The 243,793-nt window shown below is 37.1% G+C and overlaps 14 protein-coding genes and 4 long non-coding RNA genes across 28 annotated transcripts in view; 6 read left to right on the top strand and 12 right to left on the bottom strand.

The window, feature by feature from the left end:
- Positions 1-1,764: 1,764 nt before the first annotated feature.
- ctdspl3 (CTD (carboxy-terminal domain, RNA polymerase II, polypeptide A) small phosphatase like 3) lies at positions 1,765-6,528 on the bottom strand. The gene is made up of 11 exons (XM_065242138.1): positions 6,253-6,528; positions 5,445-5,556; positions 5,249-5,362; positions 5,063-5,171; positions 4,866-4,983; positions 4,323-4,409; positions 3,138-3,200; positions 2,828-2,907; positions 2,581-2,707; positions 2,360-2,455; positions 1,765-2,269 (listed from the first exon to the last, which is right to left on the bottom strand). The coding sequence occupies exons 1-11, from the start codon at positions 6,361-6,363 to the stop codon at positions 2,204-2,206; spliced, it is 1,083 nt and encodes a 360-aa protein (XP_065098210.1). The 5' UTR covers positions 6,364-6,528; the 3' UTR covers positions 1,765-2,203.
- Positions 6,529-8,340: 1,812 nt separating this feature from the next.
- Positions 8,341-52,838, bottom strand: arid3a (AT-rich interactive domain 3A). Of its 2 annotated transcripts, none has more exons than XM_065241793.2 (9): positions 52,557-52,838; positions 38,451-38,932; positions 37,871-38,153; positions 16,681-16,753; positions 16,123-16,306; positions 15,748-15,995; positions 15,403-15,666; positions 11,926-12,015; positions 8,341-11,839 (listed from the first exon to the last, which is right to left on the bottom strand). In XM_065241793.2, exons 2-9 carry the CDS (start codon positions 38,753-38,755, stop codon positions 11,709-11,711), a joined length of 1,578 nt encoding a protein of 525 aa, XP_065097865.1. In that variant the 5' UTR covers positions 38,756-38,932; positions 52,557-52,838; the 3' UTR covers positions 8,341-11,708. The 2 variants fall into 2 exon arrangements, with proteins under 2 accessions (XP_065097865.1, XP_065097864.1); XM_065241792.2 differs by having other exon boundaries at positions 52,566-52,838.
- A 4,115-nt stretch (positions 52,839-56,953) lies between these two features.
- On the bottom strand, positions 56,954-65,292 carry r3hdm4 (R3H domain containing 4). Of its 2 annotated transcripts, none has more exons than XM_065241791.2 (8): positions 65,099-65,292; positions 61,661-61,815; positions 61,293-61,411; positions 61,103-61,214; positions 60,431-60,519; positions 60,263-60,348; positions 60,071-60,126; positions 56,954-58,096 (listed from the first exon to the last, which is right to left on the bottom strand). In XM_065241791.2, the coding sequence occupies exons 1-8, from the start codon at positions 65,140-65,142 to the stop codon at positions 57,993-57,995; spliced, it is 765 nt and encodes a 254-aa protein (XP_065097863.1). In that variant the 5' UTR covers positions 65,143-65,292; the 3' UTR covers positions 56,954-57,992. The 2 variants fall into 2 exon arrangements, with proteins under 2 accessions (XP_065097863.1, XP_065097862.1); XM_065241790.2 differs by having other exon boundaries at positions 60,431-60,516; positions 65,099-65,291.
- A 343-nt stretch (positions 65,293-65,635) lies between these two features.
- Positions 65,636-99,193, bottom strand: abca7 (ATP-binding cassette, sub-family A (ABC1), member 7). Of its 2 annotated transcripts, XM_065241788.1 has the most exons (49): positions 99,072-99,193; positions 98,367-98,479; positions 98,182-98,275; positions 97,709-97,850; positions 97,491-97,618; positions 94,619-94,740; positions 93,940-94,134; positions 93,753-93,845; positions 93,427-93,667; positions 93,208-93,347; positions 92,813-93,127; positions 91,766-91,971; positions 91,504-91,680; positions 91,166-91,388; positions 90,779-91,000; positions 86,540-86,744; positions 86,328-86,441; positions 86,059-86,230; positions 85,844-85,975; positions 85,320-85,459; positions 84,122-84,259; positions 83,812-84,032; positions 83,060-83,117; positions 82,230-82,432; positions 81,906-82,008; positions 81,585-81,608; positions 81,330-81,478; positions 80,917-81,041; positions 80,740-80,832; positions 80,451-80,643; positions 79,204-79,298; positions 77,267-77,299; positions 77,067-77,172; positions 76,581-76,655; positions 76,326-76,495; positions 76,055-76,232; positions 75,854-75,969; positions 75,553-75,697; positions 75,272-75,395; positions 75,066-75,195; positions 74,870-74,993; positions 74,725-74,787; positions 74,500-74,606; positions 71,999-72,140; positions 71,766-71,900; positions 71,547-71,650; positions 70,807-70,899; positions 67,452-67,695; positions 65,636-67,177 (listed from the first exon to the last, which is right to left on the bottom strand). In XM_065241788.1, the coding sequence occupies exons 2-49, from the start codon at positions 98,430-98,432 to the stop codon at positions 66,782-66,784; spliced, it is 7,014 nt and encodes a 2,337-aa protein (XP_065097860.1). In that variant the 5' UTR covers positions 98,433-98,479; positions 99,072-99,193; the 3' UTR covers positions 65,636-66,781. The 2 variants fall into 2 exon arrangements, with proteins under 2 accessions (XP_065097860.1, XP_065097861.1); XM_065241789.1 differs by lacking the exon at positions 81,585-81,608.
- A 641-nt stretch (positions 99,194-99,834) lies between these two features.
- On the bottom strand, positions 99,835-105,557 carry LOC135719195 (amyloid-beta A4 precursor protein-binding family A member 3). Its single transcript, XM_065241784.1, has 11 exons — positions 105,367-105,557; positions 102,686-103,822; positions 102,564-102,597; positions 102,332-102,477; positions 102,152-102,238; positions 101,891-102,067; positions 101,484-101,663; positions 100,925-101,137; positions 100,723-100,842; positions 100,508-100,648; positions 99,835-100,389 (listed from the first exon to the last, which is right to left on the bottom strand). Exons 2-11 carry the CDS (start codon positions 103,724-103,726, stop codon positions 100,318-100,320), a joined length of 2,211 nt encoding a protein of 736 aa, XP_065097856.1. The 5' UTR covers positions 103,727-103,822; positions 105,367-105,557; the 3' UTR covers positions 99,835-100,317.
- A 131-nt stretch (positions 105,558-105,688) lies between these two features.
- On the bottom strand, positions 105,689-112,546 carry pex11g (peroxisomal biogenesis factor 11 gamma). 2 transcript variants are annotated; one of them, XM_065241787.1, is made up of 5 exons: positions 112,484-112,546; positions 106,757-106,942; positions 106,494-106,672; positions 106,338-106,409; positions 105,689-106,248 (listed from the first exon to the last, which is right to left on the bottom strand). In XM_065241787.1, exons 1-5 carry the CDS (start codon positions 112,544-112,546, stop codon positions 106,020-106,022), a joined length of 729 nt encoding a protein of 242 aa, XP_065097859.1. In that variant the 3' UTR covers positions 105,689-106,019. The 2 variants fall into 2 exon arrangements, with proteins under 2 accessions (XP_065097859.1, XP_065097858.1); XM_065241786.2 differs by lacking the exon at positions 112,484-112,546 and adding an exon at positions 107,095-107,343.
- On the top strand, positions 108,683-110,983 carry LOC135719346 (uncharacterized). The gene is made up of 10 exons (XM_065242036.1): positions 108,683-108,760; positions 108,998-109,115; positions 109,305-109,366; positions 109,609-109,711; positions 109,806-109,867; positions 110,133-110,235; positions 110,335-110,399; positions 110,495-110,597; positions 110,689-110,777; positions 110,906-110,983. Exons 1-10 carry the CDS (start codon positions 108,722-108,724, stop codon positions 110,981-110,983), a joined length of 822 nt encoding a protein of 273 aa, XP_065098108.1. The 5' UTR covers positions 108,683-108,721.
- A 1,085-nt stretch (positions 112,547-113,631) lies between the features above and the next one.
- LOC135719365 (uncharacterized) lies at positions 113,632-116,125 on the top strand. Its single transcript, XM_065242055.1, has 10 exons — positions 113,632-113,725; positions 113,805-113,863; positions 114,097-114,214; positions 114,404-114,465; positions 115,053-115,155; positions 115,250-115,311; positions 115,577-115,679; positions 115,773-115,837; positions 115,949-116,051; positions 116,112-116,125. Exons 1-10 carry the CDS (start codon positions 113,632-113,634, stop codon positions 116,123-116,125), a joined length of 783 nt encoding a protein of 260 aa, XP_065098127.1.
- Positions 116,126-119,164: 3,039 nt separating this feature from the next.
- On the top strand, positions 119,165-121,673 carry LOC135719364 (uncharacterized). The gene is made up of 12 exons (XM_065242054.1): positions 119,165-119,258; positions 119,338-119,396; positions 119,641-119,758; positions 119,948-120,009; positions 120,099-120,113; positions 120,253-120,355; positions 120,450-120,511; positions 120,784-120,886; positions 120,986-121,050; positions 121,161-121,263; positions 121,355-121,443; positions 121,596-121,673. The coding sequence occupies exons 1-12, from the start codon at positions 119,165-119,167 to the stop codon at positions 121,671-121,673; spliced, it is 951 nt and encodes a 316-aa protein (XP_065098126.1).
- A 20,763-nt stretch (positions 121,674-142,436) lies between these two features.
- Positions 142,437-144,985, top strand: LOC135719363 (uncharacterized). Its single transcript, XM_065242053.1, has 9 exons — positions 142,437-142,530; positions 142,610-142,668; positions 142,917-143,034; positions 143,221-143,282; positions 143,453-143,555; positions 143,650-143,711; positions 143,984-144,086; positions 144,556-144,644; positions 144,805-144,985. Exons 1-9 carry the CDS (start codon positions 142,437-142,439, stop codon positions 144,880-144,882), a joined length of 768 nt encoding a protein of 255 aa, XP_065098125.1. The 3' UTR covers positions 144,883-144,985.
- Positions 144,986-146,188: 1,203 nt separating this feature from the next.
- On the bottom strand, positions 146,189-162,831 carry LOC135719194 (FYN-binding protein 1). Of its 2 annotated transcripts, none has more exons than XM_065241782.1 (16): positions 162,726-162,831; positions 157,946-158,510; positions 157,174-157,231; positions 156,669-156,718; positions 153,137-153,174; positions 152,986-153,020; positions 152,423-152,555; positions 152,179-152,338; positions 150,594-150,732; positions 150,488-150,504; positions 150,354-150,405; positions 149,691-149,754; positions 149,445-149,607; positions 146,751-146,784; positions 146,619-146,656; positions 146,189-146,513 (listed from the first exon to the last, which is right to left on the bottom strand). In XM_065241782.1, the coding sequence occupies exons 1-16, from the start codon at positions 162,726-162,728 to the stop codon at positions 146,488-146,490; spliced, it is 1,575 nt and encodes a 524-aa protein (XP_065097854.1). In that variant the 5' UTR covers positions 162,729-162,831; the 3' UTR covers positions 146,189-146,487. The 2 variants fall into 2 exon arrangements, with proteins under 2 accessions (XP_065097854.1, XP_065097855.1); XM_065241783.1 differs by having other exon boundaries at positions 150,488-150,501.
- Positions 162,832-164,575: 1,744 nt separating this feature from the next.
- Positions 164,576-173,344, bottom strand: slc35e1 (solute carrier family 35 member E1). Its single transcript, XM_065241781.2, has 6 exons — positions 172,977-173,344; positions 170,533-170,603; positions 170,236-170,373; positions 169,683-169,808; positions 167,139-167,384; positions 164,576-166,821 (listed from the first exon to the last, which is right to left on the bottom strand). Exons 1-6 carry the CDS (start codon positions 173,305-173,307, stop codon positions 166,606-166,608), a joined length of 1,128 nt encoding a protein of 375 aa, XP_065097853.1. The 5' UTR covers positions 173,308-173,344; the 3' UTR covers positions 164,576-166,605.
- A 1,723-nt stretch (positions 173,345-175,067) lies between these two features.
- Positions 175,068-177,138, top strand: LOC135719191 (uncharacterized). The gene is made up of 2 exons (XR_010521037.2): positions 175,068-176,595; positions 176,697-177,138. It is a non-coding gene; the product is annotated as an uncharacterized lncRNA (long non-coding RNA).
- Positions 177,139-179,344: 2,206 nt separating this feature from the next.
- Positions 179,345-183,071, bottom strand: LOC135719460 (mediator of RNA polymerase II transcription subunit 26-like). Its single transcript, XM_065242137.1, has 3 exons — positions 182,947-183,071; positions 181,902-181,976; positions 179,345-180,586 (listed from the first exon to the last, which is right to left on the bottom strand). The coding sequence occupies exons 1-3, from the start codon at positions 183,022-183,024 to the stop codon at positions 179,435-179,437; spliced, it is 1,305 nt and encodes a 434-aa protein (XP_065098209.1). The 5' UTR covers positions 183,025-183,071; the 3' UTR covers positions 179,345-179,434.
- Positions 183,072-192,921: 9,850 nt separating this feature from the next.
- LOC135719190 (polymeric immunoglobulin receptor-like) lies at positions 192,922-228,190 on the bottom strand. The gene is made up of 4 exons (XM_065241780.2): positions 228,151-228,190; positions 194,429-194,481; positions 193,843-194,145; positions 192,922-193,737 (listed from the first exon to the last, which is right to left on the bottom strand). Exons 2-4 carry the CDS (start codon positions 194,472-194,474, stop codon positions 193,220-193,222), a joined length of 867 nt encoding a protein of 288 aa, XP_065097852.1. The 5' UTR covers positions 194,475-194,481; positions 228,151-228,190; the 3' UTR covers positions 192,922-193,219.
- Positions 228,191-232,190: 4,000 nt separating this feature from the next.
- On the bottom strand, positions 232,191-233,584 carry LOC141280715 (uncharacterized). Its single transcript, XR_012335006.1, has 3 exons — positions 233,443-233,584; positions 232,978-233,020; positions 232,191-232,360 (listed from the first exon to the last, which is right to left on the bottom strand). It is a non-coding gene; the product is annotated as an uncharacterized lncRNA (long non-coding RNA).
- A 2,615-nt stretch (positions 233,585-236,199) lies between these two features.
- On the bottom strand, positions 236,200-242,642 carry LOC135719459 (uncharacterized). The gene is made up of 5 exons (XR_010521105.2): positions 241,755-242,642; positions 240,816-240,857; positions 240,695-240,738; positions 240,548-240,599; positions 236,200-236,545 (listed from the first exon to the last, which is right to left on the bottom strand). It is a non-coding gene; the product is annotated as an uncharacterized lncRNA (long non-coding RNA).
- Positions 242,643-243,127: 485 nt separating this feature from the next.
- LOC135719189 (uncharacterized) overlaps positions 243,128-243,793 on the top strand; it is a 9,680-nt gene continuing 9,014 nt past the window's right edge. For 2 of the 6 annotated variants that reach the window (XR_012334984.1, XR_010521031.2), the window contains exons 1-2: positions 243,129-243,243; positions 243,778-243,793. The exon at positions 243,778-243,793 is cut by the window's right edge and continues 44 nt beyond it. This is a non-coding gene — a long non-coding RNA (uncharacterized lncRNA). The other 4 variants (XR_012334986.1, XR_012334983.1, XR_012334987.1 and 1 more) reach the window with 4 other exon arrangements.

The following is a 243,793-nucleotide window of genomic DNA, read 5'->3' as shown; positions in this document are numbered from 1 at the left end:
TAAATGACGCAGGTCGAAGCGTCTCATGTTTCACTCATGCGCATTACAGGAAAATAAAAGCATTGAGTGTGGGTGACCAACTTTTAGAAGACGCTTTGTGTGGACTAGGAGCGTTTTGAAACGAAAACACTGTTTTAAATGTATCTGGATTAGTGTACACGTGCATAGAATAAAGAAAGAGCAGCCAGCAGATGGCACTGTTGGACAGGTTTTGCGCACTAGTAAGGCTATACAGCCTGGGCAAAATCTCGCGAGATGTTAGGTTTAGGGGTAGGATAAGGATGAAAACAGCGCTCATTCGGCGAGATTTCACGCGATTTTGGCCGTGGCTGTATTCCTTCTGCTTCTGAAAATGAACATTCTAGGACCTGTTTTGCAATTTCACCACAAACAGTTTTTGAGCACCATCGACTTCCATAGTATTTATCTTTCCTACTATGAAACCTAATGGTGCTCCTGTTTCCTGCTTGATTAAATGTCTTTCTTTGTCTTCAGCAAAACAAATAAATTATAGGTTTTTAACATCTTGAGGGTGAACCATACATTTAATGCATTAGCTAATATAAATTAACATTAAAAAATAGTTCTACAGCATTTATTAATGCATTTGTAAAATTTAAAGTTGTAACTGTTAACATAACTAACACAAACAACTATATTGGGATTAACTAACATTAACAGAGATTAATAAATACTATTGCTCATTGTAAGTTCATGGTAGTGAATGCATTTACTAATGTTAACAAATACAACCGTATTGTAAAGTGTTACTTTTTTAAACTTAAAATATACATTGATGTAAAAAAAAAGTGTTGACCCCTTCATGGTTTTTTACTTTTTTGCACGCTTGTCACTTTAATGTTTCAGATCACCAAAGAAATTGACATATTAAAGATTACACAAGTAAACACAACATGCATTTTTTTATTAAGGTTTTTGAAGGCAAATGTATTTAAATTAAGGTATTATGAAGGGAAAACAAAATACAAACACACTTAATGATCTGCAAGATTTTGGGGAAAATACTCTGTTGACTGATGAGACAAAAGTTTAACTTTTTGGAAGGGGTGTGTACCATTACGTCTGGCGTAAAAGTAACAGCATTTTAGAAAAAGAACATCATACCAACAGTACATGTATAATAGTGTGATGGTATGGGTTTGATTGGTTATTAAACCTTTCTGAATGCATATTTCACAAACAAATACTTGTGTACGCATACTTAGTGATCTGTTTGGACCTCAAGCTTAAACGAACTTGGGTTCTGCAGCAGGAAAATGATTCAAAACACACCAGCAAGTCCACCTCTGAATGGCTGAAGATAAACAAAATGAAGACTTTGGAGTGGTTTAGTCAAAGTCCTGACCTCAATTCTATTGAAATGCTGTGGCATGACTTTAAAAATGCGTTTCATGCTCAAAAACCCTTCAATGTGCCTGAATTACAACAATTCTGCAAAGATGAGTCAGCCAAAATTCCTCCACAGCGCTGTAACAGACTCATTGCAAACGCCTGATTGCAGTTGTTGCCGTTAAGGGAGGCCCAACCAGTTGTTAGGTTTAGGGCACAAGCCAAGTACTTAGATTATGTTTCCCCTTCATAATAAAGACCTTCCTGTTGTGTTTACTTGTGATATCTTTGACTAATGTTTACATTTGTTTGATGATCTGAAACATCAAATTGTGACAAACATGCAAAAAAATCAGGAAGGGGCCAAACCGTAAGTATGGCTTCAATAAGAAATAACACTTATCTCCCAAGCTGCACAATTTGAAGTTTTATTCTTGTTCATAGCACAAACAATATTAAATACACCGAGTGATTTGCAAAAAAAGACATACTTTTCTTTAAGAAAAAATGAGTGTTTTTCTTACTTTATTGGTTATTTAAAATCAGCCCTCAAAAATAGCCGTTGGCATACAACACAAACACATCAACACTGTTTACAGTGTGTAAAGCAAAAACAAATCTTTTTCAAAAGCCACAAATCTGTACAAATTTCTCAAGTTTTAACAATAAATTAAAGTTTCAAGCCCTAATCTTTACAGCGAGTCAGAACGCCAGCTGATCCTGCTGACTAAAAGTAAAATGTTAATATAATTCGCTATCAAATAAACACTTTGCATCTGGCATATAGGCCTATTAAGTTGCAAAAATCAAAACTTAATAGCTTTATGTGCGCTTATATTCAATTATTTGGGATTCAGTCTTCAGTAAGCAGCCTGTGAAAGTGGTCGGTTCTCTTTTTCAGAACATTTCTGAAGTCATCCTGCGAACAGTACGATCATCATCATTACATTAGTTAACATGTTAACTACCGTGTAGAATACTACTGACTCATATTTCATAAATCACTCACCGCCTGCACTAGTTTCTCCATGTACGGGATGAGTTTTTGCAATTCGCGGTCCTCTCTGTCTCCATTCCAGCTCTTTATAGGAATCATGTTCATCAGCTATTAAACACCAACACAGATCAAATTAAAAATCTTGTCACAATGACATGAAATAAATCAACAGATCAACTCAGATCTCAAAATCCTTTTGCATATTACAGATGCCTGCAAAATCACAAACATACGTGGTAGGGAAAGGTGTGAGGGGCGTTGTCCAGGATGACAGTCTTTGACAGGTCTCTCTCTAGTGCATTCAAGTCTTTAATATAGTGTCCAAGTACACAAGCACAGTCGTCCTGATACAAACGATGTCTGGAAATAAATCACATCAGTTGATAGAGAGGAAATTTGCTTTAAATCTACAATCTGTATCTTTCCCAATCCCAATTTAAAAGATTAAGATCTGTTTTTAAAACATGTAACATCCCTCACCTAAAGAGCTTTTTGTTAGGGTCCAATATGTCTACAATCTTTTCTGCATATTCCTTCTTGGCAGAGGTATAAACAATCATCTGTAACAGAAAACAAACAAAAGAGATATTTATTCATGCAAGCGTTTGACAACAAAGCCTGACAAACAAGAATATGACAGATCTTTATTGGCATTATTTCAAAAACAACAAAAGACTGTTTAGCAGCTCTCAGGTATTGACAGTGGAAATATACATACATGTAAAAGGCAGACATAATACAAATAATTAAAAATCATAATTTTTAATTTTAAAAAGTCAGTCTGTTTTACCTCAAAATGTTTGGTCATGGCTTGCAGAAACTCTTTCACGTATGGTCTGAGGATCAGGTAGACCTATGACAACACAAGCTTATGAATAATATATAAAGGCCAGAGTATATACGCCTTATTCAGTCTGCCGCCATGTTGACTCCAAACCGAGGCTGTGAGTGATGGACGCCAGAGCGGGCGATTTAAAGGGATAGTTCACTTTAAAATGAAAATTCTGTCATCATTTACTCAACCTCATGTTGATCTAAACCTGAATGAATGTCTTTTTTCTGATGAACACGAAAGAAGATATTTTGAGATATGATGGTAAACACACAACAGAAAGTGCCCATTGACTTCCACACTGCACGTGGACCCTCGCATTAAAGGGATAGTTCGGCCAAAAATGATATTAAACTCATGATTTACTCACCCTCAAGCTGTCCGAGTTGCATATGTCCATCGTTTTTCATACAAACCGATTTTCGGATATTTTAGATCTTTCAGTTGATTAAATGTAATGTTACGGGGTCCATGACCTTCAAGTTCAAAAAAAGTGCGTCCATCCTTCACAAATTAAATCCAAATGGCTCCAGGATGATAAACAAAGGTCTTCTGAGGGTAATCCGTGCGGTGTTGTTGTAGAAATATCCATATTTAAAACTTTATTAACGTAAATAAATACCTTCCGGTAGTGCCGCCATCTTAGACTCCTCTGTATTCAGGAGAGAGTATTAGCGTAGTGTACGCACTTTTCTTAGTGACGTATGACAAATTCGGAGGCGTAAGGCGTAAGCTCTCATTCTGAATGCGGACGCGACTAAGATGGCGGCACTACCGGAAGGTATTTATTTACGTTAATAAAGTTTTAAATATGGATATTTCTACAACAACACCGCACGGATTACCCTCAGAAGACCTTTGTTTATCATCCTGGAGCCGTTTGGATTTAATTTGTGAAGGATGGATGCACTTTTTTGGACTGGAAGGTCTTGGACCCCGTAACATTACATTTAATCAACTGAAAGATCTAAAACATTTTCTAAAATATCCGAAAATGTGTTTGTCTGAAAAACGATGGACATATGCAACTCGGACAGCTTGGGGGTGAGTAAATCATGGGTTTAATATCATTTTTGGCGAACTATCCCTTTAAGAGCTTATTCATTTTAATCAACACTTCAGTGTTCAAACAACCTTACCAACCTTGTATTTATGATCTTGAAAGGGAGTATTAAATGTGTATTCGGCATCCTGAATCACACTTAGGGAACTGAACACGAGGGTTTCGTCCTATAAATACAAAAAAAATATGATTACACAATCGGCCACTTCAAAAAAAAAAAAAAAAAAACTAAAACAATGCAGCTAGTGTCCTCAGTCAAATCTTAGCTTTAAAATTTAAGCCTCATTCAGCCTTTTTTTTTTTAATCAAACTTGTGTGTGGCATTGGCTCTATATCAAGTCACATTAATTACATCATGGTGATTCTGTATCTAAGCTTTTGTTCAACAAAATAAGAAGTTGTGTGGAAAACAGTGTTTGTTACTCAATGTAAATGTTTTTTACACTAAAGCAAGGCCACGTTTTAACAAATAAATTGTCTGTAAACACAGAGCATGGGATGGTGCATAACACGTTACAACCAATCAGAAGTCACAGCTAGAATGGCACACCTGAGACACCTCACTGTGCTTGTAACGCACCCCTGGTAGTGTTAATAGTTTAATAAAAGCCAAGTAACCTCACCAAATCGAGCACGAGGGTAGCAGCAGGTGTGCTCCTTGTCTTTGGTGGAATGTCCCGAGTTGCTGAAATTGGTCTGGACTGTTGCGAACGGTTTGGTATGTTCTTAATAAACGTGAAACTGAAATAAAGTAAGACCAACATTTTATTAAACAGTCTGAAAAGCAACACAAATCAAATCCTTTATGTAAGAGACTTACGGGCTAAAGACTTCCTCGTTCTCTTCATCCTCTGAGAGAGGGCTCATGGCACTGTAGCCAAACACACGCTGTTCAGGACTGAAAAGCGCACCAGAGTTTGGCTGTTCATCTGTAAACAAAAATATAACTAAAGGTAAATAAATATCAAAGGTATCTGTGTTTTCCTCTATTGTGTTACCGACTCACTGTCTTTTGGGGGCGTGAGGAAATGCACCGCTGGAGAATAAAGGCTTCGCGCAGCAGGATTCAGTGAGGACTGTCTTTCCCGCAGATGACGAACTGGTGTCTTAAAATCAGACTCTGAAAATCGTATTGAAAAAACTCATGCTTTCTATTACATCATCAAGCAAAAAACAATACACGTCAAGTGAAATAAACTTACCTCTACAGTCATCAGTTGATAAAGCTTTTCTCAATCCACGTTTCAGGCGTGGACGTTTAGCTGCTGTTGGGACACTATCAGGGTCTAGAAGGACCTCTACATCATTCTCATCCTATAAGAATAGAGTCAGTCAGACAGACAGTTAAGATAATACGGCATTGCTCATAAACTGCTTCAGATTAACAATTCAATTGAAAAGTCATGGCTTTACATATATGAATCATTTCGTGTCAAATGATTTTAATGATTATTTTTTTCTAGAGATAAAAAAATGATATTAAATATTAAATGTCATGGATGAATATTTATAAGGTAATACACTTTTTTGTAAAAATGAAATTTCACCTAAAATTTGGAGTCAAATTACAGTAGAATTAATTCGTGCAAAATAAGTTAAAGAGAAAAAACTACAATACACGTGCTTCTTCCTGAATAATACACAGAGATGTCGATTGGACGAGGCACAACTACCCTGAAACCCTATTGGCTAAGAGGAAAGCATCATCCCGCCTATCACCACATCCATATTATACTTCCAGCTAACGTTAGCACTCATTTAAATCGTACTAATTCACACAACCTGCCATTTTAATGTATTTAGCGTCTATAATTATGTTATTTTAACATAACATAAACCTTGAATCCACTTTGAATCTCAAATATTTCGCTTGTTTAGATCCGTTAGCATACTGCTAACCAGGCCCGTTCCGGCCAGTTTAAATGAAAAAACATAACGTTATACGTAACAAAACTAAACACGCAAAGACATTTTGTATTCTGTTTATATTGTAATGAAACCACGACTGACCTGTGTCTGGATGCACGGAGTCTGTGGTCCTGGTAGGTCTGGAGTGGCCCGACGGCGGCGGGACGGTGTCGTTGGGTTTTCATTCAAAATATTTCTTGAGCGAAGTCTCATTTTCTTGATTTAAATTACGTCTTAAACGGGCATACGAACTATAAACGTTCAAGAATAACAGAGTAGGCCGCGAGTTGAATTAATCTCCATGAATTTTATCCATGGCCTTCGTGAAGTCTCGTTGTGTTTCCGGAGTGATCCAGACTCGCTCAGTTTAAAAATCGTGTAAAGCGTTCGAGCTGCAGCCAATCAGAGCGCCCGATCTATGATGTGGGCGGGGCTACTGAGAACAACAGTAGTTTACACTAGTAAGCACTAAAACCCATAGAAAGAGCATTGATTTCACCTTCAATAAAAGTTAACGCACGAGTGCACAAAGGTACAAACGCGCATTATTGCTTTTATTAATGTAAACGAAAGGCATGTGGAGAGTTTTATGGACGGTCTTGAATCGGGTGTAACAACGAGGCTGAACAGAACTGAGATAACCAGAACCTGTTTTTCAGTTTTTATCAGGCTCCCACGACTATCACCTTAATAGGCAAATATATTCAACTAATAAGTCATTTCACAAACAAAAAAAACCCACATCACTATCAATATTTAAAGAATACATCCTAAAATCTTAAAAAATGCATAGTTCCGGATATAAACAATATGGTGCAATCAAATTTTGATCTTTTGGATATTATATACATATACTACCAGACACTGGTAATCACTTAAATTTTGTATTTCCTCTTTTTGCGAATTTTTGTTTATGCATGCTTGTATTCATGCAAATGCAAAACTTTAAACATTTATAGGCAAATAAATATTCAACATATTTATAAGTTTGAACATCAATAACCAAATAAGTATTTAACTCCTTTAACAGATCTTGACAATTTTATTTCTTACTTTCTGCACTTGCAACTACCAAAATTTATTTTAAATATAATTTGACATCACTTTTACATTGGTAGCATCTTTCTTTCAAAGTAATTTTCATGAAGAGGCATTTTGCAGTAATATAATTTTTTTATAATAGGGAGATATCATTAAAATCTGACTTTTTCCATGTTTAAGTGCTATCATTGGGTCCCCAGTGCTTCTATCAACCTAGAAAATATGAAAAATATCAACCCAGTAACTTAGTTTTGATAAACCATTCCCTGCAAGCATGTGAAAAAATAGGTAATTGAAATCTGGCTCCCCTTGTGATGTCAGAAGGGGATAATGCCGCCCCTTAATCTGCACTATCCAAACACGGCACTGCCATTTATTGCAGAGATCAGCTCATTTGCATTTTAAAGGACACACCCAAAAACAGCACATTTTTGCACACACCTACAAAGTGGCAATTTTAACATGTTATGATAAATTATCTATATGGTACTTTAAGCTAGAACTTCACATATTTACTCTAGGGACACCAAAGATTTGGCCCATTTTTATGATGGCCCAAAAATATTCCCAAGCTGTCACTGGGGCACTACCCCTTAAAAAGGACCTAATACCATTTAGATACAGATATGTAGTTGTGGACAAAAATATTGGCACCTTTGGTAAATATGAGCAAAAAAGCTGTGAAAATATATCTACACTGTAAAAATACTTTGCTGCCTTAAAATTTTTTGTTGAATCAACTCAGATTTACAAGTCTTGTCAACAAAGATGAGTTGTCACAACTTATAAAATATAGTTGAGAAAAGTCAACTTAATTTTTTAAGTTATAACAACTCACCTGTAGTTATAACAACTCATCTCTAGTCAAGATAAATTATTAGTAAGTGAAAATGACTTGTAAATCTGAGTTGATTCAACAAAAATTTTTAAGGCAGCAAAGTATTTTTTTACAGTGTACGTTTCTCGTTTTAATAAAACAAAAATACAATGTATCATTGAAGTAAAACTATTGAAATGATTAAATAAATGTTTTTCTCTAATACACACTGGACAAAATGATTGACAAACCTAAAAATAAAATATCTCTAATGTATAATACAAGTGTCTAATGAATGAAAATGAATTAAGAACCACACAAATAACATCAGAATTAGATTTTATTGAATTTCAATGTCTTTGTTTACAAGTGAAGTTCTCAAATTTGGAAAATCAAACATTGAAAAATCTGATGCTTGACAATTATAAAATGTAAACTTCAAGAGACAACAAAACTCAACATGAACTTTTTTTAAACAGAGCATAATGTTTAAAACAACAGAAAACAGACACACCCAAACTGAAGCTCCGGAATTACCATAACATTACAACATATACAAGTTAAAGAATTAGTCAAAAGACCTTTGTTTAAAAAAGAAATAGTCAGTATCAACTGCTAACTACATTTGTTGTGTTATAACAGGTAATTCAAATCGGGAGGTACAGTTCTTGTGTGATCATCTAAAATCTAAAGAGTCAATCCATGATATTCAGGCCATAACAGCACTTACGTGGACATTCTTTGGACACCCCTCCCCCCAATTATATCTTGATATATTTCTTTTCAAAATAAAGTTAATTATTCACACAAACAGAGATTAGGTTAAATAGGTTCGGATTGTCTTCGTCCCTCAACCCTAAGAGATGCGATCAAGAGGCCGACACTACGCAATTTAAAGTTCAGAAAAACGGCACAAGTGAAAATGCACGCGACGGCGCATCGGTGGGGTTCTTGTGCTAGAAGCAATTTTCTATTTGGTTTCAAACTAAGCAAGCAAAAACTCAACAGCACTCACATGAAGGGAGTATTCAGATTTAAAAAAAAAGAAGAAATAAAAAATATAACATACTAAAACAAAATAACAAACTTGTGTGCCGAGAAACTTTTCTCGTATAACTATTATAAAAAGGTAGAACAAATGTTACATGCACTGTGACCACAGCACTACGATGAACATATCTGTTTAACTAGAGGTAGAAGTGTATTTCCTGAGAAGACGACAAATGCCTTGTTTAAAATAAAACCTACGTTTCGTTGCTGTCAATGTATTGGATAAATGGTTTACTTAACTTTTAGTGTGACGTTAAGTTCAACAAAGAGAAAAGTGTGTTAGCAAGCATATGCTATACAATAAAAGCCGAACGTGTTTGCGTGTTTTATCGTACAGCGACTTTGGTTGACCTTGCAATAAACCTGATTACATTGGCATGCTATAATGATTATTATTTCGTAAAAATTGCATACATTAAGGCATACATCGGAGTAAAAACCAATCTTTACAGAACCCTCCTATAGATACCAACTGTCTGGTGCGGTAACGGTTTTGTTTCTTTAAAAATAACAAATAAACTGGCAACGCACTGCTTAAAGGCCATCAAAACGTAAAGTTATCGCTATCTTGCGAAACATCGGTCACTGTAAAGTCGAGTCGAGTTTAAAGGCAAGCTGTCAGTCAGATAAAACAGGATGATGTGCATTAAAGTCCTTGTGAACCGGAAGTCGATCGACTTTACTTCGGGGGCGTGGCTTGTGTTTTTCACTATGCTTTAATTGGATATAAAAATTAGCCATTTTATTCAGAAATAAAACTGGCAGAAGACTGACAGATGGAGGGGGCGGAGATAACGGATTTTATGAGGGCACATGAATGAAAAAAAAATGACTTGCACAAATTGTTTATAATAAACACTGCAGTATTACATTAAAAATAAAAATTGTCCGTTTTGATTTTATTGCGACTTTAAGGCCTTTTGTACAAGCATGAATAGATCAATCGTGGCTAATACATGGAGGAGATAAAATTCACAATTCAAGTGTTGCTTAAGGAAGCTCCAGCTCCGTAGATTTGATTCACATAAACATGACAAGCTGGGTTTGTTAATGGTTTTTAGCTGATAAATATGTCTGAGGTAGAGAGATTCTGGCTGTTGCTTTGAGACGTGTTATTGTGAGGTGTGGTGATATATAAAACTGTAGTAAAATGCAATACAGAACACAAAAGAGGGCTGGTGATGCGGGATTGATCCTGAATAAAGGATAAAGGCATTTAACACTAAAACTAAAAGCCGTTTTAGATCAAAATAAGGGCCTTATTGACCTAAAGGACACCCGGTTTATCTTCCTCTGGTTATGACTAACTTATTTAAAATCCCAGAATTATTCACCTTCATATCAACAGTCGCCAGTCCCTGTTTCTAAACGTTTAACCCCTACCCAACCCACATCATTTTGACCTTGCATACAGTGTAATGCTAGAAGAGCTTGACACATCAATTACAGCTACATGTTGACAGGAACATTAAATCAAAAACAACCCTGCAGGATGTGATGTAATATCACCGAAAACAAGAAACCACTTCCTTTCAATCTCTTTATCTTCAAGGAGAGAAGATTTGGAGGCGTGAGACGATTATTCTGAAATCGTTTTTTTGGGGTGTTAAAAATACAAATATATTATCAACAACTGTCCTGGCGTTTTAAAATAAAGCACAGGCGGCGTTATTGGACCCCTCAGCGACACTCGGGACTGTTCAATTCGAAGCTTAAAGTGAACCTATGTGATTATTGACCGAGCCACAAAAACCTACATCAATACACGTAAAAACAACCTGATATCTTTTTACGGTTCTGCGCTAGACCAACTATGGGTGAAAAGCGCGCAGGCCGCGGCAGTCCCAGATAACATCGATGTCCTGCAGACGGAGAACATGACCACCACAGTTTGCCAGTAGTTGACACGTGAATAGCTAAACAATAAAACGTGAAAAACAGGTTACAAACGGAAGCATACACATCTACAAACGCAAGCAGGACTCTGAGGGTTTTTTCTCTCTCCTTTACCCTGATTGTTCACAATTACTGATATTAAGATCGTCGACGCCATCACAGAAGATCCAAAAAGTTGAATACTCTTAATTAAAGTAAAAAAAAAATTACTTCAGATCAAACTATCTGTCAACAACAGCACGTCCAAACCGCGCTGGAGAAAAACCTTCACAAGGCACTGCAGATACATAAAGAAGAAAAAATAACAACAACAGATACAATAATATATTATAAGTTCAGACCCTTAAGCAGTTTGCATCACATGTTATAACAATAATACTATTGTTATGGTTTTTCCTGAAGATGAAAAGCTTTCGTCAGTCGGAGACTATAAAACCCTATAAAGCAGAATCCAACTGCCTTTTCGTTTATGCCAGACAGTGTGCTCGCAGAAGGAGAAATAAATTATTTCACAGGTTTTGCATATACATTATATTTATATATATATATCATCATCTTTATAATAAACTCTTGCTTTTTTACGATTTTGGCTCCTGAACAAAGGAGAGTGTAAATAAAACACCTGAGCTAGTGTACTTCAAGTTGAGAACCTTTGACTTATTCCTGCATTCTTGCTATGTATTTTTGGCATATCTTCTGTAGTAACTGAGGTTTTTTGGCTTTGGTTTTGCCCTGAGAGGGAGAGTCTGAGGTTTTAAGGCGATTGGTTGTTTGAGGATGATGAGGTAGGCGTGTGGAGAACCGACTGAGGTCCGCTATTGCCCGTGGAGGATTTGCTAGTTGCCCCTGATGAGGCCTGCGCTGCCGCCTGGGCGAACAAGACGCCTGCAATGAGAAAACACAGAAAGCGATTGGTCACAAAGCTCAAAACAGCCTGAATAGAAACTGTTGCGTGATGATTGGCTTCTCACCGGTGTAGACGACTCCATTAAGCTCCACTGACATACTGATGCTGTTCAAACCATTGGTGGTCAGGTTGAGGGCGGAGTCTGGCTTGCTCTCTAAAAGATGACAACACAAACATTTAAGCTTTATGTTTAAGAATATAAACGTAAAAATGTACACACCTGTCACACTTATAATCAATGATTTCATAAGTTTATAAATAGTGGTGGGCAAAGATTATCGCATACAAAATAAAAGTGAGTTTTTGCATAATATGTGCATGTGTGTAATTATTATGTATATTTAACCCCCCCCCCACACACACATATACATTTTAGAATATTTTTTTAATAAATCAATTTAATATAAATCATATAATATATAAAATAAATATCAATTATAAATCAATTTAAAATAAATCATATATAATATAAATTATATATATCATATTATTTATAAATTATATTATACATTTATAATACCTTTACTTTACATATTATATATGATTTATTTGTAAATTATATAATATTATGCATTTATAATACATTTATTTTCTATATTATATATGATTTATTTATAATTGATTTATAATCAATATTTATTTTATATATTATACATTATTTATTTATAATTGATTTATAATCAATATTTATTTTATATATTATATATGATTTATTTTAAATTGATTTATAATCAATATTTATTTTATATATTATATAGACAGTTTCAGCAGTAACAACATAAACAAGCGGCTGTCGTGGTCCGCACGTAACTTCCGGTAAACTCGCTAAGATTAATAACAAAAAAGTTCTTTAAACGTAGTTTATTTATATAACAAGCAAAAAAACAACACATAGATTACCTAGGAAACCAAAACATTTGTTATTTTCGACGAGGCATTTGTTCAAGAGATCAGTTTAGCAACTAGTCAGACCATTAAAAAAAACGAAACCGGAAGTAAAGTTCGATGAAACCGTCTATATGATTTATTTTAAATATTTATAAAAAATATATACAAATAATATTAACACACACACACGTATACATTTTAGAATATTTTTATTTATAAATCAATTAAAAATAAATCATATATAATTAAATATTATATTATACATTTATAATACATTTATTGTATATATTATATATGATTTATTTATAATTAATTTTTATTAATTTTTATTTTATATATTATATATGATTTATTTTAAATAAATAAAAAAAATTTTTTAAAATATATAAAAATAATATTAATAAACACACACACACACACACACACACACACACACACACACACACACACACACACACACACACACACACACACACACACACACACACACACATATGTAAATGTTTCTTAAACACACATGAATGAATGTGTGTGTATTTATATATACATAATAATTACACAAAGCACACACTCATATATAATGTTAAAACTGTGTTTTTTTTCACGATTAATCTTTGCCCACCACTATTTATCATGAAACTGTATCATTTAAAAACATTAAACATTTTGTTAGCCATGCAAAAGGTTGTAGTTTGATCATAGAAAACACGTATACAAACAATTTATAAATGTATGAACAAAACAAAATTTTCTCTGAACATAAACCAGCTTACACCAGGGGGCGCTGCCTACCGGCCATTTCTCAGTGAACCCGGGCGTGAGTTCAAAAACAGCATACAAAAAAATTCAACGTGCGATGGCATGGGAAATTTGCTCAGCCTTTCGTTCAGTCTTCCGATAAAATATGCCTGGCAAAACACCTCTGATCGAGAAAAGGAAGTCACGCTGCGTTCACGCAGGGATTCCCCACCACACATTATAGCAGCTTTACGTGCCTCATCTCTTGCGGTTTGAAGTGGGTCAACGCCTCCAGTTCACAAATGACGAATCTTTCACCCCAATGGATTCACAAATGCAACTTCAACAATTGTCACTCTGATAAGATCCAATCACTGCACAATGCTAACCAGTCTTCCTCTTTCACATGAGCAGCGTTGAGTAAAAACAGCTCTAATACTACTGTTGTGGGAAAGCGAGAGCTATGATGACTCAGTCTCTGTCAATGTGACTGCTGGCGTATTACCTGAGAACCAGTGATATGTAAGTGCACACATAGTAATACGGTTCACCTGTGGTCACATTGTCACAGTTTTTCCTACCAACTGCTGGTACCAGTGAATGATAATGATGTAAGACGGGGTGAGCCGCACTGCGCTACAACACACAGCGGGTTCATTTCATGACCTCGGGAAGTTTAAAGCTGGATATTCCAGAGGCACGTTTCCCTGAAACATCAAAGATGATATAACAGGTGGTTTCATCAGGTCGGCGTTTATGTGAAAAGGACTAAACTGCAGAAATAGTGTAAATCACAAGGAGAGAATTTTGCCACTTTGCCAGTAATCGACGATTGTTGTTTAAAGTACAAATATTGTTTCGTTTGCAAAAGTTTAAACACCTTGTCAACAAAAAGGATCTTAAAGTTAAAAACAATAAAAAGAAAATTGTACATTTAGTAAAGAAATAATGAAAACATTTACTAAGCTTGACAGATACAAGTTCCTGGAATGCGTCACATTTTTCCAACTCTTCCTTGAATCCACCTATCAGCTTATTTGTGGAGACGCAAACATGAAATAATAGGGGTCAGATGTGGGAGAGATAATATTAATAATAATAATAATATTTCACATAATATTAAACATCGGCTGATATATTTGACCCTGGAGCAGTCATAAGAGTCAACTTTGTTAAATTGTATAACATTATTAAGCTTTCCAAGATATCCAACTATTTTAACATCTGAAATTGTTTATCAAAATAAACAATTTAGAAAATCGCCTTTAAAGTTGTCCAAATGAAGTCCTTAGCAACACAAATTACTAATGATAAATACATTTTTTATATATTTATGGTAGGAAATGTATAAAATATCTTTAAGTAACACGATTTTTACTTAAAGGCGGGGTGCATGATCTCTGAAAACCAATGTTGATATTTGAATCACCTAAACAAACACGCCCCTACCCCAATACAGGGACTTTTCAAGGAGTTTCCAGGTTCAATTCCCTCAAATTTGAGGACTAAATATGGGGACACATTTCAAGGGAGAGCAAGGTTACATTATGTTGCCTTTAAAGATACATTGTTATGGTTCCTTTTTGAGGGAACTCGCGCTGCGTCACTGCGGTGACACTTTGGGGACGCCTCCAGGGGTAAGTGCGTCTGAATGTGTATATCAAATTCAACCAATGGTGAGGCTTAACATCTAAGACAGGGTGTCGCTTCTTTTGATAGACCCAGCCCACACATATGCAACCCAGGCAATGATGTTGATTAGTAGACACGCCCCTTACTGCTGATTGGCTACAAGTGTGTTTTGGTACTCAGCACGACCACCCATACGTATTCCTACAAATATACCCGTGCCACTTATGACCAGATTTGTGGTGCATAGGTATATATATAGTGTCCTGTCATGAAGCATCCATACCTTGATTGTTGATGCGTATATTCATGGGTATCTGTGCAGTCATGGCGAGCAGGTTGTGCTGCAGGGCTCTCTGCAAAAGTCGCTGGTGTTCCTCCAGCGGCAGCGCCATCTTCTTTTCCGGGGGCTCGCCTGACTCCAGCTTGTCCCGCAGATGCTCGAGCGCCGCCACCTGGGCGAGGGTGGCCTGCGCGGCCGCTGCCTGGGCCGCAGCTACAGAGTGAGAAGCCAGAGAGACGGGTATACGCGGCTGGATCCCATCGTCATCTACAACAGACATAAAACACATTTTAGATATAAGCAGACCAACTTTAAAGATGCGTAAGTAAGTGTGTGAGCGCGTCTCACCCTTTTTAATTTTGTGTAAGGACGAGAGCGAAGCACCGTTGCTGGGCAGGGTGATGCCCATGTGTTGCATGGAGAGTTTGGGTGAGGAGAGCATGGTGGGCGTCCCGTTGGGCGAGTAGGTGAAGAGCGAGCCGCCGAAGCCTTGCCTGCGTCCTTCGCGCCGGTTGCTGTCGATGGCCGCCTGCAACTCATTTGGATTGCTGAGACTCCTCTTGTCACATTCATAAGGGTACAGATACTTCATGTATCTGCACAGATGGGGTAACAAAAGTACAAATTAGTTCCTGTAGATTTTACCCCCCCTCACATCAATCTAATTTAAATGAACGGCAGGCTTTTAGTTCTGCACATGTGCGCAGGTGTTTGCAGACGTACTGTGTTCTGAGTGTGAAGGCCGCGCTGGTGATGGAGGTGGGCAGACTCAGACCCTTCGTGATCTCCCTCCACAGCTTCTTATTTATGACCTCAACCAGGCCCCCCTTTTCCGTCACCAACTGGTACAACATGTAAAGGTCCAACACCTGCTTGGCCATAATGGGAATCCGGTTCACCGGCGTCCCTGCAGAAAAAAGCAGCTGGGTTAGGCTGACATATAAAGCTGTGATTATAAGCAAGTTCAATAATTGATTAAACATGGGATGGTTTAACAGATGTCAGACAGCATGTTAGTTGAATTTGGGGTGACACAGCTCCAAGGCCGAATCACGATGACATATGTTCACACTCCCACGTTTAACACACGTGTGCATGCATGAGTCAGATCGGTGCTTTACCATGACACATAGATATATGGAAAAATTAACCCTATTGTTGTTTATATAAATACACAAATCGCTGTGGTGACGTAAAAGATGAGTTGATGTTAGTGTGAGAGTCTGGCTCTTCTTCATGATATCATTGAAAAATATTTTCCAGCAGAAAAAGTATGTATACCTCTTTTTTGCATAAAGCTAAACAGATCATCCAAGAACTCCTTCCTCTTTGGGTCGCTGTCCAGTTCATAGAGCTGCAAGTGAAAAAAAAAACAGAAAATATGTTAATGTGATGTTTTCACGTACTCAGGGCGTGGAGGGCAAGAGAGCGTTATCTGCCGTTAACTGCAGATTAAGAAGCGAGGGATTTCTTTTGTTTAGGATGAATACTGAAAAGTTGCTGTGCAATGGAATGCACTAACTGACGAGAAGACAAGCGTGGGCTCTACAGAAGAAGAAAATCCAGAAGAGAAATTTGTGCCATAATTTGATGTGTCTTAAATATTAACATTACGATTATCCTGGCGACCAGGGAAGGCAAGGAATTTTTCACCAAATAGCAGGAATCTGACTCGATTCAATGACTATAAAATACCGAATCGGGTGCGATGTATAGATAGCAAGTGCACAAAACTATCTAAAAAGTGTAGTTTATGTTCATATCTTAATTTGGTTACACTTTATAATAAGGGTCCATGAATCATAATGATGAACTGAGACATAAATGTAATTTTACTTAACCTCCTAAGACTTGGATGTCCAAATTTTTTTATGTTTGCACCTTAATACTTAATTCTGTGTAACTGTAACCTGTTGTACACAAACATGGACAAATACACTGCTTAATGTTCTTAGAAAACAATTTGGTTATTATATTTATTGGTTCTTCCTAACCCCAAAATAGCTGGTAGAAATCTGAAAAGGAGACAAACCAAAACCCGGGTCTTAGGAAGTTAAACATAAACTAATAGTAAGCATTTACTAATTATAAATGAATGAAGAGTCATCAAGTCAAACATGACACGTTTTTCAGTATTAGTTAATGTGTTCATTCATGTGTTGAGTCATGAGTCATGTTGTAGTTAATGATAACTCACTTCTCAAACTCGTCTGCCGCCATCTTGAGTACCTGATTCGGCAAGATCGATACGTCAGTCTGTGGGTTTCTGTACTTTGTTTTACATCAAATATTCAATCATGAATCATAAACTTTGTATTATTTGAAATCTAAAACACTCAAGATTCATGTTCTGAGCTTGTTTTGCCATCAATACACTGAAGTGTAAAGGGTTAAATGAAATGCAGACAGACCGCTTATTAATATAAATGTCGGTAGTCACATTTCTTGCCATAGGGTTCTGATCATTTCTAGTGCTGGGTATCGATTCAGATGTTCAAGATCAATTCGATTTTGGTTCACAAGCTATCAAATCGATTCGATTCTCGGTTCAATTTTCAATTCCGGTTCTCAGGTTGGTTTTTATACTTGATTCTCAATTCAACTCAATGAATATAGATTTAATACAAATACTCTATTAATAGAAAAGAACAGTGAACAGCAGTTTAGAAATGGGTAAATAATAAAAAGAAATTAAAGCCAGAACACTATCATCGTCGTCTTGCTCGCGAAATCTAAAATGCTTCCATACTTCTGACTTTTTATGTGAAGGTGGCATCAACGTCGATGAAGCACCTGAAACCGCCATTTTAAGCACTGAATGAATGAATGTAATTAGATTAACTTTAATCTTACATTCAATGTTTGCGGAACTAAATACGAAAGAAAAAAATTGATTCTGCTCTTTGAGAATCGATTTTGAATAGACCATGTAAAAAAACGATTAATTGAAAAAACCAGCCCTAATCATTTCAGAAATATGCAAAAAACTTCAGCGTACATTGCAACGTAAGGGTCCACTCTTCAAAATGCATCCCACATTTTAATCCAAATCAACGAAAATAGGGGAAAATCCTGCTAGACCCTCCTTTGTTTACATGCGCGCTTACGATCAAGTTTCACAATCAATTAAAATGTATCTCTTTCTGCTTCGTTAGACTGTTCTGATAAATATTCCGCATTATTTTTCTGTTTTGTCCAATCAGATAAGGTTTGATAACTTAAAATGTCCTGGAAGCGCACATTGGGTAAGCAAGGTGTCATTTTGCGCACCTACGCTTTTGATTCAATGAAGCCTAAATAAAGCCTTTCCAGCAAAGTTTTGATTGATGGGGTAGTAACCAATCACGAAACGATTACAAGGATTTAACTTGCGTCAGTAAAATGTCGCAAATCTGTTTTGTTTTGGTAGCATAGCGAGCCGGCTAGCCTCTCACAGAGCCGCTGAGAAACCTCTCCAGAGGTTAGATATAATCTCCATTGTGGATCGTCGCCACTTTTTTTGCGTTGAGAGTGTTTTGGAAAAGGTGATAAGGAGCATGATCGAGGTGCAAAAATACCACACTGTATATAAATGAAATCGCGGACTGTGGAGCTGCGCTCGAATAAAGTAAGTTTGTATTGTTATGTTAATCATATATTTACAGTTTTTTCATGTTAGCTGTTTTTGATTATAAAATAACAGTGGAGATAACTAAGACACGAGACACATGGGCTCATTTTTCTATGACATGGCATGTAAATGCATCATATTTATGGCTATATGAATCTAATGCATAGAATATACAAACTAAAAACAAGAAAATAAGATACGTGGTGGAAAATATGCTGTAAATCATAGCAAGCTAGCTATAGACAGTACTCGGTAGGTACTCAAGATGGCGGCCAGCAACTGGAATGACGTATAAGGTCACATGACTGATAATCATGTATACAGTAAATTTTCTTTTGTTAAAGGTGATTTAAATATTTGTAGCTGGTTTGCGCTGCCTCTCATGTAATGTAAACTTCCTCTTTTTTTGCCCTCCAACCCCCCCCCCCCCCAGTAGATTACGTGGCAATATGAAACTATGAAACTGTTCAGATACTACAGTAAGACTGGAACTCAAAACACGAAGGAAGATATCTTGAGGAATGTTTGGAACCAAACTGATCATGAGACTCATTCACTTCCATAGTAGGAAAAAATAATACTATGCAAGTGAATGGGGCTCATGAATGGTTTGGCTACAAACATTCCTCAAAATATCTTCCTTCGTGTTCATCAAAACAAAGACATTTATACAGGTGTGTAACAACAATGCTACCCTGTCTGTGAAAACACAACTAAAGTCATTTTGTTGTGTGATTTACTGTTATCAACATAAAACCATACTACATAATGTAAAGCACGGTCTGTGTAAATATAACCATGATATATTTAAATACTGACTGACTAAGGTCATGTCAAAATATGTCAAAACTCAAGGACTGAAATAAAACTTTGTAGCTTATAATCTCATAATGTGATTGAGACTTTAACCTGGATTTCATAGAAAGGCTGTACCTAAATGGTCCATAATAGGACCTATTCAAGGGGTACTATCCAGCGAACATCTATTGTACCTTTTTCTATGAGTATACTTATGAAAGAATGAAGGTTTTGAATGCATCTGTCAAATGCATAAATGTGAATTATTTAATGAAACCGGTTCTGAATAAAAAACTGTTTTGTAGCGACACAAAGCCTGTTTTATGAAGAAATGTTTCACTTTAAGGTATAAACTCTAGACAGGAAGATAAAGAGGAACCAGCCTCTTAAAAGCCTAAATCTCAAGGGACCCTGCTCTCAGCAATGGACAACTGTAGATCCTTATCGCATGTAACAACATGAGAGTGAGTAAATGATGACCGAATTTTCATTTTTGGGTGAACTATCCCTTTAATGCATAACAAGTATGCATTGCTCCTGTATAGCTCAGTGGTAAAGCATTGCGTTAGCAGCGCAAAAGGTCATGGGACAACACATACTGATAAAAAAAGTAAACTTTATAAGTCGCTTTGGATGAAAGCATCTGTTAAATGCATAAAAATGTAAATATTGATAATAAATCCCACAATGCAATGTGCTTGACATTTCCTATTTCTGGGACGAATAAACCATAAGCAATTAGTTTATATTTTGGGCTCTCCTAGAAAATCGCAACTTTAAATTTTCCGTGGGTCTTAGTAAACGATGTAACTACAGAAGAGTCAAGTTTTAAATAGGAAAAATAAACAACAAACGTAAGAATACCTGAGGATGACAACAGGTGCCACTTTACGTAATAGAAAGGTCAAGCTATTAAATCAAACGTAACCGGAAACAACAGGTAGCTAAGCAACCGGGAGTGATAAACTCCTCATCTCGTTCTCACTTTCCTCCCTTGTTGCTGAGCTTTCATTAGCAGCACACACACGAGAGAGAGAGAGAGAGAGAGAGAGAGAGAGAGAGAGAGAGAGAGAGAGAGAGAGAGAGAGAGAGAGAGAGAGAGAGAGAGAGCGAGGAAGAGATGTCTTGAAGGGGGAGGTTTTCATAGGAGAGGAGTGGTAGCGCTGGAGGCCAACAGAGGGTTAATTACAGGATGTATGCGTTTTTGAGGCCTGCCAAGCTATAAATCTCTTAAATGACTTCCTCGTACTCCATCAGGGCCTCCTTGTTTCTGTTTTTACCCACAATTCCACTGTGCACGTCCTTTTAGTGTTTCAAACCACCCATTGATTATAAACACTGGATAACTTTTTATTTTTACAGATCTCAAATGTAATGATGGTTTAGAATCAGATGAACGTTTCTTCTGGTACTTTAAAGAAAACTCAACAGACAGACACGTTGTCAATTCATTGTCATGTTATTTTGCGGCGACTAGTCCTATGTTACAGCTTTCAATTAAATTATCGCAAGCTCACAATTTGGTCAACTACTTCTTTTGCCGTGGTGCTACAGATTCATAAGACAGCCACGTGAAGATTCAATTCAGTTTTTCATGTCGTCAGACTTGAGTGTCATTTAGCTGTAAAAAAAAAAAACGTTGGCATCCTTTTCAATTTCATAATTACAGGTCTCATAATGACTATAATTTCGACACGCCGGTCGGGTATTGTTTAGTTACATTAGCGGAAACACAGTTACAGATTTAACAAGTAACAGATCCTGTGTTATAAAAATAAGTTGCTAGACCATTGTGTTAGCAGCATAAAACATCATTAGTTCCCTTCCAGCGAACACGCATACTAGCAATGCAGGTCGTCTCATAACCCGCGGTTCGGGTTGGGTAAAGAAATTGTCACTTTTGGGTCATTAAAGGAATAGTCTACTCATTTTCAATATTAAAATATGTTTTTACCTTAACTAAGAAGAGTTGATACATCCCTCTATCATCTTAGTGCGTGCACGTAAGCGCTGGGGCGCGCTGCTACACTTCGATAGCATTTAGCTTAGCCCCATTCATTCAATGGTATCAAACAAAATGAAACGGTGCTACAAAATAAAACGTAGTGCTTTTCTAAGCGGATTTAAAAGAGGAACTATATTGTATGGCGGAACAGCACTTTTGGGAGTACTTCAACTTGCCTGAAAAATCCACTCCCCTTCTCCCTCTCATAATGGGAGAGGGAGAGTGTTACTGCGCCGAGTCGAAGTACTCCCAAAAGTGCTATTACGCCATACAATATAGTTCCTCTTTTAAATCCGCTTAGAAAAGCGCAAATATTAAATATTTGGGAATATACAGTACTGTGCAAAAGTCTTATGGTGCGTTTACACCAACTGCGTTTCAGGCGTCAAAATCGTGTCTTCCGCGCCTAGTTTGCAGCTTGAACAGTTTGAACGCATGTAGCGTGGAGTAGATGCGCAGAAAAAGCAAGCATTTGACGCACATCAGAGGCAAAATCCGCTTCTTGTGGGAGGGGCAAGTGCTATGCGGTTGTCTGTTTGCAAGATGACTGATGTTGATTGTGCAATACCGGTTTGTATTTGGTAACCTTACTATGGGGGAAAATAAACGGCGTGGGTCGATAAACGTCACGTGACTCAAAAGTGAAATGTGTATTACAACTTAGCAGGTTGCCCAATGTCCTCACTGACACTCTTCCAAGCGAGGTCCTTTTTATTCCTGTCTCTATAGAAATAAGAACTTGTGTCGTATGGCTCCGGGTGACTGCTTACGGACAATATCAAGCGTTGGTTGAATGAGTGACTCCGGGCGGGGCTGCCACCACAGCAGGTGGTTAATTTGGTTAACGCGGTGCGAAATTCTGCCAAAGTTCAAATTTTTCAACTCGGGCGTCAGCCGGCAATTCGCGTTAAACACAAAAAGCACCATTCGAATGCGGCGGAAACGCGTCTTCACATTGACTTAACATTGAAATCACTTGTGCTTCACGCCTCTACCGCGGTTGGTGTAAACACAGCATTAGGCCGCCACCACCAGACTTCTTGTTTTAATGTCCATCCATGCTTTGTAAATGTTTATCCAATCTTGTTATTAATATGACCATGCTGGTTACTATGGTTCATAAGAGTATATTGTTGCCAGTTTACATGGATGCAATCTAATAGCTGTTTCCAAGCAGTTTTATGCTGAAATAAAGCCTGTTTTACAATTCCTAGTATGTCTTTTTAATGGTTTTAAATGGCTTTTTACAGTGGTGCGGGGCACATCAAATAATTTCATAAAAGCAGGACCCACATCACTTAAAGCCATACACTCAAAAATTAAGTCACGAAAGCTACACTGTAAAAAAATTCAGTAGAAATTGCAGCTGGGTTGCCGGTAATTTACCGTAGATTTAAATTTGTGTTTACTGGCAACATTTTGTTCAAAGTTAAATGAAAATTAAACATTTACAAGTCTTTGTCTTTACAGAGTAAACTAAAAAACAGCATCAAGCAAAACATTCTGGAAAACAAAATCTGAAGCAAAAAACGGTTGATGATGATTTCTGGTTCCCAGAATGCTTTGCATGAGGCTGTTATTGTATAGTTTTATTCTGTAACGATAAAGACTTGTTAATATTTAAAATTTATTTAACTTTGAACAAACTCTTGCCAGTAAATAACATAAATGTAAATCTACGGTAAATTACCGGCAACCCAGCTGCAATAACACTGTAATTTCTACTGATTTTTTTTACAGTGTAGCACTGGGGCAATACATTATTTAAAAAGTTGTTATCTACATAAAACCATCCTATATAATGTAAAGCACATTCTGTGAAAATATAACCATGATATATTTAATACCGACTGAGTAAGTTCATGTCAAAAACCAATGACTAAAATCAAACTTTGATGCTCCTAATCTCATAATTTGATTGAGACTTTAACCTGGATTTTACAGAAAGGCTTATGTAAATGGTACATAATAAGACCTATTCAAAGGGTACTATCCCATTGAACATCTATTGTACCTTTATCAAGGAGTATACTCCTTATAAAAGAAGGAATTCCTTGAATGCCCTGTAAATTGCTTTGGATTAAGCATCTGTCAAATGCATGATTGTGATTATTTTAATGAAACCGGGTCTAAATAAAAACCAGTTTTGTAACGACACAAAGCCTGTTTTATGAAGAAACGTCTTAATTGTTTGGATTAAGCATCTGTCAAATGCATAAATGTGATTTTATTTAATTAAACCGGTTCTGAATAAAAACCAGTGTTGTAGCGACACAAAGCCTGTTTGATAAAGAAACCTAAATTGCTTTGGATTAAGCATCTGTCAAAGGCATAAATGTGATTTTTTTTATGAAACCGGTTCTGAATAAAAACCTGTTTTGCGACACAAAGCCTGTTTAATGAAGAAATTTTTCACTTTAAGGTATAAACTCTAGACAGGAAGATAAAGAGGAACCAGCCTCTTAAAAGCCTGAATCTCAGGGGCCCCTGCTCTCAGCAATGGACAGCTGTAGATCCTTTTCGCCCCAAATTCTGTTAAAACGCCCTGAGCCCCCTCCCTTACTACCAAGAAAACACATCTGTTTATCTGTTTGAAGCGGGTGGAGGGAGAACCATCTGATTTTAAACTTCAAATGCTGGGTGGAGAAAAGTATCACTCACCACAGACAAACTCTTGAGTCGGTTAGATGTTTAACTTTTAACTAATTTTTAACTTTGTCTTGATGGAAATTCGGTGGTGCGTTTAGAGAGTAATTTGGACCAGCGCTAAAGTAGACCTATCCGCCGATATATCCGTCTATTTTCTCTGTCTCAGCTTGGTAGCAACTTCAAACAGGTTTCGTCAACATGTCAAGAAACTATTTAATGGCTTTATGCAAATAATCCTGCACACTGCAAGAAAGGGATTCATAAATAATTACAGTCACGAAACCTGTTACATAACAGACGTGACGCAAGTAACCAAGTTAAATGTAACAAAATAAATGTGTGAAATGCTTTTGTGGGTCAGCTATACATCTCTTCAAGGGTCTTCAGGAATGAGGGAATAAATAAAAGCTACATTGGATACCATACAGACATCGAGACGCTCTGACATTGTGTTTCGATGACACGTGAGCTATAGGTCTCCAAACGACACACCGGCCCATCACACCTGCCAATCACCTCGAGAGGCAGACAGAATGACAATAGGGTGAAGGGACCGGAAATAAAAATGCAGTAACCACGAAAAAAACACATTACAACAATCTCTTATTAAGACGCCTGTTGAATGTTACTCATTTGAATGGTTTGCATTGAGAGGGACTTTGCTATCTGTAATACTGAGAGAAGCTCGGGGGACGACGGGGGTGTGGGGGGGGGGGCTCACCCCCTCCCTAACCAAACCACACCCTCTGAGAAACACCTGCAGGGAATGAAGAATGGATTTTAGAAACCCAAACTCTGAAGTCGAAACTCTTGTGCACTAACTTGATCATTCAAATAGTTGTGTAAACTCCATAACCACAGAAGTTTTTTTAATACAAATGTTTCTCTCATCCCACATCATTTGGGCAAATAAACAGTTTGGAGTGGACAGCACACAACAGCAATAAAATGGATGAAATAAATCCTTACAATGAACATATCTACAGATCAGAATATCCAGAAAATGGGCTGTGCAAGACTTTAGCGCCCAGACTTTAGCGATCGCCCACAAAACCCCATCATCATCATCATCACAATGAAAGTTTTTGTTCAGAAAATGTTTATTAGACAGAACAGTGTCTATATGGAAGTCAGGACAGGACAGGGTTAAAGAGTGGAACGACTAGTAAAGGACCTTGAGAGGGGAATCAAACTCGGCCTGTTTTGGCTATATGTCCAACAAAAATTGTTTAATCAAATGCTTAATTTACATAAAAACACTACAGCATGTAATGCAGGTCAGGCGGTTCAATGCCAACGATTATCAACCAATCCCATTCTTGGCCATTTGCCTAACTTTTGACTACTCATTTAGAAATAAAATTATTCATTTGTTTACACCACAGTGAAACGAGCACAAGATGAGACTCATGCAGGCCCAGATTATCCATATGGCGCTTTTTCATTGCATAGTACCTCACGGGTCAGGACGTATCAGCTCACCTCATTTTGGCTTGGTTAGCTTTTACATTGAGTTTAGTAGCACTTCAGAGTGGGAGGGATTATAGGCGTGGCTTTATATTTGTGCTGCCTACTGCTGTGACATCATACAAAAAATGGAAGCGAGCATCATTGAAGTGCAGCGTTTCCCATACATTTAATACATTTCTTTGTCAGTCCGGCACAAAATCAAAATTGACCACCACAAATAGATGTTTGCACATCGTGTTTATCACTAGCACTTCGCTAAGTTGTGAAAATGCTGTGCATACATGCTAAATTGCGTGTGGCGGATGTGCCACCACAAACTGCACGGAAAACATTGGTATGGTGTTCCTGATTCTCAACCTGTGGATGTTTTTTACCGCTAAAACGGAGTTTGGGAATTTACAACAACGCACATATGACAATAGGTTTGCTTGAGAAAGCGCACGCACGAAGGTAAAGCTAATCTTGAGGTTAGCATAAAGACAGAGCGCAGCGTGTCATAACCTGAAAACCACGCCCACCGGGGGGGAAACAATCCAACCGTCTCCATTGACTTAGTATTGCGAGAGGCTGCCTCCTTGTCATTTCTGGATTATAACAAAAAAACAGAATAATGCCTAAAAGCTGCTGTGTGACAATATGTACAGCTAACAAGCCAAAGAACCCAGAAATACATTTTTATAAGCTGTCGAGCCGTAAAACCCAGCTTTTAAGGAGAAAAAAAGTGGATCGCCGACTACGTTTCCCCCTAGTGGACGCAGTTCTACTAATATGAGTACTAGTTGCCTGTTTCCACTTTTGTGTCTTTAAACGCTCATTTTTGGGGTCGACAGCTTATAAAAATGTATTTACAGATTAAACTTAAAAACAGAATAATACTTAAAAGCTGCTGTGTGACAAGGTGTACAGCTAACAAGCCAAAAAACCTAGAAAAAGTTTTTATAAGCTGTCGACCGCAAAAACGAGCGTTTAAAGACACAAAAGTGGAAACGGGCAACTTTTCATAGAACTGCACCCACTAGGGGGAAACGTAGTCGGCGATCCACTTTTTTCTCCTTAAAAGCTGGGTTTTACGGCTCGACAGCTTATAAAAACTTATTTCTGTGTTTTTTGGCTTGTTAGCTGTACATATTGTCACACAGCAACTTTTAGGCATTATTCAATTTTTTGTTATAAGCCAGAAATGACAAGGAGGCGGCCTCTCGCAATACAAAGTCAATGGAGACGGTTGGATTGTTGTCCCCCCGGTGGGCGTGGTTTTCAAATTTGCATAACTGCGCGCTGTCTCTATTGCGCTCGCCACGATTCTCTCAGACCAATCAGTGATCTACAGTGTTTTCACCTCACGTTTTAGTGTCAGCTCAGCTCACTTGGAAACCCAACCGAGGTGGTAGTAAAAAAAGTATCAAGTACTACGTACTGTACCCACTGGAAAAGGCCCCAAAAGTAAGCTGACCCGACCCAACCCCTGGGGTACTATGCAATGGAAAAGTGCCAATAGATAATGCAAGTGCCCTGGGTCATTTCCAAATTTTTATTTCTTCTAGTTGCATTACATGTTAAAAGACAAGTAGATCGCGATCACACAAGTGTGCAGTGGTGGATGGAGTTAAGCATGGGCGAAATGGGCAGATGCCAAGGACGGCATTTTGGAGGGGGAGTCTATTTATTATCAAAGTAGTAGTAAATGTGAATAATTGCATTGCAGGCTGATGTAAGGTGTGCCCCTAAAATTTCTGCTTGGGCTGCTAACATTTTCAGTGAGGGGATACAGTCATCCTAGTACAAAAAGTAAGTCTGGAGCCCTGCTTGAATGACTAGACCTTTAAAATATGGGTGGGGGACTTCAAATGTTGTCATCATCCTAGGGCACTACATTGTGTTAATCCGGACCTGGACCTAACTTTTTCAAATCTAACGCAAACATCTGTCCAGACAATGAGCTATACAGGTGACACAATTGACTTTACATTTGAGAGAGGCACATGGACAGAAACAGAGAGGAGCTTAAGGGAGGTACCATCTCCTATGTATCATGTTACGTGTGGTATTGTAAAACATCCAGTCATTTACTGCACCCTGATCCATTCCAGCTTCCTGTCTCCAATCCCGTCCACGTCCATCATTAGAACGTGGACAAACACACGACCTTCAACCCTTGATCTTCCCACAACCCTCCCTCTTGTGTCACAATGAAGGTGTGTCCGAACACGAGTGCCTGTTTTTACAAGCAACGTAAAGCATTAACAACCGAGTGAGGACGAGAGTGTGCTTTCATACGATGTGGGCTAGGCTAAGTTTTTCGTCCATCTTTGTTTACATTCTTGTGCGTTTAAGGATGCCTGGCTTGGTTTCTACAACGTTCTGGCTGACATTCGCAATGTCTGGATGGCATCCAGCTACGACAGGAATATCTAAAGCAGGCTAGTTTTCCTGTTCGGACATGAGCGAGTCATCTGTGCAATTCCAGCTGTTTGAATGGCAGTGTGCCTATGGGGGATGTCTGTCGGATTCGAAATACTGACACATGATGTCACGTCTACATAAAGAAGACAAATCGCAGTGTCTCAGTCAATTTAATGACACTGCGTTCGTGTCCCAAGACTGAAGTAAATTAAACAGATGAATGATAATAGGTCATAGAGAAAACAAATCTGTAAATTAAGCAAATGAGGCACTGATATGCTTTCCATCTCAAGGTCAGGACACTTTGTTTAAACACAAAGTCCAACCTGGAGACACAAACAACAGCTTGTGCTATAACAACAAAAGCCACGGTGCATGGCGAATTTAACAAATTAATTCAACATTTGTTTACGATGTTTTCAAAGCAAAGCAGTGATAGTTTGGGAGCGGTTCAAACAACTATAATTAACCTCCTCAGACCTGGATGTCCACTTCATGTTCAAAGAAAAATATTTGATTATTATATTTATAATATATATATAACCCCAAAACAGCTGGAAGAAATAAAAAAGACCAAAAGCTCTGGTCTTAGGAGGTTAATGAGATCGTACAGCGAATTGACAACTACCATTTTAGATTTATGAAGTTAAAACAAAGGTTTTATTAAACGTATTAGACTTCTTGATCTCGTCTCTGAGCAGATATCTTGATAAAATCCTTTAGCACCTGCCAGCCCTGCAAGGGAGATTTGCATACAGACAAAAATCTCTAGGCTTTTAGCATCAGGCTTCTCAAAATCCAGCATTTGACTACATCTCATTTGCAAAAGGATGCATTAGATCTTACAAAACGGAAAAATAAAGCCAAATCAAGGTCAGTGAAGTAAAACCACAGACTTGGCCTGCAACAGACGGCAAATCCCTTCTTTGTGCAAACGATTAAAACATGTCACTTTTCATACCAATAGCCATGTTTCAATCACCATGATTTTAAGCACATTTCGAAGTATCGCAACAGAAACGAGTGATGGAAAGTCAAATTTCGAATAAAAAGACCTTAGTTTGTCAAAAACGTTTTATGCTCGCTTGAGGTGGTTTTTGACTTATGCAAATAATGTGAGATGGAAACTCATTTGCAAAATTAATTTTCGCCTTAGCGAACATTAAACCCACGTGAGTGATCGTCTATCATTTTCCACAGTCATTGTCTTTACCATATATGGGGATCGACGTCATCGCAATGCCCTTGCTGCTAGTGCCTGCATCAAAAATGCTGCATTCCTTCTTCTGTACACAGCATTATTTTGGAAATTAAAAGCTGCACTGCTAGTAAATGTATAATTTCCGCATCATGCCTACATGCATTTTTGCCAAATTGAAAAGATTCGCTTCACGTTTGGATTGAAATCCTGCAAATTAAACATTTTAAAATGCCTTAATACATGATTAATACCTACATCCAAGAAGGCCTGTCACAATAATTATTTTATCGACTTATCGCACCATTAATGAACATGACCTCAGAAAAAGCCATAGTGTTTACGTGTGCACTGAAAAAAATATGCAATTTAATCAATTTTTTAAGGTAAGTGGTTGCAATCAATTTATTTAAGCTACATGTAAACAAAAAAGATTAGTAAAGTAAAATAAAAAACTTTTGTTTAAATGTAGCTTAAATAAATTGATTGCAACCACTTATCTTAAAAAATTGAGTAAATTGAATAAATCATTTATTTCAGTAGCATTTTAGCCATTAGCATCATAGTAAAGCCATGTTTTAACAAAGCTATTTTAAAAATGACTGTGTGCAATGTTGCATGGTGCTGGGATTTGCACTGAACAATGACTATTTGTGGTTTAAAATTGAAATGCAGCTTAACCAATGACTGGTACTATACCTTTTATGTTATGTATGTTTTATATTATTTTCTTGCATTCCAATTTTAATGTCTTAATATTCTTAAAAATTTAAAGTTGGAAAGAATGTACTTGCATTATGATGCTATTTTATTGTCATTATATAATCAGTCTTAAAAAGACAATTATATTGATTATCTCCATTATTTCTGGGGCAATTAACCGACTTATGAAAACTAGCTATCGTGACAAGCCTACATCCAAATTAAACCGAGAAACAAATAATCTACATTTTATTTTAGTAGCCAGTTTCAGAAGAAAGGCCAGATGTCTCTTTGATGTGTTTTGTAATGACATGGGTCGGTACACTTGCAAATTCATCAAATCCTTTCATGACTTAATTTCAGGAGTGAATAAAACATCCGACTGATAACATGTCATAGTGAAAACAAATCTATGAGTAAGGCAAATAAGACACTAATGTGTTGTGCATCATGGGTTCGGAAAATGTTATTTGTTTAAACAAAGAGAGACGCAAAAAACTTCATCTGCAACTACGAACGTAATTCACAAAAATTGAAAATCTGCAAAAAGGTACAATATAACTGAACGTCATAGATGACAACGATTAAATTTTTTTTACATGTAGGCCTATGTAGTTTGTTTTTTTGTATTGTACAGTGCCTCAGAAACCGATAGCGGGAATTCATGTTGCGAAAACAAACCACCTACTAATATATGTATGAAAAGGTAAATTTGTGGCCAAGCATCACTCCAACACTGTGCCTTTAATGGTCACCCCCACCGTCTTTGCTGTGTGCAAATCAATGTTTAATGTTAAAACCACTAAATGGCAACTGACTGTAGAGGGTGTGATGAATTTTTAAAGAGCTCTTTTCTTTACTGTCCATCTGGGCTCCATTTGCCCTCCTGCTCCCGTTTACAGCCGAGACATCAAAGGACACTTCTGCTTCCCTTTACTTCAGGAAGTTTGCATCGAAGGAACGAACATGTAACATTTTACAGAGATGCAAAAGCAGAAATACCCCCCCTTATATATGATCCTTATCGTGACACGATTTCATAATGTATGATAGATGTGCGCCGGGCAAGTTCTATGAATACATGAAGTGAAAGTAAACCCTCAAACCCAAATACCATTGGAGATGTGCGAAAAGGTTGGAGGTTCCCTTAAACCACGAGCAATAAAGTTACCTCAAAGCGCTAATATTATAAAATACATTCGGAGGCATGCAAGCATGAGCATTTATGGACAAATGTAAAGGAACGCCTAATCATCCAACAAAGAAGAAAAAATAGTCATCTGAAATTGGGTGTATATGCATATTTTCAGTATGCCTGATCAGCACGCAGTGACACAGATTAGTTCCCTTTAATCCAGACGCTTAACTAACATAACAGAGAATTGCACACAAAACATTGCATCTGCGGTTAGATCGCAATTCAAGTATATGTGAAAGAAACGGCGTTACTGACGGTTGATAAAGCACAAAAACGCTGTACACGTGACATGTTGAGTAATAAAGTCATGAAACCAGATACCCTCCCTTTAAAATCCAGTCATGAGTGAAAACAGCATTCGAGACACATACTAATATTAGGTGTAAACAGGGCCCAACTGTAGTCTGTTAACAGTTGCAAGGCAAGCAGACTGGCAGGTTTTTTCTTTTCGTTGCCAAGTTTCTATGGCTATGTTCATGCCAAGAGTCGGGTTTAATTACAAAGAATTAAACTCAAGTTGATACAGATAAATCGGCAGGTTTGTATACAGATCGAAATTTACAAAATCTGCATTTTCCAATTAATTAAAATTTAATTCTGGGTGTTAATGTGTTTACATTTTTAGCAATGATCTCTACGTGCTAAAATCACAAAAAGGCAAAAAACGCCAACCGTAATCATTATTACTCCATAATTAAATGTGTAATTACGCTGTAACAGTGACATAAAAAAATCAAGTGTAAACCAAAACTATTTCCAATACTAAGTGGTGGGCACTATGTCGGTTAACATGAAGAGGAAGTTACGGCAAACCACTAAAACAGGGGAAACATAAACACACATATATACGTGGACCTATATAGGGATGTGTGCAATACTAGTATTTCTGTACAAAAACAATGCTGAAAAAACAAGTAATTATACTGAATACTAAATAAACTGACTGACGCCTGACAGCAATTTTCTTTTATTTTAAGTATTAGTGTCAAACCATGCCAGCAAAACAGTTCAAATGTATTTTATCGAACTACGCAGTGAACACATTATCATTTTGTATTTAAAGGAATATTCAATTTCTTAAAAGAAAAATCCAGATAATTTACTCACCACCATGTCATCCAAAATGTTGATGTCTTTCTTTGTTCAGTCGAGAAGAAATTATGTTTTTTGAGGAAAACATTGCAGGATTTTTCTCATTTTAATGGACTTTAATAGAGCCCAACATTTAATACTTAACTCAACACTTAACAGTTTTTTTCAACGGAGTTTCAAAGGACTCTAAACGATCCCAAACGAGGCATAAGGGTCTTATCTAGCAAAACGATTGTCATTTTTGACAATAAAAATAACAAATATATACTTTTAAAGCACAACTTCTCGTCCAGATCAGGTCGTGATGCGCCAGCGTGACCCCACGCAATACGTCAAGAGGTCACAGAGGACGAATGCGAAACTCCGCCCCTGTGTTTACAAGTGTGTTGAAAGAGGACCGTTTCTACGTTGTTGTATGTCAACTGATACTAATTAATGTCTTTGTGTCAGTTTATTGTTTACAATGGTCCGCAAATGTGCGTTTTATATATGTAACACGTGACCTCCCTACGTCACTACGCATTTACGTTAGGTCGCGCTGGACCGGACCTACACGAAAAGTTGTGGTTTAAAAGAGCATATTTGTTATTTTTATTGTCAAAAATGACAATCGTTTCGCTAGATGAGACCCTTATGCCTTGTTTGGGATCGTTTATAGTCCTTTGAAACTCCGTTGAAAAAAAATGTTACGTGTTGAGTTAAGTGTTAATTGTTGATGTCTATTAAAGTCCATTAAAAAAAGAAAAATCCTGCAATGTTTTCCTCAAAAAACATAATTTCTTCTCGACTGAACAAAGAAAGACATCAACATTTTGGATGACATGGTGGTGAGTAAATTATCTGGATTTTTCTTTTAAGAAAATGGAATATTCCTTTAACTTTGTATTTTTTGTTTCAATTAAATGTTTACCTGTATATTCGATGCTGTTGTTAGATACGTTAAAATCTTCAAGCACTGTTTGCTACATTTGTATCTCTTGGATCGTTGACCTTTATTTTAAATACTGACTGTTTATTTGCCCTGAATAAATACCTGGTATAGACTACAAAATGCTGGTCACCTAGCAAACTGAAACTAAAAACATTTATACCTAATTTAGTTATAGAAGGGCGGATGACCGGGTGAAAGAAAAGATATTTGCATTGCCCCAAAAAAACAGGCATATTTAGTCTCTTTTAAGATTGATTTGACTAATCTCATTTACAAAAGGATGCATTCAAGAAAAGAAAAGGCAAATCAAATCGAGCCGTATGAATAAAACCCGAAAACTTGGCAGGAAACGGACAACGGAAATAATCCCCTTCCTCATTGTGCGAATGATTAGAGCGTGTCGCTTTTGATACCAGTATATAAATCTGTTTCTTTATTCTATTCAACTTTATGGCAGGCACAGATAGCAGTTTGGCAGCGCGCCTTAATACACGATTAATTAATATCTGCATCAAACAATCGCATAAACAGACCCTGCGTTTATTTCACCTCTATTTATAGTCGTTTAGGAGGGACGGCTGGTCGGCAGAGCCCTTAAAAAGTTTTAATCCTTAAATTTAAAAAGTTCCAAGTTTAAGTTTAAATGTGAATTTTCACTTGAGAAATTTATTTAATTCGTAAAAAAAACTGGGCAGACTTTGGAACTGCTCCAGCTATGATGATCTATAGACTTTTCTGCCAGGGTCCAGATTATCACTTTCCCTCAGGCACATTCCACACTGCCCCCACCCACCTGCCCAAAAATAAACCAGCGGGCCTTAACCCCTTCCACAGTAGTGTTCACTTGATCTAAAACACCACGGTTACTGAACAAACAAATGTGATGTGTCAACAATTAAACTTGAACCAATAGTATGCAGCATAAAAACATTAGTATGTTGTCAAAACTGGGTGTATCCTTCAGTTTTGATGTTTGTATTGTCAGGGGTGGGGGGTAAAGTATACATTATACAACCATTCAAGTGCCTCTTTATGATTGCATAATATCATCTAAACACACATAGGGTGCTGCACGTCTTGATTATGTAACTGCTCACACTTTCTGGCGACGACTTGATATAAAGATAGAGCTTCAAACTGAACACTCGAGCCCCTATAACATTTCTGTGAACTAACAGTCGCAAACACCTGCAAACGCCTCACACGCTCGACATAGACCAATCACATGATTGTGTTCTCATGATTTAACCCTGATCCTTGTTTTTGGGTACAAATTGTCCAGATCAAACATGATTAAAAAATAAAACAGCACATATAAAGCAAAAATTTGGTTTGAGTTACCTTAAGGGAACACTTAAGCTTTAATGAAATGTCTGGTGTAATGTAAAGACCCTTATGCTGTTCAAAACCCATATAAAAATAGAGATATATAAACGACTACTCAAATCTTTTCTGAGCAGCTGCAACAAAAAATTTGCTCGACTGGAAGACTTTAAGAAATATATATGACCAACACTATCTTATGGCAATTCGTACGCATTTTACAAGGTGGCTTATTCGTATTAAAAGGTCACGTTCTTCATGATCCCATTTTTTAAACCCTAGTTAGTGTGTAATGTTGATGTTTGAGCATAAATAATACCTGTAAAATGATAAAGCTCAAAGTTAATTGTTAGGCGATATATTTTCTTTAACAGAATTCGCCTTTCAAAGCCTACAGTGAACGGCAGGTTTGGACTACAGTCCTCTACTTCCTGCTTTAATGACGTCAGTAGAACAGTTTTTTGACTAAACTCCGCCCACAGGAATACGTCAGTTGCCAGCTAAGCTAACGGCAAGCTAAGCTGCGGTCGTATCAAAACACACTAAACAAGCTAAACAATCAGGCCTCGTTACATATTTCTGAAGGAGGGACTTCATAGGACAAGAAAAACATCAGCCTGTTTTTAGGACAGTGAAAAACAGCGGTATACAGAAAGGGTAAACTGTGTGAAAAATACAGCGTTTTTATACGTAAAACATGAACACTTGTTATATTGCGCACTACATGGGACCTTTAATTCATAAGACCACATTTTAACATTTGCCTTGACCCCTGTGACATTGGGAATAGGGGTGGAGGTTTCGTAATTTTTTTTCTTATGATAATCGTACGTTTTTGCACTATTAAAGGATTAGTCAATTTTCTTTAAAAAAAAAATCCAGATCATTTTCTCACCACCATGTCATCCAAAATGTTGATGTCTTTTTTTCAGTCGAAAAGAAATTATGTTTTTTGAGGAAAGTATTCCAGGATTTTTCTCATTTTAATGGACTTTAATGGAACCAAACACATAACACTTAACTCAACACTTAACAGTTTTTTTCAACAGAGTTTCAAAGGACTCTAAATGATCCCAAACGAGGCATAAGGGTCTTATCTAGCAAACCGATTGTCATTTTTGATAAGAAAAATAAAAATATGAGTTAAGTTGAGTTAAGTGTTGGGGCCCATTAAAGTCCATTAAAATGAGATGACATTTTGGATGACATGGTGGTGAGTAAATTATCTGGATTTTTTTAAGGAAATGGACTAATCCTTTAACTTCATACGAATTTATCCGAAAAAATTCTCAGAAAATATGTATATAAATAAATATTCATTTCTGAATTATGTTTATTTGAGCAATTATTATTAAATGCGGGGTGCATGATTTTTGCGAAAAAGGGAGTCAGTCCCACTACCAAAACACACTTGTAGCCAATCAGCAGTAAGGGACGTGTCTACTAACCAACAACGTTGCTTGGGTTGCGTATGTGTGGGGCAGGTCTATCAAAAGAAGGTCCAGATTCTATTGGGGTAGGGGCGTGTTTGTTTGGGTGATTTCAAATGTCAACATTGGTTTTCAAAGATCATGCAACCCACCTTTAAAGGGATCATAGTGTAAAAATCTGTCTTTTTCCATGTTTAAGTGCCAAAAATGGGTCCCCAGTGCTTCTATCAAAATAGAAAATGTAAAAAAGATCAAACCCACTAACTTAGTTTTGGTAAGCCTACTTTGCAAGCCATGTGAAAAATTAGGTTGTTCAGATTTCGCCTGTTTTGTGACATAAGTAGCAAGGCCAATTACAATAATATTGCCCTTAATCACTGCCATTTAGTCCAGAGAAAAAAATATTGACAGCACAGTTGTGTTTCAATTTCAACAAACCACCATCATTGCGATCAGTGTTTGCTTTTCATCAGCTCATTTGCATTTTAAAGGACACACCCAAAAACGGCACATTTTTGCTTAAATATTTTGTGTCTCTTCTGACTGGGTGGGCCAGCCGTCAATGCCACCCTGGCCCATATGTAGCCTCGCCACTGCAGCTGACTGACAGACGACATTATGATAGCAGCAGACCGAAGCTACCAGCTGTCTCATTTTGCGAGGAACAAAAACTTAACTGAAGGACACATCGACTAAAGTAACAGTTCTTCTTCATTGTTCAAATGTGACAAAAAACTAAATATGCTGCATGTGATTTTTCCTCTTTTTTTTGCGTTTGCCTTTGGCACTATTTAGAAACAGCTAGTATTTAAGCCCTGAACCCATTTCATTTCAAGTTACGAGCATGTAACATCACAACAAGCTGCAGCCTGCGCATACGAGTGGCTAAACCACAGCTTATCCGTCACATAGCTATAGATTATGTATGTTTGGAATGCAACTATGCAATATATGGTGCAGGCTTAGCAAATAGCAAGAGCAATGCCTACAGTCTTACTGACTGGCTTGAGATCAGCACTAAATGTAGAAAATGTACATTCCAAAAAACTAAATTTTGTCTTTATCTTTCTATGCAAATTGTGTCACTTGCACAACTTACCAGTCACAAAAAAAGACTCAGATTATTAAAATAACCTAAAAACAACAGTACAGCAACTTGACGACCTCCAGCTATTAAAGAGCCGTCAACAATGTACTTTAATATAAATGAGATGTGTCCTTGTTGCTTGACACTTCATCGTGTTGCACCTGTTAAGAACATGACGTTCCAGAGAGGTGGGCTGTAGCTAAGAGACATAAGAGTCTCGGGTTGTATATCAATTACTTCTGGGGTTCTGCTTTCATAACCTTTCTTCCAAGTCCCATTTGGTCTAGGTTCCTCACATTGCTGTTTTCAAATCCATGTTCATGTAGCTTACTTGGTAGAGCATTGCGTTAGCTGTGCAAAAGTCAAGAATTTGATGATTCGGAACCTCGGAGTATAGTCTGTTTTTAAATGTACTGCCTTGAAAGTATACCATAGTTTATTTGACCCATATGTGTACACAGACAAGTATGACATCACAATTTGTGTTCCATAGGAGGGATGATATTTTGCACTCCTAACCCAATGCTCTATCATCTGAGTTACAGTAATATTGTAAAATCACCCACAGTGCCTACCTGTCTGAACTGCTCCTCATAGGTCCAATCTGCGTGATCCTGCCCATGAGGCGGCCCGTGGGACGAATGAGCGGAGTGCACCAGCGCACGTGGTTCGGTTTCAGAGCCGGCTCTGGCTTTCAGCAGCTGAGACGATGGGTGCATTTGGCGGTGGGGTAAGAGAAGAATACCTCTGCCGGGGGTGAGGGCATCACGACCCGACGGTAACCCTTCGTCGCCCAGATCGTCGTCGTAGTCCTCCTCCATCTCGCCCTCGAAATCATCTTCATCCCATTTCTGCTTTCTGCACATTGACATGAGATAGAGATGATTGTTATTGAAGTGCTTGACTAAACAAAGCTAATTGCTATGAAAAACATGTGGTTTATGTGGCATTTAGAGTGTTGCTATGTGGTTCCTCTCACATTCAGCCAGACATTACAGTGGTTGTTATGATATTTTGGGCCTTTCCTATGGTCTTATTGTTTTCTTAACATGAGTCAAATACTTTGTAAAATCATTACAAACGGTCATGACTTTTGTGTTGTGTCATTCAAGTTAAGTGTGTGTTTAACTCATGTGCATGCGATGGCCCACTCACATTTGCTCTTCCTCCTCAGACCCCATCATATGATTGTATTGCTCGTCTTCATCATCATCATCTTCCTCATCATCCTCTCCTCCACTGCTGCGATCAGACATGGGGCTGTCGGCCCTTTGAAGTCCAGCGGCTACCGCGCGCATTGCAGCCAGTGCTGCCATTTGAGCTTGCTCCGCATCGGAAGTGGAGTTCAGTTTTAGCTCCTCCCCCGAAGGGGCGGGGCCGTTTGACTGCCCCGCTTGCTCCATCAGCAGTTTGGCTCTCTGCTGTCTGTGCAGGTTCTCCATCACCGCCTGCAGCTTCATTGCCTGAGAAACAGGACGCGCTAGGATTCTGCCCCCTTCACTTCCCCCCACTGCGGAAGACAGGCTGGACCACTTTCTGTAGACTTGATCCAGAGGGGCGGGGCTTTTATAACAAGCCGGAATGGTTGGTCTTCTACTTTACTTTAAGTGGGAGGACGACCCCCACACAGGGCCTACCTGTGAACAAGAGAAATGATGTGTGAGAAAGAGCCAGAGGAAATGTGTGAGTGAGTGTGTGTAAGTGTAAGTGAGTAGAGTGAAGTGAGTGAGTGTGAGCGAGCGTGTGTTGGTGAGCGAGAGTGATTGAGTGAGAAAGAGAGGGAGGGTGAGTAAGAGAGAGCGAGTGAGTGAGTGAGTGAAAAAGTGTGAGTGAGTGAGCGAGAGTGTTTGAGTGAGCGAGAGAGAGTGAGTGAAAAAGAGAGGGAGAGTGAGTAAGAGAGACCGAGTGTGTGAGTGAGTGAAACAAAAGTCTGAGTGAGTGAGAGTGAGTGAGTGAGCGAGCGAGTGTTTGAGTGAGCGAGAGAGAGTGAGTGAAAAAGAGAGGAAGAGTGAGTAAGAAAGACCGAGTTTGTGAGTGAGTGAAACAAAAGTCTGAGTGAGTGAGAGTGAGTGAGCGAGCGAGCGAGTGTTTGAGTGAGCGAGAGACAGTGAGTGAAAAAGAAAGAGAAAGAGAAAGTGTGATTAGCGCGAGAGAGAGAGTGAGCGCGGGCGCGAGAGAGAGAGTGAGCGCGGGTGCGAGATAGAGAGTGATCGCGGGCGCGAGATAGAGAGTGAGCGCGGGCGCGAGAGCGCGGGCGCAAGAGAGAGAGTGAGCGCGGGCGCGAGAGAGAGAGTGAGAGTGGGCGAGAGTGTTTGAGTGAACGAGAGAGACAGAGTGAGTGAGATAGAAACAGAGAGTGAGTAAAAGAGAGAGAGCGTGGGCGCGAGAGAGAGAGAGTGAGCGTGGGCGCGAGAGAGAGAGTGAGCGTGGGCGCGAGAGAGAGTGAGCGTGGGCGCGAGAGAGAGAGTGAGTGTGGGCGTGAGAGAGAGAGTGAGAGTGTGCGAGAGTGTTTGAGTGAACGAGAGAGACAGAGTGAGTGAGAAAGAAACAGAGAGTGAGTAAAAGAGAGTGAGTGTGGGAGTGAGTGAAAGAAAGTGTGTGAGCGAGCAAGAGTGAGCAGGAAAGTGTTTGAGTTAGCTAGAGAGAGTTAGTGAGTGAAAGTGTGTGTGTGAGTGAGTGAGTGAGTGAGTGAGTGAGTGAGTGAGTGAGTGAAAGTGTGTGAGTGTATGTGAAAGTGTGTGTGAGTGAGTGAGTCAAAGTGTGTGTGAGTAAGGGAGTGAGTAAGTGAGAAAGAGTGTGTGCGAGAGAGAGAGAGAGAGAGAGAGAGAGAGAGAGAGAGAGAGAGAGAGAGAGAGAGAGAGAGAGAGAGTAACAGAGAGTGAGTGAGTGAGTGAGTGAGTGAAAGAAAGTGTGAGTGAGTGAGTGAGTGAGTGAGTGAGAAAGAGTGAGTGGGCGAGAGAGTATTTGAGTGAGCGAGAGTGAGAAAGAGAGTGAGCGAGAGTGAGAAAGAGAGTGAGTAAGAATGAGTGAGTGAGAGAGTGAGTGAGTGAGGGAGTGAGAAAGAGTGTGTAAGTGAGTGGGTGAGTGAGTGTGAGAGACAGGGTAAATGTGTAAGTGTGTGTGAGTGTGTGAGAAAGCGAGAGAGAAAGGGTCAGAGTGAGTAAGCGAGCGTTTGTGAGTGAGCGAGTGAGTGAGTGAACGCACTGTGAGCAACACAGATCAGGACTCAACAACAGGGAATTCAAGGAAATCTGTCAACAATGAATATTCAACTGCCACTATTGAAGTATCAGAGAGTCACTTAAACAACTGACCATACATGCTTTCATACACTCTAATGCTGCTAGATAAGAAAGAAATGCAAAATGTATCTAATAAAGCACTAACCAAATCTCAGCTACCAATCTGCTGTTCCACATATAGCAAAATTTTACATTAAATGTCATTTAATGGACTTATTTTGTTTAGAAAACATAGCATTACAGAATGACTTCATAGGTCACTCAGTTCAATAAACGAAACTCTTAAATGTGGTTGTAAGCAAATAATAATGATATATAGACAAATAAAATGTTTTTAGGTCAAGATGAACATATCAAATGATCTATTTGGTTAACATTACCATTGTAGCCTGAAACATCCGCATCTTGTGCAAACATCTTTGTGCGAAATCTAGGTGTCCTAGACATGTGTTTTCCTAGAAATCTGAATGTTTAGTAAAACTACTTTGCTATCAAGACCATCTAAAGTATTCTGCAGAACAAAAACATAAAAACTTCAGAGCCAGTCAGAATGTTGGCAGTGAGATATGAAGTACTTGCCCAACCGGAGTAGCAAAAAAAACCCTTATTGTTGAACCGATATAAAAGATGAACCAGATGAACTATGATAGAATAAAAACATTGCTAAAAAAATAACAGCAGTAATCCCATTTAATGAAAACCCATCATTCATAAAGTGACACATGCACAGCACGTCCTTCATTACCTGACTTATTATAAAGGAGACAGCGTTGTCTTTTAGTATGTGGAAATGATCTCTTACAAACATTTGCATATACCATCAACATATGCTATCTACCATCCATCATGACCCACCTTATTCTGTTCACTGCACCTGTAAACACAGGCATCATGACATGAGTCTACACTGGAAGAGACGCTTCATTAATTATAATAATCAGATCATCTCTTCAGGAGTGTACAACTACAACAAAGACTTGATCATCATTTTATTTTTTTTCAGATGGCGTTTAAAACACAGGCACATCTCACGGACTGCATAACTTTACATGTTCACTAAGCACTGTGCCTGCTGCTTTTTGGGGGCTTTATTTGTTGTGATAAAAGTATATATAACTATATATAAGCATTGCTTTTGCCCTCACTCACCCCTCTCTCTAGCCTATTAACATCATGTCCTAAAACCCCTACCATTCGACTGCTATTATATCACATCCCATCTATTTCGTTCACAATGTGCATTTCATGCCTGTGGCTGTAAAGCAGGTTATAAAACATTTCATCGCTCAGCACGATGAGGGCATACAATGAAACTGCAGGGGGTTTATGGGTTAACCCGCAGAAATGGAGGGATTGTGAAGTCTGAGCAAACACAGAGGAGATAAAGGGAACGCTAAGGGTCTAATTCCACACTGATAATGAGACTCACGCTGGCCGACATACAGATTCCCTATAGGTGTCCGAAAAACGCACACATTCAATCAAATGAGCCTAAACTGGTTCAGAATATCTATTATTTAATCACGACCTGCTGGAACACGATACATCACAATGAAGGCGTAATAGAGAAACGAACAAATAGGGATTTCTTTTGAAATGTGACCCTGAGGAAAAAATCCTATTGCATGTGACTTCATAGATTTACTCAGACTTTATCCTGATCTAAACATACATTTAACATGGCATCTGATTTACTGAAACTTAGGTATTCTGGTCTGGTGACATTTTTCATGCCACTTTTGAGATGTCAAGGTGAGTTATTAAAATATCAAATGTGTGGCCTTACATTTCTGATTTGATATATAGAAACCAACACCTTGTTTGGGAAGTTACAATTTAGAGTATGCAGTGTACCACATGAGTAAAGACTCGCTGACATCTATTAATAACACAAATCAAACTGGTTACAAGAGATCAGCTGTCACTTATAAATGATGTTACCAAGAAGTCTTTGTGTTATTTTAGCTATTGCTGAATGTGGCATCTCGGGTAAGTTCAGAGTTTTAATCTCTGATGTGTACTAGTTAAATAAACCGTTTCCAAGGCAACAAGCTCGATATTCAAGTACATAGGGGACAGACCCTGGATCAGCATTATTACAAAACAGCTACATGACTATTAAAAGGAATACTCAATTATTATAAAAAATCCAGAAAATGTATTTACCCCCAGGTCATCCAAGATGTTTGTCTTACTTACTTTAGTCGAGAAGAAATTAAGCTTTTTTTAGGGAACATTCCAGGATTTTTCTCCATATAAATTGAGTTTAGTGGATCTCAACAGTTTCCAGTTTCAATGCAGCTTCAACGGCCACTAAACGATCCGAACCGAGGCATAAGGGTCTTATCTTACGAAAAGATCGTCATTTTTTTATAAATTATAAAAATAAGTACTTCTCGTCTTGCACTAGTAGTGTGACGTGCCCACGCGACCTTACACAATCACGTCAAAAGGTCATGTGTGAAACCTAGGAACAATTTTAAACAATAAACTGACGCAAAGACGTTACAGGGCTCAAAATTACGACCATTTTGGTCGGATAGGCTTCTGAAATGTAATTGGCGCGACCTCAAAGTTTATTTGGGAGAATTTGTGCGAGTGCAAATGATTGTTGTGGTGCAACCCGTTTTAATTTCTTTATATAATGTTCGCATACTGTAGAATAATTAGCAAACGTCTCCTGGAGACCAATGAAATATTATACGGAGGACTCAGTGCTGTTTTTAGTTATTATTCGGTATGGCCAGTGCTATCCTCTCACTATATGTTCAGAGCTGCTATAAAAGAAATTGAGAAATGTGATGGTCAAACCCATCAAAATAAAAGTCTGTTAAACGTAATGAAGTTGACAGAAATATATTACCATTTTGAAGTAAAATCTAGTTTTAAAATAATAAAAATTATGCTTTTAAATTATTTTTATTAAGTGACAAAATCATACTCAAAAGATTTGTACTTTTATTTTTACTTTAAACAAAGTTCTGTTTTGCAGCACTTTGAAAAAAAATAAAAAATAAATTCATTTTTTATTAAAATAAATTTGTTTTGTTTTTATTTGATAAAACACTTCCCTGCCAAAGACAAGTTTTTATAAATAAATTATTTAAAATAACATCAAATGTTTTTTATATGGCCCCATAAATCTACACGTTTTAAGCATAAGAGTTTGTTTAAAAATTGGCCAAGCACAAGTCAAGTGTGGCAAATAATATAAGATGAAGTTCGATTGTTCAAGCTTTTAATCTTCAGGATGATGAAGTTTTGGTGCTCCTATAATTTACAATGGATGCTCCTAAATTTTTGCTGGTGCTCCTAACTTTTAAATTGGGAGCACCAGTGCTACCTAATAAAAAAAGTTCATTTTGAGCCCTGCATTAATTAATATCATTCCTCATACAACAATGTCTGAATGATCATCTTTCTCCATACTTGTGAACACTGGAGCGGTAGTTTTGAATGAGTCTTGCGTGACCTCTAGTTTCGACATAAGGTCACACTGGCGCATCACACGACACGACTAGTGCAAGACGAGAAGTTGTGGTTTAAAAGTACATTTTTTGCGAAATGACAATTGTTTCGTTAGATAAGACCCTTATACATCGGTTGGGCTCGCTTAGAGCCTTGTTAAAGCTGCACCGAAACTGTAAACCATTGAGCTGTGTCTTTCTTTGTTCAGTTGAAAAGAAATTAACATCTTGGATGATATTCCACTTTTTATGAAAGTAATCTAATCATTTTGCCCTGATAACCAAACATTCAACCAAGTATAGATCATTTTAGACCATTAGCACAGCTTTCTGCACTAATAGTCGGTAAAAAAAACATTAAGACAATGCTACAACAATATTGTTAATTTTTTTATGTTCCAAGTCCGGCTTCCCATGTGGTTCACTTTCTAATGATACCATTTTAAAAGGTGATGATAGATCATTTTAAATATGACAAGATGATGCTTGGAAGAGAAAATATTATAGCAGGGATTCAAGCCCTGAATCTCAAGCTGTGCTCAGATGCCTCTTGAAACCACGTTTCAAGGAATTCAAGCAAAGGTGAGCCAATTGCGTGACCTCGCTAACCATATTTTCATAGGTTTCTATGACAATAGCGTGCGCCTTCACATACATGATGCTTCCTTCCTCACGTCAGCGAGACAAAAGCAGCAGGCGCACTTTTAAATGCAAATGGTCCTTTTTCTTTTTTTGGGGGGGGGGGGGGCATTGACACAATGATGATCAACACACACAGTAATGAGAGATGAGACTGTTTACTTAACACAAGGTTAAGTTTATTCCTAAAATAAGTTGACTTTAAATATTGACATTCCTTCTAACACTTAATCTGATAAAAGTTGACACGAGTTTAACTGAAGGGAACCATGCATACGACCCAAAAACAAAGTCTTTACACCTTCATCTTAACTCTAAGAACAGGATGTGATGTCACAAGCCCTTACCTCAAAATTATAGCTTCAAAGGCTGGGAAAGGATGCGAGCAAACCGCTTTGTCTATTTCACACTGTAGTAAAGACAATGCAGAAAATATTCAACAACACAAGGGACGGAAGTCTTAAAGACGTGCCGCAGACGCTCATTCATTCTGCTGGTGTGGGGTCCGTGGGTGTTTTAGGCATTTCTGCGAACAACACTACAGCTATTGAACCCATGAACAGAGTTTCTTTATGAAGGGATGAAGCGTGATTGAACGGCCTGATTCAGCTTTTCTGAATGTGATTTACACAATTCTGAATAATTAAATGTTTTCTACATACTTCATTCAGAGAGTTTCTGTCAGTACCTCATCTCACCTATAGGGGGCATTTATGATATAATGCGCTACAATGCGCATGACTTGTGCGTTGCATATGCTGCATAATAAATTAAAATTTTAAATATCAGGAGATGCACCGCACAATACTGCATGATAAATGTTTCAAACCGTAATATGCTGCACCGCTGACACATCATCTTTACATTTCATGTTTAATTTAAGTGCTCTACAGTTAACCTCAGCAATAAATATGGCTGCTTTGCATTATTAATCCCAATCTGTGAATTTCAAATCATACAGAGTAAAAAAACATCAATGCCATACTACATGTGTCACATAGTCTTGCTGAAAAACGGAGGGTTACATTGAATCACACTGGCAACGTAACGCATTACACTGTCGGACACAGTACATAGTCATATAATATATACTTCTGTAAATGGCATGGTTATTCCAAAGCGCTAGAAATTTACACAATATGGTACACATCTTCTGAGGCCACTATTAAAGAGGGAAAATAGTGTGAAATACCAGAAACGCTTTCTGTCTACATCTGCATTTTCAAAATAACTTCTATAGGCGTTGTTCAGCTCACTAGGGGTGTAATGCTGCGTTCAGACCAGCCGCGGTAGAGGCTTCAAGTGCGAGTGATTTCAGTGTTAAGTCAATGTGAAGACGCGTTGACGCGCATCTGGAGGTCTCGCGACATTGACTTGTCTAGTTTGCGCGAAAGCTGCGAATTGAGCGTTGCCACAGGAAACGCGCATGTTGGAAAATTTGAACTTTGGCGGAACAACGCGCCATGTTAAACAATCAGGAGAATGCTCTAGTAGTGACGTTATTACAGAAAGTGAGCAGAGTCGCAGAAGTGGTTCCCATGACATGAATTTCCGCGTGAATGTCTCGATGACTAGAATTTCACACGTGGCTTTAACGCGCGAGTAAACGCAAAATGTTCAAGCGGCAAACTAGACGCGTTAGACGTGGCTGCTTGCTGTGCTTCTCAATGAATTATGGTGACATGCTGCTACATCCAAAACCAGAGGGCGCTCTTGTGCAAAAACGCAATATGTGCCGCAGAAAAAGAAACATTTAGGGGGTGTGCACACCAAAGCTTTTATACGTGACTGAAAATGCCTGAAGGACGCCAAATACCAGCTGTTTCTTCAGTTTCTTTTGTTTATTAGTCGTGGTACGACGTGCCAGTTGGTTGTTGTAATATTTTTCCCGGCAGTCCTCCACTGCAATTGGATGGCCGTGTGCTAACTGACAATAGTCCCTTTCACACATACAGTCTTTACAAGTAATTTACAGGTAAATTGCAGGTAACAGGTCATGTGTGAACAGAACCTTTCCGGTAAATCAGTGCTGCCAATTTACCAGAAAGAGAGGTTGTAAGATTACCAGTAATTTATGATGTCAGGCTGCGCTGATAGCTTCGGGCCAATCATAACATTTTAATACAGATGACACGTTTACCCCCGCACTGTTTACGGACCTTTCAACACACGCGCTGCTTGAAAGTCGAGCACACCTGAAGTTTACGTCCACATTTATTCAACAAAGTTGTTTAAAACAGCTTATCATCTACTTGCCGAATTGCCGGCCCCCCGTGAAGCTACTGCAAACAGTACTGTTGTTTAAGGCGCATTTTCGGTTTGACGTCGCCTCATGCAATGTTGTTTGGTCCAGAGCAACTTCGCAACCATCAGCGTTTACCAAAGACGTGAAAACAACAAAATACGGACCGTGGATATGAACAACGTGGATTGTTTACAAATACAACACTGAGCTCGCCGCGCGCCACAGGTAACTTCCGCTTTCTCAACGGATTTGCCGGTATTTTGATACTGATGTGTGAATGATGTCTTACTGGTAAAAAGACGGAATGTCACTGCGTGTGTGAACAGCACATTTTTGTATTTACTGGTAAATTCATGGTAATTTACCAGAATTACTGTGTGAAAGAGGCTATTGACAAGCTGGGCTTTTCACCCAAAGTTGAATATTTGTAAAAAACACAGAGCTTCCATTGGAAACAATTGAAAACATACACCGGTCGCGGGCATAGAAGCTTTGGTGTGCCGCCCCCCTAAACACGCAGCTCCAGGAAATGCCTAGAAGCATATTTATATCGCTGTTCTTTATACTTTTTAGGTTTTCATGATTATAGAGAATATAACTTATTTATAACCATGTTTCACAAGTGTTGCTTTTTCAAATGCATGTTATAAATGATTCAAACTCACATTGATTTTAGATTGAAAGAGACTTCCTACTGATCAAAAAGCCATAGTACATGAAAAAGCTGTGCATAATATTGGAAAAAAATGCCTTTGGACACTAATTGTACCTGCTGTGTTTATTGTATCTTGAAAGGTTTACATCATTCGAATCACAAGAATCTCGGCTTTCCAAAAATGTGTGACATGTTTAGTTATTTGCTTTTGAGTTGTTGTATGACAAGAAGTTTTCTGTCAAAAAATTCCTCCCAAGGTAAATTGGAACTTTAAGGGGTTCATGATTTTATGATTTAAGATTATGGGCAAAATCATAATCATGATTATTTTGGTAAAAATCATAAACACGGTTATTTAACACGATTACTTCATGCATTTATTTAACATTTTTAAAGTAAGTGTTGCAATAGACTACATGTGGCAAAGCAGTGGTGCCTTCGAAGTGCCTTACAAACACATTGGTCCACCAGCATGCAATTTATATTTTAATTGCAACATTTGAAAATTGGATCAGAGATAAGCTCAATGTGTTTGAAGGAGTTTTTAAATACATAACTGAACTGAACAATTAAAAGGACATAAAAAATATTACAGTACGTTCCCATAATTCACTCTCAGAAATAAAGGTACAAAACTGTACATTTTCTGTCACTGGGGCTGTACCCTTTATTAGTACCTTAAAAATACATATTAGTATCTCAAAGGTACATATTGGTACTAAATGTTTACATATCTGTACCTAATGGTCCATACAATTACCTTTTTAAAGGGTGCTGCCCCAATGACTTTTTTCTAACAATGTAGGTCCTAAAGGTACGGTAATCTACCCAAAATTGTATTCTGTTTTTTTATTCATGTAAAGGTACCAATCGGAAACTTAGGGTAGAGCCCCAGTGACAGAAAAGGTACAGTTTTGTACCTTTATTTCTGACAGTGTATTACATATCTGCTTTTTTGGCAATCCCTCATATTTCTTTTTCTTACTATTTTGAAATCCTTTTTTACCCCCATCTCTTTTCAAATTTGTTTAACTTTTACTTTTGGTTACAACATGCGTCATCATAAAAGTTTAGACATCCATCATTATAATCCCATTATTATTCTGCCAGTAAAGACTATGAAATGTCAACGCTCCAGTCTGCATTTAGTTTTATTGTCGTCAGTGTTCCAGAATCTTCATGTGAATAGTGTTATTGTTCTTTTATGACCTCCGTTCACAATGGCACCCGCAGGGTAAAAAAAACAGTGCGGACAAATTGCAGCATTTTCTACCAAACATCAAGCAGTTTTCGCGTTAAATTTACTTTTAACAAAACCATTTATTTTGTTCCTTTTAATAATAATAAAAAAATTGTTCCTTTTGTAAAACTGATGTTAAAGGTTCCTTATGGAAGCATAAAGCCAAAAATGTTTAATTTATGACATCATAGCACCTATATTTTTAAGAATGATATTGGTCAACTTGATATCCCACCAGTATTAAAGTGACACTGTCATTGGCTGAAAAAAAAACTGGCTGAACGAGTTAGTTGATAGTTTCTTGTAGGACATGAAAGTGGTGAGTGAGTGGTGGGTATGCTGCACCTTTGTGTTACAACCTTTGAAGAATCCAGTCTTTGCAGCTCTGACAGTCGTCCCACAAAAGATTGCAGATGACTGATATTGTAATTCAGCAATCAGGTTTGCTTATTTTGTTCGCTCGTAGCTATGAGGGCAAACTGCCAAACTATATTATGGCTTGGGTAACAGCAGAAATCTTTGTTAACCAAATTACACAATCGCCTACCATGGAACCGTGGCTCCAGGCCACAGCTTCCTCGCCCAAGACGGAATTCCCGAGAAAAAGGCAAGACTTCCACGGGGAAACAAGACTGAACGTCAGCTGGTTGGGATTCCCACATGGCACGCTCCCAAACAGTGAAATCATCGCTTTTTTGGCAGGTGCTCGAGGTGAACGGCAGTCTGCCACAGAAACGCTTTAATATGTGGCTTTTGGCAAAGGCGCAGTTGAATATAAGCCAAGCCACTCAACCGAGTCCACACAACCTCCTCCCAACCCCAAGCGTGCTATTCTGTCAGCAATGAACTCTGGCTTTTTATAGACACATCAAATGCATTGACATGCATCGATGAAAGTTGCATTGGTTTTAATTAAGCCAATTGTTTGTTTCTAGCGCTGGCATGCAAAATATGTTTACTTATAAAAAACTTGTTTTATTTCCTTATGGATGCCTTGCATTTTCTTGTAATGGCGGTTTCGTTGACGTACAGCGTTGCCCACAGCCCTATTGAGATATGCGCGTATACATTCATCTAAAAACAGTTCCCAGTGCAAATGTGACGATAGATATCTGATCCCACTCTACATTAACTGGTAACAAGCTAAGCCGAAACCTGTTTGACCAGCTCAGGGTCTGTCAACCTGAAAACTTGCAGATATGAAGATGGTTGATATGGCCGCTTCAGTCTGATCACAACAGGTGTGACAGGATACAGTGCCTCATTCCTTCATGTACCTCGGCTTATCAGTTTAGACCCCAAGTGCCGTTTTATTTCACCCTGGGACGTGCCAAAGTCACCTATTCAAGTTACGGTTCATGCATCAACGTTTTTTTTTCTCAAGTAAAGCGATTTATGTGCCGCTGGTGTAATGTAAACTCCAAAATGACAGTTTCCATACAGGTTTCTCAAATTCTCCCCCGACCTGTCATTGGTCAAACAAAATGATAGCTCTGGCCCCCAGGCAAACGACTGGTTCGTGTTGGTGTATAGGGTTGGTCTGTACGTTCAAACGGTCGTTACATTCGTGTTTTTTGAGGGGGGGATCAACATATATCTCACCCATGTAAAATAAACCAGCATAGGTTAATTTTCCAGAAAAATTGCACGCTCCACATTTAACTGGATCTAAGCAGATGACCTGGTTTTCAGTGGGCGAAACTGATACCATTAACTAGAGAAACGAGGTGTGGCTGAAGGCTCACTTAATACAGATACACACACAATTGTGCAATAATAATCAATGCTGTTAACTGACCTAGCAATAAATACACAGAAGCAATGCTTCTGTTAATCGTTTTAAGAAGATCATTTTAAAAAAATACAAGATTATATATAAAAAGTGTGTTCTGGTTTCGTGTTATTTTAACCACTCATCCAAAACTCACATTGCAATTATTGGAGTTCCTCTTTCGCTATAGCCCCTGGTTTTTTTTGTGGCTTCATTGAATCTATCCATATACACGGCATGCAAATCTTCTTGCAGACAGGTTCGTTGCGATCACAGCTGTAGCCACAGTTAGAGTTGGTTACATTTGCTAATGGAGCATAACGCCGTCTGGCTAAGCGAAAACTGAAGCATATGATTAGAAATGCAAGCATGCCATCCGACTCCATCATTTTCTGAATGCAACAGCATGGCATGAACTCTCGCTTATATCGGCTTGGTTTGGTACTTATTGTTTAGGCATCATAATAAATATCTGTACTCTATCATTGAACACGTTTCTCTCTCTCTCGCTGGGCAAAGTGCATTTTAACATAAGGCCTCATAAACCAACACAAGATATATAATTGTGCCAAAATGCACGACGTCAGACAAACAAGCCACATTATTTGTTATTCAACACAATACAAACCGGAGCATAATTGACTGTTTGAGGCATGCACATGGTTCATTAACGCTGGATAACTTAACCTTTTAAAGTCCATCCCTAAAAACAATAGAAGCAGACAGAACACAAACAACTGTAATCTGCACTTTCTCTTCTGTTTTTTTACTCTTTATGCACCCAAATAATGGCAAAGATCAAACAAGTCTTTTTTTCCCCTTTTCCTAACTCAAATGTTGTGGATTAGTAACCGATCATGTGCGTATATAGGCACATAATGACTACTCTAAGCATATAGAGTTGTATATGCAAATAGAAATGCAAACCTTGCATTGTAAAGATTCGTTCCTACACGTTGGTTTGTGGGAAAAAATTCCACACAAGATTAGTGGGAGCGAGCGGTTACTGTATCAAATACATTTCCCAGCTGTTGCTGCACATATATAAGCCAAAAACAACTGTTCTCAAGTCAGCGGTATGTTTCAACATAAAGCCACGTGTAGTTCATGCACGCACAGTTACGACAAATCTGCTTTCCTGTTTATGTGAAACAGATATCTTATTAGAGACTGAAGAAGTCTAGTCTGTATTTCTTTAAAGAGCGTCTTAAAGACGAAGAGAATAAAATCTAATCAGTCTTCTTAACCCACATACATTTTAAACAGGGCTCTTTAAAGAGGTTTCCTTAACCCCAGGGAATTCAAAATCTATAGGGATCTAAAGCTTTCAGAGGTGGCCGTGACATAAAGCACATTGAAAGCTATATATGTAACTTACATATATGTAAACTCACATACAGAAGTATTTTCTAATCCATATATCCTATATTATAAAATGTATTTAAAACAGACTTATATTTTTGACAAAGGTCAACACATACATACATACATACAGATATAACTATACACATACATACACACACATACATATATAGGTTATCACCTGTATGACCAATCAAAGAATATGTATTTAGCTTTTTTATATCAGCGCAAAATCTTAAATCGAAAAACAACTTTCACACATAAATATCACAGATAACAGACCTGGTTAATAATTAAATAATAAATAAAACCCGTCAACAAATAGCTTACCTATCGAAACCACATCCAGAAGAACTGAGTGGGGGTTTTAAGGGACTAACTTAATTTGCATATATAAATCGTCTGCCTGGCGATAGTTTGTTCAGTACAGTATGTTCAGTGCGATGTTTATTCTACTGGCAGTTAGATACAATATAACCATCACTAACCAAACTAACTACAACCACAAACACACATTACTACATGACCACGACTATATTAAATCAAACTTGACAGAGTAAATAAACTCATTATGCCTCCTAAAGCGAGAGCATATCCCACAATGCGTTTTTCCTCATCTAGATAACACATTTCAACTCACTTCACTCACCAGTTCAACTTCCGTTGAGTTTTTTCTCGGGAAGCGGAAGGAACATTCCCGATTTCCCCGTTAAAACGACGCGCTCGCGGCGCTCTTTCAAGTCAGTATTTGATAAAGTCACGAATACATAAAGGTGTACATTAACTCAACAACCCGTGTCTTCTGTGCAGCACCTCTCTCTTCCTCATTAGATTTGGATATAGAGGTTAAATTGGCTGTAACATCATATGCGCGTCTGATCTGAGGCGGTGCCCGCGGTCGCTGTGTTAAGCCATTGGTTGACAAATAGCAATCAGATGCAAATTCCAAAGCTCTGAATCAATGGCTGCCTTCCCCCACTCTATAGGAAACATCCACAAATGACTCAACGGTAATGATGGCAGAAAGGTCCTTGAGTTTAACAAACTACGATGACCTTTACACCAAAAACCCGCGTTTGGGCCCTAAACTTGTGTTGTGTTCGTTTCGCTCGGTAAAATCTGTTCACTAAAGCACACAGAGTCTCTAGACCACCCGTCGGACGTGAGTTATACGTATGTACGCTATATGGTGCGATGTATACATTGGGCGACGTTCCCTGCCACAAGCTCTTCCCTTCTGTGTTGTTGCTGCTGGTGTTCTCGTGCAAACATATACACAGACCTATGTATCAATGCTAATCAGTGATAAAACAACGAGCAGTGTTGCCAATAATTGAAGATTATTAACGGATTCCGATTATGTTAAAGTAAAAAATCTGATAATCTAGTTTAGTTAATAGGGAAATTTAAAAGATGAAAGTGAAAAGCGTAAACATGTTTATAAACACCCAATAACTAGCTTATAAGTATGGGTGTATCGTGTGTAATAAGCAAACCTTACATGTACAAAAGATAGAAGATGAAACAAACACCACTTTAGATGCACTTTGTGTATTTTTATTAGGTTGATTATACTTATATATACATTGAATTATAACGCATGCTTTATAAATGTCATATGTCACAAGTGTAGGCCATTTCTAGGAACTGACATGTGTGGTTCTGTGTAAAGTACACAAAGTACTCCGAACAGCATTGGGTTTCCATCTACTGGACTGACAAAGTATTACATTCACTGTATACATATTTGGACAAAGCCACACCTAAAATGTATACATGGCCATACGATACAAAGCGTCCCACCAAGCTTATGTTACATTTTATAATACCTTTTTTTACCCAGGAAGAAATTTCACAGAAGTAGGCTTGTAAAGTTTTCAAATATAAACCAATGGATGTAGCCTACAGTAGGCTACAGTAGCCACTGTTAATAAAAAAAAGTGAAATGGTCTCTAGCTGTCACTGGGACAGTACCCTTTAACAAGTACTCATATCTACATAAAAGACTGTAACCTTGAATAGAATAGACTTTTTTTTGTTCATTTGTTCTGAAACAATAAAATACTGTATATAACAGCAGACATAAGACATAAAATGTAATGCAAAATAGACCATTTGGATAGACAATATATTGTTCATATGAATATGAACAATATATACACTAAAACAAAACATAGTCAAGGAATGTAAACATAGTAAAGTAGTGAAAAAATTAGTAGTAATGTAGTAGGATATTATTGTTGCACCTGTCCTGTGGGGTGTAGGAGAGTTATGTATTTAAACATTTAGCTGCCTGGGGGAAGAAACTGTTTTTCAGTCTGTTGGTTTTAGAGATTATGTCTGTATCATAGTAAATATAAATATACACATTGGTGCCACCAAATGTATACATAGTAAATATAAGGACCTTATTAAAGGGTACTGACAGCTAAGGATCATTTTTTGTCTGACAGTATATGGCTCAAGTATGCAGATTATTTTTTAGGGTCACCGGACTCATCATTTACAAAAAATTAAAGTAGCCTAATTAATCGTGATTAATCGCATACAAAATAAAAGTGATTTTTGGCATAATATATGAGTGTGTGTTGTGTGTAATTATTATTTGTAAATAAATACACACACATTCATGTATGTATTTAAGAAACATTTACATGTGTATATATATATTTATTTATATTTTATATATTCTATATATATATATATATATATATATATATATATATATATATATATATATATACAACCCCAAAACAGAAAAAGTTGGGACACTGTAGAAATTGTGAGTAAAAAAGGAATGGAATAATTTACAAATCTCTTAAACTTATATTTTATTCACAGTAGAATATAGATAACGTATCAAATGTTGAAAGTGAGATATTTTGAAATGTCATGCCAAATATTGGCTCATTTTGGATTTCATGAGAGCTACACATTCCAAAAAAAGTTGGGACAGGTAGCAATAAGAGGCCAGAAAATTTAAATGTACAAATAAGGAACAGTTGAAAGACCAATTTGCAACTTATTAGGTCAATTGGCAACATGATTGGGTATAAAAAAGCCTCTCAGATTGGCAGTGTCTCTCAGAGGTCAAGATGGGCAGAGAATCACCAATTCTCCCAATGCTGCGGCGAAAAATAGTTTTCTGAGTTTCTCAGAGAAAAATTGCAATGAGATTGAAGTTATCATCATCTACGGTGCAAAATATCATCCAAAGATTCAGAGAATCTGGAACAATCTCTGTGCGTAAGGGTCAAGACCGGAAAACCATACCGGATGCCTGTGATCTTCGACTCTTAGATGGCACTGCATCACATACAGGAATGCTACTGTAATGGAAATCATAACATGGGCTCAGGAATACTTCCAGAAAACATTGTCAGTGAACACAATCCACCGTGTCATTCGCTGTTGCCAGCTAAAACTCTGTAGGTCAAAAAAGAAGCCATATCTAAACATGATCCAGAAGCACAGGCGTTTTCCCTGGGCAAGGCTCATTTAAAATGGACTTTGGCAAAGTGGAAAACTGTTCTGTGGTCCAACGAATCAAATTTGAAGTTCTTTTTGAAAAACTGGGATGCCATTTCATCCGACTAAAGAGGACAATGACAACCCAAGTTGTTATTAGCGCTCATTTTAGAAACGTGCATCTCTGATGGTTTGGGGTTGCATGAGTGCGTGTGGCATGGGCAGCTTATACATCTGGAAAGGCACCATCAATGCTGAAAGGTTTATCCAAGTTCTAGATACATATGATCCCATTCAGATGTCGTCTCTTTCAGGGAAGACCTTGCATTTTCCAACATGACAATGCCAGACCACATAGTGCATCAATTACAACATCAAGACTGCATAGAAGAAGGATCTGAGTACTGAAATGGCCAGCCTGCAGTCCAGATCTTTCACCCAAAGAAAACATTTGGTGCATCATAAAGCGAAAGATGCGACAAAGAAGACCTAAGACAGTTGAGCAACTAGAAGCCTGTATTAGACAAGAATAGGACAACATTCCCATTCCTAAACATTGGTCCTCCTCCAGCTGTTCCTTTATATGCACATTTAACTTTTCTGGCCTCTTATTGCTACCTGTCCCAACTTTTTTTGGAATGTGTAGCTCTCATGAAATCCAAAATGAGCCAATATTTGGCATGACATTTCAAAATATCTTACTTTCAACATTTGATATGTTATCTATATTCTACTGTGAATAAAATATAAGTTTATGAGATTTGTAAATTATTCCATTCCTTTTTTACTCACAATTTCTACAGTGTCCCAACTTTTTCTGTTTTGGGGTTGTATATATATATATTCTGAAATGAATATATGTATGTGTGTATGGTTAAATACACATAATAATTACACACAGTACACACACATATATTATGTAAAAAAATCACTTTTATTTTGTATGCGATTAATCGTGATTAATCTTTGTCCAGCTCTATTAAATATACATACTAATTAGACACAGTACACGCACAAATATTATGCAAAAAAATCACTTTTACTTTGTATGCGATCAATCGTGATTAATCTTTGCCTAGCACTAATTCATTTCATAATTATAAAGGAAATAATTATAAAAGTAATCGTTTAAAAGTTATATTTCAAATTGTTTTATGCATTACAGATTAAAAAGTGCTCCACTAAAAATTTACTTTCACCTTTATTACATATTATCAACATGTCACTGATGTACCAATTACCACGGTATTACAATAAGATAATTAGTTCGGTATTACCATCTGATAGCATCATGTTTATGAGAGGGCGTTACCACTCAAATGGTCATTAAAGTAACAGCTAATTATACATACTGTATTATCACACATCAATGCATTGTTACGACTCAAATCATCTTCATTCCATTAATAGGACATCAATTCCACGTAAGTGCACAATAGTATATAAGTGAAAGTCCACACCCAACCATTGACAGCTACTGTACGGCTATAAAAATCGTACACCATAGAATATTAATACAGTTATTAGTGTAATGTCTTCTGACACCAGTAAAAAAACAGTCAAGCCATATCAAGCATGAAGATATTTATTTTCACATGTCCTTTCCATCTCTACAGTAACCACACAATTACTATGATCTTTATTCAAAGCATATCACATTAATTGTATTTGTCTCACAATGAAGCATTTTATGGTGTGTATATTCATGTTCTGAATTTGCCACCGCAGTATAATTATCATTAAACTCAATTACTGGCACACAGACATTTATAAAACCCATGCACCTACATAGAAAAATGTAACACTCACTACTATGACAAAAAAGATCCATAATTAATGTAATTGTCCACATTCATGAAGGCTAATGCCTGAGAATAAGCATTCAACACGTACGTTTTAGTTATAAACACCAATCCAAGAGATGCTCAAGTGTTTTAGGACTACTGATGGTATAAAACATTCTTCCTACACACTACGTAAACCATAATAGTCTTGATGTAAAACTTTAATATATTAAATACAAAAACCCAAATACAACATGTGCATATAAGGCATAATTGTAAGTGCATGTTGGTAGGTGCCTGACGCCAAAGAGTGGCAAAGCACAAGTACTGTTTTGCTAAAATTCAAGTTCAGTTCAACTGCATAACGTTTATGAGCGTTGTGATGTGTGTGTGTGTGTGCATATTTATATGATGCACCATTTGAATTGTAAATTTATGAAAATGACCAAATATGGCAAAAGTTGGTTTTCACAATGACATCCTACATAACTAAAGAATTCATATTTTGTCTATTAATCAGTTATATACAAAGACTCCACTGATAGTAAATGTAAAAATCGAAAACATAAGAAAGAATCAGATCATTTATAAATAGAGGCATAGCAACAACAACTACTAATAGGTGCTCAAAAAGATCAGAAAAAGTAAATGAAAGAGACCACAAGACTGAGTACATAACTCTAGCGAGTCTCTTCTAAAGAATCTGGCCAGCTCCTATGACTTTGATGTTGCTTCAAAGTTCACGCTGGTCAGGTGATGGGCAGTGGTGCTGCTAGATAAAGTGAACAGCACTGGTACTAACACTGGCCAGGATTCAAGGTTGTTCAGTTCAGCTGCTCCAGGTAGGCAGACAGCAATGGTTCAGGAGGGAGAAATGCTTCCTGCTTGTTGACCACCTCCGTTTGCCGAGCACCATTACAGTCAGAGCCTGTGGAAAAACAAATGTTTATGCACATGCTTTCTCAGGCAATTAGAAACAATGCATGTCAATCATGTTTGCTGAGAGCTTAAGGGGGGGGGGGGGGTCTTAAGCTATTTCATGCATTCTGACTTATTAACACAGTTTAATCATAAGCAAAGTGTCAAAAAAGCAGTTGGACATGTGACAGAGTATTCCTGTGCTGAAAAGTTTTTTTTAACATGAAAGATAGGTAACAATCTTGTTTAATTTCTTTTATGGGCAATTTCAGTGAAGGAAATACAGTGGAAGTAGCCTGGCTCCGCCCTCCTACGTGCTTCCGCTTAATTTTCATTTCGCTTCAGCAGTACGTCTGGGATTTCTCTATAGAGTTTCGTTTTCTCCTGGAAAAATCTGCAGGACCAATCAGCGAACAGATGGGGGTGGCTAAGAACAATGACGTTTAGGTCGTGCGTCAGTTTGAGTTGTAGTTCAGTAATGGCAGCGGAGAAAGACGTGAGAAAAGCTATTCGGTCCGTTGTTGCAAAACTGCCGAATATACAGAAGTTAAAGCCGGAGCAAGAACCAGGTTTGCAAAGTTTTGTTTGTCTGATTAATCTGACTTGTTGTTTCCGGACGGTTTCGGTGCATGATATACGTCACGACCACACGTTAGCGATTGGCTTTGGCAGATCCAGAGTGACTCTGGGCAGATCCAATAGTTTTAAACTTCAACAATGGACCCTTCTTAACGGAAGTAACGCTTTGCAATGGAGCGTGGCCAGACTCTCTGTACAAATGAAATGAATGTACGAGAGTCTGGTTGGACCAGGCTACAGTGGAAGTCCTTATATGGGCACTTTAACCGGAAAAGCACACGAACACACCAACCAAGAGCTGACACAAAATCAACGTCACCAAACAAGTTTGTTGTTGTTCAGCTTCCCAATGAACCCATCATTATGGAATCAATGGATATAGTTTGTTTATCTGGGTTTGTGCTTGTGTGTTTGTTTAACGCTGGATTTTGTTTAAATGGGGCGGTCCCAACCAGGTCATGAGTCGCAGGCGGTAAGTAAAACTGCATCAAATGTCAGTGTTTTGTTTGCAATCTGTGCGTGATTGCATATAATGGAAACAACACAAAACATGGTCAATCGAGTTATCCAAAAAATAGTGGGATAATGTTTTGTGTGTCTCACTTTGTTTGTGACTCGCTCCACCCGTGGTGCACAGCGAGGGGGTCGGGTTTATTAAAAAATGATTGGTACAGCTGATCTGTCTTTTATTATAAATCTTATTTATTATAAATCTTTGACACCATTGACCATGGTATTTTAATATCTAAGCTACATGCACATGGAATTAGGGGTATTGTATTAGAATGGTTGGCTAGTTATTTAGAAAACAGGGAATAGTATATTTTATTGTGCAGGACATGTATCAAAACTTGAAAAAATTATATGTGGAGTCCCACAAGGTTCTGTATTAGGGCCAAGACTTTTTATTTTATACATCAATGATCTTTGTGAAGTGTCAAAAATATTGCGTGTTGTTCTTTTTGCAGATGACACAAATTTTTATAGTTCTGGAAAAAATATAACAATACTACTTACTAAAATTTTAAGTGAAATGGTATTACTTCAGAAATGGTTCAAGAATAATAAACGTTCATTAAATTTAAGTTAAACAAAGTTTATGCTGTTTACAAATAGAAATTGTTCTGAAAAAATCAATTTGTGTTTAAACAGAACAAATAGTGAAAGAGTTTATGAATTTAGGTTTTTGGGGGTTCTCATAGATGAGAAATTAAAATGGAAACCACATATCTCTTATGTAAAAAAGAAAGTTTGTAAAGTCCTTTTTAGTTTGAGTAAAATTAAGTGTATGTTAAACTACGCTGCAATGCAAACTTTGTATTGTTTACCATATTTTATGTACTGTTTGGAAGTGTGGGGCATATGACACAAATTTAATGCCTTTAATTACTTTACAAAAACTCACTGGCAGAGGTCAGATCCATATATTGGCAGACGGCATGAAGCAGCAGTCGCTCATAACTGTACAAACACAAATAAAAAACAGGAATTGCTTTTGATTACACCAGCAACATCCTGAACAAGCATGTTTAGTAGGTAAGGGTGAAATAGGTCTGTGATGGTAAGGAGATGTATTGTATGCTGTAGGTTTGTGCACCTGCTGCCGAGTTTGGTAATGTAAATCGACTGCGGACGTGCCATGAAGAATACCAGTAGATTAGACTCCAGACCCTCCAACACTCCCTTAAACAGAGCAGATGGATACTAGAATTATAGCAAAGGAAATAAAGGGGGTAATACAAGTAAAAAGCAAAAAAATAATCACGATAGGAATGTGTTTGCGTTTCAGTGTCGCACGTAATCTTCGATCGATCCTTTGAAAACATTCCTGAGCGCTGAAAGCGGGATTAACTGCTTAGAGGACAAAAAATGAGCATCAATTATACTGTCAAGACTATACACTTTTCTTCAATATCACTGAACTATTAATAGTGAAGAAGCATTCACACTATGAACGATAACAACAGGCGGTTTAAAAAAAATGTCCTGAATTTAAGAGAATAACCGAGTTCAAACCTCACAACTAAAGATATAAGGAATGTAATCACGTTAGAAATAAGTTTCATAGTGATGAGCAAAAAAAACCTACTGCCAAATATAACACTGTTATTGCCCATTTGTGTGGTATATAGGTGTATATAGTTATCGCCACAGTGTGAACGCTTCTTAATTTTTCAGTGTTCACCTTCTGGTTCAACCAATGTTGTGAGTTTTGGTTGGGCTACTCAGCTGTCATGTCAAATACTTCACCTTGACAGCAGGTGAAAGTAGGCAGCTATAGTTATTAAATAAAACTACACAAGTAAAGATCCCTTTTTAAAAATGTTAGGAACCAATCAAAATTTTCCTATTTTGATTGGTCACTTATTGATGCAGTAATTGTATTGTTGAGTGACTTAAAGTGAATGTTGGATTGGATGATTATATAATGTCAGACCCTCTCTTTGGTCTTGGCTCTTGGTGGAGTGTGTCCTCTGGGCCTCTTCTTCGAGCAGAGCCAACAGTCGCTCTTGCTCTTCCCCAGAACGATTCATAAAATCACTCCAGTACTGAGAGACATGAGAGATGGAGATTTGAAAATGTCAAAATCCGTTTAAACTGACGGCACTTAAAGGGACCTGCTTTACCTCCACATAGTTTCCATTGGTGCAGGCTTCAGTGAAGATGGTGGGTGAGGCTGTTTCTTGCCCTTCCCCATCCTCTTTGGGGCAATCGTCTCGTTCCAAAAGATTGTCCAGAAAACGGGCTATACGCAGAAATGTCATACGCATACGGGCTATAACGTCATAGTTTACATTACAATACATGTTTTACATACATAATTGCATTCATCTATGTAATAAACACTGCTCACTTATGAATAAAATGTATTTAGAGGTTGACTTTAAGAGGAATATGATCATAAGGGTACTACAAATTCTACAAACATTCATATTTATATATAAAAAAAATTTGAATAATTAATTGATACTTTCACATATTTGAAAGCACTCACTGTTTTCCTGACGTCTCAGACTCTTCCTGCCCTTTGCTCTCGGGGTCAGATCAGAATTACGGATGGCCTGGTTTATAAAGAACTGCTTCTTTTTGGCTGGAGAAACACGTTTTGCAGGTGAATTGGGTAGAGATGAGCAGCGTGGCTCAATCAGGCTGAAAATGAAACGGTTTTCACATTTAATAAACTGCTGTTTCAAAATACAAATGGGTTAATGACAAAACAAGCATCTAAAAACATTTTTAAAATAATACATATTTTTAAGTCATGAATTATGTGTTTTAAAAAGTTGTATTAATTACACAACAGTTCAATGCAGTTTTTCACAATATTTTTGATTGCCAGACCCAAAAAAAACAATCACTGACTATTTGCCAAATAAGTTTCAATGCACTCTTTGTGCTAATTGTTTGTTTACCTGATAGTGGCATTTAAAAATGAAAGAGTAAAACAACTTTACCATAAAACTAACATTTGAGAACTATACATTATAGAACAATAATGAAAAAAAATGCATGATAACAATAATATATAATGTTAGTTTAAAACTAAAATTATTAGCTAATTAAAATTATTTATCCTAATGATTTTTATTTCATACACTGAAAAAATAAGTTGTTGGACTTAAATTTAAATTAATTTGAAAATACAATTAATTTCAACTTTCTTGACTAGTGAGGAGTTATAAATTACAAATAAAGTTTAAATAATTTATAGTAACTCCTAATCAATAAAGTTTAAATTAATTGTAAATTAAAGTTGATTAAACTAAAAAATTGAAGTGCATCAAGGAATTTTTTACAGTGTAGAGACATTCATTCCCGTTTCACTTCCTGGTTGCTCCACCTGACTTTTGCAACTAATTTACACTGAACAGGCTACTGCTTAAATAACGATATCAAATTTTGCCTCTGATGCTAAGTTCATAAATATTATATTTAATTACAATAATTTTTTTTTTGATTAAATAGCATTTCCCTAGTTTTACACTGGTTGTACCACCTGACACATTGGTAAACTGGTCTACCCATTACATTTAAGTAGCTATTTCTCAGTATTTCAGATACATTTTAAATCTTTTCATTCAGCAATAAGAATCACTTGGGGTTCACTGGAGGATGTGATATTATGTTTACTGTTGTAAGCGTCTTAATAAAAGGCCCATGACTGTGTTTGTACCACCCTGACATTTGAAAACATCCAAATTGTTGGACAGTCACCTCACCTAACATTTTACAAGTTTGACGTACCAAAACATAAATTCATATTTATTAATAAAAATACTGAAAATGTATTTCAACTAGCTATGCTAAACAATTAATCGCGATTAATCGTTAGCAGAATAAAAGTTTTTGTTTACATCATATATGTGTGTGAACTGTGTATAATAAATTTGTATAAATAAATGTACACACATGCATGTATATGTTTTAGAAATGTTTACATGTGTATATACATTTATATAATTATGTATAATTTATATTATATATAAATATAAATACTTATTATTATCTTAGTATTTTTCCTTAAAATTATACATGAATGTGTTCATATATATATATATATATATATATATATATATATATATATATATATATATATATATATATATATATATATATATATATATACATATTTATTATACACAGTTTACACACATATGTGATGTAAACAAAAACTTTTATTCTGCTAACGATTAATCGTGATTAATTGTTTAGCATCCCTAATTTCAACTATATAGGTTTAATAGAATAAAGTTATAATTTAAGTAGCTATTTCTCAGTATTTCAGATACATTTTAAATCTTTTCATTCAGCAATAAAGATCACTTGGGGTTCACTGGATGATGTGATATTATGTTTACTGTTGTAAGCGTCTTAATAAAAGGCCATTTGAATCGTGATTAATTGTTTAGCATCCCTAATTTCAACTATATAGGTTTAATAGAATAAAGTTATAATTTAAGTAGGCATCTCTTAAATGTATCAAGTCATTTTTAAAGTAAATATGGCACAAAAATATCCATGTCTTGTAGGGATGCTTAACAATTAATTGCGATTAATCTATAGTAGAATAAAAGTTTTTGTTTACATCATTTATGTGTGTGAACTGTGTATAATAACTTTGTATAAATAAATGCACACGCATTCATGTATATATTTAAGAAATGTTTACATGTGTATATACATTTGTATATTTATGTATAGTTTATATTATATATAAATATAAATACTTAATATATAATATTTTTTCTTAAAATGATACATGCATGTGTGCATATTTATATATATACACATATTTGTTATACACAGTTTACATGATGTAAACAAAAACTTTTATTCTGCTATAGATTAATCACGATTAATCGTTAAGCATCCTTGTCATTGACCCAAATACAGATCTGAATATAGGTTACATCAGCCTAATATAAAACAGGTCACATATAGTTTAGGTCCATACTTGTGCCACACACTTAGAAGAGTGGTTCCCAACATTGGGTCAACACAGGATCCAAGGTCAAATAAAGATGCATTAAATGTTACACTAATAATAAATATTACAAGCTTACTATGCCAATGTTGTCGAAATTATCTATTTCTATAATATATCTATAAGCTCCCCAACCCTCAGATATATACAGCATATACACATATGTTTGTGGGGCTCAGACTGAGGGAGTGGGCGGAGCTTGAGACACACCCTACGCCCGTGAATGACAACCACTCCAGCCATTTGGCAACTTACAAACATTTACCATAACAAATACCGTATAATACTGTAATCATTATGAGTATCACACAACATCAACAACATTAATTCTGTGCTACTACAGTAAAATGTCATTTTTAAACATGGTATGGTGTGTCGTTCGTTATTGTCCATTACTGTAGTAAAACTACACAACTATGAATCTGCTCTCAACTGACACCCACTTTTCGATATTTATTTATAGTTCTGGCCTCAGGGTGGATGGATACTTTACCCTGAAAATAGGCCGTACCTTTACTCTGCTACAACAATATCGCTAGTATTGCTTATCGTTAGCAGGTGTATTCTATTCACATACAGTAAACACTGATTAAAAAAAATACACGAAATTACCTACATATATTCTAAAGCAAAATATGATTTGTTATACTAATAAGATGTTTATTGTTTATCTGTTCAATTATTGATCACTGCAGTTCAGCTTAAACCACTAACGTTAAACGCTATATTAACATGGCATTAACAATATTACTACTATTGAGGTCACATAGCATTAAACTAATACATCACTATCATTAGTTTGTTTATGTAAAACAGTCACGGCATTACAGATATTAAAAGGCAAATTATTCGGCAAATGGGCTTTAACCAGTTAACAAAAACAACTGACGTGTATGCGTTGACAAATCAGATCATTAGCAACCGGCTACAAGCTACAAATACACTTACATTACATCCTGCTCGTCAGCGTTATCACTATTTAACACAACCATCTCACAGTCTTCACACACAGACCCACGACAGATATACAAACAAAACAGATTTAGAAAAAAAACAAAGGTCCACAAAAGCCGGTGATAGCCGCTACAGCTAATAGCTGGAGCTAAAAAACAGTAGGCGGAGCCTGAGAGACACCCAACTCCCGTGACTGACAACCACTCCAGCCAATCACAACGTACTAACGTTTATAAAGACATATCGCATTATACTGTATGTTATGTTATGCTATAATGTTTTACGAGGTTTATTGTATATTATATTTTTATTAATACAAATTTTAACTTAATGCTACACAACCCAATGTCACATAAAATGTATGTTCAGCTGCCAGAGTGACTTGACCTGCTGTCAAATTAATTTAATAACATGATGTGCACACAAAAGTCCTCCACAGTGTATTTATTATTGCATATATATATATATATATGCATTTGTATTGTATATACATTCCCAGCATATTAACGTACAGCCATGCACACAAGGAAGTCTGCAAACTTCACTTTACTCATTTCATCCATAATGCTAAATTTAAAGTAGGCTTTGTATGAAGTATTGTAACAATCACTGAAGTACAATGAGATACAGTACAATGATAAGACTGGCTAAAACATTGCTAAAGTGCAACAAAAAGACTACTGCTATGTTCCAAACAACTCGGATTTAGGATGATTCCCACCTCAACCCGGAAATGTCTGTAAAAAAGGCGCTCTCTTTAGATGTTAATAAACAGTTTAAATGTTTTGATGTTACAAAATCAGTTGTAACATAAATGTGTTAATGTTATTAAATACTAAATGTTGTATTTATTAAGACGCTATTTACGGTTTTGAGGTAAATATGCTAAATCCGAGTTGTCTGAAACGCAGCATAATGCCTTTGAAACAGTACAAAAGATATTAATATTGAACACATAAAGGCAGTTTTTGAGTTTGATTCCAAGAAAGAAGAGAAATAAATAGTTCCTACATTGTGTAACATCTTCCTCAAAAACAATGTTCAAATAGTTTGCACAAATCAAAAACTAAAATAAGTGCAATACACAAAGACAATGTATAACTTATGAGGTCTGAGAAATTATCCGCCACTAGTTCAGCCTTACTTCAAGTATCAGAAATAAACCAAACAATTAATGAAAAAATGCAGAATAAAATGCCAGATTGACGTGATACCGATATATCGGCTAATATTTGGCCATTTTGAAATGACTATACCAGTATAATATACCAGTATAATACTTACATTATGTCCACTTCATAAATTATCTCAAGTGTTGCTTACCTCTTTTAATCATTTTATACATTTCTGTTATCAAAATTTATTTGCGATTCTTAAATCAAAAAATTTTTTTTATATTCTGTTGAATTGACTTTAACTAAATGTCTACAGCTCTTTTGCAAACATTGTATTATGCCATGATCACTTTTTTTAGGCATTTGCCACAGTGCTTCTTACTTTGCGTATTGGCCATTGGACGGTGAACATCTGACTGACAGATTGTTTGAATGATTGCATTAAGGCTAACTACATTTGGTTCAAATAACTAATAGAGATAAAGGCACCAAACATGGAAGACCCACAATGCACCTCAGATCATCACTGGTGTGCCACATCAACTCCAATGTCTTTGTCGTTTCACATTTTGCTGTCCTGTGTTTTGCTTCTAACAATAAACAGCGTAGATGGGTCTTTGCTCCGAGACGTCTGTTGTCCAGCACGGTTTGATCCGTTAGCGGCCTCGCCAACAGTTTCCATTGGGATGTGCTGCTTCTGCTGTCTGCAGATTGATGGACTGTTTGATCCGCCCTTTTTTTTAGTTTTCGAGCCAGACGGCCGATCTGGGCTTTGTCTCGAGTGGGCAGCTTGACCTGTGGAGGAAGATGAAGGTGTGAGCGGTCTGTTGGGGTTCTCTATTTTGAGATGAGTGGGTCGCTTAGGCCTGCTGGTTTGAGCTGGTACAGATCCACCATTCACAGTGACATCCCTGAGTTGATCGTCATCCGTCTGCTCTTTAGCGAAGTTAACAAACACCTGAAGGGAAGAAATATCACATTTAATTTAATTGGAAAATCTGGAATTAACAATTAATTAATTTTATTTTTTATGGGAAAATATGGCACACTTTGTGATTGACAAGATATGACATATGGGAGAACATATATAGACAATGTTTTAATAAAACATATGCATGTAATAAAGCATAAAGTTCTTGCAAAGTTGTATGAGGATGAAGATCCACTAAAATAGATTCTGGATCCAGATCTATCTTCTCCCCACACACATTAAGCTCTGATAATACCCTTACCTGATCCAGTGTTGTCTGTGACACAGAGTAGTCAGCTATTCCCAACTCCTTATAGTTATTTGACAGAACCTCAAAGACACGAGACAGTGAACAGGCTTGCGATGGCAGCTGGTAATGGAGGACGTTCTGATGGCTCTCCTTCAGCTGAATTCCCGGGAAGGAGTTCCTGATGTAGCTGTCCACCGGGCACGGCTCTTTAGACGGAGCGGACAAGCGAAGGATTATAGTGTAACCGTCTCCAAACCTGACCGGAAATACAGAAACATTTTACTGACACTGAAGGAGCTGACGATGGGCGTGTTTGAATGGCACACTGCAAAAATGACTTTCTTACTTAGTATTTTTGTCTTGCTTTCAGTACAAATATCTTAAAATTCTCAAATTAAGATGCTTTTCCTTAGCAAAATGACCTAAGAAAATAAGTACAATTTAAAAAAAATATACAATTTAAGTGAATTTATGCTTAAAACAAGAAAAAAATCTGCCAATGGGGTGAGAAAAAAAATCTAAAAATAAGTTTTGTTTTTTCTTAAACACTTAATTTAAGCCAAAATTTCTCACCCCATTGGTAGATAATTTTGCTTGTTTTAAGCACAAATTCACTTAAATTATATAGTTTTGGTTTAAAAACCAGACTTATTTTCTTAGGTCAATTTATTCATAAAGAAAATACATCTTGATTTAAGATTTTTTTGATATTTCTACTGAAAACAAGACAAAAATACTAAGTAAGAAAGTCATTTTTGCAGTGCATACTTTTATACACTGCAAAAAAAATGATTTTCAAGAAAAAATTCTTAGTATTTTTGTCTTGTTTTCAGTAAAAATATCTGAAAAATCTTAAACTAAGATGCTTTTTCTTGATGAGCAAAACAACCCAAGAAAATAAAGCCCTTTTCACACAGACATTCCGTAAAATACACGGGAAAGGCATCCTGGAATTTTCCGTGACCATTTGATTTTTTGTTCATTCACACTGACATGTTTACTCGGCATCTGATGGTCCCGGGAAGACGCGTGACCTGTTGAAAGTCCCGCCCTCTCTTCTACGCAGCGTCTGAAGTTTGCAAATTATATATTATTTCTCTCTCCAGAAACCACTCGCGTGCATTTTTGTTTATGATAAGACTATGAAGGAGCGCGTGACGCGCCGTTCTAATGCTGGTGAATGATCTCAGCTTCTGAGTGGACATTTTGCTTTAATGCAGTTTTCAGACATTTCTCATAGTGATTGTTTATATGCATTTAAAACCCGCAATTTGAGAGGCTGAACGATATATCTCGTTGGGATGACGCGCGGGTATTTTCGATTATAATAGCTCAAACAGTAAGTAACGAGCTATTAACTTACCTGATATCTGCTTCAGTCCAGTTTGCTGACATTTCTCGTCGTGAATGTTGTAAATCCCTCATTTTAAAGAGTTGAACCAACTTCATGTTGCCATGTCAAGCGCGTCCTCACTACGGCACGTGCGTCATTGTTTATGCGTCTCATTTATCATTTCCTGATAACTGCTTCAATCTAGTTTGCAACATTTCTCGTGGTGAATGTTTATATGCATGTTATCTCTCGTTTTAAGGAGCTGAACCGTAACTTTTGTTGTGATGACGCGTACGTCCTCACTACGACACGCCCATTACGGCATTCTTTCGGCTTCTTGTTCACACAGAGGGTTTTCCGTATATCTGACTAGGTCCTCTTTCCGGCAACGATCCCAGAAGATTAATGGGACAAGTTTGTGTTCACACAGACGCTTGTCTGGCAATTTTATGGGTATTTTCTGGGACCAAAAGTCTGTGTGAATGGGGTTCAAGTCTCATTTTTAGACATATTAAATTTAAGTGATTTTGTGCATAAAACAAGCCAAAAAAATCTGAAAATGGGGTAAGCTTATTTTCTTGAATCGTTCTTAAATTTAGCATTAAAAAAAATGTTCAAGATTTTTTATTTACACCATTGGCAGATATTTTTTGTTTGTTTTAAGCACAAATTCACTTCAATTGTATTGTTTTTGTTTAAAAAACAGACTTATTTTCTTAGGTCATTTTGTTATAAAGAAAATTAAATACATCTTGATTTAAGATTTTTTTTTAATATTTCTACTGAAAACAAGACCAAAATACTAGGTAAGAAAGTCATTTTTTGCAGTGCATACTTTTGTGCATAAAACAAGCAAAAAAATCTGAAAATGGGGTACGCTTTAAATTTAGTGTTTAAAAACATTTTCAAGAGTTTTTGCTTACCCCATTGGCTGATTTTTTTTGCTTGTTTATGCACAAAATCACTTAAATTTGATATTTTTGGTTTAAAAACTAGACTAATTTTCTTGGGTCGTTTTGCTCATCAAGAAAAAGCATCTTAATTTAAGAATTTGTAGATATTTTTACTGAAAACAAGACAAAAATACAAAGAATTTTTTTCTTGAAAATCATTTTTTGCAGTGTAATTGTGCTACGTCTGCAGTATACAGTATTTAATATGTATATTTTCTAATCATTTTTACACGAAACTCGGTTAAAAATGCAAATTTACTGCACTTCTAAGACAATACAAGCTCATGTGGCAAGTCGATGACCTCGTACACACTGCAAACTTTTGGGAGTGACAACTGCGTTAAATGCGGGAGGGAATTCCCTAAACTGTGATGATTGACACAAAGATAACCATCGCAACGTTCTGCCGTCTCGCTTGCTTATCATTCACACCTTTGACCAAGATAAAATTACAGCGTTATGTTTTGCACTAAACCTATGTCTTGGCATTGTGTGTTGTATGCATTTGTGAGTGTCTTGCAGTGTTGCCAGGTCCTTGTCTTTTTTGTACTTACATACCATTGTGTCACTGACCCGTTAATGGCTTTTGGCTTACAGAGCGATCAAGTTTTGGGTGTGATTAAGATGCCGGTCCCAATATTTAAAGAATATGGATTTATTTTCAGTTTATTATGAATTTTTTTGCTGTTTTTTGTGCAAGATCTGGCAACACTAGTAGGCAAACGCTCGTGCCTCTGCATGCGCATACAGAAGACTTTTCCCCTTCTAGGCTTTTATTTTTTTAGAAGAGAGACCTGTCAAGTCCATGATGCACGTTAAAAAACTTTATCAACAACTAGTTGTTTAGTTTGGTTATGTACACACCATGCAGAGTTTCTGGTAATGCGGTTGCCACTACCTGCATTTTGCATTAGAGTTCATTTGGTTGTAGAATGTGATTGTCAGTCCTGTAAATTACTAAACTGTGTGTGTACAGAACAGGATTAAGCATAAAAAGGTGAAATTACAACCGAATTTATATGCAGTGTGTACGAGGCCACTAAGCATTATGCTAGTGTTTCGTTATGATCATATCTGTTACCTGTTCTTCAGGTGTTGAACTGAGCCCAGACACTGAAATCTGCCATTTACCATAATGGCCATTCGGGTACACAGAGCTTCACATTCTTCCATACTGTACAGAAATAAAAAAAATGAATCATTTAAGAGATTTTAACAGATGTGGCTACACCTGAATGTCTATAAACTGAGCCTTATGCAAGGTGAACAAAACATCTATTCATTAAAATGGAATTCTGACCCATATTTTTTTTTTAAAGAACTCACAGGGATTGTTTGTTTCCAGGTTCACCAGAAACAGTTTTCCATTTATTAAAGTTACTAGGAAGGACTATTCCTGTTGAAATATTACTGTTGCATAACTGGCAGTGCAAAGGTCATGGGTTCAAATCCCATGCAACACACACACTGATAACAAATGTATTTCTTGAATACACTGTAAGCCACTTTGGATTGGCCAAATGCATAAATGTAGACTTTATGCTTATGGTCACAAGTCTAGCTACAGCAGTGGTTCCCAAGCTCTGGGGGAGGGGTGGTGGTCCCCCTTGGGGGGCGCAAAATGGTGCCATTTTATAAAATACATTACTTTATCATAAATTCTGTGTAATCAAACCTCAAAATTACCAACTACCAACCAACAGCACTATATTCTGTATCATTAAATCCTAATTTTAAGTTTTCTTTGGGTGTGTGTGCAAAGGGATGCACCCTATACAATGCTACAGTAAGGCTGTCTGCTGCTATAATAGTGACCCCTACCTGTGAGAGGTGAGAACAACAGATCGCCCCTCTTTAATCACACTAAGGATACAGTTCCAGAGGAAGCGTTTGGCTTTCGGGTCCATACCAGTTGTGGGTTCATCCTAAGAATCACATAGAGATAAAAAAAGATTAATATCAGCAGTATGTCAAAAAACTAAAAGTTGTCTGCAAAACAATTAATTAGTTTAGTCTCGCTGATGTGTTACACAGTCGTACCAGGAAGATGACAGGTGCAGCTCCGATGAGTGAAATGGCGGTGGACAGTTTGCGTTTATTTCCTCCGCTGTAGCTGCCAGCCACTCGCTCAGCATACTGACTCAAACCGAGTTTTTGTACGCCCCACTGCGCCACCTACAGGACAGAAACATAATTACTGTTCGTATCAATGTCACCTTTAATTTAATTCGGTGAAATTATATTTTAATAATCAAAAATGTGGAGGTATATACCTTTGTAACATGAGCTTCTGGCACTCCTCTGAGGCGAGCGTAAAACTCCAGGTGCTCTCGACCTGTTAGCAGGTCGCTGATGGCGTCAAACTGAGGGCAGTAGCCCATTAGCTGGTGAACCTTTTCCATTTCTGTAAGAACACTGAATAAAAACAAGAAAAGTGCAGACATCATTATTGAAAGATTTTGCAACAACGTGCAATTATAATTGTTAGCAACAAGTATAATATTAAACAGAGAACAACTTAGATGTTACATTTGAGTTTAACAGCTGTGATTTCAACATAGACACCTGCAACCAAATGTGATATCACACGCAAAAGTGTTCACACATCATTAATGTTGTATTCCAGAAAAACTCGGATTTTGGGTTATAATTGTTGTTAAAGGAATAGTCTACTCATTTTCAATATTAAAATATGTTATTACCTTAACTAAGAAGAGTTGATACAACTGTCTATCATCTGTGTGCGTGCACGTAAGCGCTGGAGTGCGCTGCTACACTTCGATAGCATTTAGCTTAGCCCCATTCATTCAATGGTATCAAACAGAGATAAAGTTAGAAGTGACCAAACACATCAACGTTTTTCCTATTTAAGACGAGTAGTTATTCGACCAAGTTTGGTGGTACAAAATAAAACGTAGCGCTTTTCTAAGCGGATTTAATAGAGGAACTATATTGTATGGCGGAACAGCACTTTTGGGAGTACTTTGACTCGGCGCAGTAACACTCTCCCTCTCCCATTATGAGAGGGAGAAGGGGAGCGGATTTTTCAGGCGAGTTGAAGTACTCCCAAAAGTGCTGTTCCGCCATACAATATAGTTCCTCTATTAAATCCGCTTAGAAAAGCGCTACGTTTTATTTTGTACCACCAAACTTGCTCGTATAACTACTCGTCTTAAGTAGGAAAAACGTTGATGTGTTTGGTCACTTCTAACTTTATATCTGAGTGGTACCATTAAATGGGGCTAAGCTAAATGCTATCGAAGTGTCGCAGCGCGCTCCAGCGCTTACGTGCATGCACACAGATGATAGACAGTTGTATCAACTCTTCTTAGTTAAGGTAATAACATATTTTAATATTGAAAATGAGTAGACTATTCCTTTAAATATCCTACCTCCAACCACAATGCGTTCCAGTCAATCACGCGCCACATCGCATGTTTACCACATGACTTCACTATGGCAACATCGCGTCTACCGCGCCTAGTTTGCCGCTTGAACAATTTGAGTTTACTTGCTTCATTAGCGTGAAAGCCACATGTGAAATTCTAGAGACATACACACGGAAATTCGCGTCATGGGAGGGGCTTCTGCCACTCGCTAGCTTTCTGTAATCACGTCACTACTAGAGCAAGCTCCTGATTGGTTAACGCAGCGTGTTTTTCCACCAAAATTCAAATTTTTCAACTCACGCGTATGCCGCGGCAATGTTCAATTCGCGCCGTTCGCGTGAACTAGAATGAGGCGGAATCGCGTCTACTGCGCCGCACTAAACGCCTCATTCGCGCCGCGAGACCTCCAGACGCGCGGCGACGCTTCTTCACATTGACTTAACATTGAAATCACTCGCGCTTGACGCCTCTACCGCGGCTGGTGTGAACGCAGCATTAGACCCTGAGAGAAGTTTGTGCTCTTGTGCCAATTATGGCAGAAACAAGTTGCTGGATGTCCGCAACTTATGCAACCCAGAAGTAACGCCTCACGTGAAAGTCTGTGTATGTTTTAAGGCTCGCTGAATGGGATATCTATTAAAAGTCCATCACAAAAATGGAATTATCTCAGCTTTATGTTCAAAATTGTGTGTTTTTCAAAAAACCTACCCATATTTTTATATACAAGAGAACTAATTAAGGTAGGATGAAACGTTTTTGGTTTGTTTGAACGCCAAGGGTCTGTTCTTTTATTTGATATATTGTATGTTTATATATTTAAAGAAGAACATTTTCTAGAAGGCATTAAACTGGCAACCTTTTAAAAAAACGATGGCGGGAAAAGAGTTAACATTCATGTTACATGCTGTAACAGTTTGTTTGCGGTTCACGTAACGCTGTGGAGGGCTAGCCGCCATCTTGTCCGTGATGTCAAAAAAACGTGTCTCGCTGAGGTCGGGGTTGATCAATCTGAGTTGATAGGTTGGATACCTGCCGTTACAGACGTTTACTTCTGGGTTTGAGGTCGATAATACCCAACATCCGAAACGTAGCATTACACATCAGATGCAAATTACGTTGCTTTTGTTATTACTTGTACAAAACAAGATTGTGAGATGCTACCAACCGAAAAGGTTACGATGTGACGTTTCAATCATCTATTGGTCACACGTTTTAACATGATGTGAATTCGAAGGTCAGAGTTTGTGATACATGAACTGTGGATTCTGGAATGCGCTGCAAATCGAAATCTTTTGCATTTCCGGTCTGCCACATTTGCATGGGTATGAATGAAAGTCAATGGCAGAGAAAGTCTAGTGTGAGCATGACAATATCAATGATCTAACCTGTGGTTGCTAAGAAACGCTTCTCCATATGTGATGCTCGTGTCTCCAGTCAGCATACGAAACGTTGAGGTTTTTCCAGCTCCGTTAACACCCAGAAGTCCAAAACACTGCCATGTGAGAGAAAAACCTGTTTCACATCCAGGAATCTAAACTACAGCTTGAGGGCATGCAGGGAAAACGATGCTCGGATGTGTTCAGAAATCTAGATATTTGAACTCCACTCACCTCTCCTCGAGGAATTCCCAAGCAAAGCCGATTCACTGCTGGCTTCCTGCCCGCTTTATACACCTACAGAGCCACATATTTTAACATTTCAAGATTGCTTGCACACATTTTTTTTGTGCAACAGTGTTTCTGTGTGGTACCTTACTTTACTAAGGTCTGTAAGGGTGAGAATGTCTCCCTGAGCTTGACCATTCTTCACACGTTCTCTTTCTCTGGCAACATCTTCATCCTCCTCGCCAAGAGGGGGCAGCACAAAGCCAGACCACCGGCTGGGGGGATACCACTTATCAAGAGCAAGTTTTTAATCGATTCAGTACTCACAACTAGGACATATAACGTACCTCAAATTAACGAAGAATTTATATTGCAGTAGTAGAGTGAAAATGAAAAACACAATCCCTTCAATCGCCATGGCAAACAAATTCTTCCCAACGAAATCCCAGGATAAAGGCTCCAGATTCTGTTTGGTTCCTGGTGACAACAAAAATGATGAATATGTGACGACTCTCACACTCGTATGATCGTGTCTGCTGTGGGGAAATATTACCCAGTCGCTGAAATGCATCTGCCATGGCCTGGTTTTTGGCCATGTCAATGAGACCTCGACCCAGACAGAAGTGAGGGAAGATCAGGAAAACTTTCTTCAAGATTCTGTTGACCTCGTTCAGATGCTGAAGATGTACAGCAGAAAAGATGATTCATAACATACAGATGGCTCAATCCGCATACCACTACAATATGATCGGTTGATATAATTGACCAATATGGATGTTCACCCAGAAACATGTTGAGTTGATGTTAACACATCTATGTGATTTATCTCTTTACCTCATCAATAAACAGCTCCAGGACGAAGGTGGCGACGCTGCCATTGATGCCGATGAAGAGGTTGATGCAGGTGAGCACGACGTAAGCAGTGCTAGGGACGGAGAAGATGAAGGATGCCGGATACATAAGTGGAGTGATGGACCAGCTGCAGAAGACATGAACAACATACTGTCAATGTTTCAAATAGCCCAGTTTAATTCAGCAATCATGTGATATTGAAGTTTTGCTGGTTCAGATGGTTAGGTTGGTTGCCCATCCGAACCAGCAGATGTGCATCTCCGGTCATCTAATAAGATCTCACCCATAAAATAGAAGTAGGAGCACCAACGCAGGCAGATTCTTCTCAGATACGTACGATTCCTGCTGGAAACTGATGAAGATCAGGACAACCATGATGGCAGGAACTGTGTAGTTCAACTGAAACACATCAGAAACACCAATGTTAAATCTTAACACCTCAACCGAGCTACAACAAACAGGTCTGGAGCTGTACATAACTTACCATGTCCCATATATAGTTGGTGGTCCAATACAGTATAGGCTTCACTCCACTGACAAACTGCAGGTGTTTGGATTTACTGACACGTTCCTCAATAAGGAACAGCACGAAACTGGCAGGAACGAATGACATGGCGAAGATAACACATATGGAGACAAGTACGTCTACTGAGGTGGTCATCCTGCAGACATAGAGAAGAAGATACAGAAAATAAAAATCCAAAACTATTCACTAACAATACAGCTTAACCAGATGCTACACATCGGTTACATACAGGGCCATCTCTGACAGCTGCTCTTTTGTGAGGTTGAGCGGGTGATTGTAGGCTGTTATGCCATATTTGCGTCTTTCCTGGTCGGGCGGCAGGTTTGCACGTAGCAGACCGTTGTTCATGATGTTCACGAACGATGCCATGGCGTGCCATCCTTTATTATTAAACCAGACCTGGGAGAGCACAAGTCACAGTTGAATAAGGAGGTGAGGAGAACGTTGAGACTGAAGAGAGAAGTTTCACAGATATCTAACTTACCTTCACATTGTTTTGGCTGGTGAGGCCTTTGAGGACATCTGGTAGTCTGTAAAGAAGCTGATCTAAAGAGCTATTCTGCAAACAAACAAATAGAAATGCAGTTAAAGTCTCAATATCAACTTAGTTTCGGTAAACCATTCTCAACAGGCTAAAAAAATAGGTCACTGAAATTTGGCTCCCCTTGTGATGTCAGAAGGGGAACATACCACCCCTTAATCAGCACTATCCAACCACAGCACTGCCTTTTATTGCAGAGATAAGCTCGTTTGCATTTTAAAGGACACATCCAAAAATGGCACATTGACACAAAGTGGCAATATTTACATGTTGTAATAAATGATCTATATGATATTTTTAGCTAGAACCTCACATATGTACTCTGGGGACACCAAAGATTTATCTGACATCTTATAAAAGTCTTGTAAAATGTCTCCTTTAATGGTGCTTTACTTAATTCTAAAAAAAAAAAAAACGTATATCACACACCTCTGCAATGCTATAGCGTCTTCTTATGGCCAACACAGACTCTTCCAGATAAAGTGGATCATCCACAGCCTGAGAGCTTTTAGCCCCCAGAGAAAAACCTCCATATCTGGAAAAATGAGAGATAGACATCAGATCAAGCAAACAAATTAAAAAATGCATGTTGTATGTTTGGATCTGTGACTGCATGAAGACCAACTCACCTAAATTCATTCACCCATTTCTTTGTATTCAAGCTAGTTTGACATAATAGAGAGAGGCATTACTCACCTGCGCTACAAAAAATAGCTGGATTATTCATATTTGTGACCCTGGACCACAAAACCAGTCATAAGTCGCATAGGTATGTTTGTGCAAATAGCCAACAATACATTTTATGGGTCAAAATTAACAATTTTTCGTTTATGCCAAAAAACATTAGCACACAAAAGGAATTTTCCAATTGTTTTATTAACTCACTCCCATGTCATCCAAGATGTTTATGTCTTTATTTGTTCAGTCGAGAAGAAATTGAGTTTCTTGAGGAAAACACAGTTTTAGTTTCAACGCAGCTTCAAAGGGCTCTAAACGATCCCAACCAATGCACAAGGGTCTGATCTAGCAAAACGATAGCCATTTTTGGCAAAAATAAAATAAAGAAGTTGTTTCTAACCACATATGTACCGCATTATCTTTCGACGTGAATACATAATACGTAAGGTCGGGCTGGCGGATCACACGGCTAGTGCAAGACAAGAAGTTGTGATTTAAAAGTACAGATATTTTTATTTTATTTTTGGGTGAAAATAACACAAGATTTCACCAGTTAAGACCTTTATGCCTCAGTTGGGATCGTTTAGAGCCCTTTGAAGCTGCATTGAAACTGCAAACTTGTAAACTGTATAAAGTGTTGAGGTCCACTATATGGAGAAAAATCCTGTAATGTTTTCCTCAAAATACTTAAAGGACAAGTTCAGTATTTTACACTTAAAGCCCTGTTTTCAGATTGTTTATGATGAAATAGAACGGTTTTGACTGAAATTTGGACATATGATGCTGGCCTGAGAATTTTCGGGTGTTTCTTGTATCACCTCCCACTTCTACAATGGGTTTATAGGTGCACAGGAACAATCCTTCCTAAAATGCATTAAACTTTCGTTTATAAAGACGTGAAACTCACCGAGTGGTCAGGGGTGTTACCTGATATGCTCACACAAAAATTGCTGCAAAAGATGCTTTCCAACAGGTGTTTTACCATTCGTTTTAAACTTGTGGACCTATTTTTCCAAACGCCTCACACTCGTACATTCTTCCGCTGAGAGCTTGAATAATAGACACTCCAGCCCAGTTGGTGGCAATAATCCGCCTTTGCCAATTGCAAGAATTCAAACAAAGTTCCCGGCGCGGAGTAATACCGCACATCACAGGACATCTAATACAAGTCAATGGAGTTGGACAAAAACTATGATAAAACCTGTTGAAATGCATCTTTTGCAGCAATTTTTGTGTGAGCATACCAGTGAACACCTCCGACCACTCGGTGAGTTTCACGTTTTTGTAAACGAAAGTTTAATGCATTTTAGGAAGGATTGTTCCAGTGCACCTAAACAACCATTGTAGAGGTGGGAGGTGATACAAGAAACACCCGAAAATTCTCGGGCCAGCATCATATGTCCAAATTTCAGTAAAAACCGTTCTATTTCATCATAAACAATCTGAAAACAGGGCTTTAAGTGTAAAATACCAAACTTGTCCTTTAATTTCTTTTCAACTGAATAAAGAAAGACATAAACATCTTGACATGACATGGGGGTGAGTAAATTATCTGGATTCTTTTAGTAAAAAGTGGAGTAATCATTTAATTAAAGATATTTTGTAAATTTTCTACCATAAATAAATGTATTTATCTGTAATATGTGTTGCTAAGGACTTCATTTGGATGACTTTTTTGGCAATTTTCTCAATAATTTGATATTTTTTGCATCCTCAGATTCCAGATTTTCAAAAAGTTTCATAAATATTATTCTATCCTAACAAAACACACATTAACAAAAAGCCTATTAATTCTTTTAAATGATATATACATAAAAAAATTCTTCCTTATGACTGGTTTGGTGGTCAATGATCACATGTTATTGAACAAGTAGTAGAAATATGTAACCTTTTCTTCAGAATTTGTGGATATGTTTTGATGAGGTAGTCAGAAATGTTGCGCCCGGTCAAATTCTGCAAGAAATCACCTGTCAATCGTTTCATCTGCAGAGACAAAAGACAGTGTTTCTCTATAAAAACAACATTCCTAAAAGTGTGTTAAATCGACCAAAATCATGTCAGATTAAAATGGAAAAAAGAAATGACCAAAAAAAAAAACAACAACTAAGAAACTCTTCTGACCTATGTTAACATGCAGTACTTTGGTCACCATTAGATTTGTTGTTTTTGCAATGGTATAGTGACCGTATATAATTAATTATCAGTCTTTTTATTGGAATACAAGCAGAACATACCGAAAATTGGTGTGCAGTGTTGAATTTTTTTTTATTATAACTCAAGTGTGTAACTGTTATCTCCTCTTTTGCAAGAGCAATTGCAGGAACCTGCACGCTTCAATAAACCTAAATAAAATTAAATCCTAATTTCTAATTCTAATCTAATGACTTTAGGACTTATGTCTCCTCAAAAGAGTTCAAGATGTGTTTAGTGTCAACAGACATCACCAAACCTGTCAACACTGGGATATAAAAATAGGGGGAAATTTCCCGAACCTTAACACAGCGTGCACATCGAAATGTGCAAGTTTTTGTACACGGGGAATGGGTGGACGTGGCGGTTGTAGTTTTGTGCGCGACTCGTTATTCTCCACCCTCCCTCGGGAAGCTTCTTCTTCCTGTTTTATTGGCGGATGTCGTTTGAGTGATATGTTACAGATATACTGTCGTCTGCTTTTCCAGAGGTGAATGTAGCAAACATCCAATACGGCCACAGTGGTATTTTTTATAGAAAGATTAAAAATACAGGAGAAATATGGGAAATTATTTAAATGGGATGGTGGTGGGATAGAATGATAAAATATGGCAGAATCCCAGGAAAAACGGGAGGGTTGACAGGTATGCTGACATACTGACAGAAGACATTTTGTTCAAATTGTGGGGATTTTGTGTACATACTTCCTTTATTTTATGTTTGTCTCTTAATAAAGAGAGCACAAAATAAATAAGAATGATGAATTAAACTTTGCTAAAACAACAAAGCTGGTTGTGGCCTAAGACTTTTGCACAATATTGTATATCTGTTTTAACAGTCTTCTAAAAACATGTTATAGTAACACAATGTTTTAAGTATTAATGCATTAATGCATCTTAAGATATAATTGAGATCTATTTATGAATACACAAATGAGAAAAGAACCTGTGGAGGTGGGAGACCTCCTGCTCCTTCTGGGCAGTCGGGAAGCATCCTGCGGATATTCTCAGTACTGCATTCACATTCAGGAGACGGGTGACCCGTGCTCCAGTTTCCTTTATTAAAAAGCTGCCATGTGCTGTATGGAAGCTGGGGCCGGAGAAACGTTGCACTGGCGTCCTCTAAACACTCCTGGTCGCTGAAAGCCCACAGTAACATCACAACATGTCACACTGACTACAACATACAGTACCAAAAGAGCCGTGAGGTTGTATTTTAAAGACAGAGGTCATACCTGCTTGAGTTCATACATTTGGTCCCAAACCCAGGTGGATCAAGCAAAGCGTCCAGAAGTTTCTGTATGTCCGGGTCTTGTGGGGCATCGTTGCTTTATGGGGAAGAGACAACAGATGAATAGATATCAGCAAAATACCACAGATGTTATTTAGTTCGCTTCTTAAAGAGTTTATACCTAAAGAATGTGAACTGTTCTCCATACATCCACGGCTGGAGCTCCAGAGGTGGATATTTACCAAACGGTGGGACGATGAGACTGAATAGTAAAGCGATGAGAACAAAAACTGCAGGCAGAACAATCTGGAAAACATGATGTCATTGAAAGAGGTCTGATTATATCATTCTTTACATTTATACAGGCAGACAGTTTTATCTACTTTTAAGTGACTTGTAGTCCTTTCAAGCTAAATCTTTTGAGAATGTATGTTGTGAAATACCTCAAAAGCAAAAGGAGTCAAAGAAAAACACGAACATTATGTCACATTGGCTGAAACATTTACATTTACTATAGAGGAACTATCATTTTTGTTAAGGTTTTTGGACGGTTAATCGATTAAGATGATTTATTAATCTATGATTTTCGCGTACCTGTGCAAAAATGCCTCTGCGACTGCGAAGCGCGTACTTCAGCCTCTTGGTGAAAAGCGCTCGAAGCTGCTGCCACGTGAGGAACCAGCCTGTGAGAGGAGCCCCGCCCCCCTGACCCATCCCACTCAGCGGTTCCGTCTCCTGGGCTTCTGTGTGCCAAAAACATCTTCTGGTTAAACACCCGTCCTTAAACATATTTCCACCTGATGTGTTGTTGTCAACACTAAGTACAGTTTGCACTTTTGCATTTTGTACCTTTCCTGATTGGCTGTTTCCATCCTGCCAGTGAAGCAGAGAGAGGGGCACAACAAAAACATCTTTAAAATACCTGACGTAGATCAATTAAAGGTCTTACACTTTCTGGAAAGCTTTTTATTGGTAGTCCATTCATGATGTCATGATGCCATTCAATGGCATCCCAGGTTTGCAAAGGATCATATTTCATCCGCAAATTGGTTCGCCATGGTCCATGTACAGTGCACGTGACATAATTTTTATCATCAGAAAAGTGATATTTATATTGGGATGCCTTGGTTTCCCTTAATATCTCAGATGTTGTAAAATAGATTCATTTACCTATATCTTTAGTCTCAGATGGCGCCCCCTGGTGGCCTGGAGAGGCAACAGGGACCTCAGGGTCTGCATCCACACCGGTCTCCTCTGCTACCCGCAAAAAGATCTAAAAATATTCACAGCTAAATATTACAGCCTAGAACGTGGAACTGTTCCAGATTTTTAGCTAAAGTCACCACCCACACACAGATTTTCCAAAATAGGATAATGATGCGTTATTGAAAGACACACACATATGTCCAAGTGTTGACCTTCAGACAGCGGTGAATTCTCTTTGCAGACACAAAAAGAAAAGTTTCAGGAGAGTCATCATCTGCACCATCTCACCTCTTCTAACGTGGTGTCGGACAGCCCGTAACTGACCACCCCAAACTCGCTCTGCCGTTTGTCCAGCTCGTGTAGGAAGAGGGCGAGACTCCCGTCCTCAGAGGCAGCGTGAGGCAGATTGATCACCGCCTCTCTGCCGATGTCCTCCACCAGCTGAGCATCAGGGATGTACTGCTGCGCGAGGGCCACCAGGCCAGACACATCTAAGACATTAAAGCTTCTGGATCAGTCTTGAATTCAAACTAGACTTGACTAAACCCTATACATACACACTCAACCTTTGATTAAAATAAGCATAGACAAAATCTTAACTCTTTCCCCGCCATTGACGAGATATCTCGTCAATTAAGAGAAAACGCTTCCCCGCCAATGACGAGATTTTCAGTTTTTCCGCAATTCCGCAACTTTTTAAAACCGGAAGTATTGCCCTATGGCAAGCTGCTGCATGTCCGTGTCTGTTTTAAAGATCGCTCTGAATGGGATCTCTATGAAAAGTCCGTCACAAAAATGGAATTATCTCTGCTTTTTGCTCAAAATATGGTGTTTTTGCAAAAACCTACCCATATTCAAAAGCTGATTGCAAAAGAACCACTGAAGGTAGGATGAAACGTTTTTTTTTGTTTGAAAGCAGAGGGTCTGTTCTTTCATTTGGTATATTGTATGTATGTTTATATATTTAAAGAAGAACATTTTCTGGAAGGCATTAAACTTTGGTGAAAATCATGAAAAACGCTGGCGCTGGCTGGCAACTTTTTTTTTAAACGCTGGCGGTGAAAGAGTTAAGTATATATATATACATTGATCTTAAATATCAAAAAACAAATACCCACCGAATCCATTATCCTCGCTGCCCAATCCTGTGTCATCACTTAAAGAGGAAACACTGTCCTGAAACAATGAATTATGTGATTTTTAAGGCAAGTACTACTTTTTTTCATTGTTAAACTAATTTATTTATCCCAGTTATATGCAAAGAAGGCTAGCTTGATAATTAGCCAACTAGACTGACTAAATAAGTCTAGGTTGATGTCCTTTAAAATGGTAACCCTATGTGGCCCTATCATAAAACATTGCTCTGTCCGTTTGTTTCCATTTTGGGTGCAAAGTCCCTAAAACTAAACTTTAAGAAAACAATAATTAGCCACCTGATGTTGAATGAATAAAAAAACTCGGCAACTTAATGTCAAAAGGTTCACACCGTTCACTACAGTCCTATGTTTTACAATCTGGATCATTTTATGCCATCTCTCACTATTTACTTACTTAAAGTTTAATGTTTAATGCTCACAAAACATAAAAATAATGTGACCCTTTGCAGCTTTGAATGTGACTTCATGATAAATGTAAGAGCTGTCCAAACTGAAAACAACTTGCACTTACATATCTTAAAATACGGTAGATCAGTGCCCTTTGTTTTGCCTCAAAATGCACACAAGTAATGTTTTTAGTAAGGCATGATTTTTAAAACTAGTTATATTTCCTAATTAAACGAAGGCCTAGTCATGGTTTAAGCTATCCCTGTCCGGGAAACCACCCCATAAAGTTATATAATCTGCTTCAAAGTCATTTGGCATTATCTCACCTTGTTCACTATGGTTGAGGGCGGTTTGCCTGTGCTGGTTGTGCTGGGTGTCCCGTGCATCTCTCTCTTTACCAGTGTAAGGTAATACCCCGTCCCGAGGCGCGCCTTTAGAAAAAGAGGTGTGCCGCAACAGCAAAGCTTTCCCTGAGAAATGATGGCGATGCGGTCGCCGAGCAGATCGGCCTCATCCATGTAATGTGTAGACAGAATGATAGTGCGGCCTAAACATAAAATAAAGGGTTTATTCGGGCATTTGACAAAGCAATACATTGCAATTAGTGGAGGCAATGTACAGTATGTCAAAAGTGACCTTCACGATATTTGAGCAGAAGGTCCCAAATCCCACGGCGTGAGTAGGGGTCCACTCCGGCTGTGGGCTCATCCAAGACCACAACCTTTGACCCTCCTATGAATGCAATGGCTACGGATAGTTTCCTTTGCATACCGCCTGCAGAGAAAGACAAAACACAGGAATAACTTTACAGTTTGATCACGGCCATTTAAATGAATCGTTTACAGAATTTTTTTAAATTTGATCCTACTAATGCTCACAAAATCATAAAGACATTGCTACATCACGTAACGGCATCAACAACAATGGCGGGCTACAAGCTTGTGTTCATGCTGCAGAAGGTAGTGAGCCTATTAGCTACACTAAAGAAAATCTTCAGCTTCTTCGGACAACAAGGTTTTACACACGCACAAGTCGTCTTATCCGTTCTTTGTGCATGTCTCTGGTAGAATTCCAACGCCACATACTGGTCTGGCATGTATACTACATCGATTTGAGTCGGTCTCAGAGGTTTTCCAATAATTTACTCACCATCATTGGTTCCCACGTCTCATGATTAATCATATGTGTGACGACAAGAAAGAAACCCAGGGATTGACAGAGCCAATATGCTGCCATTTTTTATTTAGATGGTGTTCAAAAAATTGGGTACAATGCCATTGCAAAGCTAGAAAGATCCAGGAAATCTAACTGTGTTCGGTTGAAAGGAAAGTCATATATACCTAGGATGGCATTAAGGTGAGTAAATTATGGGTTAATTTTATTTTTTCTGTTAATTATTCCTTGATTTTATCTACTGGACCTTAAAAGTGAGCGGTGCATAAAATGTGTGATTTCTGTAAGATGGATAAATTGAAGGGGGTAAAAGTTAAAAGGCGTATTACACGGCTTGTTGGAATGCTTGATTTTGATTGGCCAGTCAAGACATTTGCAGGTTTGTTATTCCCAGATAACATCCGCCCAAAACTAATAACACACATGGTAACCTGGATGTTGCTAATTATTTTGACAGGAACAGTTAAATATTACACAAAAATTAAATATAAATATCTTTTAATAACAGATATGACGTTATATTAAAACGTCTTGTCTTATCTTTAAACCGAAAGTAAACGGGTTTTCCTCGCATTAAAAATGAGCAAATCAAATATTTCTAGAACACTACAATCGACTGCACACTCAAATGGTTTAGAAATGAATATATTAGTTAACCTACCTGAAAGATTTTTGGTTTGCTCGTGGCGCTTGTGTTGTAAGCCCACATCCTCCAGAAGTGTGTTTATCTCTGCATTCACTTGCTCTGTGTTCATACCCTTCATCCGACCGTAGAACCAAACGTGTTCCTCCACCGTCAAACTTCAAAAAAACAAAAGAAAACTCAAAACACAATTAACAACTATTCTAATGTTAGTCTTTATCTTAAAAAGTAGACAATTTCGGACGCAAGCGCGTGTTAATTTACCGAAGTAAATTTATGGGTCTGGCTTGTGGCTAAAGTGACTTCTGGAACAAAGCCGTTTTATTTATGTTGTTGCCGCTGAAACCATCTATATCTATCTAACTAGTTTTTTCATTTATTTTGTTATCTATATTTTTAAAATTATTTCATTTGCCAGACACTTTTATCCAAAACACCTTACGATGCCTTCAAGCTACACAATTGTTATCTATAAGTGTGATCCCTGGGGATCGAATTATGCATGACCTTTGCACTGCTAATACAGAGCCACAGGAACCTACATGTCAAAGAGAACATTGTGTTGGGGACAAACTCCCAAAGCCTTGCGGATGATATCCATATCCGCGCGGATGTCCATTCCCTTCACATAGATCGTACCAGCAGTGGGAGGGAACAGGCCAGTTAGTATTGACCTATGAGATAACAAAAAGCATTACGAAGTCTTGAATGATTCCAGTAATGATCTAATAAATTAGTTATTAGATAAAAATCTTACATGGTGGTTGTCTTGCCAGCACCATTATGACCCAGAAAGGAAGTTATTTGGCCTTCGTAGAACTTCATGTTAAGATGATTGACAGCAAGCTTGGCCCCTTTTTTATAAATCTTTACCAAGTTCCTTATGGCAACTCCCAGAATGAGGTTGGTTGGGTCGGCTTCAATCCGATCTATAAAAAAAACAGCAGAATTAAGAAACGAGTTGATCATTAATAGCAACCACTATTCATACCAAATACAACATCACTCCCAGTTTAAAGTTCTTACTATCTAGTTGCTCCCCGGGTGCTGGAGGAACAGGTAAGCCCACCTCTAGAGGAACTCCTCCCCAATAATTCAGCTGGAAGATAAAATACCACGGTCTGGGAATCCCATACTGCCCTATAAAAACACATCATGTTGTTATATTTTTACTATGAGAACATTACCAGTGTAAAAATCAACATATTATTTATAAACCCATCATGACTGTCTTATACCTGGAAAGACAGCTTCTATGTACCAGGTGGCCAATGCATAGATGACAGCGTCTACATAGAGCATAATAATGGAGGTGGTAAAGTTGTAACTGTCTCCCTCCACAGGACTTGATCTCAAGTTAAACCACTGGATCCCGACACCCTGTTCCTCATACTGAGAGAAATACTCACAGCCAAAGCCAAAGGCTACAGGAGACAAGAAGCTCTACAAAAAATAAAATAAAAGTTTGAATTCAATTTCAGCCTGGCCCTAACTAACCCTTTACAGTCATTATTTGCTGATAATTTCTCTTCTCGTTTATTCATTCATTCTTCATTAACACTTTATTGATTCATTGACACTAGATAAATTGATTCCTTCATTTGCTCATTGACACTTAATTCAATCATTCATTGGCACATTGTTTGTTTGTTTATTCATTCATTCAATTGTGGCACTTCATTTATTCATTTACAAAAAAAATTTCTCATTTGTTCGCTCATTCATTCATTTGTTCGTTCATTCATTCATTTGTTAGTTCATTCATTAAATCACTGACTCCTCATCTTTTGTTCATTTACTGACAGCTCATTTTCCCCTTAATTCATTCTTTCATTTGTTGACATTTAATTAAATCATTCACTGGCACATACAGCTGGGAAAATAAGTATTTGACACATAAGCATTTTTATCAGTAAGAGGATTTCTAAGTGGGCTATTGACACAAAATTTCCACCAGATGTAGCCATCAAGTCAAATATTGAATTCATACAAAGAAATCAGAACATTTAAGTATACAAGTTGAGTCATAATAACTAAAGTGAAATGACACAGGGAATAAGTATTGAACACACTTTATTTAATACTTTGTAGAAAAGTCATTGTTGGTGATTACAGCTTCTAGACGCAACTTGTATGGAGAGACCAGTCGTCTGCATTGCTCAGAAGTGATTCTGGCCCATTCTTCCACACAAATGGGCTATAAAATCTTGAAGGTTCCTTGGGCCTCTTTAATAAACTTTGATATTCAGTTCTCTCACTGGGCCATTCATTGATTTTCTTTCTTTGTAACCACTTCATTGTTTCCTTGGCCTTGTGTTTGAGATCATTGTCTTGCTGAAATGTCCACCCTTTTTTCATTTTCAACTTTCTGGTAGATGGCAGCAGATTTTTATCCAGAATGTCCCGGTACATTTCTTCATTCATCCTGCCTTCAATAATATAAAGTCTGCCAGTACCCCTTGCTGAAAAGCAGCTCAAACAATGATGCTTCTACCCCCGACCTTAACCGTTGGTATGGTGTTCTTGGGGTATTGGGCAGTGCCATTTCTTCTCAAACATGGTGTGTAGAATGACTGCCAAAAAGTTTAATTTTGCTTTCAGCTGACCATAGTATAGTCTCCCAATAATCCACAGGCTTCTCCAAATGTTCTTTTGCAAACTTTAACCAAGCCTCAACATGCTTTTTGTTCAGCAATGGAGTCATGCGTGGTGAGCGTGCATGGATGCCATGGCGGTTCAGTGCATTGCTTATAGCTTTCTTTGAAACAACAGTTGATGCAAGGTCTTCCTGAAGTTCTGCCCGAGTGGTTCTTGGCTCTCCTGATTATTCTTTGGACTCCTCGGACACGGATCTTACGTGGAGCACCTGATCTGGCTGGTTTATGGTGAAGTGATGCTCTTGTCTTTTCCAGATAATGGCCCCCACAGGACTCACAGGAACATTCAGCATTCTGGAAATGAGCCTATAACCATTCCCATCAAAATGCTTTACAATGATAAGATTACGAAGATCTTTAGAGAGTTCTTTGCTTTTATCCATCATGAAGTCTTTCCTGTGTGCCTCCTGGGTAATGAGAAGCCTTTATAGGCCATCAATTAGGACTAAAGCAACTGATATCAATTAGTACTGATAGGGGGCAGGGTTTCTCTCTCAATACTGACAGATTTCAAGTGATCTCCTGGCTATCTATGACATTTTGCAAATTGTTCTCTTTATGTGTTCAATATTTATTCCCTGTGTCATTTCACTTTAGTTATTATGACTCAACTTGTATACTTAAATGTTCTGGGGCCGTATTCACAAAGCATTTTATCTTACCACTAAGAGTACTCCTAAATTGCACTAAAAGATTTTAGCTAGGAGTTTTCTCTTAAAAGTTATTCACAACGCCTTTCAGACCTACTTTTAGTAAGGAAAAATGATAACTCCTAAACTAAGAGTGAGTCTTCGTTGCTACGGATGACGTCAATTCTCATGCACGAGCTGCCTCGCAATGACCACGGTGATTGGCTGTTAGATGACAGGGCTGTCATGCGGAACATAACACAGACGCACCAAATCATGGAATTACAATATCGAAATATGTCTGTGTCCTATACCAAATAATAATAATAGTAATCCCATCGAAATGCATATATAAAAGAAAAGTCGTGAATTAAATTAAATTAAATCAAGCCTAATACAAATGAAAACCGCCAATTGCCTAATAATAAAACGACATTGCATTAACACTTGCTTGATTAATGTACATCCTATAAGCCTAAATAGACTACTTAAAGCAAGGAAATGTTGCCCATATTGAAGAATCCTAATGTAATAAATAAATGACGGTGGATTATGAACTCGCCAAAACGGAAAAGAAAGCCCAACTGGATGCAGGATCAGTTACTGCTGCTGTTCCAGTTGGTGCTGGAAAAAAGAAACGTAATAAAAGGGAAATTCGGCACTGATATATCAAGCAAAACTAAGCGTGAGACATGCGAGAAAGTGATGCGCGGGTCAATGTACAAAACAACTGGCACCCGACCAACGTTTTCAACTAACCCGCCCGCAAGTCGGACCGCAAAAAATCCGCGGGTGACCTCAGGCATCCGCTCATTTCGGATCAACCCGCGCGCGCATTACTGGGAGAGGATTTGTTGCAGATCAATGCAGCATTCCCGCTTGTGTCGCGGACCCCGGACGACTGCGAGAGGCGGTGGTATATGCATTACAATTGCAGTAGAGGGTTGAGATTGCAGCCTTTAAACAGACTAGCATGGCAACAGGTATGCCTATAATATTAAATATTTAATTTCATTATTGTTTCATGTAATTTTAAAAAACTTCCTGCTTGCCATGAATGTAATGAATTATGAAACAAATGTTATAAACAATATGCTTACATTAAAGCGTGCTTTTCAGTATGTGCAATGCTTTTGAGTTGGTGAAACTGTCTATGTTAAGGAGGATCTGCACCTAAGACATTTTAAGATCCTTTGTGAATAGGTCTTAGTGAGTTAGGAGTCCTCTCGACTTCTTTTAAGCTGTCCCAGACTTAGGTGCTACTTTTAGGGCTAAAATACTTTGTGAATTACTCTTAGTGAAAAAAATTAGGAGTCCTAAATTTAGGAGTGACACGCCCAGTATTTTTAGGAGTTGCTCCTAAATTCGCCAGTTAGGAGCTACTTTTAGCCTTAAAATTCTTTGTGAATACGGCCCCAGATTTGTTTGTATGAATTCAATATTTGGCTTGATGGCTACATCTGGTGGAAATTTTGTGTCAATAGCGCACTTAGAAATCACCTTACTGATAAAAATGCTGATGTGTCAAATACTCAAATACTTAATTAATTAACACCCCATATTTTCATTTGTTTATTCATTCAATCATTGACTCTTTTTTTCTTTCGTTCATTCACTTGCACCTCATTTTCACTTCATTAATTCAACTGTTGACAATTCATTCATTCATTTTCACATTGTTCGTTCATTCATTCAATTAAACACTGACTCTTCATTCTTTCAATCTTTTGTTCATTCACTGACACCTCATTTTTCTATTCATTCACTCATTCATTTACACTTCAGTTTTTCATTTACATTAGCTTGTATTCAAATATGCTATGTATATTCAAAGACGTGTTGCGATGATTTCACATGAATAAAGCCAAATGCTATTGGTTTTAACATATTTGCACTGATCATAAAGTAGCAAACTTGAATGTAGAAGTATTTATGTTCACAAATATCAGAGAGTAAGATTATCTATGAATAAAGACTTCATTCCCGAATATTATATGGCTTCTACAGGTATGTTATGGCTTCTTCTTAAGACTTGAAATGAAGCGCAGGAGCCATATGAAACATTTAACAATGCTTTTATGGTCTATTTTGTTTTTGTCCTGGTGAAGAATAGGAGAAGACTTCTCTTTGAGTTACGGAAATCTGTAATGTGATCTGTTTTTCACAAAGATAAGTAGATAAAAGCTCTTACTGCTAAGATCCTGTGTGTGCTGGTCAGATATTCTCTCCAGGCCAGGCACAGCACATACGGCAGATACAGGGCGAAGTAAACAAGTCCTCCGCACGCTGCTGCCAGGTTTGCACGTGAGAAGAACGTGCTGATGAGAAAGCAAAGCATGATGGTGGCCGTAGCAAATGCAGTCAGAAAGAAGAAAACGACGGCTGGGTCGCTGTAGGGTAAAATATCTCCAACCTGCCGGAGAGAGCAGAAATAAATCAAATACAACACAGTCGTTCATATACGTACTATGAGGACACCAAAGATTTATTTCACATCTTAAAAAAGTCTTGTGAAATGTCCCCTTTAATTCTAATGGTTTTAGTGCACTAGCTTTGTTTCTACACTACCGACATTCACCTTAAGGGCGGCGATAAGGAGTCCAGCGCTGAAGAGGAAGGGCAGGAAACTGCTGATGAACCAGCTGAGCCACAGCATTCCAGAGCTTAGTCCCATGATACGCATGGTCTCTTTCAGACGAGCCTCTTTCTCATACACCACACCCTTTATTATCATCGCCACCGAATAGATCCACGCGAGTGTCATGAACAAAGGCAAAGAACGATTCAAGACACGTATGAACCTGTGCGAAACAGGAAAAATAAAACATGGCGGTCTCAATTATATGAAAAACTTTAAGGTATTGTCATAGAAAAGTGATTTACAATGATTAACAAATTAAAAAAACAAAATCTTACACATCATCCACGAAGCAGGGGTAAGGCATCTGCTGCACATATATGCCCATATTTGGCTCTTTATCGGTGTGTAAGCGGGTCACGGCTCTCTCTACTAAATCCTGGACATAAATAAAACCTCCCCGAATGTAGCGTAGGTCACTGAAGGGCTCAGCAGCCGGGCCTGGATCCCAAAATCTGCCACATGACAACACATCAGTTTCATTAGAAAACTGACCATGGAAACCCTACACAGTTAACCAAACAGAGGAAGTGTAAGTACTTGTCTTTGATCTTGTTCGTGCGGGTTACGTCATCGATGTCCATACGGATCTTGTACTTGACGTGAGGAGGCAGTGAGGATGATGAAGGGTCTGGGAGAAGAAAGACGATTCCAGCCCAAAACTGACGACCTTCGAGCAGCTCCAGGGCTCGTTCAACCAGCTCACCTTCTGTGGCCAAACCCTCCAGTTTATTTAAAGAAAAGCACTAGACCAACAGATAATACACATCAGATGGTGATCTTTAACCGATACAGTTCAAAATAGGATTGTGCCGATAGACCATAGTATCGTATATCGACGATCGTCAGAAAATTTCAGAGCGCCTGTGCTTTAATGATGCGTTCGGATTAATGGCATCAGTTTTAAGAAGATTGCGATCATGACAGTGTTGCCCTTATGTTGCGTTCACACCAGCCGCGGTAGAGGCGTCAAGCGCGAGTGATTTCAATGTTAAGTCAATGTAAAGACGTTGACGCACGTCTGGAGGTCTCGCGGTGCATATAAGGCGTTTAGCACGGCGCAATAGATGCAATTCCACCTCATTCGCGTGTCTTGTTTGCGCGAATGCCGCGAATTGAGCATTGCCGCGGGATTTTTCGCGAGTTAAAAAATCTAAACGTTGGCGGCAAAACGTGCCACGTTAACCAATCAGGAGCTTGCTCTAGTAGTGAAGTAATTACAAGCAAAGTCGCAGAAGCCTCTCCCATGACGCAAATTTCCCCGTAAATGTTTCAATGACTAGAATTTTACACGCAAATGAGGCAAGTACACGCAAAATGTTCAAGCGTCCAACTACGCGCGGTAGACACGAATTTGACGCCTCAAATGTGTCTGGTGTGGACCCACAGTTAGAGTAAATTATTTTTTGTCCACCAATCAAGGCAAAACTTTACAAATAAATAAATGATTATACTATTGCCCCACCCCCGATCTCACAGGCTAACTATAGGACGATCTCAAAATTGGGCATGTCACCCAACACTAGTTCAAAATGCATATATTGATCATATAGTAGACCTATCAGGACCACGACCCAACCTTAGTACCTTAGTGAACTCTGACAGAGTGCTAATGGTGTTGTCTACATCTTGGTAGATATCCACCCACGTGGGTGGAGCTCCATCCTTAGGGGGCGTGTCCGGGTCAGGTGCGGAGAGGAACTGTGCGATCCGAGATGCCGTCCAGGAGGTGCCCACCAAGCGTAGATTCACAACTAGTGCCACCTCAGGCCTCCTCAGAAGATCCCGCAAGAGGCGAATTTCCACGCTGCTCTCCATGAAGGTTCTGATTCTGGGACGCACTTCCTGCCACGCCTCCATCACCTCATTCAGAATCTGGAAGTCCTGAAACGTCTTGTTTACCTAGAGGAAGATTTCAGTACGGTTAGACAGAAAGATAATAAAGATGTGCACAGGAGGTGAGGCGGGGCCGGGTACCGTACCTCTGCCATGACTGCACGGGTGACCGGGGTGTCAGGTGTGTATAGGAGCTTCCCAATAAACAGTGGCTTGATGCCACGCCACACAATCCGTGAGAGAGGGTTTGACTCGAGGCTTCGAATCAAGTTTTCACAAAATGGAGCTAAAAAAGATCAGTGCATCAGTGTATTTATGAAAGTTCAAAATATAGAGTAAACATCTGAAAACATGAACACACTTACTGGTGTTGTTTTCATCATTTCCCAGCTTTGTTTCTTCTGATCCGTTTCTCCCCAGGAAAGATTTGATGTCTTGGTCCTCATACCAGTTGAATGATGGGATTCTTTCCCCGCCGGCCTCCGGGTGGCCGCACACGATCCTGGAAAAGGCACGAAAACTCTCACGCGGCAGCGCAGATCGGTTTGAAGGTGTTAAAAGTCTGAGCTCTCTGTTAAGCTGTGTGAAACTGGAGAGAGAGGAGATCTAAAAGAGAAAAAAGGTTCAGTGCTGTGATGTGCAAAAAGACTTTAATGAAACCTTGACATGAAAAGATCCCAAAGCCACATACTTCATCCATAACCGACGCCAGTTCCCGAGACACCGAAGAAACCGATCTGCTTATGAGGCGCAGATCCCCCACGTTTGCTCTCAGTCTTTCTCTCTAAAAAAAAAAAATAATCAACAATAACGTAAGAATTCAGACGGAAGTGAAAACCACAAAGTATTTCCTTTATCAGTAATACACATCAACTGACCGTGAGGATCTTACTGAAGTCAAGCTGGGAGAGAAAGATCTGCTCGGCTTTCTGCATGATATCTGAGGGCACCGCACACAGCGCCTCCTGTAGGTCAGGGTAAGAATCTTCTTCTCTAACAGTGAGGTAACGACTTAAGAGAGACACGTTACAGATGATGTCAGACAGACGCATCCCACCTCCTGCTAAGGTCGTCTTGAAGAGAACAAAGATATGACGAGACCTTTATGAAACAACAGTAAATGCACCATGACAATTCTTTTGACAAACTTATTAATCATTTAGTTGTTGGGCTAACTGATGCAACTGTCAGCGGCATTGTGGGTATAAAACCTAGCTGCAAGCAAAAGACATATTTGATCTTCTCCGGGGTCAGTTCACTCAGTGGCCATCTGTTGTCCAACTATCCTCTGGTCATAATATTGTCAGTGGCCACATGTGGAGCTTTGTTTTTGTGATGTCACATTAACAAGAGAATCAAAACAGAATGTCTAATAAGACTGCTTTGGTTTAATGGGGGATTAAAAGAAAGTAAAAGGTGGATTTTTTATTGTAGGGTTGTTTGCCAATACACATTTTGTCCAGACACCTTTTAAAAGTGGATTTTGCATCATGCGTTCCCTTTAAACTATAAGGCTTAACGTAGGTTTCCAGACGATGATTATAAACTTTTTCTTACCACTTGGAGGTTCAGTCGTGCCCTCAGTAACTGATCAACATACTCTGAAGGAATGCTGGTGTTTGACCTCAGGAAGGACGAGAAGCTTTCATTGGCTTTCAGATATTCTCCGACTGGAAGATCTTTGGATGCATGACAAACACAGAAAATGTTAAAGAGTATCCTTTTTATTATGCCCATTTTTACAAGATGTATGAGTGGGACCAAAAAAATCTACCGGGAAATTTCGTATACCACCGGCCCTCCGTGGTAAAAAAAAAAGGTTTCGTATTTGTAGTAAAAGTAGGGTAATACAAATCGTAATCAATCTGCCAAAAAATTTTTTTTAATAATAATTATAATAATAAAATATAATTTTCCTAAATGAGTAACTATACAAAATGATACCTGTTTGAAAGACGGATCTGCACACCTGTCAATCAGCTATTACATAACAGAGCGAGGCCAGAGATGAACGTCCTCAGAAATAGGAGTAATATGAAATAATGTTTACATCTTTGAATAACTGTAAGAATATTTCCTTTAAATATAATTTTTGTCATATAAAGTTTTGAGAGATAATGTTTTTTTCCGCTGTTATTGCTTATTTATTTTAGCGTGTTTGGCGCATTTACCTCAGAGTTTATTTCAGTAATATTGCTGTTTTTCTGGTAATAATAATACAATTTACATGCCAATCCTGCTTCCTTGTCTTTTTATTCATTTCATTATGCTGTTATGTTAAGTTAAATGTGGATATTTATTGCCATATGAGACGTTCATTGCCGTTATATAGCTACTCTCGTCTAATATTCAAACAAATGCGGAATAATGTGTGCATCTTTGAATAACTGTAAGAATACAGTTCCTTTGAAAATATTTTTTGTCAAAGTTTTGAGAAATAATAATGTTGTGAGTAGGGGTGGGCCGATGCGATATTTGGTATCGATATTAGTCCGGTATTTGCGAAAATGGCCGGATCGAATATCGAAGAGGGCGGGGAGTACAATCCGATCCAATACCAACACAAACCTTGTCATGGCAACTTGGGGTAAAGCGCGACTTGCTGAGCAACATGAATTTGCACAAAGTTGCACTTTAAATTGTCCAAAGTTACACCTTAACATTTTGAATTGTTTTGCTGACTAACTAAAAATGTTGCCTTTAGTCTGTTTGAAACATTTAAATAAAAATGAAGCAGCAGTATTGCACAATATTTCATTGAGTCTTGAATTAATTTGTTGCACAGTAAAATGTTTGAGTTTTGTAGCACTGTTCAAGCTTTTTGTACGGCTAACAAATGTGTTATTTGCTTAATTGATTAAAATGGCGATAGAGATGGTATTGGATCGGTATCGGTATCGACAGATACTCAAAGTTGTGGTATCGAGATCGGTATCAGACATGAAAAAGTGGTATCGGCCCAGCCCTAGTTGTGAGGATATTTATTGCCATATTGCAGTTCAATACTCTCATCTATAATATGGAAATCACATAGTAGGAAATATATAATGTGATACTGCAAAGTTACCTTTCTAATTTTTATTTATGATATAGCCATATGGAGATAAACCTTTGCAAATGTGCTGATTTGATCCATTCATGTCCTGACCACCAGGCTAGAGATTTTAAACATCCTTAATCCACAATTACTATCAAATAGTCTATCCGCTTGATGGCTCAATCCTACCGCATATGTCCTGCCCTAAACAGGCATTCGGCGGCGCGGCTTTTTACATCAAAGGCCGTCAGGCTATGCCATCTGGGGAGGAGCCGTTCAATGATCCCCCTATATTTTTTAAAATCCTAAACATGGTTGGACCTGCCAAACAGGTTGAGCACTTTCATATAGCCTATACTGTGTTGAACAAAGAGATAGCATACAACTCGCTGAGGGTGGAAACTATGGTAATACAGGACTGTCAGTCAGTGGATAAGGGCGGGGCTTTATCAGTGTAATATCACATTCACAAGAGAATCAAAATGGCATGTCTAATGAGACTGGTTTGGTTTAACTCTTTCCCCGCCATTGACGAGATATCTCGTCAATTAAGAGAAAACGCTTCCCCGCCAATGACGAGATTTTCCGTCTTTCCGCAATACCGCTATTATCCACCAGGTGGCGCCCTTCCGCAACTTTTTAAACCCGGAAGTATTGCCCTATGGCAAGCTGCTGCATGTCCGTGTCTGTTTTAAAGATCGCTCTGAATGGGATCTCTATGAAAAGTCCGTCACAAAAATGGAATTATCTCAAAATATGGTGTTTTTGCAAAAACCTACCCATATTCAAAAGCTGATTGCAAAAGAACCACTAAAGGTAGGATGAAACTTTTTTTTTTGTTTGAAAGCAGAGAGTCAGTTCTTTCATTTGGTATATGTTTATATATTTAAAGAAATATATAAAACGCTTGCGGTGAAAGAGTTAATAGGGATTAAAAACAGAAGTGGGTAGATTTGTTCATTGTAGGGCTGTTGTGCCAACATACATTTATGTCCAATCACCTTGTAAACGTGGATTTTGCATATTAGGTGCCCTTTAATTAAAAAGTAATGTATGGCACGCACTTTGTTCTTTATTTGTATGGCATGTGCAAGGCACTGACTGCGCTCTTCGTGTGCCCATTCAAAAAAGTTTCAAGAAAATCTCTGACTTTCATATCAGACTTTTGGTATTTTTGAAAACATTGTTGAGCCTTAGTCTGAATCCTGACAGGGTTCAGGAGAGCAATCTGCAAAGCTCAAAGCCACCAAAAGTATTTGAAAGAAAAAAATATATAATTTGATATTTCTGTCTTAGAGAAACAATTAAGATTTGATGATTCATATATCATATTTGATTTACTCTATGAGTTTTAACAGCACAAAAAAAATCTTCTTCATTAATACGGCATACTTGGCCAAGCATCTGGTCTTTCCCCGAGTCTCTGCACTGCCAGTGACAAGTCCTGTAGGCCAAAGAGAGCCGTCCGGTTTCCACTGACCCCAAGGACGGTGCTGATATCCACTAAAAGCCGTGAGAGTCTATAAACAAAAGAATAAATCTTCATCAAGCACTAAAACCAAACAGATAAATTGTGATACACTCTCTGAGCTTATTCTGGGACGTCTTACGTGGAGTTGTCGAAGTTGCTGACTCGCCCGGGTGTCTCTCCAGGCGTTGGGTCATGAAAGCAGGGGTTGTTGATATTGCAGACGATGCCCTGAAGCCAAGAAAGCGTGCCAGCGGATGGAAGAGCCTTGTTGGGAAAATGACCTGAAATGAGAAAAAGATACAATGACTACAATTGTGCATATTTTCGTTGGGATAAGATGAAATGTAAAAAATTACATAACAATAACTAAAGCTTAAAAGTGCAGAGCACCCCACGAAACAGAACAGTTTACTACTTATATAACATTAGTTGGTCACCTCATGTGATTGTGATTAAAATAGCTTCAAGTGAGCCGTCTAAAAGGTCACGATTTAGTAAAAACAATGTCATGAAGGCTCAATAACGTCCTGTTTTTCGCAGCAGCTAATCAGCTTTACTGGCCTGCCACCTGGCAAGGAAAAACACAAGTGCTCACAGGAATTCACTACTTACATTGACTCTGTTTATATGGCGGATGGTATTGACGAACAGCGATGAGGATGAGAAAGAGGAAGAGCGGCCATAGGAGTTCAATGACCAGTTGGACCTGTAAAGAAACATGGCGGCAGTGTTTTAACACATTTCACACTACAGACAAGAGTATACAGCGAGTGTACGAGGATTTAGTGATGTGACACCTTGTTTCTTCTGCGGTACGTGAAGTTTTTCCACAGCAGCAGGTATAGCTGTGTTACAATGGTCATGATGGGAGACAGACACAGATCTATGCTGCCATGGTAACACAGACAATCTAGAAGAAAATAAAGTCAATGACAACCAACTTATCAAAAAGAGGAAAAGGAAGCAAATGAATGGATGAAGTTAAACAGCGTGATCTCTTTAGCATTTACCGTCACTTCACCTGATCATGAAATCCTCATTATTCTAATAGGCTTACATTAAAAACAGCACAATGTCTAGTGTTTGTCAGTTTGTTTGTTTGTTTGTGTAGACAGAAACGTTTTTCTAATAAATTAAATTATTATGGACTGCTACTGACATTAAGCTCACATAATATCATAATAGTTTATCATTGCTAATATATAAATCACCACAAATTGCCAGATTTACCTTAACAATCTAAAGAAACGTAAATAATACATGCTGCGTATGTTATCTAAACAATAACACGTTTTTTGTATAGTGTTACAATAAAAATTTACTACTTATGCTGACGATTATTGTGCTGTTATTGGTAACGTTAATAATAAACGTATAATGTTATATATAACCAATAATAATACAGGATATAATAATAATTGACATTAATATGTAATGAACCATTCATTACTGCATCAGTCCGATGTTAAACATTTCCTACTTTCAGCGATCGATCTATATACCTTAATCACAGGTCGACTGTCGTTACCTTTCGTTGAACCCAAATCTTGCTCTTTTTCATTTATTTAAAGCGCGTACATTGCTGTTGTCCACGCGCGCTACCGGTGTTACAAGATCACTTTCCTGAGGAAGCATAAATGTGGGCGGAGTTTCACTCATAACACCGAAACCACGTTGAGCTCTGAGCCAATCGTAATCCTCACGCTCTGGTTATTTAGCCAATGACGTGGTTTGTGTTCGCATAAATCCCGCCCATTTAGGTTTTACAACAAGCGAAACAATTTCCGGTAGATGAGTTGTTACGTAAAAAAAAAAAAAAAAAGTTGTTACGTATTGACGTTTCGATGTCTAGAGGCTTTGAAGTGTCACACTAAATAAATAAAATTAGATAAAAAAAAACTAAATATAGACGAATCTCAAGAACAGTGTGCAAGGGTCATCTAAAAAAGTCTATTCATAACAATAAGGCATAGTTGCATTATTCATCTCATTACTGTAGTGTAAACAAATCCCAAAAATGATTTTATTTTATAATTTTTTTATTTTAAAGTGAGACTTTTAACAGTAATGCAAAATCCTTTCTAATATATTTTCCATTTCAGTCAAAACTAAAATATGTTAACTTTATTTCTGATTCGGTATAGAAGGAATGTAAAGTTCATACAATGTATATTCAAAATAAATGTAGTTTTAAAAACTACAAGTAAAGGCTTTAGGCTCCGGAAAAATCGGAAGTACCCTAAATAATCAAGCATGAGACAAAAATGTTTTTGTGTCTTTAATAAACATCAAATACAGCAGTTAATAAAATATACTTCTCTATATAACTAAAAAAACAAACCCCGCATTAAACAAGGTCTATTTTTACAGGCACTAAATCTTAAGCTCTGTAAAGAGCATGTAAACGCTTTAAAAACACTGAACATGGAGTCACTCACTGCTGCTGTATTGCGCAGGCAGTTTAATTTGCATGTCTGATGTTCAGTATAGGTGTGGACTCTAATGCATAGTCATTCAAACACAAGGCTTATCTTCAGGCACCTTGATCTGGCAGCATTGACAAAGACAAATGTTACAAACCAGCAGTTAAATCATAATTTCAGTCTCTGAACAGCTTTAAAATGGAGGTCCATAATCTGTATATTATTCACACCGTCCAGATCCATTTCCTTTTTTTAAATATTGAAATATATATTTTATTAAAAGTTGCATGTGGTGCTGAGAACGTGAAAGGAGCAGCCTCTTAATTTAAAGGAACACGGGCTGATCCAGTCCAGTCAGGAGACGGTATGTTGATGTTGGCATAGTCTTCAGATGAATCTGTTAGAAAGACAAAACGCTTATTATTGCATTAATTTATATTGTGCTCATGTATTTAGCTTTTTTCAAATTTGCTGTGTGAAATCATATGCGTGTGAACAGGGTGTAAAGTTTGTACCTCTCCTACGGCACTGGACAGTATGTGGATGATTTTCTCATGAGGTGTGGCTACGACACTCTGTCCGTTGATCTCAATAATGCGATGACCAACTCGAATGCCCCCCCGCTCGGCGATTCCTCCGCGCATTAAACTGCAAATCTAAATACACAGAATGTTTTACACTTTATATGATTTCAACATCCAACTAATAATGTTTGTAAACAGTCGCTTACAATCCCATCCTCCACACTGAAGCCCAGCTGATACTTGGGGTCTGGACGCTTGATGATCGCCATGGTTACAGGTGGACAGTGGACAATGCTGAGCTTTACGATCGCCAAATTCTTCAGCTCCTAGAGAGAAAACATCCCAGTCTTGAGATGCAAAGCGAGTCAGGAATTGTTACTGCTTTTAAAATGCTTTTGTTCATCTTACTCGTATGATATTTTGGCAGGTAGCGATGGGGAGTCCCACCAGACTGGTGCCGTTCACCGACATTATGCGATCCCCGATGCTCAGCTCGCCGGAGCGTTCAGCGGGGCCGCCGTGAAGCAGGTTGGCAACCACAACTGTAGGCAAGATGGATCCCCAGCCAGACTCCACGATAGCAACACCTAATATCTCACCTGGCTTCTTTGATATGCACACCTGAAAATAATAGTAAGAAATAAGAAGAGAAATTACTGTAAGCTAGCTAAAATAGCTGGTATAGCATTTAACCCTTTACCGTTGCAGGCCCACAGGTGGGCCCAAATTGTTTACATAACTATTAAACGGTTAATAGCCTATTCCAAAACTAAAATAATCTTGACAAACTATAAATATCTCATTGGAAAGCTCTAAGTTTTCATATTTCTTCACCATTTTACAAAAAGAAAAATGTAGTGAAATGTCATGGGCCCAAAAAAATCATTAAAAAAATCAAGTCATTTGCTTTGCAATTTAGTTGTCTTAAACTGTAATGCACATCTATAGTGTTTCTTTAAAGTCATACCTCTCGGATGTTTTCAGAGCGAGAGAAATGAACCAGGTCTCCGTTATAGAGCTCCTGAGTGCCCAGGTAATCGCTGTACTCGCCCGGACGCAAGTCACTGGATTTAATACCATTGGTATACAGAAACTGCTGATATGCAACACCAAATGCCTGACCAATAGCCTGGGCGATTATATGAGCCTGACACAAATAAGGATAAAATACAGTAGCATCATTAAAATATTATTTGGTAAAAATATAGACCCAAAATTAGACCAAATAATAAACGTTTGTCTCATATTATTCTTAAAGCAATAACACAAACATCTGCATTGATAGGACTTACACATTTCAAATCAATGTGTGTATGTAAAAAATAATGTAAATACGAAATGTCAGCAATACGAAAGAGGAAACGATTCACTTACATCATCAGAAGAAAACACGTGACAGATCATCCAGCACTTTTTCGGCGGTGCGTTGGATCCCTCTGTTGAATCCGCTGTTTTGCGACCGGCCGGCTTCCTGCGTGCCATCAAAACCACAATGTTCCCGATGTCCGCAATGTATGAAATCATCTGCAGAGCATGGTCCATCATAGCCTCCTAAAAACATGAGGAAAAACTGAAGAAATTAGTCAAACATTAAAAAAGAGAAAGCATCCAGTGTGTGGTGCAATTGTACCAGACCTGTGTGTCTGCGCTCAGTACTTTGATTCTCTGTGTGGAGATAAAGAGATCGACCTCAGTCATAGGCTGTGACTCCCCCTCAGGTGCCTGAATATTTAAAAAAAAAAGGTGTGAACACCAAACAAAAATATTCGGATCAGCTTATTATGTAATGCTGTCTGTTAAAATGAAGGGTTCAACCTTGATGCAATCCACGGCCTCCTGTGCTTGGGTCATACGAGCATTGGTGGATGGATTCTTCTCTGACTGCAGCTGCGTAGAGCCGAGATATTTAGCTGTAAAGATCACTCCGTCCAGAAGATCTTCAGGGTCACATGGGCCAGGCACTTGAAGCAAAGTATAGATTTATTAATCATCTGCTTCACAAGATCTACAAAATAAAAACTTTACAATTCAGCACTGAGCTCCATACCATTCTTATAAGCAGACTGTGGATCATCTTCTGGCTAAAAACAAACAGATAACAACCTCAGTGACATCGCAAACGCCTGATGATTCTAACACAAACATAAAAAAGTACCAACAGACTGTTACCAGATCACTGTTCTCCCCTACAGACTGATCTGGAGTCAGACGTTCAGATGCTGCCCACCGATCCTCCTCTGTGATTCCTGAGAGCAACAGCTCATCCTGCAGATGTCTGTGCCAGATGTCCTCACTGTGAGATATGGAGATCATCTCATCTGCATCACTGCTCTGCCGTCTGAGTACCGGCTGAGGTTCTGCGCTGGGGGTCAGTAGGGGCGTGTGAACTAACTGAAGAATGGTTCTTGGTTCCTCAGGTTCTGGTTCGTCCAACAGCTGCAGAAGATCTCTCTGGTACTCCCGTGAAAAGAGCAGGGCTGAAGGGACGCTTGAGTCTGGATCTGTAGTTGCCGATTGGGCGTGACAGGAGGGGGCGGCGGCTTCCGGTGGAGTGTGATGCGGAGGGTCGTGATTGGCTGAATTGTCAGGAGCGCAGTGGGCGGGACTACTTATTGGCGTCGATGGATGAAAAAGATGGAGTTGATTCAGCAGACTTTGAATGTGGGTGTGGTCAAGATCGCTTTTGATAGTTTTATCTTTCTCGGTTTCTTTATTCATCACTTCTTTTTCTTCCTCCTGCTTTCTCTTATGCGCCTCTTCCTGTTTTTGAAAATCCCTAATTTCAGGCACTGCTTTTTGAGCTGAAAGCTCTTCTGTTTTGCTGAAGGTTTCTGTGGAGGTTTGAGCAACAGCAGAGATTGTGTCCGTGTTGAGAGATCCAGGCACCTCAAACTCTCCCACCGAACAGCTTTCAAGTTCTCCGACTGAACCGGCATCGCTGGAAGAGTCGGACCTCCAGTCCAGGGGTGGAGGCTCGATCAGATTATAGGAATCCAGATCCTCCAACTCGGGACTCTGTAGATGTTCACAAGGTAAGGTTGTGGATTCAGGAGGGTTAGTGGAGAAATCCGGAGAAGAGCGTGAAATAACCGAGCATTCAGGAGCCTGTGCTTCAGATTGAGAGTTTGAGGGATCATGAGGAGCAGGCGGAGAACTTTGTTCAAACCCCAAACCTCCACCAGAAGGAACATCCTGCTCCGCCATTTGCATCGATATGATTGAAGTAAGCCGTGTCGAAGAACTTTTAGACTTCCTCAAGTAAGAGCATTAGAATCTTTAATCATCCATCCTTTCCAAAAAATCTTGCTAAAAGTAGAACAACAAAAAACAGATTATGAATATCAATTAAACATTGAATGACTATAAAACTATTTAAAACATACACTCTTAAAATAAAAGTTCACATAGAAGAATCATTTTTGGGACCATTCAGTCAAAGTTTTCCTCAATAACTTTTTATAGTTTAGATCCTTTTTTTTCCACTACAAAATTATTTTTGAATGTTATAGGTTCTTTGTGGAACCATTCAACCAAAAAAATTTATTCTATGGTATCATGAAGCATCTTTATTAGTGTTTGGATACTGTACACCTGCAGTCATATGTTTTGACATAGCTATTGGAATCTATAAAGTGTTATAAGTGTTATATATACAAATTATAACCACACACAGACACAGAGAAACACACAAACAGACAGACAGACACACACATACACAGAGACTTGCACAGACACAGAGACATAAACACACAGAGAACACATACAGAAATTGAGAGAGAGACACAGAGATACAGAGAAAAAAACACACAGACAGCACAGAGACACACACACACGCACGAACGCAGAGACACACACACACACACAGACTTGCACAGACAAAGACACATAAACACACATAGACAAACACAGAAATTGAGAGAGACACAAACACACAGACTGCACAGAGACACACATGCACAGACAGACACAGACACACACACAGAGTAACTGAACAATGCACACACAGAGAAACACACACACACACACACACACACACACACACACACACACACATACACACAGAAATTGTGAGAGACACAAACACACAGACAACACAAAGACACACAAACAAACACAAACACACTGAGAGAGAGAGAGACAAACAAACAAACACACACACACACACACACACACACACACACAGGCACACACACACAAACACACAGACACAAAAACACACACGCGCACACACACACATACAGACTTGCACAGACACAGAGACACACACACAGAAATTGTGAGAGACACAAACACACAGACAACACAAAGACACACAGACAAACACAAACACACTGAGAGAGAGAGAGACAGACAGAGAGACATAGACAGAGAGAGAAACAAACAAACAAACAAACAAACAAACTATAGGAGCTGGCAAATACACAATTTTTTATGATATTTAAAAAAACGAATAATATTAAATATGTACCTACCATACAAAAACGTACGCAGACATGCTGGCATTGTAATTTAAAAGCCAGGCATGATTTGACTCACTTTTAAGACTTTTAAATGGAAAAAAACCTTTTCAAATCTCCTCACAAGTCAATTTTTTACATGTTTCACTATCTATGTCGAACAATTTCAGATATATGGCACGCACAAGTATAAAAAAAACAGTACACACACATTATCATCTGGGGATGCTTTGAAGTGCACGTCAGTGTTAACTCAAGTATGCAAATTACGAGCGAGTGAAAAGCAAAACTCAGATTTTGCAAAGTGAAAAAAAGTTTTATAAATACACACATGTCCAAAAGTACTATGACAGACAGCTAAAGTTTAATGTGAATGTCATTATTGCTGCTTACCGTCACCCTTCGATAGTCAATCATTTGTCAACATCTCACAAATCCTGTCAGCTTTTTTAAATGACTGGATGTCAAAAAGTCGTCGTGTTTCAACAAGAAACGTCTGCTAACTTAAGTAATTCATTTTGCTGAGAGCAGAAAACTTCACCCTGTTGTCACTGTTATTATGCCGCACAGAGGAACTTCGTCGTACTTCGGAACATCCACACTGCGCATGCGCAACCAAGACATTATTAATCGATCGCATCTTGATTCACATTGTTGTGCTTGCTCAATAAGTGTGTAGTGCATCAAATGTTAATATTGGCAAAATCCAGAACAATTGTGTAAAAATAATTTATTTTGAAATTAAATGTAAAATCATATTTACATATTGGCATCTGCATTATTTATACATTTATTAAACTATATACAATTACATATAATATTTTACTCTGTTATGTGTCATATGTTTACAATTTAATAATAGTAATTTTAAAATAATACAGCGTTGTCAGTAATTCTATACTATTTGCACATATATTAAACAACTACTATTATTCTTTATATCCCAGGTGGCGTTCATTCACCGCAGCAAGCAGCAGTCAGTCATTTAAAGACAAGTTATTTATCTTATACAATGATTTATATGTGTAAAACCATCCCACAATTCATCAGTCAGAAACATGCTCTTGCTCACTAGAGCTCATCTGCAGAAGACCGATCAGAGAGGAGGCTGTACCCATCAGTCCCACCATCCATGGAGGAAAGCGACCAGCCCATAGAAATCCAGGGGGCATCCAGTGAATGGCATTACTCAGGTCTGCCAGGCTGCTCAGGATACCGAACACTTCCCCTCTGATCTGCTGCCGGAATTTAGCTTTATGGGCAAACACCTCCTCCCTGTCATTCAGGCAAGATCAATATCAATTAGCATTTGCACAACATGCACCATTCAGACCTGAACTCCACATGCTTAAAAAGAGACGCACCTGCTGTCAGCTGAGCCTGACCTTTGGCACTTCTGCGCTTTCCTCTTTATAATCAATATGAGTCTAATGGATCTATAAACAACCAAGAGAAAACATATAATCAACATTGGGGGGGCAAGATTGTATATGGTAAAATTCAATCCAGTGCAACTTTACCTGAGGATGTTCAGGAGCAGGGACGACCCCCATAGGACTGTGCTCAGCACCCACCACTTGTCAGATTGGGTTTTGATGAGCTCTGCATCTGCTGCCCAGGCTACATGCTCACAAGGGTAATACAGCTGATCGGCTACATTAGTCAATACACTTATCCACCGAACCAAAGAGTCCTCCTCCTGAGAAACAGACATTTATGACCATACACAAGACTCTCTCTCAAAATTACAACATTACATTTAGCAGGTGTTTGGTGACCTCACCGGGGCTCCGAACCCATAGCTTGTGGAGTATGCCAGCATGGACAGATCATCAAAGAGTCTCAGTGTGGTTCTGCATTGACTCAACTGAGCAGAGAACAGCAAGAGACTTTTGCCCAATGAAGACTGAGTGTTCTTGCTCGCTAGAACTCCACCAACTAGTTGAGATCCATAGCAGAGAGTCCTGATCTAAATACAGCAGAAATACAAGATAATCAAGTCACTGTAAGGCCTTATTTATAACAACAAAACCTTTATATGCACTTCCAAGTGTATGGACATAGGGAAGATCTCAGTTTTCTCAGATTTATATGCATAAGTAGTTTAAATAAAACTCTCACCACTTTATCTCTCCCCCTGTAGGACTCCAGCATATTTACGAGACACTCGACTGAGTTCTGCATGACTTTGTTTTTATTAGCTTTAGCATTAGCTAGTCCATTAGTAGGTTTGCTTAATCTAAAAATATGCAGAGCATATATAACCCGTTTGCGTTTTTAAAACTAGTTAAAATGCACTCTTTACACAGTTGACTCGTAGTAATGGACAGGACTTCGAACAGGAAGTGGTTAATGATTACGTCAGACCAAAGCAGTCGAGCCGAGTTGATTACTTCCGTCAAAGAATGACGTCACGTGACATTCGTTCAACTTCATGCGGCCCTGCGAGAACCGACAGCCAGATGACGTCGAAGTACCGCGAGAGCGATTCGAAATTAGACTTCTACGTGTGATTTCGACTCGCTCTCGCGGTACGTTGACGTCATCCGCCTGTCGGTTCTCGCAGCGCCGCATGAAGTCGAACAAGTCTATTGACATTGGGTTTCCTCTGACTGCCGCTCCTGGCTTTAAAAAGTCTCATGATTGTAAAAAGTTTACTGACCTACATACATACAAACAAACAAACGAGTGTGTCACACACATATAAACGAAATACAGTTTTGATTAAGTTTTTTTTTTAAATAAATAATAATTTGACTCCCAGTGGAATAGTACGACTAAATTATTTCAATTTGTTTCAATTTGCGATGCTATATTTAACTAAATCTTTACATGTTAAAGTGACTTTCTTCTCTGGCTAAGTTAACGGAGCAGCGCCCCCTATTGACCACTGGTGAAATTCAATGTGCAACAGAAAAAATAAGTTCTGTATATCAGAAAACTTAGTATATACGCAATATGTATATATGCATACATATTTTTTCTTTTAAGTTTTAGAACTTCCTTAAAGTGATCCAGACATCCCAGCTTTATGTAAAACATGATTTATATTTGCTATATGTGTTCACCCATTCTTGTTGGTGTCAAATTTAATTGCTTTTTACGGTCCATTGTCAAAAAGATGTAATCTTCTCCACCTTTGTGTTATAAAGGCTTGACCAATTCACTTTAAAGTAGATGATCTGACAATAAGATAAAGAATGATCGGAAATTACCATTACAATCAAATTATCAGAAATACTTTTTGAGCCTCTTTAGAATTTTTTTAATTAATTAAATGAATAACTATTATTTATTTTATTGAATATGTTTACTTTTAATAATAATACTTATTATAATATTACATATTTTAAATTATTTATTCAGGTTAATATTTTTAATGTTTATTTGAGAAAAAAATAAAGCAGCTGTAACCATGGTTACGGCATTTGTTAGAAATTAGCATCATTAACTAATTGCATCATTCAAACTTATCAGCACAGTTTCACGACTCGCGAGTAGTTTGTGGTTTTGATTGGTAATTTCTGACTTTTTTGGCTAATTTTTGGCTCAAAAATGAATTACTTTCGGAGGTCTGCTAGACCATTTTCGGATGGTCCGCCGCTCATTTGTCAGGGGGTGAGGATTTTCCCCATTCTCAGACAACCAGGTAAAGAGTTTATTAATTTTGTCTGTGCATGAGTTGCTTTAATCAAACATTGATTTAATATTGACTTTTTGTGTTTTAGCTGAGAAAGATGGCAAACTGATGGATCCTCCTGTCCCAAATGGGAATCCCGACCAAAAGGTAGGTGTGAGTATTTTAATTTGACTAATAGGATCTGCTTCTCTTTGAGTTAATTAATGTAGTTTAATTTAAATATGGATGTTTTGGTAGCCTATTCACAGTGACTGTAAAAGTTGTTTAATTATGGTTTAAAACTTTTAAAAAGTAAAGTTAAGAATTAAAGACATTTGCACACTCTACTGTGAAATTAGGAAGTTGATGTTGTTCATAAAATGTAAAATCGTTGTGTTTTTGCAGTTGCCATCTCTTCCGACGACCAACAGAGGTCGCAGTGTCCCAAAGGCTCAATTTGACCGTAAGCGCATGCGTGCGCCCCCTACCGGGCCTTCAGTAACCGGTCTGGATGCCTCCGAGGGTGAGTGAGCTCCTCATACGAGACATAACAGTATTTCATCCCTTACATCTCTTAGCTGTAGCCACACTTTGTTAGGTATCATAGTAACTCAATGCATCTTGTAAGTTTTCATGGCCTCTTTAGATTTTAGTGTATGTGCTGCTAATGCACACAATTCAATACATTGTTTTAAATCTGTTTGGTTTCCAGAGTCTCTTCCACTCTTGGATTGCATCCCACCGTCCAACAATATAAAAAAGCCTGAGCAAAAGGTATAAAAGGTTTTTTTAAAGTTATTCAACTTTCTGTCTGATTCAATCTATTGAATTGTGCATGTGGATCAATCTTTGTGTTTTATAGGATTTCACAGGCACTGTAAAAGTTAATTAAATAAAATTATTTTTCTTCTGCCACTGTGAAATTAAGAAATGTACCTAGCTGATTTGTGTTCATTTTAACCAACATTACTTTGCAGCTTTAAGGGAAATTGTAAACAGCTTTTGTGTTTTTGCAGTTGATATCACACACGAGGGTCATCAAAGGGGAAAAGATTCAATATGAATCATTTCTTTCCCATGTGCCCCCTGCTGGATCTTCACTTACAGGTGCTTCTGAAGGTGAGTTTTATAAACTTCAATTTGTTAGATATCACGTTACCTGCATTATGTGGAAGTTTCATGTCCTTATGTCTTGAATCTGATTGGTTTCCAGTGTCTCTTCCACTCTTGGATTGCTTTCCACCGTCCAACAATATAAGAAAGCCTGAGCAGAAGGTATAAAGTTTTTTATTAATGTTATTCAACTTTCTGTCTGATTCAATCCATTGAGTTGTGCATGTGGATCAATCTTTGTATGTTTTACAGGCATTGTTAAAGTTGATTAAGTCAATTAATTTTTCTTCTTCCACTGTGAAATTAAGAAATTGATCTAGTTATTTAAATGGTCCTTTACAGTCTGATTTTTGTTCATTTTCTAACCAACATAGTTACTTTGCAGCTTTAAGGGAATTTGTAAACCGTAACTTTTATGTTTTTGCAGTTGACATCACACACAAAGGTCAACAGAGGTGAAAAGATTCAACATGAACCTTTTCTTACCCGTGTGCCCCCTGCTGGATCTTCACTTATAGGTGCCTCTAAAAGTGAGTTTTATAAACTTCAATTTGTTAAATATCATATAACCTCAATGCATTGTTTGTAAGTTTTCATGTCCTTATGTCTTGAATCTGATTGGTTTGCAGTGTCTCTTCCACGCTTGAGTTGCTTCCCACCATCCAACAATATAAGAAGAAAGCAAGAGCCAATGGTATAAAGGGTTTTATTAATGTTATATTTTCCAACCAAGATTACTTTGCAGCTTTAATGGAAAGTGTTAACTTGTTAACTTTTATGTTTGTGCAGTTGACATCACATAGGATGGTAACCAAAGGGGAAAAGATTCAATTTGAACCTTTTCTTACCCGTGTGCCCCCTGCTGGATCTTCACTTATAGGTGCCTCTAAAAGTGAGTTTTATAAACTTCAATTTGTTAAATATCATATAACCTCAATGCATTGTGTGCAAGTTTTTATGTCTTGAATCTGATTGGTTTGCAGTGTCTCTACCACTTCTGGGAAGGTTCACGCCCTCCAGACCTTTGCAACCTCGTCCACCCATGTCAATGAAGAGGACTTTCAGTACTGAAGTATGTACCTCTAGTTATTAAAACACTTTTAAGTTTGTCATGAAAGTTTCAGATGTAAATATGATGGTGATTTAACTCTTCACTGGTATGACAGTAGCAGTAACAGTCTTTAATGTTTTTTTTTACAGCATTCAGGCAAACACCTCGATCTCCTGGTAAAGAACAGCACTGGACTCCCCAGACTGAACCCAAAATGGAGGATCTGAATTTACATTTAAAATGACTTTAGAAGTAATATTGTTAGGTTCAAAAGAAAACTGTATTTTGTAAATAGTTCTTTTTGTGTGTAATAAATAGTGTTAAGATCAATAGATTAGTACTGTATTTCTTTTCACAAATGCCTTCTTACAACACAATCTTTTGTAAACATAAGAGAAGCACCACTCGGCTTCTGCTGTGGTCATGATGGTGATGAGCATCTTTTAGAAAGTGTCTCAGAAAAGATTTCTTCAGTATTGTTCCCCATAAACAGCTGAAGAAGATGAGACTGAGCTCTGTCTTCAGCTTACTAACATTACATAACATTTAAAATGACAGTTTTAAGCTATAGAGGGAGACTAGTTTCAGTCTTTAAAAAGATTTAGCAAATACATGAAATAAAACTGCACTAAATATGTGCTAATAGCATAAAGACACTGAGCAAATTTTAGTCATTTACCAAATCTTTTATTTTAAGATTGACATTCACAGTTATAGCATCAATATCATAAAATATACATAAAAGAAAATGAGAAAAGTCACTTTTGCTCTTCACATGACCTTCACATGGACTGCAATAAAAACTCACCTCTGCTGCAATCCGTTCAGAGACCTCTGGACTAAACAACCACCACCTCTTGGGTTGAGAACAACCTTCACTGCTTTGCTCAGAAAATATCTGCAAAAGAGTAAGAAAATGTTTGAGTAATAATAATAATAATAGCAAATACAAAAGGAGAAATACAGCTGCTACCTAAATCTTCTGGATGTTCTGCTGGATGCTCCCATTAATGTGAACTCAATCTACTTTTTCTCCTTCTGGTAGTCTATGGGCAAGTGCTTTATTAAGAACATCAGTGCGCTTGGGTGCCTGAACCTGAGTCCCCTGAGCTTTCCTTAACGGCCAAAACATCCAAAGCTCGGTCCCTTGAGCTTCCTGTCTCAACCAAAATGTCTGAATCTGAGTCCCCTGAGTTACGTGTCACAGCCAAGATGGTCGTTCCTAAGTTCCCTGTGTTTCTAAGGTCAGAAAAAGTGTTTGCCCCAGAGCTCAATAGACCCATTACACTGGCCACGAAGCTGCCATGGCCGAAATGGTCAGCCCTGAACTCCCAAGACCCTCTGCCCAGGCCACGATGGACGTTACCGAGCTTTCTAGGCTGCGTCCACTTTGTCAGTTTTAGACACACTGGTGAACTGCCCTAAGCACTTCCCCGCTGCCATGTTGAAATGTGTTTCACTTCATGAAGTCTACAAGGGAAGTTTATATGGAGCAGAGAAAAGCTGGAGACTTCACTGTTCCACAGGAAACTCCAACAACTAGTTGAGATCCATAGCAGAGAGTCCTGATCTAAATCCAGAAGAAATAAAAGATAATCAAGTCACTGTAAGGCCTTATTTATAATAACAAAACCTTTACAGTATATGCACTTCCAAGTGTATGGACATAGGGAAGATCTCAGTTTTCTCAGATTTCTATGCATAAGTAGTTTAAATAAAACTCTCACCACTTTATCTCTCCCCCTGTAGGACTCCAAAATATTTACAACAGACTCGGCGGAGTTCTGCATGACTTTGTTTTTATTAGCTTTAGCGAGCTAGTCCATTAGTAGGTTTGCTGAATCAAAAAAAAAAATGTAGAGCTGCGAGAACCGACAGCCGTTTGACGTCGAAGTACCGCGAGAACGATTCAAAATTAGGCTTCTACGTGTGATTACTGAGTCGCTCCCGCGATATGTTGACGTCATCCGCCTGTCGGTTCTCGCAGCGCCGCATGAAGTCGAACAAGCCTATTGCCATTGGGTTTCCTCTGACTGCTGCTGCTGGCTTTTAAAAAGTTGCATGATTTTAAAAAGTTTACTGACCTACATACATACAAACAAACAAACAAACAAACAAACGAGTGTGTCACACACATATGAACGAAATACATATTTAGTTTTTTTTTTAAATAAATAATAATATGAGTTCCAGTGGAATAGTACGACTGAATTATTTTTTTTTTGTATCAATTTGCGCTATATATTTAACTTAATATTAACATGTTAAAGTGTCTTTCTTCTCTGGATAACTTTAGGGGGCAGCGTCCCCTATTGACCACTGGTGAAATTTGATCCAGACATTACAGCTCTTTGGAAAACATGCTTGAATAGCCTACATGCTTTATATTTTTTATATTTTCACCTATTTCTGAAGGTGTAACATTTAATTGCTATTTGCGGTCCGTTGTCAAAAAGATGTAATCGTCGCCACCTTTTGTTTTACAAGCTTGACCAATTTACTTTAAAGTAGATGAAAGAATGACCGGAAATTACCATTAAAATTAAATTATCAGAACTACTTTTTTAGCTTCTTTAGGTTTCTTTATTTTTATTAATTACATTAATAACTATTTATTTTCTTGAATATGTTTACTTTTAATAATAATACTTATTATAATATTACTTATTTTTAATTATTTATTCAGGTTAATATTTTTAATGTTTATTTGAGAAAAAAATAAAGCAGCTGTAACCATGGTTACGGCATTTGTTAGAAATTAGCATCATTAACTAATTGCATCATTCAAACTTATCAGCACAGTTTCACGACTCGCGAGTAGTTTGTGGTTTTGATTGGTAATTTCTGACTTTTTTGGCTAATTTTTGCCTCAAAAATGAATTACTTTCGGAGGTCTGCTAGATCATTTTCGGATGGTCCGCCGCTCATTTGTCAGGGGGTGAGGATTTTCCCCATTCTCAGACAACCAGGTAAAGAGTTTATTAATTTTGTCTGTGAATGAGTTGCTTTAATCAAACATTGATTTAATATTGACTTTTTGTGTTTTAGCTGAGAAAGATGGCAAACTGATGGATCCTCCTGTCCCAAATGGGAAGCCCGACCAAAAGGTAGGTGTGAGTATTTAAATTTGACTAATAGGATCTGCTTCTCTTTGAGTTAATTAATGTAGTTTAATTTAAATATGGATGTTTAGGTAGCCTACAGTGACTGTAAAAGTTGTTTAAATATGGTTTAAAACTTTTAAAAAGTAAAGTTAAGAATTAAAGACATTTGCACACTCTACTGTGAAATTAGGAAGTTGATGTTGTTAATAAAATGTGAAATCGTTGTGTTTTTGCAGTTGCCATCTGTTTCGACCACCAACAGAGGGCGCAGTGTCCCAAAGGCTCAATTTCACGGTAAGCGCATGCGTGCGCCCCCTACCGGGCCTTCAGTAACCGGTCTGGATGCCTCCGAGGGTGAGTGAGCTCCTCATACGAGACATAACAGTATTTCATCTCTTACATCTCTTAGCTGTAGCCACACTTTGTTAGATATCATAGTAACTCAATGCATCTTGTAAGTTTTCATGGCCTCTTTAGATTTTAGTGTATCTGCTGCCAATGCACACAATTCAATACATTGTTTTAAATCTGATTGGTTTCCAGAGTCTCTTCCACTCTTGGATTGCATCCCACCGTCCAACAATATAAAAAAGCCTGAGCAAAAGGTAAAAAAGGTTTTATAAAAGTTATTCAACTTTCTGTCTGATTCAATCCATTGAATTGTGCATGTTGATCAATCAAAGAAATGTACCTACACTGTAAAAAAAATCCGTAGAAATTTCAATGTTATTGCAGCTGGGTTGCCGGTAATTTACCGTAGATTTACATTTATGTTATTTACTGGCAAGAGTTTGTTCAAAGTTAAATAAATTTCAAATATTAACAAGTCTTTATCTTTACAGAATAAAACTATACAATAACAGCCTCATGCAAAGCATTCTGGGAACCAGAAATCATCATCAACCTTTTTCTGTTTTTTGGTCCAGATTTTGTTTCCCAGAATGTTTTGCTTGATGCTGTTTGTTTAGTTTTACTCTGTAAAGATAAAGACTTGTAAATGTTTAATTTTCATTTAACTTTGAACAAAATGTTGCCAGTAAAAAACATAAATGTAAATCTACGGTAAATTACCGGCAACCCAGCTGCAATTTCTACGGAATTTTTTTACAGTGTAGCTGATTTGTGTTCATTTTTAACCAACATTACTTTGCAGCTTTAAGGGAAATTGTAAACAGCTTTTGTGTTTTTGCAGTTGATATCACACACGAGGGTCATCAAAGGGGAAAAGATTCAATATGAATCATTTCTTTCCCATGTGCCCCCTGCTGGATCTTCACTTACAGGTGCTTCTGAAGGTGAGTTTTATAAACTTCAGTTTGTTAGATATCACATTACCTGCATTATGTGGAAGTTTCATGTCCTTATGTCTTGAATCTGTTTGGTTTCCAGTGTCTCTTCCACTCTTGGATTGCTTTCCACCGTCCAACAATATAAGAAAGCCTGAGCAGAAGGTATAAAGTTTTTTATTAATGTTATTCAACTTTCTGTCTGATTCAATCCATTGAGTTGTGCATGTGGATCAATCTTTGTATTTTTCACAGGCACTGTTAAAGTTAATTAAGTCAATTAATTTTTCTTCTTCCACTGTGAAATTAAGAAATTGGTCTAGTTATTTAAATGGTCCTTTACAGTCTGATTTTTGTTCATTTTCTAACCAACATAGTTACTTTGCAGCTTTAAGGGAATTTGTAAACCATAACTTTTATGTTTTTGCAGTTGACATCACACACAAAGGTCAACAGAGGTGAAAAGATTCAACATGAACCTTTTCTTACCCGTGTGCCCCCTGCTGGATCTTCACTTATAGGTGCCTCTAAAAGTGAGTTTTATAAACTTTAATTTGTTAGATTTCAGATTACCTCAATGCATTGTGTGAAAGTTTTCTTATGTCTTGAATCTGATTGGTTTGCAGTGTCTCTTCCACGCTTGAGTTGCTTCCCACCATCCAACAATATAAGAAGAAAGCCAGAGCCAAAGGTATAAAGGGTTTTAATTATTGTTTTTATTTATTAATGTTATATTTTCCAACCAAGATTACTTTGCAGCTTTAAGGAAAGTGTTAACTTGTTAACTTTTATGTTTTTGCAGTTGACATCACATAGGATGGTAACCAAAGAGGAAAAGATTCAATATGAACCTTTTCTTACCCGTGTGCCCCCTGCTGGATCTTCACCTATAGGTGCCTCTAAAAGTGAGTTTTATAAACTTCAATTTGTTAAATATCATATAACCTCAGTGCATTGTGTGCAAGTTTTTATGTCTTGAATCTGATTGGTTTGCAGTGTCTCTTCCACTTCTGGGAAAGTTCACGCCCTCCAGACCTTTGCAACCTCGTCCACCCATGTCAATGAAGAGGACTTTCAGTACTGAAGTATGTACCTCTAGTTATTAAAACACTTGCACATCTCACTATCAACATTATATTTAAGTTTGTCATGAAAGTTTCAGATGTAAATATGATGGTGATTTAACTCTTCACTGGTATGACAGTAGCAGTAACAGTCTTTAATGATTTTTTTACAGCATTCAGGCAAACACCTCGATCTCCTGGTAAAGAACAGCACTGGACTCCCCAGACTGAACCCAAAATGGAGGATCTGAATTTACATTTAAAATGACTTTAGAAGTAATATTGTTAGGTTCAAAAGAAAACTGTATTTTGTAAATAGTTCTTTTTGTGTGTAATAAATAGTGTTAAGATCAATAGATTAGTACTGTATTTCTTTTCACAAATGCCTTCTTGCAACACAATCTTTTGTAAACATAAGAGAAGCACCACTCATCTTCTGCTGTGGTCATGATGGTGATGAGCATCTTTAGGAAAGTGACAGTCTCAGAAAAGATTTCTTCAGGATTGTTCCCCATAAACAGCTGAAGAAGATGAGACTGAGCTCTGTCTTCAGCTAACTAACATTACATAACATTTAAAATGATAGTTTTAAGCTATAGAGGGAGACTAGTTTCAGTCTTTAAAAAGATTTAGTGCAAATAAAACTGCACTAAATATGTGCTAATAGCATAAAGACACTGAGCAAATTTTAGTGATTTACCAAATCTTTTATTTTAAGATTGACATTCACAGTCATAGCATCAATATCATAAAATATACAGAAAAGAAAATGAGAAAAGTCACTTTTGATCTTCACATGACCTTCACATGGACTGCAATAAAAACTCACCTCTGCTGCAATCCGTTCAGAGACCTCTGGACTAAACAACCACCACCTCTTGGGTTGAGAACAACCTTCACTGCTTTGATCAGAAAATATCTGCAAAAGAGTAAGAAAATGTTTGAGTAATAATAATAATAATAGCAAATACAAAAGGAGGAATACAGCTGCTACCTAAATCTTCAGGATGTCCTGCTGGATGCTCCCATTAATGTGAACTCAATCTACTTTTTCTCCTTCTGGTAGTCTATGGGCAAGTGCTTTATTAAGAACATCAGTGCGCTTGGGTGCCTGAACCTGAGTCCCCTGAGCTTTCCTTAACGGCCAAAACATCCAAAGCTCGGTCCCTTGAGCTTCCTGTCTCAACCAAAATGTCTGAACCTGAGTGTCCTGAGCTTTCTGTCTTGACCAGGATGGCTGAATCTGAGTCCCCTGAGTTACGTGTCACAGCCAAGATGGTCGTTCCTAAGTTCCCTGTGTTTCTAAGGTCAGAAAAAGTGTTTGCCCCAGAGCTCAATAGACCCATTACACTGGCCACGAAGCTGCCATGGCCGAAATGGTCAGCCCTGAACTCCCAAGACCCTCTGCCCAGGCCACGATGGACGTTACCGAGGTTTCTAGGCTGCGTCCACTTTGTCAATTTTAGACACACTGGCGAACTGCCCTAAGCACTTCCCCGCTGCCATGTTGAAATGTGTTTCACTTCATGAAGTCTACAAGGGAAGTTTATATGGAGTACAGCAGGAGACTTTCACTGTTCCACAAGAAACTCCAACAACTAGTTGAGATCCATAGCAGAGAGTCCTGATCTAAATCCAGAAGAAATAAAAGATAATCAAATCACTATAAGGCCTTATTTATAATAACAAAACTTTTACAGTATATGCACTTCCAAGTGTATGGACATAGGGAAGATCTCAGTTTTCTCAGATTTATATGCATAAGTAGTTTAAATAAAACTCTCACCACTTTATCTCTCCCCCTGTATGACTCCAAAATATTTACGACAGACTCGGCGGAGTTCTGCATGACTTTGTTTTTATTAGCTTTAGCGAGCTAGACTAGCTCAGCTAGTCCATTAGTAGGTTTGCTGAATCAAAAAAAAAAATGTAGAGCTGCGAGAACCGACAGCCGTTTGACGTCGAAGTACCGCGAGAACGATTCAAAATTAGGCTTCTACGTGTAATTACTGAGTCGCTCCCGCGATATGTTGACGTCATCCGCCTGTCGGTTCTGGCAGCACCGCATGAAGTCGAACAAGCCTATTGCCATTGGGTTTCCTCTGACTGCGGCTGCTTGCTTTTAAAAAGTTGCATGATTTTAAAAAGTTTACTGACCTACATACATACAAACAAACAAACAAACAAACAAACAAACGAGTGTGTCACACACATATGAACGAAATACATATAAAAAATTTTTTAAATAAAAAATAATATGACTTCCAGTGGAATAGTACGACTAAATTATTATTATTTTTTTGTATCAATTTGCGCTATATATTTAACTTAATATTAACATGTTAAAGTGGCTTTCTTCTCTGGATAACTTTAGGGGGCAGCGTCCCCTATTGACCACTGGTGAAATTTGATCCAGACATTCCAGCTCTTTGGAAAACATGCTTGAATAGCCTACATGCTTTATATTGCTATATTTTCACCTATTTCTAAAGGTGTAACATTTAGTTGCTATTTGCGGTCCGTTGTCAAAAAAATTTAATCTTCGCCACCTTTTGTTTTACAAAGGCTTGAACAATTTACTTTAAAGTAGATGAAAGAATGATCGGAAATTACCATTAAAATTAAATTATCAGAAATACTTTTTTAGCTTCTTTAGATTTCTTTATTTTTATTAATTACATTAATAACTTTTTATTTTCTTGAATATGTTTACTTTAAATAATAATACTTATTATAATATTACTTATTTTTAATAATTTATCCAGGTTAATATTTTTAATGTGTATTTGATAAACAATTAGGGCAGCTGTAACCATGGTTACGGCATTTGTTAGAAATTAGCATCATTAACTAATTGCATCATTCAAACTTATCAGCACAGTTTCACGACTCGCGAGTAGTTTGTGGTTTTGATTGGTAATTTCTGACTTTTTTGGCCAATTTTTGCCTCAAAAATGAATTACTTTCGGAGGTCTGCTAGATCATTTTCGGATGGTCCGCCGCTCATTTGTCAGGGGGTGAGGATTTTCCCCATTCCCAGACAACCAGGTAAAGAGTTTATTAATTTTGTCTGTGCATGAGTTGCTTTAATCAAACATTGATTTAATATTGACTTTTTGTGTTTTAGCTGAGAAAGATGGCAAACTGATGGATCCTCCTGTCCCAAATGGAAAGCCCGACCAAAAGGTAGGTGTGAGTATTTTAATTTGACTAATAGGATCTGCTTCTCTTTGAGTTAATTAATGAAGTTTAATTTAAATATGGATGTTTAGGAAAGCCTATTCACAGTGACTGTAAAAGTTGTTTAAATATGGTTTAAAACTTTTAAAAAGTAAAGTTAAGAATTAAAGACATTCGCACACTCTACTGTGAAATTAGGAAGTTGATGTTGTTAATAAAATTTTTAAGTGAAATCGTTGTGTTTTTGCAGTTGCCATCTCTTCCGACGACCAACAGAGGTCGCAGTGTCCCAAAGGCTCAATTTGACCGTAAGCGCATGCGTGCGCCCCCTACCGGGCCTTCAGTAACCGGTCTGGATGACTCCGAGGGTGAGTGAGCTCCTCATACGAGACATAACAGTATTTCATCCCTTACATCTCTTAGCTGTAGCCAAACTTTGTTAGATATCATAGTAACTCAATGCATCTTGTAAGTTTTCATGGCCTCTTTAGATTTTAGTGTATCTGCTGCTAATGCACACAATTCAATACATTGTTTTAAATCTGTTTGGTTTGCAGAGTCTCTTCCACTCTTGGATTGCATCCCACCGTCCAACAATATAAAAAAGCCTGAGCAAAAGGTATAAAAGGTTTTTTTTAAAGTTATTCAACTTTCTGTCTCATTCAATCTATTGAATTGTGCATGTGGATCAATCTTTGTGTTTTATAGGATTTCACAGGCACTGTAAAAGTTAATTAAATAAATTTATTTTTCTTCTGCCACTGTGAAATTAAGAAATGTACCTAGCTGATTTGTGTTCATTTTAACCAACATTACTTTGCAGCTTTAAGGGAAATTGTAAACAGCTTTTGTGTTTTTGCAGTTGATATCACACACGAGGGTCATCAAAGGGGAAAAGATTCAATATGAATCATTTCTTTCCCATGTGCCCCCTGCTGGATTTTCACTTACAGGTGCTTCTGAAGGTGAGTTTTATAAACTTCAGTTTGTTAGATATCACATTACCTGCATTATGTGGAAGTTTCATGTCCTTATGTCTTGAATCTGTTTGGTTTCCAGTGTCTCTTCCACTCTTGGATTGCTTTCCACCGTCCAACAATATAAGAAAGCCTGAGCAGAAGGTATAAAAGGTTTTATTAATGTTATTCAACTTTCTGTCTGATTCAATCCATTGAGTTGTGCATGTGGATCAATCTTTGTATGTTTTATACGATTTCACAGGCATTGTTAAAGTTAATTAAGTCAATTAATTTTTCTTCTTCCACTGTGAAATTAAGAAATTGACCTAGTTATTTAAATGGTCCTTTACAGTCAGATTTTTGTTCATTTTCTAACCAACATTACTTTGTAGCTTTAAGTGAATTTGTAAACAGTAACTTTTATGTTTTTGCAGTTGATATCACACACAAAGGTCAACAGAGGTGAAAAGATTCAACATGAACCTTTTCTTACCCGTGTGCCCCCTGCTGGATCTTCACCTATAGGTGCCTCTAAAAGTGAGTTTTATAAACTTCAATTTGTTAAATATCAGATTACCTCAATGCATTGTGTGGAAGTTTTTATGTCCTTATGTCTTGAATCTGATTGGTTTGCAGTGTCTCTTCCACGCTTGAGTTGCTTCCCACCATCCAACAATATAAGAAGAAAGCCAGAGCAAAATGTATAAAGGGTTTTATTAATGTTATTATTTATTAATGTTATATTTTCCAACCAAGATTAATTTGCAGCTTCAAGGAAAGTGTTAACTTGTTAACTTTTATGTTTTTGCAGTTGACATCACATAGGATGGTAACCAAAGGGGAAAAGATTCAACATGAACCTTTTCTTACCCGTGTGCCCCCTGCTGGATCTTCACTTATAGGTGCCTCTAAAAGTGAGTTTTATAAACTTCAATTTGTTAGATATCCAATTACCTCAATGCATTGTGTGCAAGTTTTTATGTCTTGAATCTGATTGGTTTGCAGTGTCTCTTCCACTTCTGGGAAAGTTCACGCCCTCCAGACCTTTGCAACCTCGTCCACCCATGTCAATGAAGAGGACTTTCAGTACTGAAGTATGTACCTCTAGTTATTAAAACACTTGCACATCTCACTATCAACATTATATTTAAGTTTGTCATGAAAGTTTCAGATGTAAATATGATGGTGATTTAACTCTTCACTGGTATGACAGTAGCAGTAACAGTCTTTAATGTTTTTTTTACAGCATTCAGGCAAACACCTCGATCTCCTGGTAAAGAACAGCACTGGACTCCCCAGACTGAACCCAAAATGGAGGATCTGAATTTACATTTAAAATGACTTTAGAAGTAATATTGTTAGGTTCAAAAGAAAACTGTATTTTGTAAATAGTTCTTTTTGTGTGTAATAAATAGTGTTAAGATCAATAGATTAGTACTGTATTTCTTTACACAAATGCCTTCTTGCAACACAATCTTTTGTAAACATAAGAGAAGCACCACTCGTCTTCTGCTGTGGTCATGATGGTGATGAGCATCTTTAGGAAAGTGACAGTCTCAGAAAAGATTTCTTCAGGATTGTTCCCCATAAACAGCTGAAGAAGATGAGACTGAGCTCTGTCTTCAGCTAACTAACATTACATAACATTTAAAATGACAGTTTTAAGCTATAGAGGGAGACTAGTTTCAGTCTTTAAAAAGATTTAGCAAATACATGAAATAAAACTGCACTAAATATGTGCTAATAGCATAAAGACACTGAGCAAATTTTAGTGATTTACCAAATCTTTTATTTTAAGATTGACATTCACAGTCATAGCATCAATATCATAAAATATACAGAAAAGAAAATGAGAAAAGTCACTTTTGCTCTTCACATGACCTTCACATGGACTGCAATAAAAACTCACCTCTGCTGCAATCCGTTCAGAGACCTCTGGACTAAACAACCACCACCTCTTGGGTTGAGAACAACCTTCACTGCTTTGATCAGAAAATATCTGCAAAAGAGTAAGAAAATGTCTGAGTAATAATAATAATAATAATAATAATGATAGCAAATAGAAAAGGAGGAATACAGCTGCTATCTGATCTTCTGTATGTCTTGCTGGATGCTCCCATTAATGTGAACTCAATCTACTTTTTCTCCTTCTGGTAGTCAGAGATGGGCATAAATACATGGAAATTTAAATACAAATACAAAATACTGTGTCGAAAAATGTATTTAAATACAAATACAAAATACTGTGTCGAAAAATGTATTTAAATACAAATACAAAATACTGTGTCGAAAAATGTATTTAAATACAAATACAAAATACTGTGTCGAAAAATGTATTTAAATACAAATAGAAAATACTGTGTCGAAAAATGTATTTAAATACAAATACAAAATACTGTGTCGAAAAATGTATTTAAATACAAATACAAAATACTGTGAAGAAAAATGTATTTAAATACAAATAGAAAATACTGTGTCGAAAAATCTATTTAAATACAAATACAAAATACTGTGTCGAAAAATGTATTTAAATACAAATACAAAATACTGTGAAGAAAAATGTATTTAAATACAAATACAAAATACTGTGTCGAAAAATCTATTTAAATACAAATACAAAATACTGTGAAGAAAAATGTATTTAAATACAAATACAAAATACTGTGTCGAAAAATGTATTTAAATACAAATACAAAATACTGTGTCGAAAAATCTATTTAAATACAAATACAAAATACTGTGTCGAAAAATGTATTTAAATACAAATACAAAATACTGTGTCGAAAAATGTATTTAAATACAAATACAAAATACTGTGTCGAAAAATGTATTTAAATACAAATACAAAATACTGTGTCGAAAAATGTATTTAAATACAAATACAAAATACTGTGTCGAAAAATGTATTTAAATACAAATACAAAATACTGTGAAGAAAAATGTATTTAAATACAAATACAAAATACTGTGAAGAAAAATGTATTTAAATACAAATACAAAATACTGTGTCGAAAAATCTATTTAAATACAAATACAAAATACTGTGAAGAAAAATGTATTTAAATACAAATACAAAATACTGTGTCGAAAAATTTATTTAAATACAAATACAAAATACTGTGAAGAAAAATGTATTTAAATACAAATACAAAATACTGTGAAGAAAAATGTATTTAAATACAAATACAAAATACTGTGAAGAAAAATGTATTTAAATACAAATACAAAATACTGTGAAGAAAAATGTATTTAAATACAAATACAAAATACTGTGAAGAAAAATGTATTTAAATACAAATACAAAATACTGTGTCGAAAAATCTATTTAAATACAAATACAAAATACTGTGAAGAAAAATGTATTTAAATACAAATACAAAATACTGTGTCGAAAAATGTATTTAAATACAAATACAAAATACTGTGTCGAAAAATCTATTTAAATACAAATACAAAATACTGTGAAGAAAAATGTATTTAAATACAAATACAAAATACTGTGTCGAAAAATGTATTTAAATACAAATACAAAATACTGTGAAGAAAAATGTATTTAAATACAAATACAAAATACTGTGAAGAAAAATGTATTTAAATACAAATACAAAATACTGTGTCGAAAAATGTATTTAAATACAAATACAAAATACTGTGTCGAAAAATGTATTTAAATACAAATACAAAATACTGTGTCGAAAAATGTATTTAAATACAAATACAAAATACTGTGTCGAAAAATGTATTTAAATACAAATACAAAATACTGTGTCGAAAAATGTATTTAAATACAAATACAAAATACTGTGTCGAAAAATGTATTTAAATACAAATACAAAATACTGTGTCGAAAAATGTATTTAAATACAAATACAAAATACTGTGAAGAAAAATGTATTTAAATACAAATACAAAATACTGTGTCGAAAAATGTATTTAAATACAAATACAAAATACTGTGTCGAAAAATGTATTTAAATACAAATACAAAATACTGTGTCGAAAAATGTATTTAAATACAAATACAAAATACTGTGTCGAAAAATGTATTTAAATACAAATACAAAATACTGTGAAGAAAAATGTATTTAAATACAAATACAAAATACTGTGAAGAAAAATGTATTTAAATACAAATACAAAATACTGTGAAGAAAAATGTATTTAAATACAAATACAAAATACTGTGAAGAAAAATGTATTTAAATACAAATACAAAATACTGTGAAGAAAAATGTATTTAAATACAAATACAAAATACTGTGTCGAAAAATGTATTTAAATACAAATACAAAATACTGTGTCGAAAAATCTATTTAAATACAAATACAAAATACTGTGAAGAAAAATGTATTTAAATACAAATACAAAATACTGTGTCGAAAAATGTATTTAAATACAAATACAAAATACTGTGTCGAAAAATCTATTTAAATACAAATACAAAATACTGTGAAGAAAAATGTATTTAAATACAAATACAAAATACTGTGTCGAAAAATTTATTTAAATACAAATACAAAATACTGTGAAGAAAAATGTATTTAAATACAAATACAAAATACTGTGTCGAAAAATGTATTTAAATACAAATACAAAATACTGTGTCGAAAAATGTATTTAAATACAAATACAAAATACTGTGTCGAAAAATCTATTTAAATACAAATACAAAATACTGTGAAGAAAAATGTATTTAAATACAAATACAAAATACTGTGTCGAAAAATTTATTTAAATACAAATACAAAATACTGTGAAGAAAAATGTATTTAAATACAAATACAAAATACTGTGAAGAAAAATGTATTTAAATACAAATACAAAATACTGTGTCGAAAAATGTATTTAAATACAAATACAAAATACTGTGTCGAAAAATGTATTTAAATACAAATACAAAATACTGTGTCGAAAAATGTATTTAAATACAAATACAAAATACTGTGTCGAAAAATGTATTTAAATACAAATACAAAATACTGTGAAGAAAAATGTATTTAAATACAAATACAAAATACTGTGTCAAAAAATGTATTTAAATACAAATACAAAATACTGTGTCGAAAAATGTATTTAAATACAAATACAAAATACTGTGTCGAAAAATGTATTTAAATACAAATACAAAATACTGTGTCGAAAAATGTATTTAAATACAAATACAAAATACTGTGTCGAAAAATCTATTTAAATACAAATACAAAATACTGTGTCGAAAAATCTATTTAAATACAAATACAAAATACTGTGAAGAAAAATGTATTTAAATACAAATACAAAATACTGTGAAGAAAAATGTATTTAAATACAAATACAAAATACTGTGAAGAAAAATGTATTTAAATACAAATACAAAATACTGTGAAGAAAAATGTATTTAAATACAAATACAAAATACTGTGAAGAAAAATGTATTTAAATACAAATACAAAATACTGTGTCGAAAAATGTATTTAAATACAAATACAAAATACTGTGTCGAAAAATGTATTTAAATACAAATACAAAATACTGTGTCGAAAAATGTATTTAAATACAAATACAAAATACTGTGTCGAAAAATGTATTTAAATACAAATACAAAATACTGTGAAGAAAAATGTATTTAAATACAAATACAAAATACTGTGTCAAAAAATCTATTTAAATACAAATACAAAATACTGTGAAGAAAAATGTATTTAAATACAAATACAAAATACTGTGAAGAAAAATGTATTTAAATACAAATACAAAATACTGTGAAGAAAAATGTATTTAAATACAAATACAAAATACTGTGAAGAAAAATGTATTTAAATACAAATACAAAATACTGTGAAGAAAAATGTATTTAAATACAAATACAAAATACTGTGTCGAAAAATGTATTTAAATACAAATACAAAATACTGTGTCGAAAAATCTATTTAAATACAAATACAAAATACTGTGAAGAAAAATGTATTTAAATACAAATACAAAATACTGTGTCGAAAAATGTATTTAAATACAAATACAAAATACTGTGTCGAAAAATCTATTTAAATACAAATACAAAATACTGTGAAGAAAAATGTATTTAAATACAAATACAAAATACTGTGTCGAAAAATTTATTTAAATACAAATACAAAATACTGTGAAGAAAAATGTATTTAAATACAAATACAAAATACTGTGAAGAAAAATGTATTTAAATACAAATACAAAATACTGTGTCGAAAAATGTATTTAAATACAAATACAAAATACTGTGTCGAAAAATGTATTTAAATACAAATACAAAATACTGTGTCGAAAAATGTATTTAAATACAAATACAAAATACTGTGTCGAAAAATCTATTTAAATACAAATACAAAATACTGTGTCGAAAAATGTATTTAAATACAAATACAAAATACTGTGTCGAAAAATCTATTTAAATACAAATACAAAATACTGTGAAGAAAAATGTATTTAAATACAAATACAAAATACTGTGTCGAAAAATGTATTTAAATACAAATACAAAATACTGTGAAGAAAAATGTATCTAAATACAAATACAAAATACTGTGAAGAAAAATGTATTTAAATACAAATACAAAATACTGTGTCGAAAAATCTATTTAAATACAAATACAAAATACTGTGAAGAAAAATGTATTTAAATACAAATACAAAATACTGTGTCGAAAAATGTATTTAAATACAAATACAAAATACTGTGTCGAAAAATCTATTTAAATACAAATACAAAATACTGTGAAGAAAAATGTATTTAAATACAAATACAAAATACTGTGAAGAAAAATGTATTTAAATACAAATACAAAATACTGTGAAGAAAAATGTATTTAAATACAAATACAAAATACTGTGTCGAAAAATGTATCTAAATACAAATACAAAATACTGTGAAGAAAAATGTATTTAAATACAAATACAAAATACTGTGAAGAAAAATGTATTTAAATACAAATACAAAATACTGTGAAGAAAAATGTATTTAAATACAAATACAAAATACTGTGAAGAAAAATGTATTTAAATACAAATACAAAATACTGTGTCGAAAAATCTATTTAAATACAAATACAAAATACTGTGAAGAAAAATGTATTTAAATTCAAATACAAAATACTGTGTCGAAAAATGTATTTAAATACAAATACAAAATACTGTGAAGAAAAATGTATTTAAATACAAATACAAAATACTGTGTCGAAAAATGTATTTAAATACAAATACAAAATACTGTGAAGAAAAATGTATTTAAATACAAATACAAAATACTGTGTCGAAAAATCTATTTAAATACAAATACAAAATACTGTGAAGAAAAATGTATTTAAATACAAATACAAAATACTGTGTCGAAAAATGTATTTAAATACAAATACAAAATACTGTGAAGAAAAATGTATCTAAATTCAAATACAAAATACTGTGAAGAAAAATGTATTTAAATACAAATACAAAATACTGTGTCGAAAAATCTATTTAAATACAAATACAAAATACTGTGAAGAAAAATGTATTTAAATACAAATACAAAATACTGTGTCGAAAAATCTATTTAAATACAAATACAAAATACTGTGAAGAAAAATGTATCTAAATACAAATACAAAATACTGTGAAGAAAAATGTATTTAAATACAAATACAAAATACTGTGAAGAAAAATGTATCTAAATACAAATACAAAATACTGTGAAGAAAAATGTATTTAAATACAAATACAAAATACTGTGAAGAAAAATGTATTTAAATACAAATACAAAATACTGTGAAGAAAAATGTATTTAAATACAAATACAGTATTTTGTATTTTGAAAATACAGAAAATACAACATGTGAAATTGGTGATTCAGTGCAATTATCCCTATTAGGCTGAAATCTATCTGGGTCTATTTCTGAACGCCAAAAAAGCATTTAGATGTGTGCAACTGCTTAGAAACTTTCATTTTATTTTACATACCTCTTGCCTTCTCCTGCCCTGTAGGAAATAAAAACTACAAAAAACCTTGGTAACACTTTACTTGAAGGGGTGTTCATAAGACTGACATGACACCTTCATAATCATAACATGACATGTGTCATGAACATGAAGAAGATTTTATGTACATTTATGACAACTGCCATTAAGTGTCATTTACTCAATTATGTAATTTTTAATGCAAAGATGACATTGTTTGAGATATCTTTGTTATGACAACTTGACACATAAACCAATACAACACAACTTGTTATAAATCATAAACAATAATTATCAAACTTAAGAAACTACCTAGCTTTGTGGGTTAACATTACATTAAACTGTGATTTTAATGTCATTTAGTGTTAATACTATGTCAAATATAATACTCGGTCAAATAAACATTATGAACTGAAGAATATTCATGATGCTCTTATAAAACTATTTAACAGAGTATTAACACTTAATGACATTTTAATGACAAATTCAATTTGTATCACTGGTAAAAATTGGTCAGTTATGTTGTCTTGGTTAATGTCAAGTTGTCATGACAAGTTATGATGTATGGGTGTTAATGTCAAGTTGTCATAACAAAGACATCTCAAGCAATGTCATCTTTGCAATAAAAATGACATAATTGAACAAATGACACTTAATGACAGTTGTCATAAACGTCCATAAAATCTCCTTCATATTCATGACACGTGTCATGTCATGATTATGAATGTGTCATGTCAGCCTTATGAACACCCCTTCAAGTAAAGTGATGTTTTATAAAAACATCATAAAATCTTTTTGATGTGTCGTCAACCCACAACCTAAACGGTATGTAAAGAAATCCACGTATTTACTTCTCACGAGACAAGTGTTTGACAAATTATTCTGCAAACTTTCTCTCATCGTTGCTTTTTGATGGTTTTGAGAAAAATTACTCACGAGTCCGTCATTTACAGAATTATACAACGGAGAACACATCAAGCATAAAAGTCTTGTAGGTTTACTGAGGAGCCTGCAGGTTCAGCAGGTTCACACTGTAGAGTAGAGCCATGCGAATTGCAAAAGTGTAAACAATGTTTTTACTGCACAAAGCTAAAAAGAAATCAACAACTGTGTGCTGATTCCACCACTTGCCGCGTCACGTGTGAAAAGGAAAGGAAAACACCACAGTTTTTCAATATTTTACTATGTTCTTACCTCAACTTAGATGAATGAATACATGCCTATCTTTTTTCAATATGTGCACTTCATCTTTGCACAGCGTGTCATGAATGTGTTAGCATTTAGCCTAGTCCCATTTATTCCTTAGGATCCAAACAGGGAAGAATTTATAAGCCACCAAACACTTCCATGTTTACCCCATTCAAAGACTGTTACATGAGTAGTTACATGAGTAAGTATGGTGGCACAAAATAAAAAGTGATTTTTAAGTGAATAAAAATGAGAAATGGTAGCTTTAGCGTAGCGTAGCGTAAGTTCTACCAGGAAACTCGAATGTTACGTCATTCATGTCACAAGGCGCAATCAATCACCCCTGATACTGAGAGTATATAAGCCTCGTACTCACCTGTCTTTGCGTTCGCAGATACTGATGCCAGCATTAACAAGCTCGATGTTCAGTGCATATGTACACGAAAGTGTTAGTTACCTGTTGTAACACGCCGATTCAACTGTTGAGTGATTTTATCGTGCATTCGAACTGTTTTCCTGGGATTTCTCATCTCGTTTCGTTTCACCTGCACCATCGCGAGGAGCTCTCAAAGAAGGTTAAAGACTTAAAAAGGAAGTCTGCAAGCTTCCTTAAAAGTGTGTAACCCTGCAGTACACAGGGAAGGATACCACAGGCCGTTTCCTTTTTATGAACAGTGCAAGAACATTTGGATGATCTGTAAAGTGTATCCATAATATTGACTGCCGCACACTCTGAACGCCCGCAGCAGATGTCACTAATCATCATTGATTGGCGAAGCGCTGCACCCGCACGGGTTTGGAAGAATGCCGAAGATTGATATCTTCCTCATCACAGGATCTTTGTCTCTCATACACAATACCAAATGCTCCGCTTATTATTGGTTTTAAACCGTACGCGAATGTTTTGTGAAGCAAAGACATGAAATCGACTTGGATTAGTGATAGGTCGTTCGCGAACGCCGGCTCTAAGAGCCGATTCTTTGTAGCGAACGAGCAGAGCCGAATCTTCAGACGCATGCAGGGGAGCCGGCTCCTCTACGGGAGCCGAGCCAGAAGAACCGAATCTATGAAAAGAGCCGGACTGCCATCACTAAAATGTAGAGCCGGAGCTTGAGCCGAAAGAGCCGAATCAATGGAAAGAGCCGGTCTGCCCATCACTAATTTGGATGAACGGCTATTGCTCGCGGAAATTTCGCACATTAAATACGGCGTGTATGCAATGCATGACATTCTGCAAACAGGCGAATGACGCGGTCTAATGTTTGCGTGTTTAATTGGAATAAGGAGTGCGCAAAGTATACGAGCTTCATCTGAACTGTCCCTTTCAGTGTTTCCCATAAACATCAATAATATAAGGTACCATTTATTCATGTAACAGGTTCTTGCAACGTCCTATACCTGCTACGGTACTACAACGCAAGTTGCTTAATGCCTGACAGTTATTCATGCAAACTGTTCATATCAAATGCAAATATTTACGTTAGATCTTCACTCACCTGACCCTAATTACAGACTTTAAGGATACGGGGATACGCTATTTTACGAACTTTAAATCTCATGGTAGGACACACCATTAATATATCATTGGAGAATAAATCCTGGTCATACAGCGTAAAGTTTTCAAGCACACATTTTGTTGCTGAGCAAATCGTAAGTGTGTGTGGTCGAATGGCAACAGTAATGCATAGTGTCAATTTTATTGAGCACGGGGTTCAGCATAAATGTTTCCATCTAAAGCTTTGTGCTTTAAGATCTTCAGTTAGTTATGCACATGTAGGCTATAAAGTACGAATGCATCAACTTTTAATTGTACTTTTCAAATGAGACTTTATTCCAGATCTCAGTCAACTTCTTATCCGAGCTCGGTCGCATTGAACATCTCATCTATTTATCTGGATTATTTTCTCCTAAGGTAAGCTCTCTTATTCATTATACTGGATTGGCTGACAGTGCATATTACATGCTTTTACAACCGAAAGATGGCAATGACCACGTCTTACAGCGCAACATGGAGACGGAGCTGGGGTTGTGTGGTGTATTTAATACAATTAAAACGTGTTATTTCTGAGGGCTTGCCGTTGTTTTGGTCGGTGTGCATTCTGCGGATGTCTCAACAAAAGTTGAGCCTGTTAACCCTCATGTTGAGTTTGTTTGTTATGCAGTAGACCTCACTTAAAGTTGAAAAACGTGCGCCTTGCCTCTTCAAGAATACAACAGGTTGCATCAGTTTAAGCCATTAAGCGCATCGTGCTTTGTTTGTGACGCAGGCACACAGAATATGCGCATGTGTAGGCTACAGCGGCCTGGATACTGGTTTGAAGATGTAATGTGACTGCTAGCTTTAAATCACAGCACGTAATTCCTATTTAAAGTGCTGTTGAACGTAGGCAACGTATGTTTCTCCCGAAATGGTGGTGCCACCAGCTATTCAGAATACAAACACAATTCCTTCTCATTTTAACATGGATCCCAATGGAAATTATGTCTAAATATTTATTTGAGTGGTGTTATGTTCAAATATGGTGTTCGATTATCTTATGTGTTTCAACTATTTAATTCTAATCGTCATATGCTGTTTTAATGAATTCCAACATGACTGGAGAATTGGAATGCATTTGAAATAACTTGTTTCTAATTTAATTCAATGTTTCTTTTAAAATCTGACATATACCACAGGATTTTTGCACTCTGACAAGATTGTAGCAGCAAACGCATTGTGCGGTGATCATGCTGAATTTCTGACACTGTCAGAAAACTATTGTAGGCTATCTCGGACGCAAGACCAGGAAAACGTCCGTCTTTGAACTTCTCCCACCATACGACACTGTACCACCGACGAAGAGCCACGATCATAGAAATCGTGATGATTGTTTTACGATGGAAATCTTTCTTCTGGGAAAGCCAAAAATTATGCAGTTATAATTCTAAATGATAACTTTACAAGGAACTTTGTCTGGAATTAGAAGCGTACAATCTTCTTACTCTGCATCCTCAAGAAAATAGCGAAACCTGCATCAACTTTACATACAACCACATTACACCGGCTGCTAGGATTTAGAACATCATAACAGCGCGGCTGCTTACATGAAGCAAGCTATTTTTAAACTATATGGGCCATTCTACCGAATTCGTGCAAATTGCTGTCCCGGAACCAAAAAACTAATTTAAAAAGCATTAACGTAGGAAAATTTTTGATAATAAAAAAATATAAGCAAATAGCAATCAAAACCCAAAGTAATATTTGAGGTAGCTGCAGGCTTTATATATAAAATATCATCATTTATATAGTGGTTTCAATTGAGAGGTGGTTGTCCCAAACCCCAAGGTCTGAATTTCACCATAGAAAAAAAAATATGAAATATTTTTTTTATAATTTTTTATAATTTTTTAAAGAAGTATCATTTTGAATACTTTTGTTAATTAAAACCAAAAATATATTTATTGGATATTTTCAGTAAAAATCATGAATAATCATGTAAAAAAACACTGTCCCGCATTTTCACGTCACTACCGAAACATTGCATAGTTCGGTCAATAATATAATACTGCTTTAAGCCACTCCCCTCAATTTTGAACCAGAAACTTTGTCTGTGCCTCACTCCCTCGTGGTGGCATGGTGATTAGATCAGTCCCATGGTTTTGAAGTAAATGTGATCAAAAGTTTGGAAATCAGTGTGTGACATTTATCAATGTCACTACCGATCACACATTTTTAATGATTAATAAATTTTTTTAAATTTTTTCTACTGGTCATTTAGGTTTTACTCATGTTTCAATGTCGAGAACTGTGCTGGCTAACTACGTACTAATTAGCTTCTTAGCAGTAGGATCAAAGTTAGCTTAAATTGTCACTACCGAAACAGTCACAACCGAAACATTTGTTGACTTTTCGGTTGTGACGTGATTGTTTCGGTAGTGACAAAATGACACTTGTTTCTTTATTTTAATAAATAAATAGAAACTTTCAAGTGCACATATATTCTTTTTTAGTACAAATAATTTGTCAGTCATATTTCTGTAATGTTGTATGTGATTTGACTAGGACTACAAACTAGGCCAGATTAATTTAATTAATTCATAGTAGCTTGACTTATTATTGAGATAAATGAAGGCTATATGATTCTACCTCTGGTCTCATGGAAAACTTTCTGCGCTAATTTAGCAGGACTTTGACTGATTGCTTCATATAATTTATATAACAGATAGCACATGGTATCATAGTAAATTGACATGTCATTGTTAAGTGTAGACAGGGCAGGCTCACACTAATAATGTAAATGTAAATATCTTTGGTTAATTTGTAGAGATAGCTACAGAGAGAGAGGAATTGCCAATATGCATAGACGGAAAGATGAAAGTAGAGTGGACAGACTGAGAAAATACAGACAAAGATCGAGGGAGGACCCAGAAAGGTACCAACAGGGCTCCAGACTGCCACCAATTGGTGGTATTTTGCCACCAAAATTTGAGAGTGTGCCACTGAATTTTACATTTATTCGTACATGTGCGACTAGTAAATTTGACTTTTTTTCTGATGTGACAGTGAATTTGAAACAGCACATTGTACTTTCTGCATCTATCATCAAAGTATGTATTAGTAATACAGTGGAATTTTGTAGAAATGTGATTATTTGGTTAGCATGTTGATTTACGGTGTGTGCCCCAAATTTTTTTGGTTGCGCCCCTAAAATTTTCAGTTGGGGGCCACTTTGCTCCTAGTAAAAAAAGTTAGTCTGGAGCCCTGACCAAGAATACTTAAAAAAGCAAAGAGAACGAAATCAAAAACGCAGGGAAGAAGGGATGCTGAAAAGTATCAAAGAATTATCTGACAGGGAGCAAAGAAATGTCAGAAAAGAATGGAGGAAAAGACAGGACAAACACAGGAAGATGGTTAAAAGACAGTTCTGTGTGTATAGTTCTTTTTAGAGATTGACCCATATGGATTTTTTTGTGCCAATGCCGATACCGATTTTTGTTTCATTAGCCTTAGCTGAGACAGGCTACCTATTTTCTTGAGCCGATACTTGGAGCCGATACTGCTTTTGCTCACTCAGTTTACATTATAAATGTCTCAATTTAAAAAAGTAACATTTATTGAACTTAAAAAAAAACTATATTTAACAAATAGTAAAAAAAGGTGATGGTTCTATGGAACCATGAACTGCACTCTCCACAATGATGAGGAACTATCAGCAAAGGATATTGATTTCTAGCACTTTATTACTACAAATATATATAAATAAAAAAATTATATATAAATAAAAACCCGCTTTGTCCAGTTATGATCAGCTGTTAGGCCGAGCTTTCAATGTTGTCACGGAAAGGTTGTTTGTTTTTAGTCACATGACCTGCAATCGCTTGTGGCTTCCAGCACTCTGTCTGTAAATAATGCCAGTGATAATGTCGGTGAACACAGCAGCCACATATTGGCCAATATACAAATAAACACATAAAATATACACGATACACATAAAACTCGCAAAAATCGGCTATCTTGCATCCCTTTAAGGTCTGAACTATCCGTCATCAGCGTAATGTCAGTGCAAAGTGCTTTTATGTGGTGTTGCTTTAGATATTTTTTGTGCTGTATGTTTTGACTGCATAATGCCAATCATTTTTGACTAACTAATTACTTTTTTTTAAACAAAATATGGACAATCCAATATGGATGTCACTACCGAAACATTACTGTCACGACCGAAACAAATAATGTTCTAGAAAAATAAAATAGGTTTTGTTATCAGAAAAGATGATATAATTTTATTTAGTTAGATAAAAATTTTAACTAATGAATCCTTGAATTTCAAATCTGTATCAGTGCATGTATGGCAATTACAGAGAAATAATGCTTTCAAAATGCATTTCATTTGATAAACCACTCTTATAGTTTTGTTAAAATTATATTTCTAATCGATATAACAATGAAACTGTCTTTAAAAAAATGTAAAAAATATATTTAGAAGGTTAATGTAAAGAAAATCAGAATAGGCTATTAAAAACCTAATTTTTATATCAAATGTTGTTGTGTTTCGGTAGTGACACATTTTGGGAGAGAGAAAACATTTCGAAACTGTATAAAAACACGCTAGGAAACTAAAGTGTCCAATCAGTAGATTAGTGTTCCTTAGATGTTCTACTATGTTTATGACTACAAAGCTTGCAGGAAAAAACACACTTTTTTCAAGAAGTTTTGAAGTGTCAATTTGCACCAATTCGGTAGAATGGCCCATATACATGTTTTTACACAGACTATGGATATGCAGTTCTATAAGTGCTTTATTTCAGTGCCTGCATTACCATCAGGGCTCTTTATCGACTTCCAGGAACTCTAATCGCATACGGCTGCAAGGATTTGAACATGCATAATTGCTACATGTACAAGAATTGGCTTTCGTTAGCACTGGGCCGTGCACACTTGCCGCGTGCACGCAGGTCGTCACGTTTCACGTCCGCAGTCGTGTATGGTGCGGTCTTCGATCGTTTCTGGATTGCCAGCGTGGCGTAGGATCTTCATTAAACAAATAATTCAGAACTTCTTAAGTGCATATCATGTAAGACTGTTAGCACAAAACTGTCACGTTTAATCATGCTATTATGGTTAGTCAAAGTTTAAGCTGTAAACTTTCATCTAGATGGCTATTACTTTCGGAGCACGTCCATCTATCAACTGCACAAACCTACTGATACCGCTCCTCAGTTTTTGGGGGTTCTTAATTTATATCGTAAACGGAGAATTTTATATAATCATCTGTGTGTCATGGCGAAGCAAGCAAGACAAGGCAACGGATCCAAATGCAATGGTTTATTTCTTAAAAACCCAAAAGTCCACAAAGCAGAACCAGAATGACGACCAGAATACAGGACCAAAAGTGATGACAGCAAACTATACTCAAGAAAGGACAACTGAAACACAAGGACTGTATTCATGTGGGTAAACAAGATATCAAGACACACCTGGGAAACAATCTAGAACAAGGACCAACGAACTACAGACATGGATGACATTAAAGAACTTCAAATAAAGAGTACAAGACAGGGGAAACGCAAGACACAACAGTGACACCGTGCAATCTTTAGCATCAGTCAGATCGTTTGTAACCTCTAATCTTCTCCCTACTTTTATAATGACAATATAAAAGCATGCATACATAAATTGTCTCTCTTCATCAGGAGCCGCGCTCCTAATTTCACCGTATGCAGGAAAACACTATGACATTCAATTCAATAATGGCAAGCAATAATCAAGGTATGTTTAAGCAAACTACTGGTGGTGGTGGTGTATTTAACCATGCTAAATCATGGCCCTTGCCATTTATATCATTCCTCACTCTGGCATAACGTTGCTTTCTGTGGCCTTCGCGGCCTCTCTGCTATCAAGCCTAACGTGGCATCCTTCTACGGATATCCTCTACTGCTGATATTATGATTGACATTTACGGACACGTTAATGGTATGTACCTTTTGTCAATACTGGTGGTGGTGAATCTTATTGCAAGCTAACCTGTTGGCTTTTCCTACTGGGCATATCGTTGCCTTCCACGGCCTATGCGGCCTATCTAACCCTGGCATATCTTTGCCCTTCATGGCCTACACAGCCTCTCTCAACACGGCATATCGTTGCCTTCTATGGCCATGCGGCCTTTCTCACTCGGCATATCGTTGCCTTCTATGGCCTACGCGGCCTATCTCTATCTGGCATATCGTTGCCTTCTATGGCCTACGCGGCCTATTTCTCTGGCATATCGTTGCCTTCCAAAGGCCTACGTGGCCTTTTCTCACTAGGCATATCGTTGCTTTCTATGGCCTACGCGGCCTATCTCTGTCTGGCATATCGTTGCCTTCTAAAGCCTACGCGGCATTTTCCCATTAGGCATATCGTTGCCTTCTGTGGCCTACGCGGCCTATCTCTGTCTGGCATATCGTTGCCTTCTAAAGCCTACGCGGCATTTTCCCATTAGGCATATCGTTGCCTTCTGTGGCCTGTGCGGCCTATCTCTGTCTGGCATATCGTTGCCTTCTAAAGCCTATGTGGCTTTTTCCCACTAGGCATATCGTTGCCTTCTACGGCCCATGCGGCCTATCTCTCCAGCCTATCTCTCTGGGGCATATCGCTGCCTTCTATGGCCTAAGCGGTAATCCCATGGCCTCTTATGGCATCCTTCAATGTCAGTAGATAACAATTTCTCTTATCTGTTTCAGGAACCTCAAAGAAACACTGGTGGGTACCGATCATTGCGATCAATTTTTGGGGATTAGATTCTGGCCCGTCTTCATCTTCAGACAGGAACCGCAAGAATCCGTGACCCCCGGATTTGAACTATGGTCGGGGCCTACGCCAAAGAACTATACTGTGTTACATTCTAACCTTGGTTGCTAACTACTGTTAAATAAACTCATATGTCAAGTCTTAACCTATCTTCGAGTCTTTCTGGTAGAACTATATTGTATGGCGGAAGAGCACGGAGTCTGGCGCAGTAACATCATCACTCCTGTGAAGATGTTACTGCGCGCTGAGGTCGAAATGCTGCAAACTAAGTACTCTTCCTCCATGCATTGAAAATAGATAGTTATTGTGAGGGTTTGGAGGACAAATGAACCCAAGAGCAGACGGTGTCGGGGAAAAAACAGAAAATACTTTTATTTTTACAAAAACAAAACCCACGAGGGGGTACACAACATGAAGACGTAAAACTGACAGATAACTCAACAACTTGACTGGGTAACTAGACTCTGAAAGACGTGGAACACGACACAACACAATGATCCTGCACAGAACTAAAGATACACTGACATTAAATAGAATGAACCAAACAAGATAACGAGCGGGGAACAGGTGATGGGAGAAAACCAATGATTACTAATAAGCAGTAGAACGAGGGGGCGGGGTCACAGGACAAGACACCGGAGGCACATGCCAAACACAAAAACAAGGCATGAACCTCCACACAAGGCCAGGGACTGCCAGAACTCTGCCACCATGACAAAATACAAATATAACAAGACTTCAAGGCAGAGTCCTGACAGTAGCCCTCCCTCAAAGGACGCCACCTGGCGTCCAAAAAGGGAACACACAAGACAAGAAAACATGACAGATAATACACATGACAAGACTATGAACACATGAGACTATAAAATAACAAAAGGTGCAAAACAAAACTTATCAAACACACATAAGTCCACAAGATACTAAGACAGGACAGTCCACGGGGGTTTGGGGCGAGGACGCAGCTGGTACTGCGCGGGCTGAATCGATCGCGCGGGATGCGCGGGACGGGTCGGCGGCACGGGCTCTGCCAGTGGCTGCGCGAACTGCGCGGGCTCCGGATCTGGCTGCGCAGACTGCGCGGGCTCCGGCTCTGGCTGCGTGGACTCCGGCCTGGCGATGGCTCTCCAAAGCGCACTGAGGAGTGCTGCGCGTTCGCCCTCCGTCAACCAGCAAGAAGCTGGACGAACTGCAGTGGGCTGCAGGACCTTGACTGGAGGCGACGTGACAGACCCCGACACCGTCGCTGGGTTCAGTGTTGGCAGGATCATCTGTGAGGGTTTGGAGGACAAATGAACCCAAGAGCAGACGGTGTCGGGGAAAAAAACAGAAAACACTTTTATTTTTACAAAAACAAAACCCACGAGGGGGTACACAACATGAAGACGTAAAACTGACAGATAACTCAACAACTTGACTGGGTAACTAGACTCTGAAAGACGTGGAACACGACACAACACAATGATCCTGCACAGAACTAAAAATACACTGACATTAAATAGAATGAACCAAACAAGATAACGAGCGGGGAACAGGTGATGGGAGAAAACCAATGATTACTAATAAGCAGGAGAACAAGGGGGCGGGGTCACAGGACAAGACACCGGAGGCACATGCCAAACACAAAAACAAGCATGAACCTCCACACAAGGCCAGGGACTGCCAGAACTCTGCCACCATGACAAAATACAAATATAACAAGACTTCAAGGCAGAGTCCTGACAGTTATGTATTAATTTGTCTAAGTTGAGGTAAGAACATAGTAAAATATTAAAAAATTGTGGTTTTCCTTTAAGTCAAATGTGTAGGCCTATTTGTCAGCGTTCCACACTCTGTCTCAGGCATGCATTAAACTGCCTGCCAATGTGCAACTGTGAATTAGAATTTCCTTTTGCGACAGTTATAATAACACAAATCACATCACACCCAATAACTCAATCGCTCTTGCTTTTTTCCCACTCCAACATTTAAATTATTGCCCAATAAAAGCTGCACAGATATATTTGCTTACCTGAACTCTGGTGTCTGGTCTAAACTAGATGCATGAAAACAGCACCCTTACTGGTTGACTCGCTCAAAGTATTTTGAGTATTTTAAAAATACAAAAATACTCATATTAAATGTATTTAAATACAAATTACATTTCATTTTTTTCAAAGGGTTTAAAATACAAAATACTATTTTGTATTTCAAATACGTATTTTAAATACATGTATTTGAAATACTGCCCATCCCTGCTGGTAGTCTATGGGCAAGTGCTTTATTAAGAACATCAGTGTGCTTGGGTGATCTCGAAAAAATACTAGCAATCCTCCAAGGTCAGAAAACAAATCTCACTTTTGTTATGTGAGAAGTGGCCTGCTGCATTAATAGATTGAGTTGATGTGCATAGCAGTGGATTTAATGGGCATTTGGGTAAACATCTTGAATCTTTCTTTAAACACCTGCAGTAGTAGCACCCCTCATCACGCTAGCTCCATCATACGCTTGAGAGATGAGTTTACACTTCTGATCCTCTGGAAGGATGACAGCAAGAAGCTCTTTTAGTGTTGTGGTGATGAAATCAGCTGTAAATGCAGAAAAATATCTTCTGTAGTTTCTTAATGTAGCGCAGTACAGGCGTAAGTTGCAACTGTGTGGCAATATTGGTGGTCTCGTCGGCCTAGATTGAGAGAAAAGTCCTGCTCTTGCAGTCTCGTCCTTCACGGTTTTTCTAAGTTTCCTTAAACACAGTGGCATTCTAGCTGTGCTCTTTTAAAACTCCATCAAGGGAAGCAACAAAATCGGGATTATCTGAGCTCTCGCTCTTATCATGTCCATGTAAAGCCAACTCAAATGCACCACAAAATTTCACGCTGTGTTCACAATGTGCCAATTTTATGTGACCTCTAAGGTGCCTGAACCTGAGTCCCCTGAGCTTCCCATAATGGCCAAAACATCCAAAGCTCGGTCCCTTGAGCTTCCTGTCTCAACCAAAATGTCTGAACTGAGTTTCCTAAGCTTTCTGTCTTGACCAGGATGTCCCCTGAGTTATGTGTCACAGCCAAGATGGTCGTTCCTAAGTTCCCTGTGTTTCTTAGGTCAGATAAAGTGTTTGCCCCAGAGCTCAATAGACCCATTACACTGGCCACGAAGCTGCCATGGCCGAAATGGTCAGCCCTGAACTCCCAAGACCCTCTGCCCAGGCCACGATGGACGTTACCGAGGCTGCGTCCACTTTGTCAGTTTTAGACACACTGGCGAACTGCCCTAAGCACTTCCCCGCTGCCATGTTGAAATGTGTTTCACTTCATGAAGTCTACAAGGGAAGTTTATATGGAGCAGAGAAAAGCAGGAGACTTCACTTTTCCACAGGAAACTCCACCAACTAGTTGAGATCCATAGCAGAGAGTCCTAATCTAAATCCAGAAGAAATAAAAGATAATCAAGTCAATGTAAAGCCTTATTTATAATAACAAAACTTTTACAGTATATGCACTTCCAAGTGTATGGACATAGGGAAGATCTCAGTTTTCTCAGATTTACATGCATAAGTAGTTTAAATAAAACTCTCACCACTTTATCTCTCCCCCTGTAGGACTCCAAAATATTTACGACAGACTCGGCGGAGTTCTGCATGACTTTGTTTTTATTAGCTTTAGCGAGCTAGTCCATTAGTAGGTTTGCTGAATCAAAAAAAAAACTGTAGAGCTGCGAGAACCGACAGCCGTTTGACGTCGAAGTACCGCGAGAACGATTCAAAATTAGGTTTCTACGTGTGATTACAGAGTCGCTCCCGCGATATGTTGACGTCATCCGCCTGTCGGTTCTCGCAGCGCCGCATGAAGTCGAACAAGCCTATTGCCATTGGGTTTCCTCTGACTGCCGCTGCTGGCTTTTAAAAAGTTGCATGATTTTAAAAAGTTTACTGACCTACATACATACAAACAAACAAACAAACAAACAAACGAGTGTGTAACACACATATTAACGAAATACATATTTATTTTTATTTTTTTATAAGTAATAATATGACTTCCAGTGGAATTGTACGACTGAATTATTATTCTTTTTTTGTATCAATTTGCGCTATATATTTAACTTAATATTAACATGTTAAAGTGGCTTTCTTCTCTGGATAACTTTAGGGGGCAGCGCTGGTGAAATTTGATCCAGACATTCCAGCTCTTTGGAAAACATGCTTGAATAGCCTACATGCTTTATATTTTTTATATTTTCACCTATTTCTGAAGGTGTAACATTTAATTGCTATTTGCGGTCCGTTGTCAAAAAGATGTAATCTTCGCCACCTTTTGTTTTACAAGCTTGACCAATTTACTTTAAAGTAGATAAAAGAATGATCGGAAATTACAATTAAAATTAAATTATCAGAAATACTTTTTTAGCTTCTTTAGATTTCTTTATTTTTATTAATTACATTAATAACTATTTATTTTCTTGAATATGTTTACTTTTAATAATAATACTTATTATAATATTACTTATTTTTAATTATTTATTCAGGTTAATATTTTTAATGTGTATTTGATAAAAAATGAGGGCAGCTGTAACCATGGTTACGGCATTTGTTAGAAATTAGCATCATTAACTAATTGCATCATTCAAACTTATCAGCACAGTTTCACGACTCGCGAGTAGTTTGTGGTTTTGATTGGTAATTTCTGACTTTTTTGGCTAATTTTTGGCTCAAAAATGAATTACTTTCGGAGGTCTGCTAGATCATTTTCGGATGGTCCGCCGCTCATTTGTCAGGGGGTGAGGATTTTCCCCATTCCCAGACAACCAGGTAAAGAGTTTATTAATTTTGTGTGTGCATGAGTTGCTTTAATCAAACATTGATTTAATATTGACTTTTTGTGTTTTAGCTGAGAAAGATGGCAAACTGATGGATCCTCCTGTCCCAATTGGGAATCCCGACCAAAAGGTAGGTGTGAGTATTTTAATTTGACTAATAGGATCTGCTTCTCTTTGAGTTAATTAATGTAGTTTAATTTAAATATGGATGTTTTGGTAGCCTATTCACAGTGACTGTAAAAGTTGTTTAAATATGGTTTAAAACTTTTAAAAAGTAAAGTTAAGAATTAAAGACATTCGCACACTATACTGTGAAATTAGGAAGTTGACATTGTTAATAAAATGTTTTTTTAAAGTGAAATCGTTGTGTTTTTGCAGTTGTCATCGCTTTCGACGGTCAACAGAGGTCGCAGTGTCCCAAAGGCTCAATTTGACCGTAAGCGCATGCGTGCGCCCCCTACCGGGCCTTCAGTAACCGGTCTGGATGCCTCGAAGGGTGAGTGAGCTCCTCATACGAGACATAACAGTATTTCATCTCTTACATCTCTTAGCTGTAGCCACACTTTGTTAGATATCATAACTCAATGCATCTTGTAAGTTTTGTTTTCATGGCATCTTTAGATTTTAGTGTATGTGCTAATGCACAATTGATTACATTGTTTTAAATCTGTTTGGTTTCCAGAGTCTCTTCCACTCTTGGATTGCATCCCACCGTCCAAAAATATAAAAAAGCCTGAGCAAAAGGTAAAAAAGGTTTTATAAAAGTTATTCAACTTTCTGTCTGATTCAATCCATTGAATTGTGCATGTGGATCAATCAAAGAAATGTACCTAGCTGATTTTTGTTCATTTTTAACCAACATTAATTTGCAGCTTTAAGGGAAATTGTAAATAATAACTATTGTGTTTTTGCAGTTGATATCACACACGAGGGTCATCAAAGGGGAAAAGATTCAATATGAATCATTTCTTTCCCATGTGTCCCCTGCTGGATCTTCACTTACAGGTGCTTCTGAAGGTGAGTTTTATAAACTTCAGTTTGTTAGATATCACATTACCTGCATTATGTGGAAGTTTCATGTCCTTATGTCTTGAATCTGTTTGGTTTCCAGTGTCTCTTCCACTCTTGGATTGCTTCCCACCGTCCAACAATATAAGAAAGCCTGAGCAGAAGGTATAAAAGGTTTTATTAATGTTATTCAACTTTCTGTCTGATTCAGTCCATTGAGTTGTGCATGTGGATCAATCTTTGTATGTTTTATACGATTTCACAGGCATTGTTAAAGTTTATTAAGTACATTTAGTTTTTCTTCTTCCAATGTGAAATTAAGAAATTGATCTAATATGTAAATAGCCCTTTACAGTCTGATTTTTGTTTATTTTCTAACCAACATTACTTTGTAGCTTTAAGGGAATTTGTAAACAGTAACTTTTATGTTTTTGCAGTTGCTATCACACACAAAGGTCAACAGAGGTGAAAAGATTCAACATGAACCTTTTCTTACCCGTGTGCCCCCTGCTGGATCTTCACTTATAGGTGCCCCTAAAAGTGAGTTTTATAAAATTCAATTTATTAGATATCATATAACCTCAATGCATTGTGTGGAAGTTTTCATGTCCTTATGTCTTGAATCTGATTGGTTTGCAGTGTCTCTTCCACGCTTGAGTTGCTTCCCACCATCCAACAATATAAGAAGAAAGCCAGAGCCAATGGTATCAAGGGTTTTATTAATGTTATTATTTATTAATGTTATATTTTCCAACCAAGATTACTTTGCAGCTTTAATGGAAAGTGTTAACTTCTTAACTTTTATGTTTTTGCAGTTGACATCACATAGGATGGTAACCAAAGGGGAAAAGATTCAACATGAACCTTTTCTTACCCGTGTGCCCCCTGCTGGATCTTCACCTATAGGTGCCTCTAAAAGTGAGTTTTATAAACTTCAATTTGTTAAATATCAGATTACCTCAATGCATTGTGTGCAAGTTTTTATGTCTTGAATCTGATTGGTTTGCAGTGTCTCTTCCACTTCTGGGAAAGTTCACGCCCTTCAGACCTTTGCAACCTCGTCCACCCATGTCAATGAAGAGGACTTTCAGTACTGAAGTATGTACCTCTAGTTATTAAAACACTTGCACATCTCACTATCAACATTATATTTAGGTTTGTCATGAAAGTTTCAGATGTAAATATGATGGTGATTTAACTCTTCACTGGTATAACAGTAGTGTAGCAGTAACAGTGTTTAATGTTTTTTTTTTTACAGCATTCAGGCAAACACCTCGATCTCCTGGTAAAGAACAGCACTGGACTCCCCAGACTGAACCCAAAATGGAGGATCTGAATTTACATTTAAAATGACTTTAGAAGTAATATTGTTAGGTTCAAAAGAAAACTGTATTTTGTAAATAGTTCTTTTTGTGTGTAATAAATAGTGTTAAGATCAATAGATTAGTACTGTATTTCTTTTCACAAATGCCTTCTTGCAACACAATCTTTTGTAAACATAAGAGAAGCACCACTCATCTTCTGCTGTGGTCATGATGGTGATGAGCATCTTTAGGAAAGTGACAGTCTCAGAAAAGATTTCTTCAGGATTGTTCCCCATAAACAGCTGAAGAAGATGAGACTGAGCTCTGTCTTCAGCTTACTAACATTACATAACATTTAAAATGATAGTTTTAAGCTATAGAGGGAGACTAGTTTCAGTCTTTAAAAAGATTTAGCAAATACATGAAATAAAACTGCACTAAATATGTGCTAATAGCATAAAGACACTGAGCAAATTTTAGTGATTTACCAATTCTTTTATTTTAAGATTGACATTCACAGTCATAGCATCAATATCATAAAATATACAGAAAAGAAAATGAGAAAAGTCACTTTTGCTCTTCACATGACCTTCAGAAGATCCAGATGATGTCACTTCCTCTTGAAAATGTGAAAGGGTAGGGCTCTGAGCTCGGAATTTTAGCACAAACCCGGAGTACTCCCCCCTCTTTAACTGGGATAGATGTATTAGCTGAGAGGGAGGTGATGGGGTGGAGGAGGGATGCTGCAAAAAATGGGTCAAAGTGGAGGGACGGCTATTTATAGGCACCTCTTCGCACTGATTGGTTAGATCACATGACCATGCTCCTCCCGAACTTAGTTAAATACATTTCATATGTCACCATTTCAGTGAAATGGCCTAACTAATATTTATCTATTTGAATGTATTACATAATACGTCTAATGAGACATTTAAAGACTACACCAGTGGTTCTTAATGTAATGTTATTCCTGGAGGTCCACTGCTCTGCACATTTTGTAAGTCTCTCTTGTTGTTGAGAAGCCCTGATCTACAGAAGTTTGGCTACATTGTGCTTGGACATTTATTATTGCCACTTATATATTAAATATATTTATATTTTTATTGCTTATATCTATGAATTACAGTGCAACTAGAATAATACAAATAATTTTCTGGACAAAGAAAGCGATTAAAATGACAAATATTTGCAACAAATTAATACGCATTGTTTAGTTTACCTTCAATGGGTAATTGTACATTTTAGATTTTGTAGATTTTGCGCTGCATTTAGATCCTGCCTCTACTCTTAAGTAGACTAGTTGCGATGTAAGTACATTTCAAAATGAATAATAAGAAACAACAAATATAGTCATTTATTGATTTTCAATTAAACAATGCTGGGTTGCCATATATTACAAAAAGATTAAAAAAAAATACAGTACAGTACTACTAATATAAAAACATTCTTATAAAATTACAGCATGTCAAATACAAAATGATTCTTTATTTCAGTTTAATTCTACAATATACAAAGCTTTGAGACATATTTTCCTTCAAACCATGTGATTCATTCATTTGGTGTTGCCAAATGGTCAGTCTCTATTTTCTCAGGTGAAAATGCATCTTAACTGATGATAACCATCATCTCCAGACAGGTCAGCTGTCATCATTGTCATATATTTCTGCAAATAAGCAAACAATAAACAAAATCAATCATGCTCACAATGAATGCACCTTTTTATACTCTAATTGATAGCATGTCACGAATGTAAGAAAAAGCAACGTACCTGTTGCATTGTCAATATCATCATAAACTTCACCCTCCCTGAAATTGGAAACAGAATAATTTGGCATTCAATATGATAATATTAAACAAAAAAAAGTAGAACTGTATTCAAATAAACTTTTACAATACGTACATATACAGAAGATAATTCAAAGGCACGTATCCGACTGTACAAACAGAGAGAAATATCAGTTAAACATTATGTATTTCAAATGTAAAAACATATGGGCCACTCCACCGCCATTTCTGTCCCCAGGACATTATGTTTTAAAATGCAAGAAAACTAACTACATTTTATTATTAAGGAAAGTGTCATGTTAATTTAACACAAAATGTAAACTTAAAAATGTAAACATTAATAAAAACTACACAGAACACTAAAAAACTGAATTTTTTTAATCCGTCCCTGCTCTCTATATACTTTACACTGCAAAAAATACTTTCTTACGTAGTATATTTTTGTCTTGTTTTCAGTCCAAATACCTAAAAATTCTTAAACTAAGATGTATTTTCTTGATGAGCAAAATTACCTAAGAAATAAAATATAGTTTTTAGACCAAAAAAATATCACTACACAAAATATTATTAATACAACTTAAGTTAATTTGCTCTTAGAACAAGCAAAAATATCCGCCAATGGGGTTAGAAAAAAAATCATGAAATAAGTTTACATTTTCTTAAACACTTATTTTTACAATTTTCTCACCCCATTGGCAGATTTTTTTTTGCTTGTTTTAATCTCAAAATCACAAAAATTTTATATTTTGTATTATAAAATGCATCTTAATTGAAGAATTTTTTTAATCTTTTTTACTGAAAACAAGACAAAAATACTAATTAAGAAAGTCATTTTTTTTGCAGTGTACCTTTAAATATGAACCATAAACATTTGTTTTGCATTTTTGTATGTGTCCACATCCCAATCTTTGCTTTAAATTTTTTTTTTACTATTGGAAAAGTCATAATATTTTAGATAAAATGCACGTCATGTCCCCAAGATTTCACTCAGTCCTGTTACTTCACACTAACTTAGTATTTTTGTTTTGTTTTTAAGATCTAAAAGTTCTGATAAGCAAAATAACCAAGTCTTGTTTTTAGACAAAAAAAATATCTGCCAATGGAATAAGAAATATTTTCTTGAAATAAGTTAATTTTTTTGATAAACACTTATTTCAAGAAAATTTTTCTTATTCCATTGGCAGATTTTTTTTGCTTGTTTTAAGCAAAATTTTTCTTAAATTTTATATATTTGTTTTGTCTAAAAACTAGACTTATTTTTCTAGGTCATTTTGCTTATCAAGAAAATACATCTTAATTTAAGAATTTTTAGATCTTTTTTTACTGAAAACAAGACAAAAATACTAATTAAGAAAGTCATTTTTTTGCAGTGTACCTTTAAATATGAACCATGATTTTTTTTTGCATTTTTGTATGTGTCCACATCCCAATCTTTGCTTTAAATATTTTTTACTATTGGAAAAGTCATAATATTTTAGATAAAATGCACGTCATGTCCCCAAGATTTCACTCAGTCCTGTTACTTAACACTGCAAAAAATGACTTCTTACTTAGTATTTTTGTCTTGTTTTTAAGATCTAAAAGTTCTGATAAGCAAAATGACCAAGTCTTGTTTTAGACAAAAAATATCTGCCAATGGATTAAGAAATATTTTCTTGAAATAAGTTTACTTTTTTGATAAACACTTATTTCAAGAACATTTTTCTTATTCCATTGGCAGATTTTTTTTTGCTTGTTTTAAGCAAAATTTTTCTTAAATTTTATATATTTGTTTTGTCTAAAAACTAGACTTATTTTTCTAGGTCATTTTGCTTATCAAGAAAATACATCTTAATTTAAGAATTTTTAGATCTTTTTTTACTGAAAACAAGACAAAAATACTAATTAAGAAAGTCATTTTTTTGCAGTGTACCTTTAAATATGAACCATAATTTTTTTTTGCATTTTTGTATGTGTCCACATCCCAATCTTTGCTTTAAATATTTTTTTACTATTGGAAAAGTCATAATATTTTAGATAAAATGCACGTCATGTCCCCAAGATTTCACTCAGTCCTGTTTCTTCACACTAACTTAGTATTTTTGTTTTGTTTTTAAGATCTAAAAGTTCTGATAAGCGAAATGACCAAGTCTTGTTTTTAGACAAAAAATATCTGCCAATGGAATAATAAGAAATATTTTCTTGTATAGTTTACTTTTTTGATAAACACTTATTTCAAGAAAATTTTTCTTATTCCATTGGCAGATGTTTTTTGCTTGTTTTAAGCAAATTTTTTCTTAAATTTTATATTTTTTTGTCTAAAAACTAGACTTATTTTTCTAAGTCATTTTGCTTATCAAGAAAATACATCTTAATTTAAGAATTTTTTATATTTTTGCTGAAAACAAAACAAAAATACTAAGTAAGAAAGTCATTTTTTTGCAGTGCAATATGTTTCCCCCCTTGTGAAAATCTAGGAATATTACACAAGTCACGTTTTCAAGAGGAAGTTACATCATCTGGATTTCATGTATTTGCTAAATCTATGTTAAAAACTGTTACTTCAGTCCTGTTACCAAAATGCCTCCATCCTCCATTAAGAAACCATGTTAAAAAATAAACTAGTTTCCTGAGATTAACCAATATTCATTTTGAAAAGTAAAATATGTCTGCTATTAGATTTAGTGTAAAAACAATTCCAATATTGAAAAGTTACAACATGCAAATGGCACAGATTCTGAAATGAATGTAAAAACACACTTTTATGATTAGACATAGGTCAATATGAAAAACCAAGTATGTGTTTTCCACCAGGTGGCGTGTGACTCACATTTCCCTTGACTGTTGCGGCACAAAACTTTCTTCTCGCTGGTCTCCTGGATGACGTCGAGAATCTCTCCACGAACCAGTGTCAGTTCTTTGTTACCAGGCTTCTTTAAACTGGCATTAGTATCCACCATCATGGTGTAAATAACTCGGATGGGTCCTTCATACTGTTTAAGGGTTGACATATTTTTAGTACATTTTCACAGTATCTCATAACGAATTAACCACAAATCTCATGTGACGGATTTACCTTAAACCTCTTCCGAAACTCTTTTTCTTCTTTCTCCTGCTGCTTGGCCTTTTTTGGATCTTGTCTGAAGAAACATCAGATCACATCAACTATAAACAATCCAACAGCTTCATTTCATTGCAGTTGATACTGTATGCCATTAAAACAAAGCTGTCGTGTTACCCTGCTGGCAGTTAACAGGTACCAAGTTATCCATTAACCCACAGTTAAAGAGTGGAGATGTTGTCATTTATTTAAAGTATATGATAGACTGCTCAGCGGCTTTACATAATTGTACACAAGACAGCAAATTATTATACTTTACAAAAGCTGTCACTGGGAAGGCACTCTTTAAAAGCATCCTAATATGTAGCATTTAGGTACAGATATGTACCTTTGAGGTACTAATATGCACCCTTATGCACAAAGATGTACTTTTTAAAAGGGTAACACCCCAGCAACCACTTTTTCACCATTATTTTGACAGTATACAATATTTGACAATAAAGATAAGAAATTAAAGTTACTGATGTTAATAATCAGACACAGCAACATTAATCACATTATTTTGGGAAGGCATTAAATATTTGGATAACCAATAACAAATGGGGGAGTCTGGAAATTAGTCCCCTCTTACAATAATATAGGTGCAGAAATTAATGAGAAGATAAAAATAAAAGTCACCTGATCTCGGGCGGAGGAGGAGGAAAGTCATGGTCAACATCATCATACACATCTGAGAGGAACAAAAACCAACCACAATCACAACACATATGATCTTTATAAAGTACTGTGGGTATCTGTGGGCATCTACTCACCATCACTCTGAAAACTGCTGAAATAAAAACATGACAACATTGGGTTAACTTTAGATGTGATTACATGACACAAAAAATAGCTTTTTATTCGCTTAGTATGTCTCACCTGTTGAGTTCATTGGAGTCAACGTCATCGTAGACTTCCGGGTCCACAGGAGGGATGAAGGGGGGCGCAACTTGACCACGGATTTTCCGTTTCACTTCCTCATAATCCACATCCACACACGATGTACTGATGTAGCCAACTGCAGTGGATAATCACATATAAAATGTTTTCGTTTTCTCTATTAAGAAACACCAAACTACACTTTTGTCACCTTTGTACCTAAAGTGGAGAGGTATCTATATCTGCACCAGTTAGGATCTTTTTTAAAGGGTACTTCCTTAGTGACAGCTAGAGGCCATTTTTATCTGACAGTGTAAGTTAGAAGTGGGATGCTGTATAAGTTTACTTTATGTATTATTAGATGCATTTATCTATAGTGACTTACATTGCCTATAATAAACTTGCAAATAGACGGATGTATTTTCCCCTAAAAGCAGAAGTATAGTCCATTTTTTATGTGTACTTGAGGGTCCATGTACAGTAAGCATGACCCAATTTTCGTCATCAGAAGAGTGCGCACATACTGTACAGATTTTTGAAACGCTGCGTACCTCTTGTCGAACATCTGTGTACATTTACGAGTCAAATAAACTATACTTTGCAATGCTCACATTCGACCGTGTGCACACGTACGTGTACAGGTAAAAAATAGACTATACTTCGGGATTAAAGGGACACTCCACTTTTTTACCGTTTTGGAATCCATTCAGCAGATCTCTGGGTCTGGCGGTACCACTTTTAGCTTAGCTTAGCATAATCCATTGAATCTGATTAGATCATTAGCATCGCGCTCAAAAATAACCAAAGAGTTTTGATATTTTTTCTTATTTGCTGCCGTAACATGGTTGCAGCAGGCCCATTGAAAGTTACTAAAAGGACTATTTTCGTCTGCTGCGTAATATCATTGCACCTCTTGCAGCTATGTTATGCAGCAAAGTCATGGTTATTACGCCAGAATGAGAGTATAGTTCGTAGTCATATCTGCCTAGAAAATCACAACATTACATTTTCCGTCGGTCTAAGTACACAATGTAACTACAGAAGAGTCAAGTTTTAAATAGGAAAAATATCCAAACTCTTTGGTTAGCGCGATGCTAATGGTCTAATCCGATTCAATGGATTATGCTAAGCTATGCTAAAAGTGTTAGCGCCAGACCCGGAGTTCAGCTAAATGGATTCCAAAACGGTCAAATCAGATAATAAAATCAAATCACTTATGTCACAAAAACAGCCTTCTTCCACTTTAGAAACATTGCTAAGCTGTATTCTTATTATTTCTGTTAAGTTTAAGTTTTTTTTTATTGATATTGTCTCTCAATGTATTTTGCGTAAAACAGCTTTGCAACAACCCAAAACTGTGAAAAGCACTATAGGAATAAATTTGAATCGTAAATTTGAATTGAATTGCAAAAATAAAAGCTTTACATTTCTGCTTTTAAACCGTCTGAAAGGCAAAACTATTTTCTGTGGTAAATGTCTGTCACACATGCTGCCGATACAGTCTTATGTGTATGTAACCAATAATAATACTTTTTTAAAGTATACCACATATACCAAATTTGTTTATACACAAAGAGTGACGTACCGCTTCCCCTCTCGTCTCGTGCCAGCCATTTTCCCCCTGGGTTGTTGTTCACACGGATAATCTCCACATTCTCTCCCTGTTGCACGCTCAGGTCGTTTTTCCCACCCTGGCAGTCCTCTCTCACGCGAGCCAAATGAATCACTTCAATGGGTCCGTTCAGCTGCGCACACCCACACAAACAAATACAGTGCTAATATCTGCAGAAGAACATCAAAAGCAATAACTGAGACACCAATACACCTACCTTAAATCTCTTTCTATACTCATTTTCTCGTTTCTGCTTTTCCTTAAGGTCTTTCTTATCCAGCTCATTTGGCTTTTTAACATCTTTTGCGATTTTCCTTTCGGCCGGGATGGGAGGTGGAGGCTCATCTGGTCTATGAAATACAGACATAGAGTTCATATTAAAGTCAAAGTTGAATAAAAAAGTGATACGTGTATGACAAATGAAACAAATGTTTCATTCAATTTGATATGTTTTGGTGAACTGGGGGTGGGGGAATTTGCATTGTAAATGTTTTTCTGGAAACTCGGAAGAAGAGAATATGAAACGGACCATTTACACAACATACAGTTACTGTGTTATTTACATATATATATAGATACATATTACTTAAATGTAATATATATGTATGTATATATATATATATATATATATATATATATATATATATATATATATATATACATATGTTATATATATATATATATATATATATATATATATATATATATATACATATGTATGTATGTAAATAATACAGTAACACAGTAAATATATTCTGAAAATTATGAACACTGACTTACTTGTCTATGTCTTCATAAATATCTTGATCGCTGTCCTAAAATATAAACAACGCATGAGAGCACATCGAAAAACTGTTACAAAGACCACACATCACTCATAGACAAACATCTCTCTCTCTTTCTCTCTCTCTCTCTCTCTCATTTCACCAACCTCATCAGCCTGAGATGGGTATCCATCAGTCCACGAGTCTGCAATACGACAACAATATATGCCATGTTAATAAATGAATCTGTTAAACAAAAGATACACATCCTATCAACGTGATCTCATTGAGATTACATGAGATTTATTTGATTAAAATTAAGAGAATTTTGGGAGAATATTCTAATAATATATGGCCTTAAATAAAGATCAAATGAAGACTGCATTGTAAGAAAAAATGTCACATTTTAGCTGTCACTGGTGCAGTACCCTTTAAAAAGGTCCTAATATGTACCATTAGGTACAGGTATGTACACATTCAGATCCAATATTGAAAGGGCACCAGCACCACCGCTCTGCCATTTGTGATTTGTGGTACATATTATGACCATTTTTCTGACAGTAGGTACATTTACATGCAACCAAATAATCTGTTTGAAATTGAAAAGGCTTCATGTAAATATAAATATAAACAAAAGATTTTTAAAAGGTATAAAGAAGAATAAATCGTTTACCATTAGGAGTATTGTTACTATTAGATATTGCAAGTGTATATACATTTTTGTTTTGTTTGTTTAATGTTGTATTGTGGTTTTGTGTTGTTTTGTATTATGATTTTTGTATTACTGTAATATAAATTTTTGGGAAAGGCGTTTATAAGCTTTTTGCTTCGGCCTACTCCTTTTGAGCAGAATAGCTACTGCTCAAATAAATAAATAAATAAAAAATAAACACCTTAATCAGTATGATTGAGATCGATTGGATATAAATTTCGATCTTATTGAAAGGGGTGGTGTAGTCTAATCTGTGATCCGATCAGGAGAAAAGTCTATATGTAAACGCGTGAATCGTAGGCAAAAATACATTTCTGCACATGCACAGAAGAATTGTGCTTAAAGTTCACGTCTTATATTTACCTCTTTGATTCTTGTCACACAAACATGCAAGAACAAGGCAATGGCAACACACATTATTAAGGTAATTGGGTCACACGGTGTACATTCTGCAGCATTCATGTCTTTCATAACATTACATAAAGCAATAAAATAGCTTAAGCGTAGTCGAAAATTGTGTTTCCTTTTCGCTATATCTGAAAACTTCTTAAAAACACCTTTCACCAACTCAGCTTTGTACAGAGATAAAGTGTGAACTCGACGAGAGATGTGTGCGCTGTGATGCCAAATCCTCTGCTTTTTGGCAGAGTTCAGATTTGGGCTACTTTTAAAATTTTCAGCGAGTTGATTTTTTGTGTGATGTTATTGGTATTTGGACTCTGAATAGTCTTTGGGATGCTTTTGGGCTAGTTTTGAATGTCCAATGGGCTGTGTTTTCTATGTGAATCTGGCAACCCTGGCTGTGTGCTTGATGCGGATTATATTAAATGTACATGTAAACAAACATTTTAATCAGATAGTAATGTTTACGGTGCAGGTAAACTGTATTGTCGTAACTTTCAGTCGTATTAAATTCAGTCGGATTATAAAATGTTGTGCATGTTAACATAGCCAGTGTGGAGCTTTAAAGTGTCTTTCAACTCATTCCCCGCCAGCTTTTTTTTGAAAAGTTGCCCGCCATATGTTTTTGTGATTTTCACAAAAATTTCACAAAATGCCTTACAGGAAAATTTTCTTCTAAAAATATATAAACATAAATATATCAAATGAAATAACCCTCTGCTTTCAAACAAACAGACAAACAAAAGGGGAAAAAACTTTCATACTTTCTATATTTTTTTCTCTGCTTATAAACTCTTAAAGCAACACTATGTAGTTTTTTTACCTTTAAATAATGTCTCTAAAATTATTTCAGTGATAGAACAACTTTTAACTGGACAAATTGTACTGTTGTTGCAACCTGAGCAGCCTCCTAGCTGCTACAAGCACACTCTGAAAGTGGCGGTGGAGGGTAGGAAACACAGCCCCGCTCCTCCCCCTGCCTGCAGAAGAGTGTCTGATACCAGGCACTGTTGCGCTTTTCAACCACATGGGGGAGCTGTAAGTCATTTTTACATGGAAACTACATAGTGTTGCTTTAACATAGCCAGTGTGGAGCTTTAAAGTGGCTTTTCATTAACTCATTCCCCGCCTGCCTTTATTTGAAAAGTTGCCCGCCATATTTTTTGTGATTTTCACAAAAGTTTCACAAAATGCCTTACAGGAAAATATTCTTCTAAAATATATAAACATAAATATATCGGTATCAAATGAAAGAACATACCCTCTGCTTTCAAACAAACAGACAAAAAAAGGGGGAAAAACTTTCATACTTTCTATATTTTTTTCTCTGCTTATAAACTCTTAAATATGGATATTTTTCTTTAAAAATATTTTTTTTTAGCAAAAAGCTGAAATAATTGCATTTTTGTGAAGGAATTTTATTAGAGATTTATTACTTAGATTCAGAATGATTATCAAAACATACACGGAGTGTAAACTTAATAAAAAAACCGTTTATAAATTGGATAAGTGCGCCATCTATGGCATATAATTGTGTATTACAGATAACCATAAAAACTAATCAGGAAAACTTTTTTCATGCAAATGTTTTCTCTTAATTCACGAGATAATTTGTCAATGGCGGGGAAAGAGTTAATAATCTTTTTGTCATCAGCCAGTATAATATAGCTTTCATAACCCTGCTCATCCATAGATATGTATATAAAGGCTAGATGGCTCGTCCGCGCTGATGGCCAATTGAGTGGAACGTCCGCATTTTGGCGGCCATCTTAGGACAGGGCGCTCGCTCACTCGTAGCATTGAGTTTTAATGATGCAGGTACTTTTAAATGACCATAACTTGCTTAATTTTTTTACCGATTTTCAAACGGATTGGTTTGTTATAAACGTCAAAGATGTACCTATGACACTGAATACGTATACTAAAAATAAATAAAAAATTCATGAAACATGTTAAAGCATCCAGAATTATAGCAACGTTAATAACGTTTGTAAAAAACCAAACCGTTTGTAAATCCGTCAAGAATTCAGCAAGTTACGAGCATTTTAGTTGGCGTATGTCACTCACCTTCCGTCCACAGCAGCAGGGAGCAGCACTATGGCAGCACTGACCTAAGATGGCCGCCAAGTGACGACACAGCTGACTCCGCCTTGAGCCATCTAGCCTTTATATACATATCTATGTGCTCATCAACAACACATAAATACAACAACTCCAACTGGTCGCTTTACATGTCAATCAAACCCCTATCCTGTCAAAATGGGCGGATCTTAGCTAGTTCAAAGTCTTAGTCTGAGCCTGCATCCCAATTCGCTTACTATGCCCTAAAAGTATGCTTTGTTTTTGTTATGGAAATGTGTAGACATCTGAGTGCAGCGGCAGCACAACAACAAACAAACAAAAATTTTGAAAACGCAAGCAACACACACGACACTTCGAACACTTATTTTGAATTAGCGCCCCACGGAAGAGCAGTCATCACCGGCTGCCACTGTTTGAGTGCTTTAAAAGAAATGAACTACTTCTAATTTTGTACTATTTAGTACTGATATACAAAGTAAGATTCAGGGTCTTTTAAAGTTTACCTCTGGGTTTGGGGGGCGGTGGAGGAGGCGGTGGGAGTGAGTCCACATTTCTAATCCAAACCACAAACAGAAATCAGTGTTAGCATGTCGTAACCCAAACAGACACATTGTCAACAAACATAATAACAATACATTGACATGCATGGAAATACCAGATCAGTAGACAAGCATTTTCAAAGAGAATCGAAATGTTGGGGCGATGCATGCTGAGTTTTTTTTCTGAAGACTTTACACGAGTGTCAGGAAATGCTACAAAGCTTTGCTTTACACCCACATACTTCCAGCGAAGGCGAAACATTGCACCGCGACAAATGTTAGATGCATGTATAAAGAGCAAAATTAGAAAGAAAGATGATGTAATGTCATTTCTGATCGCTTTATACTTCTAAGAAGCTGGATGGATATGGAAAATGTTTTGAGAAATCTTATTTGTGATATTAGATTTTAATGTCTTTATAAACTGTTTGTGCAATCTACCACATATGAACGGATGTGCTTAACTTACAATTCTGATAAAGATGATTTCATCAGATTGTTGGGTTTATTTGGAGGTCTAGCAGGTCCTGATAAATAATCACAATCACACAATGAAAACCACACAATTAAAAAAAATTTAATAAAACATTTGGTGCCAAAGTGACAACCTGTAATATTTTAAGTTTCAACCACTTTAAATGACATCATTGAAGAATTTTTTTTTTAAATTATTTATCATATGTCATGTTTATTTATAATACTATCATAACAAGTTAAATGTATCGAAACACGTCATTAATGACACAAATCTTCCCTTTAAAGGTCATGCAAGGTCCTTAAAGGGATAGTTCACCCAAAAATAAAAATTTTGTCATCATTTACTTACCATCAAGTTGTTACAAACCTGTATAAATTTCTTTGCTTTGCTGAACACAAATGTAGATATTTATAATTATAAACAGCAAAAACAGGAGCACCATTGACCTTCATAGTATGAAAAGAAAAATACTATGGAAGTCAATGGTGCTTAAAAATGGGTTGGTTACAAAAATCACACAAAATAGCTTCATTATGTTCAGCAAAACAAAAGATTTACAACTTGAGCCTTTATTGATTCCTTTTAAGTATGCATACATACAATAACTCTTGTTTCGCTTTTGAAGCACTAGATCGTAAGCCATGCGCATCAAATGTAACAAGTGATGTATTACCTGCTCTGGTGTTTCTAATTTGTATAATAACCATGCCGTAAAATCAGCATTTGTACACCTCTCACTTGGATCAAGCAAAGCACATCCTACCTTTAAAACTTTGCGACTCCATTTGTCTTTTCGGTAGAACAGCCGGGGCTTTTTTCCTAAAATGATCCAGATTTACATACGGCGGTCGTTTCGGCTTCGACGGCCGTGGCCCGACAGCTGGGAGCGGTTTCCTCAGAGGTGCTACGTCTGAAATTAAGCTCTTCTGGCTCGGTAGCATCGGCTTGAAATTCGGCTTCATTTCGCCCTGTTGTTTAAGTAGCTTGTTCTGTAAAAGTTCTCCCGTGAGTCTGACCCTGTTTGCCGCATTGACTTCTGTAGGAGGTGTTTTAGGAGTCTCCTGAGGTCCCACGCGATGGGACGGAGGAGGTCTTGGGAAGACTCCTTGAGGCCCCGAACCAAACATCTTTGGTTCGCTCGAAGAGTTCAGAGGAAGGATTGATCTCGGAGGAGCGGCTGATGGCTTATTTCTGACAACTCCGTTGGTTAGGGACTCTGGCGGAGCGCCAACCATAAGAGGTTTGATGAGAGCTCCACCTCCAGAGCCTGCCATTTCTAACTGAGCATGAAATTTGGCCCGGAGGGCCTTGACATCCACATTTTCCTCCTAGGAAGACACAAAATAAAAAAGTTAATTCAACAGTAAGCCTTTTGAAACGGCATAGTATTTCAGTAAGGTATTTTAACTAAGAAATCCAATGAGCAAACATCCTTGTCCACCTGTATTTGAATCGATGAAGCACATGGCCATGGTGACTACACTCTTCGAACGGATGTGTTAAAAACAACACAACAGTGTAAGTTTAGGGACAACACACTAAATGCGTTGTCCCAAAATACACACATCTTATTATTAGAACAACACATTTTGTGATACTTTTGACACCATTTGTTTTTATTTTAAAACTAAATCAACACAAAACGACACCGAATGTGTTAAATAGCATAACACAAAAAAGGTGTAAAAAATCAACACATCCTGTCTTAGTGCAGATGTTCCTGCTGTTAAATATTGCGTATTAAGTATTATTAAACGTGTAGTGTAGCTTTGTGTTGTTCATGAAATGTTGTGAAATTTCTCACGTGTGGAGAAACTGGGACACATCTAGACAACATCTGACCCTGTGGTACTTTTACCACACAGTATTAACCAGGCTTAAATGAGTGTTTGTGTGCAGACGATAAAGCAGGTGTGAAAACATGAGTTTAACATACTTACAGTATTCATCCTTTAGTTTGTGAAGGCAAGCAAAATAAAAGAATCACATTTACAGTAATACACTTTAAATGTAATGTCAATGGAGCAAGACAATCCTGTTTCAAAAGACTTCAGATAAAATATATTAAAATTATAAGCGATATTTTTGTTTTTGTAGTGACCATTTAGAGTTGGTAGACCTGCACTGTAATTGTGACTTAAAAAAATTAAGTTACCTGGTTGCCTTAAAATGTTGAGTTAATTCAACTTATACAAATATTTTTAGTTTTAGTCAAAGGGGACATATGATCAAAATCCGACTTCTTCCATGTTTAAGTGCTATCATTGGGTCCCCACTGCTTGTATCAACCTAAAAAATGGGATAAAGGACAACCCAGTAACTTAGTTTTGGTAAACCATCCTCTGCAATCATGTGAAAAAACAGCTCATTGAAATTTGGCTCCCTTGTGATGTTAGAAGGGGATAATACCGCCCATTAATCTGCACTATCCAACCACGGCACTGCCATTTAGTTCAGCTCATTTTGCATTTTTAAAGGACACATCCAAAAATGGCACAGTTTAATATGTTAAAATAAATTATCTTTATGATATTTTGAGCTAAAACTTCACATATGTACTCACATATGGGGACATCAAAGATTTATTTGACAGTTTAAAAAAAGTCTTGTGAAATGTCCCCTTTAAATAATATTTTTAAGTTGAATTAACTCAACATTTTTATTACAAATAACTCAACATTTTAAGGCAACCAGGTAACTTACTTTTTTAAGTACCAACAAATATTTTTACAGTGTTGTTGCTTTAATTGTACTTAAAGTCGCGATGAAAATGAAACTCATTTGTTTTGGAATATTGAGGTATTTTTTTACAAACGACTTATCTGTGAGCTTTTTTTATGCATTTGCCCTCATAATCTTTAATCAAAAATGCAAATCTCCTCCCCTCCACAGAATGATCTCTTTTTACTTCTGGTCATATGGTGTGGGGGGGTGGGCGGAGTCTGGGAAAAGATTGCAGCGATTAGCAAATAGCAACATGACTCAACTTCAAATGATCCAATCAGTTCTCGATTGACCAATTCATGTCCAGCCTGGCATTTTTTTATTTCAGAAGCTGTTTTACTCGGACAACATCACCACGGGAACATAAAAGAATCGCTACTTCCGTTTCATTTAACTTTAAAGGTAATTTAACTTTTCTAATGTTTATAACTGAAGAAGTTACACAATTTAACTTTTGTACCAAAAATGTTTTCAAACTAAGGTAAATATCAAAATGATTTTACCCCAAAAATGTTTTTTTTTTTTTTTTTTCGGTGCAAATGCTGACAATAGAGCTTGTATTAAACCTACGCATCTATGTCATAAACAAATAAAGTGAACTTATAGTGATTAACTGTGTGCACTTTGTGTTTTGTTCCAAAATAGGCATTGGTTAAAATCTTTAGTGAAAGGCAGAAGTTTTTAGCAGAAGTAAATCCGCTCTTTCCTGTCATTGGCAGAGAAGAATTGAACAGACCCCAAAACCACCAAGACTGGGCGTGAAACAAAGAAGTGGGCATTACAGTTCACCAAACAAATCACTGTCTGTATCTGGGATGAGGCAGTCTGAAATGTAGGCCTATTAATATATTAATATAGCTATGGATTGTTTACATTGAACCTTTTCAAAATAAGTTTTCATCATGTCACCACGTAGACCACATATATAACATTTAAGTGAATCTTCAACCATATCTTAATTAACCAACTTTCATATCGCTCCTCTTAACATGTGTGACTTGCTTTTTTCAATAAAATCCCCATTTACTATTGTTATAAAAAATAATGCAATAAAAGTGAATGGTGACCAAGTCCCCAAAATTAGTTTCACTTGAGAAAAAGTGCTAAATGTTTTATACATTTTTCAAATAACTTTTGGTGGTGAACTATTCTTAACATGAAGTCCCTTAATCATTATTGCTGAAACAGCAGCTTTCACGCATATAGGACTATACAACTATGAATATTTGTCTTTGTTGGTCAACAAAAGAAGATTATTATAAGAAACAACAAATCACATTTAGAACGTGCCTTTAAAAAAAGAAACTCTATTGTGCATTGTACTGTATACTGTATGTAAGGAACTGCTGTGAACTGTATAAGAAGTGAAGAGCAGACTCAGAACAATAGTGAGACACAGGAAACGTCTCCAACCACACACCTTTATACCAGCACATCGCTCGACAGTGGTTGCTATAGACACGACAATAAAAAGTAAGCCAATCTGCTTCATGCATTGCTAAAAAAAGCAGCCAGTGTCAGTGACAAAAGCTTATGTGTTCTGGGCTCAATTCACACAAATTTAAACTATATTTATGGTTTAAAATTTGCAGTGCAATTATTTACTCCTTAAAATATATTTCATTCTTTTAAGAAAACTGTAATAAATAAGTTATTATTCGGCCAAAAAGTTTGATCAAAGATATAACAAACTATAAAAAATTAGGGGAAACTAAATTACTATTTTAAGATATATTAAAGAATGATTACTCTGAATACTGTAGATAATATATTCTAAATAATGCTCCCCCATCAATGTCAGTGGATAGTTATGGGCAGGGTTTGGTTAAGTACACTAATGATTTAAAGGAGACATTTTACAACACTTTGTTAAGATGTCAAATAAATATTTGGTGTCCCCAGAGTACGTATGTAAAGTTTTAGCTCAAAATACCATATAAAGATGCAAAAATTTACACTTTGTAGGTGTGAGCAAAAAAGTGCCGTTTTGAGGTGTGTCCTTTTAAATGCAAATGAGCTCATCTGGTTGGATAGTGCAGATTAAGGGGTGGTATTATCCCCTTCTGACATCACAAGGGGAGCCAAACTTCGATGAGCCATTTTTTCACAAACTTGCAGAAAAGGTTTACCTAAACTAAATGACTGGGTTGATCTTTTTCACATTTTCTAGTTTAATAGAAGCACTGGGGACCCAATTATAGCACTTAAACATGAAAAAAGTCAGATTTTCATTATATTTCCGCTTTAACTATATACAGATGAGATATATTAAAATAAGCTATATACAATAAATCATCACACATCAAATAAACATTAATAAAATGCAAAAAAACCTATACAATAAACAATTCAAACATATACACTCATGCAGGCTGTATTCCAGATTAAAGAAGACTTTGAAATGTATATAACATATCTTTATAAGCTTTTTATATTTTAGTGGATGTACATATTTTAAACCCATTCCACCATTGGTTAAGATGCATTCACACGTATTATTTTTTATTTAAAAAGCCAACATAGTCAAATAAATAAAGAGGAAATATTGAAAGCATTGGAACATCATCAGGACTCTCTCATACAGTTACAGGTTATTTAAACCCGTCTCAAACTACATCATGCATATTCAGATTAAAATAGGTAGGTTGAAGGTAAATAGGGTTTGAGACTATTTTTAGTAGGTTTAAGACTGTGAAACATATTATGTCATGTAAAATTACGCAATATGTGCGAGAAACGTTATGAAATGATGATATCAGTGTGAAAGTACTATTAATGAATACTCAAACAGTAGTTGTTCTTAAAAGATTTGAACTTACCATGTTTTATTTGTGAAGTTTCATGTCAAGAGAATCGCCAGCTGAAGACCGCCGCAGTTTCCTGAAGCACTGCACTGCCGATGACAGCTGAGGGGCCACGAGCTGGATCACAGCAGGAAGTGCGCTAGAAATGTTGTGAAGACACATCCATAGACAATGTTGCAGTGGGGGGTCCCAGTTTTGTGTCATTTTATAAAATACGTTAATTCATCATCAATTCTGTGTAATAAAACTTTAGGAAACTAAGGTTGCTAACCAGCAGCACTACATTGTATAATTTAACGTTTTTTTATTCACCGTACACAAAGGGGGCTTCACGCCGAAAAAGTTTGAAGCCATAGAAAACAGATCTATTGGGATAATGTCGGTTTGCAAAAAACTTGCTATATAAACCATATAACTAATATAATAAACCTATTTTAAAAACTAAACCTGCTAAACTGTTAAATTTATTTGTAAGGTATATTCGCACTTGGTTCCGTTTTGTTGGAAATAAGGTCTGTTTTGGGTTCACGGTGTTGCTGCTCCCGCCTCTGAAGGGGCCGAGCATTGTCTCCATCTGGCGGCAAGTTTTGTGTAGTGCAATTTAAGATGATGATGTGATGAAATTGAAATAAAATAAAACAAATAATTGTATGTAATTAAATATTTTCCAATTAACTGTAAAATTACTAAATACACACATTGTAAAATAATATAGTAATTTGGGGTTTTTGAGATGCATGCCTGTCATTTAAACAGTTCCCTACCTAGCCCTACAATTTACCTTGTCATTAAACTACTGTGATACGATAACAAGACTTCAATGTATAATTTATGAGATCACAAATAGCACTAAACGTGGTTGACTAGCTCGTAATCATATGGGAACCACATAAGTGCTATGTACCTGTGCTCTTAACGTGGGTTAAGGCTAGAAGGTATACAGCTACGGCCAAATCTCGCGAAATGTTAGGGTTAGGTTTGAGAGTACAATTAGGACGAAAACACCAGTTCTGGCTAGATAGGATAAAGCTACGGCAAAATGTTGGGTTTAAGATTAGGTTTGGGGATAGGATTAGGATGAAAACATCGCTTATTCACGCGATTTTGGGCGATGCCGTATACCTTCTAGCCACAACCCATTTTAAGGGGATAGTTCACACCAAAAATGTAATTCTGTCATCATTTACTCACTCTCATGTTGTTACAAACTTGTATGAATTTCGTTGTTTTGATGAACACAAAGGAAGATATCTTGAGAAATGTTTGTAAACAAACCGTTTGTGGACCCCATTTACTTCCATAGTATTCCTTTTTCCTACTATAGAAGTGAATGAGGTTCACGAACGGTTTGGTTACAAAAATTTCTAAAATAATCTTCCTTTGTGTTAATCAAAACAATGAAATATACAGGTTTGTAACAACATGAGATTTTTGGGTAAACTATCCCTTTAAGTGCACATATAGCATATGAATATAGCACCACCTTTGTTTCGACATAGATACTACACAGTTGCTATATATAGCACTTAAAGGGAGAAAGGAGTGGTTTCCCGGACAGGGATTAGCTTAAACCAGTACTAGGCCTTAGTTTAATTAGGAAATATAACTAGTTTCAACAAACATGCCTTACTAAAACTTTACTTTTGTGCATTTTTGGCAAAAAAATTTTTTAAACATGTATTTTTAGATATGTCAGTGCAAATTGTTTTCAGTTTGGACAGCTCTTATTTTCATTTTAGTCTAGGACTAATCTAATTCCTGTCCAGGAAACCATTCCAAAGTCGTTCCTATGATTACGAGCTAGTGAAATACTTTTATAATCTATATTCAGACGTAAACACCGAGATGAGCAAGATTACAGTAGATCTTATCAATTCACCTTTATTTCACATTTAAAAATAAATCATCTTGTAACTTTAAGGTTGACCAAATAAAATGTAACAATAAACGTACCAAGGCATCTTAAAATCAAAAATTGGAAACACCCGGTTGGTCTTACAACGCATTTCCAAACCACTAATTGAGACTCAACCAGACTGTAATAACATAGACATGAATCTTACAAGTGACAAAAGAGCTGAAAGTTTCTGAAGCTGACCAAAACAAGGCAATAAACATCAAATACTACAGTATTGCATGATTATCTGTTTAGGAAGGGCACTGTATTATCGGGTTTGGATTTTTTTAAGTTAAGGATTTAGGATTTAAAGGTTTAGGCTCAGTTTAATGTGCAATTCAATGACTTTCTGCTTAACAAATATGTTTGCTCAATATTATGTTTACAATTGGCTACAAAAAAATAAAAATCCGCACTGATATAAACTTGATCTTAGCCACTCCCCCAGTGACATCAATATGTAAAAGCAATAAGGTGTGAACCAATTAAAAACAAGCAGAAGGAAAACAAACCAAACCCACAAACAGCCTTTCATACAAAGTGGCTGACATCATACACAATATTAATATTAACTACTTTATGGGGTTGAACATAATAAAAATCACAATGATACAAAGAGCTTGAATATCCCATAAACCGACTGAATATTACGGTGCTTTTTAAACAAAGTACAAGTATAAAAAAAACTTTTCAAGCTCTAAACATCGTCTTTGCCGACTAATGCTAACATCCAGCATGCTGTGTCAAACTTTCCAGCAGTAAGACACATTTTTTTTTTAAAAGAAGGTGAGAAACTGTTAACAGGAAACCAGAGTACTGGTCAATGTACCCAAACCAGCAGGCCCACATGAAACCTGTGACCGCAGATCAGAAAGATCTGCAGCAAGTTAATCATCTCCTTATGAAAACATTTACAGATTTCATCTGGACCCATCCATGAGCATTGCGTTATATGCACATGACTCGTGTAAGTCACTTAAACACTTCCAGAAATCCTTATTGAAAACAATATTGCACCATTATGTGTTCAACTTCTCATCCAGCAGCTTCTTAACATTGTCTTCAGTTTTTATAAAATCATATGAAGATAATGAGAACTGAAACATTTAAAAACATTATGCAGCTCCTCGTGATCTTTTTTTATGGAAAGCTTTTTCTTTACCAGTTCTTTGAATGATTTTTTAATCTTGTTCATAGGATTCATAAGTGATGTCCATATTTTTATGCTTTAACAAAATAAACAATCATGCATGTTAATGCACACCATGATTCAAGTGATCTTGATTATCCCAAAGGGAAAACAAAAACCAAAACAACGTCTTCACAGATATCAGACAATCCAAAAGCTGTTCAGTTCATATGATTGAATAAATGCACCCTCCACTAATAAAATAAATAAAATATTTACAAACAGGAGGCACAAACCCAAACAGAATATTGACGAATACCCTGATGCATTGGTATTTGCTGTGACCCAGTGTATGTTATATGGCAGAGGTCTCGCTGTTTGTCTGTCCGTCATTCATTTACAGTAGCATGACATCGACGATGCGTTACATTCTGAACTTTGAATTGCATTGAAATGCGTCCCGTGCAAATAACGAAACCGAATCCTCAATGAGCCACGTCGCTCGGATTATTTACACAATGGTTCAACAATTCCCAACACATTCCTGTAATTCTACACGGTCAGAAGTAAAGGTACAAAAGCCGTCACTGGGGTGGTGCTTTATAAAAAGTTATACCTTTGTACTTCTCAGGTCAAATGATACACCTTTTGTACCTTAATTTCTAACAGTGTATACACAATAAACCACCTTCAGATACTGACACAGAAGGGAAAACCAAAATAAATAACATGGCTGTGAAAAAAAAAATAATAACAGTAGGATATTTGTGAGATAACATTCCTTTCAAGGTCCGTATTTAGGATGGGGCCGTCCGTACTCAAATACAGAGGCCTGAGATCAGTCTTTAGTGTCCTTCAAAGTGCTTGACTCAAACAACATACTGGCTGGAGGTGTGATTTGTTGTGTAGGCCTGCCGGCTGTACTGAAAGTGGTCGGTGAGCACCGTGCTCCTGCCGTACTGAATGTCTGTGGCGTGCGTGAAGGGCCCGGAGCCGTTGGACTGGGGCTTGTCGAACGAAACTAAATCCTGCGCTGAACTCGGCAGCAGTTTCTTTTTGGCTTCCTGGTTGGCGTCGTATTTCGCCTGGTAAAGAAAGCAGATCGATGAAATGAGGGACGTTTCATAAATGTGTGTGAACTTACAGGGATTCATTTTTAATAAATTTAACTTGTGCACAGATTAAGGATACAAAATGTAACATGCATGATCTTTGTATAATCCAAGATGGCCTATATAGCATTACAGGTATTTACATTGAAAGAAAACTGTTAAATGCTTTACTTGGTGCACTTGTTTTACATTTTCACACTAATGTAATGCATGTAATGTAAAATTTCCCTTTTGGTTTTATTCAAGGAGAAACTGCAATACACTTCTAGCTTCTTAAAAGCAGCACTCACCTTATTGTAGAGGAAGACGCCCAGTATTGCCGTCAGCATGCCCATGATGTTGGATGTGTTGACGGGGTTTCTTAGCATCAGTAAGGATATCGTGATGACCATGATCCTCTTTGTGGCGTTGGCCACGGCGTAACTGAGCGGGCTCACCAGATTCAACACACTGAATGCGATCATGTTTTGTGCAAAGTTGCAGAAGCCGCTGATGAGAAGCAGCACTATTGTTCCCGTCCCGTTGTAAACGTCCGCCTGTAAAAAACAGCAGTGAATTAGACATTTAAATCTCCATTAATTCTACAGACTGTACAAACATCCATAAACCTCCAAAGTTTGGGAATACTACATTTTATAGAGATTATGAGAGTGGATTTTTATTATGTTGTGCATTGACAGAGCGCATATATATTATATTATATTATATTATATATATATATATGGTAGTATACAAGGTAGTATACATGTTATATATGTGTTCGCTGGGATCAAACACATGACTTTTTATGCTGCTAATGTAATGCTTCACCAGTTGAGCCACAAGAACAATTTTGTCAGATACCAGTGTTTTTTCAATAAATTCACTATGTTTACTAGACTTCCTAATACATTTATGCAGGTTTGCAGATAAATTACTTTACAACAAAAGCAACCAAAAGAGGCAATATTTAAAAATAAAAAAGAACTAAACAAAAAAAAAAAAAAATTATCTAAAAATAATTTTACAGCACAGCATAGCTGAAAAAAATAAAGGATATTCACTATTGATGTTGTTAATGTAGTTGTTGGTATTTTATTATTACTATTATTATTAATAATGCTAATACTGTCGCTGTTTTTTACAAAATATTAATATCATCACCATCATTTTATATAATATTATATTGATTGTTGTCAGTATTGTTACTGTTATTGCTATTGATAATGATCATTACTATTAATAATAATAATCATTGTTTATTATTTATTATTATTAAGTTATTATAATGGGATTAGAAAAAAAATCCTAAAACCATAACAATCCCTAGAATTTTCATTGGTATTACCATTATTATTGTAAATACTATTATGGCATAATATACATGATATTATTTTTATTATTATTATTAATAATACTACCCAAATATGTATTATTATCGGTTTAACTTATTATTTTGCTTATTATCATTGCTTCATAACAATATTATCATCTATATTATTATCAGTTTAATTTATTATTCATTTATTTATTATATCATTGAGCAGAACAAATCATTGTCACAATTGTTGTTTTTGTTGTCTGTTTTGTTTTGGTTGTTTACTACTTAACTATCTGTTGTATGTTTTGCACTATTGGATATTCACTATTGAATAAATGCTTAATATTTTATTATCATAAAATTGTCAACGTTTTTTCTGTACTTTTTAAATGCCATACCAGCTTCTATGGCTTGGTTAATGGCGAGAGTCTGGTTTAATTATGAAGAATAAAACTAAAATAAGATATATTATTAAAAAGATCAATATTTTTTCTAAGAACTGTATTTAGATTGTCTTGCTTAAAAACTTTTTTCCAAAAGTATCAACACCATAAAACAAGCTCATTACATGGGTAGACCCAATACAATTCATCTAATCAGAGGTCTTAACCCTTTTTCAGGCCAAGGACCCCTTAATGTATTAGAGAGGAGGAATGACCTCCAGTACTTTAAGGTGATTTCGGACCTGTAGATCGATCGATTTGTTCCGAAACTGGGGGTTAAATGGCTACAATGATGCAATTTCACATTGGTTCGGTTTGCATTCACAAGGCAATATTTCTAAACAAACCAGACTTTGTTAATAGTTTGTTGGTCCAGGGTCAGATCGCTCTGGAGTTCGTTTGCAATCGGACCGAGACCACCTCGTTTAAGTTGTCTCGGAGCAGTTTTTAAGATGCAGATCCGGGCATTATTGCAGTGTTCACATATGCCTAAACGAACCAAACCAAGGTAGAAAAGGCCCCTGGTTCCAAAACAAAGTCTCTGGTCTGATAACACCATAAGGGTCCGTTCACATGTCTCATCTTAAAACCCAAAGTAAACATGTTTTCCTTAGGTCTGCATTCGTTAACAATGAGCAAATAAAATATATATCAAATCAATATTTAATGCTCCTTACCTTACTTATGAGGTAAACAGCCGTGTTATAAGTAGGATAATGTACAGGCAAGCAAGTTGTTATCGGAAAGATACGATACGCAGCAGACAACCTACTGCCTATACATAATCCCTTACTAAATAGATTCCAAGATAAACATTTTGGAGTCAGGGAAGTCTTTTCCATTCCCTTTTTGTTAATGTATACGTCAGTAATGTGTGTATCTTTTCACTTTTTTTTACAGTGAATTAATGTTGTATGATTTTTAGTCATCTTTATGTTAGTCTTATTTAACCTGACTAGTGACTATAGATGAAAAGTAGTTATTTTAACTAATTCTGGCATATTTACATGGTGTATTTTATACAACAATGTTTATGAATATGCATGTTCCACATAAAAAAAAAATGATTTAATAATAAAAGCAGTATTTACCAGGTCTCCCTCCATCAGGAAATTGGAGAGATCCACTAAGATCCATGTGGGAAGCATGAACAAAAGTGCGTTAAAGCCCAGTAGGTTCAGCAAACGAAGGTGATGGATCCTCGTGTCACGCAGGACCTAAAACAATCAAATAAACATTTAATACAAGAACTCCGCAGTTTATCTTACACTTACTGCAAAAAACAGTAACTAAGAAATGTCAGGATGAATCCCAACAGATTAACCAGGAAGGGAGAACAGAAAGAAATGGTAGTACATGAACAAAACTAGCACAAATATATACGAAAACTGTAGCAAAAGACACAGATCAGTTATGAAGTTTAGCAGCTGTTAAACAAAAAATGTGTTTGACTACCACGAGACTAGTGCTTTAAGCAGGACAGACTGCTCTGTATGTTTTCAAATGGCTGTCATACGCAGATCGGTCTGCACAACACCGCATGAAGTCAAACGCACTAGAATGCAGCAAATGACTAACACAGAGTGTTATAAAGAGCTGTGCAATGAATAAATGCACAAGTTGAACACATAAATATATACAAACCTTTTTGGAGAATATATTTTGTAAGGAGAAGCAGAGGGTCGCTGCCAGTGCGCTGATCAATCCAGAGAGGTCAAAGGACAATTCAGTGACTGTAGCCAATAGGACACCTCCAATGATGGGTATAAGAGATACATAAACCTGATCAAAAAAACACAACAATTAAATACAACAAACTTAGTTTGTTACGAAGTATGTTATTCTATAGTTTTGATGTGTTATTATTATAAAATGTGGGAACAATATAAATGAGTACGGGCCTAAACTTTTGAACTGTAGTGTGTTTAGATGAGGACAGACCTTGGTAGTTTGCTTCTCTTTCATGATTATCCGTGACAGCATAACCACCCAGATGGGCATGGTGGCTTTCACTGGAAATGAAAAGAAATGAATTTACTCATCTACATTCAGAAACCTCAAAAAAAAAAAAATCCCATTCGAAACCTGCATCACATTTGAAACACACAGCTGTCTGCCACAACAAACACAAATATGTGGCGGTTTAAATACCCATTCAAAGTATTTATTAAAGTTTTTAAGCATTTTAAAAATGGATGGTGTTTTATATTTAAGTGCTAATATCAAAATTAACACGTCCATAATGGAGAAATGTCACGTCCATACTCCATACCGTTGTGTTTCCTCATAAATGCCCATCCAAAACTTAAAATAAATATTATTTGTTCTATTCTTTTGGGTATTGCTTCTGGTTTGGAGATTTTAACCCCTTCAGACCTGATTTTTTAGGTGTTTAATCATTTTGCCTTATTTTGATTGGTTGATCAGCATTTTTATTAGTTTGAACAACAAAATATGTTATGTCCATTACAGTTGATGCAGGGTCTGAAGGGGTTAATTCACAGAAATCCTACAGTATCTTCCTACTTAAACTTTTGTTCTTATGTGTATGCAACACAGGTTTCCCTCATCTAAAATTGAAACCATGAGTATAGACTGATATTTTTCTGATGTCTGGACTTCTAGGGGGTTAATAAAATACAAACAGATGGTTAAATATATTTGTAATAGATGTATATTCTTTGAGAATTTATGCGAGATTTCTCATCATTTACTGGCAACCCAGATTTTATGATTTTCTGTGATTAGCTATACACAGACAGAGTTATTTTAAACAATATCCTGGCTCTTCTTGACTTTGTAATGCCAATGAATGGTTTCTAATTTGCTAAAGCTCCACAAGTCTACAACAACAGCAGTTTACTTCAGTACGATGTTCATCCATGTCTGTTGTAAATAATCATAAAAATATATATGAAATTATACAGCAGTGGCCAAAAGTTTTGAGAATGACACGATACTAATTTTCACAAAGTCACGACAGACTGATATTTTTCTGATGAACGGATATTTAGATAGTAGGGCAATTTCATTGAAATGTCAACATAATCATGAAAAGTTAAAGGTAGGTTTTAGCCTACCGATATTTTAGTTTTTAGCCTACTGACTATTCACATCTTTTTGTCAGACATTACTATCGTATACTCAGTCAATTTTTGAAGTGTTGACTCATCTTTTTCAAGACCTCTGAAATTTGCCCTGGCATGCTGTCAATCATCTTCTGGACCACATCCTCATTGCATTAGACCATTCTTGCATAATCAATGCTTGGAGCTTGTCAGAATTTATGGGTTTTTGTTTGTCCACCCGAGGATTGATCACAAATTCCAAATAGGATTATGGTCCAAGGAGTTTCCTGGCCATGGACCCAAAATTTGGATGTTTGTTCCCAGAGGCACTTAGTTATCACTTTTGCATTTATGGCAAGGTGCTCCATCATGATGAAAAGGCATTGCTTGTCACCAAACTTTTCTTGGATGGTGAACTTGCTTGTAATTAGCCTATACTTAACTTCAGTATACCATAAACGCACTAAAGAGCAGAAAACTTTATGAAAATTATTATTTGTGTCACTCTTAAAACGTTGCCACAGCTCTATATGAATATACTTCATCCATGAACCCATTGCTTTACCTTAGCAGACATTCTTTAACCCTATGGAGTCTATAGATTACTTGATGGATCTATGATGGATGTATGCGCTCTTCATAACATTACCAGGTTGAAGATAATTCACCATTACAAAGGCAACGAGAGTCAGGATATTAGTTATCATTTATTTAATGTATTTAATGGTGAATTTATTGGTAAGTGATAAACTACTATTACTTTGTGCTGGTTGATAATAAGACGCGTAACACAATACACACCACCAGCTTTATTCAAACACAGGTGAAGCTCAAAAATGTAACTGCACAACTCCCAACACACATACTGGTCTGTATTAAAGCCCATAGACTCGGCTTATGCAGTCCCGCAGGTGGATGATGTGGCAGTGTGTATTTAGAAGGCGGAAGTGACGTAGTCTTACATTACTTCAATAAACTACAGACTGTAACCAATTAACACTACCAAAACAATATATTACAGCTTTAAATCAATAATTTAGTTAACCCGATAAATTACGGATTAAATAAATGAAAAGGACAGATTTATTTGCGTTTTACGTAACATTGGTAAAATCTGATACATTCAGACCTGTGACAGGAATCAAAGCTGTGACTAACGTTACATTTATTTAACCTAAATCTACGCATCTGAACCCAAACAATCAGGTTCGGTTGTTCACATTTGTGTTAATTTATTGTAATCGATGGGCCCCTACACAAATCCTGGACAACACAAACAATCACACCCCCCGGTAAGGATACGTTAACGTTACTCACCAGTGTGTGCGTACGACACCGGGACCTTCCAGATGCTGAAATGGGCCGAGACGGAGGCGAAATATTTTCCGAAGGCGAGCGGCAGGATGAACCAGCGGTAATACCGGGCCGTGATCTCGATTCGCGGGACACCCCATGCTCGCAACAACGGCGGCAGAAACACGATGATAGAGAGGATGTGGAAAAGAGAAACGGTGACCGGGTACGGGAAATTGTTTAGGATGATTTTGTTGATCACGTTGCCGCCTGAGCTGACGGTGTACCAACACAGACACAACACCGCGATCCGCATTCCCTCCCGCACAGGCGGGCGCTGCTCCACCGTCGCCATCTTTCAGCGCAAGCCGCAACGCATCTACAAACTCTACAACCGGAACCAACCGCGGGCGGGGGGAGAGTCACGTGATGCAGATGGGGGCTTTAAAATCACGCCCCTACACAAAATTTACCGTGGCAACCACACCACCGTTATACTGGTAACTTTTTTATTATTGTTTATCAATTTAATAGGGAATGTGGAGTTGACGTCACGCCGTGTGGCATTATGAGTAATCCGCCATATTTGCAGGATCGCCTCCTATCCCGCTGTATTTGAGTTAGTGTGTTGGAGGTTGTTTTTGTATTTTCTGTCGAGATTTTAATAAACTTCGATATGTTTGGTCAGTACTGCTCGATCAAGAACTGCCACAGCAGGTCACACGATCGTTCAGGGAGGAAACTGAACAACGGAATACGTTTTTTCAGCTTTTATTTGGGGGAAGCCGGTGGAGGAGCTGACGAAAAGACGCCGGATCGCGTGGTTTGCCTGCCGCAATCAGGAGAAAAAACTTTTACTTTTCAAAAAAATCCCTGCATCAGCGAGAGTGTGTTGCTGCATTTTCAGTCATTCAGTAATTTGTGATTAATAAAAGCAGAACCACTTAAATTGTCTTGTTTTTATGCTAACACTGTCAAACTAACTTGTAAATGTAAATTATGTAACGTTATTCATTCATTTTCTGATCAACATAACCACAAGAGTTATAAAAATAAATCTTTAGACAATTTTGACGATTATAACAAATATTTTTTATTAAATGCAACTGCTCAAACCCACTGCTTGTGACTTTGAAATAACATAACGTTAGCTGAATATTTAGCATTTTGTTTGTTTTAATAACTTGGCCAAGAACAGAAGTGCCATTTTATGAACATGTGTTGATTCATTGCACAGAATAAAACGGATTTTTTTTTATAGATTCATTAAGATACGTATACATTGTAAGTAAATGGCATATATCTTTTAGCTGGTTTGCCAACCGTCATAAAACTCCGAAAGAAGAATGTCATCTTAATATGAGCTTGAAGGGATTTATAGCTCTTAAACTCCTGCAAAGTGTATGCACTCAATCCAAAAACAAGGTAATAATAACAGATATGTGAGCGGAGGTAGTGCGTCTGGATCCGTAATCCAGTCATGGGCTGCTAAATCCTACCCAGATAGCAATTACATTTGGCCCGGATCCGTTTTAAGCCCCTTGCCTCCGTTTCTATCTCAGAGACGTTTTCTGATTGTGAACCAGATCCGTGCCAGATAGAGGTTTCAGCTTAAACATCAGTTCAGTATTTATATCATTTTACAGATCTGGCCCAGATCACTTTTCCCAAAGATAACCGAAAGACATTAGCTGTGTCTGACACTGATTTGGTCCAGATCTGCAATTCGAATCTGAGCCGATACGGATGATCAGGCGGTGCTGAATCAGCGCTGGATCGGCGCTGGTACATATCCGCAACAACCCCTAATAACAGACCAGAAACGGCTTCGGCCCGTTGTGCGTTTGGACCCAGGAACGAGTCCGGCTCTATCGTTTTGCGGTTGCGGTCCTGTTCCGTTACAGTGTCCAGTGGCTATCTGGGTATGGATCTGTTGTTTATTTGTCCAAATAAAGTTTTTTGGCAGTAGCACTTAGTTTCTCTCGATAGGGTCCCTTCTCTTTTTCTTTCAAACTCCTAAATTTCTTCGGTTCTTCTTCAAGTTTACCTAGTTTTAGCTTAACACACCCACAATTAAATGGCATAGCGGTCGGCGGCATAGATATCATATAGAACGGCCATTCCCAAACTGTGGTCCGCGGACCACTAGTGGTCCGTGAGGGTACTGCAGGTGGTCCGTGAAAAGGCAAAATAAGAATATGTATATTTTAATATACAAACTCGTTCATATTTTGGGCGAACGTGTACTGCTGCCTAATAAACGTTACTGTGAACTCATTCATTCTGGTGCCTGTGAACGGCACGCTCTCTCATTTTAACGTCGTTCAATAGGGTGCCAGATTTGTATATTCTTCCAGGCGAAAACCTGACTAAAACACACTGTAAACAGGCCTTAATGTGTAGCGGAAAAAACACCCAATCTGGCAACACCGCCACCACTCGGTGTTCACCAGTCACGCTGCATGCATCATCACAACAACACAGACGCTTCTGAAATTCCTGCCGTGCAACTCAAATAGTTTAACATTAAATAACATCATATTTGTCCTAAATCGTTAACGATTACCATAGGCTGCTAACGCATATTCCGGATCTTGAAATAGACTTTGACTAAGCTCACGCTATTTAACGTGCACGTGTGGTGTGCAATACCTGCGAGTTGTCAAACACGCAATGCCTCGCAGCGCTTACCCGGGGTGCGACCCCCACCCGACTAGCCTTCTTAAGGTATGTGTAAGCAAATACAAAAATTTAAAGACTATGCTAATGTAAACCCTGGTTGGATAAGGATTTAAAGTTGGACATGAAGATGAAATCTGACGCATTTAGCTTCAGTGTTAAAACTGATCAAATAATTGCTGTCTGTGGTGGTTCTATATGGGCTATAATGGCAATCATTTAAAAAAAATAATATGGGAAAAAATAACTATAAATTTGTTCATTTTTGGAACTGTGACCTAGTTTAACATTTTCAAATATGAACTATGAACTGAACTAGTTCATTTTAAAATTTGTGAACTGTGAACTAAACTAGTTCATGTAGAAAGTGAACTTTCCCAACACTAAGAATATGTATATAAATAATTATGATATAAGGTTAAGAAACCTGTTGTACTGATGTGATGACCAGTTAAAGTTTTAGTGCTAGTGCAAGACTATTTAGATGTGCAGATTAATTCAGGACTTTGTGTGGACACATTTTATTATAATAAAATATTATTAGTAATATAAGGTGGTCCGCGAAAATTCTTGATTACAAATAGTGGTCCACACACACAAAAAGTTTGAAAACCCCTGATATAGAAGACTAGATGCCCTATTGGCCGCTGGGGACTGAGAAATACGGCGGCCATCTTAAACCGGTCGTTCTCCTAGTTTCGTTGCATGGCAGCAGATAAGATGTCAGAGCACTGTGGAGCATTTTCCTGTTCTAATCGGCGGACGATCGCAAATAGAGCCCGGAGGATTATTTTCACAAGTACTTTTTAACATCGCGGTACTATTGGTTGTATTTTGTGAATAGAATATTACCAGAAAATTGAGAAAGAGCCAGCTTATTGATTTTACTGTACTGAAATCGTAGCCAGCTAACGTTCGCTATGTTTACTGCACCAGCCGCTGTTCACCCTGCAAGGAGAGTGGGGTAAAGTAAAGTAATAATTACAAGAGTTTCTCTGGTGTGAGTATTGTGTAAAGCGCTATATAAATGTGTATTATTATTATTATTAATATTATTATTATAAGGTGCTGTGAGCTGCGTGATCCGCCGAGCTTTAAAAAGCTGAGATGTCAACAGGAACAGAGGATGTTTTCCTTCGTAGGGAGGACATTGAGGAGACTCGGTTTGGAATCGACAATTATCAGTCTGACTCGTTGTCACTGGTTGTGTCTGTGTTTTTGGCTCCACCATGTTGCCAAACTCACCTCTCTTGAACTACAGAAAGGGAGCACGGGAAAGAAGCTCTGGACAGGGGTGTGTGTGTGTGTGTGTGTGTGTGTGTGTGTGTGTGTGTGTGTGTGTGCGTGCGTGCGTGCGCGCGCGTGTGAGTGTGTGGGGGGGTTTACAAATCATTTTAAATTGTTTCTTCACCATATTAAAAAGTCTTATTTTATTGCAACTATCTGTTTCTGCATCTTTGTCATATTTATAGTGTGTGATTTATAAAATATCTTATGTCCTACACCACATTTTGATTTTGCACTCACTTTATATCTTATATCAGAATATTTTATTACTGTTTAGTGAATATTCATTCATTCCTACTATGAACATTAAGTGGCGCTGTCCACATTAGTGTTGGTAACACTAAGATTCTAAACCTAAATATTGACAAACTATATATTGTTGGAAAGCTCAAATAGTATAATTTTCATATTTCATTACCATTTGGGGAAAATTATGACACAGTGAGAGTCAGTTTCTAAAAATGTTACGGGCCCACAGGTAGGCCAAATTTGTTTTTGCATATAACACTAAAACCCTACTCTAAACCTAAAAAATCATGGCAAGCTATATATCATCGGAAAGCTCTCAGAATGTAGTTTTAATATTTCAAAATCTTTTTGCATGAATAATATTGCGGTGACAGTAATTTATTAGTTTGTGAGTATACAAGAGTACAAGAGTATGTGGCAAAATCTAGTGGCAGTTGTTGGTAAAACCATTAAAATTGTGACCCAAACATCATTTTTTTGTGATTTGGATCACAACTACTTGAGACATATTGCTTCATGTTAACATTATTTATTGTGTGAAACATTAACTTTTATGTAATTTTATTTATAAATTAATATGTTACTGCATAATTTGATATATTAAAATAAAGGTAAACGGCTATAAAAGTATTTATATTCAATATTTTTATGTTCCAACTCATTTGTGAAAAACCCTAAATTGTCTTCTTTAAAACAAGACCAAGATTAGGTTTCTAGCCCAAAGAATCCCAGAGAAATATTTATTTAAAGATGTACATCACATTGTCACCCCCACTCAAACGGGATTTGCGGCACATAAGGGGTTAAAATACGCCGAACCATGTGTCCTATATCATAGCTCCATGAATGACCTTTGCAGCAAAAAAACCCGCGTGAAAATCTGTTCGGTATTCACTGAGATATGATTCATTAAATGCGCTGATAGCTCATTCCACCAGTCATACAGATTACACTGAGTGGAGCGGGTGACCGATCTAAGATGGCGGCCCCATATCTCACCGCGCCAGTAGGCAGTAGCGGTCGATAGGGCGTCTACCTCTATGATGTCTATGGTCGGCGGTGCCTCTAAACATGGCGCCCACGTCCCATAATGCAACACTGCGGTGACGTACATTAACAATCCCTATTGACATTATTATATAAAAAATTATTAAAAAAATTTGAATCCTGGAACTACTAACCTACAATGGACCACATATAAAATATATAAAATATATATAATTTTTTAATCTTATGACATTTTAAAAATGTGAAAGACCACAATCATGAAAAAAATCTACGATTTACCAGTTTTGTTCCCATAGTGTGTGGATTGCTGCTATCTGGTCGTCATAAAAACACACAACCACACATGCAAATGTTTTGACTGCAAACCTATTTTTTGTGGGGCATTTTTTTACAAGAGATAAAACTGTAATTAAAGAAAATTTTATTTTCTCTTAAAAAGAATCTCGGCGTCCTGGTAATCGGTTATAATCGGTTCAACCCGGTTCAACCACGAAGACGATTGCGACTTTACGATTTTCTTTTGGTGTGTGCTGGGCTTAACCTGTATAGGAAAATGAAATATTAATACTATTAATTTGATCACTAACTATACAAATAATTATAATAAAAAAAGTGAAACTGAAAATGCTTGTTTTTTGTAAACATGTTTAGAGAGTAATTTTGAATGTTTTTTAATATAAAATTTCATTTAAATAAATCGGATTAATTCACTATTTTAGCCTATAATAAAAATAAGCATTCAACGAAGTATTGTGTATATTATTTTACAAATTATTGTTGAATTGTTTAGATACATTTTAAAACACTATATTTTAAGATTTTATTATTATTTGCATGTAATTAAGATTATTGAAACATTTATATTTACAGTTCACTCATTTTTGAGTAAAGTCTGCCATCTACAGGACATATTGGTGAACTGCAGGTAGATCGCATAAGTAATTATCAAGTCACTGCCTTGAAACAAAAACATACAATTATTATTTAGCTAACTGAAAATAATATTGAAAAAATTTTTCATGATTGTAACAGCTAATACATGTCTAAAATAAATCATCCTTTCAGGAATTCATTTGATATGCTCTGTTGGTTGTATTTTCACACAATTTGGTACAGAAACCAACGGTATGTTATGCACCTGGTTTATTGTTCAGAGTCAAGATAGAAGTCATGTCTTATATTACACACAAGTTCACTTAAGGCACACAAATAGAAAAAAAACGATACCTTCAATTTAAATGTAAAATTTAAAACTACATTTAAATAAGTCTATAATCTATGCAAACATAAGGCAAGATCTTAAGTGTCTTCCCATCTCCATATGAATCCAGTTCCATAGACTGTGTCCAGTCATACCAGTTATTTCTGCTATCATAACATCCATTCACACCATGCCATCTTTGATGACGTATTCTTTGTATATCTGTCTCAGTGAGGTCTCTGCTGACCCCTGGAAGATCTGTCACAATAATATCTGGTATAAACACATTTGTTCTTCTGCACTCTTTGTCATCTTCCTTCTCAGCTACAAACAAATTCACCCCAGAAATTTGACATTTTGAGCTTAATAAGCTATTCTGGATGTTGACATCAGACTTAATTCTCTTATCTTGTGACATCTCACTTGACTCTGTCTCCTGGACAAAACAAAGGCTTTTGTTCAGCTTCTCAGAGCCGTTAACTTCAGTTTCTTCACCTTGTTGAGTATGATGATCATGTGTTATAATGCTTGCATTGTTTGGAGGTTTGGTTTTGTCCTCTTTGCTGTGTTGATTTCTCTGTGTATCCTCAAATGTTCTCACGGTTGGATCTTTAACTCCTTTAAAAACCTCACTGATAGAGAAGAGGTTACATTTCTTTAAAGCAGGTTTGAGTATGTTGTTGTTCTGGATTGCAGATTTTGAAACAGTGCTGGTAGGTAGTGTTGGTTCTTCGATCACAAACAGGTTTTTATGGGAACATTGACTTGAAAAGACCCTGTGTTTTTGGGACTCATGCATGTGCAGGCATCTGACAATGTGGTCTTGTGAAGGCTGGTTGGACAGAGATGTCCTCAGACTTGTAGACGCACTACACTGTTTAGTAGATATGTAGGAGGAGGAGTATGGGTTGACTGCACGGACAGGTATTTTACTTCGTCTGACACGGGTGGGATAATTCGTGGTTTTATCTGGAGCTGAACCATCAGACTTTTCAGCCCTTTGGTTGATATTACTGTGAACAAAAGTTTGAGTTGATCGGGAAACTAACTTGGCCCGGATCGAAATGCTTGTGTCTGTATCTTTATCTGTGGCTTCATTTTCTGCAGCTAGCTTCTGCCAATTTCGTACGAGGCTTTTTAAACGTTTGACAAGATCTTCATCTGTGCTCCTTTTCCGCACATCGTTGATCAACTTTCCAAGCCTGGTTTCCTGAAAAATAACAAACACTCATTTTCACCTTTATTATATATGAATATATATTGACACCACACACAAAATGCTGGGTTATTCTCAGCGTTGGGTCAAAAATAGATAAACCCTGTTGGGTTGTAATTAAACCTATTCTGGGTTGTGTTAAAGGATTAGTCAATTTTTAAAAAAAAAATCCAGATAATTTACTCGCCACCATGTCATCCAAATTGTTGATGTCTTTCTTTGTTTAGTCGAGAAGAAATTATGTTTTTTGAGGAAAACATTCCAGGATTTTTCTCATTTTAATGGACTTAAATGGAACCCAACACTTAACACTTAACAGTATTTTTTTAATGGAGATTCAAAGGACTCTAAAAGGTTTCAAACGAGTCATAAGGGTCTTATCTAGCGAAAACGATCGTCATTTTTGACAAGAAAAAAAATGTACTTTTAAACCACAACTTCTCATCTCCGGTCCTGTAACACGCCAGCGCGACCTCACGTAAAGTGTAATGCCGTGGAAAGGTCATGTGTTACATGTATGAAACGCACATTTGCGGATCATTTTAAACAATAAACTGACACAAAGACATTAATTATCATTCCACATACAACAACGTCGGAACGTTCCTCTTTCTCGACACTTGTAAAGAATTGGGCGTAGTTTTGCATACGTCCTTCACTGGCGTGTCACAGGACCGGAGATAGACGAGAAGTTGTGTTTTAAAAGTGCATATTTTTATTTTTCTTGTCAAAAATGAAAATCGTTCGAGAGATAAGACCCTTATGCCTGATTTGGGATCGTTTAGAGTCGTTTGCAACTTCCATTAAAACTGTTAGGTGTTGGGGTCCATTAAAATGAGAGAAATCCTGAAATGTTTTCCTCAAAAAACAGAATTTCTTTTCGACTGAACAAAGAAAGACATCAACATTTTGGATGACATGGTGGTGAGTAAATTATCTGGATTTTTTAAAGAAAATGGACTAACCCTTTAACACAAAATTCTGCATTGTCTTAATCCATTGCTGGGTCAAATATAAACATCTTCCCGTTTAATTTAACCTATCGGATTGGGCCAAAAAGGAATGAATCCAACGCTGGGTTGAAAAAACAGCATTTTTAAAAAGTGTATACTATAAATTTTTTAAATATATTTATGATTACTTCTCTGAACCCGTACATTTATACGCCTAGAATAAAATATTATAAACTAATATTATAAATCACTAATAAAATAACAGATTAGTTCACATTCATGTTGTAGTTTGTGGAGGCAGGAGTGAAATCTATAACACCATACATTGATGTGATAATACAAATTGTGTAAGTTACCATCAGAGCCTCTTTAGTCATGGGGTATTTTTCTAAGCAGTATATCACATCCAAAACCACAGCCATATTGTGAATCTGCAAACCAAAGAACCAAAACAAACAGTCATATAATCCTATAAAAAAGCACTCATAATGATAAGGTTATTTGTCTGTATGTTAAAGTCATTGGGTCCTCATACAGTATTTGAATCTAGTCTCGCATGTGCACCTGCAGCTGTCACCAGTAAAGACACTTTCAGGTCCTAGTTAGAAATGCAAATGTGAAATGCGAGTGTACTCATTTCAGTACAAATCTGTTTAAAATGCTTCAGGGGTCTTGAAAGTAAACCTGGCTACAAAGATACTTAAACTATCAGACAAAAAGCAACAGTTGTTCAATAAGTCAAATAGATAAATATTGTTCATGTTACTGCAATGGAACCCAAACCTCTTTAATATATAGGCTACACAAAACATGGCTAAAAATAAAGATGTACTTTAAATAAACTTATTAATTATTAAATATATTTTAATAAAGACAGAAAAAACATTATGCCCAGATATTATATTGTCACACACTGACCTACTGGAAAAAAGCATTGATGCAGTGATTGCAGTTATATAATAAATGTATAACTTGCTTTCTGTTATAAATAGCAAAAATCATCCAGTTTTTAGCAGAACTTAACTTTTTGGACCGTGAGAGTATTTTTACACTTTTTAATAGTGATTTTAGCAATATAAGTGAATGAGATAGAGAAAAATTAATCATTAATGAATACATATGTACTGTAGCTCAGTTGGTAGAGCGCAACAATGCAGAAGGTCATGGGTTTGGTCCCCAGGAACACACATACAGATAAAAGGATAGATGCAATTATGTAATGCAATGTAAGGATCTTTGGATAAAAATGATTCGCAGTTCAAATTTACATGAAGCAATCAATTCAAAAAATGCACTGCATGTTAAATATAGTATAATATGTAATAGAGTTCAGACAATAGCAATTGTAACTCATAATGCTTACTGTAAATAAAGTAATCCTTAAACATGTTTATTACTTACATTATTTTGAGAATCAATGGCCTGAAGGAGCTGCTCTTTGAGCTGTTGAGCTCTTGATAAAGATCTTCTCATCGTCATGCAGTGAAGCCTTCACAAACATTCACTGATTTACATTAATCACCAACAAAGAAAAAAATATTTTCTCTAACTACTGTACATGAAAAATTCAAAATAGTTTTTTATAAAGACATAGGAATACTGTTATAAATCATACAAATGCATGTGATAGCATGAACGCTCTTCAACAGTACCCTCATTACCTTTATGAAACCAGTTTATATCCCCCGTTGAACTCAGCTGTCTGTGTCCATGCATGTACAGTAGGCAAATTATATTCCAAAAAAAGGTCCAACAAGTGCAATACTGATTTCATACAGGCCCAAGTGAGTGAGTGAGTCTGTTCGTTTCCTGTTTTGGATTCCCTGTTTGGATTACCTGCCTGGATTATTCCTGTTTATTTTACCATTTGTTATCTACAATAAAACAACACTGCACTTACAGTGAGGAAAATAAGTATGTGAACACCCTGCTATTTTGCAAGTTCTCCCACTTAGAAATCATGAAGAGGTCTGAAATTGTCATTGTAGGTGCATGTGCACTGTGAGAGACATAATCTAAAAAAAAATCCAGAAATCACAATGTATGATTTTTTAACTATTTATTTGTATGTTACAGCAGCAAATAAGTATTTGAAAACCGGAGAAAATCAAAGTTAATATTTGGTACAGTAGCCTTTGAGGTCAAGCGTTTCCTGTAGTTTTTCACCAGGTTTGCACACACTGCAATTGGGATTTTGGCCCACTCCTCCACACAGATCTTCTTTAGATCAGTCAGGTTTCTGGCCTTAAGGTTTAGGTCTGGATACTGGTTAGGCCAAGCCAGAACCTTGATATGCTTCTTACAGAGCCACTCCTTGGTTATCCTGGCTGTGTGCTTCAGGTCATTGTCATGATGGAAGACTCAGGCTCGACCCATCTTCAATGCTCTAACTGAGGGAAGGAGGTTTTTCCCCAAAATCTCGCAATACATGGCCCTGGTCATCCTCTCCTTAATACTGCGCCCTGTCCCATGTGCAAAAAACACCCCCAAAGCATGATGCTACCACCCCCCTGCTTCAAGGAGGGATGGTGTTCCTGGGATGGTACTCATCATTATTCTTCTTCCTCCAAACACGTTTAGTGGAATTATGACCAAAAAGATCTATTTTGGTCTCATCTGACAACATGACTTTCTCCCATGACTCCTCTGGATCATCCAAATGGTCATTGGCAAACTTAAGACGGGCCTGGACATGTGCTGGTTTAAGCAGGGGAACTGTTCTGTTCTTTAAACAGACAAACAAACACGAGCTGCTGCTCCATCACATAGCTTTATTTAACTAACTTTTAGTAATAAAACATACACACGTTACTCTGGATGTCAATGTATCAGATGGCCACTAGATGTCCTCCTCATAACATCATATATTGGTGAAATTTCTCACAACCATATGGCCAACAACTTTCAATTTGTGCGTATCTACGCTGACAGTCATTCAGAGCTCTCGAGCCATAAGCTTCCTTTCTTGAAGAATCACAGCTCCTATTCCTTCTGAACTGGAATCGACCGACAATGTGACCGGTTTGTTCACATCAAACATTTTCAAAGTACGACTTTGAGTAACCAAATATTTCAGTCTTTCAAAACTTTATTGTTGAGCATCCTCCCAGTGCCATTCTCTGTCTCTTTCTCCAGCAATTTCCTCAAAGGTGCACTTATGTCAGACATATTTGGAATGAACTTTGCCAGATATTGCACTACTCCAAGAAATCTTTGTAGTTCTTGCTTGCTTTTTGGTGGTGGAATTTCAGTCACTGCCCTTACCATTTCTTCATCAGGCTTAACTCCTTGAGCACTCAGTATGTGTCCTGTAATTGTTTTTTCTTGCACATTCCAGCAGCTTTATTAGCCTCTCATCATGCTCTTGAATGGAGTCTCCCCACACCAGCAAGTCATCAATGATATTTACCACACCTTCTAGTCCTTCTATCATTTGTGCTATGGATCTCTGAAAGACTTCTGACGCTGAGGATATACCGAAAGGTAACCTAAGAAAATGGTATCGCCCAATTGGCGTGTTCTTTGTGCAAAGCTTTGAACTTTCATGATCCAGCTTTATCTGCCAAAACCCTTGATTGGCATCTAGTACAGAAAAGTACTTTGCATTCAGCATTCTGGAGACCACATCTTCTACTGTCAGCATTGGATAATGCTCTCTTTGTATTGCCAAATTGAGATCTTTAGGATCCATACAAATGCACATTTTCTTTGATGTAACTACAGTTACTATGCTGTTGACCCATTCAGTTGGCTCAGTTTGCTTTGCGATGACCCCCATCTGCTCCATTCTTTGTAGTTCTTCAACCACTTTCTCTCGCAGAGCTACAGGTATCCTTCTCGGCGCATGCACAACTGGTCTGACATTTGGATCAATTATGTGGTGTTCCCCGAGTAAACATCCTAATCCTTCAAACAGATCCTCAAAATCCTTGAGAATGTCACTGCTCTTTTCATTTGTGCAGATCACCAAACTCAAGTCTTTTGCTTTGCTTTCAGATCAGTGATGTACATTTAGATCTCATTCTGCAGTACCTTGCCATCTCGTAAAAAACACGTGTCTGATGTACGGTAGATTTCACCAAGGCTCACAGTAAGTTTTAAACTTGTCTTTCATTGCTTTTATTTTATTTCTCTCCTCTTCTGAGAACTCAAATGTATTACATACTTTTATGGAATCTTCCCCCTCCACGTGCAGAAATGTAGCACACTGCACCGTCTCAGACTTCTCTGCTACTACGCTAGCTAGTGAGAAAAGTTTAAACCTCTGTATCCAGTTCTTCCAATTTTCCAAAAGATTTCCTTGCAAAATCAATGGCAGTGGTGGCTGTAACTGTACCATCCTCTTTTTTTGCGTTTATATCAGCTTTATTCTGACACCATATTCTGTTCTTTAGACAGACAAACGAACACGAGCTGCTGCTCCATCACATACCTTTATTTAACTAACCTTCAGTAATAAAACATACACACTAGATGTCCTCATAACATCATATATGTATAACACATACAATATGTTACAAGCTTCTGTGCCATGCATGATTACAAATCATGATGTTTTAGTGTATTACCAACAGTAACCTTGGAAACGGTGGTCCCAGCTCTTTTCAGGTCATTGACCAGCTGCTCCCGTGTAGTTCGGGGCTGATTTCTCAGCTTTCTTAGGATCACTGAGACCCCACGAGGTGAGATCTTGCATGGAGCCCCAGTCCGAGGGAGATTGACAGTCATGTTTAGCTTCTTCTATTTTCTAATGATTGCTCCAACAGTGGACCTTTTTTGACCAAGCTGCTTGGCAATTTCCCTTTCCCCCTTTCCAGACTTGTGGAGGTGTGCGCGCTACAATTTTTTTCTCTAGTGTTTTTGGACAGCTCTTTGGTCTTGGTCATGTAAGTAGTTTCTTACTGATTGTATGGGGTGGACAGGTGTCTTTATGCAGCTAACAACCTCAAACAGGTGCATCTAATTTAGGATAATAAATGGAGCGGAGGTGGACATTTTAAAGGCAGACTAACAGGTCTTTGAAGGTCAGAATTCTAACTGATAGACAGGTGTTCAAATATATTTGCAGCTGTATCATACAAATAAATAGTTAAAAAAATCATATATTGTGATTTCTGGATTTATTTTTTAAGATTATGTCTCTCACAGTGCACATGCACCTACGATGACAATTTCAGACCCCTCCATGATTTCTAAGTGGGAGAACTTGCAAAATATCAGGGTGTTCAAATACTTATTTTCCTCACTGTAGATCCTCTGCCTGCTTTTAAAACACCAACACAGAACGACTGACCATGGATCCAGCAGCTATATTTGACCTACACCAAGGTATCCGCCCGATAGAGAAGTTGTCTGAGCCTGATCTTCCCGAATTTCCTGTCCTAAACATGAGGTCTGTATCCTTGAGTATAACTTCTGAGTTCACGGTCAAACAGGGGCGGCGTTTGCGTATGGCAGGGTATGGCAGTTGCCATACCCTAGCATTCAGACAAAACACCAGAAATCAACAGGCTATAATGAAGCTCCTTAAAAATAATTGTAAATATTTTCAGTAGAACATATCTGAACATTGGTACATCACTAATATGGATAATTTACGCGTGTGCTCGACTTCATGCTATAATACAGGAACCGACATGTGGATGACTTCAACGTGCCGCGAGAGCGGTTTGAAAGCAAACTCTTCCGATGATTTCTCGCCTCACCCTCGCGGTACTTTGATGTCATCAACCTGTCATTCTTGCAGCGCAGCTTGAATTGTGCAGAAGGTTTCATGATGACCGCTGTTGTTATAATCTTTATTTTCGCAAATAAACTCCTTTTTTTGTTTTAACATTCAAACAGACTCGTGGTTCTCCCCCACACTCACGCAATGCATATTGCATACATTATTCCAGAAGTAATTTTTGTTCTCTGTGGATAAATAAAAATGTTCTCTTACACTGGGAAATTGTAGCGCAGTCGAAGTGAATTGTATTAATTATTTGCGCGCGTTTTTGAATATGGCTACTTGTGGAATAAAAACTGCACGACGACAAAAGGTAAGACTTGTTTTTGCATTTAGCCCTGTTTTACTAAAAGTTTTATGTAGTGTTTTAGTCTTAGTTGGTTAGCTGGCTGGGTTAACTACGTGTGCTCTATCACATCATTAAACGTCTTTATTGTGTTTTTATAAGTGTTTATTGGCGGCTGTCATGACAAGATTTGTGAAGGGATGTTACAGTATGTTTTGATATTATCTTGTTTTAGTTTATATGTTGCTGGAGTTGAACTTAGTTAAGAATGTTAACATTCGAAAAGCATTTTAAACAACCATGATTTCTATTTTAGTTTTTCATTTGTATTGCTTCCGTATTGTTGTCAGTAAGTGTACATCCGTGCAATCATAGTATGATTTTATACAGGTTGGTGGAGTATGTACACATATGGATATAATGTGGTTTCATAGATTCGTTATTTGAATGGCCTTCTTGTACGAATAATTTTTGCCATACCCTAGGTTTTCGTGAAACGCCGCCACTGTGGTAGGTCCTATGTAATAACTGTGTAAAAAGCAACACTTTATTTTACAGTCCTGTTTCCATGCAGTTACCATGGATGTACTAGTGAATGTACCCAGTAGTTAATGCGTATTATAGTCAATAGTTGGGTTTGCCTCACAGTGACATGTATATGATGCTATATCTTAGGTGGTAGGTCCTATGTAATTACTGTGTAAAAAGCAACACTTTATTTTACAGTCCTGTTTCCATGAAGTAACCATGGACATACTACTGAATGTAACCAGTAGTTAATGCATACGGTTATTTAATGCTTGGTTAAAAGGACAAATATATTGAGTAACAAAATGGCATATCAGTAATGTTTGTTCTTAGTTATAATATACGTATGGTATACATACACCATATGTGCCGGTCATTAGCTTACACTGGCCTACAGGTACCACACACTTATCATGTATATACAATTTGTAAGTACAGTAGTGTTTCTGGTTAGTTACAGTATACATACACTATGTATGTATCTGTTATTACCCAGTACTTATCTAAAGTTACATAATAACTACCAAGTATGTACCACTAGTAAGTACAGTAATGATACCAATGAATTACCATGTAGATACCTAAAAGTAAGTTCCACACATTTGCGGGTAAGTACAATTTATTTACCATATATGTACAAGGTAAATACACGTACTGTAAAATAAAGTGCTACCCTTAAGACTATAAAAAAAACATGTCGTCGTTAGCATATGTTCAGCAACAATCACAGACATTATGTAGGCTTATTCATATTGGCACATGTAATGCAGCATATTGAACTTATTAAAAACCTAAAATCTGTCCAAACAGAAAACAACTTGTCTTGCATTGACATATCTTAAAATACATCAGTGCTTTTTGTTTTGCCTCAAAATGCACATAAGTAATGTTTTTAGTAAGGCATGTTTGATAAAACTAGTTTTATTTCCTATTTAAATTAAGGTCTAGTCCTGGCTTAATATAATCCCTGTCTGGGAAGCCACCCCAACATGTCTAGACGTCTTTAACCCTTAAACAGGCAAGAGTGGAAAACATTGAGCAAAAAATTATTTCATGACATTTTTTGTATCATCTGGACTTATGTAAAAGAAATTCATTGGAATTTTTTAAATATTTGATATATTCAGGATTTTATGAGTTGTATCTCCCAGGATACATTGCCCTATTAAGGTATAAAAAAAGGATTAAGTCATCAAAATTTATTTTTTATTTGCAGCAAAAATTATGCGATTCTGACTTCCTCTCTTGCTCTAAAACATGCCAGACATATTTTTTCATCGATTTTAAAAAGTGTAAACAACAGGTTTACTAGTAACAATGCATGTAAATAACACAACTAAATGTAAGTAGGCCTAACTAAGAATGAGCAGTTTTTGAATGTCTTCATTGGCTTCGTTGGTGCTTTTTCTGCTCCATCTGCAAAAAATAATTTTTTTTTAGATAATAATAGTTTGGTAAATTATTTAAGAATTGATTAATTTTGCATACTCCCTGACCTACCCCTCAATGTAAACTATATGGGTCTATATGTGTTTCAATCAGAGGCCTCTTATTGGCTGCAATTTAGAGGAATGCATGCCTGGTATGAGGAAAATTACCAAAATTTCTTGGTTCTAATACACCACTGCACCGTCACAAAAAAAATTCATCTTCATCACTTTTCTCAAAATCTGAAGAATTCATTGGTATCAGCTCTATAACTCATATTCCCTATTATTCCTTATAACATAAAATTAGCTGTTGTGAAGCCGTGAAAGAAAATATCCAGTTAAAATGCTAAGATGCAGTCACCTAAATATACGAATATCAGTTTAACCTGCAAATTTGATCATTTGTTACATTTTTCAACTTAAAATACAAAGATAGGCAATATTGTGGTTAATCCCTTTTTTATACCCTAATCAGGCAATGTATCTCAGGGGATACGTATATTTCAAAATGCGCTAAATAACAAAATAAACAACATATAACCAAATTTTCTTCTTTAGCACCTCAAGACAATGTTCACAATTAATATTAGCAGTATTAATATTTTTTTTAAAGAAGAAAAGTAAGATTAATATTCATTTACTTACCACAAAATCTGACTGTCCTGCAAAACCGGTGGCCATGTTGGATTTAGGTCAGGCTGACCAATTGATAAAAAAAAACTTGAAGCAAATAATGTTACCCACATATTCAAGACAGACCAAGGTTTGATAAGTGATATAAGGATTTGATTGAAAAATCTTTTTTATGCCCCAAACAAGACACTGAAGAGAGCGTATCCCGTGGTGCACATTGCCTGTTTAAGGGTTAAGCAATTTTCCTTGTGTTGTCAAATAGGCTAGACCTCAATATACTCAGATTTGTCATAATGTATTACTGTAGTATTTTTATTATTAGTAACGGTGTACTCATGGTAAATAATAACAAGCAAATTGTTCCAAATTTTGGTTTCTTCATGAGGTGTGTAACCAAGTTTTCCTTTGTATAGGGACAGCAGAATGAAGAGAAAAGGCTATATTACAAACTTCTTTCTAAAGAAGCAAAAGTCAGGTGGAGATCAGGGCCAACCAGATCCCAGTGTCAGCTGTCGTAGTGAACCATATGGTGGTGGACAGGGAAGTCAAGAAGAGAAAGATGGTGACACCCAAGAACCCAGTGTCAGCTGTCATAGTGAACCATATGTAGGTGGTGGACAGGGAAGTCAAGAAGAGAAAGATGGTGACACCCAAGAACCCAGTGTCAGCTGTCGTAGTGAACCATATGTAGGTGGTGGACAGGGAAGTCAAGAAGAGAAAGATGGTGACACCCAAGAACCCAGTGTATCACCAGCAGGTCAGAGCAGTAAGCAGAGGCAGTAAATTGTGTCTTGCATTCAGATTGTGTGATGATTTTTGTGCAAAGTATTATGGTATATTATCCAATGATAATTTTATAATTCATACAATTTCAGAAGACCAGAGTGAGACTGTTATTTCTACCAGTGATGAGGAACACGGCGAGCCAGTAATAACAGAAAAAGAAGAACAATGCACTGAACCCCCCACACCCAGCTCAAGCATCACATGTGCACCAAAAGGACCAAGTGGTAGGTACATTAGCCATGTACAAAAACATTAAAGGGGACATATTATTATTATTATTTTTTTTTTTATATATTATTTTTTAAGATGTATAGTAAATCTTTGGTGTCCCCATAGTGCGTAATTGAAGTTCTAGCTCAAAGTACCACACTGATAATTAATATCAGCATGTTAAAATTACCACTTTGTAGGCCTGAAGTGTGCCGTTTTTGTGTGTCATTTAGAATGCAAATGAGCTGATGAAGTGCAAACACTGATCACAATGATGGTGGTTTGTTGCAATTAAAACTCAATTGTGCTGTGAATTATTTTCTCTCTCTCCCTTCCTCTCTGCACTAAATGGCTGTGCTTTGGTTGGATAGTGCAGATAAAGGGGGCGGTATTATGCTATTCTGACATCACAATAGGAGCCAAATTACAATGACTTATTTTTTCACATGCTTGCAGAGAATGGTTTACCAAAACTAAGCTACTGGGTTGATCTTTTTCATATTTTCTAGGTTGGTAGAAGCACTGGGGACCCAATTATAGCACTTAAACATGGAAAATGTCAGATTTTCATAATATGTCCCCTTTAACAGTATATTAGCCATGATCTAGACTAGTGTTGTTCACTTCTTGATCTGATATAATAAAAAGTGTCTGCTGTATTTATTTCATTTCATTTTTACTTATAGACATCTCAAGATCGAAGGATGAAGAACCTGTTCAGCCATGTCTCGCCAGGTTTCCACGAACCCCATTTGGAAAACTTACAAGGTCATTCAACAGCTTTTGGTATAAGGACAATCCATGGCTAGAGTACTCTGTAAGTCAAAATGCAAGTTACTGCTTTGCCTGCCGCCACTTTTGCCTCCCAGGTTCCACGGAATCTTCCTTTACATCTGAATTTGGGTTTTCCAACTGGAAAAAGGCATTATTTAAAGATGCTGGTTTTAAACGTCACTCAAGTATATATGCATAATATATGCATACATTTTATTATTCCCCAAATGGATAACAGCTGGGGTTTAAGGCTGTATTAATTAAAAATAAACACCAAAATGTGATATAAAATGTCTTAAACCTTTTAAGTTTCTTTAAATCGCAAATAATGGATAACATGATTTAATCAGTATCTGTGTAATGAAGACTAAAATCTAAAAAACCCTTACTTATTGTCAATGAGGACAGACTTAATATCAAAACTTTAGTAACAAACAGAGACATCATAGACCCCCATGCAAACATACACACACACACACACACACACAGGGTCATAAACACGCCCACACATAAACAGACTGGATGCACACACACAGACACAAGCGCGACTTGGTGCTGCTCATGTGACATTAGATATAAACTTACTCATACACACCTATGTTTAATTATGGATTGTGTATAAAAACGTTTGGATGTTAAAACAAAAAATTAAGATCGAATAGGTTTTGTCATAAAAGTCACATGGCCGTTTCATTTTAAAAACCCTCATGTTTAAATCAGAGGCGTTCTAAAACTAGAATTGCTGACAGAATTGCATTTGTTGTATAATAAACACATAGAGGTTGGGATCCACAGCGGACAAAAAAACAGGAAATGGGGTCAAAATGTCTTAAACATTAAAAAGTTTTGTTTTTAAAAACCATAGATATGTGAGTGCATGTTTTAATCATTATCTTATGAGTATGGGATAATGATATGCCTAAAATAACTTTATACAGTATGTCTGTGTATTTTTTTAAGGATCGCTCTGCATCTGATCTCTATCAAAAGTCCTTCACAAAAATGAAAATACACATATTTGAGAGGTGATAAAAACAGTACACACAAAGGTAGGATGAAACTGATTTTTTTGTTTAAAAGCAGAGGGTCTGTATGTTTATATATTTAAAAAGGAGAATTTTCTGGAAGGCATTCAACTTTTGTGAAAATCATGAAAAATGCTGGCGGGGAAAGAGTTAAAGTGCATATAAGTCAAACTACAGAGACTTTTCAGTGAATATTACAAGGAAATAAAGAGTTTGCTGGGCTTAAGCAATTGTTGACAAAACTAATAATTGCAATCTGTCACGAAGATGAACTTTAAAATCCATTGATTCTCTTGCTGGGTTGACTGAATGTATCTGATGTTAATGGGTGATTGACATCTGTGGGTGATGGAGAGGTTTTTCTCTTATACAGCAAAACTGAGAAAATCACAATGATGGCAAAGAGGACTATTATTATTATTATTATGGCTCCTAGTAGAAGATAGATGACCTCAGAGTTTTTTGGTTTTCCCATCTTATCATTCACATGTAACATATAGGCGTGTGGGTCTCCTTTAGTTGTTTCATCATGGACAAAACAGCGATATAACCCTGCGTCTGTCTTTTGGACCTCCGTGAGAGTCAGAGAGAGATCACCATATCTGAATCCATCACGTGTTAGTGATACTCTGCCTTCATAGCCTTCGCCGAGATTTGTGTGTCCATCCTTTAGGTAATATAGCACTTTCTTGTCATTATGAATCCATGTCACGTCATCGACATCAGTTTGAGTATCCGCATAACATTTAAGAGCAATGTTTGCAGACTCTTCAGCTGTCACATTTATATAAACTATGGGAGAAAGACATGAAAAAGAAAGAATCAGCTACACTATCAAAATTAAAACACCAGTTTATAAAATTCATCCAGCCTTTATTCGCAGAAAATACAACTCACCATCAACCTGTAGTGTCACATCATTTGTAATGCCATCACATTTGCACTGATAAATCCCCCGGTAATTGAATTTTACAGAGTTGATAAGCAGAGAATAATTGCCATTGTTTATGTCGTCTGCAAGTTTGAATCTTCCTTGAAAACCTTCTTGAATAATGCATCTCTCTTTAAGGCATTTAGCCACAGGTGTCCTTATGGGATGGTTTTTAATCCAGTGAAATTCCATACAGTGGCTGACGTTACATGGCAGGATGGCAGAATGGTCCACCACTGCAGAAACTGAAAAACCCTGGGAAGAGATTCCTAAAAAAATAAACAATAATAGAGAACTGATCATCTGCATACTTTATAGTATAACAGTAATTTATAAAATAGAAAGATACTTGACAATAGACTGCACGTTAAACTCATTAAGCACTTTATCAGGATCATCATTTATGTGAACATCTAATCAGCCAACTGAGAAATGTTTTCTTGTCATGTGCATCCCTTCATGTCCATGATTTACTGATCTTCTGATAATTTTATCATGTACCCTGTTCTAAAGTGCTCAGTGAGTTTCATAATTAATAGAAAAAAACTGTACCTTTGAAAAATTGAAGTAAGACTAGAAGAATTTTAAGGAGCATCATGGTGATTCTGAAACAATTCAAAAGACACTGTCAAATTTCATCTCACATAGTACAGTTTGTATATTTTATAAATACAGGCCAACATAATAAGAACAACTGAAGAATTCTTTAGAAAAATTATTTTTGATTCTAGCCCACATGATTTTGATGGATGTATGGTGGAACAATATAAGCCAAGAATAAAAAAGATCTGCACACATCCAAGACCGCCACAAAGCATGTTTAAATAAGTGGTTGACCAATATGCGTTTTTAATGCCTGATGCCGATATTAAGAAAGAAGTATGGCTAATATGAGGCAAATGTTATTACAGCAAATCAGAGATAAACAGAAAATTAGTTGTAGTAAATCTAAATAAACATTTGTTATGCATAATATTTATAAATAAATATTATGAGTCGACCAGAATTACGCTCGCGGAGATATTCGCGCGTGTTTTTTAAGTGCTGTTTTGTTGCGTAGGGCTAACCGTAAGGCGAAATCTGGCATGTTTGATATCGTTGTACTCGGCAACTATTCAGAACTCCAAAAAAATAAGTCCTCTGAAAATACGTCAATCGGAGCCAAAGTTATTGGCGTGTAAAGCATAAGTCTGACCACTAGGTGGCGCTGTGACGAAACTCTGCATGCCCCCTCAGATCCTCACTGGCATCACAACTACCAAGTGTGGCATCCATAGACATAAGATTGGCGAAGATACACACTAAAACCTGTTTTTTTGCTCTCTACGTAAAATTTGTTGACGCGCTATACGAAAACAGGATGGTTTATCAAAATTCTTTTAATAACTTTTTGCCCTGAGTGTCTCCAGATGCTACATACCGTTTTTCGTGGAAATTGGGCAAAAGCTCTAGGACAAGTTCGCAAAAGTAGGTTTTATGAATAAATCAAAATGGCGGAAAATTTTTCATGACGGAAAATGACGTCATAGGGTCCAATCGAATCGTCTTGAGCCAAGGAATCAGAGGAAGCAAGATAGGACTTATGGATCAGAAGTTATAAGCAAAAACATAAGTGCAACTTTGGACTGTTGGTGGCGCTAGCGGGTTAGAGATTAAGACTCCAAATTTGTTGTGGAGACTTTTTGGACAGTCCTCTATCAGTTTGCAAAATTTCATAACTTTCCTATGTAAGCTGCTATGGGCTGCCATAGACGCAATGGCGGAAGAAAAAGAAAAAGAAAAGGGAAGAATAATAATAAGAAAACTAACAGTTTCAATAGGGGTCTTCGCCCATTCTGGGCTTGAACCCTAATAATAATAATAATAAGAAAACTAACAATAACAATAGGGTTCTACGCCCCTTCGGGGCTTGACCCCTAATAAGAAAACTAACAATAACAATAGGGTTCTACGCCCCTTCGGGGCTTGACCCCTAAATATAGCTGCAAGCAGCAATGCCGGGGTCAAGCCAAAAAGGGCACAGAAGAAAGTAAAGTTGAATTCGGATGAGCAGTTTAAAGAACCTAGGAAAATCTCTTGATTTCAGACTACATAATATAACAGTTATCAGCAAAAAAACTGTGTTTTCATTCAGTGTAATCTCTCCCTCTCTTCTCGAGGAGCATTGACAACTAGAACACTGAAGAAAATGTGAGTGGTGCTTGCAGTGGCAATACTCAGCTCACAAAAGGTTACAGTGGTGTTAATGAGTCAAAAGAGACCACCCCCATGTCTCTACAATGTTCTGATGCAGAGATATAGCTCTTGCAAAAACGGTTGATAAGGTATCCTAATTGGTTGCTAAGGAGTTAATTGGCATGCACCAATGATCTCCAAGCCATGAAAGGAATAATACATGATGACCCAAGATTTTAGATGTACTGTCGGAGTAGTTTTAGGCAAAAATACCATATTTCTATCTCAAAACCACTAGGTGGCGCAATGACAAAGTTGTGCATGCAACCTCAGGTCATAACTGTGTTACATCTAGCTAGTTTTATGACTATACACTTTAGTTTAGTGAAGAAACAGTTGTATGACCATAGGGTGGCTTGATTTCAAAGGTTTTGTTCAATTATAAGGCCAACTAGTGGTGCAAGCATACAATTTTTTTTGTGTAGCCTCAGACTGTGGTCGTACATCAGCGTATCATATATGGTGAAAAAATCTCTTTGCGTTACGAAGTTATAACCATTTATGTGTAAAAACTGAAAATTTAAAGGTAATTTTTCATTTTTTGCAATTTTCGGCCATTTTTGATGAAAATTTTAATATAACGCCAATAGAACTTTTTGTTCAGAAGGTAATGCAATATTCTTCCTATGATGTTTTCGAGTCGATCAGAATTACGCTCGCGGAGATATTCGCGCGTGTTTTTTAAGTGCTGTTTTGCTATGCAGGGCTAACCGTAAGGCGAAATCTGGCATGTTTGGTAACGTTGGACTCGGCAACTTTTCTGGACTTCAGCGAAACAAGTCCCGTGAAAAAACACAGATCAGAGCCAAAGTTATAAGCATGTACAACATTCGTATGACCACTAGGTGGTGCTGTGACGAAAGTCTGCATGCCCCCTCAGATCCTCACTGGCATCACAACTACCAAGTTTGGCGTCAATAGACATAAGATTGGCGAAGATACACACTAAAACCTGTTTTTTTAGGCTCTACGTTAAATTTGTTGACGGGTTATACGAAAACGGATTGGTTTATCAAAATTCTTTTAATAACTTTTTTCCCTGAGTGTCTCGTTGCTACATACCGTTTTTCGTGGCAATTGGGCAAAAGCTCTAGGACAAGTTCGCAAAAGTAGGTTTTATGAATAAATCAAAATGGCGGAAAATTTTTCATGACGGAAAATGACGTCATAGGGTCCAATCGAATCGTCTTGAGCCTAATAAGAAAACTAACAATAACAATAGGGTTCTACGCCCCTTCGGGGCTTGACCCCTAACAATAGGGTTCTACGCCCCTTCGGGGCTTGACCCCTAATAATAAGAAAACTGACAATAATAATAGGTGTCTACGCCACTTCGTGGCTTGACCCCTAAAAACTAACAATAACAATAGGGTTCTACGCCCCTTCGGGGCTTGACCCCTAATAATAATAAGAAAACTAACAAATACAATAGGGGTCTTCGCCCCTTTGGGGCTTGATTCCTAAAAAGAAAAAAAAGAAAACTAACAGATACAATAGGGGTCTTCGCCCATTCTGGGCTTGACCCCTAAATATACCATTTTAAAGTACTTAAAAACTCTACAGGACATATGTACTGTGGATCCTCACATCATTTCATGTCACTTTAAAAAGTGAACACTGATTAATCATTTAACTGTCCGTCAGACTTTGCTTTTACATTGGAGTGTCTTTTCATTACAAACAACAAATTTAAAGGACAAGGTATTTTACACTTAAAGCCCTGTTTTCAGATTGTTTATGATGAAATAGAACGGTTTTGACTAAAATTTCGACATATGCGGCTGCCCCGAGAATTTTCGGGCGTTTGTGTTTCACCTCCCACCTCCATAATGGGTTGATAGGTGCACTGGAACAATCCTTCCTAAAATGCATTAAACTTTCGTTTAGAAAGACGTGAAACTCACCGAGTGGTCAGGGGTGTTCACGGATATGCTCACACAAAAATCGCTGCAAAAGACGCATTCCAACAGGTTTTATCGTAGTTTTTGCCAACTCCATTGACTTGTATTAGATGTGCTGTCAGGTACGGTATTACTCCGCTCTGGGAACTTTGTTTCTATTCTTGCAATTGGTAATGGCGGATTAGCGCCACCACATGGGCTGGAGTGTCTATTATTCAAGCTCTAAGCGGAAGAATGTACGGGTGTGAGGCGTTTGGAAAAATAGGTCCACAAGTCAACAACAAATGCTAAAACAGCTGGTGGAAAGCATCTTTTGCAGCGATTTTTGTGTGAGCATATCAGTGAACACCCCTGACCACTCGGTGAGTTTCACGTCTTTGTAAACGAAAGTTTAATGCATTTTAGGAAGGATTGTTCCAGTGCACCTATAAACCCATTGTAGAGGTCTGAGCTGAAACGCAAACACCCGAAAATTCTCGGGGCAGCCGCATATGTCGAAGTTTCAGTCAAAACTGTTCTATTTCACCATAAACAATCTGAAAACAGGGCTTTAAGTGTAAAATACCAAACTTGTCCTTTAAGGAACAGAAAGATTTACTTGGCCCCTTGAAAAGATTTATTGGTCGAAAAAAAAAAATAATCCAAATATCGTCCACTGCAATATATCGGTCTATCACTAGTTTAAATGTATACATTAAAGGCCAAATCAGGGTTTCCTGCAGCACGTTTCAGTTCGGGCGGACCACCAAAGCTGGGAAACCCTACTGCCTTAACTAGGTTGTTAAAAAAAAATTATAATTCGCTGCAAAAAAGGCCGTCAAGTGCATCTCAGAGAATAGTGCGCATGCTCTTCACACCGCGAGCAGGCACGCGCGCCACACGGCCGAAATGAGAAGATGTGGTCCGTCACTGTCTGGAGGATATGGAAGCATACTGGTAGTAAAATTCAATTTAGAATGTAATATGCAATATGACAATGCAATATATAAAAGGCAATGCCTTTCTGTATTTAAGTTAAAATTTTCCATGCTTGTATGTGCAATGCTTGGTGCAAAATAAAAATGAAAATTCAATACTTTAATGTACATTTTCCATTTTCTACAGCCCTGTTTTAAATACATATTTTAATGCTTTAGAAGTTGCCAGATTAAAACGGAAATGTATTACCCAAACTGATATAATTTGTCAAGCAAAAACTGAGCAAAATTTTAATTTAAATGTAATTTTCCCTAAATGCATTTACATTTACGAGGGGGAAACGTGGGATTGCATTTTCATTTACACAGCGTGCAATGGATGTAGCAAAAAAATTGGAACTGTATTAGCTGGATTGATTAGATGTGCTTTACATGGTCAAGCAAAAACTGTAGCAAAATGATCATTTAAATGTAATTTTCCCTAAATGCATTTACGGGTGGGAATTTTGGGATTGCATTTTAATTTACATGTAGCAACGGATTAGGGCTGGGTATCGATTCAGATTTTCCAGATCGATTCAATTTCGATTCACAAGCTGTCAAATCGATTCGATTTCGATTCTGATTCAATTTTCGATTCCGGTTCTCGGGGTAGTTTTTATACTCGATTCTCGATTCAACTCAATAAATATAGATTAAATACAAATACCATACTAATAAAAAGAACAGTGAGCAGCAGGTTTCAAGTGGGTAATTCATTATTAAAATCGATGAAGCACCTGAAACCGCCATTTTAACCACTGAATTAATGAATGACAGGCTTGCCTCTCGCTCCTTGGTAACCTCGCGCAAAGCAAAAAATAGGGTGACATCTAGTGAAGAAGACTAGTAATTCGATTAACGTTAATCTTTCGTTCAATGTTTGCAGAAATAAATATGAAAGAAAAAAATCGATTCTGCTCTTTGAGAATCAATTCTGAATCGACCACATTTTAAAAAACGATTAATCGGAAAATCGATTTTTTTTTTGCCCAGCCCTACAACGGATGTAGCAAAATTCAATTAAAAATGCATTCCGAGTTGACCACGCCCCCCCGCCCTGTGAATCACTGCGTCAAGGTGGGGCCAGCCTCTCCCATTGCCTGGCCTCATGTGGGAAACATGGCGGCAGCAGGGCTGATTGAGAGTGTTATATTCGCTGACCGATTAAGTGAAGCATAAACAGAGAAATATTAGTGTTTATGGAGATTATTGCGTGTCTGTGACAGAACTACAGTGTTGTTTGATCCTCTCACCGAATTGTTTGCATTATCAGAAGCTAATTCACCTCGCACTGTCCTGTGGCTGCCTGTCCTGCCTTCACATTAAAGTAGTGGCAATCGGAAGAGTCAGCACTTTTCCCGGTGGGCCGGTAGTGCTTTGAGGCTGCGCGGGCCGGTCTGATAATAGTTATACATTGGGAGTTAGAAACACAATCTAGCAGCCTGATGTGCAGCCGCTTCCCGCTGGTCAAACTGTCCAGCCTCTCTGCTCAACACAATATATAAAAGTACTTAACCCGTTCGGCAGGTCCAACCATGTCTAGGATTTACAAAATTATGAGGATCAGTGATCGGCTCCTCACCAAATGGCCTGTTGGCTTTTGATGTAAAAGCACCTGTTTATTGCAGTATGTATGCGGTCAGATCCGTCAAGCACCATTGTTGTGCTTTCACACTCCGTTTGCAGTGGACTGCAGCTGTTGACCGCTGCTTTTACGTATAAAATGATCGTATGATTGACGCTTCCTCCAGGAAAGCGCATAAACAATATAACAAAGGACTATTATCGAAAAAACAGCAATATTACTAAAATAAACTGAGGTAAATCAGTCGGTTGAATTTACTGCACGCGCGCTCTCTCATGTGGCGAGCAGCGCCTCTCTCTCACATAACTGAAAAGGTGATGGTGTTTTCAAAGTCCGTTGCTCCGTATACTTTCTTTTTTGCGTAAACATCAACAGTCACGGATGTTACTGATGGAGAAGACGGCTGATCGAGTTTATCATGACTTGACGAAAGGTTAGCATTAATGTTTCCTACACACACAGGCGCACATTCTCTCCCTCTCTATCATGCTGTATATGCCTGCGCCGCATGTTTTGTAGCAACTCTGTGTAACAGTAACAGTGTATGCTGTCATATTTCCGAATTTGCACCGAATTGTCTGTGCTATTAGGCAACACGATATACAAAAAAACTCACATTTGAAATAAAAAGCTCATAACACAACAAGACATGATGAGAAAAGCAACAGCAGTAAGGCTTTAATGTAAATGTATGGTGATTTTGTTAGGCGATTATAAATCGCGGTTATATATCAGGATTTCAGCAGAGTTAAAGGGTCGCTAAAATTGCGCATTATTTATATATATGTATGTATATGTATGTATACACACACATATATATTGCTCATTCATGGTTCATCAATGTTAGTTAATACATTTATATGATAGATAAATACATACATACATATATTTATGTAGTCAAATTTATGCTGGCTGGATAAATGCAGAACCAACAATATCTTAAGTAGCCTGGTTAGCCAGACCTACATCAAGATGTAAGGTCTGGCAACTCTTCACACAAACGGCTCAATGCAAGGGGCGGGATATAAGGTTGTCCCTCAATATGCCTCTGCACGCAATAGGATAGCGCTATGACCAATCAGAGCAACAAAGAAGGTGACGTAGTTACCGTAACCAGTCGGCAAAACTCCAAACACATCTTTCTTGCTTAAAAAGGACTTCAGTAGGGTTATTTGCTCTTCTCTCAAAGAAAAACATAAGTCTAAGTCCTCCAGAGTCGCGGCCAAAGCCGCTTCAAAAGAAAGCTGTTCGCCAGCAGCAGCAGCCATTCTTTGTTTTCAAGTAGGAACCGTTGCAGCTCTGCCGTCATCATGTTAAGCCCGCCCCACAGACGCTACACACGATGTGATTGGCCTGACCAAATTTTGGTTTTTGGAGCTGTTAAGTGTATTGTGAGTGCCTAGACTAAACCCTGGCAGCAAATATATTTTGCGGCCGCTAGGGTGCGTCTAGATTTCTAGGCTATATCTTAAGGCATTTTGTCATGAAATATTTGATTCATTTATTCGTATTCATTGACAATATTTTCCTTTTTTATTCTCTCTTGTCAATTATCACGATTGTCTTTTTCGTGTCACTCAGCACGAATTTCTATAGCCTATATTGTTTTCCATTAACACAAATAAATACTGTATATCAAATACTGCGTGACGAAATTTTGTGACCGAGTCAGCATAAATTTGACAAGCATAAACAACAAGCTATCGGTTTAATTTTTTTAAATTAACGAAATTTCCAAAATTACATTTAGCCTAAGTTGGCTATGATTAATCTTTTGTCGCAAGGTAGAAAGGCGTGTCGCCCACCTTTTGTTCTTGTTCCTCATTGTTCTGCATTTGCCAATAAATAAATAGGCTACTTAGTTTGTTTAAAACTGTCATATTTGTTATCAAAAAAAATCACCAATATATGCTACATAATAACAGCGATAGAACTTATTTATTTTTCACTAAAACAGGAAAGTTCCTTCAACGCCACAGCCATTATTTTGGTTAAATTTAGAATATGCATGCCTATTTTACTTTTTGTTAAAAGCAAAAAGGATTAAGTAAAAATAATTAATCAATTCTTGATAAATGGGTGACTTGTTCATCATATTTATTATAATATAAAGAAATGCATTACATATTTTTTTTTAAACAAAGCCCACCTTTTAAAGCAACACTAAAGAGTTATTGCTCTTTGCTCCCCCTACAGGTTAGAAGCGTAATTGTTCATTACCACTGTCGTAAATACTGCAGCATAGCTGGCTCTGATTGGATTGTAGGTCTGCCGTAAAGCAAGTTTTTGTAGTTTTCACTCGAACTACAGGACCACTACCCGACGGTTGGAAACTTCTTTAGTGCGGTTTTGGCCGACAGAGGGCTGCAAAGCGAATGTGAAAGTGCCATTCACTCTGTTTTGAGTGGATGAACCACTGAAACGTTTTTGGAAACGTTATTTTAAGGGAAAAAAAAACTCTTTGGTGTTGCTTTAATCTCGCTGGTGGCTGATTTGTTCTGACTGGAGCTGTGCGGCAGACACATTCGAAACGAACCTACAGAACGGAATGTGATAGACCAGGGGTTCTCAAAGTTTACATTCAAAGGTCCAAATCTGAATTGTCATAATTTTCATGGGTCCAGAAAAACTGGTTATTACAAAAATTGTCAAGCATGGTAATAACTTTATGTAAATCACTTGTTTTTATAAAAAATCAACACAAATAGTTTGGGAAAAACATAAGTGTATTTTGCATTTAAAGTAAAAACATTTTCAAAAAATAAACACAAGAAATATGCCAAAAGTAACCAGGTGCAAAATACAGAGCAACCTAATTAGAGAAATGGCAAAGTTTGTTTTCCATCAGATGCATAAACCATGGCAAAAAAAGTGTGATTGGTTGGCGGAGACATTGACCAAAATTAGGGGTGCACCTATAAATTGGCTGATGATGCTTGCTATGCTTCTCAATGAATTACGGTGAAATGCCGTTACATCCAAAAGCCAGGGGGCGCTCTCGGGCAGAAACTCAATATGCACTGCAGACGAAGAACCATACACACGCAGCTCCAGGAAACGTCTGGATATATTTATATTGCTGTTCTTCAAACCTTTTCAGGTATTTTCATGATAATAAAGAATATGTATAAAGATTATGTATGACGAGTGTTGCTTTTTCAAATGCATGTTTTAAACGACTCAAACCAACAGTGATTTCAGATCGATAAGGACTTACTGATCAAAAGCCGTAGTACATGAAGTAGCTGTGCATAATATCTGGGTGTGATGGCTACAGCGTCACACAATAAATTTTTAAATAACTCGTTTTATTTTCGGACCAGGAATACTCTTAAATCTAAGAAGAACTAAACGAATGGTTTACAAGTTTAATATGCATTTGTAAATTAGCAAATGCACACATTTAATCAATCACATAGAAATTAATGCACTTGTAATATGAAGTGGACCGCGGGTCTGGATCAAGTTCCCGTCGGGTCCGGATCCGGACCGGAGTCCGGACTTTGAGAACCCCTGTGATAGACCATGATCGAGGTCCTTCTAGATTCACAAAAAGATATTACAAGAGTTACAAGAGTCGGCTAGATGGGTGGCAAGGATTTTTTTTATTTAGTCCTGCACGAGGGCGGGCGGGTGGATACGGGTATACAGCGAGTGAGCTGTTAATATTTATAGACCCTTTGCAAACACGTGACCTAGACCACGTGACGACGCCATGCTGGACGGCAAAATCACTGCCGCACTAGGTTGATTAGTAATAGACGAGCGGGATTTTTTATTAGTTTTAAACAGTTTAAATATATATTACACTAAAATACATGGCTTCTTATATTAAGGAAGCTGTTGTGCCGTTATCGGTCGAGGTAGGGCATTTGGTAGGTCCTCAGAAAAAGCGCTATTTAGAGAAGTTAGAGATAGCGGGACTGGATACCGACCCTTACCTTCTTCCTCCTTCAATTTTCACGGACCTCATTAAACGCCGAGTCTGCCCGAATTCAGCCCGCATGATTTGTATCACTATGTGGTAAACGGGATATCCCCATACACTGGTGCTGATCTTAAGGCTTTTAAAAGTCTGCAGAGCTGCCAACTTCTGAGTTCAGCTTGGAGTGAGATTTATTTTGGGGGGTGGGGGTTTGTGGTAATAATTTTTATATAAGTCCTAACCATTTGCCAATTGATAATAGTGTGGATTTTAGCTATTTCTGTGTTAAATAGTTGGAAAAGACTAACTGTGGTTCACAATACAAATCGATTTTAGAAATTAAATTGAATAAAGCTTTTACTGAGTTTAAATGCCTGAGATTAGAGTCTTTACTATTATTTTATACACTTCTATTATGCTTTCCTTCTGATAAAAGTGCCAAAAAAAGTTCTTAAAATCTAATGAATAGTTAGGCTACTGGTCTCTGTAAAATGTATAACTGCAGATAACAGCAGCTTTGATTCAGTTTATCCACTGAGAAGAGAAGCGTAAAGTGATGATTTGTGATTGGTGATAGAGGGACTGTCACAATCAAATAAACCAAATTAGTAGTTTATATTAAACTAAAGCAACAGATAATGTGTATGTCAAGACCATATAATTATATTTCGTATATATTATTGTTTATAGATGTCAAATATCAATTGACTTTTTTCTCTTTTATTAAAACCTGTCACCGCAAACATCACGCAGGCTTGTACTGCTTGCAAACATGCACACGCGAGTGATGGTTGATTAAAATTGCTGTTTTCTGAGGGTATCTGCGTGCGTGGAATCCGAGCAGGTCTCTGCTTTTCATCCAGACCTTGACGCTTTGTGTGTTCGACTGGTGCGGAGCTGACTGATCGGCGTATGACATCAGAGTAACGCGAGAGCAAAGGTAAAGGCGGACCCTTTTGTAACATTTCGACTTGCTCTCGCGGTACTCTGATGTCCTCGCTGCCGAACTTCCTGCGCAGCGCCACATAAAGTGAAATGCTCTTTGACTCTTTGCAGCAAAGTACCAGCAACATGAGAAGTGGTGGCACGCAAAAGACAGTGAAGGTACGTTAAAATATAAAAGTGTCAGAACTGCGAGCACTGGTTTAGCTACTTACATCGTGAAAATGGATGTGTGGCGTGAGAATGGGGTCAATTGCGATGCGTGGGAGTTAGCAGCTATGATTTATGGTGTCACTGCAGCATTAAACAATAACATTCATGTAAAAATAATGTATTTATGCCACTTTTCTGTAATGGTAGGTTAATCATAGCAACACGAAATAACCATTTTATGACCCTGACGAACACAAACACGTACTTGTTCGGCTTGCCGTCCGTCTAAAACATAGCACTTCCGCCGTCCGTCATGGCGTCCATAATTCGCGCGAGTAGAGCGTGACGTCACGTGCAAGGGGTCTATTGTAACGGGTAGAATAATATAAATATTTCATTTGCAGTCCAGGTTAGGTTGGAATGGAACAGGCAGACTGCGGGTCTAAAAGTCAAGTTTTGACTCGATTCTAATCTCGCTGATAAGCCAACCGATAGGCAGCTGCTTTTGTAAACGTCTTCTGCTTGTTTGTGTCCATGCACAGTCTGGAAACAGTTAAAGGTTTCTAATAGCAGCGCAATTTGTGAGTGCATTCCGGTCATGGTCTGTATATCAAAATCATCTGGTCAAATAGTTTCAATTAGTGATGCTGTCATATAAGGCTCAGGTTTTTTGTTAATTACTGAAGTTACATCAAAACGGCTCTAAACGGCTGTCCAATCAACGAACAAAGGACTGGCTGAGAGCCGTGACGTAGACTCTAAGCGCCGGATGTAAGATTGTAGTTTAAGCTTTTAAGATTGTAGAAAGCTACTCGCTCTGTTATGGAGAACCGGCACTTGCCAACTTAAGCCCAAACAAGAAGAGTGTTTTGTTAAACATTTTGAATGGAGATGATGTTGTTGCCCTACTCCCGACAGGTTTTGGGAAAAGTTTCATTTATCAATTATTACCGATCGTCAGCGAGAAACTGTGTGCAGCACAGCTTGGCGTGCACAATGATCGAGAAATCGGGAATATCATTGTTCACAGTTAATGGTGGAGGACACGTTGTTAAACATTCTTTGGTGACGTTCCTGATTAACCAGAAAATAAGGTAGGAAGATTTAATTTACATATGGTTAGGGCTGTCTGGTTTGAGAGGAGAGAGGGGCATTTCTCCACTTAGACATAAGTGGAAAGACACCATAAGGATAGTGTTCAACAAGCTCTGGCCCGATTTGCTTTACATAATCTGCAAAAGTTGTTCATAGCCATGTTCACTCCGGAATTTCACTCGATGGCTTTGTTTTCATATCATACATGTGTTTTACAGCAGTAATTCGATGCGGCTGAGCCGGCGCATAACGCACATCATAACCAAACGTTATGTGATTGGCTTACGTTTACACCAAGCGTGCCGCACAAGCCCTGAAAAGTGAAGCAAAAATGTCTCGATCGCCCCCCAGTGACTGGTCCCAGTAAAGGTCATAAACCCCGCCTCCCCATGTTATTCAATGGGACTTGAGACCAACTAAAAAAAAATTTATTACACTTCAATTATCTTTTTTCCGAAGCTGGTTTCTGTCATCTATATTCTGTCATTCATCTGTAGTTTTTATCACGCTGATGTAAATTCAAATGTTTGTTTTTAAAATAAGTTTGTGTTTAGTTAGTTATTTAATGATATAAAAACGGTGGTGCCACGTCATGATTGACAGCTGTAATATCGTGTGATATGCGCATTCTGCGAGAGCGAGGTCTTGATTTCGCGGCTTTACTTCCTGCTCACTTTACTGCGAGACTCAAGACCCAAGATGTTAGCTTCATATCAGGACACTGGCAGCTTCACTTTTCACCATTGGAATAGCGAGAACGGGCGTCGTCCATCTTTTTTTACAGTCTATGCTTTATATTAATGATTTAACAAGGAAAATGGAATGACAACATGAAAATGCTAAAATAGCCTACATGTTTATATTCTGTACATTAAACCACCATGTGCGCTAAACTGCGGTGTGAAAGGGATAGTTCACCCAAAAATAAAAATTATGTCATCATTAAAGAACAATATGTAAGAAATTTATATCAGTTAATCATCAAATGGCCCTGATATGTCCCTAGACATTAAGAAATCATTTTCATTTCAAATAATTATATCACTCACAACAATTGTCTGGCCAGAATATTGTCATGCAGGGCTCCAGACTGCGACCAAATGGTCGCATTTTACAACCAAAATTTGAGAGTGTGCGACCAGTAAATTTGCCTCCCCCACCCTCCGTATTTTTTTTATACATTAAACGTGAAAGGGGCACGTCAATGATCAATGAAATGAGCAATGAAATAATTAATGAGACACGAGCACATACTCTGGTCTTATTGAGTGATTTCGTCTGTGAGGCAGCCAATGCGTGTGAGAAGAATAGGGAATGGCCACTGTAAGTGGCTAAAATGTGTGGAGGGGGAGGGGCCTAGAGATAAACGAGCACGCGTAAACATCTGTGGGAAGGAAACGGAGACAAATATCATCACAACCTGATATGTGCGTGCGTCTGAGCTATAAGCAAGCGAACTATTGATTCGTTCTTCCGACCTGCGGCTAGTGTAGCAGTGCCAGAGTCTACAGCGTCACCGTCGGATAATGATGCAGAATCAGAGGTTGGTGTGGCGAAAAAAGCCAGCACTCACCATTTTCGAGAAGACTGGCTGAAAGAATTCAGCTGGCTGAGGTACCATAAGCAGTCGAAATATATGAACTGCGAGTACTGCAGCAGCTACCCCAGAATTGCGAGTAACACAAAGTTTGCCGATAGTACAGGCACTTCGCAGTTTAAACACAATACACTGATTAAACACAATCTCAGCCTAAAGCATCGAGTATGCCGTGACATGTTTATAAATCAAAAAGCAACGCCACTGCCGGTTGCTTTTAGAAGACAAACGACTTTAACCGTGCATTCACACCGCCACCGACGAGAGCGTCAATAAAAGCTCTGGCTGCCCTACTATCAATGCTATGGAAAAGGTGTAGCGGACACTCTGACACTTCAATGTATTCTCTGGAATCCTCTCAAGCAGAGGTTTCCGCCTTCCGGTTGGCTGCCACCGAACGTTTCCGCCTTCCGATTGGTTGTCGCCGAGCCGCGTCAAAGCTCATTACCATAAAGTTGAGCGGATTTCAACTCTCCTCGACAGGGCTCGCCGCCGGCTCTCATTGGCTGTGTCCCAATTCAAAGGCTGCGACCTTCTAAGGACTTATTTTAAGACCAATTGCGTCACAGCAGCGCGACTTGAGAGTAGTAAGGCCGTCCCAATTCAAAGGATGCTTAGAATGAAGCCTCAAAATGCGTCCTCGTTTCTCCTTGCTTTTAAGGATAGAACGAATGGATCCTTAACAGCCGAGGATATCCCAAGAGTCATTGCGCGTCTGCAACGGCTGGATATTATGGGTGGATATTCTAAAATAAACAATTAAAACCTTTATTAAAAAAAATTGTATTTATCAGAAAACATTTTCTCTTTCCACTTTTTTGGTATTATAAGTTATGTTTTGTGTTAATATTATTCTTTTTATGTTGCGTATATTTATAAGGTTGATTAATTTGATATACTGTTGAATAGTTTAATCTACATCAACGTGTCATGTTTTCTAAAATTAATTAATATTTTTCTGATTTCGTATTTATCGTAATAAGTCAGAAACGTCTCTGCTGTGTCCTGCTGATAGGCGTGGTGGGCGTGTGCAGCAGGTGACGCCATTTATGGGTCATCCGAGGAAAGACCGTCTCATTTCAGTTCTCTTCGCAAACTTCTGAGGCTTCCACATTGAAAGACCGAGTGCTCACCTTTAAGGTCTCATGCTTATAAGGTTGCAGCCCTTGAATTGGGACACAGCTATTGAAAATGAATGACTTCCGGCTACTTTGACGCTCTCGCCGGTGGGGGTCTGAAGGCACAGTAAATCAGAGCGCAGATGAGGCAGAGATGATGTTGAAATTCAACACGGCCTACTTCTTATTCTAAATGTATGGTATTTTGTTTACTATTTGTACTGTCATGACAGCGATGGTGCTGTCAGTTTACCTTGTTGCATCTTCAAAAGTGCAGAATAAAATGTGACACTGAATTTGAAACAGCTTATTGTAATTTCTGCATCCATTATTAAAGTAATCATTAGTAATACAGTGGAAATTAGTAGATTTGGTAAGCATGTTGATTTACCGTGTGCGCCCCTAAATTTTCTGGTTGTGCCCCTAAAATTTTCAGAGTTGCAGTCCTCAACTGATGTTTATGTTGTCATTTTGTGTATTGTCCACCAGTTTTGTGATTGCAGTACCAGTTTAAGCCACAAGTTTTGTGATTGCAATACCAGTTTTGGCCACAATCCTACATACTGTTCCTTTAACTCTCCCTCATTTTGTTACAAACCTGTATAAATTTTGTTGTTCTGATGAACACGAAGCAAGATATTTTGAGGAATGTTTGTAACCAAACCAAGCATGAGCCAAATTCACTTCCATAGTAGGAAAAAATAATACTATGGAAGTGAATGGGGCTCATGAATACAGTAGTTTGGATACAAACATTCCTCAAAATATCTTCAGTCATGTTTACCAGAACAAAGACATTTATACAGGTTTGTAACAACATGAAAGTGAGTAAATTATGACAGAATTTGGTGAACTATAAATGCGATGCGGTCAAAAATTTGGGTGCACCTAACTTTTGTGCTGGCGCACCTAAGAAAAAAGTTAGGCGCATAAGTGCAACCAGTGCAAAAAGATAGTGTAGAGCACTGGCAATGACTCCGTCTTAGACCCTTCTGAAAATTAATCATAGTTTTACTATAGTTAAAGCCAAAATCATTGTTAAAACAAGATGGTTTCGAAAACCAATCCCAATAAAAAACCTTAAACCTTACTGTAGTAAAACCATGGTTGTTGGAGCCATTATATATTGAGTTTCTTTGTTTGACACCAGATGGCGCCATTAGCCTTTCTGATGTTTAAGTTTGTGTTAACGAGCCGCAGGTGGCGAGAAATGGACGGTCAAACAAAGTTTTTTGACCGTGTGAATCGGTTGTGCTAATGTTAAGTTCGTATTTTGTTTATTTGTTATGAAAGTATTTATTTGTCTTTATTAGATTTATGTGCCATGATAATAAACGGACTGGCATATTCAACTTCATCCTAAGATATGGACAATACATTTATTTGTTTTTAGCAAGCCTAATGCACGCGTCAAATTCAGGACCTATAACTCCTTCCCTGTCGTCGTTACAATGGTTATTCTTGTTAGATGATAATCCATTATTGCATAATTGTTAAATACTTTCACCGGAACAGAAATTGTTTATTCTTCTTCACAAAAACATGTCAAACTTAATAAAAAAGTAGTCTGTTATAACCTTTGTTGCTTTTATCATTTGCTTCGTGTAAGGTTATAAAGCCATTATCTGTATTTTAAAATTATAAAAAAAAAATTACAATGTTTTCAACGTAAAAATACATAAACATATATGTAACAGTCAGTGTTTATTTGAACTGTGATGAAATATTCACGGTAGAAACATCTACTTGAATGTGAAGGCATGAAAGGCAGCCACAGGACAGTGCGAGGTGAACTATCGCAGGGTTGCCAACTCTCACGCATCTTGCGTGACGGTCGCGTATTCAGCCTCAATCCCACGCTCTCACGCTCAAAAAAAAAGAAATCTCACGCTAAAATAGACATTCTTCTCTGCTGTATTTTTTTTCACTCATGTGCATGGCCATACCCACCATGGAGGTCTTCGTCTTATTTAACCCAACGCTCAGCACTCGTTCTGCATGTGATGTCTTAGCACCGCGAGACCGATCCAACAGTAAACGACTCAGTATGCATTTAAATCGATCTCGCGGTAGTGTGATGTCACAAGCCAACAGGTCTGCACTGTACCCTATTAAGTAATGCTGCGTTCCAGGCAACCTGTAAAATCACGACTTCAAAACCACGACTCACAATTCTGATCTGGGAGTACATCGATCTAGTACGAGTTCACGGGTGGGAAGTCATGGCTTTGACTGCCGTTCCAGTGCACTTTCACAGGTAGAAGGTTGTAAAAACACGGGTTACAGGCTTCCTGGAACACATAGAGTCGTGAGTCCTGAACAACTTTTATTAAAATTACTTCTTCATTAACAGACAGTAAATCAAATGTGAAAAGTTTAAAATTCAGCCTTGCATTATATCTTACAGCAGGTAAGCTCAAAGATGAGTATTTGTTACACCTGATGTAGATAATAAACATGTGAATATTAGCCAAAGCAAAATTCTTATGACAGACAGGAGGCTGATGGACCATTCTAAGGGCCCAATATAGTAATTTCCTGAATATAAGCACCATGCATTGTTTTATTCACCGTGTTTTATGCAAACAAAAACCATGTATTAACCTCATCTGTGTATTAACCTCAGTTTACTAACACAACCTATTGAATCAGATCATGAGTTGACGATAAAGTAGAATAAATGCAATGCCATGTATAGTCCTCACTCATGCATTAACCTCATAGATTATGACCTTAGTTAATCAACCATACTTTATTCAGGGGAGCTTGATGAACTTTCAGCTCTCTTTCAGCAAAGCCCTGATAATATCAATCACATAATAAATCAAATAGTCAAAGTAACATTTAACAAAAAGAAACTTGCCAGAAACAAAAAGAAACTTATCAAAACAAAAACATCAAATATTTGGAAATTAATGTAGTCGGTGTAGGTTTAGATGGTAAGTGGCTTCTGGTGGTGGCAGCAGTGGCCACTAGGGGTGGCACGGTTCACAAAACCCTCGGTTCGGTTCGTATCACGGTTCTATGGTCACGGTTCACGGTTCAGTACGGTTCTTGTTGTTATTTTTTCTTTAAATTTTTAACACTCCAGAAATGTATTATCTTATTAATGTATTAATTATCCATAATTTAGGATACAGTATTAATAAAAGTTATATCATGTAATCATGCACAAACTGAATTTGACTTTAAGAACATTATTGGGACCATCTCTGAGGAAAGCCAGATGAGATTTTGATAGAGCAAGAGGGAAGACATTGATGATTTCAACATGCTTTTCATTTATTTGGCAAAAAAGAGAATGTGTATTGCCATCTACATAAACTTTATGTGCATTTTTAGCACACAAAGATAACTTGCATTTATTAAAATGCCAACTTCAGTGTAGCTCTTAGATTTATCACTGAGAGGCTGCTTTAATACTGAGAGTTTATGTGGACGAGAGAGAAACATAACCTTTGCACCTGTAATATTAAAATCTCTTTAAGTCTCTTTTGTCCACTTTTGACCACTTCTGATTACTTTGAGGGGCAATTTCTGAAATAAGATCGCGCAACCTGCACACGCTAGCAAAATGAAACTACGCGGAAATCAGCCGCTTTAATTTTATCAATGAAAGGCTAAAAATAGCGCTAAAGACGTAAAACATTGTTGTCAGTACCTCAGATTAGATAAATGGTCGGAGAGAAGGCGATCTCCTGTGGCTGTTGGAGCATATTCAACCCATAGACTGCAGTTCAATCTATTGTTTTATTTCCGCTGTCATCATAAGTAACATGAAATAAAAATATGTTTCCACACACCAAACTTATACGACGCTGGCGCATCCTCCAACTGCGGGCAGACTTCCTTTTCTCTCCCACTTGCCATTTCTACACGTAACATAACCCGCAGTACTTATACTCCAAACCAGTCACCTCTTCTTTCGCGCGATAGGGAAACACGCTATCTGAGGTCACATACAGGGCATGAGACTAGGGCTGTGACGGTGGCAAATTTTTACCACCGCGGTGGAACCATCAACAACAACCGCCGGTGTTGCGGTGGTGGGGTCCATGGGGGGGTTAGGGTGGTTTAAATGGTGAAAGAAAATAAAGTTTCACTAAATGCGCTTCCTGATGCGACTTTAACCTGGTAAAATTTTTATTTCACAACAAAAGACAAACGTGATGTGTATGTATCACTGTCACTGGAGACCAAAAGAAACTAAAGCAGACGCACAACACAGTGACATGGCTAAACTCCAAAGTGCTGAGTTATGCTAAAATCCACCAGTTTAGTGGAAACGCCATACATGGAAATGTAGCGGAGATTTGTGTATTAACATAAAACAATGTTATAAATTTGTATCTTAGGCTTTAAATTACTGTACAACTTTTGTAATTATTATTTCACGTGTAAAAAAACTGCAATTTTTACTTATTATTTTGTTTAATCATTCACCTGATATGTGACGTCACACAACCGCCGGTGGCACTTCACCACTGCGGTGGCATTGCACCACCGCGGTGGTGCGGTGGTCATGACAACCGTCCCACCCCTACATGAGACTACATTGCGCATGCCATGAACCGTTGAACCGTGCGGTACACACGCGCTCCGAACCGAGACAAGCGAACCGAACGGTTCGGATTTTTTTCATGGACCGTGCCACCCCTAGTGGCCACCGGCCAAAATTTCCAGTAGACCGCTGCATGCGCATGTTTGGGGAGAAATCTCACTCCAGACAAATCACCAAAGTTGGCAACCCTGACTAGTGTCTGATAATGGAGACAATTAGGTGAGAGGATCAAACAACGCTGTAGTTCTTTCACCTACAGAAACGCAATAATCTTCATAAACACTAATATTTCTCTGTTTATGCTTCACTTAATCGGTCAGCGAATATAACACTCTCAATCAGCCCTGCTGCCGCCATGTTTCCCACGTGAGAAGCCAGGCAATGGGAGAAGCTGGCCCCGCCTTGATGCAGTGATTCACAGGGCGGGGGCGTGGTCAACTCGGAATGCATTTTCAATTGAATTTTGCTACATCCGTTGCACGCTGTGTAAATGAAAATGCAATCCCAAGTTTCCCCCTCGTAAATGTAAATGCATTTAGGGAAAATTACATTTAAACGATCATTTTGCTACAGTTTTTGCTTGACCATGTGAAACACATTAAATCAGTTTGGGCAATACATTTCCATTTTAATTTTGTAAAGCATTAAAATATGTATTTAAAACAGGGCTGTAGAAAATGGAAAATGTAATTTAAAGTATTGAATTTTCATTTTTCACCGAGAATTGTACAATCATGGAAAATGTAAACTTAAATACAAAAAGGCATTGCCATTTTACATATTGCATTGTCATATTGCATATTACATTCTAAATTTAATTTTGCTACCAGTATGCTTCAATAGGAGGATAACTAGCCAGTTGATAAAACATCTCAGAGAATAGTGCGGACACGCTTCACAAGGCGAGCGTGCACGCGCGCCACACGGCCGAAGTGAGATAAATGCTGAGTCCCAATTCGCCTACTTATACTACGACCTAAAAGTATGTAATGTTTTTGTGAAGAAAATGTACATACTTTTGAGTATGTAGCAAAAGAGTATGCACGTTCTGGGACATATTCGATGACGTCATGCAACGTGAACGAAAACGTGGTTGCCTAGTTACGCACACCACGAATGTTAACAATATTTCATTCATTCTTATTACTTATGTCCAATATAATTGTATTTACTATTCCTATCTTTTTTCCTCATCGTTTTTTTTTTCACAATATATTTTACAATGTGTTCTACCAAGTTGAGGAGTGAAGCAGGGCATCATTGTAGAACCAAACGCAGGTCGTTTGTGAGGCGGCTGGTTCTGACGTTCATGTGCAATGTGTGTAATGAAAGCTACTTATTTTAAAGTCAAAATATTTAAAGTTTATAGTATAACTATTGTTTAACGTATTTTATACTTAATTTTATACTTATGTATATAACTCAAAAATACCCCGATGAAAATGAACCATGCTTTTACTATAGTAAAAGTGTAGTAACCATGTTTCTTTGGTTGGACAAATAAAGTTAACATTTGTACAGCCACAGTATCAGTTAAGCTCCAAACTCCCACGCGCAATGGGTTGTGGGCAATATTTGCCGTTAGAGTGTGCATAGTCTCGCATGTTTTTCGCTGCTTTTTCTGGACAAAGCCTGCCCACGAGCTGTTTGACCGACATGTCAAACAACCAATCACAGTTTGTTTCGTCTAGCGTCACGTTTCGGACTCCCCACAATGGCCCTGTCCCAAATGGCACACTCTGGACTTGTGGTCCTCCTCAGAGTCCACACTTTGATGACATCAAGTAGACCAGACTTTAGGGACACTTGATGCGAGTCCCCATGGGTGCACCGTAGGGCTGTCACTTTTCGTTCGAAAATCGATTGCACAATCGATCGGACCAACCAAAAAAAGTTTCGAAAACGAAAATAGGCAATTGATTTTAACCAAATATGTACACTATTAATTTTAAAAGAATTAAACAGTTAAAAATATAGATGTAACAAAACTCACAAACAAGCAGAAAAAGAAAATAAATAATTCCGAAAGTGCAGTAGGTGTGCGAAAGCTAGACAGAAAATACCCAGCAATTTTACGCACCTATAGTTTCACGCTTTCAATCGCTGCATCTAGTGTTTTGCAAAGAAAATGGAGGACAACGTCAATAAACATGTGCAACACGAGACAGCGTCGAAATTGTGACCTTACAGGAGATGATGAGTTATGACAAGGAGCCACCATTGCGAGCTGACAGCAACCCGCTTTTGTGATGGAAGATTGGCAGTACGAAATACGCAGCTGGCAACGAAGTACCCGAGTTTCCCTGGGACATCAGTGCGGTCGGAGTGCGTCTTCTCAACAGATGGACATATAGTGAATGAAAAACGCTCTGCTCTTGACCCCTAAAATGTTGATCGACTTGTTTTCCTGACCAATAATTTGTAATGGCCCTATTCTTTTTGCGCATTTTATTATGCCTGCCTAGTGCCGCCTAAGTGTCGGTTACGTTTAATAAAAAAATACACAGCATGTTCTCAACTTCAAGTAAGTCTATTTAAAGTTTCACTTTTGAACAGTTGTTTGAAATGGATCGAATCATTATTTAAAAAAGTTTTTTAATTGCCTAAATCATAAAAGCAGCCGGTTGAAGCCTGCAGTAATGTTTTTCATTTATGGCAGCAGTCCACTCTGCATATTTTTTTAGAGAATGTTGCACTACTGTTGCTGTTTTTTATTCTGCACGAAACTTAATGACAATGAATAAGAAATATTGCTGACTTGTGCGTTTCAGGCGCTCTCTTTACATTTGTCTGTTATTTGGCGTTGAAAATGGAAACGTCTTTTTTAGACATGGAAAATCGATTTTACAATCGATTCAATGAACACTTATATATTAAAAATCGAAAATGATTTTTTCACAAAAGTGACAGCCCTAGTGCACCGGAGTCGTATTTTGGGACAGACTCGAGCATCACACTGGTAATAGGTAGAGAAGTTGCCCTTCAGATTGAACTCCTCCCTTCCGTCGTCTGATTGGTCTGATTGCCCTTTTGCAAGGACTTCTGGGTTGGTAAAGTGTGCGAAGCCTGCTGCAGTGCTGGCTTCGCTAAAGACCGCATCAAGGGGGCAAAGGAGGCGCTGATGAGCACACTTCAAAGCATAAAAATGACAGATGGGACACCCTATGGACTCGTAGACTAAGCGAGAATGCGCAATTTAAGGCCACGAGACCGAAAGTCCACATGATGTGCGCCATTTGGGACAGGGCCAATAACGAACCACAACCGAATAGCATCTAAATAAACAACATTACTCACCATAGAACAACGTTGTACACTTCATCAACAGCCACACAAATGAGACGCTCCAGTTAAACATCCGTTTGAAGCATATCTCTCCACATTTTAACACATACAAGCAATTCAGGAGAACCGAACTTTTTCACTCCACTAACTGCCTCAAGCTAAACTCTTGGACGTCTTTTAGAGAGTCTATGCTGCAAACTTTGTATATTTTTGAGAATCCAATGTTTAGATGATCATGATAACTGGTCATTATTATCCACGTGAACACGACTGATTCTTTTCCTCAATGGAAAGTCACATTTTTGTTTTCCAGGGACTGAAACTAATTGCGACACTCGCGTCTCCTGGAAATCCAGTTTATTTCAACCAATCAAAAGACATCTTTAGACATTCTCACAGGGTTTCCAGAAAAGTGTACGAAAAACATCAGACGTTCAGCCAACAGTCTGTGGGCATGACGTCTGAGGCTGAGACTAGAGTGTGCATTGATCTGCACTTCGAATTCTAACCGGAAATAGTAGACCATCCGGGTATATGCACAACCGGCGCAACGTCATAGAATGTTTCTCAACAGGTTCACGCCCCCTTTTGGGGGAAAACAGGCTAGACTTACCATTGACTTCCATACAAAATAGCGGAAAAAAGCAAGGTCGTACAAAACCGGGCAGGTGTAAATAACTTAAGAAATCACTCAGATTAAACATGTTGATTAATTATCTGTCCACCATGCCTGCCAGAGAGCGCGAAAGATACATTAACATATTTAATTTGGTCAATATAAAAACATGTCCCTTTCATACTCACAGCATCAAATTTGTGTAACAACGCTTCCCATTGGCCAGAGGTGTCTTACCCAGACATTACTCGTACCTCATCGAGTCAACAGGGAAGCCATTGAATGATTTAACTTCATATTTGAAAGTTACTTCGTATTTATATATTGTTTCTTTATATTTACAGTACTGAGTGCACTTTTCCGTCCAGCCATACAACTAACTAGCTTAGCGATATTTCCAGCAATAACTGGATAGCGCTGTTACACAAATTTGACGCTGGGAGAATGAAAGGGACATGTTTTTATATTGACCAAATTAAATGTGTTAATGTATCTTTCCGCGCTCTATGGCAGGCAGGGTGGACAGATAAGTACTCAACATGTTTAATCTGCTTTGTTCTGCTATTTTGTATGAAAGTCTATGGCTGCGTCCGAAACCGCATACTGTATAGTAGGTACTGAATAAGATGAAGTACCTACTTACTTGCGTTAAAACAGTAGGTACTGTATAGTGTTGAAATATAATTTGAAGTCATTGATTTTGTTTTATTAGTTATTATCATATGTATCTGTTCACCTAAATATGAAAGAAACAGCAAGGTAATAGAAGCTATTAGCTGGAATGCATGCCTTTTTTTCATAGGGCATATTTGGGATGCGTTTACCGCTGTCCTTTCTTGCCTGACTGTAACCTCTCTTTCATGTTTATATTTTAATCTAAAGGCATTGTTTCCATCTGAAGGGACTGCCCCCTTCGAATGGCTTTAAATGTAATGCATGTATACCCAAAGTCAGACTTGGTTACTCAGCTCCCCGAGCTCTATGCTCTGATTCCAAGAACGCTTTCTGCAATAAAGACTACTGCTCGAGGAAATCCAAGTCTCCTGGTCTTTGCTAAAAAAGTTTCCAACAGATGGGGCCGTGACCCGGATAGAGATTCTCATTTCACCAAATATCTACAAACATCACTCCAGACTGATTATTCAGCTCAACTTTGATTTGGTGAGTGTCACTCTATCAAAGGAACCTCTACAGACCAGTACATGTGTTTGTGTTAACAAACAGCTGCAGGGTTCTGTTAACAAATGTTGGTTTACCCTCTGTTTAGGCAGGGAAGATTAGCATAACATGCTAAAATTTGTGTTATCCTCTGTTTATCAGAGAATAAATTTTGGTTATCCTCTGTTTAAGCAGAGAAGAATTTGGTTATCATCTGCTTGGTCAGAGAAGAAGCTTGGTGTGTCTTTTGTGTATCAGGGAAGAAGCATTTTGGTTATCTTCTGTTTAGCCAGAGAAGTTTGGTTTAACTTGTTTACCACAGATTGTTAAAAGAAATCCACTTTAAGGAAATAATGGTTAAAAGGCATCCTAGACTGATTCCCACAACTGAGAAAGGTGGACTTGCAACCCCTTTATGGTCAGACAATGAGTTAAGCTCAATCCTGAATCATCACATGGATTCGATTGTTTCAGAATCAGTTAGACAGAATCTAACACAGAAATTTGGTATTGATCCAGATAGGACGTGGACTCTTTAAGAGTGTAAGAAAGTTTTGGGGGCCTGTGTTAGAAAGAACAACACAAAAGGCATTATCTACTGCTACAGAGAGTACAGTTTGGCTTTAGCTGCAAAGCAAACTGATAGGCTGTTTACACTTGGCATTAACATGCGTTTTCGTCAATCAGATCACAAGTGGACAACGTTAATGCCAGGTGTAAACAGTGTTCAAAACGTTTTGAACGCGTCCACTTTCGACCACTTTCAACCACATCCAGAGGTAGTCGAAACCACTTTCGATCGGATCGCTTTGGAGCTGCGGAACACAATGTGGTTGAATGTGTTCGAACAGCCACACGCGACCGCCTTCTCTCTGCCCATTTATCTAATCTGAGGTATTAAACACAAATTTTACGTCTTTTTTTACTTCTGGCGTGAACATACGGTGAACAGCGCTATTTTTAGCCTTTCATTGATAAAACTACTGCGGGTGTTCTCCGTAGTTTCGTTTTGAAAGCGTGAAAGTTGCGCGATCCTATTTCATCAATTGCGCTGAAAATTCAGAGAAAGCTCTAACATACACACGTACAAAACTCTGTGCAGCATGTATACTTGTTTAACAAGCAGTGGACTCCGACATAATATTAGATTGCGTCCATATAAACTCATAATTACTCTCGCTCGCGTTTGAATGACAGCAGAGAGACTCGCCCACCGTCTCACGGACCGTCCCCTCACAGTATTCAGGACAGAAGTGGTCGAAAGTGGACAAAAGAGACGGATTTAAATACCAGGTGTAAACGTAATGTGTCTCTCTCGTCCACTTGTGATCCGATCGATGAAAACACATCTTAATACCAAGTGTAAACAGCCCCTGAGTGTATTGCAAAACTAGAGAAGAAAATTAAAGATTTGTATTCTCATGCCATATCTCCTAATGAGAAGATAGGCCATAACATGTCTTCACCAGAAGAAAATCAGAAACAACACTCAGATGTCCATCCTGACTTACAGTCTGTTAGACAGGAACACAGTGTTTGTGTTAATCACAGAAATAATACAAGTGACAAAGCATGCGATTCAGTTAAGGTGTGTGGAGCAAGGAAAAAGGCTCAAAGTGAAAATGTTGGAACTGCATTTCCTTCAATGTCAGTAGTCCAGCTACAACATGTAGCTCCAGAAACAATAGATAGACTTGCTGAGAGTTTGCCATCAGCACATGCTAATTTTTCTGAGTTCAGAGGAGCATTGTCCAGAAAAATCCGTTTGTATGACTTGTCTTTAGCTAACATACTGCAGCTTATGTCACAAATTTTGTCTGAATCAGATTCAGTACTTTTGAAACTGCTGTTAAAAGTTATGAGTTACAGGATGGAAATAAAGATGGGTTAAGAGAAGGAGTGTTAGCCATATTGAGGGACATTGTTGGACCAAAGGTTGATTGGACTAAGATCACTAGTTGTGTGCAAAAAAAGAATGAAACTGTGAGTGAATACACAGAAAGGTTTTGTCAGTCATCTGCAGCATACAGTGGGATAGCAAATAATACTGATGATGTATTAAATGATAAATGACCACTAGTCCGCTCATGGTTTGATGGCCTTTCATCTGAATACAGAAATGCTCTGCCCTTCCTAGACCTAACATGGTCTAATGCATCTCTGAGAGGCAATTTGGACAGATTAACCACTTGGGAACGAGATTCTGATGTTATGACACAGTGTTTCCGCTATATACATTCAACCGTGGCGGGCCGCCACGCCTAAAACATCCCCGCCACGCCTGCGGTTGTGGATAGAAGGGATACAGCAAACGAAATCTCGCCGGATGGGCACTGTTTTATCCTAATCCTTCACCCAAACCCAACTCTAAACACAACATTTCACAGGATTGTAGGATGTATGTGTATCTCATGTAGCCAGAGCCGCTGTTTTCATCCTAAAAATCCTACCTCCAAATCTAATCCTAAACTTTTTGCCATTTTCTGTATCCCTTCTAGACAAAACCCACAGCGGCAGCTCGCAAAATAAATAAAGCTATACCGAAATGTCCGCCCAGCAAGAAAGAAAAAAATTCCTTTCTGGATTCGCGTTGTTCACTCATTTATAAATGAATCTCCTAAAATATCATTATTTCCCCCATGGGTTTAGTTCATGCACAAATAGATTTAAAGCAACGGATGATGATTAGGCTACGTCTCTGTTTTGAGAAATAATAATAAAATAAATAAGTCTACACGAAATATGTTATAATTATCAGATTGACAAAACGAATAAAAAAGTTTTGAGTTGCTGTTCTTTTTTTGTGATGCGCTGTTAAACCAAAGCAGCAGAAAGCACGTCATGTTTTTAATTATTTTAAATAAGCACAAGGTTTTCTCCTTATTGTGAGTTTACATAAATAAAAATACACAATTTACAGATTCGAATTTTATTTTACTTTTATCTGTCTGGCAATAAATTAAGGGTAATTTATGTTGCAAGGTCATCACGCGTATGCTGTTCACAGGCGCATATACACGGACGCAGCGCGGGGCTGCGAGAAAAGACATGATTAAACTTTCGATTTAACATATTACGAGTTTTTTGGACATTCATTTGTAATCACTGTACTCATATTATCAACTTATCTGGCCATTAGTTATTCAGTATAGGCTATAAGCGCAGCGCGCTGCTGACCGCTCAGCTGTCAGTCAATCTTCTGTGCTTTAGATCGACACTCACAGTTTCACATTAAATGATAAGATGTTTGTCCAAAAACAAAAGGCTAAATACTGAATACAACTCATATAGGACTGCAAGACATAAGTTGAATCTGTTTGGAATTAAACTTATTCCCGTGGAAGAGAAGGACGTTGGTAATAAAAACTGGTGGCAGACGGTGAGACTGTTTCATCTGTTTTCAGACGAAACAACAGGGTCGGGGTACCCGCGGGTGAAACTTCTAACATTTGATGTAACGGGTGTAATAATATTAACGTGTTATATGCGTTGTAGATCCAGGTCGGGACTCAATATGCGAGCGTGAACTGCGGGTCTAACATCCAAGAACAGAATTCGACTCGATTCCGATAGGTAACAGATTTTAAATGTCCCCGTGCTTATTTGTGTTTAAGATCTGTCTGCGAAGGGCATAAAGGTTTCTATAACTGCGCGATTTGCGGTGTGACCGGGTCGGGGTCTTTATGTCAGACAGGCCGGGTGTGGAATAAAATTGCTGCCTGCTGATGTCGGATAAATGTTCTGTCAATCACAGCGGTGCGGATTATTAAACAGGACTGTGCGTGACTTTGCAACAGCAAACCCGAGCACGAACTTGCACACTACATTAAAACTACAATAACAGATCCCTATGAAGCTATAAAACTTACGTATTTTTAAGAAAATACAGTTTAGATCAAACATAGAAAAGCAATATGCTATAAATATAAGGAAAAGTAAATGACAGCATGAAAATGATAAAAAATACATGTTAGTTTACTGTAGCCTATTTTCTACATTAAAAAAAAATAATGTACATTTATAATCATCATGGGCGCCCCCTGCCGCCACAGCTGGAAAAAATCCTAGAGGAAACACTGTGACAAATGTCAAAATAGCAGCAGCATTGCTGAATAAGGCTAAAAAAGAAAGTGGGCCAAATAAATGTCTTAGGAAGGAGATCAAATGTCACTACTGCGGGAAGCAAGGGCATTATTTAAAAGAGTGTAGGAAAGGCAAAAAGATACTTGGAGAAATTTACAGTGCTTCTCAGCTCTTACAAAGCCTGCTCACAATACTAAAGCAGCCCCTCCCTTCTACATCTAATCTGTGGGGTAACTTGCTAAGGGTCTAATCATTAAGGCTGTGAGAGGTTATTGTTGTATTAAATTTTACAAGGATGAAATCTGGATGATGTCTACTATGACTGATGTTGCTTTAGAGGATTTTATTGTTGTTGTTTAAGAATTGATTTTACAGTTTAAAAGAGGGATGAGTTTATTTAGAATTTTAGATGTTGATAGCGCTCATGTTGACAGGGACAGACTAGGACACATGGACCGTCGGGGGCCAAACCCTGTGGTGAAGATTCCCTAATAGCATTTTCCCCTCATGTAGTTCATCCTCACCTTACCTGGTCCTTAGGGCGCACTCACACTATCCAAACCGCGCTCGGGCGCGTTTGACCCCCAAAGCCTGGTTTGATTGACTAGTGTGATCGCTCTGATCCGTGCCCGGGCGCGGATTGATTAATCGCGCCGCGGCCGGGTTGCAGAGGTGGGCCGGAGCGCGGTTCACTTGGGCTCAGGCGCGGAAGGCTGTGGTGTGAGCGCAAAAATTCAAAAGGTGAAGACGTCAGTTGCGCGACCACTCACGTTCATCTGCCTCCGTAAAAACCTTTTGATGCAAGCAGCGGAGTTACGTGAATGTCCGAGCTGCACACGTGACAGATCAACTAAGCAATATGATGACATGTGAGAGGGCTGTCTGTAATCACGCACCAAAAGACTCAGAATAAAAAACACAGACTTATCATTACGGTGGGTTCCAGTGTTAAGAGAGAGCTTTACTTCCTGTTTTTTTCAAAACAATCGCATCTTGATGACGAAAGCGCGACCCGGACTCGGATCGATAAGAAGTACAGTGTGAGTGCGTGCATCTGGGGGAGTAGGGAGGGGTGACAATCGCGCTGGGGCATGGTTTGGTTTGGTTTGGATAATGTGAGTGCGCCCTTAAGGGCGATTTATAGTCGTGCGTAGGTGCTACGCCGTAGCTACGGCGTAGGCTATCCGTAGCCTGTGCGTAGCTCTGCGTAGCCTGACGCGCACCTCACAAAATTCCTAACAGCGCGTCGGACCTACGCGGACCGCAAGCTCTGTGATTGGTCCACCAGAACCCCTCCCGTCAGGTAAAAAAAACTGCGTCATAGGTATTTCCGGTTGAGACGGTGAAAACAAAGATGAGCCAAGTCGAGGAGTGATTTAACTAAAACTGCAACATAAGTCGCTGTTTATTTACTTACATCATTGCTGGTCTTCTCAAATTATACACAACAAGTTGCTATTTTTTCTTCGTTTGTGGGTTAACTTGCTTAGCTTCTTCTTCTGTGACGACTTCTGCTGCTACTGTGGTTACACGCGTGATTACTGCCAACCAGCGGTTTCGCGTGTCTTTGCACGTCGACGCGGACGGCGACGCACAAGTATAAATGAAAACCGACGCGGAACCTACGCCGTCGCTGCTACGCCGTAGGACCTACGCACGAGTATAAATCGCCCTTTAGATGTCAAACTAAAACAGACTAGGGTAAAAAAATAAAAATCTATACGATCACAATGATGTTAATGTTATACGATCACAAGGAAGTTAAAACTATACGATCACAAGATGTTAAAATTTAAAATGTTTTGAATAGAATACTGCTCTTTTGTGTCTTTCTTTTTGTGTTGCAGATACTGGACATGACAGTGACACCCTGGTGTGAATCACCCTGGAAAGCTATCAGTGTGGACAAAAGAGTCATTTCGCGAAGAATTTGGGGTGTCAAAAATCAACATACTGTAACATCTGAAACGACTATTAGCAGCAAAACACAACGCATCTACATTCAAGGACTGCAGAACTTTCAGTATACAGTTTTGGTTCCAGAAAAAACAGAATCATGATATTCTGTGCCAATTCACACACGTTAAATTTGACTGTAACTTCCAATGTTACAAGACTAGAAGATGGGACATTATGTTAACCAACATATGTCAAAGAATGGACTTATGAAGGTTTAGAATTAAATTATGTGAGAGTTATTTAGAACTCTCAAAGGGGGAATTGTTGAAATATAATTTGAAGTCATTGTTTTAGTTTTATTAGTTATTATCATATGTATCTGTTCACCTAAATATGAAAGAAACAGCAAGGTAATGGAAGCTATTAGCTGGAATGCATGCCTTTGTTTTCATAGGGCATATTGACCATTTGTTATCTACTCAAAGGGGGATGATCTGGGATGCGTTTACACAGACCCCATCCTGCCGTAATGGTTATCTGATCAAAGGGGGATGATCAGAAATGCGTTTACCGCTGTCCTTTCTTGCCTGACTGTAACCTCTCTTTCATGTTTATATTGTAATCTAAAGGCATTGTTTCCATCTGAAGGGACTGCCCCCTTTGAATGGCTTTAAATGTAATGCATGTATACCCAAAGTCAGACTTGGTTACTGCAGCTCCCCGAGCTCTATGCTCTGATTCGCCTGTACTGAATTTCGCGTACTATATAGTATGAAGTAGGCGGTTTCGGACGCAGCATATGAGATGTCTAGTTTTCCCTTAAAAAAGGGCAGTGACGAAATTTACAGTCAAGTTCCCGGATGTGCCGGTAGTCCGTATCTTTGGGATACTCATTTCAACATACTACGATTTGGGACGTACTAATTCTAGTTTCTCATACTATTTAGGACGGATAGTATGCGAATTGAGACTCAGCAAAAGACTTGGTCCGTCATGTCTGGAGGATAGCCAGTTGATAAAACGCATGTCCGTGAGAACTGTAAGTGGACTTATGTTTTGGGTTTATTCAAGCCTGTTATTGTATGCGTCTATAGTTCTTGCAAATTTAGTAAGTTAGCTGGTGATTTTGTTTTTGAGCAACCTGCTTGCTAGGTTTCACGTGCCTGTTGATTAGATATAATTGTTGAGTGCTATTGCTCACTTTAATTATGTGCATTATTTACATGCTACAGTAGTTACACTCCTTTAAGATAATGTCAATAATAGTGGGAAATAATCAGTTTTCACAATTTTTGCGCCATCTATCATCGTTCGCCTGACGTTCTACAACATCTGCTTTAGTTGGTGTTTATTAACCCTTTAGTTTTACTTCATCACGCAGCTATTCCTGTTAGAGGTAAAAACTTCGTTAATAATCTAGTATGTGTTCATTTCCTGTCATAGTTTCTTTAAAATCAAGTTTTATTTGAGTGTTTTAAATAAAAACATTTTAATTTGCATCATGACGCGTTGACACGCCCCAACCAAATAAAAGTTTGTGACCCCTGTTTTAAGGCATCACTTGAGATAAACCCTTTCAATAGTATAATACAGCAGTAATACAGCAGATAGTAACTTGTAGGAATCACGTGGGCTACTGTAAGAATGCAATGTACTATAATATCTCGTTGTACTATCGTAAATATAAAAAAAATAGGTGGACAATTAAAACCATTCAAAATAGTTGCATTTTATAAACTAACGTTACTGATCTTAAGTGTATTTGTAGAACGGACTTCACAAATCTAACTTTAGGCGAACGAGCACAAAGTTAGCTAAGATAGCTTACCTGAAACTGGCCACCTTTTCAACACCCGGCGTGGTTTAAAGTTACCGGAACATCGTAGTCGAACCATTACTTGGGATTAGGGTGTTCCTCAGTCGGCTTCACGTCCGTTAAAATTGGTAAGAAACAAACATAAAGGCGCTTGAGTGAGCTTTTAAAGTTTAACGCGTCGCCTTCAGCCACTGCCTCAGCGCTCATCATCTATGCCCTTGTTGTCGTGAAAAATAAGGTGAATAGAAGCACTAGTAGGTCCGTTTACAGAACGCGAGGTGGCGGTATATGATACACACGTGCTCTGTCCCAGTCTGTGTCTCATTAGTGCGCACTGCGCATGTGCGAAGTCGTGACCGCGGCCGCGCACTTATGTGAGACGTTTGAAAGTTATTTACATGCTACAGTAGTTACACTCCTTTAAGATAATGGAATTAATATAAGGAAATAATCAGTTTTCACTATTTTGCGCTATCTATCATCGTTCGCTAGATGTTGTACAACATCAACTTTGGTTTGTGTTTATTAACCCTTTAGTTTCACTTCATCACGCAGCTGTTCCCGTGGATGTAAAAACATTTAATTCGTTAATAATCTAGTATGTGTTCATTTCCTGTCATCGTTTCTTCAAAATCAAGTTTTATTTGAGTGTTTTAGATAAAAACATTTTAATTTTCATCATGACGCGTTGACACGCCCCAACCAAAAAAATAAGTAATTTGTATTTTCATATTTTTATACAGTATTTTTAATGTCAGTGTCCTTTAAATTATTTCACCTACCTAAGCATTTTTGTAAATGCTTTTCTTGTATGAAGCATAAGAAGCACTGCGAACGTTACTCCTAACACTTTGCACTTTCACTTTCAAGTACAGCCAGGACATACTATATGTCTATTTTTCTTCAGCTTTTCTAGTTCTATAAAACCGTGTGTCCAATTCCGACCAGTTTGTTATATACCTTGTCATTATTAAGCTTCAAAAATTAATATACGTACAAGCGATTTAAATAAATAAATATGATACCATGCAGTCACATCTCACCAACATCTAATAGCAAAAGCACCAAGGTTGAATGCATATTAAGGTGTGGGCCTTTATAAAAGTACTTTTACCTATTTTATTTCAATGATACAAAGCACGATTTAGACAATAAAGTTTCTTGTGTGCTAGCTAACCTGCTGCTAACGTTGGCTGACAACATTCTTGAAAAAACATATTTGAAACGCGTTGGGTCATGTATTAACAAAACCAGTCACCTTATCCAGCGTGCGGATCCCGCTAACATCACTCGCAGCCCTCCTCCACAGTGTAGAAAGTTTTTAAACCCTTTTAAAGAGATTTTACCTCAGGATCGCATTCCAGACGACGGTAACCTTTCGTTCAGTGATGAAGCCAATACGGAATTGATTTTTAAATGCAATTCATCTTCTGGCCGCTAGAGGCGAGACGGTCCTCTTTTTTGTATTCCAAGAACATTGCATACATACAAGAGGATTACAATGTGCTTATTTAACTTTCAAAATAACAATGTGTGTGTAAACAAATATTTTCTTTTTCATTAAGTAGTAATGTTGGAGAATAGAGTGAACAAGTACTGAATTACTTAACGTATGATGAAAAGGTTCATGCACTAGGGAATAATGCACTTGGGAACATCTTTTAAGAACATCAGTTCATATTTTCAGACAGGCACAGCATACACAAAAACATTCCAGTTACCAATGAAAACAGTATTCGCTGCACAATACCACAGTCTTCACGGTAAAAAACCCTGCATGCTTCATCCCCAACTTTGCACCGTAATGAAACTAGTGCTTTAATTATAGAGGTCACTATATGGCACTAGTGGACATCAACAAAACGCCCCTACACATTGTTTTATATATATGTACATTATTATGCCAACTCTGAAAATAATTGTTTGTATGAAATCAAACAATTACAATAATTTTCAATCAAATATGAATATACTTTTAAAACACAACTTGCATATGAGAAGTCACCAATCCAGATGTACTTTCCTGCAGATAGTGATGATGTTACATTTGAAGCGAGGCTTCGAAGCTTGTGTCGAGCAAAAGTGGGCGTGCCAGATGAAGCTTTGATTCGAAGCTTGTGTTGTTAACGTTGAAATCACGTGACCAATGACAAACGTGCGCGCTTCGCTTTGAGTGTCAGAAGGTTCGAACCCAAGAGGTTTTTTATGAGTTATTTGCCTTATTCACATTTTGGTCCCACATTATACTGTATATATAGTATTGTATTTACTTATACTTGTGTGAGCGTGTGTTATTATGTGCGTGTGAACATTATTTTGTACAATACAATATTGAGTCATATGAATATTAACAAATACTCATACTTTATTGCCACACTTAAATAAGTAAATACATTTATTATATTGACCATTCACACACACGTTGTCTAAGCTTTATTTGTACACATAATATTAATATTCATCTGAATTTCATCAGCTTGTTGCTTCATTGACGGAGCTTTTTCCAGAAGCAACTGCTATATGTTTTATTAGCCAAAAGATGGCGCTGTTTTCGACACCCTCGTTGAGGCTTCGAATCATGGTTCGAAACAGTAAGAGAAGTATCGGTGCTTCATTCGAAGCTTCATTTCCCCATCACTACCTGCAGAGTTCAGCTCCAACACCAATTCAACACACCTGCTAATCAAGCTACCTAAAAAAAATAAGAGGCACGTGTGTTCAAATAGTTTTGGAACTATTCAGTAGGGTACTGTAGATCTCCAGGAACAAGTTTGTGACCCCTGTTTTAAGGCATCACTTGAGATAAACCCTTTCAATAGTATAATACAGCAGTAATACAGCAGATAGAGCAGAAGTAAAAATAGAAAAGTAGAAAAAGAGGCATTGCATTAAAAGGCTGGTGGATGCTCAAGGCTCATTTCACCAGAGAAACATACATAATTTACTAAAGTAAAATCTTTGTTTTTACACAATACTTTTTAGTATCATGAAAATACTGCATATAAATGTTGAATCAACATGATATCATTTAGTATATACACCAGTATATATAAGACTATATTGTGAATATAGTCATAGATGACTAAACTACAAGAGACTAAACCACAAGAGAAAGTTCTAGTTTAAGACAGTGAATTTTCATGAGGAATGTGACTCACTAGTACCAAAGAGTATTCACCTTATTCCGCCACGCCCCTTTTTAATTCTTCGCTCTTCCGCATTTTGTCAACGGACTTCCGCTGCTAATATGGCACAGTGCATTCGGTGGTTAGAAACATTTTTGTAGTTCACTACAACTTTAGCGAAATGACAAATATCGCTACTGCTGTAAATGTTTTAAATTAGGAGCACGGTTAAAACTTCATACGACGCTCGGATGGTCTTATATTGTCCCATCAATCGTCTCGTGGTTAGACGATATGAAGCGGCCGCGGCAAGTAACCTATGGGACATATTATACCTCGTCCAGTCAGGAGTTGATGGAGCAGCATTGGAAATTATTAAAGTACTTGCCTACCAATATTTACACAGTGATTTCGTCTTTTTTTAAGCAAATGTGCACCTTAGCCAGTCCAATAACTATTTCGTTTTTATGTGGTAATGTCCCTGCTGAAAAAACCAGCTAAAACCAGCTTAAGCTGGTCAAGCTGGTTTTAGCTGGTCTCCCAGCCTGGATGTTTCATGCTGGTTTAAGAGGGGTTTTGGTGACTTTTTTTAGCTGGTCAGGCTGGTTTTAGCTGGTCAGGCTGGTCTTAGCTGGTCAGGATGGCTGGTCTTAGTTGGTCAGGCTGGTTTTAGTTGGTCAGGCTGGTTTTAGCTGGTCAGGCTGGTTTTAGCTGGTCTTAGCTGGTTTTAGCTGGTTGGGTGGCTGGTCTTAGCTGGTCAGGCTGGTTTTAGCTGGTTTAAGATGGCCAGGCTGCTTTAAGCTGGTCTTAGCTGGTTTTAGCTGGTCGGGTGGCTGGTCTTAGCTGGTCAGGCTGGTTTAAGCTGGTCAAGCTGGTTTAAGATGGACAGACTGGTTTAAGCTGGTCAGGCTGGTCTTAGCTGGCCAGGCTGGTTTTAGATGGTTTAAGCTGGCCAGGCTGCTTTAAGCTGGTCTTAGCTGGTTTTAGCTGGTCGGGTGGCTGGTCTTAGCTGGTCAGGCTGGTTTAAGCTGGTCAAGCTGGTTTAAGATGGACAGACTGGTTTAAGCTGGTCAGGCTGGTCTTAACTGGCCAGGCTGGTTTTAGCTGGTCTTAGTTGGCCAGGCTGGTTTTAGCTGGTTTAAGCTGGTCTTAGCTGGCCAGGCTGGTTTTAGCTGGTTTAGGCTGGTCTTAGATTCTCGGCCGGCATTTCAACGTTGAATCAACGTCAGGGACCAACGTTGCATCAATGTTGAATTACCTTTTGGTTTTGCAAAAGTGGATCAAAGTTGACTTCACAACGTTGTTTCAATGTTGATTTCACAACATTTCAATGTTGTTTCAACATCACACTTTCAACAAAGGTGAATCAAGGTTGATATCGCGACGCAGTTTTAACACACTTTTTAACACTAAATATAGATTTTTACTTTACATTTCAATACTCACCAAATGATTTGCTGTACATATCATGTTTTTAGTGTAATTATTACAAGAATGCAATTTGCTGCTCATTACCTACAGTACAACCCCATCCATAAAACTAAACACCTAAAGTAGGTAAAGTTTGTGAATGATGGCATGTGCCTACCCTTTCTAAATAAACATAAAAGCAGCTGTTAAAATTGATCTTTTATAGATAAAAACAAATTCTTTCAAACAGTTAGGTTTCCAGTTAGTAGTGCAGAAGTGGAATATTCCAAATACAGAATAAAAACATAAAATATGAAAACAAAATAATATTTTAAAGTAATTTTATTCATCTGAATAGAAAAAAATATTCTAGGAAAACTGCAAATATGAATTTTGTTGTAGGTTTAGCTCACAGTCTTCTTATGGCCACCAACACCCTTCCATTCTGGCTCATACTGTACTTAGCAAACATTGACTGGTTGCTTTACGTGTGGGTCAAACAGCCTTTTGTGCAGTCACTTACCAATAAAAGCTAAGATGGACTCCAGACCTTCTGGACTGTCTGTGAGAGACTTCAAACTCGCCCAGACCAACAAGGCATCTTGTTAGCAGACATCCTGACCTGATAAAAAAAAATTGATTAGGAGATGTTCTGGTCCTATTTTTAATATATGTTTTACAAACTTACCACAGGTGATCTGGCAAAGCAAAGACTTATAAACAGCATCTTCCCAAATCTCCTCTTCAGGCTCATCTTAGCTATCATTGCGTTTGATAAAGTTCAGAAAAAGAAAAACATATTTCATTAGTATACAATCATAAATGTAATGTTTTGGTTAAAAATACAAAAAACTGTGGCCCAAGTACAACTTTGAAAGAAATAAAGAATGTTTAAATTTTTTGTCATGGTACACTGTCACTTCATTACTTTTTGAGTGGTACAGATTTGGGCATCTGGAAAGACAAATGACTTCACCTCTGTGTATTTTATCACACTTCTTCAAATTGCATGGTAATCTGCCTCCAATATAAAACACATAATAAAATAAAAAACAAGTCATGGCCCCTTTTCAAAAGAAAATATAAATTGTGAAATACAAAACACTGCATCTTAGTTATTATGATTAGTAGAATTTGATCTGAATACAAAACAAATACTAAATGCATTGTAATGTTGTAGGGGAGATGCTTCAAAAATAAATAGTAACTTATTGATTTCTATTACAAAATGCTAGCTTGGTGGTGCTTTACAATGGTGGGTGGTAGCTCATGGACATAGCCATCATTTAAAAAATTATGATTAAAACCATAATACATAAAGATGCTGTTATGTACACCACCACAAAGACCAATTTTATATGTCAATATGAAGCCTCTCTAAAACCTGCATCAACATCCACTCTGAACTATGAATTAACTTGTGTCTTTGTCTATTGAAAACAAAGGGTTTGAAATATGTAAGCCTACATACTGTAAAAGGAATAGTGACATACAAAAGAAATGAATTGCTGTGCTGAACAATAACCATTGTATCCTGAATTATTTTCTTATATTTTCCTAATGACAATGATAAACCAGATATGCACTTTTTGAGCACTTATGTTTTGGATGCAAATATAAACACAAAGTAATACTTACTCTTCAGCCAATGGAAAACATCAAAACACAACAAGAAAATGACCTGTAAAGAAAAGTGAACATAAATATACAATAGTTATTAACTTAATCCAGAATTGATGGCTTCTGTTTAAATTCTTAACCGTTTTAACAGGCTACTGTAAACTGTGTGCCCGTACTGTAAGTTAAATAACCTTACATTTACGCGTCAAACCCTACATTGAAATAACTTGCGTTATAATTATCTAAACAATGTCAAATAAATTTGAAGAACGAGGATAACACTTTTTATAGAAGGTAAAGACAAATAAAAGATCTGCATACATTAGCTCAGATGCGTCACGAGCTCAGTCAAACCACTGCATCAACAGTCAACATTAAAGTTCAGAATATTTTAGTCATATCGAATTAACTGTTACTAAAAACAAAATAAACATAACTGTGAACTGATTTTAATGACTTAACCAGGAATTAATAAAAACTTACCTTAGAATTTGCCATAGAAATGAAAACTGTCGTCGGAGGTAAACGGTTAAAATCCACTTTGAACTCACGAGGACGGAGGCGCGCGCCCGCAAATACGTGTGCTCGACTTCTTGCTGCGCTGACAGGTTGATAACGTCAATGTACCGCGAGAGTGTAATTCGCTCTCGCGATACATTGACGTCATCAACGTATGATGTCTGTTCTCGCAGCGCTGCATGAAGTCGAACATGACTAATAACCATAGCTAATAACACATAACAAAAGACAACATGTTAAAAAAACAATAAAGATGGTAAAAAATGATGTCCCACGTCCAGACTGAACTGAAAATTAGAACTTGTTTAACAATAAATATTTCTTGTATTAAAATAAACAGAAATATTGTGCTTTTAAAAGCTTTTTAGATCTTCACCCGGGGGTGGGTTCAATTATTTCATAAGCATGCCTGCACATTTTGTTCTAAATGGACAGAGCTTTATAAAAAAATAAAAATAAAAATATGGTTTTATTATAATAAAAGTGTAGTAACTAGTAAACATCAAAAGAAAATTATCTGCCAAGATAATAACAACCAATGATAATTTGGGGGCCCATTTGGGATGTGGTGTGAGTTTGCCCTGCCCACACTGTCCCACAGTATACCCTACAGTGGGCCCGCATGGGCATGTTTTGCTTACAAAAGGCTGAGGGACCTGTCTGTGGCACCGTAAAGAAAGCCGATAAAAGGTTGGATGTTATTATATTATTAATGGTATTCTTAAAATGTATATTTGAAACGTTATATTTTAGACATTGTGATGAAAATTTAATAAAAATAAAACAACCATAATAATACTTACAAAAAAATTATCCAGCCTAATCCATCTCCTGAATTCATATGGAAATCACATGCCCCACCAGTGTTAAAATCAATCAAATAGTATACATAAAATATAAGTATTTTCATTAAATGAGTTTTTAAATTTTTATCTAAAGGATTCACAAATTAAAATGTCATAATACAATCGTTTACCATTCACCGTACTGGCATCATTTTAACCAAATTTCAAAGTTGATTTTTAAGCATTGTATTAACCTTTTGCAATCGTTACCATTCACCGTTGTTTCAACATTGTCTCAATGTTGAAAAAACAACTGAGGTTATTTCAACCAAATTTCAACGTTGAAGATTGGTCATGCCTGCTTGGTGGTCCGGCTGGCTTGTCTTAGCTGGTTTAAGCTGGCCAGGCTAGGAGACCAGCTTGACCAGCCAGGCTGGGAGACCAGCTTGACCAGCCTGCCCAGATGGGAGACCAGCTTGACCAGCCTGGGAGACCAGCTTGAACAGCCATAATACCAGCCTGGCCAGGCTGGGAGACCAGCTTGACCAGCCTGGCCAGCCTGGGGAACCACCTTGACCAGGCTGGGAGACCAGCTTGACCAGCCATAATACCAGCCTGGCCAGGCTGGGAGACCTGCTTGACCAGCCTGGCCAGCCTGGGGGACCACCTTGACCAGGCTGGGAGACCAGCTTGACCAGCCATAATACCAGCCTGGCCAGGCTGGGAGACCTGCTTGACCAGCCTGGCCAGCCTGGGAGACCAGCTTGACCAGCCTGGGAGACCATCTTGACCAGGCTGGGAGACCAGCTATTTCCATCTTAAACCAGCTTAGGCTGGTTTAAGCTGGTTTTTTCAGCAGGGCTATATTGTGAATAGTCATAGATGACTAAACTACAAGAGAAAGTTCTAGTTTAAGACAGTGAATTTTCATGAGGGCTGTGACTCACTAGTACCAAAGAGTATTCACCTTATTCCGCCACGCCCCTTTTTAATTCTTCGCTCTTCCGCATTTTGTCAACGGACTTTCGCTGCTAATATGGCACAGTGCATTCGGTGGTTAGTTTGGTGGTTAGAAGATTGTTTGTAGTTCACTACAACTTTAGCGAAATGACAAATATCGCTACTGCTGTAAATGTTTTAAATTAGGAGCACGGTTAAAACTTCATACGACGCTCGGATGGTCTTATATTGTCCCATCAATCGTCTCGTGGTTAGACGATATGAAGCGGCCGCGGCAAGTAACCTATGGGGCATATTATACCTCGTCCAGTCAGGAGTTGATGGTGCAGCATTGGAAATTATTAAAGTACTTGCCTACTAGGGGTGGCAAGGTTCACAAAACCCTCGGTTCGTATCACGGTTCTATGGTCACGGTTCAGTACGGTTCTTGTTATTATTTTTTCTTTAAATTTTTAACACTCCAGAAATGTATTATCTTATTAATGTATTAATTATCCATAATTTAGGATACAGTATTTAAAAAAGTTATATCATGTAATCATGCACAAACTGAATTTGACTTTAAGCACATTGGACCATCTCTGAGGAAAGCCAGATGAGATTTTGATAGAGCAAGAGGGAAGACATTGATGATTTCAACATGCTTTTCATTTATTTGGCAAAAAAGAGAATGTGTATTGCCATCTACATAAACTTTATGTGCATTTTTAGCACACAAAGATAACTTGCATTTATTAAAATGCCAACTTCAGTGTAGCTCTTAGATTTATCACTGAGAGGCTGTTTTAATACTGAGAGTTTATGTGGACGAGATATGCTTCTTATATGATGACACCATGTACTTTCACTTATATTAGGGATACAAATATGCTTCTTATATGATGACACCATGTACTTTCACTTATATTAGTGACACAACAACGTTTTTTTATAAAGCCTGCACATATATTTGTACTCATTCTACAGAACACACAATTCCAAGTCTTTTCAAATACAAACTTTACTGCATTTTTTTCAGCACAGACTTGACAAGTACAAACAAGTACAAACTTTTCAAGTAAAAACTTTAACTTCATTTAACATCAACTTCAGACTTTATTTTCTTTTTAAAGCCTTTTCAAAGCGCTCAATTTTTCCCTCAGTATTACATTTTCAAACTTCTAGGCACATTTAAAACATTCCCAAACTCACTCGCTGGGGAAAAACACACTTATTTTTAGTTAACATTTTTCCTGGACATTGCCAGTCTTAGCTCTGCCATCTTCCCATTCAGGTCTGTTCCAATCTGGCCAGCCGAAACGAGTGCTTTGACATAACTGCATCTGAGAAGGTACATTTTAAAGAAAAAGTTTTAGGTATAAAGCAGACAAAACACTGGTGGATAAACTTATCACAAAAAAATCTTTATTGCAGTTTCTTCTAGTGCAAATCAATAAAATTAAGTGACAAAGTACGTGAATAGGCAAGTAAGGCCACACTTAGTGCAAGCATGGCTGCCAGTTTTGCACCTATTTAATTTGCAGGCGAGATAGGGTCATAGTGCCAAACACCACCCTCCACCACCTCTCATCGAAACTATATTTTTTTAAGCAGAATGTGAATTTGAACACATACATTGAAAATTCTTGAATGCATCTGTAGCCCCATGAATGATTGTCCATTCGTTGGCAGATATCTCCATGTGTGGTTCGAAAGCAGGCACTAAGCCGAAAGGGGTGGTAGTAGCACAGCAGTTAAGGAACCTGGGTAATTTTTTGGATAGTTCTGCGGAATGATTTAAATTTTTTTTTTAAATATATAAGGGAATTTAAGCCGTAAATATTACAAAATTGCATCTAAAATAATTACTTTTTAAAGGCTTACAATGAAAATGAAAACACCGAACCAAACAAGTGCTCTGAATTAAATTGGACCAACACGAACCAGATAGATAGAATTATAGTTTGTATATAAAATTACATATATTATTGTTTATAGTGTTATAGCAGAATAAAAGAATGTGTTAAAGGGACATTCCACTTTTTTTTGAAAATATGCAAATTTTTCAGCTCCCCCCCGAGTTAAACATTTGATTCTTACCGAGAAAATATACTCTCAAACAGGCGTAATAATCAGTGACTTTGCTGATGTAACATGGCTGCAGCAGGCGTAGTGATATTACACACTGCCCGAAAATAGTCCCCTTGGTTACTTTCAATTGCAGGGGACTATTTTCGGGCAGTGCGTAATATCACTACGCCTGCTGCAGCCATGTTACATCAGCAAAGTCACTGATTATAACGCCAGAATGAGAGTATAGTTCCTAGCCATATCTGCCTTGAAAATAGCATCTTTTAATTTCCGTCGGTCTTAGTACACAATGTAATTACAGAAGAGTCTTAAGTTTTAAATAGGAAAAATATTGAAACTCTTTGGTTATTTTTAAGCACGATGATAATGGTCTGATCAGATTCAATGGATTGGATTGAATCAAATATTCAACTCTAGGGGAGCTGGAAAATGAGCATATTTTCACAAAAAGTGGAATGTCCCTTTAATACATTTTCGTTATGAAATTAGCATGTATGAAGAATTTCATAATCTTTTTTACATTGCAATGTAAACCAAGGCTTTGAACCGGTTCAAGGAACGAAAACCAGAAACTTTTGATGTTTTGCAAAGAACAGAAACAAAACCAGAAACTTTCCAAAAATATATGTTCCGGAACAAAACCATTAATTGAAAATAATGGTAACCGGTTAATAACGTTATTTTTTCAGTTCTTTGACAAGATTTCTGTGCAATTTGACTCTGTGAAGTTCACTTCCGGTCGTCGTTGACTCAGAGAAATGAGAAGCTTGCCACCAGCAGGTAGCCTACTCAAGCCCAAGTCTCTAATGCCCAATCATAAGAGGTTAATATTGTAGGCTACAAAGTATCTCAAGATGTTTGTTTGTTTTTTTTTAATACTAATTAGTGGTGTAACGGATCACAGTTGGTCAGTGATCTGTACAGATCACGACCCACAGTTCGGCTCGGATGCGATTTGCGGATTAATATGCAAATTTAAATAGGGTGAAAGTTGATCATTTGCACGTGTTTCAAAGGCTTGCAAATGTTAACACTTAAGTGATTTTAAACAATTTAACCACAAAAAGGCGCTAAAATAAAAAATTTTCTGTACACACAGAGACGCACATGCATTTGAATCTGTCCGGCCCAACTCCAACTCTCACTTTTTATTCGATATTCGAATATGCATTCGAACATGATGTGAAATATCCGTATTCGAACTATAAATAAACCATCCGGTTTTTAAAATACCATGTGTAGCGCATTTTTTTAAGTAACACCTCGTAATAGGAAGGAGGCTGAGAGTGAGACCGACGACGGCAACTGTGCGCAAGAGAGGGAATCAAATTGGACCAACATGAACCTAATGTGCATGTCAAGATAGAATTATAGTTTGTATATAAAATGACATATTGTTTATTGTTAAACATTATAGCAGAATAAAAAGCTTGTGCTAATACGTTTAAATTATGAAATTAGCATGTATGAAGATAATTTCATCATTTTTACAACGCAATATAAACTTTATGTTAAACAACAACAGCATTTGTCTTGTAAACGGATTTGAAATGATCATGTGCTGACTGTCACGCGTCACATAGACAGAGTCAAGTGAGATCTGCTTAACTTAGCAGTAAGTTTAATTTTTTCTCAAATATCAAAGGGTTTGTGCACTCTATCATTAAAACCGGTCAAGCAAACAGCACGCGCAGGGTTAATGTACTTGTCAATGACCGCTCCCAAACGCGTGGGATAGGCTATGTATGTGTGCTTGTTGTCAAAGATATTACTTCTCACAAACACGCTCAAGCGCGGGATATGTTTGCTTGTCAATGACGCACATTAAATCCGCAGAGTTTTCCGCCGAAATCTGCGGGCGCGAATTCCGTTTGGGCTTCCTGCTGCTGTTTAAGTTATTGTCTGTACCTGTTGTGAATAGTTTTTTTTTCATATAAGTTGTTATTTATAAGTTGATAACCTGCTGTTTCAAAAGTAAAAAAAGTAATTCAGACAGTCCTGTTTATGACTGTCACTGTTAATAAATTTGTGATAGAATCTCCATTATGGTGTTTTTTTTTTTTTATGCACGCGAGGGGCACCTAGATATTCGCATATATTCGGATACATTGCATGATATTCGATATCCATTCGAATTAGATTTCTCTCAAAAGTGACAGCCCTAACTCCAATCAAACATGATTATCCCTATGCCCTTCAAAGATCAGAACTCTTGATGTATAAAATACATTTGGCGAATAACTGTTTATGCAGCATCTTCTTCCCGAAGCGCCGTTTGGAATTCGTCCTCCGTCTGTGTGTGTGTGCGTGTGTTTAAGCGCACTCAACAAATGTAGGCATGTCAGTTATGCCGCTTACATAATTTAGCCTTTTTAATGTTCAATGACATAATAGAGCCTTAACTTATTAGTCTACATAATTTTTCTTAAGTTTAATGTCCTAATGATCAGCCTACTTATTTTTATGTCCCACAACTGACATGGAACGTTATTAACCGGTTCGGGAACTGTATTTTTTGTTCTAACCGGTTCAGGAACGTCAACTTTAGGGATGAACCAAAAACTGGAAACGTTAAAATACTGTTTCTGTTCGGAACAAACCAATTGGGAAAAAAATTCAGGTTCAAAGCCCTGATGTAAACTTTATATTAAACAACAACAGCATTTGTCTTGTAAACTGATTTAAAATGATCACGTGCTTACTGTCGCATGTCACATAGACGACAGAGTGAAGTAAGATCTGCTTAACTCAGCGGTAAGTTTTATTTCTCAAATATCAATGGTTTGTGCTCTTTATCATTTAAAACAGTCAAGCAAACAGCACGAGCAGGGTTAATGTATATGCACGCGCGCATACATAGGCTATGTATGTGTGCTTGTTGTCAGTGACGATTACTTTTCAGAAACACGCTCAAGCGCGGGATATGTGTGCTTGATTTTTCTCAAAAGTGACAGCCCTAATAAGAAGATCCTTTATAAAGACAGTACATTACGCGTATACAGACAGGAGCCATCTTAGAAAACAGTCTCGATAAGTCGAGCAACGAATGTCGTGCTATTTACATCCCTATAATCCCTCACACTCAGAAGTGTTGCTAAACTCAATGGAAAAGCTAACCAAGCCAAAGTAAAGTGAGCTGACTCAACCTTACCTGTAGTGTAAAACCCCTTTAACCATAAAACAGGGTTAAAATGACGTGCTGTCTCTGATATATTATATATAACTACAATATAAAAACGTAAGATTTACATTACCATAACATCTTCACTCTGAAGAGTCGCTCAGCTTCTTCTAACTCAGTCAAGTCTTTTAGAGAGAGTGATAGAGGTAATGTGATTAGTAGCTACTGAATACACTACAGTTTATACATTTAGTACATTACTTAATTACTTGCCGTTTACCTTTCATTATGTACCGTGACTGGATAATCCATCCATTCGCTGACCTTTAATAAAAAATACAAAGATAAACTTAATAATTAACACCTGTCACCTGTATCAACTGGCAGAAATTCACTCTTACCATACAGCATGTGAAAGAACTCAGGAAAGCACTCTGATGGGCCTACAAAAAGAGAAATAATAAAAGGGGAAAACACAGCGATTAAGCAAGGTTTAAGCAAAACATTAGTTGTAATTTTGGTGAGGTAGTATTGACTTCAGCCATGTCAAGCAAGCTATTAGTGCTTAGCCTGCTTGCAATGTCTGCTTAAACACAAACATAATCCTCTCACTAAAATAAAAGTATAACTCTTACATAAAGATAAATATAAGGAATGTCAAAATCCATTAGATATGAACCTTTTAAATATATTATCTAAAACACACCACCTGTTGCCAGAAAGCTGTATTTATGTAACAGTTACATTAACAATGTCTGTGAAAATGTCTGTACACGTTATTTTTCTAGAATTATTTCTCAAGTGACTGTTTTAAACTAATCGTATTTTGTAAATTATGAATTAACTGCATAAATAAGTGCCTAATTAATCACTGTTCCTTTAAAAAACATGCTTCATAAGGTTAACCAGAATAATATAAACTGAAAGATTCTGAACAGTTTTGTGCATTGTGCAATAACATTAAATTAAGACATATTTACAAAAACACCCAAGAAAAATTAAAGGGGCCATTGCATAAAAATGTTAGCATTGCCACTTTGTAGGTTTGAGCAAAAATGTGTCGTTTTGGGTGTGTTTTTTAAAATGCAAATGAGCGGATGAAGTGCAAACAGTGATCGCAATGATTTGTTGTAATTCAAACTCAATTGTGCTGTCAAGTCCTTCTTTTCTCTCTCTTTCTCTCTGCACTCCCTTTAAGGAGCAAACCATAGTAAACCGCAAGCTACACGATTACTACGACAAAAACTTGCAAACCTCCCCTAACAGTAATGACTAATTAGGCTGTAACAAACTAGACAGCAAGAAACTTATGCAAAATATATTAAATATTTTAAACTTACATCTAAAACCCCGCTGTGCCGTTATCCTCTTCTCAGTCCTGTCAGATTTTCCAGCCGTGTCCCAGCAAACATTAGGGACTTTAAGCAACAGCCTCTGGTGGAACGGCAACGGCATTCTGGCGTTGTATTGCGCATGCGCGAATTTAACTGCTACTTTGCGACGTTCTACTGTAACGGTCTACTACGGGAGAACAGCTGATTTGCCGTAGTCGCTACAACGTGAGAGATTATGTACATAAATATTATGTTTTATGGCATATGACATTGTAATTGCATCAGTTTATGATTTTACCAGTATTTTATATAATATGTGTTCGAATGTTTTAAATTTAAGCTAATTTTAAAGATTTTTAAGTATTCAACATTTTCAGTATTGCTTAAATCTAGGTTTTTAGACTTATTTACATCATACAATAGTAAAAACTCTTCTTCTGACAAAATATTGTCATTTAATGCCAGCAATCCTTCTTCTCTTGCTTTTTTAAATGACATATTTTTGCATCTTAATAAATGAATTAATACCGCGTTGCGCTGTCCTGTTTACGTTTGCTTAGTGATTTTTACGTTCTTGGCTACGGTGGTCTGACAGCTTACTTCCGGTCGCCGTAGCCGTTCTATTCCCAGCTGTTGCTTAAAGTCCCTATTGGTCCGACCGCAACGTCGTGTCCCTGGCCAAAAATAGTCGCGGTATGACGGCACAAATCGGTGAAAATATGTAACACAGAACATTTCATAAAAATGCATTCAGATACATTTGTACATGTCTATAGTTCTATGGGGTTGCATGTATAATTGTTACTTTGACTTTTACTACGTGTGCTTCAATATTTATACCCTGTTGTGAATCGGTTGTAAGAGGACGTCACTAGGTGACGTCTTTTACACGTGCATTTATAGTCCATCATGACCCTCTATAAAAATCATAAACCTTCTATAAATGTATTGTGAAATATGCAAATGCTGTGCCTACACCTTGGTTAATACTGTAATAATTAATTTAAGTGCAAAAAGTATTTTTTTAAGAGGTTGTGAATAGACCTCCACTGACGTCTTTTACACGTCTAGACTAGACTAGTAGGAAAAAAAACAGAATTATCTTTATGAAATACACGATTTGTATACAAAGTAAATATATTAACTTTATCTTGTTTAAAAAAATTATAATCACAAAGTGCCCAGTGTGATTGCAAAGCCACAATACATCATTATTTCAACCTGCTTTATTATTAAATGTATGCATATAAATGTAAAGAAAGTATATATCCGGTTACCATTTAGGTCTGAGTTGGATGTAATTTTAAAACTGCGCTGCCAAGAATGTTTTAACAAAATATTTTACAAAATCGCGCGATAGGATAGATTTTCTCGCGAGATAGTTGTCACGTCACACGTTCTCCCGGAAGTACGTCGTGTGCAGCCAGCAAGCCACGAGGAGAGGGTGAATTTATGAAGGAGTTGTGTCTATATATTATATAAAACCTACTATTGGGTAAGTAAATTTTGTATTATTTGATTAACGTGCTTAAGTTTTACTTGTTGACGAAGGAACCGAAATAAACGTTGCCAGAATTGTCCACACGTAAAATTAGCTAGTAGGCTTAAAGTTACTCTGAACTTATACATGGTATGCCATAAAGTATGTTTAATGATAGTCAAAGTTATTACTTAAACTTATTTATGTAGCCTTTTGAGAGTTTCTTTCAGAAAGTAAATTATCTGAAAGAGAAAAGTCATTTGGCATGATGGTAATGATTAACATTGCAGATGTAAAATGTTAAATACTGTTCTGTATTAAAAGCTCAGTGTAAGTGTTTGATTAACTTCCTTTGCTTTTGTTTTGTACAAAGGAAAAGCAGAACCTAATCCAAATAAAAATAAACAAGCTGTTTAAAGGACTGTGTCCTACCCAGATCCTCCTCCAAAATATAACCATTCAAAATACAATCCATTTGAAAATACACTTAAACAAATGTGAGATGTTATTTGTGGTGTAAATATCATTACAATTTCATTTTATTTACAGTTGAAGATCAACACAA

The sequence above is a fragment of the Paramisgurnus dabryanus genome, chromosome 14 (genome assembly GCF_030506205.2).
Source record: "Paramisgurnus dabryanus chromosome 14, PD_genome_1.1, whole genome shotgun sequence".
Classification (NCBI taxonomy): domain Eukaryota; kingdom Metazoa; phylum Chordata; class Actinopteri; order Cypriniformes; family Cobitidae; genus Paramisgurnus; species Paramisgurnus dabryanus.
Note: the sequence above shows the minus strand (reverse complement) of the source record. Positions and strands in the feature narration are given on the sequence as shown.

Bases quoted from the DNA above. Each gene is read 5' to 3' on its own strand.
- ctdspl3 (XM_065242138.1), bottom strand. From the start codon at position 6,363: ATGAGACTTCGCTCAAGAAATATTTTGAATGAAAACCCAACGACACCG. The intron at 2,908-3,137 runs GTAAAACAGACT...TTTCTGTTACAG, and splicing joins CCATGACCAAACATTTTGAG to ATGATTGTTTATACCTCTGC. The intron at 2,270-2,359 runs GTGAGTGATTTA...TACTGTTCGCAG, and splicing joins TGGAGAAACTAGTGCAGGCG to GATGACTTCAGAAATGTTCT.
- arid3a (XM_065241793.2), bottom strand. From the start codon at position 38,755: ATGAAGCTGCAGGCGGTGATGGAGAACCTGCACAGACAGCAGAGAGCC. The intron at 16,754-37,870 runs GTAGGCACTGTG...TTTCACTTGCAG, and splicing joins ATGAGGAGCAGTTCAGACAG to CTCTATGAACTGGACAGCGA. The intron at 15,667-15,747 runs GTGAGACGCGCT...TGTCTGTTGTAG, and splicing joins CTTACACAAAATTAAAAAGG to ATGACGATGGGATCCAGCCG.
- r3hdm4 (XM_065241791.2), bottom strand. From the start codon at position 65,142: ATGGTTGTGTTAAATAGTGATAACGCTGACGAGCAGGATGTAAT. The intron at 61,816-65,098 runs GTAAGTGTATTT...TTTCATTTTCAG, and splicing joins GCTGACGAGCAGGATGTAAT to CCTGATTGAGCCACGCTGCT. The intron at 60,349-60,430 runs GTGATTATTTTT...GCTCTGTTTAAG, and splicing joins AACGCAAACACATTCCTATC to GGAGTGTTGGAGGGTCTGGA.
- abca7 (XM_065241788.1), bottom strand. From the start codon at position 98,432: ATGACCATTGTAACACAGCTATACCTGCTGCTGTGGAAAAACTTCACG. The intron at 74,994-75,065 runs GTACGTTATATG...GTATCCCCCCAG, and splicing joins AAATTCTTCGTTAATTTGAG to CCGGTGGTCTGGCTTTGTGC. The intron at 74,788-74,869 runs GTAAGGTACCAC...GTGGCTCTGTAG, and splicing joins CCCTTACAGACCTTAGTAAA to GTGTATAAAGCGGGCAGGAA.
- LOC135719195 (XM_065241784.1), bottom strand. From the start codon at position 103,726: ATGCAAATGGCGGAGCAGGATGTTCCTTCTGGTGGAGGTTTGGGGTTT. The intron at 102,478-102,563 runs GTATGGAGCTCA...CTTTGCTTCAAG, and splicing joins ACAGTCTGCTTATAAGAATG to TGCCTGGCCCATGTGACCCT. The intron at 101,138-101,483 runs GTATGACTTTAA...TATTATTTTCAG, and splicing joins GCTCTGAAAACATCCGAGAG to GTGTGCATATCAAAGAAGCC.
- LOC135719346 (XM_065242036.1), top strand. From the start codon at position 108,722: ATGGATCCTCCTGTCCCAAATGGGAATCCCGACCAAAAG. The intron at 108,761-108,997 runs GTAGGTGTGAGT...GTGTTTTTGCAG, and splicing joins ATGGGAATCCCGACCAAAAG to TTGCCATCTCTTCCGACGAC. The intron at 110,598-110,688 runs GTGAGTTTTATA...ATTGGTTTGCAG, and splicing joins ACTTATAGGTGCCTCTAAAA to TGTCTCTACCACTTCTGGGA.
- pex11g (XM_065241787.1), bottom strand. From the start codon at position 112,546: ATGCAGAACTCCGCCGAGTCTGTTGTAAATATTTTGGAGTCCTACAGG. The intron at 106,673-106,756 runs GTGAGGTCACCA...TCTGTTTCTCAG, and splicing joins GCTATGGGTTCGGAGCCCCG to GAGGAGGACTCTTTGGTTCG. The intron at 106,249-106,337 runs GTGCGTCTCTTT...CCTGAATGACAG, and splicing joins TCAGGCTCAGCTGACAGCAG to GGAGGAGGTGTTTGCCCATA.
- LOC135719365 (XM_065242055.1), top strand. From the start codon at position 113,632: ATGAATTACTTTCGGAGGTCTGCTAGATCATTTTCGGATGGTCCGCCG. The intron at 114,215-114,403 runs GTGAGTGAGCTC...ATTGGTTTCCAG, and splicing joins CGGTCTGGATGCCTCCGAGG to AGTCTCTTCCACTCTTGGAT. The intron at 115,312-115,576 runs GTATAAAGTTTT...ATGTTTTTGCAG, and splicing joins TAAGAAAGCCTGAGCAGAAG to TTGACATCACACACAAAGGT.
- LOC135719364 (XM_065242054.1), top strand. From the start codon at position 119,165: ATGAATTACTTTCGGAGGTCTGCTAGATCATTTTCGGATGGTCCGCCG. The intron at 119,259-119,337 runs GTAAAGAGTTTA...TTTGTGTTTTAG, and splicing joins CCCCATTCCCAGACAACCAG to CTGAGAAAGATGGCAAACTG. The intron at 119,759-119,947 runs GTGAGTGAGCTC...TTTGGTTTGCAG, and splicing joins CGGTCTGGATGACTCCGAGG to AGTCTCTTCCACTCTTGGAT.
- LOC135719363 (XM_065242053.1), top strand. From the start codon at position 142,437: ATGAATTACTTTCGGAGGTCTGCTAGATCATTTTCGGATGGTCCGCCG. The intron at 143,556-143,649 runs GTGAGTTTTATA...TTTGGTTTCCAG, and splicing joins ACTTACAGGTGCTTCTGAAG to TGTCTCTTCCACTCTTGGAT. The intron at 144,087-144,555 runs GTGAGTTTTATA...ATTGGTTTGCAG, and splicing joins ACTTATAGGTGCCCCTAAAA to TGTCTCTTCCACTTCTGGGA.
- LOC135719194 (XM_065241782.1), bottom strand. The intron at 152,339-152,422 runs GTAGGTGTATTG...GGGTGTGCGCAG, and splicing joins AGTATAGAAAGAGATTTAAG to CTGAACGGACCCATTGAAGT. The intron at 146,785-149,444 runs GTGAGTCACACG...CTGTTTGTACAG, and splicing joins CCGCAACAGTCAAGGGAAAT to TCGGATACGTGCCTTTGAAT.
- slc35e1 (XM_065241781.2), bottom strand. From the start codon at position 173,307: ATGGCGACGGTGGAGCAGCGCCCGCCTGTGCGGGAGGGAATGCGGATC. The intron at 170,604-172,976 runs GTGAGTAACGTT...TTTCATTTCCAG, and splicing joins GGTGTCGTACGCACACACTG to TGAAAGCCACCATGCCCATC. The intron at 169,809-170,235 runs GTTTGTATATAT...TGATTGTTTTAG, and splicing joins AAAATATATTCTCCAAAAAG to GTCCTGCGTGACACGAGGAT.
- LOC135719460 (XM_065242137.1), bottom strand. From the start codon at position 183,024: ATGACGATGAGAAGATCTTTATCAAGAGCTCAACAGCTCAAAGAGCAG. The intron at 181,977-182,946 runs GTAAGTAATAAA...TTTGGTTTGCAG, and splicing joins CCATTGATTCTCAAAATAAT to ATTCACAATATGGCTGTGGT. The intron at 180,587-181,901 runs GTAACTTACACA...GTTATTTTTCAG, and splicing joins TGACTAAAGAGGCTCTGATG to GAAACCAGGCTTGGAAAGTT.
- LOC135719190 (XM_065241780.2), bottom strand. From the start codon at position 194,474: ATGATGCTCCTTAAAATTCTTCTAGTCTTACTTCAATTTTTCAAAG. The intron at 194,146-194,428 runs GTACAGTTTTTT...TTATTTTTTTAG, and splicing joins CTTACTTCAATTTTTCAAAG to GAATCTCTTCCCAGGGTTTT. The intron at 193,738-193,842 runs GTGAGTTGTATT...TTTCTCCCATAG, and splicing joins TGTGACACTACAGGTTGATG to TTTATATAAATGTGACAGCT.